The sequence below is a fragment of the Oreochromis aureus genome, linkage group 8 (assembly GCF_013358895.1).
Source record: "Oreochromis aureus strain Israel breed Guangdong linkage group 8, ZZ_aureus, whole genome shotgun sequence".
Classification (NCBI taxonomy): domain Eukaryota; kingdom Metazoa; phylum Chordata; class Actinopteri; order Cichliformes; family Cichlidae; genus Oreochromis; species Oreochromis aureus.
In genome coordinates, this window is record NC_052949.1 from 29,841,841 (window position 1) to 30,118,717 (window position 276,877).

The 276,877-nt window shown below is 42.0% G+C and overlaps 6 protein-coding genes and 2 long non-coding RNA genes across 17 annotated transcripts in view; 4 read left to right on the forward strand and 4 right to left on the reverse strand.

Annotated features, from left to right (window-relative positions):
- Positions 1 to 8,580: 8,580 nt before the first annotated feature.
- Positions 8,581 to 15,312, forward strand: LOC120441406. Its single transcript, XR_005614054.1, has 2 exons — positions 8,581 to 9,791; positions 13,863 to 15,312. It is a non-coding gene; the product is annotated as an uncharacterized LOC120441406 (long non-coding RNA).
- A 1,031-nt stretch (positions 15,313 to 16,343) lies between these two features.
- On the reverse strand, positions 16,344 to 21,314 carry LOC116320170 (NHL repeat-containing protein 3). Its single transcript, XM_031739711.2, has 3 exons — positions 20,785 to 21,314; positions 18,437 to 18,639; positions 16,344 to 18,343 (listed from the first exon to the last, which is right to left on the reverse strand). Exons 1-3 carry the CDS (start codon positions 21,071 to 21,073, stop codon positions 17,744 to 17,746), a joined length of 1,092 nt encoding a protein of 363 aa, XP_031595571.1. The 5' UTR covers positions 21,074 to 21,314; the 3' UTR covers positions 16,344 to 17,743.
- A 2,428-nt stretch (positions 21,315 to 23,742) lies between these two features.
- nrbf2b (nuclear receptor binding factor 2b) lies at positions 23,743 to 31,538 on the forward strand. The gene is made up of 4 exons (XM_031739686.2): positions 23,743 to 24,002; positions 25,464 to 25,548; positions 26,117 to 26,157; positions 28,424 to 31,538. Exons 1-4 carry the CDS (start codon positions 23,910 to 23,912, stop codon positions 29,123 to 29,125), a joined length of 921 nt encoding a protein of 306 aa, XP_031595546.1. The 5' UTR covers positions 23,743 to 23,909; the 3' UTR covers positions 29,126 to 31,538.
- A 2,358-nt stretch (positions 31,539 to 33,896) lies between these two features.
- On the reverse strand, positions 33,897 to 72,440 carry reep3b (receptor accessory protein 3b). The gene is made up of 8 exons (XM_039616251.1): positions 72,098 to 72,440; positions 58,116 to 58,188; positions 46,760 to 46,836; positions 46,143 to 46,263; positions 45,935 to 46,048; positions 40,744 to 40,906; positions 36,021 to 36,154; positions 33,897 to 35,862 (listed from the first exon to the last, which is right to left on the reverse strand). The coding sequence occupies exons 1-8, from the start codon at positions 72,127 to 72,129 to the stop codon at positions 35,791 to 35,793; spliced, it is 786 nt and encodes a 261-aa protein (XP_039472185.1). The 5' UTR covers positions 72,130 to 72,440; the 3' UTR covers positions 33,897 to 35,790.
- A 12,263-nt stretch (positions 72,441 to 84,703) lies between these two features.
- jmjd1cb (jumonji domain containing 1Cb) lies at positions 84,704 to 197,437 on the forward strand. 4 transcript variants are annotated; one of them, XM_031739661.2, is made up of 31 exons: positions 84,704 to 84,859; positions 129,587 to 129,778; positions 155,860 to 155,973; positions 166,562 to 166,667; positions 166,825 to 166,949; positions 167,445 to 167,588; positions 168,421 to 168,462; positions 171,166 to 171,436; positions 172,370 to 172,921; positions 173,000 to 173,342; positions 174,453 to 175,365; positions 175,472 to 175,669; positions 178,232 to 178,401; positions 181,389 to 181,551; positions 181,952 to 184,403; positions 185,659 to 185,860; positions 186,595 to 186,809; positions 186,893 to 187,045; positions 187,209 to 187,298; positions 187,443 to 187,567; positions 189,234 to 189,468; positions 189,596 to 189,813; positions 191,541 to 191,885; positions 191,984 to 192,152; positions 192,240 to 192,330; positions 192,446 to 192,576; positions 193,059 to 193,181; positions 193,432 to 193,571; positions 193,688 to 193,864; positions 195,195 to 195,326; positions 195,962 to 197,437. In XM_031739661.2, the coding sequence occupies exons 1-31, from the start codon at positions 84,704 to 84,706 to the stop codon at positions 196,052 to 196,054; spliced, it is 8,580 nt and encodes a 2,859-aa protein (XP_031595521.1). In that variant the 3' UTR covers positions 196,055 to 197,437. The 4 variants fall into 4 exon arrangements, with proteins under 4 accessions (XP_031595521.1, XP_031595527.1, XP_039471985.1 ...); XM_031739667.2 differs by lacking the exon at positions 168,421 to 168,462; XM_031739675.2 differs by lacking the exons at positions 84,704 to 84,859; positions 129,587 to 129,778 and adding an exon at positions 149,218 to 149,471.
- A 12,883-nt stretch (positions 197,438 to 210,320) lies between these two features.
- LOC120441468 lies at positions 210,321 to 214,033 on the forward strand. Its single transcript, XR_005614128.1, has 5 exons — positions 210,321 to 211,032; positions 211,656 to 211,734; positions 212,320 to 212,474; positions 212,835 to 212,921; positions 213,305 to 214,033. It is a non-coding gene; the product is annotated as an uncharacterized LOC120441468 (long non-coding RNA).
- A 31,077-nt stretch (positions 214,034 to 245,110) lies between these two features.
- On the reverse strand, positions 245,111 to 249,788 carry LOC116320123 (cytochrome P450 26A1). Of its 2 annotated transcripts, XM_031739649.2 has the most exons (7): positions 249,108 to 249,786; positions 248,678 to 248,902; positions 247,113 to 247,394; positions 246,784 to 246,933; positions 246,563 to 246,697; positions 245,907 to 246,053; positions 245,111 to 245,811 (listed from the first exon to the last, which is right to left on the reverse strand). In XM_031739649.2, the coding sequence occupies exons 1-7, from the start codon at positions 249,294 to 249,296 to the stop codon at positions 245,473 to 245,475; spliced, it is 1,467 nt and encodes a 488-aa protein (XP_031595509.1). In that variant the 5' UTR covers positions 249,297 to 249,786; the 3' UTR covers positions 245,111 to 245,472. The 2 variants fall into 2 exon arrangements, with proteins under 2 accessions (XP_031595509.1, XP_039472793.1); XM_039616859.1 differs by lacking the exon at positions 247,113 to 247,394 and having other exon boundaries at positions 249,108 to 249,788.
- A 16,958-nt stretch (positions 249,789 to 266,746) lies between these two features.
- The window catches only part of exoc6 (exocyst complex component 6), a 53,073-nt gene continuing 42,942 nt past the window's right edge, over positions 266,747 to 276,877 (reverse strand). For all 6 annotated transcript variants that reach the window (XM_039616746.1, XM_039616743.1, XM_039616745.1 and 3 more), the window contains 3 exons: positions 276,648 to 276,721; positions 271,716 to 271,828; positions 266,747 to 267,980 (listed from right to left, as the gene is read on the reverse strand). In XM_039616746.1, the coding sequence (XP_039472680.1) occupies positions 267,854 to 267,980; positions 271,716 to 271,828; positions 276,648 to 276,721 (314 nt within the window). In that variant the 3' untranslated portion in view covers positions 266,747 to 267,853. The remainder of the gene's footprint in view (positions 267,981 to 271,715; positions 271,829 to 276,647; positions 276,722 to 276,877) is intronic.

Sequence of the window (276,877 nt, forward strand, 5' to 3'; positions counted from 1 at the left end):
TCCTGAGCAACAGACCCCAGAACGTCAGAATGGGAGAGCACACCTCCTCCACCCTCATTCTGAATGTGGGTGTCCCACAGGGTGTGTCCTCAGTCCCTCTTATACTCACTTTTCACCCATGACTGTTCACCAATCCACACCAGTAACACCATTATAAAATTTGCTGATGACACCACCATCATAGGACTGATCGACAACAACGATGATTCAGCCTACAGAGAGGAGGTTCAGCATCTGAAGCAATGGTGTGACGACAACAACCTGCATCTGAACACAGCCAAGACCAAGGAGATGGTGATCGACTTCAGAAGAACAAAGCGATCTGAGCACTCTACCCTCTACATTGATGGGGAGGAGGTAGAAAGGGTAGAAAGCTTTAAGTTCCTCGGAGTCCACATCTCGGCCGACCTTACCTGGTCCACAAACATCTCCCACCAGGTAGGGAAAGCACAACAAAGGCTGTACTTCCTCAGGAAACTACGTCAGGCTCAATTACCCCAAAGACTGCTAGTAAACTTCTACCGCTCCACCATTGAGAGCCTTCTGACTTACTGCTGCACACTCTGGTTCAACTGCTGCACTGCGGAGGACAAGAGGAAACTGCAGCGGTGGTGAGGGCAGCAGAGCGGGCAATCGGCACTTCACTAACCCCCTCAGAGACATCTATACTGGCAGACTTCAGCAGAAAGCCAGGATCATCATTAAAGACCCCTCGCACCCTGGACACTCACTTTTTCCCCTTCCCTCTGGTAAACGCTACAGGTCCATCAGGTCGAAGACAAACAGACTCAACAGAAGTTTTTACCCACAGGCTGTCAAACATGCCCTACCTCCACCCTGATTGGAGGATAACTGCACTGCCAACACTCATGGACATTACACCTTATTTATAAATCGTATTTCTGTTTATACTTCAATGCAAACAACACCCCTACCTCTTTAAACTGTATTTATTATAACATTATTTAGTATAGTTCCAACAGCACCCCCCCACTCAATGTGCAATATCACTGATCACACTGCACCTCTCAATGCACCTGCTAGTTAGATGGCATGTATGTGTATGTATATAGATGTAAGTGTGTATGTGGAAATATGTGTGTGTATGCATGTACGGATGCAAATATGTATATATACATATATGTATGTATGTGCGTGTATGTTTCCAGGTGTATGTATAACTTGTACATATCTTTCTTGTGTAAATGTAAATTTGTCATTGTGTAAATACTTACGCTATTGTGTACTTCACACACATGGAGAGATGCCAAACTGCCTTTCACTGTTCTTGTAACAGTGACAATAAAAAGCTATTCTATTCTATTCTATTCTACTTGTATTAACTTTTACATTATTCATTATCCCGTAACAGAAATTTACCAGCCTGGAAAAATACGTGAACTTTTTGTTTTTAGATCATGGAGAAAATTCCTTGTTTTTATGGGATGGTAAATTTCCAGTATAATTCTGGTGAATATTACAGGTTTTTGCAGTGTGGCCCATCAATGTGGGAGGGACTGCGAGGCCGATTCTAAACATTTTGATGTCCATTATTCTCCAATGAGTATTAAAGGAAAACATTCAGAATTCCTGCCAATCTTCCCAGGAATGGACATTCCAGTAAATTCATCCAAAGGTCAGATGGCAATGATCAGAGAAATTGCAAAATCACAAGAGGTCTCAGACTCAACAGGCCTCAGTTAGTATGCCACATGTTTAGTATGACGTGTTTGGAAGGGCTGCCTCTTCTCTCTAAAAAGGACAAAGTTGCATTTGAACAAAGGACAAAACGTCTGCAACAATGTTGTTTGGACACCAAAGTTTCTCACACCAAAGTGGAGAAGTTTGGCCCTGATGCACGGCTGAATGTTTGGAGAAAACCAAACTGCATGTCAGCAGAAACACTTTAAACCAATACCGTGCACACTGGTGGACAGATGATGATTTGGACTTGTTTTGCAGGACCTGGGCATCGTGCAGTCGCTGTGTCGATCATTAACTCCTCTGCAAAGTACTTAGGAAGAAAATATAAAGACAGCGCTCTGACAGCTACAGCTTGGCTGAAACCGCATCATGTAATAGGATGTAAATCCCAGGCACACTAGCAAATCTACAAGAGAATGTCTAAAGAAAAGAAAAGCAACAAGGGGCAATGGCCCAGTCAGCCCAGTTGAAATGTAGTGGTGGAACCTCAGCAGAGCGGTGGATAAACAAATTGTGACAACAAGCATCTTGATGGAACGTGTTTAAAAGCTCAGCATAATGCTTCTCATCTGCCTCCCTACTTCCTCTGTCACAGCCAGCCGCTGACTGAGTTCCTGCTATAGCAGAAAACTACAAACCAGGCTATTATGGCTGACATGTTGTCATCACTGTCTTGTCCTGTCCGGACAAACAAAGACGGATGTGGCTGAAGGGCTCAGTGGTGTCGAGACACCACCAGTGTCCTGTCTCTCTCAGCAGGGCCTCAGGATGCAGCAGAAGAGCAGGAGCTACATTCAGTCCTATTCACAGTGGCAGCCTGTTGATGGAAAGCCTGTTAATGTTCAACCACAGACAGGAACTGATGCAGTGTTTCTGCCAGGGAACGATACTGTACCCCTGTTTCATTTGTGTACTCATCACTGGGTCATCCGAGTGGAAAGAAGATCTGAACAGGATCAACATCAAAATCTGGTGGATCCCTTTCTGTGGTCACAATTCCATCACTTTTGGCCGAAAACCAAACTGTGACACTCTGCCCAGTCTCATACATACTGGCAATATGAGTAATTTGGCACAGCTCACCCTTTTTGCTCTGTCTCCCTTCCTAAAGTGTCCTCTGCAGACACAGAAGCCATCCAGAACATGTCAGACAGACTTCGGTCTCCTCACAGAATCCTGTTAGTTTATTGTTTAAAGCGAAATTAACTGAACTGAAGTCTGTTCTGTTTACTAAAGTCATCATTTATTTTCAAGTTTAATATGAAATTTTACAAAAACTACTCAGATCACTGATTACTAATAAAATGATAACTTTATGGTATTAAACCAAATCACTAGATCTTTAGATATCATTATGCATCAATAGAATTTTATGAATCAGGAAATAATAAACAAAATAAAACAGTTTTGACAGGTTGGGATCGTAATAACCAGCAGTTAATTATGGCTGTTATTGTGTTTTGAGTTTTCAGGCTTTGCACAAGTGAAAAACCCTCTGCCTCCTCATCTGGGCTGTTTAAAGAGCCCACCTAAATATTAAAGGTTTTCTGAAAAACAGCCCCTTGCTGCCAGTAGTAAGCATCATACTGTAATACAAGGACAACCCTTTGGTATCTCTTTTCAGTCTGAAAGGATTCCCTAAACCTGTGAAACAGAAGCCATGAGCCATGCTGTGTGTATGTCATGCTCTCTGCAGATGAGAGAAATCTCCGTTGTAACGTGTTAAAGAATGATTACGAGGTTTACATACATACTGAAAAAATGTGTCACAGCTCTCATGAACCAAACGGACACAGCACATTTTCAGCACATGCCGTGCACTCCTTTAATGTGCTGGTACTACGCTGTGAAACTGCAGGTATCCATCTCCAAGGTGATAGTCAGGACACCCAGCCTCCTCACGCCCGGCAGCTCCATATGATCTGTTCCTGCTATCATCAGATACCATTTCTGATGCTATTTAGATATCCATGATTTACAGATGATAATTCATGTCTACAGTTACGTAGAGTGTTGTTCTATTACTGTCAGCTTGAGCAAGAGCTGGATTTCATTGCTGTGTTTAGTTTCTTTGTGGCTCAGGAGACGATAGTGTTGATCACTAAAACCTTGATGTATTTACTGTGTGTGTGTGTGTGTGTGTGTGTGTGTGTGTGTGTGTGTGTGTGTGTGTGTGTGTGTGTGTGTGTGTGTGTGTGTGTGTGTGTGTGTGTGTGTGTGTGTGTGTGTGTGTGTGTGTGTGTGTGTGTGTGTGTCCAGACAGTCACCAGTGTACTCTTTTACTCCCTGCTGTTTCTTTTGTCCCCAGCCCCTCAGGACTGCTATTCCCAGGCTTTACATAAGTAAATTCAGACATCTCATTTCTCTGTGTTAAAGAAACTCTGTCAGTTTAACTTTTGTTCTTGTTTTAATCATTTAAACGATAAAGCTGAAGTGTGCTGTGATTTTTTTGCCCACAGTTAATCCAAAAAAATGTGTTAGACTGATTTAAAAAACAGCATTATTTCTGCCTGCAGTTATCTGATATTTGTTTACCTCCTTAAGTATAGAAAGAGTGTCATCAGTGTGCCATCACATGTACAATGCCACAGCTCATCCATCTTCCCGTGTCTTTGTGTATTTGACAGGACATGACAGGACTGACGACACAGCAGCAGTAATGTCCATGCATGCCTTTAGCTTTCTGCTACAGCGAGAAGTCAGTGAGTGGGTGCTACTGCAACCTCTGACTGTGAAGAGATGGGAAAAATAATGTTATGCTGCATTTTCAAGATGACTTTATCAGAGCTCATCATGCTGTGTGTCAGGAGGTAGAGCAGGTGGTTCGATCCCTGGCTGCTCCAGTTCTAAGTGTCCAAGGACAAGATACTGAAGCCCAAGTTGGTCACTGGAGACGTCCATAAAATGTGTGTGAAGGTTTAATAAACTGCATGTGTGGATGGGTGAATGAAAGCGCTTTGAGTGCTCGTGCAGAGGAGAAAAGTGCTTACCACAGACAACTTTTGTATGTAATAACATTAATAATGTCCCACTGCATTCACACAGTGTGCTGAATTTAATGCAATGTCAATACAATCTGCACATTCTACTGTAGATACATATACAGGTGGAGTTTACACTGCTATAAACTCAACGGCTGATCACTGCTTTTGTTAGCAGGCTGCAGGCTGCATTAGTATGCTGTCTGTACAGAGGCTTGCAAAGAGCTGAAGCTGTGTTAGTGATACACTGCAGCTGTTCCTATCCTGCACATGGTTTGCACACATTTTTTCCTTTCTATCTGCCCATTATGGAGATAGAAATCCAACTGTCTAACGTTTAATTGGCTGAAAAAAGGTAATGTTTGAATTCCTCAAAGTCTTCATTAGGAAAAGAGTGAGGCAGACATGTGGAAATTAAATAAATTACATTCCATTTTAAATTCATATCAAATCTGTCAAATCAAGACGATAAAAACAAACAAAGAAATTCATAACTGAAAAAACCCACATACAGCTGTCCTAGATGGCCCTGATGCATCCAACGCATGTTTCAGTAACTGAAAATAATTTGTCACACCATCAGAAATGATTACACCACATAGATCAAACTGACTTTTAAAAAAGTAAAAATGAATGTTCTTTCTACTCTCTGCAAGATTAAGACATGAGCAACTTCACATTGTATCAATGGTAAAACTTTGTAATAATTAATACCAATTATATAAAAGTTTAGTTACTGTTAGACGAGGAAATGATAAGAATAAGGTTTACTAATAGGTGTAAACCATTTATGATCATATCTGGATGTTTTTAAAGTTGGTGTTAATAATAGTTTTAACACTCATACACAAGCGTTTGGCAGGATTCTGATGAAGTTGTGTTTGATCCTGGTAAAATAAAAGTCCAGCCTGAAATCCATCTGAAAAGTTAGAAAAGACTTTGTTATTGTCACCGTCACAAATGCAGCCGCAGAGCTGAGCGTCACTGCTGTCACTGAAACTATCAAACTAAACACTGATACTGATTTAACTCGGTAACATTTTTTATTCATTTTCCTGACCAATAAAAGTTTTTTAAAAAGAGGGAGGAGGGGGGGCTGCTCAGTCCTTAATATGACACGTTTAACAAATGAATAGCTCTAACAGGGAAGTGGCCTTTGTGGTGAGTGGAATCCCTCCTGGGTGTGTGTGGAAGGTGTGTGGGAGAACTGTGTGGGCTTTCCCCATACAGAAGGCCTCTAAAGACCAACCTACACACTCAGGATCCCGCCTCTCTCCGAGCCATGACATCCAGCTGGAGCCTGTCAGCAAAACAGCCAACGAGGCAGAAACCATAAAAGAAGAGGAGAACAAGGAGAACAAAAGCTGTATGAGAGTGAGAATGTGAAGCAAAAAGAAACGTGCATGATAAGGAAAGTGTGATGCAGAAGCGGATGCACAAAGTGTGTGTCGGTGGGACCATCCTGGTGTGCAGAATAGGGCAACTCCTACACTCACATTCCTTTATATTATATGGAAGTCAACAGGAACGACGGTATGGACACACACATCCCCGACAGCTGCACGGTGATCGGGAAAAGCAGAAGTACCTGTCGCAGGAAGATACGTGCAGGGGGCGTGAAGCTTTCCCCCGAGTGAGAATGCAGCGAGGAACGTCAGGAGCAGCAGCAGAGAGCATTGTGTTTACTCGTCAGGCCGAGGTGGTCACTGGGCAAGAGCAGCTCCTGAAAGTAATATAAACAAGACCATGGCACATTAAATAGGACAGAAGAAATCCCACACACTGTCTTTGATTTCATTAAATGCACATTTCAAAAGGGCATACTGCCAGTAATGTAGAATTATATATTATACTTTATTTTCATGTTTCTATTTACTTTACTAGATTTAAGAGTTTCAGGGTTGAATGTTTTCTTTTTGTTTTGTTTTGTTTTTCAAAACACCAATAATAAAGCATAAAAAGGCCCTGGGGCAAAATCTGTGTGGCAGGGCCCTTAATGTCCTCCCCATGTGTTCTGTGTTTATACTCATTGTTTCACTGAACACAGTGCAATATTAATTAGTGCATGTATCACTTTGTATTCTATAACTAGCTCGATGACACTGTAGAATTTTATGTATTCTAACAAATTAGCAGTTGTTTAAGTTAATAAAACCAAAACCTTAAAGCGTTCAGGGGCTGCTGAGGCCAGACACGTGAAAACATTGTTTCTTAAGAAAAATTAAAGGTGATTTTATCTCATTAACATTTTAGGATTACTAGTTAGCACTGTGAGACGATTGTCCAAACTACTGAACTACCATACAGATCATATAGAATAGAGGGATGAAATACTAATATTGCCCTGAAGAAAGCCAGCTGAATTACGTAAAAACCAAGAAATGTATGTAATAGTTTCTAAAATAACCTGGCAGGGTAATTACACAAATTTTGAGCATTTACTGAGACTGAGATGCTTGACTGGAAATGAGGTCAAAAAGATGAGCTTTGTAATTGCCTTCAAAGAGCTGTGTTTGTTCCAGAGGGAGTGGATGGGTCAGATGGCAGGGTCTGCAGCCTGCCGCAGTCTTTATTTAAAATGTGCCGCGAAGAAGACGTTGTCTCTACGTAGAGAAAATTTAATATCTAAATAAATTAAGATAAACTGACCAAAGTGAATCAAAAAGAATTGAGACTCATAATTTCTGAACCCTGAGCCTTACTGAGATGCTCTGGGTCTCCTCTGCTCTCAGACAGCGCACAGCTCCTAACGCAGGGCTGCTACATCTCTCTACGCTCTCCTCACCCCTCTTCTCTTCTTTCATTAGTGCTCCTGTGTTGAGAGGCCACTACAACCGGGCAACAATGACCCCACTATGTTACCAAGCTTTGTGTGGTATTTTATTCATCTGTACCCCTTCATCTTCCTATCCATCTGACCCCGTTCCCTCTCACACACATCTTGGTATAGTTCCCCTTTCTTCCCCGAGTCCTCCCATCTTTCTCTGCTCTTTTCCTGAATCTCCCTCGCTTCTCTCTTTTTATTCAATGAAGCATTAGTCAATTCACATTTTTCTGTTGTTTGCATGGACGCCTACAGAGTTCCTCCAAGACACTGGCGAGGGCAGAACAGTACAGAGAACACTGTTTCTTATAGTTCAGGCTGTTATTCTGAAAATTAACCTCAATTAACCTTTTTAAAGAATTTTTTTTTTTTTTTCAAAAAACCTTTGGGGATAGGAAAGAGCCTGGACTTCTACTTTTACTGTTTGTTATGTTTTTTGTTCGTTTAAAGTATTTTAGTTGAGCACACTGAGCACAGAGGGCTCCAACAGCCCCAGGTTTGCTGCTGTTTGCAGGATTTAATTACAAATATTCCCAGCACCTTTATGTCCCTGTGTTTTATGTCCCCAATCATATTTTGAAACTTTTAACAACGTGGACATTAAGTTGGTGAAACCAACAGTTATTTTCATTGAAAATTTCTCTTAAAAAATAATTTTTATAATTGATTGAAGATGAAATCAGTCGGGAAATAAGCCCAAATGAACACTCAGGCTGAGGTTAGCATATTTTAATAAAATCAACATTGTTGAGTTTGACCTACACGAGATGCTTCTACCTCTCCTTTAATATCACATGTGCTGTTGCAGCTAAACAGAGTCTGTTCATTTAATACGTTACACACATCCATTCCTGTTTCTAACAGATTCCAGGCCCAACAAAAATAAAAACCTTGTAAATGTGTTTAAACTGACTCCAGGACAGCTTCCTCGTTACTGAGAGACTTTCATGTGTTATTTGTAGTCAGAGGAAAAATGTTGTTTAGAAGAGCGTGGACATGAATATGTTAGTTAGTTACTTCCTTTCAAAGTTAATCAATAACATTAATGAAGGACAAAGAGATTCATCATGCTGTATTTCTTTATTGGTGTTCAGCTGTAGAAGCAGGAGAGATGTACAAACTACATGGATACAGCTCCATCTACTGGTAGTACCTAAACACAATCCACCAAAATAAAAGCACTACAGACAGACAGACAGACAGGGACCCTTACTGGATGCTACTTAAAGTGACCTGACACCTTTGTGTGTTGTTTGATGTGTGGACATTCTGCACTGGGGACAATAAAGTTACCATGACCAATTTACCAAAAATGAATAAAAAATAACGACTATTATTCAACGTAAAGGATTTAAATTGTAATTGGGATTAGAGCAGACACTAATACATGTTTGGATGAACTCAGTATGATCATTTTAAACTACACAGACCAACTGTTATTACACCTTTGACATATTACAGCAGTCTCCAATAAGTATGAAAATATGCCTCATGGGATCACAGATTAATGTCGTAAACCACTGAGTGGCAAACGGTTTGTTAAGGGATTTTGTAATTTTATGATGTTTTTCCTTTTTGATACATCTTCCTTTTAATGTTTCATTTATTCAGTTCTCCTTATATTGCTCCATTTACTCATTTACTCATATGCTCCTGTTAAGAAAGGCTTGAAAAGCACACAGTGTTCACATATCTTTATGTTTTGTCTTTGCTTCTGCTCACACACATACACATGAGCCCTGCAGTATTCGCTGACTCCTGTGAAAGTCTCTTGCAGACACCCTGGGAAACAGGACCCAAACTGGCTTCTGTTTTCCTCGAGATAGAAACTGCACACACACACACACATATACACTGTGTCCCATACATGCCCAGATTGTCTGTTACAGCCTGATAAAACAGGGAATGCTACGATGTATAAATAAAGCTGACTACAAAGCCTCGGGGTGAGTATCACTCGATCACTCACCCGTGCGCACGTAGTTCTCTGAACAAAACTCTGACTGTTTCTGTATTCTTTCAATGTTTAAAAATGTCTTGCCACTGACATTTAATTGGTCCTTCGAGCCGGATAGTTTATTGATATTATTGTATCATCTAACTATTCACAGACGGAGCCACCAGATCCTGACGTCGTGACTACCTGCACTGCAACCACCGTTTCTAGCGAAGCGAGGAAAAGCCCAGAGTCGTACATTCGCCTACTGGCCAGTGTCTTATACAGGTCCACGACGCCAGGTTCTCGGTGACGCCGGGAAAAAGAACACAGCGCAACATTGAAGGTGAATATAAAGCAGCCAGAAACACTTTGCGTTGAATAATCGATTTTAGTTTGACACTGCTCAAAGTAAGGAAAAGGACAGACGTGTCCTATGTAATATGCTCGCCCGTGTAAGACGAAACAACCTGCCCTGTGGGGGCCCGTTTCGCAACATAAGTAAGGGTTGGTAGCCAGTATATCTCACGCTCGCCTGCGTAAGACGGATTAACACGCCCTGGGAGGCTTAGTCCGCAGCATAATCCGCAGCATAAAAACAAAAGGTTGGTAGCCACGCTCGCCTGTGTAAGACGGATTAAAAATAAAGGTTGGTAGCCAGAGAAGCGAGAGTGTCAAATAAAATAGGATTTTCTCTAAGCGCGCTAACTGTTTGCTGAATGTTTGTTGAGGAGTAAGTGCTTCATTGAATAGGAGCTCTAGGCTCCTGCACTACTCCTATTGTTTTCCTGTGAGTACTGGATGGTGAGAAAGAGAAAAGGTTGCGCGTCAACGCGTAAAATTAAGTCCGCCCTGAACTTAGTTCAGGGTAGAAGGCTGACTTAATAACCTCCTCTGACTCTAGTACCAGAACGTCTCACAGTGTGTGCTGGCAGTATTAATAAATAAAAGCAAAACAAGGTGTAATGTTTTAAAGCATGGAAAGAGGAATGAAGTGGAATAAACAAAAGGTTAAATTAAATTAGAGCTTAGTTAATGTATTCAAATTGATAATAGAAGGATAGCAACTGGTAAACTGGTATTAATAATGAAATATAGTTGGCAGGACGACCGTGCCTAGAATGGATAGAATGCATGAAACCAGATAACTCACACAAACACATATTAAATGAAATAGAGAGACGCACAAGGTATATTAAGGTTGTGTCATTGTTCAGCCAAGGAAAGTGTGTGAAAAGGAAAATGTCTCCAGCTTGGGAGAGGGTGAGACTGCAGCTCATCCTCAGCCCTTGGTGGACACAAATAAAATATAAATAAATATTGTAATATACTATTGCATAATGACATTAATAATGAAATAATATTAAATATGAAGAGGCACCTCAGTCAGTTGTGATGTGAGGTGGATAATTGTTAAAAGTAATCTGTATCAAGCTTAAGGTTTGCTCAAACTCAGTATAATGATATATGAGATGAAGAAAATACCAAATCTAATCAAGTGCATAGAGACGCTTGACCTGCTTGAAAACCTGTCATCCTAGATGAGACATTGTTGAGATATAGAGCACACCTATACTAACAACTAAACACCCTTTATACAACAGCTAAGGCCACACAATTGTGAAGCTGAATTAAATATATGGTCACTGCTAAGCTGATGAGCAGGTTACACATTTTTTAGAGCAGAGGCTGCATAAGAACACATCAGAGGGAGGGAAACAGCTATTAAAGCTCAAACATGAAGCTGTCTGTGGGCTCAGTTTTTCCCCCATGCTTCTGATTTGTCTTTGGCAGCAGCCTTTTTGCATCCTGACTCGCGTGTAAAGTGTTCAAGCCATCAGTAACTTGTTTTTGTTTTGTTTTGTTTTGCTGGGTTGAAAAATGAATAAATCAGTTTCAGTTGTATCAGTTTGATGATGATAATTTCAGAGCCAGCTGAGAGCGATGCTTTGTTTTAAGTGACAAAGCAGAAAAGTTAAACTTAGTTTGGTTTTTGTTTGTTTGTTTTTTAATACGAGAGAATGGTAATGGATAAGAAGTGATATTTTGTTTAAGTGTTGAAGAAAGCTAAATACTGCAACATACGTTTAGTGCATGATCTGCGAGCAATAAATGAAATCATCTTATTTATCTTTAAATAAACTCCAATCATGGAGACCTGAAGTCACATGCTTAGGGCACACCCTCAGGTGAAGGCAGAAAGCTACACAAACAAAAGAAGAGAAGCCATACAAAATGCGCCACAGCCACAAAACTAAGCATTCACATTTTTTCTGACTCTTTGTGAGCCTGAGTTATGACCTTGGCTCCCTGTTTTTCTGTCTCCACCAAAGGTGGGGGTGACGCTCCCGTGGCATGTGCTCTGTTCTTTTTACTATCACAAAGGAAAAAGGGAGGCCCCTACTCTCTGACCACAGTACTCTTTTCATAACTCAGCGTTATGAAATGTCATGAAACAGTGTAACTCACTCACAGTAAATCAGCAGTATAGGATAATACAAACCTATCTAATAGATCTGGTGATTTTCACATTCTTTCAATTGGAAGGTGTGATGCAAACTGACACTAAATACTGATTAAACAAGAAGTATGATGTGGCCTACAGCAGTATCATGATTCGCTCATTTTGTTTACAGGTATAATGTGATATAATCTCACAACTACTACAAGCACATTTGCCTTTCTTAGCACAAGCGAGTGAAGGGCAACTGTTAGAGAAATGCCTTGTTTGAGAAAAAGTTAAAATTAACCTGCCGACAAACGCAATGAAAAAACAGCTTACACTCATGAACACGTGAAGATTTTCCAGCAAGGTTAAAGCAGCAAAAAAAAATTAATATACACCTGTTGTTAAACGATGAAGTTTATCTATTACTAACTAATAAACCCTCTGGGTTGCAGGACAACAATTAAACTTCAAAAAGAAAATAAAGAGACTGGTATGACCAACCAGTGATTATACAACAATTTTAGTGGTTAAGAGTCAAATTGTGAGACGGAAGGAAAATTCCTTTTTGTGCTTTTAAACATGATCTTAAGAATTTAAATATCTACCTGTGTTGTCCTGTCAACTTGGTGGGTTATCAGTTGATTACATCGTGAGAGGAAAAAGAAGAAAAAAAGGGGAAGGCTGACACAGGGCCTGCCCGGTGTTTCTCCCCTCTCTTTGTATCACAGCCAGCACAACATAATTTTCCTGTTCGTACACTTCTGTTTGTTTTGTTTTGTTTTGTTTTCTTCTCTTTATGTTTAATTACAGGCTGCTTTGCTGGCCCTGAAAGCCGAGGCTGACCTGGACTCCTGCTCTCCCTGTACCACCTTCGACGTGACCCTGACCAAATGCTGCAGCAGCTGGACTTACAAAAACAATTTCCTGAAAATGTCAACAGGGCTGCAGGAAAGCGATCTTATGCAGCGGAGACGGAGAGCGTTAAAACCAAGGCCCGTTTCACTACACGGGGGAAAATTCCCAGACAGCTTCAGCTGACAGAGCTGTGACGAGACGCCTGCCAAGCCGACAACTTATGACAAGTAAGGCCGAGCAAAAGAATGCTGACCTTAACAATTCTGCATTAACACTGTGCAGGACAGGGATGGACCAACACGGCAGCAAAAAGGGCGTGCCAGAGACAGGAGGAGCAACTGAGGTCGAATGGACAAAACACAGAAGAAGATGCAGTTTTCACCTGCGGTGAGCATGGACACTGGAGAAAAGGACTGTCCCAATTGGGGCCAGAACCAGGACAAACTGAACTTTGAACAGCAGCAATGGTGGCAAGCGGACTGAAAAGGAGGAGGGCAGGACCCCAGGGCACGCTTCAGGCTGTGGTTTACCCAGAACACCAGAACAGGAAAGTGATGAACACACACACATCTACATACACCGATTCAGAATGAAGTGAAACACACACATGAACACATGTGCACTCGTTGATAGAGGGAGAAATGGCACACACACACGCTTATGCAATGAAGAATGCTTTGCTCGCAAATGCTTATGCTGATATGCAAAATGCTGCACACAAACATCCCAATACATAATTTTTATGAGAAGCAATTGATTACTTAAAATGTGTTTTATGTCACCCAGAGGATATTTATGTAGATTTAAGGAACAAGGTCTAAAATTGTCTGGTTATGAAAACAATGTCTGTGCGTGAGGTCTGTTTATGGCTCAAGGTCTTGATTGAATTGTCTATTGTGCTACACACTTCGTAAATGAAGTAATATCAAAAGTCTCTGAAGCACTGGGCTTCAGTATAAAACATCACTTCTCATATCCCCCGCAGAGTACCTATTACAAGTGAACCGATAGACAAATCCATAAGAGAAACAACACTAGCAGAATGGATGACAAAACTGTTAGAAAATAAAGAAATAGTTTTGAACAATCAACTGCCAGATGATTCTCTTCCAGTCTCTTCCAGGTTGAAACCAGGAGATTGGATCCTGATAAAAGTGCTCCAGAGGAAAAAGTGGCATTCCCCGAGGTGGGAAGGACCCTACCAACAGCCTGCAAAATTGCTGAACGACCTTCCTGGATTCATCAGAGCCACTGTAAGAAAGTGAGTGACAGCCCATAGACACTAAGACGCCAGCACCCCTGCCTGTTAGTGATCTGGGAGGTGGAGAGAGGGCTGTTTGGGTAAATCCCGCCCTTGTTCTTCTCGCCCCTAGTCTACTCACTCACAGGACCAGGTGTGTTCGGTCATCATGAAGACCCTACTCGTTCTAATGGCCAGTGTCACAATTCTGTTGGGACTGCTGTTACTGATTCCACAAGAAGAACAACAGCACCACCTGGAGGCAAGACTGACACATGACGCAATACATCCAGACGACATGACACAAGATCACAACCACCCATGGATGAACAATGCCTGGTACCGTTATGTGTGCAACTCCACAAGAGACAGAAACTATTACATCTGTTCGCACATGCCAAAACACCTGATAATGTGCATTCCACCAACTTGTCTGACACACTGAACACGCTACGTCAGCTCAGACGAGTACAGCAGCAAGATTACACGCAAAACACAGCGGACTGGCTCACATGGCTGCTTAGCGGGTCATGGAAGTCATTACTCACAAAAGGACTAACATTCGTTGGAATGCTCCTTATGTTACTTTGCTTATTTTCCACATGTGTACTGCCTTGTATTCGGAGTATGATAAGCAAAATGTTTACTGTAAGAGTGCAAGCTTACATTGCATTATCTCAAGTTGAACAAGCTCGAGAAGAGGTACAAGTTGAAGAAGATGATTTTCTAAGCACTAAACTGTGTAAACCCACTAAAGTTGATCATGTACGTTTTCACAAAATGATACTCTAGTTGAAAATGCTTCTGCAAGTGACTAGTAGTTGAAGTACATAAATATATATGAACAACAGCAGGGAATGTTAAGGGATTTTGTAATTTTATGATGTTTTTCCTTTTTGATACATCTTCCTTTTAATGTTTCATTTATTCAGTTCTCCTTATATTGCTCCATTTACTCATTTACTCATATGCTCCTGTTAAGAAAGGCTTGAAAAGCACACAGTGTTCACATATCTTTATGTTTTGTCTTTGCTTCTGCTCACACACATACACATGAGCCCTGCAGTATTCGCTGACTCCTGTGAAAGTCTCTTGCAGACACCCTGGGAAACAGGACCCAAACTGGCTTCTGTTTTCCTCGAGATAGAAACTGCGCACACACACACACACATATACACTGTGTCCCATACATGCCCAGATTGTCTGTTACAGCCTGATAAAACAGGGAATGCTACGATGTATAAATAAAGCTGACTACAAAGCCTCGGGGTGAGTATCACTCGATCACTCACCCGTGCGCACGTAGTTCTCTGAACAAAACTCTGACTGTTTCTGTATTCTTTCAATGTTTAAAAATGTCTTGCCACTGACACGGTTCTTTTGGATGGCTATTCTTAAATACAATGAATATAAACAATGATTGATTTATAATGAAATTATGGAAGAAACATTTGTGATCTATGAGCGACATAACCGGAGCAGCAGAGGCTGAGATATTCTGACCCAACCCTGTTCAGTAAACTGCCTGTTAGTCCAGGAGTCAGTCATGTGACTGTGGCTACCTGACTTACGCAGTCACCTGTTCCTCATTCCCCAGTTGCTTAGCAGTGTATTTTATAAGGTTCTTCCCATAACCAGAACATCGTCTGCCTTGTTATGGATCTGTTTATCAATCTTCATACCTTAGGCTGATTTTCCTGATAACATCTCGACTGCTGTCACGTTCTAATGCATTGTTTAAATGTTACTGGAAGAAGCAAAATAAACAAAGTCAAAATGTTAAACAGCCCCCACAAACAGCTGTGTTCGATGAATTTTAATGAGGAACATTGGTGGTGTGACCCTTTAACCCTTGACCACCAGGTTAAAAAAGAACCATCAACCCTGTTAATATTTGCTACATATAGGTTCACATTCATGCAGGTCAGTTACTGCACAGAGAGTAGTACTACAAAGAGTATATATACAACAATCCCATTACTCTAAACACTAACAGCAAAAAGAAGCATGTCTCATCTCAACAAATCACAGGTTCTTACACTGCATGGTGACTGATGGTGGTGGGTAACTATTACCATGCACAGAATAACTCAAAGTGGACGACCATGGAGAAAAGTCTTTCACAACATTTAGCCAAGTCAGAAACAGTCTTGAGGAGGTCGGTGCCAAAAACTACAGTTAAGAAACACCTTGATTCTAGATGTACAATCCTGTTTACAACAACATGCAAACCACTCGTTGTACTCAAGGAAAATTTGGCCAGATTAGACACAAAACTCTGGAAAGGCCCTGACCACATGATGGAGACAGCTTTATGGCATGTGGCTGCTAGTGTTCAATGATGAGTGCTGACAGCAATAGGATGAATTTTAATGTGTATACTCTGTACAGATTCAGGAAAATGCTGCAAAATATTTACATCTGCTGTGTCAAAACAACACAAATCAATCATACATGAATTAACAACATTATCAGATAATCTTATCAGAACAGCTCCAGCCTTTTGCTAGACTCTGGTACAGGCAAAACGCACAAACTTACAGTGTCTGCAGTAAAGAAGGAAAACCTCTCAGAGAAGCTCTGATCTGTTGAAACAGTGCAAAACCAGAACATTACAAATGGCACATAACTACAGCGAGGACTCACAACAACACCCTGATAAAAAAAAAAATCACCATGATACTTTTCATTTTCTTTTACCTTTATATTATTTTGACAAAAGCCAAAATCAGAAAAAATGGCTGAAACTAGTGAATGACGTTTTGAGATATATTTACAGATGTGCCAGTGTTGTTGAATTCCACTGAATATTTTAAAGAAGAAAAAATAGAAAGTATGTCAGGACCACCATTTAGACCATGAGACTGAACGTGTTAATTTGTAGCAGTAGAAGATCAACACGTTTTTGTAATGCAGGAGCGATTTACTCTGGCTCTAGTTTGCAACTGGTCCAGTCTCTCTTTGCTCTCTTCTCCTCCAGCCGCTCGGGCCGGATGGGCCTGGATCTGCAGCTCTGAGGGGGTTTCTGTCTATTATTGTCATATCATTTTTACATCACAATACAAAACACTTTGAGGCAACTGCTGTTGTAAATTGGCACTATGTAAATAAAACTGAATTCAACTGAAGTGAATCTGACACCAGTCTGTGGTTAAAGGAGACCTAATTTCATCACCTCTCATTTTCACGTCATGTATATCTATAATGCTAAAATGTTTATTCACATTTTATGAGGACAGGCTTCAAATAAGGAGGTAAAATGAACTCAACTGAGCAAAAAGCTTTGAAATTGTGTTCCTTTTAAGTTTTAAAGTTCACTTTAAAATAAAGGGCAGTTTCTTTAACCCTCTATTAGTGATGACCCCAAGTCTAGCCCTATATTCTAGAGAACTTGTTAGTTTGTTTTTGGTGTGTTGCACCACAATGTGTGATTTGTTCCCTGATACTCATCAGAACATTTTTTTTAAACCACAGAAATATTCTGATTGTCTCCGGTTAGAGTTTAAAGTTAGGGTTGGGTTTGTCATGGATTAAACTTGGGCCTCAGTGGGCTTACTGTGATCACGCAAGGCTGCTGTAGTGGAGTCCCAGAAAGAAAAAGAGTTGTAAAGTACACAATAGGCCCCCTTTTGATTTTTGATTCAAGCCAGCTAATTAGAAGGACAGAACATATCCTGTTTGTTGACACTCTCGTACATTTTATGTCAGACGATCATAAGCCGTTTATGGTCAGTCAGGCTGTTTTAGCTTGGTGTCACAGGAAATTTTCACCCAGACTAAAGGGGGTGAACTTCTGTGCTTGTTGAGCTCCGATCTCAGCCACATACAGAGCCCCAGTTTTCAGGTCTAGGTCTACCAAGTGGGGCTTCACATCATCAGCCAACTGGATCACACTGACCACTCTGCACTGGCCAATCACGCCTACAGGCGGAGCATCCAGCAGTGAAATCTGATTGGTGTTGAGCTGGACAACAACAAAGTATTTTTTGTCTGGGGTAAGGCGGACAGAATAGGGTGCATCTTCAGTAAAGCAGCTCCCCCACGTCCCCAGCCACTCCCCGGTGACAGAATTAAAAACCTGGATCCTCTTGTTTCCTCTGTCAGCCACCCACACCCTCTGGGCCGTGTCCACGGTCACGCTGTGTGGGATGTAGAACTGAGCTAGGCCTTGTCCTTTCTCTCCATGCATCCACATCACCTTCTGCTCTTTGGACAGCTTAATGAGGCGGTTGTTCATTCCTCCGTCACCGTCCACAATATAAATTTCCCCAGAGTTATGGATAAATATCTCGGCGGGCTGATCAAACTGCAGGGGGTCCAGTCCAGAACCTGCTTTTCCTGGCGTTCCAAGCACCTGAAACGAACAAATCGATAATCAACAGGATGTTTTCTATACCTATAATCACACTAGATACTTCAGAAACAGCTTTACTTAGCACCAAATCACCTGTAGCAACTTTCCTGATGGCGTGTACTGTTTGATGCAGTGACCATACGGGCCGTTCCCCACGTCTGTGATCCACACAGTGGGGTTTGATGAAGCTGCATCTGCTAGAAATATTCCATGAGGCTTCTCCAGGGTGGTTGTGTTCCAGGACATGAGGTAATCTCCATCAGTAGTGAACACCAGCACCTTCGGAACGTTGTCACCTAAAGGAAAGTCAATGCAAACACAGTGATATATATGCTGTACTGCATCAGACTCCACATGTAGCCAGCAGCCAGCATTTAACAAAGCTTGGTGTCCTTCAGTTTTTAGTCCCTGCTGAGGACGTATGGCTGAAAAAGGTCAATGATGTAAGCTGGTGTTTGTCCATGAAGAGCTCTACAAGTCAGAACCAGTTTGATGCAACGACTCTCTTACTAACAAGATCTGCATGTAAACTGTATGTGATGCTGTGCATGTGTGAGAGAGGGAGAGGTCGCAGCAGTGTTGAATAAACTGAAAGATGTGCTGATATGCTGGGTTAAATGAACTAAGGAGTTGGTGTGTACAGAGCTGACATGTGTTTCATTTAAGGGAGGAGAAGAGGAATAACCGACAGCAGGCGGAGGGAGAGCTGCTGATTATTACAGGACTGACTCCTGACCAGAATACTGTGACATTACAGAATTTGCACAAGTTTGTCCACAAACTACTCCACTTGTTAAACAGGGAACTACAGCACAATTTTAAACCCCTTATGTGTACTGACGTTTTGTAATTTTCTGACTGATTTTTTCTTTTCTAAAATCATCTTCTTTCAGGGGGAGGTTATTGCCTCCATTTCACCCTATTCCCAGCATCTTCCTCTGTCGTGTTAGCACTCTGCCTGTTCACCCATGAACCTCCTCCGAGGTCTTCCTCTTTTCCTCCGGCCTGGCAGCTTGTCCAGTGTATCTACTCAGATTACAGATACCTTGATAATACATTCACAGATTCAAAACTGCACTGTATCATGTACTAAATACCACACACAGTTAGATGTCACTCCACACCACAGCTGGACCAGCCATCGGCCGATGGTGATTTTTCGTTTTTATGGGACGATGGTTTTTTTGTTTTTTTGTAATGGCATAAATGAACACACAATGAAAGGTGGTTGATTGGCCAATGTGCCATGATCGATTCTGAACTGGACCAATTACAGCCAAGGAGGTCAGATGCACCCGCCCCCTTGTTTGGGCAACAGCTCTGAGGGCAATCTTATCACAGACACACAGAAGAAAATAGTATTGATTTGTCTCGGACTTCAGCTAGAATGAAAAAGACACAAAGCTGGAGTTATTCTGTCTTTACGCTGTCAGCTGTTTCTTCTTCTCTCATTCTCCCCCCTCCCTCTCCTGTTGCTACTTCAATCATGAAACTGATCAATGATCAGCTGATCAGCTTTTCTCTCTTGTTTGTTTATCGCCCACTTTGCGCCAGAAAGAGGAAACCAGCGGATGTCGCACTAAACAACAGCAGCACGTTTAAGCTTGATCAGCTGTTAGAATTTATTTAATATTAATTTCTAGTATCAGCTGATGTTTGCTGGAGCCACAGCTGTAAAGCTGCTGGTCATGATGTCGGTTTGGATATGTGGTGAGAGGGAAACATGCAGATGAAACCAGGAGATGTCCTTACTGAATCATCAGAGCTGAACAGGTGATGGAGAAACAGGTTTACCTTTTAGGTGACATGGATGAGTTGAAGGGAAGTTATGAACTATTTGTGAGAGACAAATAACACCAGGATCCTTTTCTAAGTAGCTGACAGCTGGTAACTGTGCAGGGGCGGGTCTAGCAAACATTTGCCAGGGGGGCAGGTAGGGCATTAACAGGGAAAGGGGGGCACAAGGAAATACTTTTCTTTCTTATTCTCATTTAAAATGTCTCGCTTTTAATAAATATTTATCTGAATCTTACAACTAAAGTGGTCATCTGATGTAAACTGTATAGAAATCATACATATGTACCAACAAGACAGTGTACATCACTGTCACAACAGCCTTTGTTTTCATTCAAAGGCTACACCAACGCAACTTTTAACATTACTCTGATGCAGTGAGCTACTTTAACGTCACCTGACATCAGCAGTACTGTTTTTACTACATTTACTACAACGGGATTGTTGTGTTTAAATTAACTTCTGTAATGAAGCAATTTCCAATGTTGATCTTATCGTAACAGATAACAATTAAGATCATCTTCATCTGCATTGACACACACTAATGACGCAGTCACCATTATGATCCAGTATGATGTTTAATTCTGAAAAGTACTCAGTATTTTGCCTAATGAGAGCCTTTACCAACAGAGATAGAGTGTAATTACCTCTCTGAGCCACATACACCACCCCAGCATACTGGTTGACTGCCACTCCAAACACGTCCCCAGTGTAGAGCTCCGGGTTCTTGGGCCAGCTCAGATCCAGTTTGTACAGGGGTCTGCCCAGCAGCTGGTAGTCGTGTCTGAGGCTCGAGCCGCCCGGCTGCTGGCTGCTCATGGTCCCGTAAAGCACCATCATGAGCAGGACCAAAGAGGCCATGCTGGAAACTATCAAACACGTATGACTTGTCTTTGTCATCAGCATCAGTGGTTTTGCTGTTGGCAAGTACTTCATTTAACACTCTCGTTTTAAACCTGCCACTATGCTGCGTACGTGTCCGCACAGGATGCACAGGCGGAAGTCGGCTAACGTTAGCTACACAGGCTACGGAACAAGCAAAGTCTTCGTACGATACCTGCTGAGATAATATACGGTTAAAACCTCGTGATTGTCTTATAGATTTGAATCCCACTGACCAAACAGAAAGCCACTTCCTCTTCAGCACTAAACGAAAACAAAACAGGCTGTCACGTGAGACAGAACCACGCAAAGCATTTCTGTTTATTATGTCGCAATAAAACCACGTTACGAAAAACAAAAGAAAAAACTAGATTCATTCGAGTTCAGAAATAACCACTGAATAAAGATTAATTTAAGAAATAGACCCATGAGGTTTAATATATAATATATCATAAACAAGCTAAAATATGAATATTGTTGAGGTTTTATTTTACAGTAACATTTCTATTTCCGGTCGCTTAAATCGGCAGTAGGAGGAGGAGGATGGCTCGGTGATGACTGTGTGTTTCCCTGTCTGGTTTTCTGTGTAATGGCATTCCTTATATTGATGAATGAGCTATAGTCAACGGGATTTACAAACAGGTTAAAGAAATGACCTCTTTTGCATGTATCTTTATGACTCTGCGTTATTTACATATCTGTGTTACAGCAACAGAAGACCACAGTGGGGGGGCCACACCTGTCAGCTAAGAACTGGAAACTGAGGCCACACTTCGGAAGATTGAAAAACACTCAAAAGGCCTCCACAGTAACCAGATCCTTGGGATGTGCTCGGAAGAGCAGCTCTCACACAAAACTGTGATTCTGTTTGTTGCAAGGAAACACTGTGTTACTGTATTTCCTGTTACTGTTCAAGACTGCAAAAAAACAATACAATTATTATCTAAGGACTACACTGTGAAATAGTAGAAGAATGTTAAATTCCAGAAATACTAACTTTCTGTCAAGGTCTGATGGCTCTTCATGTATTAGCTATTTTACTGTGGAATTCAATGAGTCTTGTAGCCAATGGACAAGAATTTTAAAAAATTGTTTCAGAATTGTTAGAAAAACCTAATTTAATATGTATTCAAGAAATATGGTTGAAATGACAGTTTGATTATATCAGACATTGGTATACAACCATCAGGAATCATAGACAGACTAGAAAGGTGGGGCTGTGGAAACATGTGTGACGAATAGGACATATACCATATCCCATGAGATATGGTATGTCCCATCCCAGAATGGGATATGGTATAATATTATGAATGGAATCAAGGTATGGACATATAAACATAGTGTGACAATATCATGTCATTGTGTGGTCTATTATTATAATCCTAGCAACACACTGAGAACTGATATACTGAATGACGTTGGTGTCCCCATCAAAGGAAATGTGATGTGGGGAGTCGTAGCAGAACTCATTCATGTGAATGAAGAGATAGAAAAAGTTCATAAATGATCATGATTTTGTGTATATTAGTATTGGAAAGGGCACAAGATATCCCAATCCCCTCAATCAAATCAAGCAGTTATAGTGTAAATAGTCAATTCAGGTAAAGACCCAACAAGTCTGTCAAGTTATAGATCCATGGCATTAAGATCAGGGACCATAGAGTTGATGATAACAGAGGCTCCTCATCAAATTTGGGGACTTCTGCAACTCAGAAAACAAGCAGTAAATAGCAAATTGTAAAAGTTGATATTAGAATTCCTGTTCGGTAGGACAAAAGAAGTAAAGATAGGTGCCGATTGTCGTATGATATATCGTATATTATTTAACATAAGGAATAATTATGTTTTTGAAAAGACTGAACAAAATGTAGGAAAATTGCTTTATGCTAAAGATGGGGCGCACTGGATAAGGGGTAGAAATCTTGAATATCTCTGAAATAAAATGCAACCTGCAGGAAAGGAAGGAAGGTAAGCAGAAGACTGTGCAAATAAGTGGGGATTTAAATTATCAGTTAAAAAAAATCATGTCGTTTTTAAAGAAAAATACTATAAATCAGTACATGAACAGACATTCATGGTTACAGGTGCACGTGGTGAGATTTCTACAAAACTTGTTTGATGAGAAGCGAAACTGGTGTTAAAAAAAGTTAGACACAAGTATTAAAAGACAGACAGTTGGTGCTTTTTGAATCTCTCAAGTCAAGTAGACGTGAGGAAGAGAAGAGCTTATCTGCCTGTACGTGTATGTGTTCAGGGAATATAAAGGTGGACTTGTTGGCAAAAATTCATTCAGTTTATAGGAAATTAGCACCAAAGGGGAAAATATATATAATTCATAGTAGTTTTGAACAGCATGCAGGGCAGGAACCCAAAGCAGGAGATCATTTCTCAGTTAAGAATAGGACATATAGGATTGACCCATACACTACATAGAATAAGCAAACACCCCTTAACACCCCGTCTTTACTCTATTATGACAGGAACTGTTAAAAATGCAATAAGTGCGAGTGGGGAGAAATTTAGTAGCATCATTGAAAGGATCGCAATCAGAACTTTACACCCGGGAATGTTAGCACCACAGACAGTACGTATTGTTTTATTATTACAGGAGCATTTTGAACTACAGGATTGAGAATATAGCTCGTTTCCCCTGCTAATCTGTCCACACGTCAGTGCAGGCGGTGATGCATGTGTAAGTTGATTTGCCGACGCCTTTAAAATAATTAACAGAAGAAGAAGAAAGCCGACCCAGCACCAGAGTTGACCAATCAAAATGCAAGCTAGCTGTGATGTCACGACGCTGCTGTGGCTGTGCAGCGAGGCGACTCTTGCTTCCTTTACAGTAATTTTCTTGTAATTATTTTATTCGAGCTTTTGAATCTCAGTGCGAATGACAGTCAGTGAGGGACAGAGGCACGTTTCATGTAGTGTAAACCATCGAAGAATCGACTCCATGGAGGTCGTGGACAGCCCGCTCAACCTTGTAAGTTTGATGTTGCAATAAGAAGCTATCTTTACAGCAGCTAGGAGTTAGCGGCTAGCCGCTTTGTTGTTAGCTTTGCTGCTGTTATGCTGCGACCGATTTGCTTCGTAAGTCAGATGTTGGAGCAGAGACTGACGCTACTCTCAAGTTGTAAAGTCGGGAAAAACAAGAATATATGGATCTGTTTCATTCGTTAGTAGAGCCATCCAAGCATCACTAGCAACATAGCGCAATGCTTTTATGCCTTATAAAACACCGCTGCAGTACGTTCATGAACAGAGCCTAACCAGCGCTCTGCGCATGGTTTATGTGGTCAGAGACAAATACACAACAGTGACCGAACAGACTAAAAGTGATTAGTTACTGTTTACATTCATTGCCGCCATCTTGGATTGTGAATTCGGGCTTGGTGGAGCTGCTTCGACTTTCTGAGTTGGAAATCCAATTTATGGGAACGTTCCAGTTACCTCGGAAATCAGAACCAGATCCGCGTCATCCCCATTCACTCCAATGGACCATTTTAGTTTTTACAGTAATGGCGGATCATGCAATAGTTCCGAAACTTAGCAATATACGCTAACCGCACCATAGAGATGCAGAAGTGGAAGAGAAGATGTTTAAACATAAAATTCAGTGCACCCAGATCAAATTTACTCGTGGGGCACAAATCATCATCAGGAGATTTAGGTGCTGTATATACATAAAGGATATATATCAGGATACTGAAACAATGGATAGAGCCTGGTCAGTTCTCTTCGTATGGTTTATGTAGTGAGTCACAAATACAATAGTGGGATTAAGGATTAAAATTTTTACCTTTTACCTTCATTGTCACCATCTTGGTTTGTTAACTTAAGGTTGTTGTGGCTTTTCCGACTTTCCAAGTATAACATCCGAGTTGAGGAGGCATTCCAGATGAAAACGGCAACTTCTGAAATCAGCTGGAATGCTGATTCTGGCCCACTTGTCAGCATTTAGCAGATACATAGGCCATCCATGTCAGCAATGCACAGTCAGGGTTTTAGATAATTGATCAGGAGCATGTCTGCGACACATGAAACCCTTCTCTGATCACTACATGCCCACGTCATTTGATCTTAATATTTCCTCCTCCTAACTTAGCTACAGCTCTGAAATCCGATCATCCAGGATTACAGTAGAACTACCAGGTAGTGTAACACGTCGAGGAAAAAAAACGAAAATCACAGCAAATCACATAAAGTCCAATTTATAGGTTCTAAAGACTTAAAGTAAAGTCTTCAAACAGATTCTGTCGGATCATCAGTCTCATTTTCATAGCATTAATGTTCATTGTCATGTATGACAAGAAGGTTTTTTACAGTAAAGAGGGGAAGCTAGTGTCTGTTTAGTATTTTTGCTTCATATATTATCCCTGGTTTCATTCCACCACCTCTTTAACATTCTCGTAACACACTGCATTCCCTGTCTTACGTTCTTCAGGCTCACCAGCAGTGCAGACAGGCCGACCGTTTGGTAGCTGCTGGGAAGTATGAAGAGGCCATCTCCTGCCATCGAAAAGCAGCAGGTAGTCTCAGTTTCACACACACACACACTCCTTACAGTCTTCTTCTACCACAGTCTTTCTCCTTACAGTCCTGCCATGTTGTGCATTGCTCTTCTGTAGGTGCTATGCAGAGCGTAGGTCGTTCACTGAATGTGTTTTGGGCTCTCTTTCTGGACTTGATCTGCTTTTATGCAGAATCAGAAAGTAACCAAACCACGAGTATAATGTTACAGTGCTGACTCTCCTGCATTTCACTTTCTATATACTTTTACATTGTAGCCATGGTAACATCTTATAAGAAAGCGTCTGAGGAAGGTTGGTGTTGTTGGGTTTGGGGTTTTTTACTACATCCACTTCACCTCACACTCCAATCCAGTGCTGAAATAGAAAACCAGCACAACAAATACTGTGTTCCTGTCTTATTGTGATGACCATATATTAAGCTGTATGTTTAATCCAATATACTGTGTGTGTTAGAAAGTATGTATTTTGTCTCATATCTCTGTCCTTCTCTCACTCTCTCTCATACACACACACCTACACTTACACACACACACACACACACACTCACACTCTGTCTCACTACCAGATTTTCTGACTGAGGCAATGAAGGCACCCGCGTGTGAGCAGGTGAGACACTCAGTTTTATCTTTTTATCTATCTGTGTTTGATCAGTGATTGAGTGAAACATTTTCTCTGTCATGTACACATGCTGATTAAGATTCAGACACAGTTCTAACACCACCTGTAGTATGCTGTAGGTCATCTAGACCAGCGGTCCCCAACATCTGGGCCGCGGACCGGTACCAGTCCGTGAGTCGTTTGGTACCGGGCCGCGAGAGTTAAGGCTCGGGTGTGAAATTTATGGTTTTAAGGGTTTTTATCGTTAACTCGGTTTCCCTGGGTCTTTTCCCGTGTTGTAGCTGTGTGTCTTATTTTGAAGGAAATATTTATGCGTTACCATAGCGACCAGAGAGCATTAAGGGGCAGAGAGGAGGATGTTACTCTCAGTGTTGTTGGTGCATTTCAGGAGGACGCTGCTAATAAAGTTACACAGTGAATTCATGTTTATTATTATATTTACAAAATACCACAGTTTTTGTCTCGGTCGTATCGTTTTATTTTGTTCTATTTATCCGCCACACCTTAAAGGCCGGTCCCTGAAAATATTGTCTGACATTAAACCGGTCTGTGGCCCAAAAAAGGTTGGGGACCGCTGGTGTGGACCCCAGAGGAAAACTGAAGCCATGACAACTCAAGTTTTTTTTTTTTTTTTTTTTTTTTTTTTAAAGCAGCAGCTGAAGTTAAGGGTCACATCCTCTAATCTTAAAATAAATAAACACACAAAAATTTCCACCTTATCATCAAAGAAAAATTTAAGGGGAAAATAAACTTAATGTAATGTTGAACATGTAACATCAGGAAGTCAGGAGTATGAAGACAGCGAGACAGTGGGTGAGGTGTAAAAGTAGGAATGACAGATGGTTTAGAGTTTCAGGTAGGAGTACGTAAATGATTAGCTCGTTTGCACTGGTGATGGTCATGTTGACAGTTGAAGAAGAGCAATGAAAATCAGTAGACGTGAGACAGAATGCATGTGTGTGAATGAGAGGGAGGCGGGTGTAACAGTACAGATACATGGAACAGAAGTAGTGGAGGAGTTCAAATACCCAGGGTCAACCATCCAAAGCAACTGACAGTATACACTGTACATCATACTGCTATGATGTATGGTTTGGAGTAGGGGTGCTTAATTAATCGAATTTTAATCTAGATTACGATCTGTGCTTTCAACGATCATTAAAAATGACTGAGCCGATTATTGGCACCTCCCTCGTGCTTTACTCTCGCGCTGCTCCGTGTGGCAAATCGAGCGCACCTTTCTGCGTTTCGAACACGCGTCACAACAATTAAGAGGACCCGAGGAAAGCTTGGAAAGCTAAGCAGAAGTTATTTGGAGAGGAGAGGATAATGGCTGCTGAAGAAAGAATGCCGCTGGTTGAAAAGAGGTAAAACGACTTCAGTGGTGTGGGAACATTATGGGTTCGCGGAGTCAGACGTGGATCAAATAGACGTGTGTAAACTTTGCTACGGTGTCGTAGCTGCACCACAGAGCAACACTACAAATTTATTCAATCATTTGAAGACCGCTCACCAAGTGACATACGTTTGATGCAATTGTGCACTGTGTGGCTACACAGCTTGCCTTGATGTTTGGTTATTTGTATGCATAAATATTGTGCAGTATTTTGAAGTTCACTAAACATAGATGTTTACATTTTTCATTTATTTTTTTATATTGCAAACATTTGCACTGTTATCAGTATTCGCACACTATTTTATATTATTTTTTGACAATCTTTAAAGCCATTATTCAATACATTGTTATTGTTAAATAAATATCGTCAAATAATCGAGATCTCAATTTCAGTGAAAATAATCGTGATTATCATTTTTGCCATAATCGAGCAGCCCTAGTTTGGAGACAGTAGCACAAACAAAAAGAGTTGAAGATGCTAAGATGTTTCATTAGGACTGACTGAGGGTGTCAGAGGGGCAGAGAAGATTCAGGGATGTAGTGAGAGAGGACCTGCACATGTCTGCTGTAAATAAAATCTATATTGACATATGGTCTCCATGGCCTCTTCGTGGTTGGATATGCTGAGGATTTTTTTTTAATCAGCACTACTACTGTTAATCAGTCTCTGCTACCTATTTTATGCTGTGCAAACCTCAATAAGTAGTAATCTGTAGTAATCTTACAAAACAGACAAATCTTAAACGTAGAGGAGTCAGAAGTCACTCACCAACCCTGCCTGATGATCAGAGTTTCACAGCTGTTTGTTTGTGTATGTCTTGTATCACGAGAGTGATTGTTTGTGTTCCATGGCTGTAGGCTCGTTTGTCCATGGAGCTACAGAGGGACAGTCACATTAAACAGCAACGATTAATCCAAGAGCGCTGGAAGAGAGAAGCTCGGCGAGAGGCGGTTAAGACACGACTTGGCCTAGTGCAGGCTACCGGGCCAGGGTTCTTTTCAAAACCTCCGTCCACAGGCAGCAGCCGGCCCTATGCCTCTCCAGGCGCCTCAGCTGCAGAGCTTGGAAGCGTTGGGGAGAGGGAGTATGACACCTTACTATACCAGCTTCAGACTCGGCAGACTGGAGGAACACAGATTTTAACTCCAGTGTGTTCGGGATCTAAAACCACCAAAGATGACAAAACTCGCCTGGAAGAACAACAGACGACCATCGAGAACTTGCGACTCCTGGTTGATAACCTGACGAATGAAAACCAGCGGCTGAGAGCCGAGAACGAGCGGCTACGACTGGAAAACATGAGGCTGCACTCGGAGGCAGCCGACTTTGTGGAGCGCTCTGAGCTCTGGGTGCTCCCACAAGCAGGTGGTCCTATGGGAACCGGAGTTGGACAGGGAGGGGAGAGCAAAAGGAAGGGAAAGGAGATCGCAATCCCTCAGCTGCCACCGTTGGAAATGCCAGCTCAGGAAGACCTGTGTCTGGATGACCTGCCTCCTCTGGAGCTGCCAGAGGACATCCAGAATGAACTGCAGGAGCTACTAGACAGGGATAAGCTGTAATAAAACACATCACACACACAGATACATGTGGTTCAACCAATACGACTTTGAGTTCAGATGCCAAAATGTTATACAGTGAAGCTACCGGCTCTGACCCACGAGGCCTCTGCTCTGGTGGAATCGGACTACAGGAAGTCAGACAGCAGTCAGTGTTTATGCAACTGGAGCAACAAACGAGAACATCAGAGAGGGAGGAAGTGATAACACTACTTTCACTGATGCAAGGCAGTCCAAGTCACAAAGGAAACGTTCACTAATCTGTGAGAACATCAGTGAGGCTGTATGTCAGCATGACTTACACTGAACTCTGTTTAAGGAGAGCAGGACAGGAATACGGTCAAGATTCAAGGTTTTTCCAAAACTTTCACTTATGTCTCAAAGTCTTCTACTGTATTATCACATGTCCCAGATCTCTCTCACACACACACACTCACACACACACACACACACACACACACACACACACACACACACACACACAGAGCTTTCCTACAAGAGTTATGACATAATTCTGTGTATGTGTTTGCTACCGCAGGCCTGAGATAAAGACTGAGTATTGAATGTCTGGATGAACTGCTCCTAAAATTCTTTTGTAACCACACACACGCAGATGCATTCAGATCATGATCATGCGTAACTTAATTATAAGAAAGCATATTGGTGTTAAGGAAAAGCTTGTAATAGACTCACTGATGTTTTTCTGAGCAGATACTTGAAGGCTGAAAAAAACAAACGAGCATTCTGATGTTCTTATTATTCCCCAACAGAAATGTAGACACACAGGTTATCAATGGGTGTCAGTGGGGATCCAAGGCTGGTGCACACACAGTGTCATCAGCAAGCTGATATGTTGATGGGCTGATATATTCTGAAAAATTGATACATTAAGGTTTCCAACAGAAATGCCATGTGAATAATGACAATGTTCTTCAAAGATCAAAGGGCAGAGTCCATCAGATCTTTCGCGTAGTTCTTGCGTCTCAGGATTTTCATGTCTGTATTGTTTATGATGTTGAAGTCATTCGTTGTGTCTTTTTGACTCTGTTAACAAACTGTAGTCTGCATTTTATTTCCTGTTTTGAAACCAAGTAATTATTCATTAATGGAAATGTTTAGTCCTGAGCATTTGCATTACACAGTACCATATCATCTGGTGGTCACATACATTAAACTACACTGGGATGTACTGGTAACATCAGCTGTGTTTTCTATAGATCACATGTGAATACAGTCAGAATACTTGAATTTCACTCACTGAAACCTCTTGGATGGGATGTATCTCAGCAGGCCTGGTTTCCAACACACAAAGAGCATGAAGGCAGTAGAGCACTCCAGTTCAAATAAACTCATATTCACTGGGGTGAGCAGACAGTGATGGGCTGACTCTCTGTGTTAAGCCTCACCAGTATCCAAATAGCAGAGGTATGAAAGGCTGCTCACCCTCCTTGTAGTTGTGGCAGGGTAAAACTATTCTTTGAGGCCAGTGAACATGCTTTCTAACGTGGTTTAGCTGGGCATTGTAACATGGGAGTCTAAGGGGGAAGAGTCACTCTTGGAGCGAGCTTCAAGTGACCGTTGGAGGAACTACAATTTTTGTCAGTTACACATTTTTAGTCCCAAATGTGGCAGTTTGTACATTACCTGGAAAGCCAAAAGAAGCACCTTAAGTAATCTGAAGGTCTCTTAAATGTTTGGATCACAGTCATCCCAGGATGTGACTTTGTGAATTTTTTTTGGTTTGGATGCCTCTAATAACCTGAAGATATTTTCATCCACACCATAGAATCCGATAACAGAAGAAGCAGAATGGAGCATAAACTGCAGGCAGGGCACGTTTATATTATCATAGGGCGTCAGTGAAAATCCAGTGAGGCTAGAGTCCATCTTAATCACAAAACCATCACTTTAAAAGATTCTTATTGATAGCTTATTCAAGTCCCAACACTTTTACCGACTCCTGAAAAGAAGCTGCGGTTGATGCAAGTCTCACCTTTCACATTTGTTACAAATTGGTTTAGATGCAGCTTTAACCGAGCTGAGCAAGTGTTTAGCATGTCTACGAGCAAAGCTGATAGTTTATGTCGGCACAACAGAATAAAGAGGACTTGAGGCAACTTGTTTACTGTGTTGCTTGCAGTCTAATGCATGTAGCATGTGCATGCATACTGTCACATATTTCGAGGCATTTGTACAAACTCATGTATTCACTTAAGAGAGTGCATTTCCTTCCTGGATCTACTATGATGAAGATGAAGGCGTGGCTACACACAGGACACTTTGCTGCATTTCCCAGCTATGCAAAACTCATTCATTGTAAGCCACGTGTTTGGCTTAGCTGGCCTTTAAATTGATGGTGATGTGAACAATTGTACAAAATGATGTTCTCTTTTTGAATAAAGCTAACTGACTGTCAGTCTCAGTGTGTCATTTGGACTTCATGTTATTCAATTATTTTTGGAATGAGAAATGAGCAGCCACCGATCTTTACAGAAGCTGCTTTATCATTCTCACAGGGCATGAATACAGCATGAAAAACCGACCCTGCCAGATGGTCAGCTGTCAGAAATCACAGCGGCTGAAAAAGCTTCAGCAGGCTTCTGATACATTGTCAACAAACCAAAATGGTGCCTTAGTCAACTTTGAGCGTTCTTGTTTAAAACAAAACAAGTTGTCTTGTTTTTGGACAAGTTTTTGACTCATTGACTGAAAGCAGCAGCTCTAAAATCACCTCAGTTCTTCCAAATGCCCAAGCGCTTAACTAAAGCCCACACATCTGTGTCCCAGCTTGCCACTTGTGGCCGGTTGGATCAGAGTTTTGTTAAAACACTACTGAAGACATTCTTACTGCTGATGCTTCACTTTAAAAGTGTTTCACTTGCAAACCACCTAGAGCTGTCGATCTTGAAGCAACTACAGGGAAATGTCAAGTAGTAGTCGAGCAGTTCAGTAAGCACTGGGTCACGATGTCTGCACACAAGGTTCTGAGAATGGACCACCAATATAGTTAAATTAGTTGAGCAGGTGGCTCATATGCTGCTACTACAGAGGCCTGGGACCACACTGGGCCATTTTCCTGCACATCATTACGCCCGTCTATAAAGGCTTAAAGCCAGAAATAAAAATCTTATTTTAAATAAGCTTTGTAACTGATGCTGGGCCTGCATTTTTAGGAAGTAAACTAAGTCATAAGGAGGCAGTTCTGGAGTGTCGTCCAGGTGCTGCGGACTTGATGCATGCTCAATCATCCAGGTAAGTAAATCCCAAAAGACTGATTCTGTTCATCTGGATGTTTTCAGTGAGAGAAATGTTTCGTCACTCATCCTAGTGACTTCTCTGTGGCTTTTCAACCCCAAAACACGCTGCGCCAAAAATTGGTCCACCCCAAGAATCGGGTCACCCGACACAAACAGAGTAACATAGTGTACGCTGTTAAGTGCCAGGATTTATACATCGGGGAAACCAAACAACCTCTGGATAAGAGGATGGACCAACACAGCAGAGCCACCTCGTCAGGCCAGGACTCTGCAGTTTATTTACACCTACAGGCCAGTGGACACTCTTTCAATGATGAGGATGTACACATCCTGGACAGGGAGGAACGCTGGTTTGAGCGCGGAGTCAAGGAGGGAAAGACCATCTCTGAATCCAGGAGGGGGCCTAAGGGTACATCTGTCACCATCTTACAATGCTGTGATTGCAGCCATTCCCCAACTCTCTGTGAGAGGGACTCATGGACATTGATCAGTGGCTGTTGATCAGTGGTCATGAGAATTTGCATATTAATGATCATAAACTGACCTCCCAGCCCATTGTTCCTTCAGTGGGCTGGTTTCAGTCATTATGCAAATGTACTGTTTATAAGTTTGGGGAAACCTGCAGTCAGCTGAGACTGAAGAAGTCACCTGGATGATGATGAAACGTTTCTCCCACTGAAAACGTCCAGATGAACAGAATCAACCTTTGGGATCAGACTCTGTTGTTGGGACACTCAAAGCTTTGGCTTTACTGCTGTCAGTGACGGGAAGTGTTCTTATATTGAAAGAACCACATTCATGTGCTGTTGTCAGATTTATCTTAGTACTGTGTGATTTGCACACACTTCTAATGTTATGGGAAAAATCTGTTTGTGTATGACGCTGAAGTCTAGACACCACAGGTCAACTGACAAACCAGCAGCATGTGACTGTAGATCACACCAACCCAGCAGACACATCTTCATCTGTAAGCTTCACAGGTGTTGGTAGGTGTGAACTCTGAACACAGCAGCTCTGGCAAAACTGATTTTTCTGGCAAAGTGAGAAGTCCAAAAACTGCTCTGTGGGCTGTTCTTAACTGTGAGAACATCATCAGCTTCAATGCAGTCAAGATTTTTGTTCTTCATTAATAGTAGCAAATGAAAAATGATATCTGTCCACACTTTGCTCCTGAAAAAGACCGAGTGGCACCATACACTGAAATATGAATTATGACCATGGGATAGAGTACTGTTCCAGTGCCCAGCACCACAGGAGTATGGATAGGATGAGTGATGGAAAGTACAGTTCATACATTTATATGTATAATTTTTGTAATAAAAGGAATTTTGTCTGTTTCACCTCCTGTTTTTCTGTAATATCAACACTATATAGTATTGTTTCATAGTCTCACACCAACACAGATAAAGATTTTAACAGGAAATATGGGCTCTACATCAGATCCACTGCCAATTTCAGTGCACAGAATAAAGTACTGCAAACTCTCAGAACTGAATAATAATGGACAGACCACAGGATTTGTTGGCCTGACTGCAGTCAGACAAACTTTATTTTATTACACCTCCACACACCAGGTATCTTCCCCACAAAGTTCAAACAGCTACAGCCATAGTGCTTTGTGTGGATACATAAAGCTTTGGTATAATTAGTTAAGTTACAATCGTTAAATGGACCCGCTGATGTGAATACGTTTGGCTTATTGCATCAAAGCAAATGAAAAAAGGCTGAAAATTCCTCTGCTTTAGGACAGACAACCTGCTGAACCAGAAGCACGATGACACATCGACATCGTTTCTGCCAGAGAAACGCAGAAATCACAACGTCGCTCAACCAGCAGTGTGTGAGGAAACGAATGCTACGAGCAGCTGTTGATATCGGCATCCATCAGCCATCTCGCGCTCTGCATCCTCTCACAGCTAGTTACATTAAAATTGAGATGACAAGCAAGGACAGCATAAAGATAAAAAAGTATAAGAGGAGGTATATGTGCAAAACGTGGCTGCAATACAAAACACCTTTTGATCACCTCACAAAAAAAAAAAAAAAAACACCATTCAGAAGGCAAAACTTGAGTAATACCACAAAACACGACTTGAAATTTACAACCAGGGGAGTGATTGGGACACAGTACAAAGTACACCAATAAAAAGCAGAAAATAATCATCAAGAGTGGGAGCTGCAGGCCTGCACAAGTGCTGAAACTCTCTCTTATTCACTTGGTTTTTCCCCCCGACAGAGGAGACCAGTCTGAACATGAGCTTCAGCCTCTGTCAGTCCTGCTCTCCTCAAATGCTCATGCTTTCACATTGGTCTCCATAAGTGGGTACCAATTGGGCCATGAGTCAAGAATCCAACAATAGTGGTACCAGCAGGTAAAACAGCTAAAAGGCAGCAAAAGCAGAACTAATGCCAAACTTTTCGAATAGAGTTTGAAGCTGAATCTAACTGCTAAATAACTCATAAAAACATATTTATATACCATATAACAAAAACAACTTTGGTTATTCTAAATGTAAGTTCAACATTTTATATTCCACTAACAGAACAGTGATTTTCACTTTGAGCTGAAAGTTGAAATGAAGTTCAATCCAAATCAGGATGAGTTAAGTCTGTTTTTGTATTACTCCAGAATGCACTTAGTAACACAGCTGTGTTGTTGTTGTTTAGCTGAATGTCGCTCACTCATGTAATATTTGCTAATAAGACTGAGATGTGTTATTAGACATTTGCCCTTCTTCTGCTGCTCTTACAACAACTGCCTGGATAAAGCTTTCATTAAGATTTTTAAAAAGCAATTTTAAAAGCAATGTAAATGTCTATGTAGAGTATGAGTGTTAGCCATTAGTGTCACGTGACTCCAGCCAAGCACGTAATAGTTGAAGGTTCACTCATACTTTGATACTTTGGTCTTTTCCACAAGAAAAATGATTGATACAAAAAGACAAAGTTGACAATAGTGGAGAACCAAAGATGAACCAAACAAACCAGAGCTTGTTCTTATTGAGGGGTTATTATTATGCTGTGATGCAACAGGATGAAAACTAGTGAAGCATGACTTTATGAACTCCTCACAGAGGACGCCTTAGTAGGTGGCATGTGTTCTGTAAAATTACACAAAATCAACAGCTGATCTAAAATCTAGACACACATAGAAACATGTCTACAAAGCTAATGAAGAAAGAAACAAATCACACATCCCACAACAAAGACATCATGTACTCGTCAGCCTGTGAGTGTTCACTGAGAGTGAGCTCTCTTTGAGCCACTGCTTGTAATAAATATGTCAGCAGAAAGGTGATCGTCAAAGAGCTCAGCAGAGTGAAAAGTCAGAGCTAAAAACAAGCTGACAGTACCATCCACCAATCAGCAGCCTGCTCAGCTGTGTGTATGTATGCGACAGCAGTAATCTCTTTAGATTCCATAGTTAACGGAGCTCAGTGCTGGTCTCTTCTTGCCTTTAATCTTCAGTGATCCATAACGAGCCTGGTGACAACATTTAAGAAATACACTCATCAGTGTTCATACAGTCCAGAGATTCAGCACTACTGACTGTGGCAGAAGGATTTATCAAAAACAACACACACAAACTAATGACTAATGTGCGTTTCTCATTTCCAGTGGTAGTGGAACAGAAGACTTACGTCTTTGCGAACTCTGGATCGTGACAGTTTGACACTCTGCGATCGCCTCAGTCCTTTCTGACTGACAGCCTCGTCTTCAGAGAAGGTCGGCTCGGCCTCTTCGTCCGTCCTTTCCTCCTGATCATAATAGTACTCTGGAGAACAGAAACACATACAGATGCATCAGGAATCACAAAAACACACAATGTTTGCATCCATCGATTCTCCTCCTCCACCTGTCCAGGGCGAGGTTCACCCTGGACAGGTGCCCAGTGTCTTGCAGGGCTAACACAGAGAGATTAAGACGCTCACATTCACAGCTATGACGAATTCAGAGTTACCAACCTCACTGCATGTTGTGGACACTGGGAGGAAGCTCGAGTACCCAGATTTAAACCCAGGACCTTCCTGCTGTGAGGCGTCAGTGCTGACCACCACACCACCATGTCTGAGTGTCAACAGTGATCACCAAATTCAACGCAAGACTTTTTATACTGTTTTTACTATTAAAAGGGCCCACAGTCAATAAGCACACTCATACTGAAATATTCAGTATAGTAATATAAATAAACAGGAAACAGAAGCACAAATCAAATACACAATGATACTAAAACAACAATGAGACACAAAACCACCAGAACTAAACTATCACAATAAACTGGTGAGCTCCTGTGAGGACTAACACCTCCTGCACGCTTTGTAGGAAAACTGTTTGTAATACTGAAGCATGTGAGTGATGAATGTGAGGGGCATGTGTTCCAGCAGAGGGCAGCACACACCACAACTGCTGCCTCTCTCTTTGGCTCCACTGTCATAAACATACAACAGCATAACCGCATTATTAATAACATCTGCAGCTCTTTAGTGAACTGCACTGAGCTTATCATTACAACTTAAGCTTGTGGACCTCATATAACCATCACTGACCAGACTGCCTTACACTATTGTATTGCACTCTTGTATCCAGGGATGTAAGAAAATATCCATACATTGGAATATTGCAATATTTTGTGTTACGATACTAAATCGATATTCAAAAGCAGTATTATCGATTTTTTTAATTGAGAATTTACTTGCATTTGCTGTTTATTTCTTTTATGTGTTGCAATTCAAACTGCGGCCGCTAGTTGTTAGCAGTTTTTACCGCCTTCACTACGACGGAAAAACAAGGTCTCGCGATAACACTGGATGCACTGTAGAAGCGTCTATTTTGCCAAACCAAAGAAGTAGAACAGTGGATGTGTGGCAAACTGTGCTAGCTCACTGATGAAAGAAGAGGAGAGGATACAGCCGGCCTCGGCAGATTTCAAAGCAGATGTGTGGACTTATTTTGAATTCAGGACAAAAGAAGGCAGTAAAGACTTTGACAAGAGCTATGAAGTCTGTAAAATCTGCACCGCCACAGTCAAATACTCAGGTAACACAAATTTACGAGTACATGTGTCTAGACACCATAGCGACGTAGCATCAAATGCTAATAAGGCAGATGTTCATTTCTCCATTCATTTTGAACTTAAAGAGAGTGTTTTTATTTCCTCTAGTGAAATGTATCCCTCTATTTTAGTTAAGACAGCTCATGTCAAGCATTTAACAGTTTGGACTGTTTACTGTGAGTTTTCATACAATCAACACAAACACAAATATCGTCTGGCTTTTAGTATCGCAATATATTGTATTGTGACACATATTGTATCGCCAAATTCTTGTATCAACTGTATGCACTACACTTGAATATTAGTATGATGACAAAGTTGATTTGGACTTGATGAATGAATCGTTACCAAACACACTCAAAATCAATTACTAGCAGAAAGAAGAAACCACATTATCTGTTGTGACAGAGAACGACACTCACGACTGTACAGCACAGCTCCAGCGCTCTAACAGAAACATCCTGCAGAGCCTTCTGTTTTCAGGCCCCTCTTCTCTGGAACCAGCTTCCAGTTTGGATTCAGGAGACAGACACTATCTCTACTTTTAAAGCTTCAAACTTTCCTTTTTGCTAAAGCATATAGTTAGGGCTGGATCAGGTGACCCTGAATCCTCCTAGGCTGCCGCGGATTCCCATGATGCACTGGGTGTTTCTTCTTCTTCTTCTTTTTCTGCAGAACTGCAGTTCTGTGGTCAGTACAGATCCAGAACAAAGGGCCGCAGTATCGCAGCTCTCGAATCACGTGAAAACTATGACTCAAGGTATTTAAGCTCATTCACCTTCACATCCTTTCTGTGCGTCTCCCGCTCATCCACACGTGGTTGTAACAATTCCAAAGGTTCTACATTTCTATGCAGGATTTATTAAGCATCAGATCTGTTAATAGTAAAATGAACGTGCAGTAGGGCTGTGCGATTTGACCAAAATCTCATATGAGACATTTATCGTCCCGACAACGATATAAATCACAAAAATGTTACATTTTTCTGTAATTTCTGTGAATCTCGGGCAACTCGACTTGAAGTATTTTCAGCTGGTCGTTGTGTACCTGGAGTTGAATGTTTTGACCGATGCATGAAACTATACATTTTTACACATAACTTATAACGGGCACCATTTTCTTTGTGAGTATTTATAAGACGGCGTGCTGCGGGGAAAAGCCTGTTCTAACGTTTGAGTCTAAGGTTTATTTTGAGCACCTGACGGCTCTTTTTGCTTCTTATCCGTAAACTCTCTCCACACTCAGTCACGTGATTCTTGCGTAGGTGGTAGAGGTTTGTCGTGTTTGAGTCTGAGGTGGGGACCAGTTTCCTGCATAATTTGCAGAGTACAGTTTTCTGGTCCGTGTCAGACTTTTCATAACCACACCACGTCCATGCTACAGAGGGAGCCCCTCGTTTTGACTGGTCCTTCTGTTTGTCATCATTTCAGTTTATGAAAAGTCTCAACAGGATCTTCAGCTTTATTGTGAAAGGTTTAGGTGGAAAATAAACAAGAGGAGCCACATGCTGGGTTCACCATCGCTGTTGCTAATGACAACGCATAAAAACAGCCGCTTATCTGTCCATAGTGTGGTTATTTTAAATATAAGTGAAAGAGAGAACCTTAAGAAATTAATATAGCCTCTATAGTGACCATCAAAACCATGAAAAAATAAACCGTAAACAGTTTATTTTGCGACACCACGAAACAAACAATAGCGTAATATTAAACAATAGACGTTTTCATATCGTCACCTGATGTATATCGTTATATCGAACAGCCCTAATGTGCATCATCATCAGTTATTTTTAAGTCTGTTAAAAGGATGACAGACATAATATGAAGCCTCACAGGCAGCGAGGAGCACACAAAAGAGAAGTTGTCAGGCATAAATGTCTCCGTCTTCATCTCTCTGTAGCTCCTCCTCTTTGTCTGAGCTGAATACATAATACATTCTCTCTCAGTATGCTGATACTGTGTAGCAGCCTTTTTCCCTCACATCCACCCATCCATCTCTTCCATCCGTCTCCTACATCTCCATTCTCCTTCTATACATTCATCTTTGTCCTCTCCTCCTTCATCTCACCCCTCGTTCTGTCTCTTTCCACACCTCACCTACTTGCTGGCTGGCTGGGGGTGTGTGGGTGGGTGTGTGTGTCTGTCTGAGTGTGAGAGCGAGAGAGAGAGCAGGAGAGTGTGTTTGACATTCCACTGGCATCCCACACAACCTTATCTCATCCCCTGTGTCTGCTGGGAAGTCATCTCACACACTCTCACTCTACACTGCAGAGTGTTTTCATTGAAATGCCAACCAGCCTGCAGTTCTCAACAAGTCGAGGACAAACACACAGGAAGAAGTACAAAGGTAACAATGTAGCTGTTTAACAAAGTCCTGCTCATCTGTGCCGTTTTTTCTTCTGATCATCATCATCATCATTATTATTTATGATGATTGTCATTATTCTTAATTATTATTAGTCAACATTGTAATAAAATAATTTTATCTTATTTATCACCAGTGTCAGTCTTCATGAATTACTGCTTTGACATTTTTTGCCAAACTCATACTAAAATTTAAATGTAATATCACTGGAAAGAGTTTCACTGATATCTGCACATTTTACAGGAGTCAGATGTTTGGGATTCACAGGGTTTCCTTCATGGCATGTGTGAGGTTTGCATCTGGTTACATGACTGAGTGTTGAGCACGTGTACTCTCTGCTCAGATTGTTGCTCATACAACAATCTAAACGTTGAGCTCAGGCTCTTCAGGTTTTTGGTTTGTTTTGAGCTGTGTACAGCAGGGAGACACTTTTCAGGGAAAACATAACTAAAGGTCCACTCACTGGCTCGTTGTAAAGCTCCAAACCCCAACAGGCTTCCTCAGATACTAGACGTTTTGCAGTTGTCATGGAGACGGTGGCGAGAACCAGTGACAAACAGAACGACGTCACCATGAAGGACTGACCCTTGATTGGAAATAGCAACAATTTTTTGTTCTGTTTTCTCATCTTAGTATTGTTTAGATGAGAAATCGGAATTGTTTTCCAAAACAATATAAATATAATGATGTCTCCAAAAGCTACCATATTAAACACACGTTATCAATCAGCTGTCAGGATTATAGTCAAGATGTCAAACCTCCAATAACACTGATTTTTTTCTTTTAGGTTTCTGTTTACAAATTGTTTTTTTTCTTTTTGTTTCCTTTTCCATGAATTGTTGTGATTGAGAAGTTGTGTTATGTTTATGAGAGAAGTGTGTGTGTGTGTGTGTGTGTGTGTGTGTGTGTGTGTGTGTGTGTGTGTGTGTGTGTGTGTGTGTGTGTACCATCTCCGTCCGGAGCGTCACTGCTCCGAGACCTCCTGACAGCAGGGTTGGATGAATGGGAGCTGTACTGGTACAGCTGGTTTCCTCTGTCGTCCTGCTGGTCTATCTGTGTGAGGTCATGCATACTCAGGCTACGCAGCTTCTCAGTAATGGCCCCCTGACCCTGCAGCACACACAACACTCAGCATTACACCACAGGAACATCTCAGAGATCAGCCATGCTGATGTGTGTAAGTTACAATCACAGAAAGAGCAGAGTCTGTAGTTTATCAATAATCTGAATTATGTGGTGATGTTTTTGTTTCCAGGAAACTGTGTGGCTGTTCTCTATTAAATTACCACAGTCGTCTTTCACGTTAATGGCTACAGTCATACAGGTGTGCTGTTTCTGATCCCATCAGTTGTTATAACAGACACTGTAGACTTTAATTTGTCTAAATTACAAGCAGACGTATTCGTGCAGTTGTAACTAGTGTCAGATATCTAAAGTTCATTACTCACCAGTCAAAATGTTAAATCCTCATAATAATACTCTATTTTGTATAATTTGAAATATTTCTTTGCTTATCTGTAACTTAGATACACGTCACATCTAAACAGCTACAATTAAAATTTGATGCATTATAATTTCACATATTTATGCATCATTGTATCCAGAATGTCATTGTGATTCTGATTAATATCAACAATTCAATTTTCACTTGTGAAAATCTGAGTTGTTAATGTCAGCTGTTCAAACTTTACTAGTTCACTGGGAACACTATACTATATTAATACAGTACAGATATTATATTGGAATTGCAGAAACCTGACAGTAAAAACACAGACACATTGTAAACTACAGTACTGTGAGCTGGTGTTGAGCGACCCTTCACTTCTTTATGTTTTGGTAGAAAGATGAGAAATAGATCCAACAATTTACTGAAGTATGGACGTGGAGGAGATTGTTCATATGCTGGACTATCAGTATCTTACATGAAGAATAAAATATTTACACTGGAGAAAACTAAACTTCAGTCCTCACTGCAGCGCTGTTACACAACTGTAAAGTGCTTTATGCTCATTTAAAAACCTGTGAGACAAAGTGACCGGTGGAGTATAGAAATGCATACATGTTGTTTAAATTACTTTGCTGTGACAACATTTTTACATTAAAATGTTTAAGAAGCATTACACTTTTTTCCACAACACTCATTTCTTGTTGTGCTGCTGATCTGTGTTTTTCCTTCATCATTACTGTATTTTTAGAAATATGAAACACTGGGAGACATCATGAAAGGAACCCTTCTGCATTAAAGGATTAGTTCACTTATTTTTCAAGCCTCTAAGACAATCAGGAACAAATAAAGACTGAAACAGGCTTCGTTTGCCTTCATGACGCCTCTCATCCACACTGAGAGGGTTCAGTGTAATTAATAAGGGCCAAAGCCACAGTCCTCCTCAGAGCACCACAGCTTCAATAGCAACAGGCTTCAGCACTCTGAGGCTGCATTTCCACTGTAACTAGACCCACTAGTGTAACTGATACCTAATGGAACTGATTAAATGACACTGTCTGCTTCAGATCTGTGAATTAAACCTTAAATCAATTAAACATATAAAGACAAATAATTGATGATGACAAGAATACGCTAACTGTGAATAACGAGGTACAGAATATATTCAGGTCAGGGATGTTACTGAATCATGATGAAGATGTTACCACGGAAACACTTCACAAAGAACATGAACAGCGGAGGGGGGGGGGGGTAAAGAAATGAGAGTATGTGTAGTGTTGCAATGTACAGCAGTATATTAGGACCATTACAGGTATATTAGAAAAGTTAGTGAGAACAAAACTTGAAGATTCTCAAAATTATAAAGTCAGACATTCACAGGGATATTTTCTTCCCTGTAGTGTAACGGCCATATAAGCTCACTAGTGATTAATAAGAAAATTTGATATAGAATTCTTAATTTATTTTTGTTTGTTGTTTGTAAACGTATAGAGCCCTGGTATGCTGCTGTAACAATGAAATTAATGTTTCAACAGAGGTTAAAAAACGTCAAACACATTAAGGGACATACAATGAAAAAGAAACCGTGTCGTAAATAATGAGTGACATGTATTTGCAACACCACCAAGTCCATGTCAAAACAGAAAACAAAAAGAAGAATCAAATTAAAACTGAAGTTCTCAAGCAGCAGGTCTGGACACAGACGATAATCAAAGGGTGGATGCTGAGCTGTATGAAACAGAACATTCTGTCCATGCTGCTTACACTGACTGGTTTTTACCTCCCAGAGCAGCCTGCTGAACCACCGAAACCCTGAAGACACAAGGATGTTAGTGCAGACAGAAAAGAAACAAAAGTCAGAGGGAAGACAGGAGGCAAGTTGGTGCAGATGCAGAAAACATCATCTTAAAAGCAAACGTCCAGCTGACATCTGCAGTATTCCCTCAGGATCCAAAACATTCACAACCCTGCATGCTGATGACCAACAAACATACAATATAGAACAATGTCAACTCATATTTAGTCGAGTTTGTTACACTTGCAATCTTAATAACACAACAACAGAGTAGGACCCTTTAATCTGGACAGTGGTTGGGTTTCTCTGGGTCACTTTGAGTTAACAATAATACAATGAAGCAATTATTCTGCTTTCCTTTGGGGCCAATGATGCTACATTTTCATACTACAGTGTTTTCAACTTAAATGTATGTTTATTGCATGTCTGCACCATCCTGACAGCAGTGACAGGAACATCAAAAATAGTCCCTGTTTATATTGTTTGCATCTGCTTAAAACTAGCAAATTGTTAACCAAGAGTTGCCTAGATGATGAAAGTACTCTGATCTAAAATGGGATGTTTTGATGTGACCTTTATTACCTCTTCAAAGCTAAACTAAGTTTATGTGATCTTATTAACAAGTTCTTCAGTCCCGTAGTTACCAAGAGCAATGCAAAAGTTTTATCAGTTATCAGTGTGGATACAGACATATCTCACAAAAGGGGACAAAAAGGAGCACTGTGAGCTGTAAAATTCATTTGGTAAACTGGTTGGTTACCAAACCAGCCAGGACTGCAAGCTTCCACATTACAGCACATTTTATTTTTCTATTTTTTGATTTCTTAGATTTGACTTTGTTTGCTATGACTTTATTTATTGAATTTTAGTCCCATGCTCTGTGAGATGGACAAAAAAGCAGCTTTGAACTGTAAACTGGACGGAGGAAAAGCTCTGAAATGTCTTTTCTTCTCAGTCTGTGACAGTAGGTACATGTGGTGTGGTGTAAATGCCAGGTTTGCATGTCTAACCACAGCTCTAGGCTCAGCTAAACTATTTCAAACAGATTTTATGTGCATTTCAGATGGTTTTATTGTAAAAGCCAAGGTCAATCAAATTCCTACTAAGACGCAAGAATATTTTAAAGAAATGAAAAACTGTTACTAACCCTGTGATGAGAAAACATGCATGCAGAGAAAAGGAGAGAGACTGTAAAGACAAACGGGGAACACAAAGATGAAATATGTAAGGAAAGATCTTCATGTCAAGGAAAAAACCATAAGAGACTCAAAATGAGGCAGTGAGATGCAGGACAGTGACACAGAGCCATCGCTTTGATTAGTAAGTGGAGACAGGAGGCTTTTTATGAGGCCTTCACTGCCACAGCTAGGACACAAAAACTACAGTGAAGTTGGATAAACAACCACACTTGTCGTTGATCCTGCTGAGTGCTGCTTCTTTGTTTTAGAATATGCACACCTGACCTCATTCATTTTAAAAAGTGTTTCTATTTGAAAAAGCAGGTGCTCCTTTTCTAAAACAGAACATAATACAGTGTTGCTCAGCTGAAGTCAGCCACAAACTAATTCCACTGAAGAACTTCAGTTACTCTTAAATGAAGTATGGCCTGTTTAAAAACCCCATTCAGAGTCGATGGGTAGCGTGGTCAGCAGAACCTGGTTCAATGCAGTCGTGGAAATACTTCCAATTTGGGAAAACCACTCAAGAACGCGACTTCATTCAGTTTTAACTCATTAACAACATTCAAGTTGTTTAGTTGTGAAGTCATTTCGTTTGACACGGCTGACGGTGTCGTAGTGAAACCAACCGCTCCACAGGCTAAAATGTTAGCAAACACTGTATAAATGCTTAGGCTAAGGTAAGACTCATAGAGACCATCCTAACATCTGAATGTTAACATTTTCTGATACTTGAACATTGCACCTGCTAAATCCTAAGTGGTCAATCAATTCAGTTTAATTCTGTGTCTTTATTTATTTGTTTATTTGTTTGTTTATTTACACACACAAACACACAACATAATTCTATTATAGTTATATATTATAATACCTACATACTATTAATAATTAATAATGTACTAGTTTTGCATCATTTATAAATCATTATTCCTCCATTTCTAAACATGGGCTTAACTGGTTTAGTCTTGCTTAATAAAGCTACTTTCAGGTGCTCCCATAAACAAATAAAATTACTTAATACCAACTAATTCTTGATCATCATCATCATCATCATCACAATAATGTGCAGTAGTTATTAATTTGTTACAGGAGTTAGCTGTTTTGTAGTGTCTCACAAACCATGTGTTCATATTTGGAGCTAAACACTGCTGTACTACTGTAGATCTTCTAACCTGACACCATTAATTTTTTCTTTGTAGTGGATCCTCACTGCTCAGGTGCTGTGAAGCGTGAGATCAACTGGGCTTATCTGGATCACGCAGGTATTCAAGAAATGCCGAAGAAACCAGTTCAAATGCAATTTATTTATACTGGCTCTGCAGGAAGAGCATCTGAGGCACAGACATGCACACAGAGGATGTGTGTACACATGCAAAGGGTATCAGACACATCGTCAAGTGAAGATCTCGTACAGGCTATCGATTCATCTCCTATGCACTCATTCATGCACCAATACCACAGTGACTGTCTATATGCGCTTACATCTGATTTAGCGAGCTAAATAAGGACATTCAGTGCCCACAGGCTTTACTGTAGAAAACAGATAAAGGAAGCTGTTGCAAGCAAAGAGAGCTGAAGCCGACAGACTGCTACAGAGTAATAAAATACCAAAGTAGTGAGAAAGAAGATGAAAACTGACTTAGCCATGCTATCTAACATAAAACTGTAATGTACTCATGTGAAAAATAAAAAAAGAATAATACTTGTTCAGAGACACTTGCCTTGACAGCTGCAGTGACCGCAGCGGTGGCTGCAATGCTCAGGCCCTGCTTGCCAAAGTTCACCATGGTCTCATAGCTTCTCTCTTTGGCCTGCACAATGTACTCATCTATTTCCTAAAGGAAGACAACAATTACATTTTAGAACACAGTTCAACTGGGTACAAAGCAGTGTGACCTGCACTACATGTGGATGGACGGATGAATGTACCCTTTCTCTGGAGGACAGCAAAGGATGCAGACACTTCCTGTAAATAAGACTTGCTCCTCTAGTGTAAGGGGACAGCAGCCAGATCACGAAAGCTATCTTTAGCTCGTAGTAGAGAGGAAACCTGGATAGGAACACACACACACACACACACACACACACACACACACACACACACACACACACACACACACACACACACACACACACACACACACACACACACACACACACACACACACACACACACAGTAAGTTTAACCCATGGTACATAATGATCCTTTTCTGCTGCAGAAAACCAGTTTAAGAGATATGCACCCACTCCCACTCCTGCTGTCAGTTTTTGTTGCACACAGCTCTGAAGGTTTATTATGTTTGTTGTTGGACTGCACTGACATGTCCCAGCACTTTCTGCGACTGTCTGATAAAAGCTGTAGGGTTGCAGGTATCAATTATTTTATTAATGGACTAATCTATCGAATATTCTATCGATTAATCGAATGACCGGATAAGAAATTCTTTTCTCTTATTAATGAACAATAATAAATATTCAAAAACTTCTCATTTTTAGATAATGTTTGAATAACTGCGTTTGTGTTTAACATTCACGGCAAACTCACCATGCAAGTGTTAGGTCAGTAATCGTCTCCACGACAGTGTAGAGGGCAAATACAATCCAGTACATCATCCATCGCACCTACAGGCAGAGAGACAACTGCATAAATCACTGTTTAAAAGGAAGGCTGAACATTAAACCATGCATTACCTCTTAACATTACTAACATTAAAAATCTTTTTTTATACAAGGAGGACAGAGAGGGAGCATTTCCACCGAGAGCATCAGCGTCTGAAGCAGCATGCTGATCATGAACACTCCAGAAATGATGACATCATCCATTTTTTTTTTTTTTTTTAAATACTTATTCAACTGTAATCTAAGCACCACTGTCTGTTAGAATTTTCAGATTTACTAAAATAAAAATAAAATCAGATTAACATCTGATTTGTGTGGGGCGTGTTTTATTTATGTTGGCGTTTCGGTCATGTTACGTTTCACTGTCAAAGGCTTGTTAGAAACTATGAAACACATCACACACTCCTGGATGTTAGAAGGAAACTAATACTGCTCACGACTAAAGGTAACAAGGCGTCCTTTATAACTAAACATGATAATAGCACCTACAGATTCATATCACAGTTTATAATACAGCCTTACAGCAGACCAAAGCAGTGGGTTTGACTTCAGCACTAACCCCGCCCCCTGACTTTGAAATTCATTCATGAACAGCCACAGGGCCAGGACTGCCAAAATGAATTAAATAAATATATCATTAAAAACTGAAATAAATAATTAAATGTGTAAATAATTAATCAATTATATAACTAATTAAACGTGCCATTAATAAAATAGGAAATAAATCATTTATTAAATGTTTTAAATGGAATGATCGTGCCTTTAATTAATTATTGATAGATTTATTTATTCAATCAATTCCAATTTTAATTAATTAATGACACATTTAATTAATTACTTATTTGTGTATTTAATTATTTCATTTTGTCACTCCTGGCCCTCCATAGATGTGAGGATTCATACTGCATCCCTCGTTTCCTGCGCACTGGAAGTTCAAACCAAAAGCAGCTCATATTTTGTATATTCTGGTCTGTCAGGATTAGGATTCCACTTTATTGTCATTACACATGGATAAATACAGGGTAACAAAATACACTTCTGATTAGATGCAGACTGCAAGAGCAGTAAGTGCAATAAGAGCAGAGCGTATACAGAAGAGTTAAGTAGAGACCAAATATACAGATGTACTACAGAAATATACAGATGTACTGTTGTATACAGATGATCTGTACAGCACACAGATGTTCTATATTGCTGTGCAGACGGGCAGATATACAGGTGTACTATGAACAAATATACAGATATGCTACATATATACAGATGTGCCGCTGCGTGGTAAACAGATGTACAGACTCCTATGAAGCGTAGCTCTGAACAGTTAGAGAGTTAGTTAGTTAGATATAATAACCAGCTCTGGAGTGCCACCATTTTGCATGACCCAGAGTGCATTGCTTTAGCATGCTTTGTGTAACAAACACAGGAACATTTTCTGTATTTGTAACAGCATCCTTTACTATGCTATAAATGTCTACTAATGCCCACAACTTGACATACTTGGGGTTTCTTTTGAATTACATTACATGCCCTGAGGCATGATGGGTGCTTCTAAAAAACTGCATTTTGAAAATGGGTAGAATTGATCATTTTTGATGATATAAGTCAACAACCTCAACTGGTGATATCAAGTTTTGACTGAGCAGAGCATTCAAAAGTTATTCTACTAAGAACCCTGCTCCACACTGCTGTAACAAGTGAACATGGTCACGAACCCCAGTGGACAGGTTTTAGCTAATAAACTCATTTTTATATGATGTTGTTCTTTCTCCTTTAAGCCTCTGCGCAGGCTGGCAGCAGTGAAGAGCAAACAAAGGTTGAGGACTTTTTTCCCCTTTTTCTTTCCGTTGCCCTCCCTGGTCTCGCTTCCTTCATCCCTCTTTGAGGGCTTTCCAGTCTCGTCTGACTGGATTTCCAGTTTTAACCAAGCAGTAGGTGTGTGTGTGTGTGTGTGTGTGTGTGTGTGTGTGTGTGTGTGTGTGTGTGTGTGTGTGTGTGTGTGTGTGTGTTCTTGTCTAGCTATCTTTGTGAGGACTGAAATCTGCATTCTACTATACTTGTGAGAACCAGCAGTCACTTGTGAGGACACACAACCCGGTCCTCACATTTTTGAGGCTCAAAACGTGGTTTTAGTGTCAGGGTTACAATTAGGTTATGGTTAGGTTTAGGGTCAGGGTAAGGGGCTAGGGAAACCATTATGTCAATGAGGGTCCTCACTAAGACAGCTGAACAGGGTTGTGTGTGTGTGTGTGTGTGTGTGTGTGTGTGTGTGTGTGTGTGTGTGTGTGTGTGTGTGTGTGTGTGTGTGTGTAAATAAGTGATGCTTAATTGTGTCCCATTTGCCCACAGAGGGGGGTTTTCAGCTACCACACCGTCATGCTGAACAGCACAGTTCACCATGAAAAACATCCCAGATTAAAAAATGCAGTATGGAAAGTCAGCCAGGACTTCTCATTGTTTTTAACACTCGGCTTCACTTCAGCTCTTTAATGACATTACTTCACTCATCTCTGTGGAACCAGAATGTCCCTGTGAGAAAGTGTTTGAAAGAGACACAGCAGGGAAACATTCACCCATCCTCTCTCTCTCTCTCTCTCTCTCTCTCTCACACTCACACACGCACACACACACACTAAATGTAAAGAGTGAAATTCAGGACCGCTGAGATTGAGAGGTTTAATTTATACGTTCAATCTCCCTCTGCTTCAGACATTTCAGCTCCCAACCTCCTCTTCTTTCCATCTCAGATAGAATATTTTCTGCTTTCTTCCTGATTCATTTCATCAGTACAAAGTACATTAAGATGTAACCTATACACCAGCCTTTTACAGTAGACATTTACTGACCCTGTCTTTGAATAGCCGCCTTCCAGAGGGAAGAAAAGAAAAGAAACATTACATTAGACTTGCACAGCCACTACGGCTAAGGTTAAACTTGGATCAAAATTCTGGTGGCCCAACAGCTCAGCCTCCTAGTAGATGCATTCGTCAGTTATCACATTCAGACTTGGGTCTCCACACTGCCAGCCCCACTGTGTGACAACAACACCCACGTTTACAGCTAAAGGTAAAGTACTAAAAGGTGGGCGACAGTTAAGACCACCCGAGCTTCACTTAAGTGCCTCTGAAACAAATTCAAAGAATTCTGAGCAAACTTGTATCCAAGCAGCTGATTAACCATCCATCAATTCATCCTGATTAAATGAAAGAAACACTAAAGTTATTCAGCTTATCAATTAGTCATCAAATTGTTTTCTATTATACCAAACTTCTAAGGTGCACACCGAGTATCACAACACTTTTCTCAAGCACTGACCCACATCTTATGTTCCTCAGCTGCAGAGACTAACAAGCTTTTATTTAAAGTGTGTTTGCGTCACTCAAAATGTTTAGTCTTGCATTTATATAGTTTTTGGGCTTTGTAGAAAAACAATGAAAATTCCTTGTACGGAGGCTTTATGGTGGTTTTGAGTTCAATCCTCCGAGAAGGCTACAGTATGTTGGCAACGACATTCAGTCCAAAGAATGCTGACTGGTTGAAAAGTTGTCTTGAACAGTAAAGCTCAAAAAACATGTAAGTGAAGCACAGACAGTGACTGCAGTTTTTGTTTTTACATTGGTGCTAAAAAGTTCTTTATCTCTCGTGACCTCTGCTGGAACTTCTCCCACAGGTTTTTCTCCCCACCACACCAAGTAGTGCTGACAGGGCATCACTTGATCAATATGCTGATATTTAGGGATTAAAAAATCTGATATGATATATGTAGTTAGTTATGAGATTTGTGGATTACTTGTTTACACTCTGACAGACTATACTTGGATCAGCTGATTTTTTTTGGTGGGATTCTAAACACATGCTGCCAATAAGTAAGTTGCTTAAAACCATGCAACATGATTTAAGGCCATTTGTCACATCTCTGCTTTACTATGTTCATTGATCAGCCATTAAAACTGCAGATACTCAAACTGGTAAATAGCTGATACTGGCCGATATACTGGCCCCACTGAAGCACCATAAGGCAACATCTCATGTGCTCAAGTCTTTAGTCATCCTTCATTTCATCCCAGACCTTCTTAAAACGATTTAAGTGGTCTTGAGCAACAGTTCTCCAAGCTTTCTGGGGGTCTGTCTTTTATTTGGTTATTGGCTGTTTTTCCCACTCATTTACAGTCCTTGTACCAGAGGACTGTTTGGGTTTTTTGGGAGCCACGTAACATCGACAGTGTCTACAGCCATCTGTAAACCACAGAGTCAAGATTCTGTCCTGCATTTTAGCCAGTGGTGTTAGAGATTTTGTCAAAATTAATGGAATTTTTAAATCAGAAAACAGCATCTGGAAAGCATTTGATGCACAACAGCTTAATTTTTTAGCATGACAGTGATCCAACTAGAGCTGGGCGATAGAACGATAACGATATGTATTGTGAAATAACTTTTTCTCGATAGAAAAATTAAACTATTGCGATAGGCCTCATCTCTCTTGTCCTCTTAAAAAAAAAAATAGAACAGCCAATCCAAATTAAGTAGTGCAGAGCCGAACCAATCACAGCCGCAGCGTCACGTCACGTGACTTGTTACCTACAGCACAAGCGCCAAGGCGCACATGTGTATTTGTTTTTGCAGCCGTGCAGCCCGGGTAATGAAGGAAAGGAGTTTGCCGACTAGAGAAAAATCAACCGAGAGCGTGAGCGAAGGTTACCGAAGAGAACACAGATGGTGGTTCCAATGCCGGAGAGCTTGTCGAACAGAAGGGCCACAGAAGTTCCGTAGTGTGAAGGTATTTCGGCTATTTCAAGTCTGACAAAAAACAGAGTAGCGCGCACTGTAATTTGTGCCGAAAGCAAGTCTGGAAATACAATAAAGCGGTGCATGCTCAGTCTCTGACTGAAAGCGCTAATTCGTCATTCGGCTTTTGTCAGACTAAAGTAACTGTTAAAACTGTTTGAAAAGCTAAGCTATACAACAAGGAGAGATTGAGAATTTCCTTTTAGTTCTCAGTTTATTTGATATTGACAAAAGTTAGTCAATTTTGTCTGTTCTTCTGTAAAACAAACTAAGATTTATTTTTAGAATTAATATTTTGTTTCTAAGTGGAATTGACAATTTAGTCTGTTTGTTTGTTCTATTTTGAAACTTAAACGCTTTAGCGGCTGCCTTTTGTGTAGTTTGCAATATTTGCCTTTATTTATCTGAAACTGAAGTCTCATGTTCCTTAAGTACATCTACCCTGTTGAACTTATTATGGGAAATAAATATTTAAATCAAAACAAGCTGCTGATTATTTCACATTTTACTTGTGAGCAACGGCACATTTAAATCTTACAAATATAGTTATTTGGCTTATATCGTGATATATATCGTTATCGCCTGAAATGAAAAAAACATATCGTGATATGAAAAAATCTTATATCGCCCAGCTCTAGATCCAACACACACTGCAAAATATATTTAAAGATAATTTAAAGATAAACAGACAGATATATAGTTGTGTGTCGTGTGCTCTAGTTCACCAAGTCAAAAAAAAGAGTGATGGGTTTACTCCAAACAGGCATGGACAACAGACACATACAGTGTAATACAGTGTCTAGGTCCACCCAAATAGAGCAGGGCGATATGGCCAAAAATATATATCACGATATATATTTGAAAATTTGCAATAACGATATAACTATTCCCATGTTGTTGCAGTATATTAATGACTAATCTCGTATTGTGGATGGATTATCTCAGTTGTTCTCCTGACTGAAGGTTGGTCCGTTTACAGCATCCTGCCATGCGATTGCATTTGTCCCTAACCATCGGGAACCCTCACATTAACTTTTATCGAGTGGAAAAAAGTTGGCGTTCATCCTCCAGCTTCACTGTGTTTATGCTATGCTAACATAGCTGTATAGCTAGTGATCACGTAGCACATCATTATATAGCAGCTAGCCCAACTTCAGTAACCCTACAAATGTCACTGCTGTTTAGTTTTCTGTCTTCATTTATGTTGGAAGTGATAGCAGAGCTGTACGTTTGAATGTTTCAGAAATCTCTCAGTCAGAACATGCTATATCATGTTTAGGTGGAAGCTAGCGAGCTAACTTCCTGCTAACTTCTAACTCCGTTAAATGTAATAAATCCTGTTTTCATGGATGCCTGGATGTTAAACTTAATTGTTACACCTGGTAAAGCAGCAATCCTGATCGTGTTATTAAAGATGAAAGAATTTAGACAGTTTTTAACTCTCAGTGATGCTGCAGTGTTCGTTTGACTTTGGGACCTGAAGCAGACGGAGTTTAGGACCCAGATTACTCCCAGATTTACGAGCACCTTAGTCCAACAAATACGGCAATAACGATGGCCTGCTTGCATGTTCTACAAAAAAAATGTGCTTTGTTGTGTATCTGACGGACAAACACCAAACCAGTTCCACATCACTGAAGTCGCACCATTTTTACAAACCAATTCTGGTTCATCCGTTTCACTCAACAACCCGCTTTCCCCCTTCTCATTCTCCGTTGCCGCCGTGCTTTTTCGGCCATGTGCATATGAAAACAAAGGCACTGCGCATGCGCGTTTTACCCATATTCTATCGCGATATTTCATTTTCTTATCGTTGCCTAACATTGTACCGGTATTACTGTGAACGGTATAATATGGCCCAGCCCTACACCCAAACATTTATAGATGTTTTTAACTTGGGAAGGTAGCGCAACACCAAGGACCAATGCAAATGTGGAAAGTATAATTATTAGTTATTGAACCATATGCAATGAAAGCTGGATGATTACTCAAGTTTATCACAATTCTTTCAGTACAACAATACTAAAAGACACAAAAATAAAATCTGTAGAAATAATCAGGAAATGGAACAAAGGAGCTGAAAAATGGTCACTATGGCCTGTTACCACATGGTGGTGCAGACAAGCCTGCTCAATTGCAGCAGGGATACATACGGCTGATCTCAGAAACCTGTTTATCTACAACTGAGTGTGGACAAACTGTACATGGATGGACAACTCCAACTACAACTCTGCTGGAATCTGAGCGACATCATCAGTCAGTGAGCGCAATGGTACGTGCACATTTTCATAAGCAGTGAAAAAAGAAGGCTGGGACTTGGATGTGTTTCAAGTTTGTCATGAACTGGAGTAACCTCTGCAGGGTGAGCTGCAGCTAAAAACAACAACAGCAATGAGACTCAGAGATTCAGCTGAAGAATTGCATTAAACTAATGACTGCACACAAAATATTTCTCCTTGTCTCTCCTTGTCAGCTTAGTACATCTTGTTTCATATATAATGAAACAAGATGTACTTAAGCTCATGCAAATTGTTTTGGTGAGACGATAAAGAAGTGCTGCAGGCTTTTTTGAAAAAAGTAGCTGGAAGGGCGGAGCCTCCGGCCCGGGGAACGTGTCCTGACTGTCATCTGCGCTTATGTGCCAAATGACAATTTAGAGTTCCCGACGTTCTTGGTGCTTGAGGGTGCTCCACCTGGGAGTCTGTCATCCTACAAGAGACTTCAATGCTCGTGTGGGCAACGACAGTAAGACCGGGGAGGAACGGCCTGGTTTGGTGTTCTATTACTGGACTGTGCAAACCACAGTTTGAACACGATGTTTGTTACAGACAAACATAAAGGCGTCCATAAGCGCACGTGGCACCAGGACACCTGGGCCACAGGTCAATGATCAGTTTTGTAATTCACATCATGAGATCCGTGGCCATATACTGGCAACACTCGGGTGAAGAGAGGTGCTGACCTATCAGCTGATCACCACCTGGTGGTGAGTTGGATCAGGTGGTGCAGGAGGATGCTGGACAGGCCTGGGGCACCTTAAACGTATACTGAGGGTGCACTGGGAATGCCGGGCAGAGGCCTCGGGCCGTGCAATCTTCAACTCCCACCTCTGGCAGAGTTTCAACAGCATTCCAAGGGAGACCGAGGACAGTGAGTTTGAATGGACCACATTCAGCTCGTCCATTGCTGAAGCTGCAGCCGCAAGACGGTTGGTGCCTGTTGTTGTGGTAAACGCCAAAGCAGATGGTGGACAACGGAAGTGAAGGGAACCATCAGGCTGAAGGAGGAGTCCTATCGGGCTTGGTTAGCCTGTGGGATTTCAGAGGCAGCCGACAGGTACCGACACACCAAGCAGAACACAGCTCAGGCAGTAGCTGAAGTAAAGTAAAAAGTAAGTAAAATTTTATTTATATAGCACCTTTCAAGATAAAAATCACAAAGTGCTTCACAGAAGCTAAAGCATAAAAATCAACCAAAAGCAAGTTTAAAAAGATGAGTTTTTAGCTGTTTTTTAAAAGTGACCACTGAGTCCACAGATATCAGGCTCAAAGGAAGGGAGCTCCACAGTCTGGGGGCCACAGTTACAAACGCTCGGTCGCCTTTCGTTTTCAGCCTCGTGTGCTGGACAACCAGCAAGCCCTGATCACATGACCTCAGGGACCTGCTGGGAATGTATGGATGTAAAAGTTCACATGTGGGTGGAGCGCTGCTGACTTTGACTGAGGATATTGTCTGGTGGTAGAAGGAATTCTTCGAGGACCTTCTTAATCCCACATATTTCTGGGGACAAGGGGGACGACTCGTCCATTGCATGAGGTTCCTGAAGGCTCCCAGCCCCAGATAAGCAGAAGAAAATAGATGGATGGATGGAACTCCATAAAATCCAACCTCATTTATTGACCCTGATATGCAGCTTTAAATTTTAGGAGCTTTTATTTTGTGTGGCACACTTCCTGTGACATTGATCAGTCATTTAAACAAGCCAATCACTAAGGGTATACAATGGGTGCTGATGGGTGTAAAGCTTCTGTTTGAACGGTCCTAATGAAAACAGGAAACACCGATCCTCCATACACAGCCCACAGGATCAGCTGTGAAAAGACTGAGACTCAGGAGGAAAAAGTGTGAAATTACCATAAACCTGTGGTAATGTCATCTAATGGTCTCAAACATCTAAACTTCAATGACAGTCATACCATGAATTAAAGATCATTAATGATCTGGTATTGTGTAATCCATAGATCAAAGTTGCTAGTGCAGCATTTTAGGCTTTTATAAGCACTGAGGCTTGTAAAATGTCTTCACGAGATACCATAACAGTACTGATCTTCATTTCCAACCATTCCTTTACAAACCTCTGCAAAAGCAAAGTAAAAGCAGAGATCTAACAACAAGAGCAGATAAGGATAAAGTAATGGAGAAAGTGGGTGAAAGACAGCTCAAAGCAGTCTGGGAGAGGGTGTGTTAAAGCTGTATGTGAATGTGTTACTAACTCAGCAGACTGGAATGTCACTCTCACTGGTATTAGTTACATCACCCGACTCCTTAGCCAAAACACCTCTAGGGCATATCGTCTATATGCATCCAACCGTGCTTTAAAAGTGTAATCAGTCCCAAGACATGTTTAACATTCTGCAAGAGATTTAAAGAAAGCACGTTGGTATCTACCAGAGGTGGCTAGTCCCTAAGACAAGGACAAGAATGTCTGAATCGAGATGAAAAGATCAAATCATTCAAATCATCAAACGCATTTTTAAAACTGACAGATAACAAAATATTTGAAAGGATGAGGACTGTAATCACAGATTAAAGTGAGCTTTGGTAACCCTACCAAAAGGTAACCCTTTTTAGGGTTTTAGGGTAACCCTAAAATCCTCTAATGGTACAGGGGAGAAATAACTCACTTCAAAAGAATTATTAATCTACCAATAGATTTAATAGTTAAGCAAGTCGACTTGCTTAAGTTCAAACTGAGGTTCTAAGTGCTTGAGCACTCAAAGTGCTTCATACAACATGTCTCATTCCCACATACTTTCACATGGAAGCACTTTTTCCTCTTCACGTCTATCACACTAACACTTCAATGAATGCATCGGCTGTGTTTAGTATGTTATCCAAGGATATTTTGTTAGAATGGGACATTTGTATATTGGATGTGTAGCTGAACCATTTGTAGCAATTGTGTGATGATGTCATGTCAATATGGACCAAAGTCTCTGAGGAATGTTTCCATCACCTTGCTGAATCTGCGTCTATGCCCCTGCATTCATTAAGCAGTTCTGAAGTCAAACAGAGGCACACTTGGAATGGTCGATTTGTGAGTAATAAAGTGGTCAGTAAATAGGAGAATGTATATGGGAGAACATTATGAGTGCTGGCTGCTTTCACACCCCTAACCAGCACAAAGATGCTGTTGTATAACAAGTGGAAGTTGGCAAGTCAAAATAAACAGCATCATCAGTACCTCCTCGGATCAACTCCCCACAGATTGACTGGTTGTCCAATCCAGTACTACCTAACGTGTGAGGTTGTTGTCATAGCAACACGTCCGAGCATCCTGCAATGTAATTAATATGCGACACAAACACTACAACAAACTTTGACGTCGACACAATACCAGGTGCTTGGTCCGTGGCTTTTCGTCACACTCAGAGATCATGGCGTTGTTTTTTTTGGTTTTTTGCCATTTCCTTCGATGCAGGGTTTCAAAAATGGTGATTTTAATTTTCATGAAGGAGACACTCTTCATGACTCACCGAGTGACGCTATTGGCCAGCCAATCAGTGGCATGCAGTCTGATGACCTCACATTTTAGTGCCTGCTTGGATCGCCTGGACCCCCGGGCAAGCAGGTAACTTTAAAAAAAAACAAAAAAAAAAACATACCTGGTACCAGGTACTATGACCTAATGGAAAACCGTGGCACACCATACCGAGTCGATCCGAGTAGGTACTGACGGAAAAGGGGCTGTGCAGTCAATGTAACTAACAGTGGATACAACAGCCTGTTCTGCATTAGTCCAACATAGTCTATTACTGTACTGCACTTAGTGTCCAGTATCATCTCTGGGTTAATATCACCATTCAGTTTATTTTGAAAAAGGTACATAATGATGAAAATAAGATATATATTTTAAACTTACAACATCATATGTTCAGTTTCACTGACATATGCAGACATGAGCACATGAAGAATGACGGCTGTGTCAGCGGGATCATGCTGGAGGCATTCACATACAAAATGACGTCACTTGATGATATTATTAATTTGTATGCCTGTTGGTATAATTACTCAATAAGTGAAAAAGCTATAATCATGCTCCAGATCATTTTGGCCCACTTTACCTCTTAATTTGTCAAATTTGTTGAAATGAAATGCTTTCTAATGTTTAAAAACAACATTAACAAATAACTTAGACCCCCACCCCCCACAGTGTGTCTGTGTGTGAGATGAAGTCATGCAAGAGAAGAGAAGTGAATAAAGAGTAATATTTCTGAACTTACATATTCCTTAACATTTTTGGTCTTGACAGCTTTGTAAGAGTAGTACGCAGGATACAGAGTCCCAAACAGCAGCCTGCATGGAGACAGAACACACATGACTCTCATCATTTCAACTTCTCTCAAATTTAATCAACACAAATACAGTTTCTCTAGTAAAGTTTAACTGACAGGAAAGTTCTCTGCACTGTAACATCGCTGATATGTGGAAACACAGCTTTGCCTTTAAACCCAGACCCCATTTCAATATGCTGATCAGCAGGCATACACAGTGAAGACGGGCCTGTACATCGTGTATATGATACAGTAGATACTGAATGGTGAACCAGTGCTACAGGTTTATACATTCTGTTTCACATGTATACAAGAAATCCTTTTTATGTTGGTTTGTTTGTACCAATGCATACACTGCTGAAAGCCTGCAGTGCCACCATGCAAGCTAAGGCAAATGTACAAAACTGCGTTTTTATTGTCAAAACCCATCATCTTTTGCATCTGAACAATGTGGGGACTTATTTATATCCCACTTTCCTTTGTGATATAATGCAACAGTAGTTGAGGGTAATGTGAACTTTGGTTTCTATGCAGTTTTCAACACTACCCCAAAATACTGCAGTCTGCACTCTTGACTGTGTGCAAAGATTCAAGCAGAGAAAATCATATGAGGAATGTGAAGCTGGGTTTCTGAAGCTGGTGTGGTTTGACTGTACAGGCCTCGTTTTTTTTGAAATTATATACTGAATCTCACCTGAACGAAAGAGAAACTGCACAATGAGCAATAAAGGATCAAGCATTTCAGATGACATTAGGAGAGCTCTCGTTACACACACGCACACAGCAAAACCAAAAGAATGAACATCTACACGCCCACACTAGGTAAACACCATATATTCTTCATGATAGAAGCCTCTGAAGGAGTGACTCAGAATGCAAGATAAGCAACTCAATAAATTTAAAGTGGGACACTCCTTTCCTCCAATCCCTCTTTTTTAAGCTCCTCCTCTTGCACTGAGGTTACCCTGTCTACAGCACAGTGTGCAGATCTCTCTAGTATGCACAAGTTAGATATACCCTGACTGTGTACCACATACGAACACACAGCTTCTTGGGTGGCATTCAGTTTGTCAGCTGCCATCAACATTACTCAGCTGTACAGATTACAGGAAACACTGACTACAAATACTGAAAGGCGGGAGCAACACAGCATGGTTACAGCACAAAATAAGTGCTTTAGTATCATCGCAGTTTTTGTACATCACATTTAATGTAAAAAGTGTGGAAACTGTCACCAGTCTTTTCCTAAAGCTGTCTGACTCATCGATAGAACAAAACGAGTAAAGAACTTTTTTAGCTAGTTAGCTAGTAGCCATTAGCCACAGCAATGTTGTGGATTACCTTGTTTTACCCTGCTTACCTTGGCTAGTGTTACTGGACTGTTTGGTTGTTGTTGGGGTTTTTTTTTCCACAAAATAAATAAATAAATAACTTATGTAGTGGCTGAGAGGTCAAGCATGGAACAGGATGCAACAGCCTCAGTCTCTCCACTTTTGATCACAAAGCAAGGTTTAGGTACATAGCTGTAACATAGCTGTCTGCCTCAGACTGATTGCAATCACTCTCACACAGATTGGCAAAGGTTTGCAAATAATTTCTGTCTAATTGCAATCAGCAAACTACTGCAATCAGGCTGGGTCCCTGTACCTGCGAGCGCCTCTGGAAGAGGAGACTGAAACTAGTCGCGCTCTTTTTATTCTTTTATAAAAGTGAATTTGCTGACATTATGTTGACATTTTGTAGCAACTACGTCGCTCTTTGCGGAGGCATTTCTGTTTTAAGTCTGAAGGTTCTGGCTAGACTCTGAATGGAAGCAACTACATTTGTGTAGTTGTATTTTCTATACATGTAGATGGAAACAGAATTGTGATTTTTGTTCACTTTTAATGGTTAATTGCTGTATTATAACAAACAGAATCTATGTAATTGCCAAACTAGCCCCATCCAATATCAAACAAAAACCAGACGAATCATAGACTGACTGTCTTACTGCTGTTGTATTGTTGTCTCAATGCATTAAAGTTGCTTTGAAGACTGCAGCTGACTGGGAGTGGTCATAGACCTGGTCCCTGTCTTTCAGAAGCAATAGCATTGTAACTTCACTGCATAAAGTCACAACATTTTTGTGGCCTTCAATTTGTGCTAACTGTGAGTAGGGCTGTTCGATATAACGATATATATCGGATGACGATATAAAAACGTCTATCGTTTCATTTTACGCTATCGTTTGTTTCGTGGTGTCGCAAAATAAACTGTTTACGGCAATATTTTTTCATTATTTTGATGGTCACTGTAGTGGCTATATTAATTTCCTAAAGTTCTCTCTTTCTCTTATATTTAATATAACCACACTACGGACGGACAAGCGCCTGTTTTTGTGCGTTGTTGTTAGCAACAACGACAGTAACACCATCGCGTGTCCGCTTGTTTATTTTCCACATAAACCTTTCACAATAAAGCTCAAGATCCTGTTGAGACTTTTCAAAATAAACTGAATCACGTGAAAGAGCAGATTATTTACGGATGAGAAGCAAAAAAGAGCCGTCAGGTGCTAAAAAATAAACCTTAGACTAAAACGTTAGAACAGGCTTTTCCCCGCAGCACGCTGTGTAATAAATACTCACAAAGAAAACGGCAGCCGTTACAACTTATGTCTAAAAATGTATAGTTTCATGCATCAGTTAAAACACTGGACTCCAGCTACATGACGCCCAGCTGGAAACACTTCACGCAAGTCGAGCTGCCTGAGATTCACAGAATTTACAGAAAATGTTAAATTTTTGTGATTTATATCGTTATCGGACGATAGATGTCTTAATATCGGGATATGAGATGTTGGTCATATCGCACAGCCCTAACTGTGAGAATAATTCACATTACATAAAATACCGCGGACATCAAAAAGAATGATTTCAGTGCTTTAATTACGCAGATGTTCACTGGTAGTGATTAAAACACACACTGTTAGAAAGACGGGATTCATGAGTTTTACATGATTGCCGCTAGCTACCATGACAACAGACATGCTCGCATAAGTGTGGGACGATCTTCTCCATCCAAATCAAATAATCCTGATCTTAATGCTGTAGTCTGTTTGTGCCTCAACTCAAATACACCTGACCAGTCTCACAACAGCACTGCTTTGCAAACACCAGAGAAAACCAAATTATAAGAAACCTGTGAGAAACTCTGTAAAGAGGAAACTAACAGCCAAAGCAGATTAAATGGTATCTGCTTCTAAACAGAGATTTGGAATTAACAGAATCTCTCTTAAAAGTCAGAGACAGAGCGTACCCAAGTGTAGCCTCGATCCAGAGAAATACCATCATCTTAAAACAGCATCAATATCAACAGTGCCATCTTCAACTTCTCCACTTAGCACACAACATGATACAGCACTGCAGCCACAGACAGGCACACAGCCTCCTCTCACGAGCAGCTGGACACATGAACAGAAGCTGATGTTCATAATACTGAACACACCTCACGAGGAAGTGAGAACAGGCCCAGAGATATCGATCATTTTAATCATCGAGTATTGGATCAGATAAAAAAAAAAGAAAAAAGAGAAAAAAGGACTCCACCTTCCGGTGCCCGATCACTTCAATTCATCACACACGTCCTTACATCGATAGCAGTGATGGGATACAACAGAAATACTTTCATGTTTGCGAAATGTTTCGACAACCCATTTATAAAGACAAGAATAAAGGAGCTGATTTAACCCTTCTACTACATGTTGTGGATTTTACCAAGAGCTCACCAACCAAGAACGGATCCTTTGACTCCACAGAGCAGATTATTTACTGCCCCGTGGCTGTAAATAATCTGATTATTTACTCATTATTTATTGACAACTTTCACTCTTTTAGGAAACATGGAAGCCTTTAAATCATTTTTGCACTATAAAAATTCCATAAAAAAATCTAGCCACAGACTTTGTGGATATAGTATTGTATACAGATACACCGCCTCTGACCACAGTCCCCTCAGTAACCAGCGAGCTGCCAACAAACAGAGCTGTTTATATTCCAGCTGTTGCTATAGAAACATCAAGGTAACCAAGACTTCACACGCTCGTCACGTCTCTGCGTCATGTCAGTGCTAGTTCAAAAATGTGCTTTTTTTTTTCGATAAAGGGTAGAGAAGCACACTGCTGAGCCACTGATGAAAAACAAAACTCTGTACCTGAATCCTGTTTCTCTGTTCTGGTGCCGAATGTGTTTTGTGTGAGTGTTTAATGCAGAAAGGAGAGCTGCCAAGATTAGACCCTGGACTACCCAGACACACAGGAACAAGAGCCTGCAAGGACTTCCTGGTCTCGCTATACCAAGGGTGTCAAACATAAGGTCCAAGATTCCGAATCAGCCCAGAAAAGACTGCAATCAGGCCCACTGGATGTCTTCAGAAAGGGGCATAAATTTCACACTTTTAACTGTATTTTCACACATTTTGCAGTCTGTCCCACTGAGAAAAATCTCCACTACAGCTATTGATGCTATACGAAAATAATTAAATGAAAGGACTAGTAAATAGACTGGTTCTTATATAGCGCTTTTCTACTCTGAGCACGTGCTCTACACAACCTGCCTCATTCACCCAGTCGCACAAGCACTTTTCCTGTGCTCTTCTATATAAGATATGTTATATAATCTGATGGTGGAGCAGAGACACACCTTGGGGTTAGTATCTTAGCCAAGGATACTTGGCATGCACTGGAGCAGACGGGGGCCAAACCACCAACCTTCTGATTAGTAGGTGACCTGCTCTACCGCCGCAGCTACAGCCACGCCTGGTACCGACTCCTGACAGCAGCAATGATTAGACGACTCGTCACATGCACTCTTACTCAGAGATTAAATGTGCAGTTAAATGTTTTTAGTTCATTGGGAATTTACTTTCCCAATGAAAGTCCAGCCCACTTAAAATCAAAGAGAGCTGTATGTGGCCGAAGATGTAAAATGAGTTTGAGAATAAGTTGGGTTTGGTGTGAGGGAAATAAAGAAATGAGCCATGCTCAGCAATGACAAGCAAGGTTTTAGTCTTCCACATATCCTGTCACATAGGATTTGGCTTTTCAGTTTCATATGATGGCAAAGATATTACTTTGTAACAAATCCATGAGTAACCATGTTGGTAGTGAACGCTGTTAAACTTAAAGAACGGTATGTTATGCAGGAAAGTGAAGGTGGGTGTGGAACGTTCCTCCAGGAAAGTAGGACAATCACAGGCAGGAAAATCAAACCTCAAGAGTGGATTTGTCTCAGCAGGAGTCACCTGAGCTATTTCATACATTTTATTATAAGAATATTTAAGCCACACAAAATCAAAACATCGGCAGCCAATCGATGCAATTCCAAGATCAAGAGCAATAAAGCTTTATTTCAAACTTTTTTTAAGAACTGGAGGGAAAATAGTTCCCAGAGATTTTCTGGACAGGTAGGGACACAGTCTAGCACATACACTATGTATGTATGTCAATAAATACATGTTGGCCCACCGTTTGCAGCTATAACAACTTCAACTCTTCTGGGAAGGCTTTCCACGAGGTTTAGGAGTGTTTATGGAAATTTCTGACCATTCTTCCAGAAGTGAGTTCAGGCACTGATCCCGAGAATTCCTGGTTCATCTCAGAGATGTTATATTGGATTGCACCAAAACTTCTGATAAACAGCGCCACACCATAATCCACCATCCAACAAACTTCACATTTGGCACAGTGCAGTCAGACGGGTAACCTTCTTTTGGCAACTGCCAAACCCAGACTCATCTGATGGACTGACAGAAGAAGTGTGATTGGCCACTGCAGAGAACACATCTCTACTGCTCTCAAGTCCAGTCATGACATGCTTTGTAACACTGGATGCAGCTGTTGAGCTATGGAAAGCTACTCCATGAAGCACCGTTCTGAAGGCCACATAAAGATTTCAGGTCTGCAGTGACTGATGCTTGGCAACTCTGCACACGCTGTGTCTCCACATCAGCTGACCCCACTTTGTGACTGAGTTGCTGTCATTGCCCAGTTACTTCCACTTACAATACCACCAACTGTGGAATATTTAGCAATAAGGTAACTTCAAATCAAATCAAATCAAATCACCTTTATTGTCACATCACATGTGCAGGTACACTGGTACAGTACATGCGAGTGAAATTCTTGTGTGCAAGCTTCACAAGCAACAGAGTTGTGCAAAATACAATAACGTGCAACAAGCAAAATATAAAATGGTTAATCTAAAAGTAATAAATATATGTACCATATATAAAGGTATATACATTACTGAATGTGTGTACTAAATATGTTTTCTCACGTGTGTGTGTGTGTGTGTGTGAGTGTGTATATACATGTTTTACAAATGAAATAGAATAAACAATAAAATAAGATATATAAAATATAAAATATACAGAGGTAGGTATGTGCAAAACAGTGGCATTAATGTACAGTATGGAGTGCATAATGTTGAAGTTCCAGTAGTGAGGGTGAGGTGTCTATGACGTGTTCAGCAGTCTGATGGCCTGGTGGAAAAAGCTGTCTCTCAGTCTGCTGGTACGGGACCGGATGCTGCAGAACCTCCTTCCTGATGGAAGTAGTCTGAAGAGTTTATGGCTGGGGTGACTGGAGTCCTTGATGATCCTCCCGCTTTCCTCAGGCACCGCTTCCTGTAGATGTCTTGGAGGGAGGAAGCTCACCTCCAATTATCCGTTCAGCACACCGCACTACTCTCTGGAGAGCTTTGCGGTTGTAAGCGGTGGTGTTGCCATACCAGGTGGTGATGCATCCAGTGAGGATGCTCTCAATGGCACAGCGATAGAAGGTCCTGAGGATGCGGGGCTCATGCCGAATCTTTTCAGTCTCCTGAGAAAGAAGAGGCGCTGCTGCGCCTTCTTCACTGTCTTGTTTATGTGTACTGACCACGTAAGATCCTCAGCCAGATGTACACCAAGGAAGCGGAAGCTGCTCACTCTCTCCACAGCGGCGCCGTTGATGGTGATGGGGTGTGTACTCCTCTGCACCTCCGGAAGTCCACTATCAGCTCCTTTGTCTTTGCGACGTTGAGGGTGAGATGGTTGTCTTGACACCAGTGGGTCAGGCGCTGACCTCCTCCCTGTAGGCTGTCTCATCACCGTTGGTGATAAGACCCACCACTGTAGTGTCGTCCGCAAACTTCACAATGATGTTGGAGTTGTTAGTGGCCGTGCAGTCGTAGGTGTAGAGTGAGTACAGGAGAGGGCTCAGTACACACCCCTGTGGAGCACCAGTGTTCAGTGTGATGGGGATGAGGTGGTGCTGCCCAGTCTGACCACTTGGCGTCTGTCAGACAGGAAGTTAAGGATCCAGCTGCAGAGGAGCTGCTCAGTCCTAGATCCTGCAGTTTCCTGTCCAGCTTCGAGGAACGATGGTGTTGAATGCTGAGCTGTAATCTACAAACAGCATTCTCACATACGTGTCTCTCTTCTCCAGGTGTGACAGGGCAGCATGGAGTGTCAGGGCTATGGCATCATCAGTGGACCTGTTGTGGCGGTATGCGAACTGTAGAGGGTCCAGTGAGTCGGGTAGTGCGGAGCAGATGAAGTCCCTGACCAGCTTCTCGAAGCATTTGCTCACGATGGGGTCAGGGCTACAGGTCGCCAGTCGTTCAATGATGAGATGGTGGAGGATTTGGGTACAGGGACGATGGTGGCCATTTTGAAGCAGGCTGGGACTACAGACAGAGAGAGGGAAAGGTTGAAGATATGTGTAAACACTCCAGCCAGCTGAGCCGCGCATGACTTGAGGACGCGGCCGGGAATCCCGTCCGGACCAGTAGCTTTGCGTGGGTTCACTCTCCTGAAGTACCTCCGCACATCCTCCTCAGACACAGTGTGCGCACTGACGTCATCCGCGGTGCGCACACTGTCCGGTCTCCTGGTGTTCGCTGTGTCGAATCTAGCGTAGAATACGTTTAGATCCTCACACAGAGAGGCCGTGGTCTGCGGTGTGCTGGTTTTCCCTCTAAAGTCTGTGATCGTGTTTAGTCCCTGCCACATACTCCGAGGGTTGTCAAACTGTTGCTCCACCCTGTCCCTGTACTCACGTTTGGCTGCTTTGATCGTCTTCCGGAGTTGGTAATGTGCGTGTTTGTAGTCCGATGTGTTCGCGGAGGCAAAAGCGGTGCTCCGTGCCGCTAGCGCCGTGCGAACATCTCCGTTAATCCAGGGTTTTTGATTTGGGAAGGATTTAACTGTTCTGGATGGGACGACATCTTCCACGCATTTTCTGATAAATCCACAGACTGAGTCTGTGTATTCATCGATGTCTTTAGCAGCCACGTGAAACATTTCCCAGTCCGCGTGATCAAAACAGTCCCGCAGCGTAGACTCCGATTGGTCCGACCAACGATGCACCGCCCTCAGGGTTGGAGCTTCCTGTTTCAGCTTCTGCCTGTAGGCGGGTAGAAGCAGGATGGAGCGGTGATCTGATTGGCCGAATGGGGCGCGGGGGAGGGCTTTGTACGCATCCCGGAAAGAGGTGTAGCAGTGGTCAAGAAGCCGGTCTCCACGAGTGTTGAAATGGATGTGTTGGTGGAGTTTTGGTGAGACTTTCTTCAGGTTACCCTTATTAAAGTCCCCGGTCGTGATAAACGCCGCCTCTGGGTGTGAGGTTTCCTCACTGCTGATCGCGCTGTACAGTTCCCTGAGTGCTCGGTCAGTGTCACAGCTGTACTTGGTGCACAGGTGGCAACCATCATGTTTGTAGAAGCAGTCTGCATGGTTAGGTGCTTGATTTTATACACCTGTCACGATAAAGGTGATGAAACAGCTGAATTTGACGATTTGGAAGGGTGAGTGAATCCTTCTTAATGCAGCGTGTTTCTCAGCACACCATCTTACATTATTAAATTAATGCATTTTAATGTGTCTTTTCTGTAATTCTCTGCAAACTATTTATAAAAATAATTAACTGAGTAATATACTCAGCCAATTCTTCAGACAGTTTTCATTCTACAGATTCACTGCTACTTCACCCTTTCAGACTGCAGCAGGCCACAGTAGTCCTTGTTCCGCTCTACCACTACACTGAGCTCAGCGCAGTCGCACCAGTCATTTCTTCACTTGGTGCAGGTTCTGGTTGGTGATGCGCAAAACAAAAACTCAATGAAAAAGCAGCTACCGTAACTCCTGCAACAGCAAACCTGCCAGTGAATCTGGCCTCGATCCCCATAGTTATCAACTTTGATACATTACCCAGTAAAAGTAATGTTCTTTTCCTCTATCGATACTCACTGTAAAGTGGGTGAATTTACTTATGACTTGTGCATTTGGGTGCTGGAGTGCGGCCACTTTGCTCTGACACAGCTCCTGACTTGGGAAGCTTTAGCCAACCGTTCTGTTTGAGGCTTGAACTGGACCTCTCCACTGTGTTTGCGCCTTCTTCAGTATTTTAATGACATTTTAAAATAGCTTGCTGTATGATACACAGCCTTAGTCTTCGTGAATGAAAGTCTAGTGTTAGCACCAATTAGCATATGTGTTTGTGTTTCACAGCTTGCTAACAACTTAATACTCCACCACATCATCCAAATATGGTCCCTTCTGGTTTTAGAAAACTAACATGCTAACCAAGACATTACTATTATTTACACTTAAACTATAGTTACTGTGCAGTCCTTTACTCTGTTTAGCCAAAGACCTGTGCAAACTAACACCAGAGCAGAACCTGGCATAAAACTAAGGACAAATCTGAAGTTTGAAAAAAGTATCAAATGTCCTCCTGTCATCGAGCTTCAAATGGCCTAATTAGATTACTATGGGTCATGTGACTGTGCTGATTTATGTTTCTGAGAAAAACGGGACTAATATTTCTTTTAAACTGAATCATTCAGGATCAAAGAGATTCCTTTAGATTTTCAGCTGTGCCCCATCGTTCCCAGACAGGCTGGACTCGTTGTTTTGTATTTCATACTCTTGGCATGCTGCTGGTACAGACTTTACATAGAGGTTTCATCTTTACTGATGCCATATTACTCCTAATACAACAAGTGTCTGACCTCTGTGAGTACCAGATCACTTTAGTACAAGAACAGGAGTGTCATATATTTTTATATTAAAAACAAAATAAGTCTATTAGGAAACATTTAGATAGTTACTATGGTAGCAAGAACACGTTTACATTTTTCGTGATCTTAAACGTATCCTGTGCATAAGGATAAGAAAAAAAAAAACTACAAATACACACAGAAAACATGTTAAATGTCATCATGCCAAAAGTAGCATCTGTCCATTTCTTTATATTCCCTCTGATTTCCTCTTAGTTTCATTTCAGCACACCCCCACCCCTTCCTCTCTCTGCATGCAGCTGAGAAAATAATGCTTTCAGATGGGTCTTGACTCTGGGCGACAGGTCAGTTTCCCTGGCTTCCTGACATCGTACACCACCAAAAACCAGATGGACGGAGGTGGAAGGAAAGAACAGAGAAACACAGAGCGGTGTTTTAAAAAAAGAAGAAAAATAACACAGGAGACACACACAATGAAGAGAGGAGGAGTGGGAGACCCAGAGATATCCAAGATTTCAGTTCCCACCATCTGGTTTGAGCCTTAGGAATAAGAACTTGATTACATGACTTTTCCACTAAAAACACAGTCAGTGGCTGTTTCTGGGTCCAAACTCCTCTTAAGTTCCCAAACTCAAACACTGCTGAGTCAAAAACTGTCCAAATGAACAGTGTGGCTGCTCTACCAGGTGTGACAATAAAGCTGAACATACAAGCATCCATGAAAAACAGGATTTAAGAAGCTTAACAGCGTTACAAGTTAGCACAGAGTTAGATCGCTAGTTTCTATCTAAAGATGATGGACCATTTTCTGACTGAGGGACTTCTGAAAAACTAAAACATGCAGCTCTGCTATCACTGGATATAAATAAAGACAAAACTACACAGTGGCCTGATTTGTAGGGTTACTGACGTTGGCTAGCTGGCATATAATGGTGCGCCACATGGTGGTTAGCTAGAGAGCTATGGTTAGGATAATATACACACATTAGTACAGTGAAGCTGGCGCATGAATATTAACTTTGTTCCCCTCAATAAAAGTGAATGTGAGGGTCCCAGACGGGCAGAGACAGGTGAGTTTATACAACAAAAACTTTTCTTTTTTTTTAATCTTGTGTCTTTTAATCACTGCTTCCTTTTTTATATTATCGTTATCTTGGCTGTTCAGCTCTGAAGCAGGTAACTCAAACACCTTTGTCGCTAAACTTAAAAGGACACGGCAACTAAGAAACAAGCTGGACACACAGAGACTCGAAGAAAGGCACACAAATATTTGGCACATTAACTTGTAGACTTGCGAGGGTGCTGCCTAAAATTAGAAACAGGTTGAAAATCAGCCTTTGATTTATTTTTCTACTGCGCCACAATCACACGAGTGAAATAGCTGGTGAAATGGAGATACACTGAAGTGAAAAGGAAACACGTAACAATGAGGTGCTGCTGCTCTTTCATGATGCTGAGTTCATAACCTTAAAATAGAACAATGTTAACTCTTGGACTTTATCCCGATGTTACACTTCCAGGGTTTCCCTATGCACTACAGAAACCTTTAGTTATACCTACATGTTCTTTTTGCAGAGGGACAGAAGTCCTTGATCTCAAATTGAAGACTTGCTTTCCTTTTATGGTGGTGACCATGAGGACACTGCTTACAGGGGGGATGTTTTCCTGCATTAGCCTAATGGCATATAGGTCGCTTGCACAGTTTAATGAGCTAAACCAACCAAAGCTCTAGCATGGGGTTTTGCCTTAATCAAACTTGGCCACTTCATCTGTGCTGTTGCCTTATTTCACAGTATTCTATCCATGTGTGCTGTTCTTTATGGCGTTAGCATATGGATAACATTAACTCTACATGAAAACGAGTTAGAGCCAAATAAAAGCATAAGGAAAAAGACAGATAGGAAAATAGATGTGAAAAGTAAGCAATGTCCATAAAAATGGATATTCAGTGGAAATATCAATTATACAACACTGTGCTGCAGTCAGTGTGAGGGACATCACAATACCAAACATGTAATAGTCAGTACCAGTACCATACTTTCCCATACTGTTTAAGCTCTTTTACTAAAAAGTCATTCTGAATCACTCACATGGTGGTGCTGACTGTCGAGGAGCCGGTAGTATTAAACGCTATAACATTAGTTACATTATGTTACCTTTAGCATTTCTACAACAGTAGCCACTGCAAACATTTTAAGCTGTAGCACAAAGTTGATTCCAAAATAATAACATGCATCTGAGGATACCAACACAAAGTCCTGCTATACACATTTCTGACTGCCTGTTATCAATGAGTCGAGGCAGAGCTGCTGTGGCAGCTGATTGACACAAGGAGCAAAGGAGAGTCTGAAACTTCTGTCAAATTTTATATATATATATACATATATATATTAAAAAAAATTTCCCCTCCTACCACTCGTGTTGTCCTCCACTTTAGATATGCTGAATTTTCCACCAACAGCTCTTTGGAATCATCTTGTGGGTGCAAAAACACAATTTTATGCCTGTTAAACTGTTACCGCTGGCGTTTCTTTAGTAAATTAAAGTAAAAATGGGGTCTTTTTCCAACTGGCTGCTACTAACAAAGTGTCTAAGTATAGAACTTTTTTAACAACAAGTTGTCTGTTATGTGTAGACACAACCTTGATTTATTTCAGCTATAATAAAAATACACCGGCTATGAGAATGTGGAGAGATGCAAAAAGACAGATAACAATCTCTTTGTGGCGATGCATAAGCACATAGCAGACTGTAATAAATGTGTGACTAAACAAAATGACACTGAATTTCAAACCAGCAACTGGATAAGAGCATGTGTAATGGACCACATGCTGATTTAAAGGCTTTTTCTCAGCTGGATTGGATATGTTATTGTCCAAGTAAAATGCTACAATTCGTACAGGCGAATGTGGTTTGTATACTACACTTGGCTGTACAATTTACTTTTTTCCTTAAATATTATAATCATAATTTCAAATGAATCTAAAATTAGAAGGAATGTGTGTGCACGTAGTTATTGGTCTAAGACAATAACACACCTTCTTTCTGTACTTTCAGCACCGTCATAACTGCCCAAGTGCAGCACCATCAGCCCATGACAAAGACTGTGTTCATTATACAGTAACAGGCTGTACTAGTTAAAAATGAGAAGCATTTATTCTTTCCCCAGAGGGCTTTTGGTGTTCCTATCCGCCATTACCCTGTGGACGTATGCAGACACAGGGAGGAGGAGAGAGACGGGAAAAAAGGTATTATGTCGACTCCCAAATTACTGTTTTCCTTACCAAATAAACATGTCTCTCATGTCCCCAACACATTAAACACCTGCTTTATTCATAGGTAATTTCAATGGCATAACACTGGATATTTAATTAATATCCAGTCATATGCAATTGGATATTAAATAACTATCCAGTAACCAAATACGTTCACCCACTCATAGGAACGCACTTCTTCATGCGTCTTGACAACATTATGGATAACAGGTTGAACCGGGCATTGCTGGTTAATAATATCTCCAGGCTGACAGCAGTACCTGACACTCCTTCACAGTGGAACATGTAAAGGCTTGTAAAGTTCCACTTCACAATAGTCACATTTTCTTAGGACTGACTCACCAGCACCACGGATCGCTATGATTCTCAAACATGTTAGCATTAGCTTCAGACAAGACTACATACCTTGCGTCCCCAAAACTCTATATTTTATAAACAGAACAACTTTGTAGCTCTTTATGGACATAAGCGATGTTGTTTTAGAGCCAATGTACAAGTTTAAATGACTCGAGCCTTAACTTAGCTTAAGCACGACAACGGGATAGCCAAGCAGGCCAGGCAAACAGCGGCTGCTCATAAAACGAGGAAAGAGTTCTCCTTGAGCTGTCTCTGTACTTACACAACGCTTCTCGAAATGATCCAGGACACCATGTCTTCTGTATCTGTAGGTCTGTTTCAGCAGTAGAACAGATTCAATAATAATAACGTTAAACACCGATCCCGTACCGCCGTGAACTTTTCAGCCCAAACTTCGGTAAGCGAATCCAGAAACAGCTAGCTAATCTCGTCGTACATCAGCTAGCCAACACACCAGGAACACCTCACTGCAGTGTCCTTTGAGTCATAGCTAAACGACGAAGCGCGTATTCTAAATATTCCTGCTGTAGTCGCTCACTCCCATCAGATTTCTTCCTTTCTTCTCTGCTTCGCTGCTCAGTTCCTGGCACAAGAAAGGTGCTCAATAGCTGACGTCATTAGGGAAATAAACACCCCCCCCCTCCGCATATGCTATTGGCCAGCGCAGTCTGTTTACGACGAACCTGAAATTGTAATTGGCTGGCCACGTTTGGCTAGCCAATCACATCCATTTGGTTAAGCCAGTGGAATTTTAAACTCAGTTACTGTGCTCCGATTGGTCTGCTGTCGATTCGTGGCGAGCTCTAGCCAACCACGAGGGAAATATTTTTCATAGCATGAAAATGGCAGGTGAGCGCCCTTTGACCTCCACATTACATTCAGTCTTCATGTCTATAGCTTTTATTATACAAAATACATTTTGAAGAACCTAAAAGTGAAAGCACGATTTTTTAAAATAAAAAATGCCTTTAATTGCACAAACGTTGGAAAGCAAAGGGTTAGGTGGTAACTGTACATAGGGGTAAGTAATATTGAAACATTTCATGAAGTCCAAATGTTTCATAAAACTTTTTTGTTTTATGCAAAAAAGTGTTTTGTCATGTAATGGTCAATAAGCACTAGTGACCTGACTCCATAGGCAGTCATGCATGCCATGCCATAACAAATCATCAGCTGTTCTTTTCTTTCTTCAGCCTTTTTGGTTCATCTGGTACCAAATTCATCTTGGTCTCATCTGTCCAAAAATATTTTACAGAACTGTGCAAGCTCTGTTTTATGGCAAAGCCTAGTCTGCCCTTCCTATTCTTGAGTTTAACCAGCGGTTTGCCCTTTGTTGTGAACCGAAATCCTCTGCGTTTACATTCATGACGACTTCTGAAGTCATTTTCTTAACCAAAGACAGAATTCCACACATTAGCTGTTTTTCATCATCTTTGTGGTTACATTCATTGTTGATTTGGCCTTTGCTATCTCTCTGATAGCTTTTTTTTTAGTGATGACCTTCTTCACTTGCACTGACATCTATTTGGACCTCATATTGAGAGTTCCAGTAAACAGCTGCCAAATGCAAGTTCAACATTTGAATCAACCCCAGATTTTTTTAATCTGCTTAACTGGCCGTGGAATAACAGAGAACAGCGTTTTGATGCATTCTCAATCATCCAGGAAAGTAAATCTCCAAAAGTTGAACTTAGAAGTTCATAGGTCACGATGAGAACAGCCATCCTCGACCACGAAACTGCTTTTCGGTCAAATGTCCAATTACTTTCGATCACCTGAAAATGGAGACTATGCATAAAAACACTTTTGCCATCCCCTTGAATTAAAGCTAAAAATCTTCAATTCTTGATTGTTTGATTTAAACTCTACTGTGGTAGTGTACAGAGGCAATATAACAAAAATTTCATCATCATGCAATTACTCACGGACCTAACTGTAATCAGCAGCTTTCAGCATGGCGCTTCTTTGTGTGTGTCTGCTTTGCTTTTAGGTAATAATAATCTAAGTAATAAAAGTATCTGAGCTTGTACAATTGCAGCTATGAGGTTGTGCCTTTATGTATCAGGATATTTGTAAGCCCATGCAGACATGTTAGTGTATTGTGCAGGTATGTGCAGGCATGTGGGTAAGACTGGGGGGGGGGTCTGGTTTTATAGCTACTTGTTATTCATGAAGACGGCTGCTACAGTGTGTAGCTCAGCGAGGGAGATTTCCAGAGGAGCCTGTCTGGTCACACAATCCGTCTGGGAAAGCATCAGAGGATCCGGGCTGAGCAGAAAACACCTCCTTACCATTCAGCTGCTCACTGGTCTAATGTCATAGAGAGCAACAACATTAATTAGAAACATACACATTTGCAGACAAACCAAACAGAACAAATACACTGCATTCTGAAGATCTGAGTCTGGTTAAAGGCAGTTCCCATTACGCAAGGTGTTTGGGTCTTTCTTTGTGAGTACACTACAGTGTCGGTGGCTGAATTTTTACCTCTGCATCCTGGTAATTATTGTCCTTTTTTTCAAGACACCAGGCAACTTTGAAATGAAATTAAAGCTAGGCTGGGGATGCAACAATCTCTCTTTGTCCCATTCATTCAACTGAAAGAAGTAAAAATAGAATCTGTACATAGACATACATAATACATATTGTTTAGTGTGTGTGTTTTTGTTCAGAGGGTGAAACCTGTAAAAATGAGACAAAGTCAGGAAATATTAGCAGAGCTTTGCTGCTCAGATCAAAGTGTAAATTTCCCTTTTTTATTACAATAGTGACTGCCAGCTGTAAGTGTTTATTCATCACATTTTCTCACACTTAATACTAATCTGGCCTGAACACATCCTCAACCCAGCCATTGTGGCCCCCAATATACAGGAGATTGCATCAATCTCATTGATAATAATTAGAAATTATACTTTAATTGCGTTTAATGCTTTAATGGCTGTAGGGTAGAAACTTTTTTTTGTCTGTTTGCCCTTGATTTTATTGTCCTGTATTGTCTGCCTGATGGCAGCAATTTAAAAGATTTTGATGTGATGGGTCACACAAAATTTGGGGGCTTTCCTGAAACAGTGGGTGTTGTGACGTTTCTCCAGAGAGGGCAAACGGCAGCTGACTTTTCTCTGGGCAACTCTGATAACCTGCTGAAGTGCTTTGTGCCACTGTGCAGCTGGAAAACCACACACAGAGACAATAAGCCAGTAATCTTTCTATTGAGCAGCGATATGAGGATACCAGCAGTTTGAGGCGGATGTTGTTGGGTTTTTTTGTTTTGTTATCACACTCAGGAAATGAAGTCTTTGCTGGGCCTTATTCACCACCTCAGCTGTGTTAACACCACCGGTCAGGTCTGCAGTGATGTGGACTCCCAAAAACCAGGAAACTGAAACCTTCTCCATACACTTCCTGTTAACGAGTAATGGCTGAGTAACCTTTCCTTCTTCCTGAAGTCCACAATGAACTCCAATGTCTTTGGTGTATTAAGAAGCAAGTTATTGTCTCTGCATGACACCATCACTCATTCCAAGTCAATCCTGTAGGTGCACCGATCTTCCCCAAAGATGAGCCACATCACCGTGGACATTTTTTATTAATATGTTTAATACAATCTTCAAGAAGTAAGAGAATATCTGAGGAATGGAGAAAAAATGTGCTGGTACCGATTTTCAGGAACAAGAGTAATCTATAGAACAGTAGTAACTACAGAGAGATAGAATTAATGAGTCATGCAGCTATGGGAAAAAGCTGAAGCTAGGATAAAAAGAGTGGTAATGATTAGTGAGCATGAAGCTGTACTTGCCCAGAAAGGGCACTACCAATGCAATTTAGAGAAGGTCAGATGTAGTTGATCTGTGTCTTTGTGGATCTAGAGAAGCCGTATCATAGGGTGCCAAGAGAAGACCTGTGGTACTGGATGAAGAAGTCAAAAGTTGCAGAGAAGTATGCGAGGGTGGTGGAGGGCATCTATAAGGACAGCGAGACAGTGGTGAGCTGTAGGGTGGAAGTAACAGATGGGTTCAAGATGCAGCTGGGATTATATCACAGATGTTCTGAGAGCCCCTCATTATTTGTGATAGTGTTGGACAAGTTGGCAGATGAGGTCAGGCATGGATCACAGTGTCCCGGGATGACATTGTGATCTGTAGGGAGAGTAGGGAGCAGATGGAACAGAGCCTAGAGAGGTGAAGCTATGCACTGAAGAGAAGAGGAATGACAGAATATTGAGAAGCTGCAATGAGTCAAGTGTTTGAAAGTAGATAAATTAAAATACCTGGAGATTATTATCCAAAACAACAGACAGTGCACAAAATATGTGTAGAAGAGAGCAAGCAGTGCGGACTGAGTGTCAGGAGCGATTTGTGACAGAAGGACAGCAGAAAGAGTGAAAGGAAAAGTTTATATGATGGTATGGAGATCTGCTATGATGTATGGTTTGGAGATGGTAGTGCTGACCAAAAACCAGAAGCAGAGCAGCACCAGGCTGGTCAGGATTGGAAATTAGTATATCAGAGGGACAGCTAGGTTTTAGCAGTTTGGGAGACAAAGTCAGAGAGGCAGGGTTGAAATGATTCGGGTGTGTGCAGAGGAGGGATAGTGAGAGGCTTGGTGTGACAGAGGATGAGAGGGATAGGGTTAGATGGAGGGAGATGATCCTCTATGGCAATCCCTAAAGAGAGCTGCTGAAAGACAAAGAAGAAGAGGACTAAACACATCCCTACTCAACTGTACACTGAGTGTGATTGGTCACATCTGACCAACTCATCTATGGGTAGAAATCTAGAAAGCCGTTACTACCAAAGCGTTGAAGTATTTCTTTAAACAGCATGAATATGCAGTGAATTCTTCTGCTAATTTAAGGAACTGGGATGTCTTTAGCAGAGCCATCCAGCTCCCCAGCCGGTCTTGTATTATGTGAAAACACAATATAAATGTGTACAATATAAGTGCAATGCAGTACAGAATAGAATCCAATAATGTTCATCCCACAGTGTCATTTCTTCATAGTTATCACAATACTCTTGCTTTCAAATTGTTCTTACTCGTCTGCTAATACCTACTGCTGCTCTGTGCCTTCTTCGTACTCTTTTGTTTTCTCTTTCTCGCATTTCCTTGTCAGTCCGCTCTATGACTGCATTTCCTCAGGATCTTTTCCCTTTTTTTTCCAATGCCGCTCTTCTTCCATCGCTCGTCAAGCTCTCGTTCTCTCCTTATCTTGCATCCCACAAGCCTGGAGATCACTGCAGGCTGATTGCTACATGCTTCACGCATATAAACCTCGACGCTGTCCTAAAGGTGCCTCCACTCATGTGCTTACGTCTCAATGGAGACGTAAGCACATGAAAGCAAAAGCACACAAATACGCAATCGTGGACAGAGCTACACATGAGTAGGAGACTCACACAGACCTTCCCTCTCTCATTCTGCTTTGCTCTGCCCTATTCTCCTCCTCTTGCCTTCACTGCTCCTTTTTTAGTCTTGCTTGTTTATAGTAAGTCAATGGAAGACGTGGAATAAACCACACAGGAGAGAGCTCAAACATGCCAGCTGCATTTTAAATTCTGATTTAGATAGATAGATAGATAGATAGATAGATAGATAGATAGATAGATAGATAGATAGATAGATAGATAGATAGATAGATAGATAGATAGATAGATAGATAGATAGATAGATAGATAGATAGATAGATAGATAGATAGATAGATAGATAGATAGATAGATTACTTATAATCATCCCACAGATGTAACATTATCTACAGCTACTTTCAGTACCATTGATATTCATTTAGTCTTTTTCTCCAATTGATCTTTCTGAGTTAACTTCTACCATTAATTAATGCTTCAATCTTAAATATGATCAACCTCTCTCTAATAATCGGCTATGTACCACAGGCCTTCAAGGTGGCTGTAGTTAAACCTTTACTTAAAAAGCCATCTCTAGACCCAGCTGTCTTAGCTAATTATAGGCCAATCTCCAACCTTCCTTTCATATCAAACATCCTTGAAAGAGTAGTTGTCAAACAGCTAACAGATCATCTGCAGAGGAATGGCTTATTTGAAGAGTTTCAGTCAGGTTTCAGAGCTCATCACAGCACAGAAACAGCTTTAGTGAAGGTTACAAATGATCTTCTTATGGCCTCTGACAGTGGACTCATCTCTGTGCTTGTCCTGCTAGACCTCAGTGCTGCGTTTGATACTGTTGACCATAATATTAGAGCACGCTGTAGGTACTGCTATTAGGAGTTGCTGGGGTTTGTCTGGTGTGGTATCATGGGTTTTGCTTCCTTTTTCAGCACAGGTAGGCGGGGCGGTGTGTCACAGGATGCTGGAACACCAGCGGTACATCAGACGTCATTTGATGGAGCGTTCTTAAGGAGCAGCGCGAAGATGTCTGGTGTCGGAATGTTGTCGCCTCCCTGAGTAGTAACATGTTGATTGATCTCCACGGTGTTCCCGTAGATCCACCCTGCGTGCGCTGATGTCCCCGTTCAGTCCGAGTGTCAGCTTCCTTCCCTGGTTTCCCCTCATTTATTTTACAACCTCCCAACCTATGTAAATACTCCGGGCATTGTAAATAAAGAGCACCTTTTGCACTTCTTACATCTCTGTGTGTTCTGCCATAGAGTCCGCTCCTTCAGCCTAACAACTGCTCTGCAGTGGTTTGTATCATATCTATCTAATAGACTCCAATTTGTGCATGTAAATGGAGAGTCCTCTTCACACACTAAGGTCAACTATGGCGTTCCACAGGGTTCAGTGCTAGGACCAATTCTGTTTACATTATACATGCTTCCCTTAGGCAGCATCATTAGAAGACATAGCATAAATTTTCACTGCTATGCAGATGACACGCAGCTCTATCTGTCCATGAAGCCAGGTAACACACACCAATTAGTTAAACTGCAGGAATGTCTTAAAGACATAAAGACCTGGATGGCCGCTAACTTTCTGCTTCTTAATTCAGATCAAACTGAGGTTATTGTACTCGGCCCTGAAAATCTTAGAAATATGGTATCTAACCAGATTCTTACTCTGGATGGCATTACCTTGGCCTCCAGTAACACTGTGAGGAACCTTGGAGTCATTTTTGACCAGGACATGTCCTTCAGCGCACATATTAAACAAATATGTCAGACTGCTTTCTTCCATTTGTGCAACATCTCTAAAATTAGAAATATCCTGTCTCAGAGTGATGCTGAAAAACTAGTTCATGCATTTATTACTTCCAGGCTGGACTACTGTAATTCATTATTATCAGGAAGTCCTAAAAACTCGCTGAAAAGTCTTCAGCTAATCCAAAATGCTGCAGCAAGAGTCCTGACAGGGACTAGAAAGAGAGAGCAGATTTCTCCTGTTTTGGCTTCCCTTCATTGGCTTCCTGTTAAATCCAGAATTGAATTCAAAATCCTGCTCCTCACATACAAGGTCTTAAATAATCAGGCCCCATCTTATCTTAATGACCTTGTAGTACCATATCACCCTATTAGAGCACTTCGCTCTCACACTGCAGGCTTACTTGTTGTTCCTAGAGTATTTAAAAGTAGAATGGGAGGCAGAGCCTTCAGTTTTCAGGCCCCTCTTCTGTGGAACCAGCTTCCAGTTTGGATTCGGGAGACAGACACTATCTCTACTTTCAAGATTAGGCTTCAAACTTTCCTTTTTGCTAAAGCATATAGTTAGGGCTGGACCAGGTGACGCTGAATCCTCCCTTAGTTATGCTGCAATAGACGTAGGCTGCCGGGGATTCCCATGATGCATTGAGTTTTTCCTTTCCAGTCACCTTTCTCACTTACTATGTGTTAACAGACCTCTCTGCATCGAATTATATCTGTTATTAATCTCTGTCTCTCTTCCACAGCATGTCTTTATCCTGTTTTTCTTCTTTCACCCCAACCGGTCGCAGCAGATGGCCCCGCCCCTCCCTGAGCCTGGTTCTGTCGGAGGTTTCTTCCTGTTAAAAGGGAGTTTTTCCTTCCCACTGTCGCCAAAGTGCTTGCTCATAGGGGGTCATATGATTGTTGGGTTTTTCTCTGTATGTATTATTGTAGGGTCTACCTTACAATATAAAGCGCCTTGAGGCGACTGTTGTTATGATTTGGCGCCACTGACTCTGATATCCTAGGTGCTTATAATAATGTGCCTGATTAGCAGCAGCTGTGAGCATTGGCCCTGCTACAGCAGTCAGTTGGCATGTGCTGGTGCATGCCACATTTGACTGATGTGGATAGGGCCCATGCCACTGGGCGTCTTCAAGCTGGTGTTCTGCAAATCCAAGCTGCAGTATTATTTGGAGTGTGCCCTCATCTCCAAATTCAAGTTCCGTATGATGGGGGATGTCAGAGACAGGTCGTAAAGTGGGCTTCCCACGAAGATATCAGCACAGACTGTTTCCGTACAGATTTGCACATTTCCTGTAAGGGTTTGCAGGAGACCATTGCTGTCAGCTCTACCCAACTGGACATGTGCAGTGGAAGCTGAACGAGTAGACGAATGTCATGTTCAGCGGTAAGTTCAGATTCTGCCTACGGCAGTTGGATCATAGGGTCAAGGTGTGCTGAAGACGGAGAAAAGGCCTTCCTGATTGCTGCACCAATAGGGTAGCAGATTTTAGTGGAGGCAGTGTGATGGTGTGGGAGGATATCTCCCTCACTGGAAAAATAAGGATTTTCATCACTGGAGGCAATGTCAATGCAGAGAGATATCGAGATGACATTTTGCAACCAGTGGCAATTGTCACTGTTTTTGAGTTTTGTTAAAATTACTTGGTTTTGTTTCAGTCATGGTTTTGGTTCTCTTTTTTGTGCTTATGTTATAGTTTTTAGTCTTTAGGTTTCCGTCTCCGTGTCTTCCACGTGTCTTCTCTGCATTAGCTGTCGGTGCTCGTCTCATCTCCCAAGTTTAGATCATTAGTCCAAGTTTGAATTTTTATTTATCTTTTAGTGTTCATGTATTTTGTTTCTAGGTTCATTTTTGCCAGCAAATAAAAGCTGCTACTTTAGGTTAAGTTCTCCGTCTCAGAGTCCTGCGTTTGGTTCCAAACCCTGCCTGCCAAACAGCTTACCATAACAGCAATGCCATATCTCCACAGTCTGAGCCTGGACTCTATCCTCTAAAATGACAATGTTAATTCCCCAGAGAATGGGGTTTATTAGAGACTACATCCAGAATTTGGGAGAGGAGAGAATGGAATGGCCTGCCTGCAGTCCTGACCTCAATCCCACCGACACCTGTGGGATCAACTTGGCCGTGCTGTTCATGCCAGAGTGACCAATATATTCACATTGGCTGACTTGTGACATTTACCGGGTGAAGAATGGAATGCCACCCCACAGCAGTGTGTGACCAAGTGGTGACTAGCATGAGAAGGAAGTGCCAGCCTGCTGTGGCTGTGTATCGTCCTTCCACATACTACAGCCTGTGTCTGTTAAATGAATAAATTGTTAAATTGCCAAAATGTCTTTTTTCTTAGGACTTCAATCATCCAACCCAATAAACAACACCAAACAAACTCTGGATATTGCCGATTCTGTTTTTGGACCATGAAGCTAGAGACACCAACAACCATAGTGAAGTATCTTCCAGTGGCCAGAGCAGGTGACATCGCAGGAACTCTGAAACTGTTGGCTAAGAATAAACATAAATTCTGTAAAACTATAATTCCCGTTGGCAGTAATAACACTCAGCTACATCAATAAGAGGTCATTAAAATTTCAATTGAATCGGTGTGTAACAGTCAAAACAATGTTGTACTAGGTAGTTTTCTCTAGTTCCCCCAATTGGACCAGGAGTGATGTGTTTAGCCACATGTCCTTCTTAAATTGCTGGTTGTCTCAATGGTTCCAAAAAATGATGTGGGCTTTATAGATAATTGGAAAACTTTCTGGGGAATTCCTGGTCTTGTTAGGAGCTACAACATCCAATCTTTGGATAGAGCTAATCTCTTTTCTAGGAATCTGGTCAAACCCCCCAAACTATCCAGAGTTGAGACCAGGAAGCAGAGTTTCAGTCTGGTAAATGGATTGGTTCTTATATAGTGCTCTTCTACTCTGAGCACTCAGTGTTCAGACAGTGCACAGTCTGGAGCAGACAGGGATCGAACCAGCAACCTTCCGATTAGTAGGTGACCTGACTGTGTCAGCTCCCAGACCACCAAAAGACAACACCCCCCACCACATAAATACAAAGAAAGAACCATGTGGTATCTACAACTATTGCAGGGTCTACCGTGTTATTGTACGGTCTACCTTACAGTATAAAGCACCTTGACGCAACTGTTGTTGTGATTTGGCGCTGTATAAATGAATTGAATTGAACTGAATTACAACTGCACCAAAGAGTAAAACAGTGAAATGCAGATTATTAAGTCTCTCTCTTAAGTCCCTGTTGGTACATGAATTAATAATTTATCAACGTATTGATGTACTCTGCCTTATGGACACCTGGTTACAGCAGGCTGATTATCTTAGTTTAAATGAATCAACACCCCGAGTCATACTAACTGTTAGAATCCTTGAAGCTCAAGTTGAGGCAGCTGAGTGGCAACAATCTTTCACTCAAGGTTATCAACCAACCAAAGACCCAGACAGTGTTTTAATTGTATTTGTTGATATTTGTCATCCTCCTGGCCCTTAATCAGAGTTTCTATCTGATGTCTACAGGTCTACCCTGGGTCTGCTCCCGGAAAGACATGCCCAGCCAAAACACCTAACCCAGGAGGCGACAGCCTTAGCTGTCTCCTTTCGATGTGGAGTAGTAGCACTGCTCTGAACACCTCCTGACTGACTAGTCCTCACCCTATTGCTAAGGCAGAGCCCATCCACCTTCCTGAGAAACCTAATTTAACCGCTTGTATCTCAGTCTAATCGTGTTAACAAGAATATCGGACTAAAATACAAGACTCCCCCAAACAACAATGCACCACCTTGTGGTGGATGGCTGCATAACATTTAGGACACAATAATTTACTGACATTTGGCATCACTTAAAAACGTAACAATTAGATTAAACAAGTAAATCCAACCAGTGACAACAGCAACAATTACTTGGCTAGTCATACATTGTGAAGTATTACATCTCCAAAGTGCAATACCACTGATACTTATTTAGACTCTTGTTGTCCAGTTGATCTTTGTGAGTTCACCTTCAGTAATTACTTCCTCCAAACCATCAACGTGTCTTTTAGACCCCATTCCTACAAGACTGTTCAGAGAAGTCCTGCCATTAATTAATGCTTCAATATTAAAAACTATAAACCTATCTCTATTAATAGGCTAACTCCCTGAAAATGCTTCAACAAGAGTACTGACCAGATACTAAAAAGAGAGAGTATATTTCACTGGTGTCCCTTCATTGGCTCTCTGTCAAATCCAAAATTGAATTAAAAACCCTTATTATTACATAAAAGGTCTTGAATAATCAGGCCACATCTTATCTTAAAGACCCCAGTACCATATCACCCTAATAGAGCACTTTGCTCTCAGACTGCAGGTTTACTTGTGGTTCCTAAGGTATTTAAAAGTAGAATGGGAGGCAGAGCCTTCAGTTTTCAGGCCCCTCTTCTGTGGAACCAGCTCCCAGTTTGGATTCAGGAGACAGACACTATCTCTACTTTTAAGATTAAGCTTCAAACTTTCCTTTTTGACAAAGAATATTATAAGGGTGACCCTTAATCCTTCCTTAGTTACGCTGCAATAGGCTTCCGATGATGCTCAAGTGTTTCTTCTTGACACACCTTTTTGTGTGTTTGTACACCATTCTGCATGTAATTATTAGTAATTATTAATCTCTGGCTGTGTGTCTTTTTCCCATCTTCCTTCCCTCAGTCCCTGAGCCTGGTTCTGCCGGAGGTTTCTTTCTGTTACAAGGAAGTTTTTCCTTCCCGCTGTCACCAAAGTGCTTGCTCATAAGGAGTCAACTAAATGTTGGGGTATTCTCTGTATTATTGTAGGATCTTTACCTTACAATATAAAGCAGCTTGAGGCAGACTGTTGTTGTGATTTGATGGTTTATCCTCCTCAGAACCAAGGAAAAAAGAATCTTCCAGTTAAACTTTTTTTGTGATTTCCTTCCTCTTTGGAGCTTAAAGAGACCACCCAAGCACACTGGTTATGTCTTTGTAGCCATTAAAGAGTAGAGATACGGTATTGTTTTAAAGTAATTTCGCAAGAAAAACAAACAAACAAACAAAAAAAACCTCACACACACACCAAAAAACACCCAAACCCAACTTTCATACTGGGATAGTGATGAAAAACGTATACCTTTAGTAGAATGGATAAATGATTACATTATTTATCATATATATTAATATAAACAATATATTAAACACAATGGATGATGTAAACATAATATCCTCCAGAATTGTTACCTTCCTATATTAATGCTGCTTGTGATTACAGAAATAGAAGTGCAGTCCCGCTAATAGAGCGGGAGTATAACAAGGAATTTGAACATTAGTCGTTCATAATATTAGCCTCGACTCGTGGCGGTAGTAGTCGTGTAGTATTAGCAAAAATAGTACCAATTATTCGACGGAGCGGAGGGACACCAACGTGCTGCGGTTTGTGAATGTCTAGGGATCAGCGGAGAAACACCAATGGATGGCGGCTGTGCTGCGGTTCAATGTTCCACCGTTTTTTCAAGTGGAGAGAAAAGGCGACTGACGCTTGAACGGGTGGAGACTGCTACACATTTAAATCCCCCGGGTCGGTTTTTCATCTTTCAGCAAGGCTAACTTTTCTTTTTTTCCTTTTCCTCCCATCCGTTGGATTATTTAGAGCTGTTTTAATGTCGTAAGTTACAGGTCTGCAAGGGCGTCGTTGTTGGGAAGTTTATTCCGGGGGGGGTGGGGGGGTTTGACCAGCAAAGGGCCATGGCAGTCGAGGCTCGGCCGGAGCTGGTCGGGAAGCGGTTCCTCTGTGTCAGCGGTGGCGAGCCGCCTGAAATCGGCGACATTGGTCGGTGGCCGTGGAGGTCCGGGGTTATACGGGCCGTCAACCATCGTGACAGCGACAATGCCGAACTGACGGTAAGGAAAATGCTGACTTTGTCCTCGTAGTTGGTCTGTTACATGCAAAGCAAACGGGAAAATCTCTGTGGTTGGTGGCTAGCCAGCGAGGCACTGTTGTAGGCTTGCCAGGCGGAAATTATTTTGCGGCTTTCTTTTCGGTCGCTCCGACTCTTCGGACGCAGGAGTCTATGGTGTGTATGCACAACTGATTAGTAGAATATGTTGTATTGTTTACATGTAAGTTTGGCTAGTTTTCTTAAGCCTGCGAGGTAATGTGTGGTAGCTTGGAAAGCAAATGGTTAGTTCTGGTCTAAGTTCTCAGCTTATTTACATGAAATCCTCCAACTTGTGTCTTCCATTAGGCACTCGCTGTGGCTAAGACTGATTTAAGTGGGCTGATTATTCAGTTAGTGCCCAGATCATTTGAAGCGCGGTTATGAGTGCTTCTGCCAGCCAGAGGGTTATTGTAAGGGTCGACTGACACATAATCAATGCGAAGCACCGAGTGACACGTGAATGGCTCATGTTGTCATTCGAGAAAAGCATGTGTAGGAATTTGAGTCCCGAGCGGCTTTAATCTGCTTTACACTGCAGATCAGCTGACGCGTGTCAAGTTGGCTTTCTGCAGACGTTAAATTAGTCGTTATTACCTCGTGGTTTCTAGTCACCGGCCGTGTTATTAGGGCATTTCTTGCGGCCACTCGGACTCGCACACGGTCGCGGGAATGCTAGGATTTCCAAACACACATCAGAAGAGGCTTGCTGCAGGCTGAACAAAGGCCATTTTGTCTTCAAGTAAAATATATGGTTTGCATTTTCTGTCATGCTCCTGTCACACAGGTGCCGATACGTTTCCCGCTTCACGTGTAATAATTGCATTCGTAATAGTAGCTGGGCAGTAAATACGTGATCCCCTCCTTCCTATAAAGAGAGGCATTTTTTTTTTTTTTATAACGGGGTAACGTGCCAAAACCAGCAAACAATGAAATATTTGCCCTGACAAGCCCTTGGCTGGCTAACGCAGTGTATAGTGCATTTTCCCCTTTTCTTTTGTTCAGTCTTTTTTGACTGCCTATGCAGATAACTGGCAGAAGCCCCAGCCCAGTTCTGATTTGATCGTTTAGCCTGTTGTCTTTGTCTATATGTTCCATTTATTGAGAACAATAAATCGTCTGGTTTTAACGCTTATGGCGAATTTAATCATGTGATTGTCACAGAGCTCTGTGGCAGATTTATTCTTTGTGTATGATTTTATTTGTCAAGTTAATTTCTTGCATATTTTCCAACGATTTTGAAGCTTAAACGGATTTTTTCAGTGTTCTTAGTCGTTGGCAGATCATAGATCCAACTGATTAATACTGATTTCTTTTTGATGAGAGAGTAGACGAATTTGTGCTTTCTGTTATTCATATAATCAAAGTATCTGGCTGGCATGGGAGGTTACATATCTTCCATGAATTAATTACAGTTTCATAACAAAACATTGTTGGTGCCTTCACTAGATCAGGCATTGCATATGCTTCTTTGTACTGGACAACAGCCGTGTCCCCAGATTACTGATTCCCATGTAGAGCTGGTCCTTGTCTGTGATGTAACTTAGGCATCGAGTAGTGTTCTACTTTAATTCCATACAGTGTGGCACAGTCTCATTAGCAAGGGGCTTAACTATCAGAGTGAATACAGTGGAGAGGGATTTGAGAGTAGATTAGAAGAAGTGTGTCAAGCCAGGCTGCCAGGCCTTTGTCAAGTGTCTCTGATCAGATAGGCCAAAAGTGCATATTTACTGTTAATGCTCAATGAGATTTATTATTCAGCAGATACAAATGTATAATAAAGAGAACGCCCCGTAGTGTTTTTCACGTTTGTGGCTAAAGTAGAGATCAGTGAGCATGTATCAAAAGCACTTAACAATTCCTATAAAGACGATTATTTTGGTTTCGCTGTCTTAAAATTACATTTAATTCTTATATGGAGTGGAAGAGCTTATTACTTGATATGGAAAAAGAAAGAAAATACTTTGTTTCTCTGGTTGTTCCAGTGCTGTCCGTACCTGCTGTTACGATGAAGTCCATGTGACCTGATCACAGACAGACAGCGTTGATGCACTGAGATGTGATTGGTCAGACGTATTCATTTGGTTGTGTGGTTGGCTACTCGCAGTTTCTATAGTTCATTTTGCATAAGACTGTTTAACAATTGTGTGTAAAGAATAAGTGCTCTAAATTAAGTGACCATATACCCTGTGTGTTTACTCAAGGGTTGGCACAGGGTGCTTTGAAGGTAATTGTTGGTAACTGGTTGTTTATAGAGGTCTTCTAAGCTCTAATCTAAGTGTGCATGTGGAGACAGATTATATTATCAGGGTTGATTGAGTTAATGTAGAGTTTCCCAGGTATGACATGAGAAAATAAAAAAGTGAAACTTGTTGGTATTTTGACTTCTGCATTTTTCACTTCAACACTTGTGGATTGAGTCAGTCAGCATGGAAATAATCATAATTGTCTTTGTGTGATTTTTACCAGGTTAATATTCAAAATTCAAAATTGTGTAGAGTTAAGAAATGCTGTGGACTGTGTCTGACAGAGATGTTATTATCATTATCATTATTATTATTATTGTTATCATTATTATTGTGTCAAGATAATTTAAGATCCTAAATTTGACATCTGGCTAAGCTATATATCAAGTAAAGTGGCAGAAGCTTTCAGTGTTTTTCACAGGTTGAGAATCTGATCATGGGGGTGAGGATATGTCCGTGTGTGTGCCATAAAATGAGACATGTACACACAATAAAATAATAGAGCACTTCGCTCTCACACTGCAGGCCTACTTGTTGTTCCTAGAGTATTTAAAAGTAGAATGGGAGGCAGAGCCTTCAGTTTTCAGGCCCCTCTTCTGTGGAACCAGCTTCCAGTTTGGATTCAGGAGACAGACACTATCTCTACTTTCAAGATTAGGCTTCAAACTTTCCTTTTTGCTAAAGCATATAGTTAGGGCTGGACCAGGTGACCCTGAATCCTCCCTTAGTTATGCTGCAATAGGTCTAGCCTGCTGGGTGCTTCCCATGATGCACTGAGTGTTTCTTCCTAACTCACTATGTGTTTATATACCACTCTGCATTTAATCATTAGTTATTATTATTCTCTGGCTCTCTTCTGCAGCGTTTCTTTGTACTGTCTTCTTCCCCTCACTCCAACTGGTCGTGGCAGATGGCCGCTCCTCCCTGAGCCTGGTTCTGCTGAAGGTTTCTTCCTGTTACAAGGAAGTTTTTCCTTCCCACTGTCACCAATGTGCTTGTTCATACATGGTCATCTGATTAGTGGGGCTTCTCTGTTTTTTCTGTATTATTGTAGGGCCTGTACCGTACAATATAAAACATCTTCAGGTAGGGGTGGGTGATATATCGAATATACTTGATGTATTGCTAGTTTTTGCATGTACGATGGTTAAAATGGCTTTATCATAACCACTGAGTATAAATTGCCACAGAAATATGAAGCTGTCTGCATATGAGGTTTTTCTCTCCCACACGCTTCGAAGGCGTTATTACTCCGTTATTACTCCTACTTTCAGTTTTTATTTTGTCTCATGAATTCATGATGATGTCGAAAAAAAATATTGAATGGGCATTGTGAATAAGTGTACCAGTACAATTTTAGACACTATATGGTTCAAAATAACATTTGGTTTTGGAGGTTATTGAAACATATCGTGATATATATTGTTTATTGTGATATATCCAAAAAATATCATGATATTAGACTTTTCTCATATTGCACAGCCCTACCTTGAGGCAAATGTAGTGATTTGGTCCTATATAAATAATACTGAATTACATGCTTTTCTGTTTGTCTTCAAATCGTTTGTTTTCACAGTACTTTCTGACAAATAAACAAGTAACACTAATTGCTTCTCAAGTGTCCTGCAGTTTAGTCCTGTTACACAGAATGTCATAACTATTAGTTAGTTAGATACAATGTATCTGTTTTGATGAAATTACAGGTTTAGTTTGATACAGTTGGTTCTGCTTATAATGATATTTAATGAATAGCCGCAGGGTTAGATTCAGTCTGCATGTGTTTATTTTCCATCTCATGTCATATCATGTCAGGCTCTTGTTACTTCCTAATCCATTTGCAGTGTCACTAGGTGTTTGCCACCTGAGTAGCCTAAAGTCATTTTAATTAGCTCTGCTTCCACTTTTGGGAGGATTTTAAAAAGAATAAAGTTCAGAAAATGAAAATAAATTACTCCATTGATGATTTTTGTGAGTTCCTCTGCATTTGAGCCAGTATTGGTTCTTCAAGCACTCTGAAACAGAAACTGGTAGCAGGTTTAAATGGAAATGATAAATATTAAACCGAGAGCTGAACATCTGTGAAGCAGTCACATAAACAATGTCTAAACAGCATTATAGGCCCCCATAGTTTTCAGCTGCTTGAGAGACAGTGACACATGCTTAAAGAAAAGTTAAAGCTCACCAGCAAAGCTCTACTCTGGCACATTAGACACAAAATTGACAAACTCATCTGGATTCACAGTGAATAGAAAGGGCAGGTCAGCCAGGTCATTGCATTGCCTATAGGAGCTTTTGTTTTTCATTACAGTCCACTGTGTGTGTGTGTGTGTGTGTGTGTGTGTGTGTGTGTGTGTGTGTACAGAACCTTTGGTGCCAGTTTGTTTTTAAGGCTGTAGCCTTAGGTTCATCACTGTGTGGCTAATCAGCAGAAAATAACAGGCTGTGAGTAGAAAAGAACCTTCCACATACAGAATCCATGCATGGGTGTTGCAGTTCTGTGTGTGTGTTGGGTCGTGAATAACAACATTGTTTAGAAACAGAGGGAATAAATGTGGCAGAATAGATGCTGTCAGCTTCTTGTGTAAATGTATATGTAGGCTTAGTCCACATGGAATAGACCCATAGACTATATCATACTGTACAAGACACAATGGCTTTGAATTCTTTGCACTGGTGTTCAGTGCTTCGCCTGTTTTTCAGTTTTCACTGAAAAGGTGTTCTTCAACAGGTCAGTCCAAATTATAGTCACATGACTGGGATAATTAATACTGCTGCGTGTAAATATGAGTCACATGGCTTTGAATGAATTCATTTTGTTACATGGTTAAAAAAATATTGTAAAATATCTGTTAATATTGTGATAAAGCTTTGTATTATCTCAGGCCGAGCTTCTCACCACCGTGTGCTCGTCTGTGAGAGACTGTTACGTGCACTGCACTCAGTGCTGAGAGAATTTTACCAGACAAACTATGACAGATGATTTCTAAATCACACCGGTATCTTTTATGCTCTGTAAAAATCTCTCATAGAGCTGTCAACAAATACTCTAAATTTCATTATATAATTGAATAGTTAAAAAAAGACACTTATGTCTGGGAGAAAAGAAGCACTTGTGTCTGTTTCGTGAGCCACACAGGATGTAAAGCTGAAAAACGATGCAGTGTTGCTGGGAGGTTACCCGAGCACAGTTAAGACTTTAAATGTACTGCAAATTCTTCAGGATATTCTTTGTCGTACTATGTTTCTCACATTAATTATAGCATTCGTTTCAGTTCAATCAGGTAAATAAATGAAACGTGTAGAATGGTTATATTTATTTATTAGGTTGGCATCAATGCATCGAGCTACATTTCGCAATATGACATCCAAGTTGTGAGGTGTCCGGGCAGCGCAGTAACTAGATCCACCAAGTGTTAGTGGTTTGTTTTCTGGTGCCTAAGGAAACAAAATGTAATCTGAAGCCAAGTCGGGATGGCTGGATTGGAGGCTGGATGCACCCTTCCCCCATTGCTGTCAGACGGACACACACACACACACACACACACACACACACACACACACACACACACACACACACACACACACACACACACACACTCACACACACACACTAAAGCTACAGAACCTCATTGCTTCATACAGCAGCCACAAAGTCTTCTACAGGCTCAAGGGCTTCCTAGATAACCCTGGGAATATATTAGGCTCCTCTAGCCAGCAGCTGCTATAGCTTCCTGCAGGACCTTGTCAGACCTCAGTGGGCTGTTTTTCTGTTCTTAATTCTAGTGTGGCATGGTGTAAGTGTATAATGCTAAAACGTATGATAACTTTTTGTACTGTTCCTAGCTGCAGCAATACACTTTATGTTAAAAATCAAAGTAAGGCTGTCCATTTTCACTTTGTCTATTAAGCAGTAAGTGATTTTTCATTGGTGGCTAGCTGCACTGAAATGAGAGAATATCAGTTAGCAGTAATGCTAAGGTTTGTAGAGCACTTTTTAAATGATGACTTGTTGGAGAGGGTGTTTGAGTCAGGGCTCTGGTGCTTTGCTAGACTAACAAGCTTCAGTCTGATACTGTCCCCTCTGTGGTTGACTTTTCCCTGTAATAGATTGGGTGTACGCTATTCCACCCATCCTATTTGCAAAGAAATGGCTCTGCACCATACGGAGAGGGCCAAGAGGCACAATCAGTGGGCAGAGCAGAGGTCCACAACGTCCGATCAGGAGTATTTCATGTAATATTAAGGTGTAATTTAACCCCTATGTGTCCTGGGGTTAAGTTGTTGTTTTCCCAGCACACTGCAACCATAACTGAGTTTTTTTTTTTTTTTTTTTTTATCATGGCATGATTGGGAATCCTAATATCAATCAACATCTGTGGAAGGAAGAAAATCGCCACAGCTCCCATATCAGGACTTTGACTGTGTAATATTTCACGCAGCCAGAGCAGTGAAACTTCCAACAGACCGCTCTCACAGCAGAGCATGTATAACTGAGTTATATAAGGAAGATCCCAAAGCAAGTGATTCACAGCATCGTCCTGCAGATTGACTCACTTGCTATCATCGGTGTCCACGCCTTCATCAGGTGGTGTCGCCCACCCTCTCCAAACCTCGTTGTAGTTGTTCCTCTGAGCTGGTTTCTTCCATTAAACCTTCTCTTCCTCACCGACTCAACTGCTTGCTCTATAAGGTAAATGCCTCTCATCAAAGTAGCGTTGTTTTGGTTTTAACCCCAACACAGTGAATAATAAGTGATGCAGCGACATTACGGTGGTGAGCTGGAAAATCATTATACATCTAAAGAAAAAGGACATTAGTCATTTTAATTTTTCATGAAATAAATGACATTTAATTTCGTGAGCTCTTTAAAATGCATCACACAAACCACTCACATGATTTAATTTCTACACAGACTGCGATGTTTTTATAATATTTTGACCTCATGTTGAATTTCACACCATTATTCCCCCAAATAATTCGACTCTATTAAAATATACACAATGCAAAATAGTATTAAACTGGCATCATATTAACTAACCTCATGACCTGTTTTCACTCTGCGGGAAGGCTTCAGTAATGGATTACAGCTCAGTGAGATACACACCACCCAGTGGGTTACCTTTAGAGGATAACAGTGCGTGGCCGAGCTCTTTGGAAAACCTTATAAGATAACCTCTCAGCGTAGGCTTGAATCAACAGCTACGTGAACAGCTTTGTTTAGTCAGAATCTTTTTCTGTAGATGGCTTTGAGTAAACTATATAATGCACTTTGTAGACCGATGCTATGGCAGTTACTGATAAATCGAAACACGTGTGCTGACCTGTGGGGTTTCCACAACAAAGTCAGTCCTTTAGTAAAGCATGTAGGGAGGAAGCACAGGCTGTACCTGAATAAGGAACGAGTAAACCTGAGCTTGTCTGACTGCTTTAGCATCTCTGTCCTCACGCTTGGCTGATTTGACATAGAGGAGGTAATGCAATACTACACACTTTACACTGAGATAGTTTGACTTGACTTAATGTCTAAAATTTTCTTCAATTTGAATATAGCTGGGATCCAAATCCAGTAGTATAGATCAAGGCCGCCATGGGATATCTCTCATAAAAACAACTCTACTCGATAAATGACTTCTGTTGAACTTCAGAGTCATTTCAGTCCAGCCCAGAGCTGTTCTGTGTATTTTTGAACACTGCTGTCAGTCAACCAGGATACTGGCTGGGCCCTCTAACGAGACTGTGTTACCCAAGAATGTGAGCGAAGCTATTTTTGTGTAGCCAGTAATGAGGAGGTTGTACTCATTCAGTTTGGAACATCTCCCACATGGATTGATGGCGACACTGTGGCTTGCATGTGTTCATCTTTTCTTTTGTGTAGAAAATGAGAAGTCGTCTGCTGCCGTCTTCAGTTTTGGAGCACAGGGTGAGTGGAGTGTATTGTTTGTCTGCTACCTGTGAGCACTGAGCTTCAACTAATAGACTGTTTCCTTACCCGTCTACATAATGTGCCCGACTTCTGTCCTAGCTGAAACCAGCTGACCCTGAAACATAATTCACTTAATCTTGTCATCTACTAATTCATTATATTAAATGTGGTTGCTCTGTGCCAGTGGGACACTACAAGGCATAGAATGACAGCTGGCGTGCCGGCAGTCTCAGTAGATGAATTTTAAACGGGACCAGAACACCTTGTTCTCTGTGAGCAAAGACACAAACCCTTCCTACCTGATAAGACTGTGATGAACAATATAATTCTCCTATTATGATGTGCGGCGGTAGCTTTTGTCACTACCACCACTATAGATGTTGGCTGTCATAGTTACTGAAGCACACCACCTCATTGTTTTCTCTAAATCTTACCATGTGTTTTTATAAACAACAGTAAGGTAACACCTTAATCGCCTGCCCCTTGTAGGGCTCCCCGTGCTCCCAGTATGGCTTAGACCCACTGGGGCACCGTGCCAGGCTGATTCTGCTCAGGTTTGTTCTGGCCATTGTTTTTGTGATGCAGGGGGATCCACTGTACTGGGTGGGGTGTGGTTTATATTAAAATATATCCACATGAATACCAGGACCTTAATATTACTGATTAATGTTATCCTGATGTCTTTTAATAATGTGGTGAGTCTGATGGAGTCTGCTTTTGGCTCCACCTGTTCTGTTTCCTGTCTGTGTCCTTATCGGACTTAAAGAAGCATCGCAATAATAATCATATCTCTAAAAAGCTGCCATTATATTTTATGTGTTGGATGCTCTCTTTACTTATGTGGAATTAGTTATTTTTCATGTATCTACCACATGATTTATTTGTTGCAGTGTAGGATTGTGTCCAAGGATGATGATGTCAGCAGTGTTGATTTTTAAATTAAAGCTTAATCTGACGGTGCAAACTCCACTGTGTGCTGGGACGCCGCCATTAAGGAATAACAATATCTTAGCTGTTTAACTGATGGAAGTCCACTTATGTTAATTCTGGTATTCTAAATTGTTCATTGTTGTATATGAACGTCCAAGTGTGTCTTTATGTTGGTTGTGAGAACCTCGTGTGTGTTTTTGTTTTTTCTGTTTGGGTAGCACAGAGTGTGGAGAATAAACGGTGCACGTTAACCTCCTCCTGCCCTGACCCAGCTGTGATACGAGTATACCGAATACTTCTTTATTTAACTGCTGGGTATTCCCATTTGTAAGTTATTGTATGTGCTGAACTTGGCTTCAGTGTAACTCGGTGCCGTGTGTGTAGATCCAGTTTCCAGGCGATAAACGTATACTTCAGCAGACGAGGTTTAATCTAAGTTGATTGCTTGACCATTAAATGAGTTTGAATGCTAACCACTGAATGACGTTATAGCAGCAAATGCAAAACCCACTGTCTTAAGCGCTTCTTTGTCCCTTACCTCTGTCCATCTGTTGGATCAAATAACTCAAAGATTTCTGCACACATACAGTTATGTGTAATATGTGTAACACTGACTAAAGGGGCAGTGCAGATCATTTGAAAGATCTAATTTATGGATGTTGCCGTGTTTGCTGTTTTCATTTAGAGTCAAAGATAGTTGGCTACATGTACAGGACATGCAGGAGAATCAAAATACTGTTTGTCTCTGTCCTTAGTTTAAAGAAGGATTTCCAAAAGAGCCTGTGTGCACAGACAGTAGTGCACATGACCAACAGCAGCAGGTATGCTTGCATTAAAGAGCCAAAGACAGACAGTCAGTAGCATTAAAGGATATGAATGTATGTGTGTGTGAGTGTGTTGTAGTCCAGGGGAGAGGTAGTGAATAGAATGTAATTTATTCTATTAGATGGTACAGCAGTGGAAAACCGTCTGTTTTCACATACACGACAGAGTGATAATTGAATCACAGGCTGATATCAGCTACCATTATTGGCTGAACCAGACTCTCGATTCTTATTTCTTTATAAGCAGCGACACTTCATATTTCTGTACTCGTACTCTGCTTCATGTTCTTCAGCAATGAATCTATTTGTATTTTTGAAAAATGTAGAGTTTAACATTTCAGCGGCTGTGTTAAGCCATGTCTGTGCTTTGTTTCTGATCACAAGCTCCTTGATTTGGACCTGAAATGAGAGAGAAACTGTCTAGATGTACACACTGGTATATTGAGCCTGGCCCTCTGCTGTTGGTGCATGACTCACTAGCTGGCATTCAGAGAGACAGAGTGAAAACCAGAGAGAGGGATGGAGAGAGAGATGATGTTTCAGAGAGCAGTAAGAAAGGAGCGAGCGGCTGTTATTTGAAAAATGAAGGGACAGAGTAGAGAGAGGGAGAGCTGTGTACTCTCATTAGTCGTTTGGTTTTGTAGCCAGCCAGGCTCTCTGGAAGAGAGGGAATGAGAGCAGAGGAGGAGGGAAAGGGAACGCGAGAGAGAAAATGGGAATGTGAGCGAGACTGAGAGAGAGGGGTTTCTTTCTCCTCTGTCTGGCCTCTCTCCCATAGCAACAGCGGCTTAGCCACGTGAACGGCAGTTCCTTTGAGTTCACCCGCTGCACAGAACTTAACTCCTTCAGTGCCAGAGCAGCACTGAGGCACAGAGCACAAGACAACAAAGATCTACAATGAATCTGAGTACACCGCATCCTTTTCAACAGAAGTGTCTTCAGTTGATTTCACACCACACAGACAGAGATCATAAATAAATAAGGAGGATTACCTCTGTGTTCATTGACTACACAGTATTAACCACTGCTGTACCATCTGATAGAATAAAGAGGAATGCAATGTGCAATATAATACAGTGGTGTCCATGTCATTTGCACAATTAAAAGCTAACAGTCCTGTAATGCAATGCAGACATTTTACACATGCAACAATAATGTTTGTGCAACTGAGCGGCTTTCAGTGACGACACCCTAAAATGCAGGGATACTGCTCCCTAATGAGTGATCTGCTGATGTTCAAGTTCAAGTTCAGCAGAGTCCCGCCTGATGGTGTGGACTGAACATCATGCAGAGTAGATTAGAGTAAGCTTGTGCACTTATGTTAAAGTTTACAGCAAAATGATTCCACTGTGATAGTGAAACAGTGGAATGACTGTTGACTGGAGAAGGTATGGCTCTCCTGTGGAGTCCAGCTTCACTCTGCCCATGCAATACAAATATAGAAACATCTTTTTTTTTTTCCAAGACAAAAACCCCCAAAACAAAGTAAAGGGCTGTGTATTTTAGTGTCTAGTGCTTTCAAAAGCAGAGCTTCATCTCTGTTTCACTAAGAGTGCAGTCGAAAAGTTAAAGAGCTTGTTTTTGTCTTTACTCCCGACCCTTCTGTTCATTCTGTTCTCTTTGTTCAGCAGCTAGCTAACTCTTTCCAGATGGTATAGTGCTAATGCCACTTTCCTCTCTGCTGCTGTGTCCATAAGTGCTAAACCAAATGACTTGGTGACCCAGTATTGGCACTGATGTCCACATCAGTATTGGACTGCTTCTGTTTATTTGAAATATATTCATTCTTAAATAAAAAAAATAGCAACGCAAGATTGTAAGATATCTAATGTTACTAGTCCTTATACTGGAACAGTGATGTGTTATTATGTTACAAAGATGTCAGAGAAACACAAAAATAAATAAACAAAAACAACAACAGTACTACTGATGGAGTCACTAACCTTGTCTTTGTGGCTGTGATGTATCTGCTCCTGTTGTGTTTGCCAGGTAGTAAGGCAAGTGGGTGAAGTGTATGCCTCACATTAATTCTCACTGAAGCTTCAGAGCTTCAAGGTCTCTACCAGCATAGCTACCCAAGAATTAAACAGTTAGCTTGTGACCTGATAGAAAGTGTATCACGTGAACGTGAAGACTGACACGTAAGTTTAAACTGAGTTTTAACACAGTTTAATATACTGTCCACTTAAAATCCTGTTTAATTTTGTCCTGATGTAATCAGAGCTAGGATCCAGCCTGATCCAGGTCAGATCTGATCCCAAACCTTGGCTGTGTGCCTCTGCTGATACTGAGTACTGATCTAGTACCGGTGTTAAATTATGAATCCATATCCCTCACTGTACTCGAGCATTGTAAACAGCAGATGTCACACCTTCCTTTCAGCTTCTCAGGCTCCTGTCTGAATATCATGGCAGTGAAAGTAAATGAGTGAGCGAGCGAGAGAGAGAGGGAAAGCATTTTCATGTCAGCTCACTGTGACCACAGTTTGCAGTTAAGTAAATAAACATAAGAAATGTTGCTGTTCCTCTGTATTTAATTCTGTACATGCTGCTGTTGCATGGTAGAAGAGAACAGCAGAGATTTGGCTTTTGGGCTCAGCATCGAATGGATACGGTTTTTGTTTTGTCCTTGATCTCTCGTTGATCTTTGTTTTTCTTCGTATCCCCCTGAAAACGGTTCTTTTTTATTGAGCCATAGCAAAAACCACTGCTGTTTAATGATATGCTTTACCTTTATAATAAAATCGAGGTCAAACTAAGGGACAGCTTCCAATTTTGATGAGAGTATGGAGTTCTTTAGACACAGAAATGCTGCTTATGTTTGGAGAAAGAAGGAGAGGTGTACAACCCAAGGGCTGATAATGCTGTCGTCATCTACAGCCTTGAGCTGTCGTCATGCTGTATAAAAAACAGACTCACATGTAGAATTCCCAAAACGTTGATCCTGTTCATCTGGACGTGGAGTTTTCAGTGGGACAAACATTTCGTCCCTCATCCAGGTGACTCCTTCAGTCTCAGCTGAATATGCATAACCACTGAGACTAGCACCACTGACTAACAATAAGCCGTGAGGTCAGCTTCACGATCATTAACATGTAGGATTGATCATTGGAAGATACCAGGCTGGACCTCAGTAGTCTATATCTTACTATTTTGGACATATAGAGCTGAAATAAATTGGTCTTAGATTAAAAAACATTAACATGCTGGAAATAATATTTGGAGACCTTTTTGTGAAGAGTTCATTGTACAGTTCTTTGATTGTTATACAGTGTTACAGTACAAAGTGATTATTAAAACACTGAGTTTAATTTTAAGTTAAGTTTGCTTTGGGATGGTTTCAGTTCCTGAAACCTGAATGGTTGTGCTTCAGTTACAGTTATGTAATGACACCTTTATGAATGGAGAGCAGTATTTTTAATTAAGTGGGCCCCACCACCGCCACAAGGCGCGGACCACTAAAGACTGCTGTGTGATTAGCCTTGGAGACTGCTTCAGCCCGGGTGTCAGTCGATTCTGTATTTGACATGTCTCAGCTGGAATGTGAATTGCAATTAAACAAGTTAACTCTTGTTTCCTGAGAGAGAAAATATTCCCTCCCAAAGAAGAGCTCATCATCATCAGCAGGCTGAATGCTGGTCGACTCTTTCTTTCTTCATCAAAGCAGCAAGTAGTACTATCCCCACATGCAGGAAAAATATTGATATATTTTGGATTTAAGAAAACTGTGACTTTATAAAGGCTTTACCATCACCAGCAGTTCAGAGCTCTTCTGACTGTTTTGTGAAATCAACAGTCAAAAGTTCCTTTAATGATTAATCACTTACATGAACTGTTACAATGAATTCTTTGCCTGATTATTGTCACATTTTCACAGATGTCTTTGGTGCTGCTCTTTTTCTTTTTTTAAGACCGTTGTGCTACTCATGGGCTAAAATCCTGTGAGGTATTGTGGCATTTTTTTAGTTGTGCAGCAAAATTGAAGTGAATTGGACAACAGTCTGCTCTGGGAATGTGCACGTTGCTGCCTTTGCTAGTCAGCACCAGAAATGCCAGTAAGTTAAGTGTAATATCTTTATTTAATGTACAACAACAGTTACCGGGCTGCAGCTCCGACAGACGTCTGTGTCTGTCTGTCTCTCTGAATAGAAAATGAGTGTAAGATATGTCAAAATAAACAGGAATATAATCCAGACGTGAACCCAAATTCCCTATTGCCCCAGTAGCTATATACTTGATAGTACACAATTAGTATTTCCCTCTTTGAGCAGTCGGACAGTGTCGCAGTCACAAAGCGGTAAAGCTTGTCAGACAAGTAGACTTTGTTCTGGCGGCCATGTAGCCAGGCTTCTTTCCACTATCCTGTCAGTGTGTACGTCAGCCTGTGCCTTAGCCCCCTGTGCTAGCACTCACACTTGAAAGGAGAGACACATGTGGACTCCAAATGCCTGCCCACACACAAGGCCCGCTTCATTTCTTTTGTAGTGTTGGCAAGCAGCACAGAGAAAAGAGAAGTGACTGGAGTACAGTTTTACACTGACACACCTTTCAGGAAAAGAGTGCTGGATGTGTTTCTGAGCAACACACACACACACACACACACACACACACACACACACACACACACACACACACACACACTCTTGTCTGTAGTAGTGGTGTTGTTCACTGTGATGAAGATTGTGAATGGAGAGAAAAGTGATGTGATGACTTTAATCGCTGCATTAACAGAGTTAAAACAGCAAAATGATTAATGCTGTAAAACGTGCATCAATGAAACCTGAGCTGTTTGTTCAGTTTCTGTGATCGGCAGACGCTCTGCACAATGCATAATGTATTCAAACAGAGTCATAGTTAATAAATGAGTTTTCATTTAGTGAATGATTAAACGAGCTCCTTATTGGATCATATTTAGATTTTGACATATTCTCAACTTTTTACTGTTCAGTTGAGCGTAAGCTAGGTTCCATGTCTTGGGTACTGTAAGAGTTATTTCAGAACATTTTGGATACATAAAGTATATTCTGTATTATGCCGTGAAGACTGAATTAAGCAAATACTATTCCAATGAACTAAATGCATGATATGTAAATACACTGCACACTGATATGTCATGTGTGCATGCACTGTGTGTCTGTGTGTGTGTTCATGTGTCTGTCATGTGGAGGATGTGCAGTCACATTGTTACATCCTCTCTGAAATACAATACTAATGCTAAAAAGCACCCTTAAGCTCTACAATCCACTTCTTTTTTTTTTAAGCTGCGTGTGCGTGTGTGTGTGTGTGTGTGCGCACAAACAGGTTTAAATGTGTAAGCATTTTCTTTTTGGTGTGTCGTGGTAAAGAGAAAGAAAATCTTTTGGATGTAAATGGAAAATAGTTTATGAAGTTTTGAATCTTTATTGGTATTATTCTACCTGCACTGACCCCAACATGCTGCCGTAGTAAAGTTGGACATAATAGAAAACAACAAAAAGCGCTTTCCCTTTAATAGACCGTGGTTATGTGTCCAATCAGAATTTACAGCTTCTTCTAACTCAAATAGTTGTTCAGTCTTGTTTGCTTTCTAAAATCTTTGGTTAATGACATTTTGAACACAGAGCAGGAGAAATCTCCAAACAATAGTATGTATGCAGTCTGCATGAGTGTGATGTATTGTCCCTGCAGGGCTGAGAGACTGCTGTGCAACAAAGCCCAGTTAGACCGGAGATGTAACATGAGATCGTTCCTTGAGAATCTAGGGCAAGGTTCCTTCTCCACACGTGTGTCGGTCTGTGTGTGTTAAGCCTGCCTGTTTGCCTTCAATTGTGTGTTTAATGGCTTCTGGGATGCGTTTTCCAGTAAATGTGTAGGTTTCAGAGACCTGAGTAAAAGTGTGGCTGTGTGTTTGTGGTCAGCTTGTGTATCCGTGATAACTTTGTGTCTGTACGTATGCATTATCATACTTGGCTTGTGAATGCTTGCTTTCTGGCCATGTGTGTCCCAGTGTAGCAGATGAAAGTAGGGAGGGGTGTTCTACCGTTGGCTTCATTGATTGGTTCCATACAGACTGAAACTTGACCTTCACAGCAGATGTCTGTGCGACTGCCAAAGACGCGCGCACACACACACACACACACACACACACACACACACACACACACACACACACACACACACACACACACACACACACACAGTGCATAGCTCTGCCATTACTGTGCTGCTCTTACAGTGTTCTCTGTTTTTTAGTTTATGGGTCATCACCTAGTAATATGTGTGGTTCCAAATATTGCAACAATGCTAGTGTGCACACAATGTGTCTAACTCTGATACACTGACAATCATTGTTTATTACTACAGGAAAAATAGCCATGTTATAAGTACAAATGATTTTACTCTACCTGAGGTCTCAGGGCACCTTTATACAACTCGCCTCGTTCATCCATTCACTAAGGCTTTCTGTGCTTAAGTGCTGTCTGTCTAACATTTACACACATTCAGACTCAGATGGATGCAGTGGAGAGCAATCTGCGTTAGTATCTAGACTGGTGCAACCAGGGATCAAACCACCAGCCCTGTGAGAAACTGCTCTACCTCCTGAGCTACGACAACCCCCAAAGAGTTCGGAATCGAGAACTGGTTCTTGTTGTTAGCAGTAAAAACTATCGGTGCTGCTTGCACCAACCCGCTGATTTCCAGCTGTGCCAGAGTAGTTGTGCGGCTGAGTGAATACGGACCCTGAACTTTAACAGGTAACAAAAGCAGTGATGAGCATTCAGGCTCCAGTTTATACCTGTTCATGTTTCTAAACTGTGATTTTAACTTTGACTCCAACACTGATCTCAACAAAGAGGGGAAACACCTCCAACATGCACAAACACGTGACCTCGCAGAATGCAGTGTAATGTCTTTGATACGCTGCTTGGTGATGGGGCGACTCTCAAAGCGGAGCCAATCAGAATCAATAAGTGATATCCATAATGGAATTGGAATCTCTAAATTCTTATCCATTCCCATCCCCACTTAACAGTGATGGTATACTGGGCTGTTTTTCAAGGCTCCAGTGATACTAAAATGCGAGCTGTCAAGTTCTTGTCATGGCTTTGCATGTCTCTCTGCTGTTTTGCTAAATTAGAGGTGTTAGCACTCTACAGTTTTCTAGAAGCACTCTCATATCAGCTCGCTTGTGTCTTTTGTAATTTGGTCTCACACGCTTGCTTTCTTTATCCTCTAAAATAGGTTGGGACTCATGACAGCTTCAGACTTCACATTTTCCAACACAATAACACAACACTATTCAGCTGGAGTTAATGAGACCGTTGACTGACAGCACTGAGAGTGAGAGGAGGCAGGGTTATCTGTGGACTGTAGGCTGTGTCAGCACACATATCAGTGCCACAATACTGTAAAAACAAAAGTAGTGATGCTGTTTTAAATATTAAAAGTCATTATGGAAAATGTTTTGTTTCCCATATTGCCAATGGAGAAGCTCTAGAGAAAGTCAAAGATTCATTTCTAAATTCTGATTTGTTATTTGACAGAATTATACATTTTAGTCTAACCTCATTTGTGTAGTGTTGTTCTACTTGATTGTGTACAAAATATAATCCAGCATTTACCCTAAAACCTCAAACTGTGACCTTTATGTTTTTGCCTCATTTCCTACCTGTTATTTATTTAAATCAGCCCCAGAGAATGATTTGAATTATTCAAACTTGACACTGATGTTTTTCCATCAGGTAGAAGAATATGATGGGAGTGTGCTGTCTGAAGGCGTTCTGCATAAAGCATGTCTGGTGATGCTGTTCCAGCCCCCACCACTGCTGACTGTTGCAGAATTGCAACTACAGTTGCATTAAAGCCCGTGGAGAACACTGTCACCTTTTTGTAGTATTTTGCACATCTGAGACAGCTTTAGCATGATGGAGAGAGAGACAGCTGTCAGGGTGTCTGCACGGATGTACCGTGCGCAGAAAACCCATTTCACATTTAGACAGAAATAAATCACAGTTTGGGTCATCAGCTTGGCACAGTGTTCATTTACTATGGTCACTGTCATCACTACTACTGTTAATGCTGGCACTGCAGGGATTTAGCAACACCACTGGTTCTGTTTGTAATGTTGCTTGCCACAGCAGTGCCTCTGCCATTATTTCATTGTGCACTTTTTAAAATTTGTGACCTCTATGCTAAGGTTTTAAATTTGGTTGATTTTCATTTGCTCAATTAATAAACCACAACCCTGAACACTGACTGCCACTGCTGTCATGGTATAAACACCTTCTAGTCTTAGTCACATCATATTGTCCATGATAATACCGGTATAAAGTGTCATATTATGATATGATTGCTATGGCAATGTCAGTGTGTTTACTTTCTCTAATGCAGGCTAAAACAAATAAATGCCCGGGCACGTCTGAGAGCGAGAGACGTGTCAGCCTCGGCAGCTTTGGTACCTGTTAGTTCACTGTTTGGTACCTAAACAGGGAACTGCATCAACAACCTCCCACAATGTGCAGAACTTTGGAAAATATGCAAGAAAATTATTCCCGCTAAAGTGGAAACAATACACTTGTTTCGCAGAAACACGCCATCGAGTGCAGCTAAGCCATGAAGGAGGAGACGCTAGCAGCTGGTGATGTGAAACTGAAATGTAAACAAATGACTCCACCAAGTTTTGCTGGGACACTTGGTGCTCGTGGAAAAACAAGGTATTAAGCCACTGGTTTAGAGATAACATCCAGGTAGAAATATTTTCACTTTTTCTCTGTGACGGTATTATTTGATACTTTTTAATTAAACTTTCCAGGGAAAACAGTACCTGTGGTACTTTTGTGCTTGTGCTGTGTCACTGGATATAATGCTGTGCCATTACTACTGCCATGTAATGCTGCTGTGAGTGCTGGCACCTTGTTACGATAGAGTCAGGACAGTATATTGTGATAACATTTTGAGGCCTGTCTCTGTGCTGACCGAGAGAGGCTGTGGTGTTGTTTCAGTTGGAAGTACAGGGTGAAGGGGAACACAGTACCTGTGGCTGTACTCTCCCTGCATCAGTGCACACACTGGCTCATAACCTCAACTACAACAGTCCTCCTGTATGGTCTTTATTTATGTGCATTTGCAAAGAGATACAGATTACGTGTAGATGATTTGCGTGGTCACTCATTGCTAGCAGCCATGAGTCTGAATACTAACTGACAAGGATTACGATGAATGAACACACACAATCACAAACCCTGTTGAACGGTGATAGCAGTGGTGATAAGGCTGTGGTGAACTCTGATTGGATGCTGTTCTGCACTCTGTGAAAGCTTTCTACCAACACAAACCCTAATCAGTGACTCTTTTATCAGCCATTACAGTTAAGACTGGGTCATAACTCAGTGTTGTCATTTATTTACTCTCAGTGGAACTGGCTCCTGTGATGATGTGGTAACACCCATAGATGTGCCAAGTGTTATGCAAAACATAATGTTCAATCACAGGGTGTGGAAAAACGACACTGCTCAAAAAACAAAGAAACCAAAAAACCCCCCAATAAAAACACAACACCTTTGAATCAGAGTGCAGCATCAAGTCAGTTCAACTTCCGGGATATTGATCTGATCAGCAGAGGGGGGTGTTAATTACTTTCAGCTTCTTTGGTATTAATGAAATTAACAAACGCTGGGGAGAGTGTTGTGCTGTATGTAACAGGATAGGCAATGGTAACTCTGACTGCCATTAGGTGGTGCAGTGGGTCCTGGGCCTTCCTGCTGCACAACAGTGCCTGGCTTCATGCAGGAAGATGATGATACCAATTGACTGGCCCTTTTTTTTGTTGATAATCTTTATTTCCATCAAATGATGTGGCATCTCTTTATTCTTGACACATTACCCAATCACGATCGCATGATTTTGTTCCTTTAAGGTCTCTGAGCAGTGTACATACATGCACATGTCTGTACAGTAGTCAGTCGAGAGTAAATGAATCCTGACCTGTGTGGACGTCTGGAGACTAAAACTCAGCCTAACATATTTACAGTAAGCATTAGTGTATTTAGATGAATGTAATGTAATTTCAAACTGGATGTTTTTCTTGATGACAAGACAAAGCAGTAAAATCCTCAGTGCAGAAGCAAGAATGATGTAATATAAGAGTTGGGTAATAAATGAACACTGAGCACCAACTAGAACGAGAGTGGACAGACGGTGCACAGCGCTGTGTTAAACAAATACACACTGTCCAGTATTTTGTCATTACATTACAGAAAGAAGTGATGGTGCCTGATTTTCCATACCTCTGGAACACTTAAAGGTCCTAAATGCTGCATGCTGACACTGATACGAGTATTGTCAAGTATATAAGAGACATATGCACAAATACGAGCTTAAAATGAGCTTATATGAACCATTAAAGCAAACTGGTTAATTTTAGTTATAAAAGGTTACAAAAAGTAATCCTGCCTTACTTTGTGTGTGTCAACACTGAAGACACAACCATGTTTCTCAACACAAAGAAACCAAAAACAAAGGTAGCGGCATTTTAAGAATACCTAGAGTGAAAAACTAAAACTAGTAAATATTCATTCTGTCTGTTTGATGTAACTGTTCCACAGTGATGTTACAACCCCAGTCCCAGTGAAGTTGGGACATTGTGTCAAATGTAAATAACCAAATACAATGATTTTCAAATCCTTTTCAACCTATATTTATTTGAATACACTACAAAGACAAGATATCTAAAGTTCAAACTGATAAACTTTATGGTGGTTCTGCAAATCTTCACTCATTTTGAACTTGATGCCTGCAACATGTTCCAAAAAAGCTGGGAAAGTTGAGGAATGTTCAAAAAACATTCCACAGCTGAACGGGTTAATTGGAAACAGGTGTTTGTCATGATTGGGTATAACTGGAGCATCCCCAAAAGGCTCCGTCGTTCACAAGCACGGATGGGGCGAGGAGGGGTTCACAACTTTGTGAACAACTGTGGGCAAATAGTCCAGCAGTTTAAGAACAACGTTCCTCAACGTACAATTGGAAGGAATCTATGGATTTCATCATCTACTGTCTACTGTCATTTATCAACAACACCCAGAAATGCCACCGGCTTCTCTGGGCCCCGAGCTCATCTGAGACAGCAAAGTGTGCCGTGGTCTGACGAGTCCACATTTCAAATACTTTTTGGAAATCATGGATGTCGTGTCCTCCAGGCCAAAGAGGAAAAGGGCCCTCCGGATTGTTATGAGTGCAAAGTTGAAAAGCCAGGATGTGTGATGGTATAGGGGTGTGTTAGTGCCCATGGCGTGGGTAACTTGCACATCTGTGAAGGCACCACTAATGCTGAGAGGTACATACAGGTGTTGGAGCAACATATCCTGCCATCCAAGCAACGACGTTTTCAGGGACGTCCCTGCTTCTTTCAGCAGGACCATGCAAAGCCACATTCTGCATGTGTTACAGCAGCGTGGCTTCGTAGTGAAAGAGTGGACTGCCTGCAGTCCAGACCGGTCTCCCATTGAAAATGTGTGGCACATTATGAAGTGCAAAATACGCCAACAGAGACCCCGGACTGTTGAGCAACTGAAGCTGTACATCAAGTAGGAATGGGAAAGAATTCCACCTGCACAGCGTCAACAGTTAGTGTCCTCAGTTCCCAGTGTTGTTAACAGGAAAGGTGATATAACACAGTGGTCAGCATGCCCCTGTCCCAGCTTGTTTTTGGAACGTGTTCCAGGCATCAAACTCAAAATGAGTGAAGATTTTCAAAACAATAATAAAGTTTATCAGTTTGAACTTTAGATATCTTGTCTCTGTAGTGTATTCAAATAAATACACACAACGTCCCAACTTCACTGGAATTTGGGTTGTATAATAATCAATAATAATCAATCAGTCTGTGCCTCTGTGTCTGAACCCATGTAAGGAAGCATGGAGAGTAAGATGACACCTACACAGAGCTTTAAGTTGGAAAATGAGCAGTTCTGTCAGAATGAACTGACATAACCTCACAGCCTGGGTGATTTGTAGCCACACTTTTCACAGACGTGGGCCTAACACTATCTCTACTCTTCTGCCATTGTGTTTACAGTGATATGCAAACATGCAAAGCCCTTACATGTCATTTTTCCTCCTTTCTTATTTCTTGTTGACTAGTCAGTCAGTTAGCAGGAACAAACCTGAGCATTCTTACATGATGGCTTAACTAGCCTAGTAAACAAATGCCTGAAGGTGGATGTAGCACTGTGAAGAAGAGTCATCTCATCACTTTTAAGTGTTTTTCAATAATAATATGTGGTATGTCTCATAAATGACTTCACTTCTTTCTGCCTTCAGACTAGCAGGTTGTTGCTTATATAATGCCTACTCAGTTTTGTGTTTGTGTGCGCATGGGAGAATGTGTGCATGGAAGTGAATAACAAGGGTGTGTGTGTGTGTGTGTGTGTGTGTGTGTGTGTGTGTGTGTGTGTTAGGTAGTGCTCTTTTTTTTTTTTTTTTGCAGGAGGCAGACTGTGTGTGCAGCCGCTCTTTCAGAGCCAGGAAACATGCAATTTGAAACGGTGGGATGATGGAATTTCTAGCCCACATGCTGTAGCAGGAGATGAGGACACGTGAGCCGGTTGACCTCAAACCATCTCTGAGAGAGGGGGAGGGCAGCAGCACAGTGGTGCAACACAGACAGTCTGGAGAAATTAGTGTGTATGAAATACAAGAGGGGAAGACACCTTTTAAAGGAAAGTGAGTGCAGATGAAAGCAGACATCATTGGGGAGACAAGGGAAAAACAAAAGATGGAAGGCAGAGAGGAAGAGAACAAAGCCTGTTGGTGTGACATAACATGTCCTGAGCGTGTGTTTCTCTGACGCTGTAGTGGACAAGTGTTACGATCCCTAAAGCTAGGGATGGGCAGGACCGAGGAGTGTGTTTCGGTACGGTGTGTTAGTGAGCGTGCTCAACAGTCCGGCTTCCTTTCTCTTGGCTTCATGGATTAGTGTGTGCGACTGTTACTGTAGACGAGCTTCTTTTAGGCATAACAATTATTTGCATTTGTTAGACTAAAAGAATAGAAAGAACGCACACACGAGTGAGAGATTCAGAACTAAGTCAGGTGATCAGATATCTGATTTATTGGATATTTAGATGATTATCAGAATCATGGTTATTTTTTTCCCCAGTTTTATGACCTTCAAGCTTCTTAAATGTTTTAGGTTGTTTTTTTTCCACTGCTGTATTCATCTTATTAATCGTATTAATCTTTGTCAAATATATGACTCGTACTATAAGATTTTGGCAACATTGGCTGATGGTCAGAGGGCAGTGCTCACCACTGCCTGGGAAGTTTCATTTAATAAAGTGTCGTGAAGTTGAATTTCAAAGAGCTGAGGGCTTTTTTCTAGTTTCCTTACACAAACTGTCCTCATCATATTAGGATGTGTTCAGCATTATGTCAAAGAACACCGTTTTTGTTGTTTTCCGTCTTTCTTTTTTTCTTTTTGTGTAGTTTAGAGTATGTGACAGACACACACACACACACACACACACACACACACACACACACACACACACACACACACACACACACACACTGTTTATGTTGTTTATGTCAAATAGGCAAATATCTTTGGTTGAGTCACAGCTCTTCTGTTCCTCCCGCCTTCATCTTGTGTTTTTCTTTTGTCAAGCTGTGCAGCTCGACACAAAGCCACATGAAGACAGATGCTGTGCCCGCTGCAGCTTTAGCTGAATTTACATGGAAAGGCTTTTACATAATTTGACATAAAAAGAGATCATAGATAAAACATCTCGTCCTTCTGTCTTACGTTAGCTGTTGGTGCTTTGTCTCTCGTTGAAATGTGGATGCAGCTTTCCATGGTTTTGGCTCCACAGAGCCAACAGTAAACATGCCTTGTAATAGCAAGACCATTCTTATATTTTTGGGCGCCAGAATAGCACTGTGAGGTTTGAGTCTTGTGTGCTGTGTAATTAAGCAGGAGCTAAATTTAAACCAGACTGTGATTAGATTTAACAAGCAGAGACAGCACAGCAGTCTGTTCGTGTCACATACACGCTGTGTTCTTAGACATATTTGTGTTGTGTGTTTATATTGCACAGGCAGTAAAAAGGGAAGATCCAAACTGATTATTTGCATACTGAAGATGCACATTTTGGGCCAAATGTTACTGAAACGCTTGGGTTTTTGTTTGTTTTGTTTTTTTGTATTTTTTGGGACAGTCGTGAAGTTCTCACAGCTGTCTGGGGAGCCCTTTCAAAAACTAAGGACACTCTTACTGTCCTCTATAGGAGTTAAGAGGCAAGGTAGCAGCTCTTTGCCCCTAGCCATGTAGGATTAACTGATTAACTTAATTAATTAACAGCAAGTGTGAGCAGCTCCATTAAAGTAAAAGGTTTGGCAGTTTGCTGGTCTGGAGCATTCAGGTGTGTATTTACGATGCTACGCAATGCACAGAACCAACAAAAACATGCATGCCAGACTCTGCAGGCCTCGGTCAGCATGTTAAACGTAAAGTTTTTGACAGTGCAATTAGAAAAAGGTTCCCAGGAGAAAGTGTCTTTGTTCAAAAAAGGACAGCAGCACAGCTTTGGTTTGCAAAGTTCTCAACAAACCACAAGAATTCTCTAACAGTGTCTTTTGCACAGAGTGGAGACGTATGGTCATGATTCCCAGCGCCACGGCTGGAGGAAAACAAACACCTTATATGAACTGCCAAACACGGTCGTGGAGCGGTGACGAGTCGGGCTTGTTGTTGAGCCAACGATGAACTCTTCTGATGAGAGATTGTTGAAGTCCTACAGAAAAGGATTACTTCAAGTTAAGGTTGTTGAATCATGAGGATACACAGAACCTTCTTTGTCACATGACTGCACACGGTGGCCTTGTTACAATAGGACTGAAGAGAGAGCGTCACAATGATGGTGCAGAATTATGAAAAGCTATTTTCATAATTTATGTTGTCGTCATCGGCCCTGACATGAACCCAAAAACTCCATCTCAGTCTGGAACTGTTAGTCAAACTGTACGTTGGCTTCTTCTCATTCTTCACCGCTCACTGTGTGTGAATAACCAGAGGAAAGGAGAAGATGAAGGCACATATGGGAGATGGAAAAAAATCTAGGAAAAATTAGAGATGATCTGAAAAGCAAAAGAAGGATGCATATAGAGGAGGAAGAAGAGGAAACAGTCACAGACTGTAACGGTGAGAGCAGTGCGGTGAAAGTCAGGACTGTCGTGTGTTCCCTCTGCTGTACAGAAGCCTGCACATCGCCCCAGCAGCCAGCTGTTTTCAAAAGGCTTTCAGCTCCTGTCACTATCAAAGTCACAGTCACTCCAACCAGGATGTATCAAATGTGTAACACACAGGGGGCAGTAAGAGTTATTACTAAAGTCTGAAAGAATCTGACCAGGATTACTTGATGTAAAGCTTTCTGTAAACTTTCTTTCATATCATTGAGGTTTGATGTACTATCTCTATCATGCTTAAAGGTTCCTTTTCAGTTCTGTGAAGATTCAAGTTTAACGTTATTTATTTTCTGCAGCAGCACAAATGAACCAGCTGCTAGTGGACGAAACACCCTGGCATGGCTAATCAAAGGCTGACAGTCCTGATCCACAAGAATCCCCAGGGGATCAGTCTCATCCAACTACCAGCCAATAACCTGCCTCAGTACCATGTGGAAGCTCCTGTCAGGCATCATACTGGCTGAGATGAGCAGGTACATGGCTCAGTACATGAGTGGGGCACAGAAAGGAACAGGTAGAGACACCAGGGGAAATCCTACCGGTGGCTGGACGAGGCTGCACTAAGAGACAGCACAGAGGAGCTGATAATGGCTGTGCAGGAGCAAGCTTAAGCTCAAAAGTGATAAAGGCGCAGGGGTCTACCACAGCAGGGAAGACCCCGGGTACAGGCTGTGCAAAGATGCCCATGAGAAGACCCGGCACAAAACAGCAGGGTGCAAGATGCTAGCAGGCATACATGGAACGCCATAACCAAGTGGCAAAGATACTGTGCAGAACCCTCAAGCTCCCAGGCCTCTGGTGGAGGACCCGAGCTTAAAGGACAAAGACTGCCCACAGGGCGAGTGGGGAGTTCTGTGGGTTTCCTTGTTTTTCCTTCATCTTGTCACACACACTCTGAAATCCATTATATGACGAATAATGACTTTTACCCATTTTAGGAAAAGTAATGTAGTATGAGCTGATGTGATTATATTTTAGTTACATGATTATTAAAATGCACAGGAGTCAAAGGTTGATGGATCTTTGACACCTAATGACACCGTCTGTTTACACAGCAGGCATCAGCTCTGCTTAGTGTTTGGTTATGTGTCCTTTGCTTTGCTACAGACAGATCTTTTAATTTTTATTTTTGCCTCCCATTGTTGGCTGTCATGAAACCCACAGTGGGGGGAGCGCAGTGATTCAGATTACAGACACTTTTGAACAGCCTTAATCTGGCCTGTGTGTGTGTGTGTGTGTGTGTGTCAGTGCGTGCATGTGCATATACCCATGTGATACTAATGCTGGTTTAAACCACTGTACTATTTAGGTCTGCTGTTGAACAGATGGTCGTGAGCACGCTGCAGCAGCCTCTATCTGCATGTCTTTTCAGAGAGGCAGTGTTGTTGCATTACCACACTCACTGACTTCAGTTGGTGTAAGGATTTATGATGCTCGATATCATTACAGTACTGATAACATTTATCAGAATATGCAAAATTTGTACTCACTGATAGTGCTGGTGTTAGAATAACAGCTGGAGGAATGAGTGAAAGACAGGAGAAGGTGTGTGAAATGATGGGAAGCTCTCTGCTCTGATGCCCACAGAATCTAGAGAGGGGACTGTTTTCATAACTCTGTTGTTTTGGGAGTGTGGTTTCCCATACACACACACACACACACACACACACACACACACACACACACACACACACACACACACACACACACACACACACACACACACACACACACACACACACACACACACACACACACACACACACACACACACACAGAGTGTGGCTGGTTAGATAACTCTTGTTGAATACTGTTACAAAGGATTATTGTGCTTAATCTTGTTTATGTTTAATCTAACAGCACACATATTCAGAGCTGTCAGGTGACGTCTCTTTAATGGGCCCTTTGCTTTCATTGAATCCATCAGGATATTTCATTGTTGGATGTTGACTTCTCAGTGTGAAGTCAGGGTCTTGGATCTTAAAACTTTGAAGGTGTAAAACTGAGGGATTTGTAAGAGGGTGTCAGTGGATGTGTTTGCTGGTTATGTTTTTATTTGTTTTCTTAAAAGCTGGACTCTTCTGGGTGCTTTAACGTTATGTTTTAGCCACTGGATCAAATTTGTAGTATCAGTGGGTGTTTTTTGTTTTTTGTCATGTCTTTGAGCTGAGTTTGTGTTTTGGTAAATGGACTTGTTCTTATATAGCGCTTTTCTACTCTCTTGAGCACTCAAAGCACTTTGCACAACTTGTGCATTCACCCAATCACACCCATTCAAGCACTTTTTCCTAAGCTGTTACCAAGTGCTTCCTAACTAACATTCACACACACATTCATACTCTGATGGATGCATCAGAAGCAACTTGGGGTTAGTATCTTGCCCAAGGATATTTGGCATGCAGACTAGGGTGAAGCCAGGAATCAAACCACCAACCTTCCGATGACCTCAGTAGATGACCTGCTCTACCTCCTGAGCTACAGCCACCCCTATTGATGCCATATTGTGGCTACGTTTATCTGAATAGACGAGGCTGGTCACCGTAATCTCAGGGATTTCCAAAACAGTGATTTTTTTTTTTTTCTCACTTTCATTTCCGTCAAAGAAATAGATTTTTTTTTTTCAAATATTTCAAAATGTACTCCAAAGTATAAAACAAGTAAACTATAATAATTTAATCTCCTGTAGTCTCCTGGGCGTGTTTGACCTTTGTGAAGCTTGGATGGAGATTTTATTTTCCTAAAATTTTTTTGACAAATGTTACATTAAAAACTAATGGAGTAATTGAGAAAATCCACTGTTTAATCAATAGTAAAATAACTTGTGACCTGCGTTGAATTGGTTAACGTTGTACTTTTGGTCAGCTGTAGCTGTTACTTCCTGTTGGTGCTGTGGCATAACACTCACAGAAAATGCCATCTTATTTGCAGTTAGCACAGCTGCTGTTGGCTGATCCCAGTATATCAGTGTGTGACTGTACAGGTTGGGCAACTTGTAGGCAGAATGAACTCATTCAGGTATTTCACCACTACTACAACAACAGATGTTAAGGGATTGTGCTAACTTTTAGAAAATATATGCTGTTACTCCAACACAGTCTAGTCACAGATGTGTACCATGTGTATGTGTACCATTACCTAGCTTTAGCAGTAGTGTCACTGAGTTCATTTTGCAGCTTCTCTCCCCAGGAGGGCTGAACTGTCTGAGTACCACCATTATAACACATGTTCACTGCAACACTCACACTTTTATATTTAATAGTCAGTGAAAGCAGAAAGTCTGTGTCAGCATTATAACTTCCAAAGACTTGAACTTCTGAGTTGCTGCTCTCTGTCTGCACATCCTCTGGTGATCCACTGCAGCAGGTAGAAAGCCAACACAAGCCAGTGCTAGGAGAAACCCCTCAGCACAGCACGCTTGAACCATCCAGTATCATGTTTTTAAAAACGGGTTTACTTTGTAATTTGATTTGTTATACCAAACTAAATTTATAAACATTAATCACACAATTTGAGTGTAGAATAAAATGATGTGTGTTGTGCATATAAGAACAAATGGATACACAAAGTATGCAGGAACAAAATACAGGAAACATGAGCAGATTGAGGAGAACTAGATATCTGCAAAATAGAGTATTTCCATTCCTCTTTATAAGGTCTGCAGCTGTAATACACTGCATATGTTGTGTTAATGTTTTTCTCTGCATGAGTACAACCTTGTCTCTCACAGAACAATCTGAATTATTGATAAGAGAGGAGGAAAAAACTGATGTGGGGACTGCTTGCTGTTAGCTCGGTTTCTGAGATATGCAGCTGTCAGATGTGCTGCATGGAATCCACTCCACACAACTCCTGTTCTACATACTTGGCTTCTGCTGAATATCTGTGGGTTCTCTGTCCTTGACCAGGTTTTATATACACTTTAAAGTGCATGCTATTTGGCTTTGAAGCCCCTCCCCCCGCACAGGGTGCAGGCTTGATTTGAAATATGCTGGGAACACTTGATGCATTGATTGCATATCATTACCCAATAATTCTAAAATATCTAAATAAAAAATAAAATGAATGAATGAGATCCAAATAATAATTTAACCATGTGAAGCAGGAATAGACCAATGGTAGAAATGCTTTCCTAGTCTCTTCTGTGCCGACTTGGACTCATTCTATCTTTCACATCCTCTCTTTGAATCCTGTATCAGATCATATAACAGACAATTCTTGTCTTTCCCATTATCTTTTTGTTTGCTTGTTTTTTGTCTTATGTCATTGTCAGCAACAAAATGAAGCAAAATGAAAATGAGTCCAGGTCTTACAGTAGTTACTGTAATTAAGGGATCTGGAGCTAAGTTGTCATTTGCTGATAAAAGAAGTGAGGCCAGCCTTAGACTGCATACGTTCATTGTCTTATATTAAGAAAGTGTATATAAATATAGTCTCTGTTACTTTATGCCCGTCATGCTAATAGAGACTATCAGCTATAAGAATACTGCAGTGAGAATGACAGTAGTGTTGTAGCCATAGATGGGTACTGAAACAGAAGAAGAAGAGTAGCAGACTGCTGCTGTGTTACAGCCAGATTGTCAGTTGGTCGGGGCCTTTCTCTGTGGAGTTTGCTCAGGCTTACTGCCACAGTTCAAAAACATATTGGTAGGTTAATTGGTGACTCCAAATTTTGTATATAGTGTATAGTTGTATGAATGTAGCGTAGAGAGCTGCTGTTGGTCGGTGAGACCAGAACAGCACAATAGTTGATTTCCATTTTCAAACACCTCGATAACCATGGAAGAAATACAGTGGTGTGAATGTTTTATCAAACAAATTTAAATATTAGACAAAGATAACGCAAGTAAACACAAAAAACATCATGCTGCAACCCAAGGAAATTCAGGAACAAATGAGAAACAAAGTAACTGGGATCTGTCAGTCTGGAAAAGGTTAGAGAGACATTTCTAAAGCTGTGGGACTCCAGCGAACCACAGTGAGAGCCGTTATCCACAAACGGCAAAAACCTGGAACCTTCCAGGAGTAACAGTGTTTTTATTTAAGTAAACATAAAAGCTGCTACAAAATGTTCCTGTTCTTACTGTGCGAGTGGGAAACTTTGGATCTTTTGTTTAATCAAGATGTTACTCTGACATGCACTTCCCACATTAACAGTATTACAGACCAATCTCCCATCGCACTGACAGTCCTCAGTAAAGGCCTCTTTCAGTGCATGGAAATGTACTTTGCCACACGGCAATGATTGTGCAGAGATGCAACAAAAACCTCAGGGTGTTGACCCTGCTGTTTGAGGGATCTCCTGCTAACCTGAAGGGAGCAGACACCGAAGGAGAACCACAGGGGTCCTGATCAGAGCTGGTTTGGCAGCGTGGGGACTTTACAATAATAGGCAGCTAGTTTTCTGTTGTGCTTGATGTTACGCCAGAATCTTTTTTTGTTCCACTCGGTCTTTAAAAGGTGCGAGGAAGTCTTGAAGTAGTTCCGCTTGCAGACATGCTGTTTATATTGTACTTGTTTTTTGTAATTAATGAAATCTGAACCTTCTGCATGAATCACTAGTTTGTTTTGAACGGGTCTCATGTAACCCAGCAGCACTGGATGAATGCGTCTATCGTTACATCACTGCTTGCCTCTGCTTGTCTCTGGCTGCATATTAATTGCTCGGAGCCTGAAGGACTGTGGACCACTCCTGTTTGGAGGCACTCACTCTAACAGTATGTGTGCTGCTGTCATGGTGGTTCATGTGTGGAGGAGGAAATGACACATGCACTGCTAATAAGAGTGAAATGAACACAACATGGATTTTTGGAAATCCCAGGTGTGTCAGTCATATTAGTGGTTAGGACATATACCCTATAGCTATATCGTCCTTCCTTCCACACATTTACTGGCTGTCATTGCCACAATACATAAATCCTCTTAAGAGCTTGTAAATCCTTTACACATCCTCCAGTATACTTTCAGGTCTGCTCACTTTGTAGCTGGGAAGAAGCCTTTACCTGAACACACGTCATCAATGAAAATCTGAGGCAGTGGTCAAAGTACCTGCACTTTTCTAGTCTTACTTACTCAGATCAATTTAAAGTAGAAGCCATATTTAATCTCAGCGTTCATGCAGGACTTTCATTCTAGCTATCTATCTATCTCTGGAGCATTTTTAACAAGAGCAGGGCAGCTCGCTGTGACTGTTGGTTGGTAACTGCTGTGAAGAGTTCACTGTCAGGCTTGAGTGGGTCAACATCTCTAAATATGAATGTGGATCTTGTGTGTCATGGTTATACAAAACCTTCGTGCTCTTCATCTCACTTCATCTTGTGTCATATGAGGATAATTGGTCGTCCAATTATTAACTTCACCATCTGATAACAAGTGCCAAGTCCGTATCTTTAACTTGAAATCTTTTTTGTACTGCGTCTTAACTATGCAGAGAGCACTTGCTTGCTTAGCTGTAATGTATCAGATTCGCGTACAAATGGAAAAGAAACTGGATTATTTTAACGTTTTCGTCCACTAAGTGAAGTGATAAGAGACGGAAAGCACAAAGAGAAGTTTTATGGGTTAGGCAGAGGACAGGTTAGAGGGGTAAGTAACAGACAATTGCATTTCTCCAAGTGCCTCCAGTGATGTCTTCTGCTATGCAACACGAGAGTGTGTGTGTGTGTGTGTGTGTGTGTGTGTGTGCGTGTGCGTGTGCGTGCGTGTGTGTGTTGCTGGTTCATTTATGGTAATTTACACTACTAGAATAAGAGCCTGTGGAAACCAACTTCCCACCCTCCTGCTGGTTGGGAGGGTGTGTGTGGAATCAGATTTCAGGCAGGTAACGCTCAGCCCGCGTATGTGACGGAGCGCTTAGAAGAGACAGTGTTTTTAATGATATAACATTCTGTTCTCTGCCCTTAGACACACTTTATTACCATGGGTACAAAAGGCTTTAATGTCTGAATTCTTTGCTTTCCTATTTCAAACCAAAAAAGCGTTCCTATCGTTTGGGCATCCAAACTGACTAGTTTGAGTTGTGACTTAGTTTGTGTCTGAAACAAAGCTGATCTTTAAGGTGTGTTACCTGTTGTGAACTGCCAGTTAAGAAGTATGTAACAGGACAGATGTTCAAGTCTTAGTAACATCTGCCCATGTGTTGTTCATGGCTTCATGTCTCCACAGTGGTGACAGAAAAAACAGCAGTGCAGTGTGGGGTTGCAGAATGATACCAAGTGATTTTGAATGATTAAGAATAAGTTATGAGCATTGCCTCCATGGCTGGCTGCAGTGACCGGCAGCACAGAGTTAACTGATTGGAATTAATTCAGTTTAAAAGAGGAACAATGGACTGACTTAATACACTCAAAGAGACCCTACAAAGCTTGAAGGTTAAATATGAGTGAAAACGGTCAGCTTTGGTCCCCAACATTTACAGGGGAACAGAGCAGAACAAAACAGTCTGACGTTGTCTGAAAACATCATTTCAATACAGCGCTCCCTCGCTATAACGCAGTTCACCTTTCGTGGCCTCGCTGTTTCGCCGATTTTTTTCTGTGCAATTTTGCAGGCTTTTTAAAAAAAAAAAATTCTTTTTTTATTGCAGCGCATTGTGTTCTGCATCCTGATTGGCTGTAGACCTTTGTCAGTCAATCTCGTGCCGTGTCTCCTGTACAGTACAGAAAGCGTTCAGCTTGTCAAATTTACATAAATCTTGGATCCCAGCAGTGTGACTCTGAAGGTCTGCACTGTATGTTTGTAAGTTTCCTCCCCAACAAACAACAATGTCGATGAAACGTCGTCACCTGCAGGTGTCTTTGGTTTCATTCTGTAATACTGGACTTATTTTTCTACGAAGGTTTGAACTTTGTGTTTAAACAGGAGAGAAAAGTGTGAAGATGTTCATGCCTGTCTGAGGAAAGTGTATAAAGTGTGTAGTGACGGGTTTTTAAAACATCTATAATAATTGTAAAAATAAAGTTGGCTACTTCACAGATTTCACCTATCGCGGGTTATTTTTAGAACGTAACTCCCGCGATAAACGAGGGACTGCTGTACATTTATTAACACAAAGTCAAATAAAATGAAACTGCAGGCTGACTTTGACCGTATTTGAAATGCATTGACACTCAGTTTACTGTTAGCAGTTTAATTGATCCATGTAAAATCAGATGGCATTATTTATGTCATGCCTTTTGTTTATGTCATTATAACTGTGGTTATTTTTTAAAGTCTGAATTGCATGTAAACCACATAAAGTGAGCCTTAACCTGCCACTGTTTTAACTTTTAGTGAGTTTTAGCTCTGTACCAGCCGGTGTTGATGCTTGTGAAAATGCCACAGTACAGATATGGCTTGTTTTAGAGGCATTCCTATCCACATGGTTACTCAGGGGAAAGACAGAAAAACTACAAGAACTACAGTAGTAGTAGTTACTCTTAAAGCTCATGGCTGAAGTGGCCTTTGCACACCAAGTAGAACAATAATCTGGAGTCCAGCGCACACTATGAGCAGGTACATGACGACACACGAGCAGAAACTTGAACTCATCTATGCTGAGGTGTGAAGTGCTTTTTAAGGTGGAAACACTAACGTACCAGGGTGTTCCTCTGTAAGCTGGAGATGTCAGAGACTGTTTTCTTCAGCACACATGCTTCACACACACAAACTTTTAGCTCTTCTAACTCGATGCAGACCTACTTGTGAATGCTCACTTGAATAGAAGTCTTCTTTGTTCACTGTATCAACCCCAGAGCTTGCTGGGTATGTGCATGTGTGGAAACTCCTGCCTAGAGACCTCAGCAGAGTTTTGCAGGCTCACACATTCTCTCTCTCTGCCTCCTTCATCCTTTCTCATGAGCGCGCACACACAGTTGAGACTTGGTGCAGTCACATGAGTCGCTACTAGAAGCCCAGTCGATTAAGGTGACCTGGCACTACACCACAGGGCATTCAGGAGACTAGCCCTAGCGTTTGGGTTCGTGTGAAGCATCTTTGTTTTAGTTATTTGTCATGGTTTCAGTCGGTGTTTCCATAGTCATACTAAAGAAATGATCCAGCACAGACTGTTGTTGTTGTGTGAAGACAGCAGCAGCTGTTTCAGCTCATACATGCATGTACATATACATACCTGACAACAATAAAGTTCCAGCATTATGTTTTTTCCTGCTGTAGTAAAACCAACAGAAGGATTTTTCCTCCACCCACAGACAGAGAAGCCTTTCTTTTTCCTTTTCTTTTACAAAGGCTCGAGTCATTTACATTAATATTATTGCAGTGCATCTAGACTGGCAGACTACAGTTGGCATAAACATTTATTCTGATGAGGAGACATTGGGCCAGCTTGTGTGAAGGGCCCATGTTTCATGGATGTGTGTCTTCGTTGTTTAGTGCCATGTTGGCTTAAACTCCAGAATGCCTCGCTACTAAAGCTAAAGCTACTTCCTAATGTGACAGAGGAAAAAATAGACGGCGTTATCCCCGAGAGGCTGAAGGTTTGTTTTTGAATATCCAGGAGTTCACAAGGAAAAATATCTCCATTTAAATTTAGGGATAAACCCTTGAAGAATACATTATTTTCTTATACATGTGGGACCATTAGCAGTTAACTGAACCCCTGACTGGATGCCACTGGTTTAAAAAGTTCACTATTAGGACGTGGTAGCTGAATCCAGGCCTTACCTGTTTCTGTTACTGTTGACAGTGTTCCTGGTACAGTGAACATGTGTCTCTGAACTGCTTTCATTTTTTCTTTTTTGCTCACTGAGTGTAATCAAACTACTTCAGGTTTACTAATACACTGTTGTTGCTGTTGGCTGTGTAATATTGCACAACTGTCACTTTCCAGCTGATAACAGCTGGAGTTTGACCTCCATGTTTGTCATTATGTAATACGTACAAAACAGTCGCATCGATGGAAGCTAGGATGAGACTAAATCCCAGCTGGTGTCTCCAGGCACAGCACCATTGTGAAAAACAGTTTACAGTATAGCACAGTCTAGTCTAGCTCAGTTCTGAAATACAGATCTCTCTTGTAAAGGATGTCATCAGTTTAGAAATGCCCACGCAGTCGGTGCATTGATTCAGTGCCAAACAGAGAAGAATTCCTAACATCCGACCCTCTCTGCATGCACTCCTTCACTTCATCCAGAAATCTTCTCTGAGAGCTGAGGAAAAATATAAAAACGTGCAGGTCACTATTTACCAGTGACATTAATGAGGTGATGCTTAATGGCACCTCGTCCCCACCCAGCTCCAAATCTCATTTCTATGTTTGTAGCACAAAAGATCTTAACCTGCATATTATCAAGAGTAAAGGAGAAATCATTAAGGCCTGTGTAGGATCTTATGGAACGGAAGCAGTTCAAGCTTCAAGCTTTGACAGCTCTTGGTTATATTCAGTAAGTAGCTCTTTGTTGGAGAGAATAACTGCTGAGACAGCGAGTAATTCTCGGGCAGCTTGTGGTTGTTCATACAATAAAGCCAGACTACAGAGGATTATTAAACAGCCCTGAAGCACTGTGACACATCCACAGAGGTGGCGTTGTGCAGATGTTTGTCACAGTTGTTTATCCAGAGACCAACCTCAGTGTGAGCACAGACCAAAGCTGACCCCGACGCGCCACAGAGGAACACGAGTTTACAGCTTACAGTATGATGAATGCACAGATATGTTGAGTCCATTTATGCTGTTTCTGTCCAGAGCTTGTCAGTTTTATTTATTCATTATCCCCCCCACTGTAGGAGGCTCCCACATGCCGAGGGACACATATTTGGGAGGCCACGTGTCAAAGAAATGGCTGAGTTGTCGGCCGATTTTCAGGATAAAGATCTTTAAATGTAACGTAAAAAGTCACAAGTCGTCTCTTTCCTCCTGTGCAGCATGAACTGAAAACACCCACACAGATGCAGAGCGCACAGGCAGGCATGCAGGCTGGAGAGGACAGGAGGGATTTCCCCATACTGGCTCTGCAGTGGCTGCCCTAGATTCCACTGAACGATTGTCTCGCTGCAACTAGACTATTATTAGAGCTGTATTATCAGGAGACAGGGAGTGAGAGAAGAGGGAGGGGGACAATGCAGAGAAGAAAGCGCTGCCTTCTTTTTCCTTCAGTTTGTGTCCTCATATTCTGCTGAATATTCAACATTTAGTTCTTTATTTGGTTCCCCTCAGAAGTCGGCTTCTCTGTTCCCATCAGGAGTTGATATTTCACACGAGGTTTGCATAGCTGCAAGTGCAATTAAGTGTTTTAGCTGTCTCACATCCATGGCTATGTTATGTCTTTGCACTGTGGAAGGAAGCCATGCAACAACCCATGCATTGTAGGCTTTGTTTGAGGGTTGCAGAAACTTTACCAAGTCTCCTTTGATAATGATCAATTATCAAACTTCATTGAAGTTCCAGAAAAGTGTGAAAGGCAGTTTAATAAAGTCTGACTACTGAACAGATCAGAGACAGAGTTGGTCTTAAAGACTAAAGTTGAGAAACAAATTGGGTTTTCCTGTCAGCAGGTCAGTGTAGTTAGTGGGATTCATTTGGACTACACAGGTAAAAGACTGCAGGCTGCTTTTGGAGTTAAACAAGGGGTGTGTGTGTGTGTGTGTGTGTGTGTGTGTGTGTGTGTGTGTGTGTGTGTGTGTGTGTGTGTGTGTGTGTGTGTGTGTGTGTGTGTGTGTGTGTGTGTGTGTGTGTGTGTGTGTGTGTGTGTGTGTGTGTGTGTGTGTGCGTGTGTCAGTCTAAGGGATCTTATTCCTGTAAAGAGATGGGTAGATGGATGGAAAACAAACCAATAATAATACAAAACCAAACAAATGCGAGACACCTCAGTGAGGTCGGGGACACATGCTCGGTCTCATGATGAGGTCCAAAGAGCCAACAAAATGACAAATGATACTTTTATAGATGTATTTAATACTGACTACAATAATAAATGATGAATATCATGAAGATGTTTATACAGTTCATAAATTCTCACATTCTATATTCATTGTGTGTAAAGTGAAATGTTTCAGGGCTTCTTTTATCTTCTATTGATCGTGATTTAGAGTTCATGAATATCATAAATCGAGTGTCTCACATTAGAATATTTTGATCATAAAGATCTATCGAGAAAGGATTCTGAAAAGTACCTTTATTAATACTCACCTTTACCACAAATTACTGCCTTAAAGCGGCACTGCATGGAGGCGGTCGGCTGAAGTGTTACTGGGTTGGCCTTCCTCATAGTTTCTCTGTAGGAAATGTAAAGAAATTGCCATCTCTGTATGTGAGCAAATATGTGACTTTAGATTTGGACCAGCCAACAGATGACCATAAACAGACACTTCACACTGGTCTGCCAGCATGCATCTCCATACATCTCCATACACTCCCACCAGCTTCAGTCGGCTCCTTGGGAAGCACTCTGAAATTCCTGAATCAGCTTTTCTGAACGATCCTCTGAAGGCTGCGGTCATCTCTGTGCACCTTCTCCTACCACACGTTTCCCACACAGTCAACTTTCCATTACTAATAATAATTAATTTTCATCAGTGACCTTGTGTGGCTCACCTCCTCATGCCTATGGTTTCTTGTTCTGCACTAAACCCAGAGGTTCATGGTGTTTGTTCGGGTCTGAAATAGAATATTGTATTAATTTGAGATGTTGTACTTCTGATTTTCAAGAGCTTTAATGTTGAAATTTAAAACAAACAAGCTTCTGAAATTTCGACATGTCGTGCGTCCATAAACATGCTCTGGGATGTGTGACTGTCCTGTAAGCACAACACTGGACAACTGTTTTACTCCTTCTCCTGGTTGCTTTGGATCATATCACGCTACAACGACAAAAATGTGTTTTCTCTTAAAGCGTCCGCAGCGCTGCATATTTTTGGATTTTCGTCTTTTCCTCTCACCTCACAGTCCCTCCTGGCTCCTGAGCCCACACATCTCTCACGAGGAGAGCGGCAGGAAAAGCTGGATCACACGACTCTGCTCGAGGCCGTTTACTTTCCTTTATCTGTCTGTTGCTCACTCTACATGTTTGTCTCAAGCTCTTGGCTTGTTCCACTTTCTTCCACATGTTCATGGTTTCAGTTCTGTTGTGTTGCATGTCTCTACGCTACACATCGTGTCTCTGTTTGTTTCCAACGTGGTGCGAGCAGAGAGAGATGACCTTCTAGAAGAAGGGATGTGGCTTCATGCTGTCATTGAGTATTACTTCAACTCATCTGCTCTCTTATTGTATCTCTCGCCTTCGTGTTATTTCTAACCCAGTGACCTTCCACAAAAGAGACAGTCTTCCCTCCTCACAGAGTCCTGTCTGTCTCTGTTGTGTTGGAGTTTGTTTACTTGTGAAGCACCATGTTGTTCAGTTGGTGAATATGAATAAAGATGATTGTTATTAAAGATTAAAGATGTTCGATAAATCAGACGAGACCCTGAATGTTAACATTTTAACACATGCTAATGGTGTTGCCTTCCTCACAGAAAAGGGATGAAGTTATATATCAATTTATTTATAACTTGGGAGATCATAACCATCTCTGCAGCAAGGTAGACTGGCACACATTTCATGAGCTGCTTCATATATTTATTTGCCTCTTGGGGACCATCTCTGTGAAAGGCTGTCTCACCGTGTCTCTCTGGCCTCTGCTGATTGATATTCTCTAACTCTAAAATGCTCCAGCATCATTTGTTGCTACGTGGCACCTTGGTTACAGTAATGTAAGCCTGGTTCATGCTCATTTGGTTTCCCAGTAGTTCACCTCTCTTCCTTCCAAATTTATTTTGCTGTGAGTATTTTTATAACTCCTTGTTTTGTCACTACATACTGTTGACTCTCCCTTTTTCTTGTGTCTGTATCTGATGATCATTGATATGAGGGGAATCCACAGTCCCCAGCTGATATGCTTTAGCTGATATGCAGATTTGTACCAAACTGCAGATTTGTGTGTTTATGTAATGTGACACAGATTCACCTCTTCATGGTGCAAGTTCACTCCCTTTGTATCTCTGCATTCGTCTGCCTGTTCATTCCTCGAGTCAGCCCTATGTGAGCCTACAGTGTCTTCTAGTCATTGTACACTGTAAAAAAAAAAATCCTAATATAAAGGTATTTTACAGTTTTGTTCTGTTCTTCTAGAATAGCATTAAATTTACATAAATGTAAAATAACGTAAAATCACTGTAAATGTAATAAAACATAATTTTCTTGGTTTTTTTAAATGTATCTGTACATATGCATATTTAGACTGTTAAAATACATTCACAAATCTATCATGATGTCACAAATATGTGTCCGTTACTTGAAAGATTGAACTGTTAAATTCAAATGTAATGCTATGGAAAAATATATAAAATGATTCTCATAAACTTTTTTTACATCAAATAATAATTATTATCATTGCTACTTAGGGCGATCGTGGCTCAAGAGTTGGCAGTTCGCCTTGTAATCAGAAGGGTGCCGGTTCGAGCCCCGGCTCGGACACTCTCTGTCGTTGTGTCCGTGGTCAAGACTCTTCACCTACCGCCTACTGGCGATGGCCAGAGGGGCCGATGGTGCGATATGGCAGCCTCGCCTCTGCCAGGGCATGCAATCCATTATTATTTAAACCAACTGTTAACTGTATATTTCTGTACATTTAAGTATTATTATTCATATTCATATTTCATTGTTTAATCACATTAACATGTTCCTAATTTAATGTTTAAAAGCACTTGAAAAAGGCAAAATCCCAGTAAAATTAGGGCAACAAACTGTATTGTCATTACTGAAAATAACCGTATTTTTATGAGAAAGTTATTTTCTATTATTTTCTGGTAGTATTTTGGCGCCCCAGCTGCCGGAATATTACTGTTTTTCTAGGATTTCTTTTTTTAACAGTGTATGTAATAATATCACAAATACACAAGTACTCAAAGTAGTATAAAGGATGGGCTTGTTTGTGGTGACAGTGTGACAGATGTAACTTTTCTTTCTCCTGTTACTGCGGATGGTGATGGAAAGGCTTGAGTTTAAATCTCCTTACTTGTTCTAAGTGTGTTTGTGTGCTTGCTTCCTATTCTGTGTGTGAGGCAGTGGAGGTTGGGGGTAAAGGGGATAAAGAAGTCTTTTTAGCTTGGCTAGCATGCATGTTTTCTCTCCAGTCAAGCTCAGTAAATCAGATTAGACTTTTTGGCAAGCAGAATAGAACTGTGTGTGTGCGTGCGTGCGTGTGCGTGTGTGTGCGCGTGCGTGTGCGTGTGTGTGCGCGTGCGTGTGTGTGCGTGCCTGTGTGGACATGACTTTTTGGAGGGTAAGACTGGAGCTCAGACAGATATAGAGGGAGATGGAGAGAAAAGGAAGAGGGTGTAGCTGCTTGTGAAAGTTATGAAGTCATCAGAGGGGTTAAAAATGTCACACTGAATCACTCTGTCGACTCTTTTCATATTTTCATAGATATTTTTCATTGTAATAAGAGAAAGGAAATTAAAGACAGAGTACGTATTTGTCCTGCAGTCAGAGCAATCACAAAACTCTCACAGAAGGGTTTCAGTCTCCTGGTTTGCTGCAGCTGTATGTGATGTTGACATGTTCAAAAACATGAAGTGATTGTTTAGAATGGTTTACCTGCACATTCATGTATGCTTCGTGCAGTGGACTAAAGAAGTCTCATATAAAGGCCAAAGCATTTCCATTTCCATGCAAGCATTTTATATGTGCATGTTTGTGCTTTATGGTTATGCATGTAAGTAAATCCACTGGAAACACCTTGCTGTTGTCATCATGGTCATCAAGTGCTCTCTCAGTGGTCACAGTCACAACCTTTGTTCTCCTCTGTATTCTTTCTTGTGTGTGGTTGTGTTTTTTCCAGCTTCCCCTGGTGCTCAGTTTAAAAAGCAGATTTGGCTGCACTCTCCTCATTGGTTCTGTATTTTCATGACTTGTGCTCATTGGCTGCCAGCGGCCGTCGGTGCAGCCAGCCAGAACGCAGCTCTGCAGCTGTTAGTGATGGGCAGATTATACTCTGCTGCACTGCTAAACACACCTCCAAAACAATCAGACACTAAATCATCTGTACACAGAAAATATGTGACATCTTCATAAACTTTGCTTGCCCCTCTCTGCCCCTGACCTTGCATCTGCACGCTCAAGGCCTTGAAATATTTAAAGCTGAACGAGACGCTGAGCTGCACGTGAAGCTGCAAGTGAAAGGTGGAAATCAAAAAAAGACACACACAAAGATTCGATAGGAAACTAGGTGTGTGTGTGTGTGTGTGTGTGTGTGTGTGTGTGTGTGTGTGTACATAGCCAATGCTTAGTGCGACCTTCAGTTACTATAGCAACCGACTCACCAGACTCTCCATTTTTCAATTCCTATCGTGTGTTTTTCTTGACTGAGTTCTACATGTGTGTGCATCTGCATACGTCTGCATGTATGTATCATGTCTTCCTTGCTGTGAATGTCTCAGGCTGTTCAGTCATTTAGTGAGTAACATGTGCTAGCAGACGGATCATCCCGACAGTGGAACAGACTGTGCAGCTCTCCTCCCCTGCATTCCTTCTCCTGCAGGTTTGTCTAAATGCTCAGTGCACTATGAGATGCATTCATCTATCTGAGACGTCCCGCGCGTGAGCCAAGCTCCGGTTTGTGCGCTGCTGAGAGACGCAGACGGGTTCTGCAGGAACGTCTCACTCTCCCTGTCGTCGTCACGTCTCTTGTGCTCGACTGAGAGTGAAATCTCCAGATTGTAGAGATGGATGAAGCCGATCGCTGTGAGGAGAATGTGACCCATCACACTGATCCCACACAGCGCACACACTCACATAGGTATTTGTTTAGAGATTCCAGTGGGTAAAGTCAAACAGGCCTCCTCATTTGGTTACTGACTGTTGTTCTCTTACTTGGATTCTTTGATGTTTATCTTAAAGCTGAGGTTTTACATACTGTAATAGTATTTAAATAACTCATTCAAATGGAAACAGCCGTGGTGGAGACGACGTTTACTGATCACGCTGTGGACGGGAGGCAGGGCTGTTTAAGCTCCGCTGCCACGAGGACAGATACAAGAAATCTATAATAAATCTATAACTGTACAATAGAACACTTTATTGATTTCTCATTGTATTATTCCAACTCTGTGCTTTTACACCATTTCCCCTGTGAGCTGATATCATTTTCTGACATTTTAAATTCTATTTTGCTTTGTTGATTTTTGAAACACTCTTTGTTTTTATCAATATTTTTATTTATAACGATTGCTTTAGCTTATTATAAGTGTACTTTTAAATGGATAATTCAGTCTGTATGAGCTACATACTACATGTTTTGCACGTGTATCTTTAGTGGTGAATGTTCAGTATCTTTGCCTTTCTGTATGTTTCACTTTAAAGTGAAAATAGGATTCTGACAGCAAAAAACAATTTAAGTATGATAGATTTAGCTGTTTTTAGGTGAGTTTAATTGAAACACTGTCACTGTTCTGATCAGGCCAGCAGCTCATTTTCTCTGAGCTTTTGGTTTTATTTTGTTCTAATCCTGATTCTCCTGAAGTTAGAAGGATGACTTGCCAAACGTCTTGTTGAGTTTGTCTGGATTCACGTCTATATGGATAGAAGGACAATCATGTAATTTCTTTTATGACTGTATCTTAGCAGCACTTCTTTTTATCTCACTCGTTCTTCTCTGATCTGAGCACTTGGCACAACTGTAAAATCGCACATTGTTTACTCTAAAGTGTGGTGATCAGTGTCTTCCTATAGCATGAAGTGATAACGTTTCAGTTTGCCTTGTTTAAAGACAAACAGTGGTGGTTATCAGTGGAAACAGCTGGAATGACGTTATCTCTTCAGTGGTGACAGAAGGTATGCATTTTAACGATCCTGATGATAATGACACCAGTATAATGATGAAACCAGTAAGAATGAATGATGGCATGATTCGCTTAGTTACAGCTAACTTATTGGCTGCATTTGCCGCTTTCCTCACCTGTATATAAAAAAAAGTATGTTTAATATGACACTTACAGGTTAGGATAAACACCGTAAGAGCTAAACTGTACGTTTATATCAGATAACTAGAGTAGGTCAGTGAACCAGTGAGTAAAGTAACTGCTGGTTGTGCCCCAGAATGAAATGAAGGGAAAGCACTGAAAGAATATGAAGCTAATTAAAATGAATGACAGACACACACCAGGATGGATGGACGGATGGACGGACGGAGGGATGGATGGATGATCACATGAGCAGGGAAGGGTGATGAGGGTGATGGGTTAGGTGTAAAGGAATGAGTACTACTCTGCCAAACGAAATAAAGGAGACCAGTGTTGAATTTGAAGTGGAGGATAAATGTACGCAGTAATAAACAGATGAGTAATATGTGGCGATAACACAGCAAGGGTAAACAAAGACGGCACGACAATGATGTCCTCAGCGTGTGCTGGCTGGGAGCTATCACTCAGTCGACTGCAGCAGTGCATTGTGGGAGACGGAGTGGGTGGGAGGCTGAATGAGGAGAGAGATGCACTCGCTGGTCTCTCTTCCTCTGTCTCTCTGCTCGTGGAGGAAAGAGTGGGGGAGGGGATGAGTTACAGGAGGGAGAGGAAGCAGAGAGAGAGGGGGGAGTAAATGATGAGGATGGGGAGAGAGAGAGAGAGAGATGATCACTACCTAACACACACACACACACACACACACACACACGTGCAACAGTCAGTCACTGGAGTATCTTCTGACTGTCAGCTATGCAGCGTTTGAATACTAAAGAACGGATGCAGACTGATCAGACTTGTCGTACGTGCTTTGTGTCTGTATACATGCAGTCGTCCTCTGAGTCATTTGAACTAAACATGAATCAGGTGGTCAGTGAGGCTCACCTGTGGCTCAGCTGTGCGACTGTCTTTCTATACTCCGGATCATGTTGCATTTGTGATGTTACTGTATTTTGTGTGGACAAAGTGCCTGTCCAAATGTCTGGGACTGTAAAGTCTGCTCTGCACTGGTGGTAAACATGATTTGTGGCGTTACCTGCCTTTTATGGAAACATGCTTTGGCGCCTGTTGCTCTCTTCTTTTTTTCCTGTTGGATTCGTGGTCGTTAACTCTGTCACTATCCATGTTTTGACGCTCCCAGCGTGCTGGTGTGTACGGCTGCTGTAGCCCAAACATTAGCACGTGTGCTTCTGCTGGCTGCTCCTACTTTTGTCTGAGTAAATCAACCTAACATGAAGTCTGTCCCAGTCACGTGATTGGTTCTGTGTGGTGCTATTATGGTTGTCATTGGTCTGTCACGTTGTCTGTCCAAACATGGATGAAATGAGTTTCTAACTTTCTATTGATCGCGTCATACTTACATCGAGGTTAACTTATTTTATGATAATTATCTTTATTGTTTTATTATCCAGCATTATCTGTCTGTAAATCCTACTTATTTGCATTGTGTGTGAGAGCTATTACTCTTTGTCTTATCTCTTAACTCCTCTTCTTCCTCGTCCTGTGTGTAACAGATGTTTAATGTGGGTCTTGATGAGCTAAACCAAACGATACTCATTGCGTTAATTTTATCGGTTATTAACAATTTTTTGTGTGCTTTCCTTCTGCTGTGTCGTATACAGGTATATGTGGAGTTTGATGACCAGGAGTGGGACAAGAGGGAGTGGGTGAAGGTCTATGAGGATTTCCAACTGTTTCTACTAGAGCATCAGCTGGTCTGGGCCAAGAGGAAGGAGGGCGCAGCAGCAGCAGGAGGAGGGGCAGGAGGCCTACTGCAGGGATCCAAGGCCAAACACATACAGTGGCCTGCCCTGGTAAGACCTGTGTTTGCTATTTATAGGCTGGGCACGATAATGATAGTGGCCAGCCAAGTTGACTATGCTGTTATGCATCTCCCACAGCGTGGAGCTCCAAGTATTCTGTTCTCTCTTGTCTTTTATATGCTGCTATGTGGATTGTCTCTCTGGTTTTGCATAAAGGTGTTCCTGTTTACCAGCTTTTCTATAAACTTGTTTGACTCTGGCTGTTTTTTCTTTGGCACTTTGTCATGCTTTTCCATTTCTTGTCAATCATCAGTGAACTGATGAAGTTTTAGGTTCTTCAGCTGCTCAGCTATGATTACTCACAGCCAACATGCGTCCTCTGCAGCTGGTGTCCAGGGTTAGGTTTTCTGCACACAGTCACAGCTGCTGAACTTGTATGAACCTGGATTATTGTTATCATCCACGTGGTCTGATTTCGTGGCACAAATTATTCTGTCATCAGTAAAAACTCATGTTAGCTTTATCTCATCTGGCTCTATGTAGCACACAGCTAGCAGGTGTAGCTGCCTGCTGCATGATGATGATGATGATGATGATGATGATGACTGTGAACAATAGTGATGATAAACTGTTTATTATTATCTGTTTTCTTCTAATCTTTACACCCCATGATCATAGCTGTGAGTTAGGAGGGTGCATAGTTGATACAGATCAATAATACAGTACCATATTATGCCACAGTGGATACTTTGTCACTATGTGCAGGTGTGTAGTAATATTGAAAAGGTGTTCCTGGTATTTCTAGGATACCGTCCAGGACTTTCTCAAAATCTATCAGGTCTTTCACAGTACTGATGATGTAGGAGACGTATGTTGGTCACTGTTGTTGTGTTTACTGATTAATGGCACAAACAAAGGCTGATTCCAGTGATTCTGACAATATATCCTCCAAAATCTCTTTTAAATGAACTAATATATCATTTTAAATTCATTTATGATCAGCAAGTGTGACGAGCTGTGTGGAAGCAGCGGTTGTGACAGTTTGGTGTGGAGCATTCAGAGGTGTATTTACACAGCGGAGTGGACGTCCCAGCAGATTCAGAGTGCAATGCTCCGAAAAAGAACTGGATGAGTTCTGTGACCATGATAAATGTTCATGACACTACACTTAAAAAAAAAAAAAAAAAGAGAGAATGAAGCAAAGTTGTGTCTGAAAAGTCCACAGGACTCCTGGAATAATGTGTTTTGGCCAGACGAGACCAAAATGGAGATGCTTGGCCATAATTCCCAGTGCTATGTTCAGAAACCAACTGGAGAATATGGGCAAAACCAGCTCATACCAGTGAATGATGTCAGGCGTGGTGGTGGGGGATGATTTGGGTTGTTTTGCAGCAACAGAACCTGGGCACTGTGCAGTCATTGAGGTAAAGATGAAGTCGGGATGTTCGTGACTAGTTAACTGGAGGACTAGTCTATGCTATTGTCAGTCGTTTGTACCAGACTTACTAGTCCTGTAATCTAATTGGTTTACAATTAAAATCAGGCCCAGGTAAATTGTTGTCCTAAATGTAATGCAGCCATTTGCCATCAGATGGAGCACTGTAGTTGAAAACCGTCATCTGTTAAACTGTGCCTGATCTTTTTGTTAATACGGTTATTGTTCATTCTTAAAAGGTGAAACAATGAGATCGCAGATATAAGTGGCAGAAATCAGCTTTCTCTGAAGGCTGCATGGTCTTTCCCTTAGAGCTCAGAGCAGAGCCACTACTCCACATCGAAAGGAGCCAGCTGAGGCAGTCGCCTACTGGCTAAGGTGTTTCTGGCCAGGCATGTTGTACCAGGAGGAGGTACTGAGGTGAATAAGCTGTAGGAGGTGGCTGGCAAGAGGGGGGTCTAGGTTTCCTTGCTTAGGCTGCTGCCCTCGCAACTCAAGTTCAGATAAGCAGAAGAATATGGGCGAGCGATTTGTTGCTGTGTTATTTGATGGTTACCTGAAGTCCTCTGCTTGGGGAGGAGAGGAAGTGCTCATCCTCATCCCAGCTGCTTCACACTCTGCAAGAGCTCCAGTAGCACGAGTGTAAGCAGGAGGTCATCCCTGGATAAAGTCAGCAGAATCACATCATCTGTAAAAAGCACAGATTAGATTCAAGTGGACTGAACCCAACATCCTCAGTCTCTGTGGCTCAGCCAATGGCAGAGCCACAGAGACTGGTTTGGAACATACGTTTCACCTTAGTGAAAATACATGTCTGTAAGTGGCCTTCAAAGTGTGTGTCAGTGATCACGTGAGGCTCGGTCTGCTCTGCGGCTTGCGTCATACACACACTTTGGTGTGGTGGCAGTGTGGTTGCCGTGGTGTTTATGCCGCTGTCTCGATGTCGCACTGCTTCGTGTGACTGACGCTGTATCAGGAGATGATCCTGTGGGTCTGCTGGTGCTGAGCTGTGAGCTCCTATTCTCAGTGTCACAGCTGAAGGTTTTTGGGTTTGTCACTTACTGGAGGATTTACTTTGCAAATGTTTGACATTGATGTCATTTAGTTTCAGACTGTGTGCTTGTTTCTCTGTGTGCGTACAAATGTGATTCACTGTTTTGGTTATGTAATAGCAGAGTGCACAGCGCCATCTGGCACACACATTGTAGATAAGAGTTCAAAGACACGCACACTTTTTCCTGGTTGTTTTTCTGCCTCTCTTACTGCTCCTCCCGTTTCTCACAGATTTATCACACTGTTGCTATTGCCATAGCAACAACATTGAAATATAGTACAGACTCATACCTGATTGACCCGCTGCCCTCTGGTCGGCGCCTCAGGTCGGTCAGGTCCCACATCTCCAGACTCTCAAACAGCCACTCGGACTGTCAGCAAACCCCACCCTGCCCACTCACCTCACCAATCTGAGCCACGGTCTGAGTAACCCTCATCACTAAGGCCACGCACATGCTCACACCAAGTCCTTTGCACTACTTCCAAGCACTTTGTTCTCCAGTGTGTGGCTTTAAAACCTCATGTGGGCCCATGCTGGCTGAATTTTTCAGCCCAGCAGCTGCTGCTAGACAGAGACGGGAGTAGATGAGCAGGCGAGTGGACCCAGCAGATCACTTGTGCAGTTATTACGTTGTTGCATAACCATCCGCATGCACACAGGCCTTTTATATCTTAGTGAGGACATCTAATTGACATAATGCTTTCCCTAGCCGCTTACCTTAACCCTAACCATCAAAAATGAACCCTAACCATAACCTAACTGTAACCCTGCCACTCAAACCAATCTGAGCCTCAAACATGCCTTCAAAACTTGTGGGGACGGGCGTTTGGACCCCACAAGTATAGTAACAGTCGAATTCTTGGTCCTCACAAACACGTATAAGTGTGCACACAGACACACACAGAGGGGCTGTTGCTCTTATCAGTATTAATTCACTATTAATTATTGTCATTCATCTCTCTGTCTGGGCTTTTCTCTGTGTGTTTTGTTTCTTTTGAAGCTCACTCTGAGTTTACAGAAAAGTCTGGACTGATTATGTATTTGTGTGGTTCATACATGTGTTTGTATAAGTCTGTCTGCAGAGCTGCTGTAATATGGGAGGATCTGCTAGTCTCAGTGTCCCAAGGTCTGTTGTCCATGTATCCTCCAGCTGCTAATATACCAAAATGCACATCTATAAATAAGCTATACAGCCATGTTCATTGCTGCTGTCATCTCTATGTTTCATCTTCAGTATGACAGTAAAATGTCCATCAGTTTCTTTGAGGTCGCTAGCGAGAGTTAACCATAGTTTGGATGAAGTTTGCAGATTGTCCATGGAGGTGTGTAATTATTCACTGAAGCCAGATAGTTCTGTTTAGATGTAAAGAGCAAAGGCAGCATGGTGACAGCAGAAGTCGACCCAGCGGTAAAGGAAAATTGTGTGTGAGGTTTATTGAGAGTATTAATAGAATATGAATGACTTTCAGTAGTAACAGCTGTAACAGTTGTAGGTGCGGCTGTAGGAGGATCCTGTAATCTGATAACCATGAGGGCAACTAGAAGTAACCTAGCTAAAATGTTAGCTACATTCAAAGCTTAAATATATTCCTGTTTTTGTGTTAGCAGAGAGCTGTGAACGAAACCTGCTGAGTAAAAAAGCTCATTTCTTTTCTCCACTCTTTCTGATTTTATGATCTCATAGATCCCAAAGTTTCATTATTGTCATTTCTTCTTTGCATTATCTTATGATAAGTGTAAGGGTGTCTTTTTTTGTAAGCTCCACATTCGTCTTACTTTCAGCCTGGGGGTGTAAACTCCGGGTTCAGACCAGGTGCCCTCTCACTGTTACAACATTTGGATTTGAACAAACAAACACTTAACAGAAATCACATTAGTTTGTTGTTAGTAGTTTGATATCATTGTATCTGAGTCACAGCCCAGTTATTGACACACATCCAATTATACATAAGGACATGATGTTACGTCGTTGTAATGAACTTTACAATAACAACAAAATGTTGCATATTATCATATTCATTACATGCCATGCTGTAGAACTATTTGGCCTGTTTCCCCTATTGGCAGTGAAACAAAAAGCATATAATGCCTTTATGATATGTTAAAGGCTCATAAATGCATAAAACTGGTTATTTTTTTATTCTATAGTTGTAGGTTATTGTTAGGCACAAAGTCGCATGTTTAATCAGTTTGTTCTCATGTGAAAGTGACAGTTTGGGTCTCCTTTCAGAACTTGGCAAAGCATTGACACGTCTCAGTAACCTGTATGTACATATGATTGTTTGAAATGATGAGTCTGGAATCTGCAGTTGTTTACACATGGCTCCAAGAGATCCTCCCAACTTGTGTAAATCTCCAACTTTGCTTCTTACATCTTGCTCCTTGGACTTTCCCGTTGTTCTGAGTATTGGTCAATCCAATGACTGCTGTCAAACTGCCAGCTGTAGCGAATCATGAGCACTTATGAGAAGTTAGTAGGCCTTTGTCTTGTCAAGTTAAAAGACATGTTTGTGTAGCCATATGTGAGCCTGCATATATACTGTTGACTCTGTGTGTATTTAAGAAAATCCAAAATAAATTCAAACTTGTGCACCTAGTTCTTGATTTTTAGAGTCTGTGTGCTGTACCATCGTCCCACCCTGGAAAAATAGCTGTTCAAAGAAATATGAAAAGCCCAGAGTTAACTTGACATTGATGTTTATGATGACTGTATGTAAACTTCTGACCACAGCTGTATGTGAGGTGAATGTGCCTGAGACAGGACCTGCCACAGGCTGCATGTTTAGGTTGGGTCTCTTATGCTGTAGAGTTCCCAGTGACCCCACCCTGCTTACACCCGCTCCATAACTCACCAAGACAGGTCCCATCCCCCAGAGTCCCTGCGCGCGCACATACGCGCACACGCGCACACGCGCACACACACACACACACACACACACACACACACACACACACACACACACACGCACACGCACACACACACACACACACACACACACACACACACACACACACACACACACACACACACAGACAGACATAGACATTTGGCTTTAATTTAGCTCTCTTGTGTTTACTTTGCTCTGTTTTCCTCTGGCTGTATGTTGCTTTCCTCTAGTCTCCCATAGATACAGCAGAACAACACTGTCTATGTGTCTCTGTTGTGTCTAATTTCACCCCCACTCCCCTGTTTTGTTTTGTTTTTTTTCTCAAAATTACTTCAGTGAGGGCTTTTAATTTAGCATTTATTGAGGAAAAGCGAAAGACCACACATAAGGTTCATGGATGTAGTGGAGGAGAGGGTGAGGTAGAGGGGGATGATCTGCTGAGGCGACCCCTAATGGACCAGCCCAAAAAAGGAGGTTTGCATATAGTGCAAGTATACAGCTTCATATCTGAACCTGCATCCTGGTCACATAATAGCAATCTTAGTAAAACGACAATATGGGAGAATATAGTTTGGTCAGATAAACCAAAATTGAACTATTTGAATGCTGTAATACCCACCATGTTTGCACCTCAGCCTAAAAACACCACCAACAAGGTTTCAACAAGACATTGATCCCAAAGTTTGTAACTTTGAGGAAAGTCTGTTGGTTTCAGAGACAGAAAGTAAAGCTGCTAGAATGACCCAGACAGTCACCTGACCTGAATCTGTGGGAAGGATCCACGGAGCATTCGGGATTTATAGACTGTGTGGTGAAGGGGTCAACGTCACACCTGAGCAATGATGGGACTGGTTTCTCCATACAGAAGGTGTCATGAAACCGTCATCACCAGCATACACTTTTGTATAAAGTAATAAATAAATGTCATTGTGTTCAATACATTTTCCCTGTGTCATTTCTCATTCTTACACATTATTTATTTACATCTATGGTTTGATTTCTTTGCATGTGTGGCTTGAAAGTGTTGTTACCGACATCTGATGATAATTTCATGTCAGTGGCACCTTTAGGAATATATTTACTTAGAGAACTGGTGGCATGCAGCAAGAGTCCTGACAGGGACTAGAAAGAGAGAGCACAGAGTTCAAAATCCTGCTCCTCACATACAAGGTCTTAAATAATCAGGCCCCATCTTATCTTAATGACCTTGTAGTACCATATCACCCCATTAGAGCACTTCGCTCTCACACTGCAGGCCTACTTGTTGTTCCTAGAGTATTTAAAAGTAGAATGGGAGGCAGAGCCTTCAGTTTTCAGGCCCCTCTTCTGTGGAACCAGCTTCCAGTTTGGATTCAGGAGACAGACACTATCTCTACTTTCAAGATTAGGCTTCAAACTTTCCTTTTTGCTAAAGCATATAGTTAGGGCTGGACCAGGTGACCCTGAATCCTCCCTCAGTTATGCTGCAATAGACGTAGGCTGCCGGGGATTCCCATGATGCACTGGGTGTTTCTTCTTCACTCACCTTTTTCACCCACTATGTGTTCATACACTGCAATGCATTTATTGCTTAAATTGACAGTATGTCTCTGTCCTGTCTTCCTCCCGTCATCCTCAGCTGGTGGGAGCTCCTCAGTGAGCCTGGTTCTGCCGGAGGTTTCTTCCTGAGAAGGAGTTTCTCCTTCCCACCATCGTCACACTGCTTGATCATAGGAGGTCACCTGATTGTTGGGGTTTTCTCTGTAACATTGTAGGGTCTTTATCTTACAATATAAAAATCACCTCGAGGCATTTGCTATTGTGATTTGGCACGAGAACAGCGTAACTGAAGTGAGATAAAATGTCAGGATCCTTTTATGTTCTTTCTCTGCCTCTCATTGCAGTCGTTACAAATGCTTGATCAGGTTCTTTTTGTGGACACAAATGTGAACTTCAGACATCAGCCTGCTCAGCACAGTGCTCTGATTTTCATGTGCCACAATCATCACTTTGCTCTAAAAATACTGCTTTACAGTATCGCAGTGAAGACAGTGACAGACCAGACTAATGAGACTCGGTGGTAATAACTAAAATTTGATACTTGAAATCATTGTGTTGCTTCCAGTTGTTGCTGGAAGTCTTTTACATGCCTGCTGCATTAGACAGCACCATGAGCTCCTCCAAAGTGAGAGTTTAACATGTGGTAACAGCATTAACTTTATGAACTACTTCTGGTTGTACCTCAGGAGGTAGAGGAGGTCATGGTTGGTGGATTGATCCTTGGCCGCACCAGTCTAAGTGTAGTTGGGCTAGATACTGACCTCAGGTTGGTCACTGATGCATCCACTGGTGTCTGAATATTGGATAAAAAGCAGAGAAATAAAAGGGCTTGTATGAAGTTGTATAAAGAGAGATAAGAATAGAATAGAATAGAATAGAATTCAACTTTATTGTCATTGCACATGCACAGGTACAGGGCAACGAAATGCAGTTTGCATCCATCCAGAAAGTGCTTTAGCCGTGATATAGATATATTACAATATATATTAGCAATAATAGAGATGTGTAAGTATATTACAGAAATGGGTCTATTATGGTATGTTATAATGTACACAGTGTGAAGTATGTTATGAATATTCTATAACTATAAGTATGTACAGGCTGTAGTGAGTACAAGCTATGTACAGGCTATGAACAGGATATAAATATGAAATAAAAACTATACAGAAATCTGAGATATACAGTTATACAGAATGTGAACTATGTAAGTTATAAACAGTTGTAGGATTAAAAATTATCGTATGTACAGAATGATATTTACACAGAACTATACAGTAGTGGTAAAGTGCTAGTGGTTGTGGGTGTGTGTATGTTCAGTCCATGAGTTTAACGTGGGTCAGATGTCAGGAGGCAGAGTTCAGGAGTCTGACAGCTGTGGGGAAGAAGCTGTTCCGGTACCTGGTGGTCTTAGTCCGGAGGCTCCTGTAGCGCCTCCCAGAGGGCAGGAGGTGAAGAGTCCATGTGATGGGTGACTGGGGTCTCTGATGATTTTCCCAGCCCTTTTCAGACACCGCTTCCTGTAGATGTCCTTTATGGCAGGAAGTGGTGCTCGGCGATGCGCTGGGCGGTTTTCACGACCCTCTGCAACGCCTTCGGTCCGAGGCAGAGCAGTTCCCGTACCAGACTGTTATACAGTTGGTCAGGATGCTCTCGATGGTGCAGCGATAGAAGTTCACCAGGATGTCTGAGGACAGGTGGTTCTTCCTCAGAGTCCTCAAGAAGAAGAGGCGCTGGTGAGCCTTCTTGACCAGCTTGGAGCAGTTGGTCGTCCAGGTGAGATCCTCGGAGATGTGGACTCCCAGGAACTTGAAGCTGCTCACACGCTCCACAGCCGTCCCCTTAATGTGGATGGGTGGATGTGGGTCAGCATTCCTCCTGTAGTCCACGATGAGCTCCTTAGTCTTCTCGGTGTTAAGCAGCAGGTTGTTTGTGTCGCACCACTCAGCCAGATGATCCACCTCCTCCCTGTAGGCGGCTTCATCGTTGTCACTGATGAGGCCAATCACCGTGGTGTCATCTGCAAACTTAATGATGGTGTTGGAACCATCAGCAGGTCTGCAGTCGTGGGTGAAGAAGGAGTAGAGGAAAGGGCTCATCACACAGCCCTGTGGTACACCGGTGTTCATTGTGATTGTTGATGAGCAGCGTTTATCCAGTCGGACATGTTGGGGGCGGTTGGTCAGGAAGTCCAGTAACCATTTGCAGATGAGGGAACTGATGCCCAGGTCTGTCAGTTTCCTGATGAGTTGTGAGGGGTGGATTGTGTTGAATGCTGAACTGAAGTCTATAAACAGCATTCTGGCGTAGGTGTTGTTGTTGTCCAGGTGTGAGAGGACAGAGTGCAGTGCGATGGAGACTGCATCCTCTGTGCTCCTGTTCTGGCGGTATGCAAATTGGTGGGGGTCCAGGGTGGGGGGGAGACAGGATTTGAAGTGTGCTAAGACCAGCTGCTCTAAGCACTTAGTGATGATGGGGGTGAGTGCTACTGGGCGGTAGTCATTGAGGCTAGATGGGTTGGAGTTTTTGGGTATCGGGACGATGGAGGTGGATTTGAAGCAGGCCGGTACCACAGCGTGGGCCAAGGACAGATTGAATATGTCTGTGAGCACACCACACACCACATACCACAATAATTTAACCCTAACATGGAGACGTGATGAGTCAGGAACTAACAGTTAATGATGAAATAATTAATAATTAGCAGATTTGAGCTGAAAATAAGAATTTTGCTACAGTACTTTGGTAATTAGACCTGCTGTCTGACAAAGCCCATCCTCAGTGTCCAGCCTAAAACAAGACCAGGAGCTGATCTTTCTGCTTGAAATCTAGTTTCTTTTGTCTTTCCCTCCCAGTAATAGTCATTACATACTGAGGTCTGGGATGAAACGGCTTAATTCTGTGCCTGAATGCCTCCTGTCTGACAGAGATGGAGCACCGGTGCTGCAGCTACTTTGCACTACGCTTTATGTGCAGACACACATAGTTTGGTCCTGTGTTTGTTTTCTGCTGAGCCCAGAGAAAAGTGACCTTTATGTGCCATTCCTCTCTGTCTGTGACAGCATGCCTCGTCCTGCATGTCGGTGTCTGCTCGTTACATGTAAATATAACAGCTGCTCCCAGGATGCACTGTTGTATGGAAGAAAAATGTACACATCTAAATACGGTCACACACACCCGACACACACACAGCTGTATGTGCTTTCCTCTCACTTTGTTGTTATTAACAGGACTGTAGAGGAAGCGCTCATCCTCCCCATTCACTTTGTGTGTGTTGCGGTGTGTGTGGGAAATAAGTCTGGTGGCACTTTAATGTGAGTTTCCTGTCTTTCCAGAGGTAGATGAGGTTTTATGTGAGACAGGATTTGCTTTTGCCTCTCTTTACTGTAGTTTTGCTGTTCTCTGCTTCCATTCAGCAGAGATACAAACACAATTTAAACATTTTAAGGGTTGAACATCTTCACTATGTGGTGTGTTTTCCCTAATCATGGTTTTCTGTAACTTCACTCTGCTGTTTGCAGTGTGTTGTATTAGACTGCCAGTTAGGTATTAGCAAACACTTAATTCTGTCTGGTCCCTGTGAATCCTAAATGCTTCCTTGAAACATTGTACACAGTGTTGTAGCCGCTCGTGTTGTTTTCTCGTTCTTACAGTAGAGACAGCTTACATTTTCTGCTTTACGTTGTTGCTGCTTATTTGTCTCTCAAATGATTTAAACTAAAATTTGAACCAAAAACTACAAAAGCACTTTATAAATATGGCCGTTTACCATTTATCATTATTTTAAAGTTGTGGTTCTTAGTTAGTTTTACCGCTCAATCCTAAAAGGATATCCGGTCTGTAAGTGATGACGTAATGAATCCTGCTTTCCAGGTCCAAACTACTCTGTGTTTATTAAGCCTGTTGTGTTTTTAACATGTTTTAATGTTTGTATCTTGTTCTATTTAATCTGAACAGAAACAGGCAGTGATCACTGTCGGCCTCTCTCAGTTTTTATCACCACTGTTCATTTTAAAGCTCAGTGTTTAAACCCTTGCGATGTAACTACAGCCCAGCCCATGCAGCAGTATATTAATGACTAACCTGGTATTGTGGATGGATTATCTCAGTCGTTCTCCTGACTGAAGTTTGGTCCGTTCACAGTACCAAATAAGTTAAATGAACAGACCTGTTGAATTCTACAGTGATGTAATAATAATAATAGTAATAATGATGATGATAGTAATAAACAGAAGGATATTGCACAGAAATGTCTCAGATATTTTCGTTGTATCTGACAGGAGAGATTCCTGACCGTCATGTTAACCACAGCACATTTCCATGCACCTGTTGGATTTATGGGCTTTATGGGTTTTATCACTTTGAAGCTGATAAGAGGTCACTATAAATGACAGTAACTGGGCAGCCCTCTAGTGTATTTACTACCATGGCCATTTAAACTTATCTTTCAGATGTGTGATTTAATTGAGGACCTGCCCACTCCACATTACTGTAAGGTGCTGAATCTCACTAACCTTTCATGGTCATGCTCATCACCTCCTGTGTGTCGGCCTCTTTAGTGAGATCATGCTTATTTCCTTTCCTTGCACTGAGCTTTGGCTGGAGCACTTTAGTGCCACCATGTCTTTGTGCCCTTTCCCTCTGTGATGTTTTAATAGTAACTGTCAAGATTTTTGTTTTTTTGTCTCAGCTAAACAAAATAAAAATGACCATAATAGTTCTCTAAAAGCATTGGTTTTGTGTAAATAATAAGTAACAGTGAATAGTATTGAATGGATAGATTTGTTATGTTGTTGGTTTTTAGTGTGTCTGCTTTCAGAGAAGAGTGTGTTGACTGAACTTGAAGATCAGCCTCTCAGGGCTTTTGATTGTTGTTATTAGAGCCACTGGTCTGTAGTCACTGAGACAGTTTACACCAGGATGTTGGGAGCTGGCACTGTAGTGGATGTCCTAAGGCAGGTGGGGATAGTCCACTGTTTCACAGCACCGTCCCTGAGGACTGGGCCAGGACACCATCTGTTGCTTTTAGTGCATTTACATCACAGAGTGTGTTTGTGACGTCCACAGTGTTTGATGAGGAAATCTTTTGTCATCCAGGGAGAATTTAGACATGTTATGCACACTGACAGTGTCCATGCAACTCTTAACCCGGTGTAGTGGAAGGTGTTGATTGCCTTTGAATAAGTTAAATGGTAAATTGACTGGTTCCTATTTAGCACGTTTCTGCTCTACCTGAGCACTCACTGCACCAGTGCAACTTCACTCAGTGTGACTGAAGCTGTTCAGAAGCTGCATTTAGCCTCAGTTATGTAACCCAGCAGTTGGTTGGTTTGTGTTAACAGAGTTAGAAACAGGGAAATGTGACTGGACTGGCACATTGTGGAAGAGGAGACACTTTAAAGACATTATATAGAAGATTTTATAAAGTAAATGCAAATAAAGGTAGACTGAAATATCTGTGAGTGATCTTGAAAATGAAACACCTGATTGGTGCAGTATTGAAACACAGTTTGAGAGAAATCCGATGAAGTTTCTGCAGTACTGTTGTAGGAAAGTCCATTAGTAACTAAATGTTTTACTATAGAGCAGCAGCATGGCGCACACACACACACACACACACACACACACACACACACACACACACACACACACACACACAGCTCATGGTGGTTGTGTTCATCCACAGAGGTTTGTACTGTTCTGGTTTCTCCACAGTGACACACTGCGCCCCACCACCCACTCCTCCACTGACACGACCCTGTTACTGAAGCAAAACGCCAGCGTTACACAACAGCAGAGGAAATAATGAAGCAATCCTGTTACATGGCCTCTTGGCACACATGGGCCTGATATCAGCCATCTTGAACAAAACACACATTCACATAAAGGCTTTCAGCTGAACTCTTTTTTCGTGTTAGTTGGCATACGTGGTTACATTTTAGCTTTTAAAAAGCAGTTATTAGCTCCGTCATCCAGCTGTGAGATGTTTTGATTTATTTGGTACAGTTCTGCTGTGAGCTTCTCCAGCTCTGACACAAAAACACATCTGAAACCACAGAGAGATCCAGCAGGGAGGAAGACAGTATCACTAAGAGAGAGAGAGAGGGAGGGAGACTGGTGTTTAAAGGGTGAGACAGGGACTGATGTTCTTAAGTCTTAGTTGTCCTGTGCTGTACGTCTGTCTGTCTGCTCAGCCTCTCTGTGTTCACATTAAACCCTCTGTTGCATCTCTGATCCAGCTATTACATCATCTCTGTATCTACCAGGGAGCACTGTGTGAACTCATTAAAGAGCCTCACTGCAGACTGCCTTCAAAGATGTAGTGAAATCCATTGGCCACATGATACAAGAGGGAGGGGAGAGTTTACTGGTTGGTGGGGTAAGGAAGGTAAAGGTGTGTGTGTGTATCTATCTATCTATCTCTATATATATATCTCTACATATATATATCTCTATATATCTATATATCTATATATATATATATATCTATATCTATATATCTATATATATATATATATATATATATATATATATATATAACCCAGCACGCCCCTGCGGGCGGTTTATCCTTCAAGCTCGGGTCCTCTACCAGAGGCCTGGGAGCTTGAGGGTCCTGCGCAGTATCTTAGCTGTTCCCAGGACTGCGCTCTTCTGGACAGAGATCTCCGATGTTGTTCCCGGGATCTGCTGGAGCCACTCGCCTAGCTTGGGAGTCACCGCACCTAGTGCTCCGATTACCACGGGGACCACCGTCACCTTCACCCTCCACATCCTCTCGAGCTCTTCTCTGAGCCCTTGGTATTTCTCCAGCTTCTCGTGTTCCTTCTTCCTGATATTGCTGTCATTCGGAACCGCTACATCGATCACTACGGCCGTCTTCTTCTGTTTGTCTACCACCACTATGTCCGGTTGGTTAGCCACCACCATTTTGTCCGTCTGTATCTGGAAGTCCCACAGGATCTTAGCTCGGTCATTCTCCACCACCCTAGTGGGTGTCTCCCGTTTTCACCTCGGGACTTCCAGGCCATATTCGGCACAGATGTTTCTGTATACTATGCCGGCCACTTGGTTATGGCGTTCCATGTATGCCTTGCCTGCTAGCATCTTACACCCTGCTGTTATGTGCTGGATTGTCTCTGGGGCATCTTTACACAGCCTGCACCTGGGGTCTTGCCTGGTGTGATAGACCCCAGCCTCTATGGATCTTGTACTCAGAGCTTGTTCTTGTGCTGCCATGATTAGTGCCTCTGTGCTGTCTTTCAGTCCAGCTTTGTCCAGCCACTGGTAGGATTTCTGGATATCAGCCACCTCCTCTATCTGCCGGTGGTACATACCGTGCAGGGGCCTGTCCTTCCATGATGGTTCCTCGCCTTTCTGCTGCCTGAGGTATTCACTGAGCACGCTGTCAGTTGGGGCCATCTTCGTGATGTATTCGTGGATGTTTCTTGTCTCATCCTGGACTGTGGTGCTGACACTCACCAGTCCCCGGCCCCCTTCCTTCCGCTTAGCGTACAGCCTCAGGGTGCTGGACTTGGGGTGAAACCCTCCATGCATGGTAAGGAGCTTTCTTGTCTTTATGTCAGTGGCTTCTATCTCCTCCTTTAGCCAGCCTATTACCCCAGCAGGGTACCTGATCACGGGCAGGGCGTAGGTGTTGATGGCCCGGATCTTGTTCTTACCGTTCAGCTGACTCCTCAGGACTTGCCTGACCCTCTGCAGCTACTTGGTGGTTGCAGCTTTCCTAGCGGCCTCTTCATGGTTCCCATTCGCGCATGGGATCCCCAGGTACTTGTAACTGTCCTCTATGTCTGCAATGTTGCCTTCTGGTAGTTCAATCCCCTCAGTTCTGACTACCTTCCCTCTTTTTGTTACCATCCGACTACACTTCTCCAGTCCGAACGACATTCCAATGTCATTGCTGTATAGCCTGGTAGTGTGTATCAGTGAATCGATGTCTCGTTCACTCTTGGCATACAGCTTGATGTCATCCATGTACAGGAGGTGGGTGACAACTGCTCCGTTTCGTAGTCGGTATCCGTAGCCAGTCTTGTTAATGATCTCACTGAGGGGGTTCAGGCCTATGCAGAACAGCAGTGGGGACAGAGCATCTCCTTGGTAGATCCCGCACTTGATGGTGACTTGTGCTATGGGCTTGAAGTTGGCCTCCAGTGTTGTACGCCACATCCCCATTGAGTTCCTGATGAAGGCTCTTAGGGTCCTGTTGATCTTGTACAATTCTAGGCATTCCAGTATCCAGCTGTGGGGCATTGAGTCATAGGCCTTCTTGTAATCAATCCAGGCAGTGCACAGGTTGGTCAGTCTGGTCTTGCAGTCTCGGCTGACTGTTCTGTCTACCAGTAGCTGGTGTTTTGCGCCTCTGGTATTCTTGCCAATCCCTTTCTGTGCCCCGCTCATGTATTGACCCATGTGCCTGTTCATCTTATGATGCCTGACAGGAGCTTCCATGTAGTACTACATGGAACTAGCAGCTGGTTCATTTGTGCTGCCAGACGCTCGTGGAGTGCAGTCAGCTTCTTCAGCCAGTAGGCGTGAACCATGTCGGGCCCTGGTGCTGTCCAACTCTTCATACTGGAGACCCTTTCTTGGATATCTGCCACTGTGATGGTTACTGGACCAGGGAGGTCGCTATGGTCTGCCCTCAGATCCACTAGCCACTGAGCATTGCCTCTGGCACTCAACGATCCTTCTCTTATCGCACTTGGGGCTATGTACCCAATCTCGGGTGGGGGTGATGATATCTCCCCCCTGACTGGCGTCCTGACTCCTCCTTGCCGTAGCATTTATGTTGTACCTCGTCAATCTCTAGCTGTGATAGCAGTCCCTTCTTTCGAATGTTGGAACACTGAGCTACTAGTTGTTTCGCCGTCATTGTGGATGTTGGGTATCGAAGAATCCATAGGTCCCTCATCCTCTATCATATCTCTATCAAAACACACACTTAAACATTCCTGTATTACTGAAAGAATAAAGAAAATAGTTTGTTTGACACATTTTATTTTACCACAGTTTTTAGACAAAGAACAAACAAAGGACAGAGTGTCTGATATGAGAGCTGAAATCGATGATTTATATAAGGATGCCTAAAGTGAATGAATGTGTGTATGTTAGATCTTTGTTTGACTCGACTCTCCTTCCTGGCTACAGACTGCTCAAGTCATGCTATGTTACCTAGCAACAGTTGCCCACTCTGCAAAACACACACACACACACACACACACACACACACACACACACACACACACACACACACACACACACACACACACACACACACAAATGAGTATCAGCAGGCATTCTTGTTATCTGGCAACTGTACTGGCTCTGTTCATCATGACAGGAGAACAAAGGAGTGTGTGTGTGTCTGTGTGTGTGTCTGTGTGTGTCTGTCGTGCAGCTCTCTCCTTTGAAAGCTGACTCTCTACGCTGTGCCTGCCTTTATAGGTTATCTGTCCTTCCACTCAGCATGTGTGTAGTTGTGGAGTGCGGCTACATGCACAGACCTGAAACAGTTTGGGCCTCGTGCCTTGCTTGTAGGCTTGTTAGCCAGCCTGGAGAGGAACCAGTCAACCGCGTCAGATGTAGTTTTGGTTGAAATTGGGTCAATAAAAAGCCCCTCCTCTCCCTCTTTCTCCCCCCCTGAGCAGATGGAGCAGGGCTAGTGTAATCTCCTGCCTCCTGTGGATCTGTGTGTGCATGTGTAATTAGAGCTTACCTTTATGTAGTGCAGGCTGCAGATGAAACGTTTGTCTCCTTTTGCTGAAGCAGTTCAGTCCACTCACTTTGATGAGCGATAACAGCACCACACATGTTTAGTAAAGCTGAGAAATAGAAAGTAGATTACAATGTTCCTGCTGCACATGTGGATCCTACACCTGAACGTGTCGGCAACGCTGTTTGATTTAGCCGTTTCAGTTTTTGGTTGGTTGTTGTACAAGACTTAATGTGTGTGTCTGTGTCTCTGTGAGTGTGTGTGTTAGACGGACCAGGACCTGGGCCAGTGTATGTGCTGTTACAGTCACAGAGGATAAACCTGCTGAGCAGCAATGGACAGATTACTAAATCTGGTTTGTGGTCAGCTGATAAATCCAAGCGTGATGCTGTGGGTGGGTTCAGCATTGGGGCACTCATCTTCTTTTTGATCCAGCTGTTTTTTATTATTTTTCCAGCAGTTAAACACATAAACATACGCAGGTAAACGTACAGCGTTACTCCCACCGCTTCCCTCCCCATGAGACCAGATCTCACGTAAAAACAGAAAATCAAACACTGATATATACTCAGGGTATGCACAAAACTGTAGACATGTCAGACAGCGGGGCACTGGGCTATACACATCCAACACAACATAATCATCACAGGCTGACATAATCTCAACATAACCAATGAATGGTTGCCATGAAGCATGAAATTTTCCAGCACACCCTCTGATGGTGAACCTAATCTTCTCTAATGTGGCTCATCACGTCTCTAATCCACTTCCAAATGTTGGGGGTCGAGGGTCCTTCCACCTGGTCAGAATAGGCCTTCTGGCCAGCAAAGAGGAGAACGCAGTCGTGTTCGAATCACACTTATTCAGAGATGGATCACAGGAATCACATCAAGCAGTGAAATCAGAGGGGTTGGTGGGTTGTTTGTCCTGTAATTTTGAAGTAAGTCTCAAAGATTGAACTCCATGTAACTTTGGACACAACCAAAACATGAGCAGTAGAGTGGATGGAGCTGGGGTCCACATCAGTCTTGATCCTTGAAAGTTTATCCTTAGACCAGTGGAGACGATGTGCGACCTTGTGCCTAAGAGACACTGATGAGGTGGAGATGATCTTCAAAACCTGTAGTCACGTTTTCTCTGGTATTGTTTCTCCCAGTCCCCCCTCCCATCTATGTTTAAGGCCCTTTAAGTATCAGGTCCATCAGAGAAGTGGAAGGTGCTCAGGGTAACATCCAGGATTAGATGAGACAAAACATCTAATCTGCAAATATCTTTAAAAAAAACTGGAGCCTATGTAAATGAAACTTTTGAGACGACTCTGCAAAGGAAGCAAACCTGTTATCTCCTGTTGACTCGAGCCAGCCACCAAATACTTCGTCTCTAACTGACGGTGTAAACAGGTGGGCTCTGCTTATTGGAGCAGCAAGCCACAGCTCAGGAAGATTAAAGGCTCTTTTGAATTGATTCCAGATTTGAAATGAATGAATAATCTGTAGAGGTGCAAGACAAGTTTGTTTAGTTGAGCTCTCCTCCAGATCTACCCAGCTGAATCTGGCTCCATTCATCCACTAAAGCAATGGCCTAATATTTGCTGCCCAATAATAGTGTAGAAAATTTGGAAGGGATTGGCCACCAATTGTCTGAGGTAGCTGTAGGGTTTCTTTCCTTATCCGTGGTTGTTTTGTCTTCCATATAAACTGAGATACCCGACTATCTAAGTTGATAAAGTTTAGGGAGTATGCACATTTTTATAGAGTTAATCCTTCCTCCTAGAGAAAGTGTTTCATCTATTCTGTCCTTGTTTTGTTTTAAATAGTGCAATCATGCAACCTATTTAATAAAAAAACCTCTTTGACCCTCATTCTTTGGATAACCTTGGTCCCATGTCTAAACATCCGTTTCTCTCCAGGGTTTTAGAAACGATTGTCACTGAACAGCTGATTGCTTACTTTGAATAAATGAGCTTTTTCAAACACTCCAATCAGGTTTTACGGCAGTCCTAAGAGTGATGAATGAGGCTGGCTGCTACCTATGTTGGTAAATCATCTGTTGTAGTTTCATCATTAAACACTGGATAACTGTATTTTATTGATTTTGCCTTATGTATAGGGAGAAATGGGGTCATTTAAAATGTAAAAAAGGGTGTAATCATTAAAGAGTTCAAGTAAACTCTTACAGTCACATCTTGTGTGCTATGAAATCCACCTGGTTGTGTACAGAGGCAGGATGGCCAAAAAAAGCTCATTTTCTAAATGCTGGTTGGTCTGTTTCGACATGAATGCTGTAGATAAGTGGCACATTTGGGAACTGTTGTTTTGCCTAATGTGAGAAATAAATTATGAGCTAAAATGTTAAGCAGCCCTGGAGGATGTGAAGGTAACAGGGTGAGTTGCTGTTGTCTCCTCTGAGCACAGCCAGTCCTGCATGCTGTCACTGCTTCCTACACGTTAGATCAGCAACTCTGTCCTGGGCAACATTTTGCCAGCATCTGGTGAATTTAGCCGCCTGCTATTAATACTGAATGGAGTGCTAATAATAGCAGGAGTAATAGCACAAGTAGTATTGTCTCCTTCCTGCTATGTTGTCATTTTGTAAACACGCGATTGTCAGTAAACTTGTATTGAATGAAACAGAGCTGAAGGGGGAAGGAAGTGAGGAGCAGGAGTGAGGCAGGTCGGTGGAGAGGGAAAAATCTGAAAGGCGTGGAGAGAAAGTGAAAGACACTCAGTCAAAGAGCGTTGTGAGGAAATAGGACAGTCCTGCGTCACACAGAGAGAGCGAGAGAGGAAGTGTGTGTCAGCCGGCCCTGCCTCTGTTCCTCCCTCCCTCTCCTCTCTCATCTCTCTCCCTCCTTGCGTCAGCAGCAGTTAAAATGTCGGCTGTGTAGCTAGTCCTCCGCTCTGCTCTCTCTCCCTCTTGGCCATCTGTCTCTTCTTACCACAGGAGGAAACCGCACTCTGTTGCTCTTCCTCGCCCGTTCTTTTTTACTTCGTCATCCTTTTCTTTTCTTTCTTCCTGTCTCTGCCCCGGTTGCTGGATCAAAGCTAGTTTTTCTCCAAAGCCATCGCTTCTCAGTGTTAGTTTGGACACGGAGGACAGAGGTAATGTTACACTTTTATATCCTCTGCTGTTTTGTAAGAATCATTGTGGTTTACATTTTGAAGCAGGGCTGAGTTTGATTGATGAAGTAACAGATTTGAGTAACACACACTGGCTGTGAACTGTGAAAAACCTCCCAGAGCTTCTATTCTGGGAATGCTGCTCTGTCCTAGATGTTGACTTCTGGGGTGTTTGTCTGTTGGAGAGCTGCTTTTTCTACCTTCACTTATACCTGCTCCAAAAAATGTCACGCACTTTGCCCGGCCTACATCTGTAATGACTGCTGTGGAGCAGAAGCTGCCATTAGAGCTGTAATGAACAAATATAAAATGCTGTATTAACACAGGTGTTCCAGTATACGGCGCGTGTGATTCATAATCACATGGGATACTGGTCAGTGGTAACTACTGTTACTAAAATGTTTTTAGCAGTAATTTCATCTGTTTTTGTGAACTGGGACAGAAATCGCAGTTAGAAGAAGTGAGAACTTTACACTTGAGACAAACCAGGAACATGTAGGCAGCTCCCTCTCTCAGCTGGGTGATCCAGGATCGGCTGATCCTGTTTGCTTCTCCAAAACTACAAGAGAATTAGATTAGCATATCGCTGTGGATGTGGAAGAGTGACGGTAATGATGAGACAGCTTAAAGAGCTGTGGATATTTATGCATGCGGTCTGTGCTAAAGGTGAAATCCAGCCAAAGCATGAAAGGAGTTTATTATAAACTATTATACAAATAATTTTTATATAATAAATTCTACAATTTATTAAAGGCATATGCTGTGAGATTATGCAATATTGCATATCTCTTCCTTGTATCAAATTGCAGGGCACATGTAATGAGTGTAAAATAAAGTCCTGTCATAGTTACAGGCCTGATTGACAGAAAGGCCTCGACCTCCAGCAGCTGAGGTAAACGGCTCATTACTATGAACGACAGCAGTTTGGTTTGATAACTCCAGTCATCTACCATCAAAGTAATGAGTAGCTTTGAACACAGCCTGTGGATTTCTTGGGTAGAAACCGTTGTGTGTGTGACCCACTTAGACAACACTGCTCATCAATGCAGCACTGCACCAAGATCAGATTTACAAATCTTATAAATCTTCTGCTTTTTTTAGAGATCGCAAACATGAAAAGTGCCCAACATGTTCTGCTCTTTGTGTAGAAAACCTACAGACTACGATGTTGTTATTCAGGGAGCTGAACTGCTCGTATGCAGCGTTTGGAAGAATATATCGCTGATACTAAGAGAGGTTTTCACTTACAGTTGAGCCTCATTTGGATTTAAAGGTCATTTCACGTTCAGGTAGAGTCATGTCTGTGTCCAGCAGAGTGTTGTTTGTGCTGTTGTGTAGAGCACAGTTGTGCCATGTTGTCCCCGGTGGAGGAAGATTCTTTGAAGTACAGCGGTCCCTCGCTATAACACGGTTCACCTTTCGCTTCCTCGCTGTTTCGCAGATTATTTTTGTGCAATTTCGCATGTTTTTTGTTTTGTTGTTTTTACAGCGCATTGTGTTCTGTGGCTGTAGACCTTTGTCAGTCAATCTCGTGCCGTGTGTCAGAAAGTACAGAAAGCGTTCAGCTTGTCAAATTTACATAAATCTTTGATCGCTACAGTGTGACTCTGAAGTGCTGCACTGTTTGTTTTCTCCCCAACAAACACAACAATGTCGACGAAAAGTTCCACATCACAGAAGTTGCAGCATTTTTACAAACCAGTTCTGGTTCATCGGTTTCATTCAACGAGCCGCTTTCCCCCTTCTCATTCTCCGTCGCCGCCGTGCTTTTTCCGCCATGTGCGTATGAAAACAAAGGCACTGCGCATGCGCGTTTTACCCATATTCTATCGCAATATTTCATTTTCTTATCGTTTTCTTATCGTTTCCTAACATTATACCGGTATTACCGTGAACAGTATGATATGGCCCAGCCCTAGAAGTTACTGTATTTTTCAGATTATAATATAATACTGGACTTATTTTTCTACAAAGGTTTGAACTTTGTGTTTAAACAACAGACAAATGTGTGAAAATGTTCATGCCTGTCTGAGAAAAGTGTATAAAGTGTGTGGTGACGGGTTTTTAAAACATCTATAATAATTGTAAAAAATAAAGCTGACTTTGCAGATTTCACTTATCGCAGGTTATTTTTAGAGCGTAACGCGATAAGTGAGGGACTGCTGTACAGTGTACAGTTTCCAGTCTGTCATGATTTGAGATGCTGTATCATGCGCTTTTGTTGATGCTGATTGGTCCACTATGTCTTATCAAAGTCAAAGACAGCGCAGCCACCTACCAGGAACATTTAGAGCATTTCCTGTTTTCTTCTGCTGACGAGCTGGTCAGAGTGCCACAACTACTACCAGTGATTGGCTGACTGCGAGACTGTGCTTGATTGGCCAGCCACCTTGCCTAACCTGAAGCCAATAGAGAACCTACTGATTCTTATCAAGAGGAATACAATAAACACTTGAACCGAAAATATAGAAAGGCTGAAGGCTGCCAGAAAAGCAACCTGGGCAACGTTCAGCTCAGCGTTTTCCCGTTCCTGGTGAACTCTAACAGGAGGAGAGCGTCGCTCTGTCCCCTTTTTGGGCCCATGTCAGCTAGTTAGCATTCAACCTATTCAATTCAGTTGTATTTATACAACACCAAATCACAACAACAGTCGCCTCAAGGCGCTTTATTTTGTAAGGTAGACCCTACAATAATAATACCTATAAATAAAACCTATGCAGGCTCAAGCTATGACAGACTGCACAGAAGCATGAAACCCGTCTCTGTAGGCTGTACATAAGTAAAGAGAAATGCTATGCATGCATACATATGCAGGCAGACAAAACCACCGTACCATAGAACAAACAGCAGTCTGATGTAGCAGAGATGCACCTCTGTAGCTGTTCAGGCTTTGCCACACAGTAATGTGGGAGTACTCAAGGACAGTGCTGGGTTAAACTTTCCTAGTGCAAACCCAGCTTTGCACTATGCTGCTTTTGAGTTATTTAATAAAATTTAGAATAATTGTTGACAGCGACAGTATAGTTTGTGAAATTATCAACACATTGCTAAATTTAAGTAAATATTTACCTGTGGACATGTGGATATCACCAGTCTACTATGATATTCATTTACAAAGTGATGGTTAAAGAATGTTTCACTCTTCATGGGTTCATCGGGTAACTAGCAGTCATTGAGGGTAACATTTCACTTCCACACATACTTTAGTTGCTATGATACACAATATCTCAGCTGTAAAAACTCTGCACTTCCAAAGCGTTCCCAAAAGCTCCCAGCTGGACATTTCCAGCTGGTAAAAAACACTTAAATATATGCATGCATGTGTAACGTGATCAAAGCAGATGAGATCTGTAAATGAGCATGTACACTAAGTTTGTTTATTCAGCACTCGTACAGTATTCTATAGCACAGCTGTGTCATAATGTGCCCACTGTACACAGAAGACGCACCAGTGCATTTATATGGATGCTGTGGGCCATTACTTATTGTTGATTCAACTCCTGACACATTGACCCTTCAGTGGAAGCGTGCTAAAAACAGTAAGACAAACAACTTTAATGAGACTGACTAAACATACCAAATGTTCGAATGCATATCTGAATGCACATCTCTCAGTGTCTCCTACCAGCACTGAATAATTCACTGATTGAGGGATGTTGTTTGCACGTGTAGGTTCCCCTGGCTGAGCAGTCATTGTACATCTTATTGATACGGAGAAGTAGAGAGAAAACTTCTCGTGTGTGTTTTAATTTGATGCAATCTTTTTCTGATGCTCGCTCAGTCTTTGATGAGGCAGTGGCTTCCTTGAAGCTTGTGTGCGGTAACCTCTCGAGGTTTCTTAGCGAGGCATGAGCTCATAATCTCCTCTTCATTCTCCTTTACAATCTATTGAACTTCTGTCAATTATAGACACACAGCAGTGTGTGTCTGTGTGTGTGCGTGCATGCGTGTGTGTGTGTGTGTGTGGATGTGTGCGTGTGTGTGTGCGCATGCATGTGTGCGTGCATGTGTGCATGTGTGGGCATGCAAGTTCATTGGTTTTGATGGGTTTTCTACATTGACCATAAAGTCTTCCACCTTCTGCCTGTCTTGAAATCAGTGTGCAGTGTTTTAAAGAAGATGGAGGAACTGAAGTCCTTTCAGAGAGAGACAATTCCAGGTTTATTTAAAAACTTTTACTCTTTAATTTAATCTTAATCCCGCAGTTATAAGTCTCAGTTATTTACCATTGATGATGTAAAAACATAATCTCGTCATGTTTTTAGGACCTGAGATGAATCTCAATCAACTGATACTTGATACAAGCATCTGTTCATTTTTAAATAAACTCATATTAGTTTTTGTTGATGTCTTTAGACACAAACAAAGTGTTTTTTTATTCACATGGAAACAGAAATAAATAAAATACGTTTTGAGACCTGAATCGGGGCTCGATGTGAATTTTCGATGGCCGAGCTTTCAGAACTGTTGAGCCAGTTTTGAAATTCGGCTTGAATCAACGTGAATTGTGCTCAATATTAACTGGAACTGATACAAGGGATTTTTTAATTTTTTTTAAATATTGTTTTTTTTGGCATTTGCTTTAATTAGATAGTGACAATGATGACGAGGACAAGAGAGAGCAGGTCAGACTTGAACCCAGGACACTGCTCTGTGGCCGTTCAGCATGTGGTTGCTGCTTACCCGCTGAGCTACACTGGCACAAGTGAAATTTTCTTTCACAATATGCTCTTGAGAGTACTGTGACTCATCAGTCTTGCACCTGTGAATTGCACATAACCTTTGCATTTCCTCTACTGTTGCCCTACATTGCTAAATAATGCAGTTTGGTCATGGAGGCGTCCATAGACAGATACTAAAGCAGCGTATATACATGTAATAATATTCTCTAAATAAATACAGTTCTTGTGGACACAGGTGGAATAGATTTAGCCCCCATCCCAACTGCCCAGCTGCTGCTCATGCAGGACAAAAAGAGGCAAAGGACAGAGACCAAAAAGAGGGTCTGAGAAGACACGCACATAACTGTGAATGTTTTTGGAGACATTAGTGGTGATAATGAAACATACGTGTGAAACTTTTAACCTTCTGTTGCATCCTTTGAAATAACCTGACAGTGCACGCTGGGCAGTATCTGTTTTTTTTTTTTTAGAAACTCGTGTATTGCAAAGTAAAATCATTTCCTGTATGTTACTTTATAAAATGTCCTGACTAATGTGTTGGTCATTGATTTTTTTTTTAATAACTAATTCGATACTTCCCATAAAAAGGGGAAGATTGTGAATTTGAGATACAGATGACACGTTTCCTGCTCCTGAGTTCTTCTTTCTAAGATCAGCTGGAGACGATCTTGTAAATCCAGCAGAAAAAACAAGCAAGACTAGAAACGGCAGATCTGCTTGGTGGACCTGGGTAAACCTGCATCACCAGGGGCCATAAGAACCCTGGATAGACCCTGCTGGTCTCTGTCAGAAATGCTGATCATGTATGTCATCCTGGACACTAGTGACATTTGTAAGCCTAACCCTCTTAAATACATACAGTGCTTGCATTTGCATTCTGCTAATAAATGCTGGAAATATGATCTACATGGACAGAAATAGAGTTGCACACACACACGATGTGCTTCTGCCTCCTGTGGGTGTGTGTTCGGGAGGAGAGCTTCACAGTAGCCATGGTGTTCACCTCTAATCTCTCATCTCTCCACCAGACTGGCCTTGTTATGCAACCATGAACCCACAGCAGCACCAGCCCTTACTGTGTACATATACAAACATGCACTCGCCCACTGCCGTGACCCTCGTTCTTTCATTCGTCCATGTAAATAGTTCTGTGACTGGTCGACTGACGTCGGGCACTGAAATATAAGCGCATATATTTCTATCTATAAATACTGTTTAATGTGATGTAGCCTGTCTCTGCGTAGCATGGGCAGCTGAGCTCGAGCCATAGGCTGACATTGTCAGAGAGCGTGTGGATGTCTTTGTGTAAAAGCGGTAACATCAAAGTGGAGCGTACTGCCTTTCAACTGTCAGACTTCCTCTGCTCATTAATTTATTCATCACTCTGGAGCTCCTCTTCGGTGCCCTGCTCTCCGTCTCTGTCTCCCTTCATCATGTCTCCGCTCGTGCTTTTCCTCTGTTATTTGTCTCTCGTACTCCGTTCCCCGTTTCCTCTTCCTACATTTCTGACATTTGATTTCGTCCCAGTTAGCTGCAGCTCCAAAATGAATCGTACCTAAAATGTATTGTAGAATTGAATATTTCCATGAAAGACTGAGATCTGAATATATTCTGGTGACATATAAATGATTGGAGTTGCTCCACTGTATAACTGCAGGTGTTGACTGTGATGTGTGTTTTCTTTACAGACATTTAAGCCGGTGGTGGGGGAGCGCCTGTTGTCCTCAGTAACAGCAGTGGAGTTCTTATTGGACCGACAGCTGGACTTCCTGTCAGACCACTCGGCCTACCATCCGTACCAGGTATTCACAACTAAGTCTGAATCGTACCCACTGGCTCTCAGGACTCGTGGATGGGCATTTTTCATATCTCTGTGTTGGTGTTTGCTGTTTTGATTATGCAGAGACTAAGAAGGTTGCAGTTACACCGGCAGCCATGCTTTTCTTTCTATTTCGAGATATTTGCTTTTACACACATGCTTTCATTAGAAGTCTCAAAGTCAGGTAAAAATTTTGTTTCAAAAAAATTTTTGTTTCATGTCACTTGTTCAGCATTCCTGCCTCTTGCTGTGATCACACTTATTCGTGATCTTAAACGTATTTATCAGACATATTTTAGGATCTTGTTGCATGAGTCATTGCACTTGGCAGTACTAACCTAAAAGCAGAATTTAGCATCTTCTTCATTGTAGTTTCTAGTACGTCATTGCACTTCGAGTTGTGCCATACATGGTGATGAAATCAACAGTGGTCATAGTAAAAGGAACAGCTTGATAAGCAGTGTAAGGAATTTCCCTGCTGATGCAATAATGTGTTACAGTTATTATTTGATTTATATTCACTCTCTAGACTTTCATGTCTCATCTCCACTTATGATAAACACATACATGTCCAGGCATGTGTGGGCATACACAGGACTTCTACACCCTTTAAAATAATGTGGGGGTGTGGGCGGGTGGCACCGATAGGCAAGTTTGTGATGCTTGTTCATCTCCTGTCCTGAACTTTTATCCTGCAAGACATTTCTGTCAGTGAGAGGCTTGTTGGGAAGAGTGGTGGAGAGACAGGGTGGAGCTATCACACAGATTAACACAGACGTGACAAATTAGTAGTAAAAACATAAAGAGCTGGCAAACACTTCAACTTTTCAACTGTTCATCAGATAACTACAGTCAGTTAAATCATTCATCGTGTGTGTGTGTGTGTGTGTGTGTGTGTGTGTGTGTGTGTGTGTGTGTGTGTGTGTGTGTTTCTCTCCAGTGAGTTTTTTTGCCTTTGAGTTATGGAGGGTGGCTCAGCCTCGTGGGTGCATGTTAACCTCTGCTGCTGGTCAACAGGTATTGCAGGATGATGGACTGTGAGTGAAGCCTCCTGACCCTCAGCACTTGGTGTTTGTCATGTAGATGATCATGTTTGTTGGGTGGTTTGGAAATGGGAACGTGTGAAAAGCAGAGACAGACAGCAGGGAACTAATTTTTTTACTTCCAAAGTAGAGAAAGTAACACATGCTGTACATGTGAGAGGACACCACACTATGTTAACCTCTTTCATATAATTGATTTAGCTCCTGGGAATTAGTGAGCATATCACCTGAAGGTTAAACAGTATTAAGTCATATATGTTGTTTGATTCTCTATAGTTTCATGTTGTCCGTCAGGCTGTTTGTCTGCAGAAACACTTAACAGGAAGCTTTAAGTGGTCTCCTGTTACATTAACACACAAACCCACACTGCAGATAAAAGTGGTCAAGTAAGGTTGATCTGTATCTGATATCCATCTATTTTAGGCCAAAAGCTATTGTGTGTAGTTTATATCTGACAAAAAATACACATAAAAAAGTCTTAATATACAAGTCTGTAAAATTTTACTTTATGTTTAGTGGGTCACTGTGTTTGCAACACCCAGGCAGGAACCTTGGATGATGAAAACTATACAGTACACATCAGTAACACCTTGTTTTGTTTGACCAACAGTTTAAAATCCACTGTTTGTCATGTTTAACAAAGAAATGTGAACAGTGTCCTTCAGACATTATGATGGGTATTCAGTTGGGTATATAACTGAATACTGAAGGTGCATTCAAACTATTAGATGGGAAGAAAAATTGAGCAGGCACTGGACTGGATGAGCTGAGGACTGATCCACTGACCTACTGATTGGGTTGTAGTATGTGGAGGTGAAGAGCGTCAGATACGATCATGAATCTAAGGCTGGAAATCAAATGTGTAGCGCTGAATGTTGTCAGGGTGTATTCCTCATAGGCTGGGGTCAGAAGAAAAAGACATTCTGGAGTAAGTTGGATAAAGTGGCAGTGAGTAGAAATCGGTGACTGCAGCTCATTGGACACGCAGGCACAGGAAGTAAATAGACTTATCTCTTTACGTGCCTCATTCATCCATTCATTCAAGCACTTGTTTAATGCCCAAGTGCTTTCTATGATTACACTGACAGAGTGTGAATGTTATCTGTGATAACAGTCACACTCCGATGGGCGCATTAGACGCAGGTTGGTCTTAATATCCTGCCTAAGAACATTGGGCATACAGACTTGACTTACCTTTCAGTTGGTAGATGGTCCTGCTCTGCCTCCTGAGCTGCAGCCGCCCCTAAACAGAGGTTGATGGTGTTGGGTCGATAAGGAGAGGAACGCAGGAGGGCAAGATTGTAGTGGATTTTGCGAAAAAGCTGTGGTCAGTATAGAGTGACAGTTAAGAGCGGATGAATGTACACACAGGTGGGCTACATGATTAGTGGAAGCTGCAATTTGAAAGAGAGAGACTGTGAGGTGGCAGTAGCTGCCAGGGGAGAGTGTAGCTGGCTCGTGTCAGATGGTAGTTTGTAGGATGAGTTTGGAAATCAAGAAGAGGAAGTGAACTAAGACAAAGGGGTTGGATTAAATGGTGGAAACTAACGGAGAAAGAATGTTGGTCAGAATTCAGGGAAGATTTGAGACGGGCTATGAGTGGTAGGGAAGAGTCACCAGATGACTGATAAAGTACTGCTGAAGTGGTGAGGGAAACTGCCAGGAAGGTGTTTGATCTCATTACTAACTTTTTCCTCTGGAGTCTACAGAGCAAGAGCCGCTGTTTAGAATTAGTAAAGAAAAGTCAGGAAGATGTAGAAAGTAGACAGGAGTACTGGGAGACTAGAAGTATGGCTGGATACCAGGGAACGGGAGTAGGACCTGTATCAGCTGGCTAGGCAGAGAGATCAAGCTGTACAGGAGGTTGGCTGATTAGGGATACAGATGGAAACATAATGATGAGTGAAGAGTGAGAGGATGCATGAAGAAGTGTACTGTTACTGCTTTTAAAGACCAAAGGTGATGTGCAACACTGTAGTAACTACAGAGCCATATGATGGTCAGTGGGCAGAACTACAGGTGTGCTGTTTGCTTTGAGAGTGTTTATAAAGAAGTATAGAGAAGGTGAGAAGGAACTGCACTTTGTCCCGTGGAGTTAGAGAGACTATGATGGTGCCAGGAGAGTAAATGTGGTACTGCATGAGGCAGTCAGGAGAAGAGAAGTATGTGAGGATGGTGCAGGGCATCCACGGGGATAGCGACACAGTGGTAAAGTGTGCAGCTGGTGGATTGCACCTGGATCTGCTTTGAGCCCCTTCTTGTTTGCAGTGCTGATGGACAGATTGACAGATGAGGTGATGCAGGAGTGTCTGTGGACTATGACGTTTGCAGACGGCAGAGAAGAGAAATAAAAATCATTACCAGCAAGACAGAGTAGCAGGTGTTGCTGAGGCTCTTACACAAAGACAGGAGGCTGGGTTGAAGATGCTCAGATGTTCATTGGGAGTGAGCAGCATGGACGGGATTAGAAACGAGTCCATCGCAGTGGCAGTTTGGGCATGTGCTAAGGAGGGACGGTGGAAATACTGGACAAAGGATGATGAATATGGAGCTACTGGGCAGGGGAAAAAGAAAACCAGAGTTTCATGGATGTAGTGAAGGCAGATATGCGAAGGGTCGATGCGACAGAGGAGGATACGGAGGACAGGGTGAGATGGAGGGAAATGATCCGCTGTGGCAACCCCTGAAGGCTGTAGCTGGAAAAAAAGAAGCAGCCTATAAAAATGAGGTGAAACTGAAACAGCCTTAATAAAAATGATGAACAATCATAGTACTTTGTTACTTTTGATATGTGTGTGCCCCCGAGTGCCTTTTCTTTAATGAGTTGAAATGAAAATGGCCATGTCGTTCCCTCTTACTTTACTCTGTGCTCCAACCACACTGGTCTCATTTCTGTTGTGGACAGAAGGCTCATTAAAGCAGGAGTGTTGATTTGAAATGAGCCTCCTGGCTTTCCTGTCTTAACCTGCTCAGAGCAATTAAGAGTAGCATGGAAACTCTCAGACCTCCCTGCTGCCTTCATGTGAATGATGATTTTCATCAAGAGGATTTCTTTAGTCTAAAAAAGAACTTCAGATTTGTTGATTTTGAGCAGATGTACACATTGTAACCAAATTTAATTTGCTAATGAAAAATGAGTCATTCATAATTAGGCTGGATACAGCAGCCATGTAACGCTGCCAAACCTGAACATGACTATAAGCCAGCATGTGTAGTGTCTGTCCTCTGAGTTTACATGTTTGCACGTGAGCGCTCACTACTGACTCACACCTCCACATTAGCACACAAACACTGTCTGCATAGATACAGTAGACACCATAGCTTCAAAACAGTGAGTAACTGAGGCATGCACACTTGTGCTGTGCGTGCTTGGTGAGGCGGTTTGATGTTTATGTTCGTGTGTCAGTGCTGTGCAGCTGAACACAGTTTGTTGTATTAGGTTGGCTGGAACAGTGTGTTCCACTCAGTGCCTACCTAATGAGAAGACTCTGTTCTACACTCACTGTCTTGTGTAGTAGTTCATATTTAAGCCAAGTCAGAAAAAGCAACATGTATTGTGTTGTCGTTGTTTGCAGTCAGACAGAAGTTGAATCAGCTGCTGCCGTGTTCCCTGAGTTGTGATTTGATTTGTTTTATAGATTTATAGATTTCCACACACCATACAACTTTTATGCATGAATTATGAAGCATGATTGTTAGAGTAAACAACACAACCACTGAATCTGCAAATACAGTATATCAAAATTAGACATGTAAATCCATCCATCCATGCATCCATGCATCCATCCATGCATCCATGCATCCATCCATCCATGCATCCATGCATCCATCCATGCATCCATGCATCCATCCATGCATCCATCCATGCATCCATGCATCCATGCATCCATGCATGCATCCATCCATCCATCCATCCATCCATCCATCCATGCATCCATGCTCTTCCACTTATCTTTATCAGGCTTGCGGGGGCTGGAGTTTGTCCCAGCTACCATAGGGCGAGAGGTGATTGATGATCGACAGATCACCAATCTGGCACAGGGGAGAGAGACAGACGAGCATTCACATTCACACCTGTGGATGATTAGAATCACCAGGTGACCTCCCCTCACCCTCAGCTGGTGGCAGCAGATCATAGGGGGTCGTTTGATTGTTGGGCCTCTCTGTATTAGTGTAGAGGTCTTTACCTTTCATTATTAAACGCCTTGAGGCAACTTTCATTGTGATCTGGTGCTATATAAATAATATTGAAAGGAAGTCAAATGAATACACACTTTATGATAAACCACATGACTAGAATATACACACTGACACTACGCAGTCTGCCACATGAGTGGTGACTGAAACAAAGGAAGGAAGGAGTGTCAGGTTGGGGGGGGCAGTGCTGACTGCAGCGGAGCTGTAACACACACACACACACACACACACACAATGCAAATTCCTCTATTCTTAAATCACTCATGTTCACACAGAGCTCCCCGTTCTTTAGTAAAAACAGTCGTGTCTCTCTCACACTCTCTCTGTGCGCTGCAGCCTCAGAGTGTTTTATTTATTTATTTTTGGAGTTGGACAGGAAGAAGAGAGTGGGAGGGGGCGGGGACTACAATCTGTTTGGCATAAACGGCACAATGAAGTCAGTGTTTAGTGGGCCAACCCAGGCTGCTGCTCAGTTCTCTCTGTGTGTGTGTGTGTGTGTGTGTGTGTGTGTGTGTGTGTGTGTGTGTGTGTGTGTGTGTGTGTGTGTGTGTGTGTGTGTGTGTGTGTGTGTGTGTGTGTGTGTGTGTGTGTGTGTGTGTGTGTGTGTGTGTGTGTGTGTGTGTGTGTCCCTGTTACTAGAAAATTGTGGTCTGTGTGGAAGCTGAAGAGCAGCAGCCAGATAATAAAACTGTTAGTGCTGACTCACCAATCTGACCAAACGATACACACACACTAAGTGAATGTTTCATACATTGTTTCCAATCTGTCGCTCCACCTTTCTGCAGAGATGCTTTTTGTTACTCTCACTTACGGTTGTCAAGTACAGCACAGAGTAGAATTTCACTTTATGTGATCATTTAATGCTCCTAAAATGCTTCAACAGCACAAACACAGTGAACAGGAGCAAGCTTAGGAGACAGCTGTTAACCACAGTCCATAGTGTGAGCATGCTTATCAGTCCAGTATCAAAACAGCCGAGTCATATAAACCACAGAACAGATGCTGTCCTGCTGCCCCAAATTTATTACTAGAGCACCAAATGCAGATTAATCTGTTAATAATAGAGCCTACCAAATACACAGTTTCCTACTGTTAAGTTCACTTTGAAAAGTTGAGTCTTATGAATGGGATATGGGATTTTAGGAGTTCAGCAGGAACATCCAATGGAGATGTGGCTGGAAACCACAAAGTACAAAGTATTGGGTTTCATGGAAGCTGTTGCCAGCCCGACTCTTTGATGGTGTCATGAGGGGACTTTCAGTATTGTTTACATTGCAGGATCACTTCTGTGTCTTACAAAATTAAGTTTTCTTTGTTTTCCTCCGTTAAGTGTGGCTGTGGGGAGAGGAAGGCAGCAAGCAGCTGACACACCCATTTTAATAGTGTTCAGCTGACAGCCTCAGAGGAGGTTTATGGCTTTATGCCCTGCAGTGTTGCTGATACAAAAGCTGCTCTGTCTCTGTGTTTTCTGCCCCTCCCTGCTGTTGCACAGTCACCTGTTGTGTCTGATTTAGACTTCTGTGGGAGAATCTTTGTAGAGACTATGATGTAACGTATGTAAGAGCTATGTAAAACCACACGTATAGAGTCACCACTCAGATCTGACTTAAAAACCCTCAAAACAAAATAAAAGCTTTGAAAGTTTGCTCATTTTTGCCAACTTACATCATTCATTCAGTTTTGACAGCCATCAGAAAAAGGAGTAAAATTGTTTCAGAACAGTTTCAAACTGACATTTCTCCAAGCCCATTACTGTATATACAAGCAAAGATGAATCATGAAGCTGCAGTCTTTGCCAGAATCTCACCAGATGGGCTCGCAGGATACAATTTTGTGAAAAGTTGATACATTTTTAACTTGTGCAGACAGATTTTCCTCTTGGAGAAACCTTTGAATGTCTTCACACTACTCAAAATCTTTGCTTCATGACTATAATGTCTCTTTTCCTATATTCATGTAAGCTAGCTTGCAACAAAGCCATTGGGTGATTGTATTAGCCTGTTGCCTGGGTTAAGCTGTATATTTGTGTGGTGTGTAAACACGTCTACACTGATCCACCGTATATTCACAGGTATGGGTGTAAGCATGCAGCATGAAACAATGTGCTCTGTGAGGCTCTGTACTTACTGTCAGGAGTAAAACAGCACAGAGGAGAGATTATTGCAGGTTTTAAAGCTTCATACTGACTAACAAACCCAGGTAACATCATAGCTCCACTGTTCATACACAGTGAATAGTGTGTGGGCTCATTGGGATGGATTAAGAGTTAGAGGAGTCTATTAACAGAGGTCATTAGTCATCAGAAGGACAAATTCTAGAATATGAGACACACTGCTTTCCACTGGGCTATTTTTAGGCTACACTGGTTTAATTTGGAGTTAAAAAAGGTTTTGAAAGTAGAGCACTGCAGCAGGATCAGAGAGGGAGGGAGAAGGTGAAATGAAAGCTGGGACTTCATGTCATCTGCCTCACTTCCTGCTGAGCCTCAGCCTCTGTGTCTTTTTGACTCCTGCCACTCTTTATTTGTAAGGAGACGTGCACGGACGTGTGCTCAAACCCCAGTTCTTATCATACAGTCTTGTAAACAGTAATTAACAATAGAGAAGATTATGGATGATTTCACATATGAGAAAACGTTTAGATCTTTTTTTTTTCCTTGTTCAGATGTTGAGATGAGAGCAGCTACTGATCTGTATCAGCCCGTCTCCAGGAGAAGGACCGACTTATTTGATTGAAATACTAATAATCTGTTTTATTCTGGAACATTTCTGAATGGATCATTACTACACAAGCTGTAGTTGTAGTGCACATAAGCTCCTGATTGAACTGTGTGCACGGAGCTGTGAGCTGTGGTGTCTGTGGTTTGGTTACTCGGTCGTCTTTTAGCATTCCTTTGTGTCTGTGATATTTCCGATTGACCATCAGTCTGTGATATTTCTGTCTTATACCTCTTACCTTGGTGTGTAAGAAAGAGGCACTAGTAGAAAGGCAGCGTCTCTTCTTTCTATTTGTAAACTGCAGCTGACATTTTCTGCTCTGCAGGTGTGTAATGTACAGGTTTTATTTTTTACTGTCACAGCAGAAAATCTGTTGTTATAGAAAAATGAAATTATTGATACTTTTCATGCGTTACAGCGAAAGGATAAAGAATAAAAACAGTACATAGTAGTGTGCACAGGTACCACAGGTGCACAGTGAGGGCCTTATACTGTGAAATAAAAATGAGGTCACAGAAGACTAAAAACTAACACTTTGTAGTACAAAGTGTACATGAATAAACGAATCAGCTCAGTGGGATGAGCAGGCGACTGTATGATGGTTAAGAGCGGCGAGCTGCAGCCCTTTGCCGCCCTTCCCCTCTCTCGCTCTGCTTTCCTGTCACTCTTCACTGTGTCTGTCCAATAAAGCCAGAAAATAATTTAAAAAATTAATAATAAGTACACTATAGATCTAAGAAACTTCTCCAACAAGGTATCATGTAGAAATATGTGTGTGTGAATCTTTCTGGGTAGTATTTGTTTCACTTTTGGTTGTGGCTAGTTGCACAGCAGTAATGTTGTATCTGCACATGTGTGTGGATTCTGGACAGTTGTTGACTTTTAAAGGTCCGCACTGACAATAGAGCGTCAGAGCTGTATGAAATATAATATCACGTCTTTAAAAAACACTTACACTTCATTTTTTCCTGGTTTCTAGTTTCAGAGTGAATCTGTTTTGTTTTTTTAATAAAACCTAAACATCATCAGATTTTCACAGAAGTTGGATTTTTAAATGTTTTCAGTCACTGCAGTGAGAATCAGGTGTGACGCTGTGCAAGTCCTGTCTCAGCCATCTTGGTAATGGTTCCAGTTTGTACGGAGCTTTACATGCTGCGTCCACACTGGACGGATTTGCTATGATGATATTTGATGACTTCAAGTGACTAAGAGTAAAATAACCACCGGCGATGCGAAATGGTCCCGAGTTACACTTTTCTCACCTTGGAGGTGTGCAGTGACCGTGACCGCCAGGGCAGCATACGATGACTGACACATGACCTGGAAGTAAATGCTTTTAGAGGATTACCGAGACAACCAAAGGACGACATGTGTGCAAGTAACCGGCCATCTGCTTCAAAGCAACCTTTGACGAGCAGTTTGCAACTTGACTTTGCAGCTTTATATAAATAATTTCAATGATCATCGGGATATAAAACAACTGAATGAACAAAACAAAAACAAAGAGCTTGTATCTGTGCCCCAAAATAGGGTCGTTAAAACTGTTTTTCCTGTGCAAGTTGTATTTCTGTCATTGTAATTACTACTGACGAATTCACCCACAGATATCAGTTCAGCTCTTATCATGTTTCTGCTTTAGCTTTTACCAAGACAGGCCTTTGCACAAATAAAAAAAACCCACTGTTATCCTTCCCAGAAGTCTGGACTGAGGGAGGTGACTGCATTAGTTATTATTTAATCCTTTAAGGGTCTAATGTTCAGTCGTGGAACAACAATGCTGTGCACAGCACTGCTGTACATCGTGCTAAAGCTCATGTAGACGATCAAAAAGGCACCTTTGAACATTTTTGTTGATAGACTGCAGTATGAACATGCATGGTTGAAAACATCATAAACACTGAAATGCATTAGAAAAGAATGAAAAGTGTGATGTGAAAATCTTTATTCAGTAGATATAAACTGAATTAAGCAGGAAAACTGTCTGAAGATTATTCCAAGTGTGCCAAGCTTTTTATCTGAACCCACAACATACTGTGCAAGTGACACATCCATCAGAGAAAGCAGGAATGTTAGCAGAGGGAATATCAGTACGTTATTACAGTCGGAAAAATCCAAGGAACCGGAAAGAATGATCATTGGATCTTTTCATCAACCACATTCCAGCAAGTACGGCATGATGATCCCAGTCTGGACTCAACACGCTGTGAACCATGCATCATTTTAAGGAAGAGACATCTAGATTAGACTTTACAGAAAAGCCACCACAGATCCACGAACTAACATCAGCCTGTGCAAGAAGGATGGCACAGAGCCTCTGACACACAGGCACTGTGAAGTATGGGCTTCCACTTACGTAACGCTTTCTTTTCCTACATTTAGGACTTTTGTGAAAATAATAATATTTGGTCATATTAATAAAGAAATGTAAACATTCTAAAGAGTTATTAGCTTTTGAAGTTGAAATGAAATGAACACGGTGCCACCGTTAGCTGAGAAAACCATCGTCTGTGTCTAAATGACTCTCACAGACGGTCTGCTTGTTTCTGAGCTGGTGGGGCTTCTTTGACTCAAACACCTGTTTAATCATTTGCTGGTACTTGTCTGTGTCTTTAAGGATGAGGTGGACAGTCAAAACCCAGTGTTAAGAGACAACCCTCAGCTTCATGAAGAAGTGAAAGGCTGGCTCAAAGACCAGAAGGTGCAGGAAATTTTTATGCAAGGTAAGTTTTTGTTTGGACTGTGTGGTCGCATTTTAACATGCTAAAAGCTCACCACATCAGTGACATCGTTACTGTAATAGTTGTTTTATAAGGAACGTGCAGTAACTTTAGCAGTGGGACTATAACTGCAGTGGGAACTGTTTCCTGTGGCTTGCAGGTCCCTACTCATTAAATGGCTACCGTGTGCGTGTGTACAGACAAGACTCGGCCACCCAGTGGTTCACTGGTATCATTACACATCACGACCTCTTCAGTCGAAACATGGTCGTTATGAATGACCAGGTACGTGGATGCACTCACACACATCTCCCCTCTATGTCTTCATCATGTTTAAAATAATAATCATTTACAGACGTTTCATCTGATTTCATCTGGTATTAAGAGGCAAAAGAAGTGGAGTTTGACTTTTTCCCGTTAGCCTTCGATGAAAGCAGGCATGAATCTGACACTGCCCAGTTACTGATTTACAATGAAATCAAATTGATACTATCCAAGTCTCAGAAGTGTTTGAATCTTAGTTACCTCAAGGTCAGAGGCCGAGTTTGATGAAAATCTCGTGAGGATTTTGGTGTATCTAGGATGCCTCTAATGGTTGGTTAGCAGTTTGCAGATATTCTGTTCTTGCCCAAATACCATAGACCTGTCCATGCAGAGCAATGTAAAATACTGTAATTATGTTTTTTACATTTGCATCTAGTTTCTGTTCCGTGAAATCATTTGATATCGTTTGAATTCTCCAAGATACGAGTGTTGAATGAACCTGGTGTGTGTGCTCAGGTGCTAGAGCCTCAGAACGTGGATCCATCCATGGTCCAGATGACCTTTCTGGATGACGTTGTTCATTCTTTGCTGAAAGGGGAAAACATCGGTATTACCTCCAGGCGAAGGTCGCGATCCAGTCAGAACAATAACACTGCCCACGTGAGTACAGACGCACACAAAGACACAGAAGGAAATATGAGATACAGGGATAAACTATCACCTGTGCTGTAGGTACTCAATGAGAAATTAGAAATGAAGAATAAATAATGGATTGTATGCAAAATCTTAGGTTGATGAGGGTGTGGAGTTGACATAGGGATGAGACTAAACACATAAAGCTGTAGAATAAAAGAGATTGGTGTATTAATGACTGTCAAGCTGAATGCATCCAGCATGTGGCTTTCGTTGTTGTGTTTCTGTTAGCGAGCATAAGCTGCTGCTTTTCATCTAATCTCAGCATCATCTGCATCCTCTCTGTTTATCTGTCCGTTTCAGAGACATTGGTCAACACAGATCTCTGAATGCTCTGCATCATTATCCTTTACATTTCCAAGTCAGCATTCCCTGAACAGAGCTGTGGCTCCGGATTCTTCCACAGAGCTGTTTGACCAATGTCCGCTTCCTTATTTTCTGTGTTCACCGTATCTTTAAATTGCCAACTTTGCCTTTAAAGTAAAAGTTTCTATGAACCTTGAGTAAGAGGTTAGACACACAGACGCTCTCTGTTGTTCTGCTCACCTCTTGGCTCCGTGTAATGTGACTGCGATGTCAGCAGATGACCATTAAACTGTGGTGATGTAATGTCGAGTTGCCACGTAAGACTCGTTTGAAGCAAGCTCGTGTAAGGAGCTAACGTTGAACTCTTAGCCAGTCACTTCTGGTCCCGCAGTCAATAACAACATTTCTCCTTGTCCCACATTTTCTTTGTGTTCATTTCATTTTGTTATTTTTCTTTTTATTATTTTTTCCTGTTGTCGTTGACATTTTAAAGATGGCGGGAGGGAGACCCGGCGGGACCACTGGCAACACTCAGGTACCCCAGAACCCCCACTGCTACACCACCTCCCAACCCTCCTGTCCTACACTTTCTGCAGTAGAACAAAGCTGACAGACTTTCACACACCCCGAAATCTTAACTCAGGGTCAGGCCTGTAGTTACAATATAAAGACCCCTGATGCAATTACTGTTTTCATTTGGTGCTTATAAAGAACAAGCTGATTATCTGGAGTGGAGCTCTAATTCCACACATCACCTCTGAACTGCGATGCAGTCTGGGACCAGTGTCACCCACTGGGACAAAGTTGGAAACACGGTCAGTGATCAGCTTCAGTGGAAAATAACAGACGAGCGACGGATTGATCTGTCTTCTCAGTCTTATTGGTTAATTTCTGCAAATCTCTCTGCAGGTTTTATTAAATAATACTGGATGTCTCAGCAGGCACTCGGCCAGACATCGAGTAGTTTACTCCATTTGTCTTTTGGACTGCTCGAGCAGACAGATTAAACTCTGTGAAGGTCGAATGTGTAGATCTGTGACAGTACAATATTTCAGGCACCATTCATCTCTTCAGTATTTTTTAAATTAATATAGCTGACCTGCCTAAATCATCTTAAATGTGTAATATTCATGCATTAATTCAGTTTAAAACGTTTTCTGTTGAAACCTTTTTAAAATTCCATAAACACAGATTACAACTTAAACCTAAATCTGTACTCTGTGTTCACGTGTTACAGTGTTCATGGAAGTCAAAAGACAGTAATGTTTCACATGTTCATTAAAGAGTAACCAGTCCCAGGCCAAAGTGCTTCTCACAGCGCCATCTACTGGCTGCTTTACCCTCCGCCACACCCCGGGTAATATAGCTGTTCCCAGCTGTGACGATGTGTGTGTGTGTGTGTGTGTGTGTGTGTGTGTGTGTGTGTGTGTGTGAATCTGACCACAGAGGTCAGTGCAGCAGTGTCTTGTGTAGTGTGGGGTTGCTTTTTATTGATAAGCCCTGAGATCCAACTTCTAAGAAACAGCGTCCTCTCTCTCTGTGTACTGAAACACAGAGCTATGCCTTTCACCAAGGATTAGATTAAGTGAATCAAGAACTAACTCTCACAGGCCCGTGATACTGAATGTCCTGTGCATCATGTGCCTGACTGTAGGTTCTGTCCTATCAATGCCACGGTTTGACCGTTTTAGCATGGACGACTGTTTGCCGTGTCCGTTTCATGGTCAGGAACAGGACAGAGTGAATAAACACACACACAGCAGCCTCCAACATGTCAGAGCCTGCAGAAGTGTGTTAACAGCAACAGACTAACGTCGACCACACAGCGCTGAATGTCAGTGTTTGGCAGCTTCTAGTGATTACAGGGAAATAACCATGGGCCCATGTTGGTCATGAAAAGTGGGTGGGTACTTAGTTCAATGACTCTCACTTTGAACCAGCTTCATTGTACGGTGTACTGACGCTGTGAATTAAGGATGACGCTGACTAATGGGGAAGAAAGCAGCGCCCACTGCCACCGTCAACAAAAAGTGAAAGGTGAAGTCACAGCCTGGTTATGAAGCCTCAGTGTCAGCCTCACTGATGCTTCCACAGGGATGGAAACAAAAAACTCTTAAAGACCTCATTTCACTTACAAATGGTGACGTTCTCGTGCAGCACAAATGTGTTGCATAGTACTGTATGTGTGCAGTAAACTAATACCTTGCAGCTTTTGTAAAATAGTGTAGTATAGTTCACAAACGGTATTCAGTAGGTCTGCTTTCAGGGACAGGGGATCTCACCGTGCAGACCACTGAACACCTTCTGAAATGATCTTTGTAAACAGCAAAAGTAGATGAACAGATGCAGCATTGTCTTTTGTACATTTTCAGTACTGGTTACAGTTATTTGAGCGTACTGGTATGTACATTCACCTAATAAACCATAAGAAACAGAATGACAGTGACCTGTGTGAGTGTTGCTCTGTGAGAGTCACAGTATCAGGATGCGTTAGGACAGTGATGCTCTCTCTAGCCTGAGATCAGCTCACTGCCCTGCACTCTGCAGCCTATAAAACCCAAGTTAGGGACAGCTCCAGTGATCCGTGTGTGCTCTGTCATCTTCCATCACTGCTGTGGTGGCAGTTCGTAGCAATATTGTCCTTCCTGTCTGCTGTCAGCGACAGCAGCGTGGGTCATGTGAATGATGGTAGACCGTGACCCTCAGTTGCACATGATAAATAGGAACATTCTCTGAAACTAGAAAGTACAAAGTAAAGTAAACCTTGATGACTCCAGCCTCTTCCAGGCATTGTTCATGTCTGTGGACGCTCCTTTGACTGAAGCTAAACTCATGTTTTAAATTATTGCAGAAGTATATCAAGCAGACATAAATACGTGACTGTCACATAGACACCATGTAGAACAACCGTGTGTTTGTGGTAGTTGTTTCAGTGTTCCTTTCTTATTTCATAATCTGTACAGTTGCTTCAAACCCATGGTAGACCAGTTATTTCTTTTGTTTATTAATTTCATGTATAAACGTGTCAGCCAGTGCTTGATTGTGTGGAGCATACAGCCTGCCAGCCGTAACAATGAAAGCCGAACAATAGAATCTGATGTAGGTAGTTTCACTGATGTTGTTGAGGTGCATGTTATGTACTGGTAGGTAAAATCAAAGTTATGTTTGTGATTTACAAGTCTGTAGATTTCTGTACATAAATTAAATTTGTTATTTATTTCTGTTTTAATTCTTGTAGAGTCATTACACACGAGCCCAAGCTAACAGCCCTCGCCCCATCATGACATCAATAGGCCCCAACTCTAAAGGCTCACAGGGCATGCTGGCTTCCCAACAACTGAGCCAATCGCAGCAGAGTCAGCAACCAGTCAGCCAATTACACCACTCGCCTGGTGGCAGTGGGCGGGAGCAGAGAGAGCAGCGCAACTCTCGTTCTTCCAGGAGGAAGGGATCAGATAGCAGCGTGCCAGAGGAGGAAAAGGACCGAAGAGAAGAGCCCGCGGGGCGAGGTCAGTCGGGTTTCATCACAAGAAAGCTAAAAACATGCACACATATAAAGGCATTTTATGGAAGCACTGCCATTTAAACCTCCATTTAATTGTTAGCCGTTGTGGGAAAAAGTCCAGAGTTTCATGTCATATTGAAAACAATAAATGAACTTCTGCTCGAGTCAAACAGAACAATGGGTGTATGAATATCATGCTAGCACGAGCTAGCTGTTCACCTTTAGTTTTCACAAAGTGACTTCACTAACCTCTGATGTCATGGTGGGTTTCCCCATCTTTTATGTACAGTCTATGACCTTAACCTAACCTATTGAAAAAAAGAAGCAATTTTTGGTTGCTATGCACAGGGTAGCTTAATGTAATCCCAAGACTTGCACCAGATGTTAGATGTTAATTAATATGATGTATTATGTACCATCATGTTTAGTTTGTGTAGGTTTCTGGTTCTGTTTAGGAAAAGCTTCCTTTTATGTCTCACCCATGTGTGTGGACCTGACCCAGTTTAGTGGCTAAACCAGACTAACCTCTCACTGGCTCTGTGGCCTGAGCGGTTTATACGATTATTGTTATGGTCTGACTGAGGTTTTACCTCCAGTCCTGAATATTTAAACTGTGCATTCTGACAACAGGTGGGTGGAAATAATGATTCAACAATCCAACATATTATTGTCTAATACTTTTCTGTTAATGTGTGTTATGTGTTCTTGTCTCTTTCCTTAACATCTTTAATAAGATACAGTAGCTTGCCTTTGTTTTTGATACGTAAAATGTCTATAAATGAACACAACCGTCCTGACTTTTGTCTCTATTGCTCTCAAACGCGACTACACAACGATCTGTCCAAAATAAATCTGTAGAGGAACGCGTGGCTGTCGCTATCACGCGTAGAGAGTCTCACTCAGGTACTATAATCCCACCTGTTTGTCATCTGTTCAGAGCCCAAGTCCAAGGTGAAACAGTCTGCGAGCAAACGCAGGAAAGGTGACGAAGATGAGAAGAAGGCGGGTCTAAAGAAGCTGAAGACCGACATGACGTCCGATCTGTCCGAGAGCAGCGACTCAGAAAATCCTCACAATAAGAGAGCCACCCACTCCTCTTGCTCATCTTCTTCCTCCACCTCCTCATCTTCCTCCTCCTCCTCCTCTTCCTCCTCCTCAGAGCCCAACTCTGAGAACGAGCTAAAGACTCGCAGTGACGTGAAACCAAGTGCCATTTCTAAAATGGAGGAGGACGAGAAGCCGCTTCTGCAGGGACCCAAGACGAACGATTCCTCGTCTGTCATTGGCCGCCTGTCTCCATGGGCGGAGCTTCAAGTGACAGAGGATGTCAAAAAGAGCGTAGTGAAGGAAACGAGCAAAATGTTATCAAAGGAAGACGAGGAACTGGTAGCAGTAACGCAGATCACCCAGTCTCCACGGCAACAGACGCCGCTGATGTCTGATGTTGTCCAGGGCGGCGTTCTGGAGAACAGCAAGAACACTGTGAAAGGTAGAGTGAGCTGCTGCAAGTTTCTCATCTCTGACGATTATCAGTTCAGCGTTCTTACGTTGTTGTGTTTTGTTTTAGCGTCGTCTCGATCCCAGACGCCATCGCTGTCCCACCTCCACAGTGCCAGTGTGATTGACATCACAGATGACGCCCAGGCCACCGTGCACCGCGAGAGTTCAGAGGCTGTGTCGGCACTGCTCGCTTCCCAAAAGGCCGAGTCCACGGCCCTTTCGCCTTACCTCTCTCTCAACCCCTCACCCGTCTCCTCGCCTCCTGTAGCTCCGTCTCCCTCACCATCAGAGGGAGGCCGCAGGACGGAGATGGAACCTCCCGTGCAGCAGCAAGGCGTCTTGGGAGGCGGCGTTACGGCAACTAAGAGCATAAGCAGCAGGATGGAGTTTGCTTCTTCTGAGGTCATCAGGTGAGTGCATACGATGTTTTAAATCGCTCAGCTCACGTTTTTTTACCCCTGGGCTGATGCTGGGACGGCGGCTGAGCAACGTGGACGCCTGTGAGAGAATGAAGCAACGTACAAATTTCAAATTGATACAATAGGGTCAGGGGTCAAGGTTTCTGAAAATCTGGTGACTGTGATAACTCGAGATCAAGGCGACGTATTTTTGGGAAATTCATACCGTAGACTGTCTTTTTGGAGTTGGAATTATTTCCAATGCTGTTTGATTGTAGATCTCAACTAATGCTGGATTTTGGGGGCCTATTTTAGGAGAGTAAAACACTTTTTTATATTAAAATATTAGCAGCTGACACAAGTTTAGCAAACACAATGGATCTCTGGTCATCAAAATCAGAACCACATCTGGCACAGCTGCTGGGATCGCTGCCTGTTGTGTCTTGTAGCTACTGCACATTTGTGGCTTTGTGATCTCCCTAAAACTTGCAGGGAGAGTTACCGAACTTTGTTTTATCTTGTTTCCATAAATATATATTCTGTTAGTATGTATTTGTTCCTACACAGTAGTTTGGGTACTGCTCACTTAGCCAAGACGTAGGGCAGCGCACTGGATGGTGGATGTTGCTGTTAGCAGCCCACTAGGACCCCTCTGTGTTTACATGTTCTTGCCATGTAGGCTCTTTCTGGGTACTGTAGGCTCCAGTGCAAAGACATGAATGTTAAGTTTCCTGCTGATTCTCTTGCCTTTTGTAGCCTTGAGTTAGACTAGCAGCATGTTTAGGATGCATCCTGCTGTTTCTCCTGTCACATTCAGACAGGCCTGTGACTCTGAGTAGGTTAAAAGGAAATGGATGGATAGATGGAAAAATAACCTGGTCGGGTTAGGGTTAGACAAAGTGGATTGAGGATCTGAAATTTGAAAAATAAAAGTGTCCCAATCCTGGATTGGATACAGTCACAGAAACCTGCCCTGGACCACACCATGATCTGAGGATCTCTGACTTCTCTCAACGTTTAACTTTATAGTCTTTCAAATATAGTGCGATATCATACTTGTTTCTTACCTTTTCTGTTGAAACTACCAATAATCCCGCGGGTTCTGCTGTGCTTTTTTCCCAGGCCTGTCACATCGATAGCTGAAAGTGTGTTGCTGGTGGAAAAGGAGAAAAATGTCCTTCCTCACCATCATCTTCATCAGCAGCAGCACCATACACTACAGTCGTTCCACCCTGGCATGAAGAGTCCCTCTTTGTCTGAAGAGACAAGAAAACACCCTCAGCAGCAACCAGCCCCCCACAAGATGAACACGGTGCTCCCCCCTGACATATCTAAAACTCAGATCGCCTCCAGCCCAAACCCCAGCTCGACTCACCTGGACTCCCTGAAGCAGAAATCCCGCCCCGACAGCTCTCCGAGCCCCTCCTACCCAAACGCAAGTCAAGCTGATCTGGTCAAAGCTAAGACCCACGCAGGCCTGGTGGACATTTCTAAACCTAAAGCTAACACCTCCCCCGAGGTATCTAAACATAAAATACCGAGGTACTCGGATACTTCCCCGCCTCCACCGTCTCGTTTGCCCATTAAAATAGAGCCGGCAGAACCTCCGCGGTCTGGCTTCAAGCCAGTGCGGTCAGAGTCGGGCGCGGTCAGTACGAGCAGCAACACAAAGAGTCCGCTCATTATCAAGAAGAATGAGCCCTTCACTGTTTACAGAGACCCAGCTCTGGTTCGCTCCGACGCAGAGAACTCCGCCTCTGCAACAGTCTCATCCAATCACGTGGCAGCCTATCTCCATCCCCACCTGCACACGTTGCACTCCCCCCACTCGCCCTGCCTTACCCCTGCATCACACCCCCACGCAGCTTCCCATCTCCTTGCTCCTGCTCACACCTCCGCCCTGCCTCACCCACACCTTTTGCCTCCCACTGTGCTCCCAGCCATGGCCCCTCCTGCAGCATCTCTCCACCCTCGACTCGACTCTCCGGGAGGTCTGGGTCACCTTGCTCTGCCCCACCAGCAGCAGTACCTACAGGTGGGCCTCCTGTGTGCTACAGTCCTGTACTGTGGAGAAGAGTAGTGTGTCTTTGTCTTTTTACCCTCCTTTAAAGAAAAGGTAAAGATGCGTCTGTGTTTTTCAGGGCCAGGGCCACCCTTCACCATCTCTTCTAGCCCAAGCTCACAGCGGGGCTGCAGGACTTGGTCTGTACCCAATCCTGTGGCAGTACCCCAACGGAACACCAACGTCCTACCCACCAGGGCTCAACCTGCCCCCCACAGCTAAGTGGGTCCACCCTGAAAATCCTGTTACTGTGAATTCTGAGGCCTCTCTCAGGAGGGTAGGTGTACAGGAGCGCCCATATCAGTGTGTGTTTGTGTTTTTGTTCATTTTTCCACTGGTGAACAAAGATAGAAGGAAAAGGGAGGATCCAGAGAAGGATCTGGAAAAAAAGAAAGAAAAATTTGGTAGGCAGGAAGAAGAAGTCTCATCTTTAAGCTTTAAGCTCTGGTTTTTGTTATACCACAGTTCATTCAACAGGATGACACTTTCCTTTGTACTGTCCTTGTTGTCCTTAGAATATCTACATTGATTTTATTCAGATGTCTGTTATAAAAACATATTCCAGTGTGCTGACGATTACAGAATGAAGTGATGGTTTACTCATTTTGATGTTCAAAAGTTCACTGCTTTGGTTTCCAAAGCAAACCTCAGTGCCTTTTATATGTACGCAAACGCGCGTTGCAACTTCTTATCTGGTGCGCGTCTTTTGTTTTGACAGCGAATGCGCACCTGCAGACCACTTATGTGCACCCCTGCCTATAAGCCTGTTGGCCATGAGCATAATGTGTGACACAATAATAAAATAAGACGGTCACCTGTGAGGCCGAAATGAACGTTGCTGAGCTCCATGGGTAGATCTATGAAAGTCTCTGCACCTTCCTAAAAATGCCTCAACAGCGCTACAACTCTACATGGATCCTAGTAATAGCAGTAGTACAGAGCTTTGTGATACCAAAGTCTGCCACCTTGTGGATGATATTTTAATAAGATACAACTGACTGTCATAAAAGTAATTATTCTTTTAGTATTTTAATGGTCACCTGATCTGTTTCTGGAGCTGGTGATCAGTACCAAAGTAACCGCACCAGTTGTGTGTTCATTCAGGAAGGTAGACCTTTAAACTGACGGCCTTGAAAGGTCCACTTTTACACTTAACATTAGTTCCAGGCGTAGAATTATTTCTCATTTCCAGCAGGAGTTTCACTGGTGACCAGAAGATGCCTGGTGGCTTAGAGGCTTATGGGACCTTTTGCTGTCTTGCTCTATGACCTCAGTAAAGACGTGTGACTTATAAATCACAGGTTGTTAGCTAGTGAGCATGCAGCGTCCCTCAGATACACCGTTCATGTTCCCGGGCTTGTGACTCGCTGATGATGTTTGGTTTTAAAAAGCTGAGCAGACAAAAGTCCTCCCTGTGTGGAGTGCATTCACCAGTGGGTGACATCACAGTGACTAGTCCAATCCAGGGGGAGTTCGTGGCTTCAGGTTGCATTAGTCATTATTCTTAGTCCATGGAGGAAACCTGTGATCTGACCCCTTACTGTGGGGTTGATGACATACACCAGCTTGTTCCCTCGATCTGTATCCCAGAGTTTTCTTGGGCAGGATACTGAAGCCCAAATACAACTTGTAATTGTCAGAGTTTGAGTGTGAGCGTGATTATTAGAAAGTGCTGAAGTCACAGAGTCAAGTGCTGTGTGTAGGTGTGAGTTGTTGAATGTGACTTGGAGTAAAAACACTCAAAGCAACAACACAAACATGTTTCATGTAAGCAGAGCAGAAAAGTGGAATACACGGCCTTTATATCAGCCCATTAACCATTTCATGTTGATTAGAGGAAACGCACAATCAGTCGAGAACACCTACCACCTTCTTCTTTTATCGTTCGGCCGCTCTCTTCACGCATGGATCGTTACCTTCCATCTCATCCTGTCCATGCATCCATGACCCTCCTCTGAGCTCCCCTGATCGGGTCCCTCTGCAGCATCCTGATTTAGTTTTTTTCCCTTGTATAGTGATAATGTAATACACAATGACCTGCATGTGTCTCTAAAACGAGGAGTGTTTCCAAAGGTGAAAACACGTTCATTAACCATGAAATGAAGGATGGTCGGAGCTGAGGATGACTGACGGGACACCTTTAAACTTGACTAAATATATTTAGTAGTTTTAGTAAACAGGCTGCAAAAGCTGAACATGTTCCAATCATGTATATTTAAAAAACCAGATTTGCTTTGCTCTGAGAAAAAAAAGTAACTATCTAAACATTTACAGTGTGATTCATAACATGTTTTAACTGTGTACATTATTGCTATTAGGTCAGACAAATTCACTGTTTGTCTGTCCGTCTCAGTATCTTCATATTCATAGCATATCATGGCCTGTGAGGCTGGATTTCAGCTTTAGCGTCCATAAAGGAAAATCCAGGTGAATAGTTGTGCATTAACTAACAGACTAGTTTCTCAGCTGCTGCATAAAACGCCATTTTCAGTATTAGCATGCATTTATAGTTCCTGTATCGAGTATTATTGATTAAAAGTAATAAATTGTGTTGCCCACACATGCGCTGAGAGAGCTAACCCCGTTCAGCTGGAACTGAAAGCTCATGTCAGGTTCATTCACCCAAAAGTGACATTTGTCTTATTAATAAAAGCTGAAATAATGCTGGTTTTTCCAGCTGTGTTGAGCCTCTGTGTTAAAAAAGCTACTGGCGAATCAGACGCGAGTGTCTAAGGCACAAAATAACCTCCACCCCATTATTGTTTGGCCACGTGTTTCCTCACATAGTTTTTTGCCATGAGCAGAATAACAGTGGTGTGTTTGTTTGTGTGCTGTGTAGAATACTGCCAGTCCATGGCTCCATAAGACTGCTGGTGCTGCTGCTGACAGTTTGGGAATGCTGAGCCACGTTCCTGTCCGGCCAGCCAGCGCCGATGCCCACCGCCCCCCTGTCAAGATCGCCCACACGAGCCCTCCATTGTCAAAGACCAGCGTGGATCTTCATAAAGAGTAAGCAGTTCTTCTTAAAAGTGCTTTAGTTAAAGCTGCATCGTCACTCTGTCACCAAACGTGATGATTTCCCACATTAATACTGACGTCTAGGTTTGAGGAGGTGATGGTGCAGTAAATCAGGCCACAGGCTCCAGCTCAACTTCTACAGATCAGAGGACAGATTATGGATGGTTTGATTAACTGTTGACTTTAAAACACTTAATTAACATAAAGATCGTAGTTTGGCCACTTTGCCATTGTGACTTGTTGTTATTGAAGAGTGGAGAAAGTCCACGCTGAGGAAAAGAACTACTTCCTGTTAAAATACTTTGTTTTTAAAAACCAGACAGTCTCCCAGGTCATGGTACTCTAAGGAGTCTTTAAGTTTCTTCATTCTCCTTAGAACACAAATGTTTGTGTTTTACTTCTTACTGAACCTCACACATAATGGATTGCATTTATATAGCAATAATGCAAGAGAGCTCTCACAGAGCAGCAGGAGACCTGAGGTGGCTCTGAGCTGCAGGGAGTACCTGCTCAGTCAGATGAAGTGGCAGTAACGTCGTACTGAAGCAGTTTACCCAGAATGCCATTCATTCAGCAGCTTGTAGCCTCCTTACACAACCAACATCACTGACTACCCAACACAAACATGGCTGAGGTTAAATCATCCATCAGTTGTTTCTCTCAGTGATTTGCCTTTTTAATATCTGATTGGCTATCTGGCTAAAGTGGGCTAATCTGCTGACATCTTATTGGCAGTTGGCTGGTGGTGGTTCTACTGCTTCCCAGTTCATGCAGGGTGTATGTTTGTATGTTTGTCACACTATTATTAAAGGGGGAAAAATTCAAATCTAATTAATAACTAATAATTGGTTGAGCCACCCTTAGTAGCAAAAACTGCAATCAAGTATTTGCAATAACCGCCAGTGAGGCTTTTACAGCACTGTGGAGGAGTTTTGGTCCAAATTCAGCCACACTGGAGGGTTGAGCATGAACCATCTTTTTAAGGTCATGCTACAGCACCTCAATGGGATTCAGGTCAGGACTTTGACTGGGCCACTCCAAAGTAGAGATGGACCGATCCGATATTACGTATCGGTATCGGTCCGATACTGACCTAAATTACTGGATCGGATATCGGCGAAAAATAAAAAATATAATCCGATCCATTAAATATCAAAAAAGCACCTCACAAAACTTGCAACACGGCGTAACTCGGCTCATAACCGTAGCACGTCGGAGCAGTATGCCTCACGTGATAGAGCGGCTGTGTGTATTTGTAGTCTCGCTACCAAACCAGCATTTCATCTCCGAGGAAGTTATCCCAGAGAGAAGTAAAGCAAGTGTGTAAGTTCATCTCTGAATGTTTGTAAAGCGTACCCACGTTAAGCTTAATAACCGATATATGGAGCGACTGCCTCTCCCTCACCTTCCTGCTGCTACTTCAATCATGAAACTGCTTAACGATCAGCTGATCGGCTTTTCTGTCGTGAGTCCGTCTCTCTTCTTTGTTTTTGGCCCACTTTGCACCAGAAAGAGGAAACCAGCAGCTGAACAACAGCAGCACGTTTAAGCTTGATAAGCTGTTGTTAGAATTTATTTAATATTACTTTCTACACCAGGATCCTTTTCTACGTAGCTGACGGCTGGTAACTGTGCAGGGGCGGATCTAGCAAAGTGTAGCCAGGGGGCCGATAGGGCATGAACAGGGAAAAGGGGCACAAAGACATACTTTTCTTTCTTATTCTCATTTAAAATGTCTCGCTTTAATAAATAATTATCTGAATCTTATACCCAAAGTTTTAATCTGATGTAAAATGTATAGAAGTCCATTACTGTATATAGTAACTGTTAAGTCTAATATACCCTAGTAAGCTATAGTACTTTTTTCTTTGAGAAGGTACCATCTGTGCAGTCTGCAATTCTGTTGAAGAAAGATGTTGAATCTATTTAATTATTCTTGAAAAATAATTTATTTCTGTGCATTTTTTTCACCCTGCATCAAATTAAAGTTGATTACATCGATTAAGCATCATGAGGTGGAGGGTGGGGTGGTTCCCTATTTTTTTTTTTTTTTTTTGTTGGGAGTTTGCAACCCTATTAGTTAGGTTGCTTAATATTTCTGCTAAGTACTCTTTAAAATACCAGAATAGGGAGGATGGAGCAGGTTTAAGTTTATTAGATTGATCAGTGTTGCTGAACTATGAAATATTTTGGGCGCAGTGTATTTTTTACATACAGGTATAACAGAATAGCTTTAGTGTCGTTGTTTATTTAAACTTGAGTATGAACTTATACAAAATGCAGCAAGAAATTAAAAAAAAAAAAAACAGTTTTATTGATTAAAAAACACACTATATCGGATTCATATCGGTATCGGCAGATATCCAAATTTATGATATCGGTATCGGACATAAAAAAGTGGTATCGTGCCATCTCTACTCCAAAGTCCTCAATGATCCAAAACACAGACTTGCTGCTGTGTTTTGGATCATTGTCCTGCTGATGTGCGCTTCAGCTTCAGGTCACAAACAGATGTCCGGACATTCTCCTTCAGGACATTTTGGTAAACAGCAGAATTCCTGGTTCCATTTACACAGCCAGTCTTCCAGGTCCCGAGCAGCCAAACAGCCCCAGACCGTCGCACTACCACCACCATATTTTACTGTATGATGCTCCTTTCCTGAAACACTGAGTTACTTTTACCCAGATGTAACGGGACACACACCTCCAGTTCAGCCTTTGTCTCATCAGTCCACAGAGTATTTCCCAAAAGTCTCGGGGATCATCAAGATGTTTTCTGGTAAAACTGAGACGAGCCTTGATGTTCCTTCTGCTGAGCAGTGGTTTTCATTGTTGCCCAGTCTCTTTCTTATGGTGGAGTCATGAACACTGACCTGCATACACACATATACAGTTAGATCTTTTCAGTGGGCGTAGTTGTTGAAAAAGATATTAAAAGCTTGCTTCATAAAGTGAATATCTGCCCTGTGTGTGTGCAGAGATGTGGATAAGAAAGGCTATGTGGATCCCATGAGGACAATGACACTGGCACAGCTTAAACAGGAGCAGACAGACAGAAGTCGCACTCCAACAGGAAAAGATGTCCATCTGCACCACCTTTACCTGGATCCCCACAGCAAGGCCCGTCTGACAAATCCACAGGTACGTGGCTACTCGCACACTCGTTTAATAAACATTCATTTTTTTAAAGCAGATGGAAAAAAGGCGGGTTGACTACGCTCTTCAATGAGAGTAGCAGACACATTCAGTCATCAGAATCGTGTATCTGTCTATGTCATGTGTAAATATTAAGGCACATGGGCCATATCAGCGCTCTACCCTGTTTATCACTTTGTTAAGAAGCAAAGCTGATGCTGCAGACAGACAGTTTCAGCTAAGCTTAGATGTGCGTGTCAAATGCCTTTTGAGACATTTATTTTCCATTTGATTAAAGTAAATCTATAGATTAACTGACTGTGATGCCCATGGTCTCTGTTTTAATGACAAATGTAGGAGAATATGTGAGAAGCGTTTCTTGCAGCGTTTCCGTTTTCTTTTTCAGGAGGCACTCCAGGCAGCAGACCGAGTCAGCAAATACAAAGAGGAAAATCGTCAAATCCTGAAGGAGAGCATTGAGGTCGCTCCCTTCACGGCTAAAATACAGCGCTCCATTGACCCTGCGATGGACAGGGACAGAGAGAGAAGCAGAGATTCGAGCTTTTCTGTTCGGATGCCGGGTCTTCCCTCGCCAAGCCCCAAGACTAGCCACGCCCTCACTCATACCATGCAGTCAGAAAAGAGCAACTATTATACCACGCTGTCTAACAGTGTGGTGAATGAGCCTCCCAGACTCTACCCCTCCAAAGATGTCGGTCCTTACTATGAGAAAGTGTCAATCAGGGCCCCGGGGGTCGTGGCCGGTGTTGGGGCCGCCGTGCAAAGCCCAGGAGCTCTGTCGATGAGCAGCTACCACACCAGCTCCAAAAACTCCCTCTCCAAGCCCCCTCCTCTCATCAAGCACCAGCCGGAGGGAGGAGAAGGCTTAGCAGGGAAAATCACCGAGCAGCTCAGTCAGCAGGTGACCCTCGTTCAGCCGCAGCATCAGCTCCACACAGGTGTAGACAGGATAGACCGTCGCAGCCCTGCTATTTCTCCTCCTTCCTCCTTGTTGTCCTCTTCATCCTCAGCCTCTAACCAACACCATCACCATCATCACCTACAGCAGCAGCAGCAACAGCTCAGGGCAATGCCATCTCTCCACCGAGCACCTGTCTTCCATCCACCCACACAGCACGCGCTGGAACGCAAAGAGGCTGCAGAGAGGGAAAGAGCCGCTCACGGTGGACGCCTCTCTCCACCAACCCTCACACCCATTCAGCCAGTAACTGGTAGCAAAACATCAGCAGAGCAGCAGAAGCCCCCTACGTTGCTGCCAGAGCTCAGGGACATCAAAGGTCACGGAACTGCTGCTGCCATCGCCTTTGTGGCCTCTGCCACCCCCGGGGAGATGGCGGCTCCATCAGCAGATGGGTGCAAAGGCAGAGACTTGATCGAGGAAAGAGGAGGGGTGTGCTCTGGAGATAAGGGGTTCTCAAAAAATAAGCCCCAGTCGGCAATGGCATCGGTCATTGTGCGATCGTCTATAAAGTACGATAGTCCCGTTGGTGCTAAGAAATCTGGTGCTCTTATCCACAAAGAGCTCCCCCAGGGGAGGTTCTACACATCCAAGCTTCAGGACGAATGTCCACGACTAGGGGAGGGTTTAACAGAACCTGCAGCAGGTAGGGTCATTCAGCCTAACTTGAACCTGGAGGAGATCCGTTATAAAAAGACCCCTGTGCCAGGCGTGTCAGGACCTGTGGGAGCCGGTGCTACAAACTCTGTGTGCAGGACTGCCATTTTAGTCTCCTCAGCTTTTGGCTCTCAGAGTAAAACCGGGAACGCTACTCCCGAGCCAGTTTACTCGGCTCGATGTGACTTTGCAGCACTCAAAACTGGCACTGGGGGTCGGGTGCTCTGCCATATAAGACCAGAGACAGAAAAGGAGCTCCAGGAGGACTTTGGCTCACACACATCTCCAGGGGTCTCTCTGAATCCTGCGAGTGTAGCAGGACCACCCCGCCCCAGCCCAAGCCTTACCCCAACACCTAGCTCAATCTCTGGCTCGAGTCAGCCTTACGCCTCTTCGTTTATCCACCTCAAGAAGCACAAAGCTGCTTTGGCTGCGGCACAGTCCAGAAGCAACCTTTCTACTCCTCCCACGTCAGTCACAACTGAAAATTCTTCCTTAACTGTGGATTCCACTGAGAAAACCCCAATTTCCAGCTCCCCGCCTCCACCTGCTACTAGTCAGGCTTCCTCGGTCTCATTTGACAGCAGTAGCAATAGCTCAGTGAGCAGGAGTACCACACCAGGCAAGTCAAGTCCCCTGCTTAATGGCCAGTCCCTGGGATCAGCCTTAGCGAGCTCTGCGCAGCCCAACAACTACCACAAGCTGAAGAAAGCCTGGTTAACCCGGCACTCCGAGGAGGACAGGAACACAGCTACTACTACAAGCTCCAGTATGAAAGTGGAGAAAAGTCCTAGCACCACTACCACAAGTAACACAACAGCCATGTCAGAAATGATCAAGCCCTGTACAGTCAATCTCAGCGCCTCCACCTCCAACGAGGTAGAGATGAGCAAAGACGTTGGAAGCAAAGGTGACAGAGACAGACAGCCTGAGGAAAAGTTGGCAGGAGCTCCAGGAGGCGGGGAGGAGAGAAAAGTGGGGTCAAGGAGGGTGAACAAACGCACATACGAGTCTGGTTCGGAGAGCGGGGGAGATGATTCTGACACCAGCGAGAGCAAGATGGAGGGCCGAGCCAAGCGTCAGCCTAAACCAACCTACAAGAAGAAGCAGAACGACATGGCCAAGAAGAAAGGAGACAACGACAAAGAGGAGGACGACGTGAAGCCCAACGGCATCTTCAGATCAGCCCGAGAGAAGACTAAACTCAAACTGGCCAGCAGCAGTAAGTCCTCGCTCATATCATACTGTAGGTTTGTCTCACTGCTGTTTTAGGTAGCATCCAACAGTGTTTTTGTCATAGCAGCTGTTGGGGTAACAGAGTTCATTTAACCAATGAATGGCCAGATGATCAGTGTTTAAAGGTTAGCCAGAGCCTCTCACGTGTTCTTGGGAAGCTCGAAGGAACAAAACTGTATAACAGATTAATGAAAGTCCATGTTAGCTTTGTGAAACCAGACATAACCAACGTGAGATCCATCGTCACTGCATTTATCCTCTTCCTGAACATAACACGGACTATATTTGCAAAATGGGCAACTGCGATCATAAACTCATTAGGAAATAGTTTAGCAATGCTCACACTCCCATAGACTGTAAAGAGTCTGAACTATTTTAGAACCACTCTTTCTGACCGTGCTCGTCCTAAAGAGCACAGCTTTAGTATTTCTGCACGGCTTCACTTTTCAGACCTGGAAGCATCATCATGCATGTTATACAGAGTCCAAGGCTGAAAGTGTTGTTTGATTCCAAGCCTACATTTATAAATACAGTGGCTTGCAAAAGTATTCAGCCCCTGTGAACTTTTCCACATTTTGTCACATTAAGTATATGTGTCTGACACATAATCACCTCCAGTTCAGCCTGACAGGTACGTCCTGTGCAGTAAGGTTTTATTCATTATATGAGTGTTCTGCCTCTTTTTTGATATTATTTTTTTGTAATTATATTTAAACTTTTCTTTCTTGACACCGCAGGGACTGCACTTAATTCTGTTGTTACAGTGACAGTAAAGATATTCTGATTCTGATACACAGGAATAACAGTTATGAGCTCCCAGCTTTAGCAGTTGATAAAAGATTATCAGATAAAAGTATGGCTTGTTTGTGTAGCTAGATGCTAAACAACATCTGTGGCATGAAGCAACCATGTGACTGTTGGTCTTATATGTTCTATAAGAAGATATAATATTCGTTCTTTCTGAAGGAAAACTGCTAGGATGGTTTTTTTAATCAAATGTTATTTCTTTTTAAAGTGACATTACTCAGAATGATTTCTGTAATTTACTTGTCTCAAGATTTCAGACAAGAGAAAAATGTGACAAAGACGTGAGCACGTCTCCATCTACACCCTGTTTATAACAAAATCTCATCTTTTTTTATCTGATGTATTTTCTGTGTTTCTCTTGCCGAGCAACTCTATGTTAATATTTAAAAATTAAGCGTAGTTACAGTTAATGATTATGATATTATGCATGCTAGATGGGATCCCTCGCTCTGTGCTCAAGGACTGGAGGAAAGTGAAGAAGCTGAAGCAGACGGGAGAGTCCTTCCTGCAGGATGATTCATGTTCAGAAATTGGCCCCAACCTGCAGAAGTGTAGGGAGTGCAGGGTGGTCCGCAGCAAGAAAGGGGAGGAGCCCGCTCACTCCCCCGTCTTCTGTCGTTTCTACTATTTCAGACGGTAAAGTACTCACTCTATGAACGGTGATCTTCATTCTCCTGCTTTATCTGTGTACTGGCTTCAGTTTAACAGACAATAATGCAGATTTCCATGAACGTGTCGATGGTTCACATTCACAACTGTACCTGAGTCTGGTGTGAGCACCACTGGGATCTTAGAATGGCACACCTGCTAAGATTTACCTGGAATGACCTGTCGAGGTCACCTTTGATGCTGTTGTTCCCTCTGTGTTCATGGTTTTTGTTAATAATCTCATAAGTATAGTCTTTGTTTGAAGCAGGCTGTCTGGGTGTTAGACGCCCAGTTTAACCCATCCTGGTTAACATGAGTCAGACTATTGAACTTTGTGTGTAACAAGTTAACAGTTGTTTGTGATATCAGGCCTCTGTTTGAGAGTAAAACCTGCTTTAATGTGCATGTGTCTGTTTATGAAGACTGGGATTTTAATGCTGGAGTCAAAATAACGTCAGCTTATCTTTAAAACTACATGCACTTTAAAAACATGTCACACTTCTGTTTTTTTCTCAGCTATTTTGTTAAGACTTACTGTAAGGACGAAAAATAAGCAACATTAGTTTTTTTGTCACCAAAAACACTTCCGAAATCAAAATACAGTCGCTCGTAACTTTGTTCGTTTTGAACATTTTTATATTAGATGCCCTTCATTAGCTTCCTCTTTGGTAACAGGTGTGCACCAGCTTACTGAGAGAGCCTTCATGTTTCTTCTCATCTAGGCTTTCCTACAGCAAGAATGGCGTCATCCGGATGGATGGCTTCTCCACTCCAGACCAGTTTGATGATGAGGCCCTCAGCCTGTGGGTCCCGGGGCCAATGGAGCAGAGCCACCTGGACCAAAGCACAGCCAAGTACATCCTGAGCTTCATAGGAGACAAGTTCTGTCAGATGGTTGCAACAGAGAATACTGCATCCAGCTGGATTAAGAAGGATGGTAAGTTTTCTCAAAAATAGTGTCAAAGTTTAGATGAACACGTCTTAGCGTGTTTTCCTCTGAACCTTTATTGTGTGTTTCAGCCAAGCTGGCGTGGAAGCGAGCAGTGAGAGGCGTGAGGGAGATGTGTGACGCATGTGAAGCCACACTTTTCAACATCCACTGGGTCTGTCAGAAATGTGGCTTTGTTGTCTGCCTAGACTGCTACAAGGCCAAGGAGAGAAAGAGCTCCAAAGGTCAGTGCGGGTATTTGGAAAGTCCACAAAAAGTCAGGAACATAATTGTTGAACCGCAGAATCTGAGTCTTTTTCCAATAACATGCGCGTCTTACGTCAACACCGTGTCTCTGAGTGTGGTGGGTGTGTGTTCACTGTGTGACTTTTTTCTCACTATGATCAGATAAAGAGCTGTATGGATGGCTAAAGTGTGTTAAAGGCCAACCCCACGACCATAAACACCTCATGCCAACCCAGATCATCCCTGGCTCAGGTACAGTCCAGCCTAGCTGTTTGTGTTGCTGCTTTCCTGAACAGCAGCTGGTGTGTAGATTTTATGAATCAAAGACAGATGAACAATGATACTTTTCAGCACCATTTTTAATATTGTGTGTTGTTTGATTTGGTCATGTTTCAGTGCTGACAGAGTTGGTGACATCCATGCACTCCCTAAGAGAAAAACACAATATAAAGTCTCACTGTCCCTGTACCAGCAAACAGAACCTTCTCACCAAACTGCCTGCCACCAACGGAGTCTCACAGGTACCACACTCTGTTCCAGTCAATGACATCCTGACTCACTGTCAAGACTTTCTGAAGAGGTGGTGTTGTTGTGTTTAAAATGTGCAGAGGAGTTCAGATCATAAAAACTTGTTAGCTGTGGTTTTGTGGCAGGTCGCTCCCTGCTGAAAAGCAGCATAATGTGATGCTGACAGTGATTGTTAGTGGTGTTAATGTAGAGTGGAGATACCATATCAGGATGATGGACTAATTTGGAATGGGTGCATGGCCCAACACGCTGAGGGTTAGCTGAAATGAACATGAAATGTGTGTTATTCAGTATCACAGGACCCCGGGCTTTGCATTTCGTCAGGTTTTTAGTCACATTTCGATATAGAGATAACTGCTAAGAGCACAAAGGCCTGTGTTTCTGCTCAGCAGTGCATACACACAGAGCTCTGCAACACTGCAAATCTACTTCCTTTGACATTGGATTTGATTTACTTTGAAAACACTTGTTCTCTGCCTCTGACTCATTTCATTAATTTCCATGATACAGAGCAGACCATGTAATACCACAGGGTGGTGCAGCCAGTCAGTCTGGCCTTGACTGCAACACAAAATGATGAATCGCGAATAGTTCAATTCAATGTTATTTATACAGCACCAAATCACAACAACAGGCGCGTCAAGGTGCTTTATACTGTAAGGTAGACCCTACAGTAATACATACAGAGAAAAACCCAACAATCATATGACCCCCTATGAGCAGCACTTTGGCGACAGTGGGAAGGAAAAACTCCCTTTTAACAGGAAGAAACCTCCGGCAGAACCAGGCTCAGGGAGGGGCGGGGCCATCTGCTGCGACTGGTTGCGGTGAGAGAAGGAAGACAGGATAAAGACATGCTGTGGAATGACAGCTCATAAGACAGATATGCTAAGTGGAGACCACTGGGAAATGAGTGCTGTCACCAGTAAACCACATTTGATTGCAAAGAAAAGATAAAACAGGAGCAAGAGAAAACTCCAGAATAGCTTTCACCACTGGGCATGACTCTTAAAGCAAAACAGTAGATTATAATTGTAGATATAGATTGGACCATTCACAGCTGTAAGCACTGACTGTCTAATGTCATTGACAAAGTTTTCTAAGTGATAGGTAGGGTGGGGGCAGTCTTGTATGACATTGTTATGATGCTACCTTTGTGGCACAGACTAGATCAGCGTGTGTGGGTCGCTGTGATCCACTGCTGAGTGAGAGACAGGACCTGCAGCCTACACCTGCCACACACTGAGTCATGGTTAATAGCTTTTACATACAGAAATGGCATCATTGGTCCATCAGTTACTGCACTAGAGTTAATCATAAACTGTGGTTTAGTAGTAAGTGAACCAAAAACAAGTTCTGTTATCTGGGCTTTTCTATCTAATGAATGGTAGACTTTAAGCAGGCTTAACAGTACTCTTCTAACAGGTTTGTGGTTAAGCTCAGCTGTGGTGAACCTAAACTAATAATACAATAGCTGTGTGTGGTGATCATAGCTGTCTATTAACCTGTTACCTGGGGAATATCAATATTGTGGACAGGCATTTTGCTTGGTCACTGTTTAAATAAATTAAATACATAAAGTTTCATTCTTCCTCTGACATGAAGGCTTTGTGATTTCATGCAGTTAAGCGAGTTCATCTAACTGTTCCTTCTGTCCAGGTTCTGCAGAATGTTCTGAACCACAGCAACAAGCTGTCCCTGGTGAAAGCTGAGCCAGGCTCTCTGCAGACCTCTGACCTAGGAGGAGTTAAGTCAGAAACTAATGGAGGAGGTGGTGGAGGAACCAGTCCAGGTAACGATAGTGCAAATGCTCCCATCACCCCGCCAGAGTCCCAGTCGCCTCTGCACTTCCTGGCAGACTTGGCAGAGCAGAAATCCAGGGAGGAAAAAAAAGGTGAGAGGAACAGAAGCCACAAATTATTATTAATAATCTGTCCACACCATCTTCACTTCATCATGAACTTTTAAGTTTAAATGTTTCTCTGAACGTGTAGTTTGGCTCTGTCCTCTTTTTATAACAGAAAACAAAGAGTCGGTGGTGCTGGGTAAATCTGTGAAGGAAGACAAAGAAGGGGACAGCCTGGAAGTCCTGCAGCAGTGTAAAACCCCCTCACTGGGTAACAGTACAGAGCAGGGCTCCACACTCAGAGATCTCCTCACCAGCACAGCAGGGAAGCTGAAGCTGGGCTCCACTGACGCAGGAATAGCCTTTGCACCTGTCTACTCCACTGCTTCACAGGTACACACACCGACAGTCATGCTGTATTCAGTGTTTAAATATGATTCATTTTGAATAAATATCATACAGATATAGCCACTTAAAATGGCCTAAACAGCAGTTATGGCAGTGTCTTCTGTATCCACCGGGGGGAGCTGTGTGGAGGCACATTCATTTATGTAGTTGTAGCTTTTTAATGTGTACAGGCATTCTGTCATTATACCAGAATCATAACATTGAGCCTTTCTCTAAAATACTGATATAGATATCTGTGTGTAGCAGCTCAAATACAGATTGTGCAAACTGAACAAGCAGGATAGGAGACAGGAAGTGATGCGTGCACTCTAATTATTGCTGACTTTTGCTTCTGATAATGAAAGCATAAAGTGATTATTTAACTGCACTGCTAAATTTAAATGTGACTGAATTCATTTCTGGATCCTGCAATAACCAACAATGAATGCAGTCCAAATGGGTGGACAGAGCACTCTGTATGTTTTTAAGTCTTTTTCTGCACATCTCTGATAAATCACTGCAATAATTTTAAGGCCAATATTTTTTAGGGACAGATAAGAGAGCCCAGACTATCATTAGCATTATGCTGGATTCTTTTGTGACACATCAGGTCAGTCAGCTCTCCAACCCCCCACAGAGAGCCAGTGACAAACATGCTCTCTATGCCTGTCTGTGGTTCTGAACACACGTACACAGCCCTCTTTGCAGGAATCATGGACAGAAAGTATTTACAGAACACTGTTATAGAAATCATTTTCCCAAACTTTATGACATTTTTAAAATTAGGCCTGTATATATTCTCAGTCATCCAGGTCATGGTAGTCTGAGGAGCTTGGAACAAAAAGTGACTGGACTGGAAGTTTCTTGGAGACGTTTCACGTCTCAGCCAAGAAGCTTCTTTAGTTCTAATCAGTTCTCTGACAGTGGTTTCACCCCAGACCTCTGCTGATAATGACCCATGACTTTCACGTCTTGGTTCATTGGATGAGCCACATGATCAACAGTGGGTGAGCGACCCTCTAAAGAGAGAGCTCCCACTAGGTCCTAAATACCCGGGAACTCTCCACCATTTGGTCTTAGAACTGAACAAGCTTTCTGGATCAGAGATGAGACGCCTTCAAGAAACTTAAAGAAGTCAACTCTCTTTTCTTTTCAAGCTCCTTCTTTCAGGAACTGAGGGAATCAGAGAAAGACCAACCTGCAAACACTCTTATAAAAAATTACAGTAGGTGAAAGTCTCCCCTCGCTTAGTCACGATATAGACAAATGATGGGTGGCTCAAGACTTTTGCACACAGTTTAAAGAAATTTAAAGGATAAATTAAGTTGTAACCTAACAAAACAAATGCAGGACGTGCTCATAATTCAAACAGGAGACAAAACAAGTAACAAAGCAGCAAACAGTAGGATAACTGATCAAAAACCTCCACTTCTGTTTTTGGATGTATGAGGACGTTTGTGTGCAATAATTTATTTTTCTTTATTTCAATTTCTTTTAAGCTGCATCTGTTTTTTAGACTTTTGCTCCAAGGACCCAGACTTTTGTGTAATTGTCTAAAGCGGCCTCGAGCCATAGTTCTCCCGTCTTTCTGAAACTATTTAAACTTTTTCTTTGGACGCCTGACTACTTTCCCATGTTCCAGCATAAGGTAAAGAAGGGAAAAAGAAACAGAAGCCACAGTCACATTTTTTTATTTCCTGTAATATGTGTGATCCTCTTTCCTTTTTCTGTAGACTGGGAAGGGTGGGCGGAGCATGCCCAATATCCTCGATGACATCATTGCTTCGGTTGTAGAGAATAAAATCCCCGCCAGCCGCCAGAACATCACCACTAAGTTGTCAGTGAAGCAAGAGCCCATCACCCTAAGCAACAGTAACAACAATAACGCCCCAGCTGAGGAAGCCAAAGCAGAGAAGAAAAAGTCGGCACCTGTTACTGCAGCAGAAGCAGAGGACTCGAGCAGTCAGTATCCAGACATCCCTCACTGCTGGCTGAACAACAGACAGCTGCTGTGGCTCAGAGATCACCGCAACCAGAACAACTGGAAGCTCTTCAGAGAGTGTTGGAAACTCGGACAGGTGCACATCTGTGTTACAGCAAGTCGGTTTAGCAGTGCTCCACTGAACTTTATCACCCTGGTGTTGAGATGCATTTTGTGTCTTGTGTGTTTGTGTAGCCTGTGCTGGTGTCTGGGATCCATAAGCGACTGAATGCCAGTCTGTGGAAGGCCGACTCCTTCAACCAGGAGTTTGCAGACCATCAGGGAGACCTCCTGAACTGTAAAGACCAGGTGCTGTCCAACTCTGGGATCAAGGAGTTCTGGGATGGATTTGAAGACATCACCAGTAAGTTCAGCTGCATTTAGTCTTGTGAGCATTACTATGGTAAACCATCAGTGACCGAGTCTGACTGGATCCTTTGCAACTGTTCAGAGCGACCAAAGTCCAAAGATGGCGAGCCCATGGTTTACCGACTGAAGGACTGGCCATCTGGAGAAGAGTTTATGGCCCTCATGCCTTCAAGGTACACAGCACCTGTGCTGTTGATCCTCAGACTGCTTTTAAAAACAAAGGTCTGAAGATACGTAAATGACTCAGTAGTGACGATGAAGCCACCTAAATAAAAGTATTCATTGCAGATATGATGACTTGATGAAGAATCTGCCTCTGCCAGAGTACTCTGATCCAGAAGGGAACCTCAACCTGGCTTCTCACCTGCCTTCATTCTTTGTCAGGCCAGATCTGGGGCCAAGACTCTGTTGTGCCTATGGTAAGAGGCATAAAGCAGTCAATTTCTATCTAGCACTGCCAGATTCTGCTCATCACATGAACAGAATCAACTTTTTGGGATTTACTTATCTGTATGATTGAGCGTGCATCATGACATTTATGTCCTTATTTCATATTTCTTTCTTTGTTCCGACAAAGAAAACATGAAAATGATGCTGAGTATGTCAAGGTTGCACCCACATTCACAGTTGGAGTCGAGGTTTCCCAGAAAAGTTGTACACTTTAACCATTTTCTTAGAGAAGAAAGTCCTCCCACCAACACTAGCTGTTATTTTGAATTTCAGTCACCAGGACATAAAAACTGCACATTTAAAGGTCTTAAATCCCGTCTTATTTACCAGCTCATTATTCTTTTGGCATAGGAGCAGGATGACCACATATATAATACTCAGAATTATGTGTATAAAGATCCACACATTCATTATTTTAAGTGCTCTTATGGTGTCTCTGTTCTCACTGTAGGTGTAGCTGCATCTCAGGACCAGGACTTTGGGACTGCAAACCTCCACGTGGAAGTCTCCGATGTGGTCTCTGTTCTGGTCTATGTTGGAATAGCCAAAGGCAATGGAGTCTTGTCCAAAACTGGTAAGATTGGTGAAACGTGTGTGGACGAACAGGAGCTGTTAGCTGATCGAAGAGTCAAAATGAAGAAAACACATCAGCAGAAAACTAAACATGAGTTAATCTGTGGTTTGTTTACTGTATTATGTCATAAACTAAAGGACTCTTAGTTTTGATTTTTGACAGCTGAATAACATAGATATAGTTTGACAAAGGTCATAGTTAAAAAATGATAATAAGTGAACGACATAGACATGAGTTTGTTTTTCTGAAGGAGTGTTGAAGCGTCTGGAAGAGGAGGATCTAGATGAGGGGGTTCGAAAGAGATTAAAAGACTCGAGTGAAACACCAGGGGCGCTGTGGCACATCTACCTCAACAGAGACATGGACAAAGTCAGAGACTTCCTGCACAAGGTCGGCACTCACAGAAACATACTCAAAACATGATTATCTGAATTAAATTTAGTGAATTTCAGCGTAGCGCTGAGCTAAAAAACGCTTTTCCTCCCCTTCAACAACAACCACCTCAGCTCTCTAAGGAGCAGGGTTTGGACTTGTCGCTGGACCAGGACCCCATCAGAGAGCACGCATGGTACCTGAGCAGGAAGCAGCGTCAGCGGCTGCTGGATGAGCATGGAGTTCAGGGCTGGACAGTAGTTCAATTCCTGGGAGACTCTGTCCTTATACCTGCAGGGGCCATGCATCAGGTATTTACCACACACACACACACACACACACACACACACACACACACACTGATCACTGACTGATAAGGAAAATACTTCCAACTCTGCCAAATTTAATGCAGCAGGAATGAAATCATTCAAACTAATAGTAGGTGGCCTCTTTGTGAATGGCAAAATTAAAATAGAGGAAGTGATGATGTTTGATGTTTAGCAGTTTAAACTGAATACAGTATAGTTTACATTTTCATTATTTTATTATTTTTTTATTATTGCACAGTGGAGCTTTCACACAGTTTGGATAATATTGTGATTGTACATAATATTGTGGCAGCAGATTGTTTACATAAACTAGTAATTTTGAGTGTGCCTGTGCTGCTGCTGGGTCAGGTGTCAAAGACATCAGGATCTGTTTTACACAGTCATCAGCTGTAAGGACTGGTTACTATAGTAACACTAGAAACACACTCAGACACAGAGCCGGCAAGCAAGATTCAAGTTTTGAAACAAATGCTTCCCCAGAGAAAACTATTAGCTTTATCAGGGAAATTCTTTCACTGTGAGTCAAAGCCACTTCCAGTCTACAAAATATTACATTACATCATCATATCTGTAGAGTTTATCATGTTGACGTGGTGACAGTGTAAAGACACCCTCTGATTTTAAATTTCAGCCGAAATTTGGGAGCCGTTTAAAATGGTTGCCTATGGGGCAGAGACAGGGAGGAGGCTGTGCTTCGATGGCATTTCTGAGAGAACCATAAAAGCTGTCTAAAAGTGAATGTGACTGGATGAAAGAGGACAACGAGAGCTACGCTTTGATGTATATAATATACATGTAGGGCAAAAGGTTTGGGCGAGAAAGAAAGACTTTTGTTTCAAATTATTCTCCACACTCTGTTTTTAGAGCAGGTCACATGATCATTCAGTGGCGGGAAAAATCACATTTTTCTTAAAATTTATACTGATGTTGTGAAAAAACCATAAAAGATATGAAAGCATGGTTTTAGTCAATAAAAGTCCAAAGTCATGTGACCCGTGTAATGTTTGATGGTTCTGTGATAAACTCTGGCCGAGCAGGAGGCCTTCAAAGTGGCTTTGGGCCACGAATCGCCACCAAACTCCCTGGCACGCCATTCCCAATCGAGCCGCTTGAAATGATCTAACATATGTGAGTGTTGTCTCAAAGCTGCGAGGCAAGTTTCGCTGCTAAATTTTAGGTGGAAGAAGAAAAATAATAAGAATATTAAATCTGACAAATAATAATAAGTGTAGGCACACTTAGTTATCAGTCTGTTTGGGTTATTTTTACATGATGTTCTGTGCTGTTATAAACACCTCTGTGATTCCTGTAGGTCCAAAACCTCCACAGCTGTGTTCAAGTCATCAATGACTTTGTGTCTCCTGAGCACGTGGCTAACTCCTTCCACCTGACCCAGGAGCTACGACCCAACAAAGAGGAGGTCAACTATGAAGACAAACTACAGGTAATACAATACACGCCACACAAAAAGTCTCAGCAGACACAGCGAGCACAGCAGTCTCATGTGGCTTAAATCTCTGTCGCTGAGAGTTAGACTCTGTCTCCATATCGTCTGTATTCTGCTTTTCTGCTGCGTTTGTGTTTGAAAACTGTCAGAGGGGGGAGTCCTCATCAGAGCGGATCATATTGTGTCAGATAACGACATTAAAATGCTGCACAGGGGCACCAACAGTGCAAACACGGCGAGAGGTCGAGTTCAATGACTCTTGGTGAAGCCCAGCAGAGAGCAGTTTGCTAGAGCTCTCTATGTGAGAGTCAGTCAGAGCAGCCATACCTTCACTGCTGCTGCACACTTGTTATGAAATATCCATAGAGAGGAGGAGGGGGCAAACTGTGAACACAGCTTTTAATGCCGGTTGGTTATATGGCAATCTATGGGAATGAGCTTGTTTTTGGAACCTGAAGGGGTCCTTGGAGGAACGGCAGTTTTTCAGGTCCAAAGGTCGCTGCTTGGCAGTACTGGGTGTCTGTCTGTGATTTGAAAGGCTGCTTGAGGTTTGAGATTTGAACATAATTCTTGTAAAAGAAATGGATGAGGTCCAGCACTTGACACTGTCTCGCCCCGCTCTTTCCCTTTAGGTGAAGAACATCCTGTACCATTGTGTGAAGGAGGCAGTGAGTTCCCTTAAAAAGAGCGGCTCTGAGAAAGACGACGAGGAACACAACTCATGATGCCCTCTCAGCCTCGTTCATGCCTTTCACAGATGGCTGTGACTCCCATCAGCACCTCACCCTTTCTACACCCTCCTTCTTCTGCCGCGGAGGGCTGCGTCACGTGACCACAATAAATGGCTGGCTCAAAGCTGGTCATGTGATCCAGAGGACCTCACAGTGTGAACCGCGTTCATGTCACACATCCAGTGGCCAGTGAGAGGCACTGCCACCTTTGTCATCACCCCAAACCTTTAGTGCCAAGAGGAGACAAACTGAAGAGCAGCTGGGCTGAGAGGGCTGAAAGCCCCACAGGCTCCAAACACAAAGCGAATGCTGGCTGGGAGCCTTACTAAAGCCAGTGTGATGGAGGGAATCAGCACTACAAACCTCCAAACTCTTTTGCATCCAGCTGAAATGCAGTTTCCACGGAGGCTCAGACTGTCCCGTAAGTAGCAGCGATGGTGGAGCCGCTCTCACTGCTTTGGATTATAAAGGCCAGGAGCTTTAACCTATGGCAGCAGCTAACACAGCGTCTTGGACAGAAGATTTTGCTGATCGCGTCAGCATCACCAGCAGCATTAGGATCAAAACTGGCATCTCTGATGTTTCACCAGGAAAAGAAAAAAGAAAATGCAAACCAGAAATCTCAGATGTTTTAGTCAGTAGCCTCTGCTGCTCCCTTGTTTGTCGTTCCTTCGTGTCTGTTCTTGTCCTTTTTTCTAGTTTTGTTGTGCTTTTTTTCCAGGATGTCTTTTCATCTAACCTTGTTTTATCTCCTCTGTGAAGATGTATTTATTTCATAGCTCTATTAAATGCAGTGTTATTGAAACAAAATGCATTATGTAAATGTGAGTTGTACAGTTTGTTTTCTTTTGCTGTTTTTCAGTTGTAATACGGCTCTACTGTGATGGAGGACACACACACACACACACACACACACACACACACACACACCAGCTAATGCCTGTACTTTGGGAAATGTTGACGCTCTACAGTCCTCATGCCATAAATACATTTTCTGAAAATGACCTGCCAAACTATTGTAGACTGTGTAAAGTTGTATTATGTAAAGGAAAAAACAAACAAAATGGCTTATACACGTCAGCATTTTATGAAAAAAGTATTTGCTGTAAAAATGAGACATTTACAGAAAAGATGTAATTTATTTAAGAAAAGAATTGATTGTCTTGTTTTTGTTAAGATTTACTATGGTGACATTTTGAAGTTAAAAAATAAAATAAAGAAAAAATGAACTATAATATGTACATATATACATCCACTGAGGTATTTTTTTAAAACATGGCTTGCTTCAATTTCAAATTTTAACTTGCAAGTGTTACATGCTTTGTACATTGAAGTTCAAAAGGGTTTTACATTTTCCATTAAAATGGATTTATCTAAGATTTGCTTTTGTGTTTTTGATTGAGGGCTGAGGGTGAACGTGAGCTGTTCACCACAGGCTGCGTTCCAAAAGTCCCTCCTGTCTGCTTTTCCCGACCTCTGGTAGGAGAACTGATAAGGTCATCAGACGATGAGAGTCCAAACGCGGGCAGAGTTGTTTCCTTAATGTGACACAGGATGTGTTGAAACTACAATGTGCAGAAGATGTGCATCTTAATTCGTTTATTAATTTTATGCAGGTCATTTAATCAGAGCAGCCTGTGAATATTTCACTGCTATGCAGATGACACGCAGCTCTATCTGTCCATGAAGCCAGGTAACACACACCAATTAGTTAAACTGCAGGAATGTCTTAAAGACATAAAGACCTGGATGGCCGCTAACTTTCTGCTTCTTAATTCAGATCAAACTGAGGTTATTGTACTCGGCCCTGAAAATCTTAGAAATATGGTATCTAAGCAGATTCTTACTCTGGATGGCATTACCTTGGCCTCCAGTAACACTGTGAGGAACCTTGGAGTCATTTTTGACCAGGACATGTCCTTCAACGCACATATTAAACAAATATGTAAGACTGCTTTCTTCCATTTGTGCAACATCTCTAAAATTAGAAATATCCTGTCTCAGAGTGATGCTGAAAAACTAGTTCATGCATTTATTACTTCCAGGCTGGACTACTGTAATTCTTTATTATCAGGATGTCCTAAAAACTCGCTGAAAAGCCTTCAGCTGATCCAAAATGCTGCAGCAAGAGTCCTGACAGGGACTAGAAAGGGAGTACCTCACCTCTTTCCCTGTGCCAGCTGAACTCTGACAGTTTATAATAAGTTAACATAATCAAGCCACTGACGCAAACAACAAGTTCAACTCCTGATGCAGTTTCAGGCTGCATGGTGCAGCTAGTAAAAAAAACAGAAGCATGAGCATATACACCCTGTGCACATCAGTATACAGTACTTACATTTCACCAGAAGAGGACGCTACAGGTTAATCCTGAAGTTATTTGGAGGTTACAACTGGATTTATGCAAGGGTAGCTGTACTTTTTATTTTATTCTTTACTGTGGAGTGAAACCCACAAAGACACAGGCAGATCACGTCAACTCGATACAGCTGACATGGACTAAAACATGGGAACCACAAACCTTTTGTTCTGAGGTGACACTGCACATGAGCATGATGAGTGTAAACAACTCTGTGTTCAGTAATTCTACCAACTACAGAAGATAGTTTGATTTCCACAAATCAGAGTAAAGGGAATGAAATATTTTCATGAATATTCACTGAATGAGGCTGAATGTCAGTACTGGGTAAGTAATTACCAAAGTGATTACCATAGCAGCTAACTGCCCTGAGACCGCAGACACTGAGGAGTCACTCAGGTTCACAGTAGGAGCGGTGTCTTTTAGAGATAGTTATACTCATGCATATTCCTAATTAGGAAGGTGTTAAAATAAATTACTGCAAGTAAGAGCTTTGTCCTGGGTTAAACCTCTGCAGGCTCTGATTAACATCATCAGCCTGAGTCATGATTTCTATTCTGTGACCAGTTTGGTTTGAAGACTGAAGGTCACATTTGTGCTGCAGCGAGTAGTGTGTGTGTGTGTGTGTGTGTGTGTGCGCGTGCGTGTCTGCATGTGTGTGTGTCTGTGCGTGTCTGTGCGTGTGTCTGCGTGTGTGTGCATGTGTGTGTGAGAGAGAGAGGAACAGTGCTGACTTGACTAATGCTGGGATCACCTCCTATTCATACTGAAGTGGAAACACACATGCCATGCTGCTCTCCATTACATAAGCTGAAAATGTGCCTTTTGGTGCTGTGTGTGTGTGTGTGTGTTAGCTGGAGTACACTGAGGCAGAAGTTCATCACTGGGTTCAGAGAAAGGTCACTGTCTCTCTTCCCTTTTTGGTTTTCATTTCTCGCTGTTTCTCGCTCTGTTTTTGCATTTTTTTAAAAACTTTTTTTCCATTCACAGTTTTTTGGGGGGATGCGTGTCATTACTGAGCTTTACTTCTTTCTTTCTTGTTTTTAAGCTTTTCCTGAGAGTCCTCCCTGTAACCAGAGGAAGTGTATTCAGGGTTCAGCCACAGGTTACTTGTAACACAACTTCCCCCAAAAGTGAGTCCTTCCCTATAGACAGCACTGTCAGAGTGCCTGAGCAGCATTAAAAAGCATGTTTGCACACACGGATGTTTTGCTCCTTAACAACAACTGCACAATGGTCCGGATTTTGTTTTCCTTTTTCCAAATGATGAGTAAGACTTAAAAGTAACCACGAGTCATAACTTCCACTAATTCCGGTTACTGAACCAGACTTTTCCAACAGGATTGTGCTGCTGAGTGTCTAACGTTACAAACAACATGTGGTACAGACTGTCAAAGAGGTTTGTTCTAAACTTTTACTGAGTGAAGCTATTGCATTTTGTTAGTGTCTGTCACTAGTGTCTGTAGATGTTAGTATTTGTGGGCATAAGTGAAGGACTTTTTATTTTATTTTGTGACAAACTTTCTGGCTTTTGTTCCACAGAACTTTATTTTTCTGTTTTTGGGTTTTTTTTGCTGTTTTTCTTGGTTTCTTATGGTTTTGATAACTGCATTTTTATTTAAGCAGCAGTACATTATTCTTTAAATTCATCTATTTTAAGTCTCCATGGTTTCCTCTTTTGTCACAACAGAAAACCCTTTTTACTTACATTTCCATCTCCCCTCCAGTCCCCAAACCCACAGATGTATTTTATGAATATACCCACCTATATACAAAACTCTGTGACTTGTTTTTCCTCTGCTTTCTGTGCATGTGTGTATCTGTGTGTGAAGTGCTTCCAACTGTCAGTGTGTACAAATAGCAGCTGTTCCTCAAAGTGAGATGAGGTATCATAAATTGTGAGTGTTGACAGCAGGCAGCCTGCTGCTGCTCCCCTGTCTGTGCCTACAGCACACTCTCTCACATGTACCTGAACATGAGGTCATCTCATACAGACTGCTTCAGTCTGACTGTGAGAGCAGCAAGTAACAAAATCAAATCAGAGAGAAGCTGAGAGGATGCAGATTAAAGAAGAGATGATTCAACCAAAACCAACCAATCATTGCTGAGGAGCCTTAAGCTGTGAATGTCTGTCCTTTCACTCCTCGCCATGTTTTAACCTTTACTCTTCAAACATTGTGAGAACTTCTGCTGTCAAGACAAGATAACATTGTGATGAATTTATTTTAATGAGTTGGAGCCTTTACCTTCGTTCTTTCTTTCTTTTTTGTTTTTTCCCCTTTTCTCTCTTTTCTTTTTTCTATTTTTCTTTCTTTTTTCTTTTCTGTTTTCTTCTTTTTTTGGAGCCTTTACCTGGTCCTACCTGGTCTCATTCCTCTCATGGTTACGATGGTAAGAAAACCCTTTAAAATGTGGTGTCCACTGACGCTTGGTGGTGTGAGATGCTGGGGTTTAGTGACACAAGATAAAAAGAAATCACTGTAAAGTGATTCAATTCAATTCAATTCAATTCACTTTTATTTAGAAAGGGCCAATTTAGAACATCAGTCGCCTCAAAATGTTTTCTAAATTCTAAATTTGGATGTGAAAGGAACAACTTTGAATGGTTTTAAAATTTGGTGGTAGATTTTTGGGACACCTTCATCTCTTGATGTCAGTTGAAAGTGTTAATCATCAAATCTGTCAAATTAAATACCATCAGTTTGCAAAGCAGACTTTCTTAAATTTCTAATCTCTAGCTGAATTAACTTTGATGACATCACTGTGACATCACATGAGTATTTGAAGTCATTTGTCACAGGATACCTACGACAATAAATGAAGAGAATCGAATAAAATCATGTTTAGCCACCTTTGTAAGAGCAGTTTTACTCAATAAGATTGATGACATTCTCTAAAGATTTAAATTATTACTTAGTTTTAAGGTTAAAATGAGAAATATTTTAGGTTATCATGGTTTGAGTTAGCACTTATATAGTTATGATGATTGAATTTTGGAAGGAATGGATTCATTTCTTTACAAAGATAACAAAATTGTGTCATTTCTCTCTGAATCTGAGCAGAAAGTAAAGGATTGTGCACTTCAGAATTCAACGCTGTGGAAGAGAGCCAGAGATTAATAATAAGTGATGATTCAGTGCAGAGAGGTCTATTAACACAGCGAGTGAGGAAGAAACACCCAGTGCATCATGGGAATCCCCGGCAGCATAACTAAGGGAGGATTCAGGGTCACCTGGTCCAGCCCTAACTATATGCTTTAGCAAAAAGGAAAGTTTGAAGCCTGATCTTGAAAGTAGAGATAGTGTCTGTCTCCTGAATCCAAACTGGAAGCTGGTTCCACAGAAGAGGGGCCTGAAAACTGAAGGCTCTGCCTCCCATTCTACTTTTAAATACTCTAGGAACAACAAGTAGGCCTGCAGTGCAAGAGCGAAGTGCTCTAATAGGGTGATATGGTACTACAAGGTCATTAAGATAAGATGGGGCCTGATTATTTAAGACCTTGTATGTGAGGAGCAGGATTTTGAATTCAATTCTGAATTTAACAGGAAGCCAATGAAGGGAAGCCAAAACAGGAGAAATCTGCTCTCTTTCTATTCTATTTCTCTAAATTTGTGATGTTTTTACTGTTTCTTTTGAAACATCAGGGAGGTTAGAGGTGCAGTGACCTTTAGAGGCACTCCATGTCTCTCTAACTGAACTCATTTAATTGCAAAAAAAAGTGGATTATATATTTTTTTAAATTGCAACGTACACCACAAGCTGAAATGGCACTAAAGCACAAGAACGATGTCTGTGAGCATAAATTATCTGTCAGTTGCAGTAGGTCGATCTGCACATGGATTCAGTATTGTGTAAGTGCAGGAGCACAGAGATCCCAGACCGCTCAGTGGAAGATGCAACACGTGGAAAAGAAAAGAAAGTCTTTGGAAAACTCTGAAAAACATTAGCGATGTCACAGTAACAAAAGCATAACTGTGGCTGGTGTGCTTGTTGCACACGTTCTGTGGAAGCCCTGCACTGAAACCTGTCAAATACAGAAGCTCGCCCCATGTTTCGTGCTCTTTTTTCATAACATGTGTTGATTTGTTGTAACCAAGCTTGTTTCCTTCTGCTGCCCAGCTCTTTGTGGCTCAGCAGTCAGCCTCACAGATTAATATATGTCTTCACCAATGTGAACACACACAAGGCTTGCCAGACACACCTGTGTGTGTGTGTGTGTGTGTGTGTGTGTGTGTGTGTGTGTGTGTGTGTGTGTGTGTGTGCGGGTTCGTACTATCCTGGTGGGGACTTTCTGCACCGTGGGGACCAAAATCCAGGTCCCCTTGGGGTTGAAAGCAATTTTCACACTCAAAATGTGGTTTAACTGTCAGGGTTACAATTAGGTTATGGTTAGGTTTAGGGTAAGGGGCTAGGGAAAGCATTATGTCAATGGGATGTCCCCACGAGGATAGCAAACCAGACGTGTGTGTGTGTGTGTGTGTGTGTGTGTGTGTGTGTGTGTGTGTAAGCATGCCTCCATTTGGGTAACTGAGGTTTGAACCAAGGGTGTGTTTGTCATTCATCACACAAACCAGCTCTCCAAGACTCTCTGAAGCCAAGCATTCCTTCTGTCACCATGTTCCACAGTCCTTTAGAATTCAGCAGCAGAAAACAGCATATTTGAAGCATGCTAGCTGTACACCTGTAGCTGCAAGGAAGAGCGATGTATCATTTGAAAATGACACGATCATAGAGCAACCTTTTTCCTTCCCACTGTCGCCAAAGTGCCTGCTCACAGGGGAGGGGAGGGTTTTTCTCTGTATGTATTATTCTAGGATCTACCTTACAATCTAAAGCTTGCCACAACCGGTTTGGTGGTGGGTCAGTGATGGTCTGGGGGGTCATATCCATGGAGGGACACCCCACAGGGGTGGGGGGACTCCAGGCCTCTAGGGCCAGTGTCCTGCAGATGTTAGATGTGTCCTTGATCCAACACAGCTGATTTAAATGGATAAATCACCTCCTCAACATGTCCAGAAGTTCTCCAGAGGCCTGATGATGAACTAATCATTTGATTCAGGTGTGTTGACCCAGGGTGAGATCTAAAACCTGCAGGTCACCAGCCCTCGAGCCCTGGAGTTCCCCACCCCTGCTCTACAGCAGCGGTCCCCAACCCCCGGGCCTCAGACCGGTACCGGTCCGTGAGTCGTTCGGTACCGGGCCGCAAGAGTTGAGGCTCAGGTGTGAAATGTATGGTTTTCATGGTTTTTATCGGTTTTCAGCGTTATTTTGTTATCGTTTTTATCGTTAACTCGGTCTTCCTGGGTCTTTTCACGTGTGTTATGAATAAATCTTCTTTTTTTCGGTACCGGTACTAGTTTTATTTTGTTGGATTTATCCGTGACACCTTAAAGGCCGGTCCGTGAAAATATTGTCGGGCATAAACCGGTCCGTGGCGCAAAAAAGGTTGGGGACCGCTGCTCTACAGGATAGGAAACAACGACACCCTGACTGCCATTAGGTGGTGCAGTCTGTCCTGAGTTCCTCCTGCTGCTCAACAATGTCTGACCTCATGCGGTGAGAGCATGCAGGCAGTTCCTGGAGGATGAAGCGATTGATACTGTTGACTGACCCCCACGCTAACTTACCTAAATGTAATAGAACACCACTGGGATGTTATATTTCGGTACATCTCACACCCCCGTGTGGGCCACACATACTACTGAGGAATATTTGGATTTGTTGCAATTTCTGCAAAATGGACGAGTCGGCTGCATAATTTTGTCTATTTGCTTTCTGGGTCTTTAATTTCAGTCCTCTCAGGTTGATCATTTCATTTCCATCAAAGGATGTCACATCCTTTCACTCCTGACACATTACCCCCTCAACATCAGTATTGACAGCATGATTTCATGATGTTTTTCACCCCATTTACATCTGATGTGTTTTCAAAGTGCTCCTCCAGTGCAGCTGTTGTTAATTTCATTAATACCAAAGCAGCTGAAACTAATTAACAACCCTGCTAACGACTGCAGAGAGGTCAGTATCCCAGAGGTAAGACTGACTTAATGTTATACTCTGATTATAAAGTGTTCCTTTAAATTTTACACACACACAGATATATATATATTAATCTTAATTTAATCTTTTTATTTTTTGAATCGATATAAATAAGTGTAGGTGTGCAGTGTATGCAGTTTTTACATTATAATGTAAATAATTATATTGCTTAAAGATTTAGGCTGTCTCATGCATGTCAGAGGAAAAGCTTTTACCACCATCTTTTTGTTTCTTATCATGTGACCGTTTAAATACAGTACAGTGGTTAGTGACAGGAGTGATCAAATACAGAATATTTAATTAACAACAAGGTACTGATTCCTGTAATTTCTTAGCCATGTTAAGGCCAATGTCTTTGTTTTCTTCTGGGAAAGGATGTGTGTGTGTGTGTGTGTGGGCAGGAGAAGCAACAGAGGGAAAAGGCAGTGGGCTTCGGATGCTGGGTGGGGGTTAAGGTTGCGTGGAGAGGGTCGAGGTAAGATTGGGGTGAGGGTTTAAGTTGAGGGCAGAGGGGAAAGAGAGGAGAGGAGGCGTGTGCTGTAAGGGTTTAATTGGAGGGCAGACGAGAGACTGCCTGCGTGTTTCTGTCCTCTGAACGACCCCCTCGACTTCTTCACGTGAACCACGGGGTCCCGTCCCTCCATGTGGAAGTACGGGTGTGTGCACGAAAGCAGTACAGGTGACATGATCTCATATGTGTGAATAAAAAACAGATGAAGCTGTGACATGTCCTGTAGTAACACAGTGTACCCAGTGTAAATGCATGGGACACATCCCAGTAATTAAAGTATATTCATTTGTTCCTTGATGAAAAACATGAAAGCAGAAGTTTAGTTATTTAGAAAAAGTTGAATATGTCTAAGCTGGTAACTGCACAGCCTCTGTTAGGGTGTGTTAGGGTTAAGTAAGCAGAAAGTCTGGAAACCAAGTTATTGTAGGAATCATTATGAGTCTGCTGACTCATGTCACATGTTTCTACCTTAATAAAAACAGGTAGGACGTTTCAAAACAAGCCACTGTTATAGGGGATAGATTCCACAGCCCACACAGCAACAGTGTAAAGCTTTAATGCTACCATAGACAGTACAACAATAAACATGACTGATTAGACCGTCTGTACTATGAAATGTATTATTTTCATGAATGCTGCCTGCTTACAGTGTCATCAGTCCTAAACAATAAACCACAGATGTAGCACGAGTGTTACACTGAATGTGGTCAGAAAGCTGCTCATCTCTGTCATCAAGCTTTGAATAAAGCCGGGTTGTCCCCTGGTTGTCTCACACACACACACACACACACACACGTAATCACTCACAGTCACCTCAACGCCTGCACTGCTGGGCTGACAGCCATGGAGCAGACTGTCAGTTTCATGCTCCACAATGTTTTACTGGGACATCCTGCAGAAATCTGACTCCTACTGGCACTGAGGCCAGGAAGCGCTGTGTGTGTGTGTGTGTGTGTGTGTGTGTTTGTTTTCATTTTTATGTTTTTATTTTTCTTCTGCTGAGTTTATATGTTTGCTCACTTACAAAGAAATGATGAGTCTCGACTTTTTATGTTAGTTTCATTTAAATAGAGACAGAAAATCAACCAAAAATCCAGAAAAAAACATCACATTAAAGTTAAAGTTATAACCAGATTTTCATGTTACTGAGTGAAATTAGTGTTTGATCCCCAAACTAAACGTGACTTAGCACTTGGTGGAGAAACCCTTGTTGGCAAGCACAGCACTCGTTTTTTTGTAGTTGGTCATCAGCTTTGCTCACATATCACGATTTTTCTAAAAGCCGTATATGTATGTAATCCGTGTGTGTATGTTTTTGGCTGCTCCCGTCCCTCAGTGGGTAGCACTGCCTGGTTTTACAATGGCTGCACTTCCTGACACAACTGCAAAAGGAAAGAAAATGTCAGATATCACCAGGGTCTCACACCCTGTCTGTATGTTTTCATGCAATGCAGAAAGTTTCGGTTTTCACTGAGGTACAGTATTAAATTTAGAATTTTTATATGCCAGTACCTCGTTGAACACAGAGCATCTGTAACTGATATTGCTGTGATTATGCACAAAAACATATTGTCAATATTTGTGGGCACAGTGCAGTCATGTTGCACACTTCTAAGCTAGGAACCATCCAGCTATTATTCTAACCACCTGTGGCAGCAGAACAGTAATAATACGTGTTGATTTTTGGACACAGCTCTGTTCCTTTCATTTTTCCTGTTGCAAACAGTCCCACTGCTCTATAAGCATTAATGTCCATTCATTTTCTTTCACTTATCCGATTCAGGGCTGGAGTTTATTCAAGCTTTTATGGTACAATGTGGACAGATCGCAGATCTATTAGAAAAAGATCTGGGAGTGAATGGAAAACTTTCTGTGACAAACCTGACCCTGTTAGCGATGACAGCCATCCCACTTCAACAGTCTTAAACACCTCACTGTAACCTCCCTGCTGCTGCCATCCACCCAAAAATCAGAGTCTGACTATGTAAATTAAATTTATAAATTACATTTTTCTTGATAATCTTGTCCTGTCTCTGCTGCTGTTTGTTTTGCACAACTTCTATTTCCAGTGAATGAAGCATGCTCCCTGCAGAGGTTCTCTGATGGCACCGCAGTGTTTGGGAATATTAGGGGCGGGCAGGGGTTGAAATACAGGGAGCTTTGTGGAGTCCTAAATGCCAGCATGATAAAACAGATGATGGTGGACTTTCAGAGGAAAAATAAGTTATTCATTCAGTTATCAGTTATTCAGCAGTAGACTTCAACTCCTGGGGCTTCCCATGATGCACTGGGTGTTTCTTCTTCGCTCACTATGTGTTTATACATCACTCTTGATTTAATCATTAGCCATTATTAACCTCTGTCCCTCTTCCACAGCATGTCTTTATCCTGTCTTCCTTCTCTCTCCCCAACCAATCACAGCAGATGGCCCCGCCCCTCCCTGAGCCTGGTTCTGCCGGAGGTTTCTTCCCATTAAAGGGAGTTTTTCCTTCCCACTGTCGCCAAAGTGCTTGCTCATAAAGAGTTTATCTGAATGTTGGGTTTTTCTCTGTTTTTCTGTTATTGTAGGGTCTACTTTACAATATAAAGCACCTTGACACAGCTGATGTTGTCATTTGGCGCTATAAAAATAAAATAAAATGGAATTGTTTTTGCATATAAATTTACTGTGTAGCAGGCTGATACTGAACTACACAGTTTTCCCTTACTGTGTTTCAGCAACTTTCAGCAAATGGAGGCTAAATACACAGATTTTTAGACAGATTATAGACATAGTCATAGGTCATAGGTAATATGGATGAAACCACTAACAAACGCTACAGAAAGCACCCAAATGACCTGCGAGAAGATCAGCAACAGAATATGATACAGAGAGGAGCCGAACAACGAGGCAAAAGAGTGATATTAGGAGGGTCTGATCCATGTGAATGTAAGAATTCTTCAGTTTAATTTAGGAGCCGCTGATGCTCAACTTCTCAAAAACCATTCAGGGTAAGCCCAAGCTCACATTCATGCGTGTGGCACTGAGCCATGCAGGCAAACCTTTTGCATCTCTTGCCCTGCAAACACACTTTGCATATAGTTTATTTTACTTATATTGAATACCATTATACTATATTTAATTATCCTCTAATATTTTTTGTCTTTTTCAATTTTGTATTTCACTTTATATTTTTTCATCTCACAGCACTGCACACACATTTATAAAGCATAAAAAGTTACCTGGTCTTTAATGTCGTAATGTAATGGTATATTTAAATATATTGTCCTTTTATTATCATCATCGGCTAATAACGTCTCTGGTTGGAATAGGTGAGCCTCAGAGGGATCATTTCATGTGGCAGAATCACATCGCCTGCAAAACACTGGTGCTTCTCATCTAAGTCCAGCTTAGATGAGAAGCACAGCTGTGATACCTGTTGTCAGCAACTGGAAGTTTAAGTTTTGTTGACAGCTAACACAAAGAAAGCCTGACTGGGATGACCATGGTTCATGTTATAACCCCAGGACAGAACAGAAAGATGGGAAACAGGTAGCGAAAAATAACAAACTTAAAGCAGGAAGTGAAGTGCAAATCAAGAATTCAGAACTGGAACCTGCTGGAACAGTAAATCAACTAAGCTGATGGTTAAAGCTCCATAAAAATAAATCGACAAAAAAATGGGAACTCAAAAACTTTAAACACTAGAAAAATAAGATAATAGTTACACTTTAATAATCATGTTTGTCAAGCAGCTGGAGTAAACACTGTGTATCACTGAATATGAGTGATTTATATTTATTTATAATGTTTTTCATTTGAACACATCAAGGTAATGTAGGCTCACACTGGTGTGCATGATATGTGCCATATGACGTGAGAATAAACAATAAAAACATTCAGTGAACATGTGAGATGAAGTTTGCAACATAACAGAGTAAATTATTATTATTAATGTTATTATTATTATTTTATTAGCTTACTGCTACTTTCTTACTATTGTTACACGCTCTCCTCTTCCTCTACCTGTACACGTACAAGTAAAAACAAAAAAAGTGAAAAAGTGTTTTTATGATTGAATAGAGAGTTGTGTGTTTCTTCATGTGTGGATGAACTACTTCTGAACTCACTGTGGCTGTAAATAAGTCACACAGCATGCGTGTGTGTGTGTGTGTGTGTGTGTGTGTGTGTGTGTGTGTGAGAGAGAGAGAGAGAGACAGAGACTGTTATGTACATGTGAAATTGGTGTTTAGTGGTTGACCAAATGGTTCCTGGCCTGCTGTTCCAGGCTCTGACTGCAGTCACCACACAATCAATCACTTAGTGAATGCTGATAAAAATGCAAAACTCTAACATACACTGGAACATTTCAGGTGCTATAAAATAAAACCTTTTCTTAGAATTTAATCTTGTAGTTCTGTGGGTGGACAGACAGACCAGCCTACTGTACCAGCTGACCCACTGTACCTCAACAGTTTCATAGTGAGGGAGCTTAAACTTGCTTGTTACCGCTGTCTGAATCAGCTGTCACTTTAGTAGCTGAGATTACTGGTCTGGTACTTTGTAACATGGCAGCCCCTCGGGTTATGTGTTAGATATAATTGTAATTAATTATTAAAGGTAATTATGGTATTGTCATAATTACCTGCTGTCCTGCATGTGAAACCCCATCAAGAAGCTTTACATATATCACTCAAAGTAATGTAGTCCCATGATGTCATTTGTATGTGACATGAACACTCCACCAACAGCGGATGGTGTACCTGCTGGCGGGTGTATGGCTTTTTCTCAGTATTGACAAAATGATGTTTTTGATTTTCGTGAACAAGACACTCGCATGACTCTTCAAGTGACGCAGCTGACTAGCCAACCAGTGGCATGGAGTCTGTTGATGTTGCATTTTCAAATTTCCTGGGATCACTTGGAAGTCTGGCCAAGTAGGAACTAAGAACCAGGTACTACCACCTGATGGAAACCCTAAAAACTGAGTGAAGCCCAGCCAACCCGAGTGGAAAAGGGCTATTATACAAGTACTGGAGCCACCTACCTTCATACTGGTAAATGACTCACACTCACCTCAACAATACCAGCATCAACTGGCTTTTACTGTTTGTCATGTCAGAAGTTTTTATTCATATCATAACAGTTTTATTACCTGAACCTAAAGAGGAAGTTGCATTACATTTCAAAATAAAAACCCTGCTGCAGGTAAAATGTATAAGTGAGAATTCACAGAGACAGAGTTAATTATTAATACTATGAACCTGAGGAAGGAAGTATAAGAATGAACGATGCAATTAGGGAGGGCAAAAGTTGGATGAAGAACAAACACATTTTCATTAGAGGGCTGCTAGTTTGAATTTCTGAGGCCTGTGGAGTTTATCCCTACAGCTCCAGCCTGCTGTTCTGCTCAGATGTGTGAAGGGTGTAAAATCACTACCTGCGTTGGAATGGTTTTGACCCCATTGCTTCGGTGGGAGGGAGGACTGAAAGCTGAGGCCAAAACTGAGACAGACATGGACAGATGAGATGAGACGGTGGATGGTCCCAACTGGAAAACCAATCAGAGTTCAACAGACTAAAAGAGAAACGAGGAGGAAATATTCAAACACACACTGTAAAAACGATAACTAGTAGTTGTTGATTTGATTAAAGTTTTCAAATTAAACTGACTTAGAAATAAAACTTTCCATTTACAACCTAAAAAAGCTTGTCTGCCCAACAAATTTCTTCCATTGTTGTCCTAACTAAGATTTTCTAGTGAGCATAACAAAGATTATCAAATTTTGAGTAGATTTTTTGAGTCGAGTTGGGAACCAGTGGGAAACCCCGTAGATGACTGGCACACGTGGTCTGAACAAGTTTGAACTAGACCAAACGAGCCTGAGCAGACTGTGTGACAGTGGTTTGTCGATGTGTTCTGGACTGAAAACCTGCTAAGAAACTTTGAACAAACGTGGCCAACGTTGGATGAAAATTACAATTTTTCGACCATTATGGATTTTACCTGGTCTGAAGTTGGAGTGTATTATTTGACCATTTTTTGGACAAGTGCGGGAGCTGCCAACCATTTCCCCTAGCAGGTAAGCTAACGACATCTGTTATTAGGATTTTCTACGGGACTTGTATATCATGTAGCGAAGGACCGGGGGGGTTGAAAATGATATGCCAGGAGTTCGCTGTTCTCGCTGCTCTAGCGAGCCTTGAATCCCCAGCTAGCTATCGAAGCTGGTGGTAACAGACGTCTCCGAAAACGTAGAAGCATTTTTGCTAAAATGTGTTGTCTTAATAAACTGAGCAGATATTTGAAATTTACACAGCTACATTCTCGCCTGAAAATATCTTAAAAGTTTACTTTGTGACCCAGAAAGAGTAATAAGAGTAATATTAAAATTAAGTGGCTGCCGCCATTGTTTGAAACTAGAATTGGCTGGGCCGCGCCATGAATTCTGGCATAGGGTGGGCCACGAAGGATACACCTGACCCATCCTTCAAAACTGTGGAAAGTATTGTATTGTTTTAAGAGCCTTTTTGTTGGTGGAGTATTGATTTTATGTACAATTCCACGGGTAGACGCGATCTGTACGGTCCGACTTTGCACATGCGCAGTAAGGATCGTGGAGTCCGATCAGTAACTTTTTTTTTTTTCTCGTTTTTTTCCTACATTATATTGAAATGTTTCATTATTGCAAACATTTTCTCTCAGGCGGAGAGAGGTCGTGGAGTGTCAGCCTATGGTATCTGAGGTCCAGGAGAGATGACCTGCGCTGTTTTCCTCTGAGGAGGTAAGACTGTCCTAATTTATTTATAATTTAATTATTATTCAAATTGGGCATGATTTATACTAGATTGACTATATTGCAGTAGTACACTATTTGCTGGGGTAATGCATTGGCCAACTATATTATCTTGTGCTACCACTCCAGTCAAGGCCCTTGCCAGTGTTATATTGAAATCCTTACCCTGAACATTTCTGCCAGTACAAGAGTCCCCATGCTAAATCGAAATTGTGAAACAGAAAGGCAATCTCATAATTTTGACTTAGCATGTTTTTTTTTCTTTTTGTGCTAGAAATAGGACTTCTATAGACTGAGATGGTTAGGGGAAGAATTCTAATGCAGGTCACAGAATCTGATTGGTCACAGATTTTGGTGCAACTTAGAACATAATATGTATTTGCATATTGATACTGGGTTTTGTGGAGTATATTTCTATTCCTGTGCAAAAGACGTATTCATGAGAGATTTTTGAAGTAGGTAGGTTTTGCTGTTGATAACACAATCAGGCATATAACATGGTGCAGACTGTCCAAGACAGCTACCCAGGAATTTTCTGTGCTGAATAAATATTTTGGTCAATGTATTGTTTAGATATCTGAAAAATTTCATCGGATCACAAGAAAAGACCTCCTGGGGACCTTCAATGCATCCCTTGACAAATTTGTGCCTGCCCTGCTGAAACTGTAAAGAAGAAGGGAGCTCTTGGTGAGGAGATGGAAGACCTCCTGGATAAACTTGATGAACAGGTGAGTGAAGTGCTCCTTTATTTGACAATTTTAGAAGAGAGTATACTTTTCTCTTAACAGAAACTGAAAAAGATGTTTGCTTCAAACAAAACACATCAGTGGACATGTCAGTAAAAATGAATGTCATCAGTCATTGCTTTGTTCTTATTTGGCAGTATTTTATTTAATTTGTAAAAAGAAAGTAAAATTGTTAACATGGTGGTGTTGTTGTTTTTTTTTTTTGTAAGTTTAAGTTTTGTGTTGCTGGGTCTGACCTGTGCTTTATTTTCATTACTATGAGAGTTCTGATTTTGCATTGTGTATAGTACACCATGTTACTTCACTAATTGAAATTCTTGTTTTCCACTGAACACTCTTTAGACATCCAACATTGTGTCCAACTTGCACTGAGAGGCCTGCCCATTTTCCTGAAGAGAAGATGCAACAGAGGTTTTCCTGAAGTGCTTAGTAAGTACAAAAAAATAATGCAAGTAAAACTAATTACTATGAGATGTTTTTAAAGGATGAGTTAATCCAAAATGGAAATGTACACTTCCTCAGTGCAGTCCAGATAATTTTATAGTGGGGATTGCAGTTGTCATAACGCTCACTCCTTTTTTTTCTGCTGAGCAGGAGCTGGGCATTGTTAGTGGTTGTTCCATAGCAGAAAATATTTTTGTACAAAACTCACAAGGTGGCATTAATTAAAGGAAAATAAGCTTTTCTTCTTAAAACCTCCATGAGTCGAACGACCAGCATGGTATAGAGGTTAAAGTTAAAATCTTTAGAAATTTGTTTTGTCTTTAGTTTTTTTCTTAGCTTTCAATAATTCATATTTTACTTTTCTTCAGGACACTGACATTTTGGAACCAGTGTTGAACGGTGCATCAGGTGCCATCCTCACCATCCTACAAGATGACGATACGTCTGTGCGAGAACATGCAGTTGGTTTGGAAGGGGACATCGTGCTACATAACATTCCAGATCTCTCTACTGCCCTGGCATAGCTCTTTGGCCTTCTGTATGCCCTCAACATTGATTATCCAAAGCAGATGAGTTTTACCTTTGAAGCAATTGCCATCTTATTTTGACCTGGTCGGACAATATGAAGGCGAAGTGGATAAATCATTATTCGAAATGTAAATTTTAGTCAGATGAATCTGTATTGTTGACAATATATGGTGAAAATTTGTCTTGTAGTATTTTAAAAGATTTGTTATAGTGTTAGTTTACTCTTCATTGATGGTAACATTTCTAATAACTTTTAACTTCCATATTTCATCATAGTAAGCCCATGTAAAATGTCAATGTCTGGGTACATAGGCAATCGTTTGTGGCACTACCCTATTTAATGTGCAATAGTAATGTTCAGCTTTTACAAGACGGTCAGCGTGTGTGTGTGCGTGAATTATTAAGTTGCTGGACACTTTTCTTTTTTGGTTCTGGACTCTAGGATTTTTAACATCTCTGCTGCTCAAAGCACCCAAAAGAAACTGGCAACACGTTTTTGTATGTTTGTTATTACTTTTCTTTCTTTCTTTCTTTCTTTCTTTCTTTTTTCTTTTTTTTTTTTTTTTTTTTTTTTTTTTTTTTTTACACAAATTTACCCTACTACCCATGACATTCTGAAATGTACTGAAAAGACTGTTGAACAAAATAAATAAGTTTTTAGATAACATTGAATTGTGCTTTGTTTTATTCTTTATCTATTTATTGAGTGTTTTTTCAAGTATAATAACAGCATACATTTTCCTTTGTTTATATAGGTAAATTTTCAACTCACTGGAGTAAGAATTGTATGATTACTCAACAAGAATATCTGTGTTTGGTGAAGGCAGAAATACATGGCATTGAAACCAGAATTTCTTCATTAGACTTCCACGATTATCCTAATTAGGTGAACAAGAAGATCCAAGTTGGCAGAACTTGTAAATCTTAGTTAAGTCAACAACAGTTGGCAAAAGTTGAGAAAACTCAAAAATCTCTTGCATCATGTTGCCTTGAAATTTTACGTTTTCTCAACTTTTTTTTTACAGTGTAGACACTACAAGCTAAACGTTCAATTCAATTCAATTTTATTTATATAGCGCCAAATCACAACAGAAGTCGCCTCAAGGTGCTTTATATTGTACAGTAGATCGCACAATAATAAATACAGAGAAAAACCCAACAATCATATGACCCCCTATGAGCAAGCACTTTGGCGACAGTGGGAAGGAAAAACTCCCTTTTAACAGGAAGAAACCTCCGACAGAACCAGGCTCAGGGAGGGGCGGGGCCATCTGCTGCGACCGGTTGGGGTGAGAGAAGGAAGACAGAATGAAAGACATGCTGTGGAAGAGAGACAGAGATTAATAACAGATATGATTCGATGGAGAGAGGTCTATTAACACATAGTGAGTGAGAAAGGTGGCTGGAAAGGAAAAACTCAATGCATCATGGGAATCCCCGGCAGCCTACGTCTATTGCTGCATAACTAAGGGAGGATTCAGGGTCACCTGGTCCAGCCCTAACTATATGCTTTAGCAAAAAGGAAAGTTTTAAGCCTAATCTTGAAAGTAGAGATAGTGTCTGTCTCCTGAATCCAAACTGGAAGCTGGTTAAAATATGGAAGGTGTGAAATCTGGAATATGTGGTTGCTAAACAGCATTTCAAAGTCCTAGGCTGTAGATGTAGGAGCTGTGAGGTTGCAGTAATTAAAATTAGCTCATCTAATTTACTCTATTTATGCCTTATTTTTTTTACTAAACTCACAACAGCAACAACAAATGCGATCACTCTGTGACCTGCAGCCAACCTGTCCTGCTAACTTGTATTTATTGGCCATTGAAGGCCAATAGTTCACACTGAGGCTGACACCTCTGATGTATAGGCAAATTCATCACACCATCCAAACCTTCCACAGTACACACACCTACTGCCCACTCCTGGCACAAAAGACAGGGATGAATGTGCGGGGAGATGGATGGATCTATGAATGCTACAACCAGATAGGCAGTCGAGAGAATGTCAGCATCAGTGACATGCTGAAGCACAGTAAATAACTCATGTAAATTCCATACATGATGGTAAATATGTGGGAATTAGTGTGTGTCCTTTTAACTGTGTGTGTCCGGGTGTGTGTGTGTGAGCTTTAAGTGGTGAGCCATTAGGCAGGAGTCAGGCCGTCTAGTTACTTCTATTGTTCTCTTCTTCCTGGTGACCTGGTGTGAGTGATGTAACAGGTCCTTCTTTTTATGTGCATAAGGGATAGGAAGTGTTTTTGTCTCATCTTCACACCTTCTCTCAGCGCTGACCTCTGTTCTGTTTGTGCATCATTTACGATCCTCCTGTGCTGTTTCACTGATTCATTCTCACCAAAACTCCTCGTCACAATGTCAAGGTCCCTTCAACTGTGTCACCGCTGTCTCATAAAAGACATGAAATGTACAGTATGTACTGTGTTTCACTGTTACTGTGTCCCATTGTTACTGTGTTTCACTGTTACTGTGTCCCATTGTTACTGTGTTTCACTGTTACTGTGTTTCATTGTTACTGTGTCTCATTGTTACTGTGTTTCACTGTTACAGTGTTTTATTGTTACTGTGTTTCACTGTTACTGTGTTTCATTGTTACTGTGTCCCATTGTTACTGTGTTTCACTGTTACTGTGTCCCATTGTTACTGTGTTTCACTGTTACTGTGTCCCATTGTTACTGTGTCCCATTGTAACTGTGTTTCACTGTTACAGTGTTTCATTGTTACTGTGTTTTATTGTTACTGTGTTTCACTGTTACTGTGTCCCATTGTTACTGTGTTTCACTGTTACTGTGTCCCATTGTTACTGTGTTTTACTGTTACTGTGTCCCATTGTTACTGTGTTTCACTGTTACTGTGTTTCACTGTTACTGTGTTTCATTGTTACTGTGTTTCACTGTTACTGTTTCATTGTTACTGTGTTTCACTGTTACTGTGTTTCATTGTTACTGTGTGTTTCACTGTTCCCATTGTAACTGTGTTTCATTGTTACTGTGTTTCATTGTTACTGTGTTTCATTGTTACTGTGATTCACTGTTACTGTGTCCCATTGTTACTGTGTTTCACTGTTACTGTGTCCCATTGTTACTGTGTTTCACTGTTACTGTCTTTCACTGTTACTGTGTTTCATTGTTACTGTGTCCTATTGTTACTGTGTTTCACTGTTACTGTGTTTCATTGTTAGTGTGTTTCATTGTTACTGTGTTTCACTGTTACTGTGTCCCATTGTTACTGTGTTTCACTGTTACTGTGTCCCATTGTAACTGTGTTTCACTGTTACAGTGTTTCACTGTTACAGTGTTTCATTGTTACTGTGTTTCATTGTTACTGTGTTTCACTGTTACTGTGTCCCATTGTTACTGTGTTTCACTGTTACTGTGTTTCATTGTTACTGTGTTTCACTGTTACTGTGTTTCACTCTTACTGTGTCCCATTGTTACTGTGTTTCACTGTTACTGTGTTTCACTGTTACTGTGTTTCATTGTTACTGTGTTTCATTGTTACCGTGTTTCACTGTTACCGTGTCCCATTGTTACTGTGTCCCATTGTTACTGTGTTTCATTGTTACCGTGTTTCACTGTTACCGTGTCCCATTGTTACTGTGTCCCATTGTTACTGTGTTTCACTGTTACTGTGTCCCATTGTTACTGTGTTTCACTGTTACTGTGTTTCACTGTTACTGTGTTTCATTGTTACTGTGCTTCACTGTTACTGTGTTTCATTGTTACTGTGTCCCATTGTTACTGTGTTTCACTGTTACTGTGTTTCATTGTTACTGTGCTTCACTGTTACTGTGTTTCATTGTTACTGTGTCCCATTGTTACTGTGCTTCACTGTTACTGTGTTTCATTGTTACTGTGTCCCATTGTTACTGTGTTTCACTGTTACTGTGTCCCATTGTTACTGTGTTTCATTGTTACTGTGTCCCATTGTTACTGTGTCCCATTGTTACTGTGTCCCATTGTTACTGTGTCCCACTGTTACTGTGTTTCATTGTTACTGTGTTTCACTGTTACTGTGTCCCATTGTTACTTTGTTTCACTGTTACTGTGTTTCATTGTTACTGTGTTTCACTGTTACTGTGTCCCATTGTTACTGTGTTTTATTGTTACTGTGTTTCACTGTTACTGTGTCCCATTGTTACTGTGTTTCACTGTTACTGTCACGGTCCTGGGTCGGTGACCCAGTGTTTTGAGTTTCTTGTGTCTCTGAGTTTTGTATTATGATCTCAGTTCCCTTTGTTCCCCAGTTTATTCTTTAGTGTCTTAGTTTGGCTCTCTTGTATTCTCTTTAGTTCTCTGAGTATTTAATAGCTCCCCTCTGTGTCTTTGTTGTTGTTCTGTGTTTCTTAGTTGCTCTGTCTCCCCTAGTCTAGTTTGCGTCTGTGCTACTTCCTGTTTTAGTTTGAAGGTCCATGTCTCTTGTGAGTGTATTCTACTTTGCTCCCTCGTCTCGTCAGTTCTGATTTCTCCCAGCTGTGCTCCCCTTCTGTCTCATTCCCTCGTTACTTCCCAGTGTATTTTAGCCCTGTGTTTCCCTGTGTCAGTGTCGCGTTCTCCCTCATGCTGTGTGTTTCTCCTGTGTCTCCCTATGTGTGTATTGTTAGATTTGTCTCAGTTTAGGTTTTGTAGATGTTCTTGGTTCAGCAATAAACGCTGCCTTTTGAGTTCTATCCCGTTTCTAGTGAGTTTGCGTTTGGGTCCAATTCCTGCCTGCACACAGCGAAACATGACAGAAGAACGCGACCAGTACATGGACCCAGCAAACCGCTCTCAGCCGTGAGCGTCAGGATGCTGCCTTTGCTGAGCTGGAGGAGGAGCTCCGCTTGAGGCCATGGCACACTCCTGACTACGGGCGGATTTTCCGAGGAACTCGTCTGGCTCTCGGTGGTCCCCGGAGCTGCCGAAAGCCCCCACCTGCGACTTCACCTGCACCCAAGTCGCGGTCGCTTCAGGTGGGAATTCTCTGCGTCTCTTCAGATGCCCACGCTCCAGCCTCGGTGTCGCCGTTCTGCATGCCGGAGGCTCAGCCGCTTTTCCCCGCTTCCCCTTCCGAAGGAAGCGGCGCGCACGCCGCCATAAAATGGACACTGGTGAGCAACTCGCGGTGGTGAGTGACAATGACTTCTATTCTCACGTCCCGTCTGACTTTAAAAGTAATAAACTCACCTCTGATCCATGGGGAACTTCCCTTATGAATGACGACATTGACTGGGAAAATTATTTTCATTCAGCTCCCTGGGAGAGGGGATTAAGTAAGGACCAGTCACACACTTCAAACCCTTTAAACACTACTAAAACAAAGACTGTAAAACGTGGTGGAAAAAGTGCAGAATTTATTTTGGATAGGTCTGTTTTTGTGGACCCGGTGGAGATTCCTTTTGAGCCTGCCCAAGCAAAGACTGTTTTTTCTGAGCATAATTCTCCATCTACCTGTGTTTCTTCTCCCAGGGCAGCTCGGGCCCGGCCTTTCTCTGCACCCGTTTCAGTCCCTCGGGTGGAGAAAGCGGAGGTCCAGCTGGTCCCTACTCCGGCTCCCAGGCCGGCTGAGGCTCTGTCGGTCCCTGCACCCGTACCAGCTCATCAGGTGAGGGCAGCCGTGACTCAGCTTCCTCCTGCACTCGTACCTACTCCTCGGGTGGGAGTGGCTGGTGTCCGGTCTGCCATCTCGCCAGTGCCGGTCCCTGAGGTGAGGCCAGCCAGTACACAGTCTACCTCTGCACCTGTATCTACTCCTCAGGTGGGAGCAGCTCGTGTCTGGCAGATGCCTGCACCCGTTTCTATGTCCACTGTAAACTCAAGCGAGTCTATCCAGCCATATTCTTCATGTTCAGAATCCTCAGAAGACTTAGTTCAGCCATTGTCACAACCACCATCACTGCTGCATACATTTCAGTCTATAGCTCAATCATTAGCTCTGTTGGCAGCCCAGTCCATAGTTCAATTTCCTGTGTTACCGCTAGCTCAGTCTCCTGTGTCCCCGCTAGCTCAGTCTCCTGTGTCCCCGCTAGCTCAGTCTCCTGTGTCCCCGCTAGCTCAGTCTCCTGTGTCCCCGCTAGCTCAGTCTCCTGTGTCCCCGCTAGCTCAGTCATCTACCCAACCACCCACTCCACTCTCACAACAACCGTTACTACAGCCACTAGTTCAGTGTCCAGTGTCACCTGCAGTGCAGTCCCCAGCTCAACTACCTTTTGTTCACTCTCCTGCCCAGGTACCACTAGCTCAGTCTCCTAAACCTCCAGTTCAGTCTTCCGTTCAGTCCGCTGTGCCAGTTCAGTCCCTTCGTCTGCTGCACACTCACCCACCTGGTCGTCTACACATTCAGCCAGGGGTCCCAATTACCTCTGGCCCTACATCAGCTCCTGCTGGAGGCTCGGGTGAGCACATCCAGCACTCTGCGGCTCCCACGCCGCCATCTGTCTCCGCTGGGGGTTCTGGAGAGCCCGTTCAGCACTTCCTCGTCTCCGCTGGAGGGTCCGAGGGGCCCGTTCAGCAACCCGTCTCCGCTGGAGGGTCCGAGGGGCCCGTTCAGCCTCCTGTCTCCGCTGGAGGGTCCGAGGGGCCCGTTCAGCCTCCTGTCTCCGCTGGGGGTTCTGGAGAGCCCGGCCAGCACTTCCTCGTCTCCGCTGGAGGGTCCGAGGGGCCCGTTCAGCCTCCTGTCTCCGCTGGAGGGTCCGAGGGGCCCGTTCAGCCTCCTGTCTCCGCTGGAGGGTCCGAGGGGCCCGTTCAGCCTCCTGTCTCCGCTGGAGGGTCCGGGGAGCCCGTCCAGCTATCCCCACCGCTTGCAGCAGCTGCGGCAGCTCCACCACCTGCGGCTTCCACGCCGCCGCCTGCAGCGCCCACATCGTTGCTTGCAGCGTCCCCGCCTGCGGCAGCCGTCCACCCGCCTGCAGCAGCGGCAGCAGCATCCACGCCGTCGCCTGTTCCAGCTTCAGCGTCGCCTGCAGCGCCTTCGTCTCCGGCTTTCACGCCGCCGCCTGCAGCGCCTTCGTCTCCGGCATCCTCGCCAGCTGCAGCCTCTTCATCCTCGCCAGCTGCAGCCTCTTCATCCTCGCCAGCTGCAGCCTCTTCATCTCCGCCAGCAGCGGCTGCCTCATCCGCGCCTGCAGCGTCAGCATCAGCTTCATTGGCTTCCGCAGCTGCCACGCTGCCGCCCGGTCCTGCCTTGCCTGGTCCGGCCTCAGCTTCGCCTGGTCCAGTAACAGCTTCAGCCTCACCCGCCGCCTGCGGCCTCCGAGCCGCCTTCGTCCTCGCCGCCTGCGGCCTCCGAGCCGTCCCGCCGCCTGCGGCCTCCGAGCCGCCGTCCCGCCGCCTGCGGCCTCCGAGCCTGCCGTCCTGCGCCGCCTGCGGCCTCCGAGCCGTCCCCCGCCGCCTGCGGCCTCCGAGCCTTCGTCCCCGCCGCCTGCGGCCTCCGAGCCGCCGTCCCTGCGCCGCCTGCGGCCTCAGCATCTGTTCCAGCCTCGCCTGGTCCTGCAGTGGCAACTCTGCTGTCAGAGCCAGCTCGACCTGCGCCTCCCTCGCCTTTGTTGGCCGCTTTCCAGGCCTCTGAGTCGGCATCATGGCCCGCCGAGGGCGGCCCCTGAACTGTTTGCCCGTCGCCGCCGTTGCCGTGCGCACGGTCAGCCACCTGAACTGCTTTCCCCTTGGCTCCTGTACTGTCGGGACCGGGGTCGGCCCCCTGAACTATGTTTCTGGACTCCATTCCCTGCAACCCATGGTTGTTTTTGGCCCGCCTGTTTTGTTTTGAATGCTTTCCAGGGCCCCTGTGCTTTTCATGGACATTTTGTGTTGGGCTCTTTTCTGAGTTCCTCTGATGGACGTTTTGGTTTTGTTCCAAGCCCTCCGTCCTGGGCCCCCACCTCCCGCCCTGGTCGGGTTGTTTTGTGTTTGGGGCGTTTTTTGTTTTTCCTGTTGGGCTGTCTGGAGCCAGCCCTTAAGGGGGGGGGTACTGTCACGGTCCTGGGTCGGTGACCCAGTGTTTTGAGTTTCTTGTGTCTCTGAGTTTTGTATTATGATCTCAGTTCCCTTTGTTCCCCAGTTTATTCTTTAGTGTCTTAGTTTGGCTCTCTTGTATTCTCTTTAGTTCTCTGAGTATTTAATAGCTCCCCTCTGTGTCTTTGTTGTTGTTCTGTGTTTCTTAGTTGCTCTGTCTCCCCTAGTCTAGTTTGCGTCTGTGCTACTTCCTGTTTTAGTTTGAAGGTCCATGTCTCTTGTGAGTGTATTCTACTTTGCTCCCTCGTCTCGTCAGTTCTGATTTCTCCCAGCTGTGCTCCCCTTCTGTCTCATTCCCCTCGTTACTTCCCAGTGTATTTTAGCCCTGTGTTTCCCTGTGTCAGTGTCGCGTTCTCCCTCATGCTGTGTGTTTCTCCCTGTGTCTCCCTATGTGTGTATTGTTAGATTTGTCTCAGTTTAGGTTTTTGTAGATGTTCTTGGTTCAGCAATAAACGCTGCCTTTTGAGTTCTATCCCGTTTCTAGTGAGTTTGCGTTTGGGTCCAATTCCTGCCTGCACACAGCGAAACATGACAGTTACTGTGTCCCATTGTTACTGTGTTTCACTGTTACTGTGTTTCATTGTTATTGTAAAAGTGGCAATAACGATATATTCTATTCTACTCAGTATGCAAACATTTGAAACACCTAGCTGTACAACAATACAAAATAATAATAAAAATGTTTTGGGTAAAAGAATGAAGCATCAGTATTTATATTGCCAAATGTCAAAATAGGTCGAATTTGATGCGAGGTCTGTAGAGGTTAACTCTGTTAGACTAAATAAGTTGGGGGTTTTTAAAAAAAAAATAAAACTAATATCACAGTTGAAGCAGGTGTAAAAGAAAGGTCTTGCTTGATTCTGTTTTAGTTCTTGCATCTCTTTTATTCCTGATCACCTTCTAGGACCTGTTTTCCTGTCTTTGTTTCAACATCTTGTATCTTCAAACACTTCTTCCCCTTTACTTTAATTCATTTGCGTTTCACAGCTCCAACACTGTCTATCTTTTGTTGTTCTTGTGTAGTAAAAAAAAAAAGAGAGAGTGTAGGAAAGCTGAGCGCAGATGGAGAAAAACAAACCTCTAGGTTCATTATGACATCTATAAAGAGAAACTTCACAATTATAATTTACAACTGAGGAGTGCAAGGAGGTCCTACTTCTCTGACATCATCACCAAAAACAGTCATAACGCTCGGGTCTTATTTTCTACAGCTGACAGGCGAACAAACCCTCCTGTGTCAGTGGCAGCTGAACTTCATTCAAGAACTGGGCAGGTCTTTCAGGAACTGTACTAAACTGGTTCAAAACATACTTAGAAAACAGGAAATACTTTGTATCAATAGGTAACTTCACATCTGAGCAGACAAGTATCACATGTGGAGTTCCCCAAGGTTCCATCTTGGGACCCCTTCTGTTTAACATTTACATGCTCCCATTGGCACAGATTATAAAGAACAACAAAATAAACTATCATAGCTACGCAGATGACACACAAATATATATCACAATGTTACCAGGAGACCGAGGCCCTGTACAGGCTCTTGGTAAATGCATTGAGGAAATTAATGACTGGTTGTGCCACAATTTTCTCCAGCTAAACAAAAATAAAACTGAGGTAATAGTCTTTGGTGCAAAAGAAAAACGATTACAGGTCACCAGAGAACTTCAATCTATACATCTAAAAACCACAAACCAGGCGAGAAATTTGGGTGTAGTGATGGATGCAGACCTAAACTTAGAAAAACACATTAAGACAATAATAAAATCAGCTTACTATCACCTCAAGAATATTTCAAGGATAAAAGATCTGATGTCTCAACAGGACCTGGAAAAACTAGTCCATGCATTCATCTTTAGTAGGCTTGATTACTGTAACAGCATCTTTACAGGTCTACCTAAAAATCAGTCAGACAACTACAGCTCATTCAGAACTCTGCTGCTCGAGTCCTCACTAAGACCAAAAAGTGGACCACATCAGTCCAGCTCTGAGGTCTTTACACTGGCTGCCTGTCCGTCAGAGGATAGACTTTAAAGTTCTGATGCTGGTCTATAAAGCTCTGAATGGTTTAGGACCAAAATACATCAGTGACCTCCTGACCCAGTATGAACCTTCCAGATCCCTCAGGTCATCTGGATCCGGTCTGTTATCAGTCCCCAGAGTCAGAACCAGACACGGAGAAGCTGCATTCAGCTTTTATGCTCCTTATATCTGGAACAAACTCCCAGAAAGCCTCAGATCAGCTGAAACACTCAGTTTATTTAAATCCAGGTTGAAGACTCACCTATTCTCAGCTGCATTTGAATAAAGCACCAAATCCACACTTAAGTTTAAATTTCAAAACCTACTTTTTAACTACTGATTTTATCTACTGTTCTGATTTTATCTACTGTTTTGATATTTGATTTTATATACTGTTTGTTTGTTTGTTTGTTTGTTTGCTTGTTTTAATCAAATTTAAATCATGCTTTTTATTTGTTTTTGTTTTTAATGTCTCTGTAAAGCACTTTGAATCACCTTGTTGTTGAATTGTGCTATATAAATAAACTTGCCTTGCCTTGCCTTGCCTAGTAACAGCCTAAACCTGTGTCTGATCTTTTTATGTGTTTTTGGCATCAGAAACACACACAGTCGGGCGTGCTGCTACTCTGAGGTTATAAGAAGGTGAGCAGGGTTCATGTGCAGGCCAAATGACAGTATGAGCTGGAGGGAGCTGAGGAGGAGGGAGGGGAGGACTGGTGTCGGCTAAAAGGCTCATTTTGGTTCCTGCCTTGGATATTTTGCTGCATCTTCTTTGTACCCATAGTTTCATATATATGAAAATAATACACTGCATTATTTTTACATACATAAACACCAAACAACACTTTTGCTCCAGTTTGTTGTAGAATGATTCACTGGGCCGTTGTGTAGATATGAGTATGAATATGAATGTGGTCATGAAGTATCCATATCAGGTGTTTACAAGCAAAGAATGATTTGCCAGTGTGGCGTTCATATTTTACATGGAATATTGGGATAATATTAGGATAATATTATTATGAACATAAGCAGCTTCCTCTGCTGCACTCCTTCATATATGACAGTGTACAAGTAGATTGCAGCAGTTCGTCCACACTGATGTGAGCCTGCCGAGGGATTTCAGGCATGACCAACTTGAAGGTCTGACATGTCTGGGCAACAAAAACTACAATGCATCCCATACAGATGTGGATTATCAGTGTTGTCACTAATCTAAACTGGTCACCAAAGATTAGACTCACTGATTGTGGTTGGAATCTCTCTTTCTGCTCTTGATATGTGGCTGAATTTGCAAAAACATTTTTGCAAAACATTTTGTTACAATGACCTCTGACCCTTTGGTTTGGATTTTGTCAAAAATTCTTACTTCATATTTGAGTCCATGTGAATGTTATTTCCTTTTCAGAGGCCTGTATCACAGATACACATAGACACTCACACTCAAAGTATTACAAAGACAACAAGGAAGTCTTAAAGGTGTCAAGGACAGTGATCGATAATGGGAACATGCAGAGCCAACAGAAATCAAAACTGGATGACAAATCCACTATAGGCACAAATGTGCATTTACCTTCTTCCAGTCTTCAGTAGTCTAATGTTGGTGTTTCATGGCCCAGACAAGCCTCTTCGTTTTATTCTGACGTCTTAGCGATGGCTTTGTTGCTGCAACTCGTCCTGTCAAACCTGCAGCTCGAAGTCTTCTCTTCACAGTAGAAACTGAGACTTTCTTACTATGACCACTATGAAGCTGTGCTTGAAGCTGTTGTCCTGTGAGCCGCCGATCACACAAGCTGTTAACTCTCAGAAACGTGTCCTGTGATTCAGTCATGTCTTTGGGTCTGCAGACCTCTTCCTGTCACAGTTTGTTTCTCAGTGCGTTTGATGCTGGAGGAAACTGTGCTCACTGACACCTTGACTTCCTTTGCAGTCTCTCTGTAGGACAGACCTACATTTATAAGTGTTATGGTGGTCTGTCTCTCTTCCACTGTTAATTGCCTTTTTTGTAGTAATACACTACTTTCTGCAGTACAATACTGTTCAACTGATGCTCTTGAGGGTATGGTACCAAGTGTGTTCCAACACTGATTTTACACCGGTAGAGGGGGTGGAAGTAAGGAATTAGTAGCAGCAGCTTTCAAGGGTTGATCAACCTCCATTGCTGCAGAGCAGCTTGAATTGTTAGCCCATGTTGTGTTTCCTGTAAAAGGCCTTTTGGTATAATTCTGAAATGTACATTATTTTTCAGTTTTGGGTAACCTAACCTCTGGCAGTTCACCATTTACCTTTGTACCATTTCAAGCTAGTCATCGACTTGAACGACTTGAATTTCAATAAATAACTGGAAAAACTGGGTTTTTCTCACCTGTTGTATTCAACATCCTTTGTCCAATGTATCCACTATCCCCCCTCTGCATGTCTCAGTCTTGTCTTTCTAATGTCTCCAAACTGCTCGACGTCAGGCTGGCTGTAGCTCGGGAGGTAGAGCAGTTCTGGGGAAACCCAACACGACACTCCACACACAGTTTATGTTCACAATGTGAGTTTTCTTTTATTTACAATGTGCTTCACACACAGGCAGCCTATTTTAGCCACATGTACCTAGATCCAGTCTCTTTGACTCCACGCACCACTGCACTCCAGGTCCAGAAAGTTACAGTTCCTGAAGTCGGGGAGGCATGATCACACAGTCAGAAGGTTTTTGGTCTGATCCCTGGCAGTGCTTGTATGAATGAGGCATGTTGTATAAAGTGCTCTGATTGTTTGGGCAAAGTAGAAAAGCGCTGTATAAGAATCAGTACATTTACCAGCTAATCTGACCTTCTGATGTACTAATCTGCTCACTCCCAGTGAAATCTAAACATCTTCTCGGCCTCCTGTCTTTTTTACAGTTGCTTGTTTCCTTCCAGGTTATACTCGGCACAGATGTTCCTGTACACTATGCCGGCCACTTGGTTATGGCGTTCCATGTATGCCCTGCCTGCTAGCATCTTACACCCTGCTGTTATGTGCTGGATTGTCTCAGGGGCATCTTTACACAGCCTGTCAGGAATAGAAATATTGTCCTGCTATTAGTTGCTGCTATTTTTATAATCATCATTAACATTTCAGTATTAATAGTGAGGTTGCAGTTAGATGCATTCAGATGTTCAAATATATGGTTATAGCCTTTATTACAGGTCCAAAGAAGAACCATTTTAAATGGTTCTGTTGAATCTATAATTTAAATGTTATTAATGCTTTTATGATCTCTGTGTAGAGGGCAGAGACAGGACAATACTCTCTGTGCCAAAATGAGACAGGAAACAAAACGCGTCTGCAGAGCATGTTTTGCAGAAGTGAAACTGAAGCCAGAAGTTTAAGTGCAAGGGTGTTTAGTATGCATTTATTGCGGATTAAGCCTTAAGCAGTTGTGGTAGATTGAAACAGTTGTTTATATATTTCACATATAAGTCAAGATCATTACACACAGGATGGCCTTAGCCTGGTTGGTTGCTTAAGTTGAGGTCAACTAAGGTTCAGAAAGCAGATGCAAACTCTGCACGTACACACAGACAAATAGTGAGAGGTCATGACACGTACGTAGCATACACTGCAGACACATACACACAGAAATGCAGAAGTGTGCCGACGTACTTAGAGGAAGTGCACCAGACGAGCGACAGCGAAGAGGGAAGCACCGACCGAAGACAATGTTTTTAGAGCAATGTTAAAGGTCAGGGAACATTTTGTGGTTTGGATTGACGTAAGCTGTACTATTGTCTATTTTTGTAAAAGAGGGGGCTTTGTTATTGTACCCATATAAAACCTTGTCTCATGATTGTAAGTTCAGTTCAACACTGATTGGGTTGTTGAACTCACACATGTGTTCATTAAAATGCCGTCTAAATTGCACACGCCTGGATCTGTGGTTTTTATGGATTCTTCTCTCAATATTGAACCCTAACATTTGGGGGCTCGTTCCGTGAGAGAGAGGGAATGTTGGGGTTTTGGTGAGATCCGGGGTCCGTGGCAATTGGACGGGCAGGCGGTAATCAGTGGTGAAAGTGAGCAGGCATTCCCGGGCATTTAAAGGTAAGACACTGCCTGTTGAAATATATTTCCAAAAGGTGTCACATTGGGCATGTCAAATTAAAGTCTACTCACTGGAATTACTGGTAAATGTCTGTTTTTAATTTTGGCGAAATTTTGATGAAGTTTACCGGTTGAAGTAATGATAATGAAGTATAAGTGACAGTACTGAGTAATGAGAATAAAGGAATGAAAAGAGAATTAAAGCAGTTGGACTGCGAAGTGAACTTTAGAATGATAGGAATTTGGTTATCGTGTGGGTTCAAGTCCCATTGGTTATGCAACCCTTAAGAACTTTCTCGGAGGTGACGCCCTGCTGGATAGAGAAATCTATCCTTCACCTAGCGATGACTAGGGATAGTTTGGGCAACATCCGAAGAGGACTGGGGAATCTCTAAAACTGTTGAGGGTTGTCCTCAATCTTAATCCTGTGTTGGGTGTAGATTGTTGTTTCAAATTATTCTAAATTTGTCTAGGGACGACAGCGGCGTCTGTTAAGAAGCGCATAGCCCGGACGTTGCGATCCCTCCTCGATGCGGACGGCGCATTGTTGACCTACCGGCGAGTAGGGTTAGCTCGGTTTGGCTTGACCGTGGGGTACAGGGCATCCTGAGATAAGCTAGGGTTCAAGTCCCTATTCTTGCGCTTTTTGGCTACCGGTAAATTAAGTTAGGGCTAGAAATCTGGACAGAGCAGTTCGAGTCTGGTCTGGTGAATTGATTGCAAAACCTGAGGTTTGCCCGTTCGAGTCGGTTATGGTAAATTTTCGAAATTTGTAGGAGCGACAAGGCCTAAAAAATCTGTGCAGTTGTAATTTAAGACGTCTGTAATATAAAATATGAGATCTATGAGTAGGATCAGTCTCTGTGTCAGTCATGCACAGCCGGAAGTGCACTGATTGTGTGTGTAAATGCAAATGAGCAGCAGTGACGCGCAGAGAGGGTGGTTTCAATTTTGAGAGGACTGAGAGCTTTTGCTAAATGCCTGTATATAAGAGCTTATTATGAGAGTGTAAATACAGTGTGAATATATTAGTGTGGATGCATAGTAAATGACTGAATTTTGATAGATGTATATTTCGTGAGCCATAAATGTTGGTGTGTTTTATTTTTCAGTTTGTGTGTGTGGGGAGAAGCTGCGAGGATGATGAGAGGTTTCAGTTTTCTTTTTCTTTTCTTTTGACTTGCTCTTTCTGATCATGGAAGGCATGTCCAAAATACTCGTATGAAAGCGTATTTTGTGTGATTTTAACTGTGTGAATGCTGTCAGTATTTGATTTGAGTGACTCTGCATGATTTGTCTGAGTGAGTGGAAAATGGCAGTTTGAGAGAGAAAAGGCAGTGTGTGTGAGACGATTACTGAATGACTAAAGAGGTTAGAACCTTTAAAAGTGTGTATGAAAGAAAGGGGTATGAAATATATTTCTTGTGTGAGGAAAAGTAGGATGTTTTAAAGTTTGAAAGTGCTTTTAATTCAAGAAATCCATGAGAGATGTTATGACAGGTTGAGTGTATTTTTCCGATTGAAAATACATAAGTATATGTACTTGGGAAGCCCAGTTAAGAGATTATTGGGTGACTGATGCTATAAAACTGACCTAAAGAATGGTCCTGTCCGTGGAGAAGTGTTAGTTGTCCTGATGTTTGGAAGAGCTCTATTTAAAAGTGTGTGTGAGAGGAAGGTGTGTGTGTGACTGATGATGTCAGGGAGCACCCAGAGAATAGACAGATGAGTTAAACTCTAAGAAGATGAAGCGAATGCATGTTTTAAGAAAAAGTAATAAAGTAATAAAATTATATTAATTACAGGTTTTAGAAAAGAGACAGACTGAGAGAAATAAAGACAGGAACTAACAATTACATTAATGAATTGAAAATGCACGTACACAAACTGTTACATGTGAAATTATTGTTGGAAAGTTTAATAAAGAAAGCAGTTTACACTCCTTTAATTTCCAGAACCAGTGTGTCCCCTAGGCCTGATAACACTCTTGCCCAGTTGGCTCCTGTAGTAGGCGGGCATGGAAGGCTGGACAGCCCATGACGGGTAAGATCCCACCTCGAAACCCTGGGACAACCTAAGGCAAGGCGCAGTCACGATTGCTCGAACCTAAGTCCCGGAGTGACCTTGGAGTCACTGGAGGAGACGGATTTAACAGGTAAGGCCACTGGGCACAGACAAGGGAAATGTCATTCACAATGACCAGTGATGAGCCAAAGAGAGAAAACACACCCTGTCAAAAGGAGTTTGGAACACTGGAAAAGAAACATTTACAAGATCACAAAGATCATAAAGAAACATTTATAAGAATCACACATACAAACAGAAAATGCACTAACCTTACAGAGACAAGCTCATGAAGATTAATGAACAGATAATGACTTAAAACCTGGCTAAGAACACAAACATACGTAATTAAATCAGCCTGCTAATTTCATGAGGGTTAAAATGGTGTGAATGGTTAATACAATTGATGGAAAGATTTAAAATAGATGGAAAAACAAAAGAAAAGTGTCTATAAGAGTGACTCAGGAGTGCTCTTGCACTGATTTATCAAAGTAAGTGATTAGTATAGAAAGAAAATGAAAATAATTCAATGATGTGATAAGGTTTAAAAACATGTATTCCTCTTGTTAAGTTGGCTGTTGAGCTGTGGGTTTATGCAAATTAGCTGGAGTGAGTGAGTGACAAAGACACTTCCTGTGTGTGTGTGTGTGCGGAGGCTTTCGGTTCAGTTCAAGAGAGAGCAGTGGCTGTTGAAGAGTATTGGGAGAAATATATAATGGTAAAGTATCAGGATATTTGATTACGGTGGTCAGGTCTGTTCAGAGGGGCAGATTTGGACAGGAAATTTATAATTTAAGGATGATATGTGGTTGAAATTGGTTTTTATCTTGTGCTGAATGAAAACGGTCTTTGATCTTTTGACGAGGTTTTCGTGTGTTGAACGGGTGAAATTTAAGATTGTTTCAGATTTTTGAGGCTGTTGTTTTATTTCCAGAGAGGGTGTTTCATTAAGGCAGGGATAGGTCTGAGAGGGGCCCCAAAATTTTTTGTAGTAGTAAGTGCACTCAGGAAAAAACCTGTCAGGTGATTTTGTTTGGTACTTTGATGAGCTAATAATCAGCTCTCTTTTTCATTTTTGTTCTAAGCAGGCCTGGAAGAGAGTGAACGGACGGCGCTGACAAAGTTACCAAGCACGAAAATCAGGTGGGCAGTACGGATTATAATTGATTACAATCAGAGACTGATCGGCGGCGAGTCTCTGTCTAAAAATGGATTGATCGATTCAATCCAGTCAAAAGTATAGAGAACTATTTTCCTAAAAGGAAAACGAAATAAAACAAATGATTGAACTGATTTTGCTGATGTGGAGCATCTGATGACGTCTTGCGGAAGGCTGCAGATCAGCAAAAATATCATGTGTGAATGCATGGGAGTGAATGTGAGTGGTTGGACCAAGGGGAAATAAATAAAAGGTTGACAAACAGGAGAAGTGGAAGACTTAAATCTGGGGATGCTGATGTTCCTTTGAGTGAATTTCTGCTTTGTTGATTTGGGTTAGACCATATTAATACATTATAAAATGCTAAAGGAAACATTGATGTAACTCAAGTTACCATTAACTGAGGTAACACATGATTAATAACTGTGCTGTTTAAGTTTATTTTGTGTCATGACACAGATTGGATCACATAGGGGAGAGTTGAGTAAAGGTTTTGTTTTCAGGAAATTCCAAGGATCCAGAGTTCAATGGAGCAACGAGTTGGAGGAGATTTGACATGATGATTAAATTGATTTTGTTCCTTAAACACAGGTTTTCAGGGCTGGAGCAAAACACCGGAGAGGACAATTGCTGAGCTGTTCTGAGAAATGAAATGACTAACCTTTTTCCTTTTGATTTGTTAAGCTTGGGTGGAGCATGTTGAGTTTTTGCCACATGAGATGTGTCAAAAAGAGAGGGGTTTAAGATTTAATTTGTTTAATGTGAAAGGGGTTTTACTAGGATTTTATAACGATTGGGGTTGTTTGATAATTTAGATATGGTAAAACTGAGGCAGAGATTGTTAATTCTAAAGAAAGGAGTAAAATGAACTGAATTCTGTTTAGAAGATAAATTGCTGGGGTTAAAAGAAGTTGTACACCAAATTAAAGGGGAATTGTGGGAATAAAGGATATGCTTTGGGGAAAATAGTGAACATTTTATGAGTAGAAAATGTGGGATTTTTCTTTTGATTTTTAGGATAAGTGGTAACAGTGACATAATGTTAGAATGTTGTTATTTTTAGGGTAGTGGAGAGCTTTTTATGAGGATGTTAAAAGTCTCGCTGACTCAAATGAATAATATTGGAGATTATATATGTAGAAATGATTTTTCATACACATTGCATTTTGGGGCCTTTAACGGAGTTGTGGCTCAGAGAGTCGTCTCTTGAGGGTCATAAACTTTTGGTTAACGTTATGATTAGCCAATCTACTGTGAGAATGACCTGAGTTTTGAAGGATTGCACACGCTTACAGACATACAGAGTTCATCAACACACAGGACAGTATTGATTTGAGGCCTAGGGCCTGAAATTCCTTTAGCTTTTAACTGAATTTGAGTTGGCCCAATAACAAATGACAGAAAGAGGAACTGAATAGGAGTTTTGCTTGTAACTAAACTGAGTGACATATAAAATATTGAGATAACAGATGCAGCTCTAACTTAGTCCTCTTATATAAAAAAAGCAGTTACAGAATACAGAAATACAGAAAACAGAAGCAAAGGGAGAAAGCTTATATATGTTGGTTAAGTCTGATAAAGTTTAAGTTAGAGGAGGCATTACATTAAAAGCAGCAAAATGAAATAAAATGATATATTCAAACAGGTTATTACCCAGAAAATGGGAGTTCAAAATACTGTTAGAGTTCAGTTTTTAGCTATGATGAAGTTTATCTAGAAGCAATTAACTAGGTGCTTACACTTAGTGATTAAAGTGGTTGTTTTTTCTTTGATCCTTTTAGTAGAATAAGCCCTTATAATGATTTTATGATGATTTTGCTGGTGAGAGGTGACTTTAGATGAGAGGCACTTGCAGCAGCAGGGACAGTTTTGTGCACAGGATGTTGATGATCAGATAAGGAAAAACAGGAACGTATGACAGCAGTGCTGTAAGACTGTTAGAAAGCTGTAGATTGAGATGAGTGATGTTTAAGATTATATAGGAATAAAAGTCAAAACCAAATACAAAATTAGGTTCATGTTTTGAGTAACATTAGGTTTGAATAAAGAAGACAATTGAGGGACATAAGGCAGGGAAGCCGTACTAGGGAGGAAGGGTTCTGTTTCCTTTGCAGGTGGCCAGATTTCCACTAGAGTGGGACCCAGAAAAGGACAGACCACTAGAGATTCACAAGTGTAAGGGTCTTTCACCGGGTATGAGTGGGTTCTGGGGTGAGGGAGGAGTGCTGATTGAGCTCTGCTCGCACTCTTATTCTCTCATGCCCTGATCAACTTTAGGCTCGCTGATACTTTGGTGTGATTAACCTCAAGCATGAGTGTTCTCAAGTGGGAGCGGGCATTTTATAACTAAGACCACCTAGATGACATGAGGTTGTCTGATTTGTTAAGTCACAGGATGCCAAGAGAGGGTCAGAGCTAAGAACAGTGATCCTAAATGTCCATGATGTCTGGGATGGACAGGGAGCAGCTGAACAGGCCAAGCAGTGACCTAACACACAGTATGGTGACCTCTTGTGGTCAAGAGGTCAAGAGTGGGAGTGTCAGGAATAGAAATATTGTCCTGCTATTAGTTGCTGCTATTTTTATAATCATCATTAACATTTCAGTATTAATAGTGAGGTTGCAGTTAGATGCATTCAGATGTTCAAATATATGGTTATAGCCTTTATTACAGGTCCAAAGAAGAACCATTTTAAATGGTTCTGTTGAATCTATAATTTAAATGTTATTAATGCTTTTATGATCTCTGTGTAGAGGGCAGAGACAGGACAATACTCTCTGTGCCAAAATGAGACAGGAAACAAAACGCGTCTGCAGAGCATGTTTTGCAGAAGTGAAACTGAAGCCAGAAGTTTAAGTGCAAGGGTGTTTAGTATGCATTTATTGCGGATTAAGCCTTAAGCAGTTGTGGTAGATTGAAACAGTTGTTTATATATTTCACATATAAGTCAAGATCATTACACACAGGATGGCCTTAGCCTGGTTGGTTGCTTAAGTTGAGGTCAACTAAGGTTCAGAAAGCAGATGCAAACTCTGCACGTACACACAGACAAATAGTGAGAGGTCATGACACGTACGTAGCATACACTGCAGACACATACACACAGAAATGCAGAAGTGTGCCGACGTACTTAGAGGAAGTGCACCAGACGAGCGACAGCGAAGAGGGAAGCACCGACCGAAGACAATGTTTTTAGAGCAATGTTAAAGGTCAGGAACATTTTGTGGTTTGGATTGACGTAAGCTGTACTATTGTCTATTTTTGTAAAAGAGGGGGCTTTGTTATTGTACCCATATAAAACCTTGTCTCATGATTGTAAGTTCAGTTCAACACTGATTGGGTTGTTGAACTCACACATGTGTTCATTAAAATGCCGTCTAAATTGCACACGCCTGGATCTGTGGTTTTTATGGATTCTTCTCTCAATATTGAACCCTAACACTAGATCCAGTCTCTTTGACTCCACGCACCACTGCACTCCAGGTCCAGAAAGTTACAGTTCCTGAAGTCGGGGAGGCATGATCACACAGTCAGAAGGTTTTTGGTCTGATCCCTGGCAGTGCTTGTATGAATGAGGCATGTTGTATAAAGTGCTCTGATTGTTTGGGCAAAGTAGAAAAGCGCTGTATAAGAATCAGTACATTTACCAGCTAATCTGACCTTCTGATGTACTAATCTGCTCACTCCCAGTGAAATCTAAACATCTTCTCGGCCTCCTGTCTTTTTTACAGTTGCTTGTTTCCTTCCAGGTTATACTCGGCACAGATGTTCCTGTACACTATGCCGGCCACTTGGTTATGGCGTTCCATGTATGCCCTGCCTGCTAGCATCTTACACCCTGCTGTTATGTGCTGGATTGTCTCAGGGGCATCTTTACACAGCCTGCACCTGGGGTCTTACCTGGATATATAGTTATAGATATATATACATAAGAAAAAGTGTGAATCCAGACTCCAGAATCCCTCCGTTAGAAAACATCTTAACATAAACTGTTCAAACTACAGAGCGCTGTTTACAAAAACCAGTTGCCAGTTTCTTCCCCCAAGCTGTCACTCTGATGAACACTGTAATAATCCACTGCATCAGGTCACATGTTGCATGCTGCAGCACTCACAGTTTGTATAGTTTCTTAAGACTTTCTGTAATTTGTTTTTTTCTTACTTTTTATTTTGTTGTTGTTGCACGCAGAGATCAAAGTGAAGTTAATGTCCTTGTTTGTGTGTTTGTGAATAATGTTACAATATTGTTTTCCTGCACTGGAGTAACTGTAGCTGTAAATTGAATTTTTAGCTTACGAGAGCTGTTTTTAATTTTTACACGTGATGTCAAATTAATCACCAGACATGAAGTGAAGCCCCATGAAATTACAAACATGATCATATAAAGTACGATGTGAATGAATATACCTGCCTTCGTATATTTAACACAGAGAAAGTAGATCCCATAGATCCCATCCCATAGTGCAGGCCCCAAACATGAACTGAATGTCTTTAAGGTGAATCCAAAGGAATAGTTTCATTATTTAAAGGACTGTGTGAAAATGTTACACTTTGGCTTCAGCCTGAATGAATGGTGAGGAGTAAGGAGATGATGAGACTGAGCAGGTGAGGTGAGGTCAGGGGGTCACATCCCTGAACTTTACAAGGATTCCCTGCTTCCATGAGTCCAGGAGCAATCTGACATGTAAAAGACAAAGGGAAGTAAAAGGCACAAATGGCGCTCGTTCCCCAGTGCCGTTAACGTCTCCCCAACAACATTAACATCCAAATACCACACCCTGCCTCATAAACGATGAAAGACTCCCTGATGTATACACTCAAAGGAGACACACATGGGACCCTCCCTCTCAACAGCCAACCCCAGTTTTACTTTCTCATATCCTGAATCTTTCCATGCCATGCCACATTACTCCAAAACACCCCATGCATAGAGCGCATGCACCTGCTCGCACAAACACTTTAGATGATCTAATTATCCAAGTAGGAGGTCGTAGGAAGGATCTAACAGGTCTATGTCACATTTCAGAGACCATCAGTCCTTTGATGAGGAAGAAAGGCCGCAGTCTGTGAACACTGCAATAGAACCGTTGCATCAGTCTGCCAGGAAGAATCTCCCATCCCCGTATATCTGCAGTCATAACTCACAGTGACTGAGGTCTCAGCCTCAGGGCTCACAGGTCTACTGTAGAAGGACCTTTGCTTTAGACACACAGTCACATCCCAACACTGCAGCAAACGTAGCATCTAAGAAACAGATGATAAAGGTGTGAAGCACCAAACAACAGCAACACCTGCAAACGATAACAAAACACAGAGTACATAATCATATCTAATATATCCAAATTTCAGTTTTAGTCTAAGTCTATACACAGATATGTGACTGTGCTAATGTCTTACCCAACTTAAATCCTTTCTTTTAGTTTTGATAAGGATTACTTGAAACTGTAAACTGTAACTGCTGCACATGAACGTGCACAGACGCTGCCTCCTGGGTGACCTTTTTCTAAAACCATCGTCAGCCTCGTCTCCACTTTCTGTTGTAAGTTTCAGGTGCAGGAGAAAGCTTGCTCCAGGATCTCTGACAGAGGCACGGAAATCTGCACACCGCAATCCATATAACACAGTGACAAGGCGAGTCTGTCCCCATCAGAGACCAAGACACTTCCACACAGTCCACTGACAGTGTGGAGTGAGCATGACATGCTGTAAATGTGTTACAAACCACGTCAGGAGCATTAAAGTATATTAGAGAACAGGTGAAAATGTTTTTTTTATGTAGAGTTACTGTAGTTTTGAATTAAATGAATAAAGCAAAAATCAAAATACATGAAAATAAATTGTATGTTTTCTTTTTTTTGTATCATAATTGACATTATGAATCTGTAAATACTTCCACTACACCTGTGTGGTGTTTGTTCTCCCCGTGTCTGTTCCCTCCGAGTACTCTGGCTTCCTCCCACAGTCCACACACATGCAGTGGTGGGGCTAAGTTAACTGCAACCCTGTGTTGGATAACCAGAAGGAAACCGATGGATGCTGAAAGTGCACCGAATAAATCACTGACTTCAGTTTGCATCGATGTTGTCCCACTGGACAACATCGATGAGAGAAGTCTTCATGTTTATGCTCAGTATCCACAAACTGAAGACTTTTATTTCTTTTAGTGTCTGGTAGAGGCTTCGCAAAAAATTCAATAAATAAATTAAGGCAGCTTTAACATTTTGAAACACGTTTGACACCAACATTTCAACTAAAATAAAATGTTTCATAATTAAATGTAAAAATATTTAGTAACTTAAAGTTTCCACTCGTCTCCCGTGGCAATGATTTATTAACAATATTAATAATTACAATTTTAAGTATTTGTATTTCAATACAAGAGTGTGTCTAATCAAAACAACAAATAAGAGGATACATTTAAACACGTCTTTTTTTAAGTAATCAAAGTAACTTTACAACATAAGAGGAGTATTTACCTTTTTGTATTTTTCTCTTGCAGCATATTAAAAACATCATTATTCATCTGTTAATACTTGAAGCACGTCCTCTGTGTCATTGTTACACGTCTTTATTCTGATGTGTTTCCTCCTGCAGCTGCTTCAGATACTCTTTGTTTGTGGAGGAACAAACCACTGATGATAGTATGACCATCAGTACACAGACTGTAACACATGTATTCTCTTTGTCTGCGCTTCATTACTTCGGAGTTTGGAAGGCCTGGAGGAAAAGAGCAGTTCTACTTGTGTAGAAATGTTGATGCCACAGGCAGCTCTCCTAGCATGCTGAACTCTCTGACGTGGATTTGTCAGCAGTCTCACAGATTTTGAATAATCACACCAAGCCACTAACAGCCATGTTAAAGACACCATTAACATTTGTTACTGGGCATTCATACCACTGCACAGCAGGGACTGGGGGGCTTTGAGACGCTATGTAAATGCAGGTCGACAAACAAAGTGCTCCCATTCTTACAATGACTTTTCCACTACAGACACTGGCAGCCTGACTCTCGGTGACCTTGGTCATCAGACCAAATGGCTGAGAGAAGAAGAATATCCTAAACAGATTTGATTAAGCACATGCAATAAGGATAAGATCATTTAGACAGGCACACTGGCCCCATGTGAGTCCTAATATATTACAAATATATCACTTTTCTTTAGGTGGATGATATTTTCCATGTCATCATCTACAACCTAAGAGTAAATAACTGTCTGGGTCTCATGTTGTTCACATGTTTCATACATGAACACAGAAGGAGATCATTTTAATAAATGTGAACACAGGGAGAGGAAGACACCTACAGTCATTCGTTTTATCAATCAATTAAAACTGATTATTTATTTATTAGTCAAGATTTAAAAATCTTACTTGGTTTTCATATGTGTCTATTTTCAGTGATATCAGCTTTGGTAGCAGGAAGTTATGATTGTAGGGTCTACCTTACAGTATAAAGCACCCTGAGGAGACTGTTGTTGTGACTGGGTGCTGTGCAAATAAAACTGAATTGAACTGAAATTAATTAGGCATATAATTCTTTTCTTTCTTTGTTTTTTGCCATATTTTTCAAGTAACCTGTATTTGACAACAACATAATGAAACTGAAAATTCTGTTTTTGGTCTTCCAGCCGTAAAGATTTAGTGGCCCCACGTGGCCACCGCTGTGTGCTGCTTGGATAGGACACTCAGCAGGAAGGATGCATGTGCACTCTTCTCACATGGGCTCAATAACACACTTCTTTCACTTTTTCACATTGTTCAGGGCAGTAGTTTGTCTTTTTTTTCCATCTTAGTTTCATGCATGAGCTAATTCACACAGAAAGGTGTTTAAATAAATTATGATTAACATGAACAATTTAAACATGTTAAGTAAAGGAACTTATTTACATGCAACTTGTGTTGGTTCATGCAGCTTTTTCCAGGTTAATAAACACTTGTCAGCCTGCTAGCTGCCCTGTGGAGAAAGTCTTCGTAACAGCCTCTTTAATGTAGAGACTGAAGATCTCGATCAAAAAGCAAATACACTCTCAAAACAGGAGCTTTTGTACCATTAGGACTGAAACAGCTGATTACTGGGGCAGTGACATTTAACTGCTGTACTCGTATCAGGGGCTGAGATTTGTTCCCAGGTAAGTGACAATTCTGTACTTTAATGGTACAAAAATAGCTTCAACATGTCCAGAACTCTGCTGCCCGTATTATCACCAGGATTCCTTCTATTCACCACATCACCCCGTCCTGAAGCAGCTTCATTGGCTTCTGGTCGTCAAACATCGCATCAATTTAAAAATACTTCTGTACACATTCAAGGCTATTCATCTTCTCTCTGATTTGGTTCAGATCACCATCTCGGTGCCTCAGATCCTCTTCTTCTCTTTCTGTCTTCGTTCCTCTCCTTCGTCTTGTCACTACATCTTGTCAAAGCGCGTATTCCCTGCTTTTATGCCAACTTTCACTACTTTGCTCCTTGAGTGTTCTGAAAGGCACTTTTAAATAAAATGTATTATTATTATTTATAAACCATATCAATGTTCTTATTGGCTTCTCAAAGATTTATCTGTTTCATATAGTGAAGAACTGCTATGACCTCAGGTCAAGACTCAAACCCAGAAACTTCTTTCTTAAATGCAACAGCACCATGCAGAATACAAGACGCTAACACCGCTGTGGATAAAGTCTGAAAACAGTTTGTTCACAACAATTTGGGGGAATGTTGATCAAATTCTGATGTTTTCCGAGTTATGTTATCCCTTTTCCTGGTAAAATCTGAAGAAATGAGCGGTGACTGGAGATATTTGCACAGCAGTGTACATAGTAATACAAGTAAATACAGACTCCTCCTGCCGTTCTTTGGCATTCTTTCCTGTTGTGTCCTTTGTTTCCACACACACTCGTGTATTGTTCACGGTTGTTCAGTGTTTAAAGGTGCTGCCTTCAATAACACGACTTTACCAACTATTACAATGATTTACTTTGGACTGTTTCAGGCCTCGGGATCTAAATGAAAGCAAGCGAGCTTTAATCCTCTTTCAACGCTGTGTTGTAAATTCACTAAAATGGTCAAAAATGCAGACAAAATGCCCTTGGCCGTGCAGAGTTTTGTTTCTGCTGGGTGATGGCGAACAATGGTGGGGAGGAAACGCTCTTTAAAATGAGAAGAGGAGGCAAAGTTCAGAAAAGTTCATTCACATCGTTCGAGGGCTGGACCAGCAGCGATAGGACGGTCGGACATAAAGGTGTCAGCAACAATTTACTATTACAATTTGGCCATTAAGCTGAATCTCTTATCCACGGTGACTTACACTAAGTACAACAGTTCAACATTTGTGGATCCAATGATTGCAAGAGGCACAGTAATAAACAAGGGCCAGGGACAACAGTACAAAGCTAAGAAGTCAACATGGTATGGAGGGAGGCTGGTTGTAAATCAGAATGGCACCAGAATGAGAATCAGCTCGTGAAAGAAGCCAAACCACATTTGCCAGTAAGGCTTCCATTGAAGTGCAAAGACTCTGGGTCTTATTTACCGAGCAAAGTGAAGACTACAGTGTTACAAATACATGCAGCCCAAAGTTTCACACACTCATCAGACTGACTGCTCGTCACTGTCGTTTGTCTGACACGAACCATCAGTTTACTCAGAGAATTCGATCCCATTTTATCTACACAGCGCCAACTCACAGTCGCCTCAAGGTGCTTTATACTGTAAGGTAGACCCTACAATAATACATACAGAGACAAACCCAACAGAGACAGTGGGAAGGAAAAACTCCCTTTTAACAGGAAGAAACCTCCGGCAGAACCAGGCTCAGAATCCAGGTTATGCAGGTACTGAAACAGTGTAGTAACCTGGTTCCTGGGCATGCAGGTGTAGACGCACGCAGCAGGTAAGTGATCACACTGTTTCCCTGACCTCTGTATTAATGAGCAGTTTGACATTTAGGCTTGAACGCAAACAAACACAAACTACAGTGTAAGACAGATTTAGAGTTTTTGGCCAACGTGCTGTTAAACCAACATGGTCTCACTTCCAGCTCATTACATACATTAGAGCCCCCTGATGTCAGGTAGTAATATGTCATCTTTAGCATGATTTCTCAGTGTGGAGAGTTAGCATAGAAAAACAGAGTAATATATAAACTAGATTACACCAGAGTTTATTGTCTCCCTTTGGAGAAATTTACCTTTAACAACCAAAGGAAACACGTCGTGTAAGATAACACACACGTACAAATAATTTCACCTACTGCTATTTGATAATTGAACTGATAATGACACTAGAGAAAATGTAACCTACAGTTTGGTGACCTGTACCCTTTTCCTGAGGGCATCAACTCATACTCATTAAACAACCCTGCTTCATCACAGACTCCTCAGAGACCTGAAGAGAAGATCAACTATCTTTACAGACATTTTCATTGAATTTTGAATTTGGGGTCCAAGCTCAGCAGAAAGGTTTCCAAACCATGTAGTGATCCATAACAGATGTAACACGATGCATTTATCCACCCCATGGACCCAAAGCACTGACTAACTTGTGCACCCACGCTCCACACAATGAACCTGCTGTAACTGACAATCAGAGCAAACACCTGAATACTTAAAGTTGTCACCTGTTTTCAACCTTCTCTCCAATAATTAAAGCCGGGCTGTGATCTCCAACAGATCCCGGATCAAAGATCACTGCCTTGATTTTCATCAGAAAATGCAATCAGACAGCTGTTTGTATACAATATTAAAGAGACTACAGACTTTCACTTACTGTTGTCTTTTGCCATCTAATTACACAGAGATTCACCTGCATGCGTATCATGTCAATCAAAGACCATCAGTGATTCTATCACCATTATATTCACATTGACCAGGATCTAAAAGGGTCTAAAGGATTTAAACTAAACCTAACCAAGGTGTTTGCCCTCTTCTCTTTCCCCTTACTCCTAACCTCTCACAGCAGATGGCCCCGCCCCTCCCTGAGCCTGGCTGCATCAGAGCTTTCGTCCTGTTAAAATGGAGTTTTTCCTTCACACTGTCTTAGAGTACCTGCTCACAGGCGGTCATGTGATTACTGGGGAAATCCTGCAGCACCTCCAAGGTCCCCCAGTTAGCACTAATAGGAAGATGATGTGCTGCTGTATGCTAAGCTAAGCAATCTTAATTCTAGTATTAAATCAGATGACCACATCTGACTGCTTTACTGGTAGTGATAGTGGGGATACAGAGAGGAGAGGCGAAGGGAGAGCACACAGTATGACAGAAAAACAAGAGCAAACAGGTGTGCAGTGCAGGAAAGCACTCATAGATACATGACAGGAGACATGTGTGAGGCATGGTCCCAGTCCTGTGAGCATGATGTGAGAGGTTACAGTCACATCAGGCATTGGTCAGGTGTGTGGAAGTGTGAAAGGAGGCAGTGGCTGTGCTTCTTTTTCCCTCACTTAGTACAACATGAAAGAAAAGAGCAGCTGTAAAGCAAAGTCATGGATTAAACACATAAATGTACCAAATGTTCAAAATGTCTGCTGAGAGATCAGGTGTTAGGATCCAGGAGGTGAGGTGTGGCCATACAAAACAGCTCAAGAAGCTTAGAAAGAAGAGCGTCTGGACTTCTTTAAGTGTCCTTGAAGACGTTTCATCAGAGAAGCTTCTTCAGTTCTGAGAGCAGCTGGTCCAGACACTCCTTGGACCACGATGACCTGGATGACTGAGAACCTTCACAGATACAAAACAGCTTCAAAACTACTTTCTTCTCGATAATATCGGTGCTTAAAACGGTTAGGATTTATTTTAAGCACAATGAACTCTCTATGCTAACCAGATAATCTGATCATTAGCTCCTCTGCTAGCTCGTAATATGTTCTTTGAACAATCATCTGCAGTGCCAGCTGCAGTAGCTGCTATTTCTCACTTTTTGACATAAACACACTTAAACAGTAATCCTTTAACAGTCTGTTATCATGAATGAAGACACGTGAATGCTATGATACTGGACTGCTTTTATTCTTCTTCTGTAAATCTTTACTGGCTTGGTGCCCTGAAAGTGAACCGATCAGTCTGAACTCTGGTTCACCCTCTGGCTGCTCATCTGCCAGGGTCATCAGGGCACATCTTTGCTTTCCCTCCTTGTATGGATTCCAGATTTTTCCTCTGTTGCTTTTCTCCTCGCAACAGTTGATAAAGTGGTGTGTGTGTTATCACTACATTTATAATCACTCTTACATCACACTCACTGTTTCTGCCTTTAACCCAGACGTTTTACATTCCCTGGATTTCAATGTAAAAATATGCAATCTTACATATGTAACTTTAAAAAATCGAGTCAATGCCAAAGTAAAACTGCTCTTCCTAACGGCCAGCAGCAGGCAAAAACTGTCAGGTTTTAATAGAAGTTTAAAATATACGACTACAATAAACACTTTGCTGATAAATGTTCAGTCTCAATCATTTTGAATAATATAAGCGTAAACACACTCTGCTGGTCCCACTGGAGTAACAAAAAAGGACAATAAAGCAGGTGATGCAGCATAGCAGTGAAAACTTCCTGACCTCTCAGTGTGTTGTTTCAAAGTCAGACTCATCCTTCTCATCATGTCCACTTTCAGAAACTCTCCGGTCGAGGCTGATGGGTGGCATTACTGAGCTAAATAAAAATAACCACATTTTAATGAATATACAAAAATATACATTTATTGTATATAAAAGCAAAGCATTCAGGCAGTACTGTGTGTCACACAGGTAAACCAGCAGCGAGCTGATATTAGTCATCACAGTCTGGTTAAACCAGATGCACAGAGCAGTTTTAAACTCTTTATTGGAATAGGAGTGACTGGCTGTAAACTGAGTGAACTCTCAGGGTCTGCTGCACAGCAGAGGGTATTATCGGAGGACCTGGTAAGTGAGAATAAGTGTTGCTGCATTTGATTGCAACAGTCTTACTTACAGAGATGACATGAAGGGTCCCCAGAATGTCCAAGAGGAGGCAGGTGGAGAGTGGAGAACTAGTACATCCATCCCTTTGCAGGTGGCAGAGCTGGGACACTAGAGGAGAGAGATGTGGCTGGAGGTGCTCACAGTCCACATGAATGCTTGGCTTAGAGTTCCAGAGAGATTAGCTGGTTTTGGCACCCAGAGGAACACTGGTTACACAGGGGGAAGCACAGGACACTACAGAAATCCAAGGAGACCTGATTATCACTATGTGGGCAAAGACAGGCTGGAGGAATTCTGCCTAGAAGCACCATAAGTGGAAGGATGGCTGCACCCATGGATGGAGCAGAGACAGTGTTGGCTGAGCGACTCCACAACAGAGACGCTAACAAATGCAGAAAACAAAAACTATGTGAGACTGGTTTTTAAAATGGTGATAATCTGCCTGAACTGGGATATGTGGTGTTTCCTTTCTGTTCAAATGTCATTTGCAATCACTTCTCTATACACACGACGATTTGGAGGGGAGGGGAGGGGGGGGGGAGAAATAACTCCATTTCTGTCTGAATGAATGACAAATGAAATCTCTCAGAGGTGTGTGTGTGTGTGTGTGTGTGTGTGTGTGTGTGTGTGTGTGTGTGTGTTTTGATGAACAGTTGATTCTAAGATGACATTAGAATCAAGTGTTTTCAGGGATAACAATCAGGTGACTAAATCCAAAGTATGATCTTTACAAACACATTTATAAAGATGATTTATGGCAACAGGATCTCAGGAAAAAGGAAAAGTTTATAGAGCCATGAGTCGGGACTCCACCAGCCCACAGAGTGTACAAGGAGGAAATTAATGACCACTGGAAGGCAAGACGACGGCCTCTTTGCAGTCTTTGGTATAGAAGCATCCCAGCAGAGCATTATCCTGTCTGTAACGCATGCTGGAGCAGGATGGCTCGTCCTGTGCGTCGCAAAATGTAAACCTTGAACACACACCAGCACTGAGAAGTCAACCTTTACGAGACGCTGACAGACAACTTGTTTAAACGATGGAGTAATCCCATCGCTTTTTAACATTTTAAAGTCAGTTTTACAGAAAGACTAAACTCCTGGCCCACAAGTCTAACTTTATAAAACTGAGTTTTCAAAAGACGACATTTTTTAAACTAAAAATCTACATGTAATTTATTAACTATGCCATATTTTACATATGCATGATGATTTTTAGTTGTGCTTCCATAGAGTCTATCTACTGCCTCCTTATACATACATGGAGGAGGCTGAACATGTTTGAGTAATATAATAACTCAAAGTTACAACGAGCATCATGAAAATGACAAAAACCCCTGTAGCATAGCGTCAACAGCATATAACCACAGACGTGCGGTCGTGTTTTGGGTCAGTGAAAGACAACAAACACTTCTGCAAATTTGTTTTATTAAATAAAACCCAAACATTCAAACATCAGCTGAGGTCCAATAGAAAAGGTATATTTATATTAACAGACACATTAAATATGTACAGTCCTATAGACACAGGTCTACAGAGTGCCTCTCATTCATTTTGCTCAGCTCAAGAAAAAGAATATACACAAATCCAAAGTATAAATAGTAGAATATAAAATTTGCTCTTGTGTAATCTACACTATGTACAGTTAATGCTTAAACACTGACACGAAGCTAAAAGGAACATATTCTCCTGTTCATGTGTGAGTGAGTCTGCAAACAAATCTTTTATAACTTTTGGGGAAAATAGAAAATTAATCTGAAATGTCTATTCTGTTTAAGTTTGTACATAGCTGGTGAACTTGGTTGGCAGATTGTCTTCGGGATAGACAGTAGGTCCTGTTTTCATGGTTGGAGGCCCGTTTAAAAGAATCCAGTGACACTTTGTTACCACCTCCACCAGGAACACCTTCAGCAGAACCTTGGCAAATTCCTTCCCAATGCACATCCTGGAGCCACCACCAAATGGGATGTACTGAAACCTGGAGGAGTCCGCACAAGGATCGGTCATGAAGCGCTCTGGCTGGAAGTCTTCTTTGTCGGGGAAGATCTCTGCCACATCGTGAGTGTCGCAGATACTGTAGACAACGTTCCAGCCTTTGGGAATCTGGTAACCCTGAGGAGGCAAGTGGAAATCATTAGTGAGCCGCTTCTGTCATCAGTCTTAAAGCTTCCATGTTCATATTACTTATAAAATTGTTGCCAGCTTACATTGAGCTCAAAGGTCTTGAGGGCCACTCTGAAGCCTCCGGGGACAGGAGGGTTGATCCTCAGCGTCTCTTTGATGACACAGCCTGTGTATTTCAACTGCTCCAAGGACTCGATGTTCAGGCTCTGTAGGTCCATGCCCTGCTCCGCCTGAACACAGAAAGCGATATCTAACTGTTCTGTGAAGCTGAAGGCAGTGCTGCAAAGATCAGCTGCCCGTCTTTGTTTTTCCTCAGTTTAAGCTTAGTCAATGTACACAACAAAGGAACCCACACAGCCACAGGAAGAACTCCACAGAAGAAGTCTCCAAGTGGGGTTCAAACCAGAAGCCTTGATGCTGTGAGGCAGCAGTGCTAACCACTTGATCAAGTCTTAAATTAGGTTCTTCAAAAGCTTCAGTATGGATGGAGCTCCACATTAGTTCTGTGATGTGCAAAACTCACTGTGTCCTTTATTAAAGTAACTTTAGTTTAATTTAACCAGAAATACAATGTTTGGGAAATCTAAAGCAAAGACTGCTATTACACAACTGTCACAACAAACAAGTAAAAGCTCAGCACCATGTGACAGATGGGTATGAAAGTCCAGCAAACGTCAAACAGACCTTGACCTTGTTTTTACAAAATAAGCTAAAAACAGTCACTGTAAACAAGCTTTACCTTGTCCTCGAGCTCCTGTCTCAGTTTATCCACAACTTTGGGGTTTAGACCCAGGAACATGACCAGAGAGGTGGCTGTGCTGGCTGTGGTTTCATGCCCCCCAAACAACAGCTCTGTGGCAGACTGCTTGATGGCCTGCAAACAGAAATACATTTAATGTGGCTCATATGGACAGAAAAGGTTTTGCAGACGTGCATTGCAGCAGGTGACCTCCTCATTACCTGCATGCTGATGGGCTCTTTGTTCTTGTTGCTGCTGTCTATGAGCTGCTGCAGGGCGTCTCTGGGTTTCCACTCCTGGTCTGACTCCTGCACTTTCTTCTTGATGTTCTCCTCAATCTTGGAGTGGATGAAGTTCCTCGCTTTCAGACCCTGCAGGAGAGGAAGCAGGAAATGCAGAGGAAGGTGGGGATAGAGGGGAAAACATCAGACGAGGGCAGAAGAGAGAAGCTCAAATGTACTTTAATTTCATCTTGTCTGTAAAGTTTTGTTATTATTGGGACCAACTGTACAATTCAACCCTTAAAATATTGGCATTTCATGCTTTTTACCCTGTACAGTCCACTGAAAGGCACATCAATGGGCAAAGAGAACAGGTTCTTGATCATTTCCTCAAAAGCCTCCACCAGCTCGTGCTCATCGGTTTGAATCTGCTCTGGCTCAAAGCCCAGCAGAACCCTCATGGCAATGCGGAACATCAGCCGCTTCATCTCTGGGTAGACCAACACGCAGGAGTCACTTGCCAGCCATTCCTTCACTGCAGCCTGAATTTCCTCCTGGATAACGGGGATATAGAGCTCTAAAGCCTCCCTGGAAAAGGCGCGGAGGATAGCCTGAGGGGGACAGGAGTGGATTTTAAAAGCAGGGTGGGTGGTGTGGGGTCCACAACTCAGTGTGGGGCTTCTGCTCGACAAACTCCAATTTGTCTAAAAATGGGATGGTCAAAAAAGCTCGACCACATCTCGCTTCATAAAGCAAAAACTTTACAACATTTTGCTGACCAGTTTCCAGCAGTTTGCTTTATTACAATTCTTGTAACATTCAGTGTGGCGGTCAGCACGCCCGTCACCTGATCCCAGCTCAGCTGGCTTTTACTTTTTGTTACCCTTTAGTGTTTCACTATATTTATTGTTATGTTTTACATCACTGCTTGTTGCATCTTTAATGCCTCAGCACATCTGAAGCTTAACCTAAATTATAAGACTCCTCCAAGGCACAGTGCGTGCCTAAATGTGGGTCGCACATGCTATTTAACTTTTTTCAGCTATATTTAGAGACTGTTTTACACCATTTATGGACATTTTTATTTCTGTAGTAACACTTGGCATATTTGCTTAAACCAGAATCTATGTTAAATGAAGATTACATTTTTCCCCTCACATTTGAAAAAGTAAGCATTATTGTGAAATACAACCTTTCAGAGACCATCACTAGGTGATTCTCTCTTTATTAGTATGTGCTCAAATGTGGGACTTTACAGGACACTAACTAGCAAATACTCTGACATGTTTCATGTTCAAACACTGGCACAGATTTCAAAAACAAACAGAAAAATGCTGGAAGTAGGTGGATGGAGCATTCTCTGGAGGATTTGATATGAAGCTAAGATTGCAAAACAGACAAAGTCTAAATTCTAAACCATAAGATTTTAAAGCAAATTAGAGGCGACGACCAGAAAATGTTCTGAGAATGTGTTTTTAGATGGAATGACCCTGGTATTAGAAAGACAAACTACACTGTGTCGGGGAACATTAAGTCTGCATGCTTTAATAAAATGACAGAAAATGTCTTAAATTAGTAAAAATCACTTGAAAGCTCACTACAATGACACTACGGCAGTAGCTGTCAAATCTGGAGGTATAGGGTGACAGATATGACTGTAGCATGATGATATATGAGCTTCAGCTCAGCATAGAAAGCATCTGGAGGTAACTGTTGTAAATTGGTGCCATGTCACAAACCTGAATAGAACCGAAGTGACCGAGCTCGAGTTTCCAGGTTTTTGTAGAAAGGAGATGCATTTGTTCAGAGTTTGGATGTAAAACCGCGCCTGATGTAAATCCCAGCCCACCGTTGTAGCCAGTGCTCCCTCTAAGGAAAGGTCAAAGTAACTTACTTTTTTTTTAGTCTTGTGCTGAGCTCCGTGCACGTTGGAGAGCGTCTCCGTGCCCAGGATCGCGCGAACAGAAGCGGGCCACTGCGCGGACACCAGCCTGTGCTCCCCCAGGAGGATCTGCTTGACGTTATCCGCGCCAGTTACGCGCACCGTGCGGTTCCCGAAGAGGTGTGTGCGGTAGATGTAACCGTACTTCTCCCGCTTCATCCGAAGAAATGTTTTCCTCTGTGAATATGGTCACACAAACAAACTGTCATGTGTGGATGGTTTTAGCCTCACGCACGGTACATTAAATATACATGTAAACATTTATGACAGTGGGCTCATTTTAATTCTGCACTTCCCATAAGCTCCGGGAAAACACAAACTTTCACGTTTAAATTGAATATAATATTTCATCCTCCGCGTGATGACAAGAAGCAGCGTTTACCTGGAGGAGGAGTTGCAGCGTCTCTCCAATGAAAGGCAAGCCCATGGATCCGGGGGGCAACGGGAAAGGGCAAGTCGGGTCTCTGCATCGGAGCGTGTAAACCTCCCACAGCTTCACGGCCAGCAGGAACAGCAGAATGGGAAGCGCTACGGTGCACAAGAACGTGGTCAACAGTGCATTCACGACCATGTTGCAGCGTCTCGTGGGCCCGGTGAAGAATTCAGGTGGAGCTCAGTCTGCGTCTGTGACTCCGGTGTGCCAAGCCGCAGTTTTTATAGGCTGGCAAGCCCGTGGGCAGCCCATTACCTTCTCCTCCCTCCGATAAATTAGTTCACGCAAAGTTCATCTTTAATTGTGGGTGTTGCTCGGCCCCGCCTCCGACCTGTGCTGGCCGACTCGCCTCACCATTTGTTCCAGAGGCCACAGCTTTAGTCTCTACCTCCTGTTGCACGCACACAATCCACGGCGGATTTCACTGAGAAAAGGTGATGATTCCCACCAAGACAATGGAAGTCCCAAGACGCCTTTGTTGGCAATAAGCAGCTACTTTACACACTCATTACCTTGGCTTAAGCGCCGCTTGCTTTGTCAGAACACCGGCGCCGAGTATTCAGGAGCAATGACCTTTCCAATTTTTAGAAAATGTAAAAGCGGCGCTTAATCCCTCTCCCCGTGGGTGCCGTGGGTGCCATTCATAGTAAAAAGTCCGAGTTGTTTTTCTTTTATAGCTTGTGACCGCTGTGGCTTCCCCTCCTGCCTTAATTATAAGTCAATACATGAATAAGGCAGCACGTGACTATCAGGGATGAAGGTGGAAGCTGCGCTGCGCGGTGACGCGCGGCTTCTCATTCAGCCGCTTTCTAATCTAGAGAAGACTTTAACCTGCCGTCAGTCTGTCCTGCCGTGTGTGTTATAAAAATGATATCTCTCTGAGTGGGTTCAAACACGGGTCACGCGCAGGGTTATTCCCAGGTTACGCTGCTGCACGCAAAGTAAACACCGCGCAGAGAACGTCCTCGTCAGCCGAGCCATTGCGTTTGGACTCTTTGTTTTTACGAGCTGCCATAACTTCACAAGGTGTGTGTGTGTGTGTGTGTGTGTGTGTGTGTGTGCGAGCGTGCGTGCGTGTGCGCGCTCAGCCTGACAGAGACAGCTTGGCTGCTGTTTTTACAGCGAAGCATTACACGGATGGATCTTTCTGTTCTGGCTGACTGTGTGCGCCCTGAGGTTCACCCCTGTGGAAGGTGCGGCAGCTATCACCATTACAGCCCGGACATATAATCTGATCTCCCGTCACGGCCTGCTAGTAAAAAGACTTTTTCTTTAACTTTTGCATGGCTGTAAGTACAGCAGGTAGATTGCTAGGATACAATTAAAGATATACTTGGGTTGTTTTTTCAGCCTTGTTGCAGTTTTGGGGGATTCAGTAAGACCAGGACCAGAACACCAAGACCAGTCCCTCAGTGTCTCTCTTCCTATGTCTACAGATTCATAAAGGTGCAAAACTGATCTGTTCTAGATTTGACTAGTACAAACCAGCTGACCCCACTGTAGCTGCAGGTGGGGACAACAACAGGCCCTACCTTTGTTTCTTGACCTTTACATTGGAATAAAAAAAGGAATGCTTTATTACAGTTTCTGAAAATCAACAAGAAAATATCAAATATATTGTTGTACTAAAATATTAATACTAAAGACTACATTTCAAATTCAGTTCAAATTCATAAAAAATGGAAAAAAAAAGATGAGGTAATATTAGTGTATAAATAGCTGGATTTCCTGGAAGTAGCCTGTTAATTTGGGAAAAAGCTGAACAGTGAACAAGAAAATACTACAGATGTTGTTTTGTGTGTCTGTGTAGTAGGGTGGATCAGATGGAATTAGGCACACAGCCTCAAAAGGTCTGAAATTCTGCTACATCCCTGCCAATAAGTTAGCTGCAATGAACTTCTGTGGAGTACTTTGGATGCAAAAGTAGGATCTTTATATCTGTAAACTTGTTTTTTTTTAATGGATGAATATTTGTCTGTGCTGTTCACAGCTGTCACAGAGAAGTATAGTCCGAGCCTTACCTTACCCCTCAGCTGTCATGTGCACTCCGTGCTGCACACAGTGACAGAGTGTTACTGGGCACACTCTGCTGGTTTCCAGGCTCCAAGTCACTTTTCCCCTGATAATAGTCACTAATGTAAAACAGTGTGACATATATCACAGTGTGATGTACCTTAGACACCAGTGTGTTGCTCAGCTTTCTGTTTTAAAAGCATTCTGCAAAGCTGCTTTTAGAGTAAGTTACATTTTCATGTCATCATTTGATCATTTGCAGAAGGCTACTGAAAACCAAAGTTATCATGTATGAGAGAGAGAGAGCCTTGTGATGGACTTTCAGGGTGAATGGGTTTTCAGCTGGTCATGCTGTGGATGGTGAGTTTTTCACATGACAATGTGAATGTGTGAAACAGCATTCTGCTGTTTAGGTGTTATAAGGTGGGGAGAGGGGACAGGAGGTGAAGGGAAGTTCAAGTGTAAAGAATGATTCCCCCATTTAAATGTCCCACACAAACAGAGCGATCAGTGACTCTGCTGCTGTCATAGTAGAAAGTTAATGTTGCATGTATAGATCCCAAGCTAACAACTTCCTTCATGGTCTGTTCTTATAGCTTTTAGCCACAACACAACATACCAACTTTATACAAAGCTTCAGTTCAATTCAGTTTATATAGCACCAAATCAAACAACAGTTGCCTCAAGGTGCTTTATACTGTAAGGTCAAGACTTAAGAACATAACTTTTAAATGTAGTTCATCTGCTGTAGGTGGATTTTTAGGCTTTCTTCTTTTATCGTCCATTTGTGTTGTTTGTAAGGACACACTGCACAACAGGCCGAATTATGGCAGGTTTTCATTTGCTGATAGTTTTTCAACTTGTTGGTGCAAAAATGTAGCTTTATACACGCATATATCTTTGGCATTTTTCATACATTCAGCTAAAGAACTAAGTGTGTCTTTTTCAATTTAATTGAATTTAAAGTTTTATTTATATAGCACCAAATCACAACATTAAATGCTTAGTAAATACTTACTCTGTAACCACATGCTTAAAGAGTAAGCATCTGCTTAGATACCATATTTCTAAGATTTTCAGGGCCGAGTACAATAACCTCAGTTTGATCTGAATTAAGAAGCAGAAAGTTAGCGGCCATCCAGGTCTTTATGTCTTTAAGACATTCCTGCAGTTTAACTAATTGGTGTGTGTTACCTGGCTTCATGGATAGATAGAGCTGCGTGTCATCTGCATAGCAGTGAAAATTTATGCTATGTCTTCTAATGATGCTGCCTAAGGGAAGCATGTATAATGTAAACAGAATTGGTCCTAGCACTGAACCCTGTGGAACACCATAATTGACCTTAGTGTGTGAAGAGGACTCTCCATTTACATGAACAAATTGGAGTCTATTAGATAGATATGATACAAACCACTGCAGTGCAGTACCTGTAATACCTACAGCATGTTCTAATCGCTCTAATAGGATATTATGGTCGACAGTATCGAACGCAGCACTGAGGTCTAGCAGGACAAGCACAGAGATGAGTCCACTGTCAGAGGCCATAAGAAGATCATTTGTAACCTTCACTAAAGCTGTTTCTGTGCTGTGATGAGCTCTGAAACCTGACTGAAACTCTTCAAATAAGCCATTCCTCTGCAGATGATCTGTTAGCTGTTTGACAACTACTCTTTCAAGGATGTTTGATATGAAAGGAAGGTTAGAGATTGGCCTATAATTAGCTAAGACAGCTGGGTCTAGAGATGCTTTTTAAGTAAAGGTTTAACTACAGCCAGCTTGAAGGCCTGTGGTACATAGCCGATTATTAGAGATAGGTTGATCATATTTAAGATTGAAGAATTAATTAATGGCAGGACTTCTTTGAGCAGTTTTGTAGGAATGGGGTCTAAAAGACACGTTGATGGTTTGGAGGAAGTAATTATTGAAGTTAACTCAGATGTTCACACTTCCCTGATAACCCCTTGGTTCCCTAAAATATTAATATGAATAATATTTCTACCAGAAAATTATTTTGAAACAGTATTAATAGTAAAAGTAACAATAATAAATAAACACTTGATGCATTTATTATAATCATAGTCACACATTGCTTCTTCCACATTCTGAAACCTGAGCAGGACGATTAGCGTGTGCACCGTGGTTTTGAGGTCCAGATGCATCATCATTTGCTTTTGTTCATTTAAACCTTGCAAGTCATGCACAGGCAGGGTTTTCTTCAAACTGGACCAGTGAAAATACAATAAGAAGAAGAAGTCTACAACACTGATGATTAAACCTACTATAAAAATGTTTCAAGTTTGTCAGTCTACTGAAGAATTGACAAATTCATGAGGAAAGTCTGTTTAAAAACTGTAGAGTAGTAGAATATGATTTTCAGACCTGAGTCTGGCTTGGTGATGAAAACAAAAAGAGAACACTTTTCTTAAACGTCTCAAAGTTGTGTCTTATCCGTAGAGCCAAAGGTTGTCCCTCTTGGCTTTGCTGTTCTGGAGTGCTTTCTTGTATGTACTTGTACTTTCTTTTTTTCCAGGGGAAATATGAGATGCACGTATGTCTAGACATATGCACGTCCACTGGAAATATATTGCATCTTATTAAAAATGGCAGTAACTCTATAATGCCTAAATCCCTTTGGCTGCATATGTTCCATAACTGTTGCAGATCATATTTAGATGATAAACCCCCCTAAAACACAAATAGACTTAGCACATGCTACTGAGACCCCTCATAGTTCAATTAATAAACTGTCGAACTGCCAGTAAGTTTTTCATGGGCTCAACCCACAAATTCATGTTCCTTACAAATGTGGCAACATTTAAGTCTTTCCAGTGGCCTTAGATTTAATGCCAAAAACACTGTTACAACAAATCAACCAAACAAGTTTATTAATGTGTGTTAATGTGGCTTGGCCTTTTTTGTGTGCAGTTTGTATGTTCTCCCAGTGCCTGCATGGGTTTAACACACAGTCCAAAGTCATGCATGTTAGCTTAACTGGTGAACGTGTCCATGATTGTGAGGTAGAAGTTCTGTGCCAGTGTTGTGGTTGTACATTTATTTACACACACACACACACACACACACACACACACACACACACACACACACACACACACACACACACACCTATAGAAGAGAGTGCACAATCAGCGAGCACCACATTTCACGTTGGCTGACCTGCTTGTGACCCCGACATCTCACTGAACTCTGGAGCACAACCAAGTTCACTGTCCGTTAAGGGGGGTGGGGGAGGGGGCCCCTGTTCAGTTATCATTATCAAATAATGACTGAATAATTTCACTATTGAAGCATATGAATATGCAGTTGTAACATTTGATCCAAATCAGTTAGCCGAGTTTACATTTCAGGGAGTTTGCTTGTAATTAAACATTATGGGAATTAGCTGCAAATACATTTGTTAAATATTTTAGTAAGTCAACTGAGAAGCACTGGAGAGCTATTATTGAGGATACTTGAAGAAAGAATAAGAAAGCTGCCTCAGAGAGTTCAGACTGAAGGATAAATGTGGTCAAATATTGACTTTCACGTTTGTTAGAGCTCTGTTTCTTTCCATACTGTATGTTTGTGTTATGTTTGCACACAAAAACATCACTGCACCTATTTCCATCGTCCTGTCCAAATTTAAAGCAACAAGTTTTGGCTCAAGACTTTTGAACTGTACTGCAGAATTTATTAAATTGGAGGTCCAGTAATAGGCAAAGGACCCCTGCACAAATGCTTGCAGTGGGTTTTGATGCAAGGCAAAGTGTTTTCTGCATCTTCTGCACTGCTTTACAACAACAGCATCATATCATTGTTTCCTGTGATGTTAGTACACCGCAGAAACACAAGCTACAGACCCTCTGGTACTGGTCCTTGCTGTCTCCTGTGCCTGTGAGCCCACTGATACATTTTTCTTTGAAGAGATGCACACGAATGTTGAATCAATGTTGTGCTGCAAAACGGACTTCATCAATAAGTGGTTTGCTAACGCTGCTCTGAATCAGAATCAGAGTACTATATTAATACAGAGGAAATTATGTATGACTGTCTGCTGACATGTTAACCACAACAATTTATTATATGTCAGATTTTGTGTTTACGCTTCAAGAAAGGATCAGTAAATGCATCTTTTAATGGGAAACATGCAGAACAGAACTGAAAGCAGTCGCTCTGGGTCTCACAAAAACACTGAGTGTGAGTACAAATACTGTATTCACTTTGAAACTACTTCAGTGAGGCGCACACTAATGATCACTGGTGTGCTTGACTCTTGGGATTTCTAGTTTGAGGTGCAAATCAGAGGTGCATTCCCAGCAGGAGGAAGTCATAGGGAGTGTCAAGCTACTCATTCAGTATGCGGTCACTCGGTGTTTGTCTACTGACATCATTGTTTCTGTGTCTTTGGATCCTAATGTGAGACTTAAAGTCAGAGAGTACAGGAGACAGGACGAGGTCTTCCCTAGGCCTCATTCTGTTCTTCATTAGACATCCTCTAATATAGTACACTGGTATCACTTCCATATTTTCTGTAGGAAACTGCCACTTACTGGGGGTGATTTTGTGTTTCACAGTGGCTGTGTTCGGTTGGCTTAATTGATTATGCTTATAGTCTGATTATACTCCACATGGCAAACACTGCTGTCACATATTCCTGTTTCTCTGTGCAGGCCAAAGCTTACTGCATGCTGCAGCTTGAAGGCAGTGTTGGCCTGCCAAAGCTGGGGTGATTGCTGCCAACTCCATACAGGGTGGCGGGTCTACAAGACGACTGCTGTTCCCTGTTGAAGTTGTCAGTGGATCTGAGAGTATTCCGACCTGCAGTACATCTGGGCCTGACATTGGACCGTGTTTTTCCCGTCTGGAAGTGTGACTCTGGAGTCTTTTCCCCATTAACCTTTATGTGACACATACTATAGTCGGGAGTGATTCCCTTTCAGTATTTTGTAGATTAAAGTTTTCATGTGTTGTCATCTTTTCCCCACAGAATAATCTGGGTGTTACAGTTTGCATCTTGGATTAACAGTGGCCATAATATGTGCAGTCAGTTTGTGGAAAGGGATTATTTTATTTCCTTATGTCTAACTGTTATTAATATAAACTTGAGGAGTTTTGTCAACCTTTGTTTTCAGTTCTGTCCTGCAGTTTCCCTACATGTGCTTACCGACCAGCTATTCCAATCTGAACACAAGCGAATAACAAAAAGCAAACAGAATTATAAAGAATGAAAGTAATCCATGTAGAATTTCTTTTGTTTCATTAGTTTGTTGCAGTTCAAGAGCTCAGCAGCACGATGAGTGTGTGGATGTTAATGTTGACCTTTCTGACTCTGCCATGGATGCATTGTTGGAGTAGGTGAATAAACATTTCTTATTATTAGCTACAGTCGTTCTCTGTAGGTGTTGGTGCTAATGTGGTGACTTTTGCACTAAAACACTTTTACAAAGATACTGTTCACTCCAGCAGCAACAAGCCAGACTGTTTGAACAGTGTCTGGGTCAGTAGAGGGATATGTGTCATCATCTCCTTTGTCTGTCTGGTTTACTGTGGTACTGAATGTAAAAATAACTTGTTGTTGTTCCCGGGATCTGCTGGAGCCACTCGGCTAGCTTGGGAGTCACCGCACCTAGTGCTCCGATTACCACGGGGACCACTGTTACCTTCACCCTCCACATCCTCTCCAGCTCTTCTCTGAGCCCTTGGTATTTCTGCAGCTTCTCGTGTTCCTTCTTCCTGATATTGCTGTCATTGGGAACCGCTACATCGATCACTACTGGCTGCTTCTTCTGTTTGTCCACCACCTCTATGTCCGGTTGGTTAGCCACCACCATTTTGTCCGTCTGTATCTGGAAGTCCCACAGGATCTTAGCTCGGTCATTCTCCACCACCCTTGGGGGCGTCTCCCATTTTGACCTCGGGACTTCCAGCCCATACTCGGCACAGATGTTCCTGTACACTATGCCGGCCACTTGGTTATGGCGTTCCATGTATGCCTTGCCTGCTAGCATCTTGCACCCTGCTGTTATGTGCTGGATTGTCTCTGGGGCATCTTTACACAGCCTGCACCTGGGGTCTTGCCTGGTGTGATAGACCCCAGCCTCTATGGATCTTGTACTCAGAGCTTGTTCCTGTGCTGCCATGATTAGTGCCTCTGTGCTGTCTTTCAGTCCAGCTTTGTCCAGCCTCTGGTAGGATTTCTGGATGTCAGCCACTTCCTGGTACATACCGTGCAGGGGCCTGTCCTTCCATGATGGTTCCTCATCTTCCTCGGGTTTCTGCTGCCTGAGGTATTCACTGAGCACACGGTCAGTTGGGGCCATCTTACTGATATATTTGTGGATGTTCGTTGTCTCATTCTGGACTGTGGTGCTGACACTCACCAGTCCCCGGCCCCCTTCCTTCCGCTTGGCGTACAGCCTCAGGGTGCTGGACTTGGGGTGAAACCCTCCATGGATGGTCAGGAGCTTCCTTGTCTTGATGTCAGTGGCTTTGGCCAGCTTATTATCCCAGCAGGGTAGCTGATCATGGGCAGGGCGTAGGTGTTGATAGCCCGAATCTTGTTCTTTAATTCTATTAAATTCTATTATCCCTAAACAAATAAAAAAAAGGATCGAACAGAATTTGTCCTCTTTGACCCACCTGATTCCATCAGTGGGTTTTTCTGTCAAACCTCATGGCAAAGGTTTTGGAGTGATATTTCTGTGAGAGAGATTTGGAGACTCATTCTTCCCACTTGGACTACTGCAGTTTACTTTGTCCAGTCTTAAGCTTGTATGAAATGCTGCAGCTAGGCTCCTCACAGGCACGTAAGGTCATATTACACCTGTTTCATCTGTGACCTTTAGAATTGATTTCAGGATTATTTTGTTCATCAACAAAACTTCAATCTTTTGTCACTGACCTTTTACACCCTGCTCTATTAACAGGGCTGTAGATTCAAATTCAGGAGAGCCTGTGCTTCTCCATGTTTGCCCCCAGATCCCTCACAGTCAGGTCTGCTCCCTCGAGTCTTTTAAAACTAGAATAAAAACTTGTTTTTGTTAATTCGCATTAAAGTTTGTTTGATCTGTTCATTGTGTCTCCCATGACTGTGTCGGTTTAGCATCTATTAGCACATCAAGCCCTCTGTGTACTTTACAGAGCCTCAGTAGCTGCAACTGAAACTTAAAGAGATACAAGGGCAAGCAAAATGCGGGCACTGAGCATGCTCTGTAGTGTTTGTTTAGGGCCAAGCACATGTGTCTCTGCTACAAGCCACTGTCAGTGCATTTCGAGACAGCAATAATATATACAAGGGCCAGTTAAGATCCTAACAGCAGGAAACTGCATGATAGAAAACAGCTGCAGGTGAACCGCAGTGAAGGATGGTGAGAGAAAAACAGAAATAATCAAGGGGACGCATCAGTTAAAACATGAATATGATAGGAAATGAAAACATTTAACAAACCATAAATGTAAATAACATCAACACAAACATGATGGACACATCATGTCAACATATTTAATAATAATGTATACTTTATTGATCCCTGTGGGGAAATTCCTTTCCGCATTTAACCCATTCACTCTGTGAAGCAGTGGGCAGCCTCTGGGTTAGGAGCAGCGTGTAGGGACGGTACCTTTCTAACGGGTTCCTCAGGTTAGCTGCTCAGTGGATTCGAACCCCCAACCTTCTGATCCTGGGGCCACCACTCTACATACTGAGCTATCCCTGTCCTGCTTTAGTTTTAAAATGATGCCTGCAAATCATGTGTCCACTGGATTTGTTGCTAAAAACTGCTGGTTCAGTGCGTTAGAGCACTTTGCCTCTTTTGCTGCAAGAAATGAATTCTTCACAAAATCAATAAGAAGAAACGGTCGTCTTTTGGATATAATTAGTTATATAATACCTCTCCCATCAAAAACTATGTTTGACTAACCATCTCCTCCTAGTAACTGTGTGTAAAAGCCAGTGAGGACTTTTTAATGCTTCACTCTTATATGTGACTAATACTGGCTTGTCTGAGCCAAGCAGGTGTACTTTGAGAGCAACATATACAAAGTATGTACCTGGTAAGGACTGAGCGTGCACAATAACAAGTACATTTCTGTGTGAGCCGGCAGGGCGGCTGCTGTCCAATTATAACAGACCTCTCCAAATGTCTCTTGCCTCATTACATCTGCAGCAGCAGAGATCACTGCATTGACACACTGACCCAGGGCAAAGTTCACTTTCTGTTTCTGACTCACAGTGTGTGTGTGTGTGTGTGTGTGTGTGTGAGTGTGTGTGTGCTGGGACACACTGAGGCTCTGGGAGTGAAATATAAATGACAGAAACCCTCCCTGTAAAGGGATGCCTGTGTGTTTGTGTCTTTGCACCGTTGCTTCACTCAGTGACTTTAAAGGGTCAGTGTGATGGCTACATGAACCACACAGTTGAAGTACTTGGATAATATTCATTTGATCTTTTTGTCTTATGTTTACATTATGCTCTAAAGCTTCTGTGATCATAAGTTAACCAATTTAATATTTTGAGTTTACCTGTAATGCATGACAGCACTAAGCTATAGTCCAAATGGTGGCATAGACTCTGTTTTGCATTCTTTGTTATTTTATAGGGGTATATGTTATATTAATTATATTTCTGTTCTTTTTTTGAGTTACCTGGCCTCCGCTCCAGTCCTTCCTGGTTTGGCTGAAAGAGGAGGCTGAGGGTGGAGCTGGTTTAAATGCAGAAGCCAATAAAATGGACTGGACCATCTATTGTGATCATGTAGGGGGGGATGGGGTTCTTCTTGAATGATGGTTAGCTGTTATCTCTCTAGTTTTCACCTTTGGTGTATATAATGGTTTATTCATTTGCTATATAACAAGCTGTTTCTCATTTGGGCAGGTCAGCTTGTTGAGTTATGTTTTGTTAAGTGACTGTTGAGTAGAGTTATGTTAAGTTAATCTCTTTTATGGGCCCACTTGGTTCTTAAAAAAAGTTTATTTTTGTCGTTTTGAATTTTTCTAATCATTTTGTCATTTAATAAAACCCATTTTTTGAACATTACATTTGTGCTTGTGTGTTCCTGGCTGCTTGGTTCGTGATAGTCAGGCTACCAACGGACCAAACTTGTTTAATTAGTCCGAGCTAATTTGATTTATTTCCCACTGTGTTATCGTTGACAACCTTTGCACTACACCAAATATGTGCAGGTGTCACCGAGGTGTCCAGGAACGCTCCACGAAGCAGCATTCTGCTCTCACAAGTACCATTTTTTACAAAGTGGCACTTTTTGGAGTTTGATAATCAGCATCAGGGCCTGCTGAGCATGATGGCATAGCCTAACGCACACACCTGCCCAAGGACAGGTATTTTGTTTTCAGGCCTGGTTCTTTCAAAATGTGAAAAGCTAGTTTGAGATTAGGCACCATTACACATCTACGGACCATCAGTCATATCAGTGAGGTGTCTGTGCGGAGCCCTGAGCCACTGCAGCACAGCCTGTTGTTGTTTTAGTTAATTAGACCGACTCAATCGTTTTATCTCATCTTTTTCTTCTTCTTTTGAATAAACTGCATAAAAACACCACATCAGCATTTTCATAATCACATCTACATCACACTGTCACTGTCCATGTGAGCACTTAAGTCCCAGAAAAGGACAAAGTAGTCCACAGCTGGGACAGTTTTCAGCACCCTGGGTACTCTGAACTGACATCTTGTACACAAGAATAAACAGCAATCAGGACCCAGTTACCTGGAAGTGCAGGTAAACAATGCGTGTCATTTCATCAGGATGCAAAAAACAGCTCCTCACCATCTCTTCCCATGCAGCTTCCAGTGTCCAGTGCCTGTCCAGGAGACTGGTTCCAGTCTTTCTTGTAAATAGACATCAAATATCAGCCTTTTTTTTCTTTAGCAAATCATAAGCACGTTTGTCAGATAAAGAGCCACCCTTTGTCTACTCTTAAAGCAGCACATTACCCTCTGGTAGTGAACAGGAATTCAGTACCAGAGGGTAATGCTACCATGGCTCAGTCTGACTTTTATCCATCAGAGCAACGCGAACATTGACCGGTTAGACGCGCATGTCTTGTTGGACAATTGGACGTATCGGTCTTCAATAGAACCTGCCACCCGAGTTTTGCATCAAACAGTAAGTTCAACAACAGGAAGCCATTAGTGTTGGATAACCTTTTATTACAGCACACAAAATAAAAACAACAAATTCAGGGAAACAACATCTCAGTCTGCATTTCTTACTGAGAACAATGACAAAGCAAGGATTCCTTTGGATATTCAAATGTACCCTCTCTTTACGTCTGCAAATGACAAGAGAAAAACTCCTCTGTGCTGAAACTAAATCAAAATCACCTACATTCACTAGGCCTTAATCTTAGATGTGGTAGACCAGCGGTCAGTGCCAATAACTCAAGAGTCACGCTCCCCATTCTGTTGCCCCGACCCGATTACTGTGGTCCCCGTCTTTAAAATCCGGGGGTCAGACCTTGAATCCTTCCACCCATTTGAGTTTGCTGACTTGCTGGACATAAGGACATGGAACAACAGTTTCTCTGTTAAAAAAGCAATGACTTCTCCACCAGCCAATCTCTTCCTTAGGTGGGATCAACATTTTCATCAAGTAAGTCAGCAGAGTTCAGGGCATACAGCATCCCTGTTCCTGTGAAAATCAAAGTGGGGCCAACTTCAAAATGAAGAGTGTAACGATTGTGTTTCCAGTTTACATCAGCTATGACCGGTACAGGCTATGTTTGTATGAATGTTGGGTTTTATTTATATTGTGACACTGGTCCTGTAGTTACTTTCAAACCAGCAGAAGCAATGGTGTGACTGGTGTGATGAAACCCAGAGAGAAACTCTGCAGAAATGTGTGGGACCCTATTTACACAGTTCATATGGGAGCTAGCTCTTTACATTTTAATCATGCAGTGGTGTGAAGAGAAGGTACCAACTTCAATCACTCAGGTCCTCATATTGCACTCAGCTGCATTTAACAGGAAAGGAACAAATGCAAATTCAAACTCTTATTAATTACATATTTACTTTAGCTGTTGATGGAGGTTCATATGACACCGTCAACCTCACATTCTCTCTAAAGCAGACAGGCTGCTGTAATATTTTCTTTACAAAATATCCAATATATACATTGGCATTTACAAGTAACCATTAAAAAAGGCAAACAATGAATCATAAAAGGAAAAAAAAACTCATTTACAGTGCAAAAACACCTGCAGAGGAGGAAATAGAGCCCAAACACAAACAGAATAGAAACAGTCTTGTTACATAATGTCAACCTGCCTGCGATGCTGTAAAGGAACTAATTCATTATTGCTGTGCTTTGTGTGTTAAGTGATTCTAAAGCTTGATTTCACCCTGAGGAACAAAAAGAAAAAGAAGAGAATGCAACGACCACTGAGCGATTAAGTATGTGCACTTTAAATCAACTTTACATTACGATCCCCGTGGCGCTCGTTTCCATGTAAGCATGAATCAAACATTTTGGGTGGGTTGTATGAGAAGAGTTCATGTGAAGACCTCAGCACCACGGACAGGCCCAGTAATGCCGGGGCATGATTTCAGCTGTGGGCGACACCAGCTCCACCTGGTATTAACATGTGCTGATGTGGACACAGGCAGGCCTGTTTTACTGTCTGTGGTGTAGAGCACTGGCAAGCTGGATATTAGAACTGCACTGAGAATTCACTTCCCAATGCAGGTAGTTATCTGGCCAAAAAGTTGTATGAATTTGTCCTTTTTACCCACCTTCAGGTACCAGGCTCGTCTTCAAAATTATAAACAGTCGATTTTAAAGTTCACATTAAATCTATTATATTATTCTATATATTCGCCACGGGGCGATTGTGGCTCAAGAGTTGGGAGTTCGCCTTGTAATCGGAAGGTTGCCGGTTCGAGCCCCGGCTCGGACAGTCTCGGTCGTTGTGTCCTTGGGCAAGACACTTCACCCGTTGCCTACTGGTGGTGGTCAGAGGGCCCGGTGGCGCCAGTGTCCGGCAGCCTCGCCTCTGTCAGTGCGCCCCAGGGTGGCTGTGGCTACAATGTAGCTGCCATCACCAGTGTGTGAATGGGTGGATGACTGGTTGTGTAAAGCACTTTGGGGCCCTTAGGGACTAGTAAAGCACTATACAAATACAGGCCATTTATAATGTGCAAAGCTGGTTATGGGAAAAAATCATGCTGAGGTTTTAGAATATCAAAATCATAAAGAATAGGGTTAGGTGAGATTAATTAAGTATTAAGGAGCTCGAGTGGATTTTATATCGAATGACCCACGTCGTCAACCTCGTGCAGTCTTGCTCCCTTGTGGATGTGCACACGGTCAGCTGCAGACGCCACAAACACCACAGAGGAGTAGTTATTGGCATCATATTTTTTCAGGTTGCTTGGAATCAGCCTGAAGGACACATGCATAGTTGGTTTACTGCAGTGCAGTGCCTCAGTTTATAAAACTTGCAGGTTAGATGTAGCCTGCGGGTCTAAAAAGAACCTCTGTTTTTTAACCCTACGTGGTCAGCAGGAGACAAACACTTTCCTGATTAGTTTTAGTCACTAGCCTGTGTGTTCATTCTGTTAAATATGGTTTCCTTTAGAGGCAGAGGGGAGGATTAACCAGGGTACAATGTTGGCCAACAAACCGTTAGCGTCCTTCTGTTTCTTAGATCTGCCCCTCGCTTATCGCAGCCAGTTTTAAAACAGTCACGTTACATTTACACCTTCAGAGGTGATCCAGCTGATCCAGTAACAGTCGGACTAGTGTGTGTTCTCCTTGCATTTATACTAAACATATTGCAGACACAAGCCACATATTAATACCAGGTGTTAGTTTGCTATGACTGTAGTGAATTTCTTATATGGTGGCATCACATGCATACACATTAACAGGGCTGTTTCTTACAGTGTCACACAAATTCAGCCTAAAATCTTCATCAACCCTTATTGGGGCCTTAACAAATCCAGATGTTTACACCTGTACAATGTAATACAATCCAGTGCAACAAGCTGCAAAGACCTGACCTGCATCGATCCTGTTTTTGTGGTAACGAATCAAATTATTTGGTATCAAGCGTCGTCTTATGTTGTGCAACATATGCATCTATATAAGACAGGTCAAATCATTTAAATATGCAGACGCTCCATGGACAGGTGAGAACTTCAGTCACAGGCTTGTCCCTCTGCTGCTCTGTGTAAGCACACACTGAACTCCTCCACATTCAGTCACTGTCTCAGGAGTTGGCTTAAACGTACAATGTCAGGCAGCAAACAACAGCAAACACCACCAAGAAGTTCAATAAAACATCACTTTTTTCATGAACATCAGTCTTTGAAGACATCATCATCCACTCATCTGTTTTTTCATCAATCACCTCAGCTTCTCTTTCCTGACACAGAACCAGAGCTACAGCAATGACAGGTGAAGTATTGGGACGATGAACTTCATCTGGTCTTTGTCGGGGTCACATGACATGGCACATTCATACGCAGAAAGGTTAGAAACACGAAGCAGGGACATGTTTTCATGACAAAGTTTTACTACATTATTTATGAACTTCAAGAAATTCATTCATTCATTCAACACCTGCTCACCCTAACATGATACAAGCCCAATCAAATCCCTCTGGAGTCGGTCAAAGTCAGTAATGTAGCTAACCAGCTAACATGACAGGCACACGTGCAGCTTTAAGCCACACTGGGAAGGATTTGCTCGTCATGCACCACTGTGATGCTGATGGCTGGTCGCTTGCATTCGTTCCTCGCTCTGGTTGCCTAATGTGTTTTAAATCAGGTAACGTCACTGGTAACCTGCACTCTCACTGGTAGTCACTTCTGGTCTCTGGTCACCGCGTCGCTGCACTTACTTCGAGTGTGGCTGCAGTTTTACGCAGACGAGTGGAATGGCCAACGAGGCTGAGCATCACAAAGACTGAAAAGTTACGATTTTAATTTATAAATGTTTAAGTGGTTGATACAAAGAAACATTGTTACCAGTACTGCTTAGGTGTAATGAATAAACCACAGACCACGTCTTCAGCACAGCTGACGATGGTCTGAGTTATAAATGACAATTCATAATGTGTCTTCACGTAAATGACTATTTCACATAAGGCCCAGCTGAAAAGTCAAACTGAAGTTAAAATCTCAGCACAAACTTTGAATCAATCGAAATTTGGCCCCAAGGTCTACAGTTATAACAGAAACCTGTCGATGGCATCGGCTCAGCTGTGATGTGGACTTCTCAGTGCTGAAAGGATTGTAGACACTTAACAAAGTCAGACTCTTAAACCGTCTCTCACTGTGACTCCAACATGTCTTCTTTCCATTCTAACAAAGTATCAGAGCCGGGAGAGCATGCCAGCGTGTCACACACAGGGCCCAGCTGTGATGTGGACCTTTCTTTGTGAGTGCACAGCACTAACTGCTGCACCTTTATTGTTGTGGTGTAGTATCTAACCAGAAACACAAACCAACACACGAAAAGATAAGCATCATCTTCATCGTTATTACAGATCTGCTTCACAGTATGATTCCCACATTTCAGTTGTCTGAAATGTAAATAAAACCAGAATACAATGATTTGTATTTTATTCACAATATAACACAGAAAACCTATCAAATACTTAAACATTTGACTATTTCAAGAACATTAGTAGGTCAGTTTAAATTTGATGGCAGCAGCAAAATGTGAGATGGGGCAACAAAAGCTGGAAAAGTAAGTGATCTAACAAAGGAACAGCTGGAGCTAATTTGGTTACCTGGCAACAGGTCAGTAACATGACCAGGTAAAGAGGATCACCAATCTGCAAGAAACTACGTGTACAATTAACAGAACAATGACATGTGGACGATGCAGACACTCTGCTGTCCTCTCTGAACGCTCATTTAAAACGGACTGAGTGGGAAACTGTTCTGAGGTCAGCCAAAATGACATTTGACATTCTTACTGCCACGTTTGGACTAAAGGCGGGAGGAAGAATCTGCTTTGTTATCAGCACTCAGTTTAAAAGCCTTCATCTCTGATGGTGTGCGGCTGCATTAATGTCCATGGAATCAGCAGCTGGCACATCTGGAGAGGCCATCAATGCAGGAAGGTGTATACAGGTTTTAGAGCAACAGAGGACGTATTTTTTTAGGAAAGACCTTGCACATTTCAGCAGGACATACTAAACCACATAACAACATGGTATGCAGGGTGCTCAGCTGCAGACAGGAAAGCACTGCAGAGGGTCATCAACACAGCCCAGAAGATCACTGACTGCTCTCTGCCCAGCCTGGAGGTCATTGCAAACTCTCGGTACCTCAGCAGAGCTGGCAATATCATCAAGGACCATTCTCACCCCAGCAATCAACTGTTTGAACTATTACCATCAGGCCGACGGTACAGGTCACATAAAACCAGAACAGATTCAGGGATAGCTTCTTTCCCAGAGCTATCACCGTTGTAAATAAGCACAAAAACAATTGAAACTGCTTAGCTACACCATACTGTCACTGTCACTATATTATGCTGCTATTCATACTATCATTATACTAATGCTGCTATCCTGTACTTACGATTGTTTTATTGTACTTTTTATATTTTACATATTTTACATTTATATTTATTATTGCATTTTGCACCAAGGGAGTGGCACTCCAATTTCGTTGTACCCTGTACAATGACAATAAAGGCTATTCTATTCTATTCTATTCTACTGCAGCTATTCCAGCAGCACAGCTTCACACAGTGGGAAACATCCGTCTTTTCCAAACTTTTTAAAGATGTGCCATCAAATTCAAAATGTGCTATTACTCTTAAAATAGTACATTTGTTCAGTTTAAATATCTGATATGTCATTAGTTCTGCTTTTATTTACATTTTAAAGAGAATCAGCTGTATGATTCTAAGCTCAGACACTGAGTGTCTGTGGAAATGTGTTTTCAGCTAAAATGAGGCTTATCTTAATGCACAACAACAAAAAGAAAGAAGACGACTTCAGCAGGTTAGTATGGGCTGAAATATTTACTCGTTAACGACCACACTCCTCCAGACAACAGCTGGTTTTTACTGACTAGGTTAACCAGCAGATAAACTTACTGCACATGGCTTCGGTTTATAAATGTGTCTGACAAAGCATCAGGTAGTGATCGGTGCCATTCACTGGTGTTACTGACCTTTTGCCTCATCGTCCCAATAGTTGTGCCTGTCATTTCCTGTGCTGTAGCGTTCTCGCTCTGCAGCAACCATTGCACTCTCACAAAAGTACAAAACATAGTTTGTCTCGTCTCATCGTGGCATTAAAAATACTTTACAAACATTTTACTGCTTGCTCCTGTGTAGAGCTCAGTAAACTGCTGTATGCCATTTATATGTTGAGTATTCAGTCAGCTAAGGAGACTTTATGTGTTTGCAGAGTCGATTTCCTGCCCACTCTGTACAGTTTGTCTATTGCTTTGCCTTCATGTAAAGTGTGTGTGTGACTTGTGTGTACATGTAAGCTGTGTATCTGTCCCTAGAAGTCCCCGTGTGGTTCACGAGTGTGTCTTTGCCATTTGGTGTGTTGTTTTTACATATGTGAAAAAGTCCTTCAGTTGGCAGTTCAACGCGTGCATGTGACTCCATTCATGTTTACATCTTTTTGTCTCGTTTCACACACATCACTCCTGCCTGTGTGTGTGTGTGTGTGTGTGTGTGTGTGTGTGTTTAAGAGGACATGCCATTGACCAGACTCCTCAGCTGTTTGACTACAGTCTCTATCAGCTTCTGTTTGTCTCTGTCATTCTTCCTGAACTGGGAGAAGATGTTGTTCTTCTTACTGGTGTCCTTCATCCTGGACACAGAGACACATGGAGAGGATCACTTACAAATGATTCAGTGAGAAAAAACAAAAACACTTTGTCATGCAGTGGGGATAAAGATAGTTTTGTGTGCAGACGGCTGTTACGGCTCAGTTTAGCTACCCTAACTCTGGAACATTTGTATTTCAGGTTATTTGAGTCTGGTGTGGAGTAAACAGCTGAACTGGTTCATGGAAGAAAGCACATCAACAGAACTTTAATGGCAATTGAAGATGCTTGAATGTGTAAAGTATTTGAACAGAGGACTGCTGGTCAGGGAACAATAGACCAGAACTAACTAAGCAACCTTCTTACTCACGGTTCTCACGAGTAAGAACCAAACCTCTGCCTGTGTTTCACACGCAGTTTGTAACCCTACAAGTCTTCATTGTAAATAACACTTCTAAACAGCATACTGGGTAAGGCTAGCCAGCATAACAGTGTGTTAACAGGTGGACGGGGATCTGTCGCTACACTCAGTCCCAGCAAAGACAGAGATGAAGAAAAGAGAACATGGAAGCATCAAAGTAACTCAGAGAGGAAGCTTTGTCTGCTGCTGAAAGTTACTCAGTGGTGTATAATGACACTGTTTGCTTTGGTTATGTTGCCTCGATGCAGGCAGCTCCTCCACACTCAGTGACACAGAACAGATGAGGTCATATATATGTGTGTATATATACATATAGATATATATATATATACATATATATATATATACACACACATATATATATATGTGTGTGTGTGTATATATATATATATATATATATATATATATATATATATATATATATATATATATATATATATATATATATATATATATATATATATATATATATATATATATATATATGTGTGTGTGTATACATATATATGTGTATATATATATATATATATACATTAGTGCTGTCAGCGTTGATCTCGCTAAAATGACGCTAACTCTATAACCGTATTAACATGACAAATCTCAGTTAAGGAGTTACTGCAGATCGCTCCGTGCGTGGGGCTGCACGGTGTCAACACGTTAGCGCGGTTAGCTCGTTAACGTGTTGTTGCCGTCCAGTCCATGCACAGAGCGATCTGCGTTAACACGTTCCATATATGCATATCATATACATACACATACACACATATGATATTTAGAATCCTATATATCATTCTTTTTCTTCCTACATGTTGTAAGAAACAGTTTTAATAAATAGTTCTACATACAGTTATTATTATTACTCTTAACCTTGAACCTTGCAGACCTTGGTGGCTGTAAACTCATTTTACTTGACTTGACCCTAATCTATTTTACCAGTTAATTTAAAACTTCTCACGCTGTCATGTTTACAGACGGGATGATGACACGCATGCACACAGTATCCACAACATAACAAACAAATATTAATCAAATATTAAGACAAAGATATTCTTTGGTAGTTTCAGAATTACAATAAGATTCGTGTTGTGTGATCACTTTATTACTGCTAAGATGCAGTTTGCAGTGTGGCAATTTTGGACTCTTAAAGGTTTCTTTGAACTTTTCCCAGGTTGAAATAATTATACAGCTTACATACTTCAGGACCTTTAAAAGTCTGAATTTATTTAAGACTTTCTCTAACCTGCACTGGGTCAGATATATATATGCAATCGACCTACTTATTTAAATTGGCTGGTGACCTGGCACGAACACAGCGTTAAAGCATAACTCCAAGCCTACGACGTGTCCTGTTAAAAAGCAGAACGACTGTCCAAAGGTTTGACTGCTCGTAAAGGATTTATTTTAAAGAACTCCACCATTACATAAGATGCATTAAAATCAATCCCGGTGTGTTATTTGACCTTATTAACAGCATTGTTTCTCCTCCATCTCACCATGATTTGACAGCCTCTGATTCTGACTTTAATGTATTTTTTATTTGGACGTCTCCCTCGGTTCCCTCTCTTACGAAGATGGCCTTCAGTGCTCCGAGTCATTTACCTCATTCTCTCCAATTACACTAAATACTTTAGTTCGTATAATGGGTAAGATCAAATCCCCATTATCCTCATTAGGCATTTTACCTCCATCTGCCTTGGATCTTTCACAAGCATTTCCACAAGCTTTGATCCTGGCTCCATTATTATTTTCCTTTTACATCCTTCCTTTAGTCAGTATCGTTTCATTGTTTTTAAGCCTTTCTTATCAATTCTATGCCTGTGACATTCAGTTGTATGTGTCTCTTAAGCCTCGGCAGCTGAACAGGCTGTCCACCCTATTTGACTGTTTATCCTGGATTAGTAACTGGCTCCAATGACTTCCTTGTTTTGACTCAGGCTATTATAGCCCCTCCTGTAATACATGCAAGAATCAGTGAAGTGCTTCTTGTTGCTCCTCTGCAAAGATCAGTGTTCATCACCTCTCTGAGGTTTGGTCCACATATAAAGTCCTTATGTTCCTGTTTCCTTTTGGAACAGCATATAGCAAGCTAGAAGCTCTGAGCTACAGAAAACTGTACATGATTATTGTAATGTCTTATATACTGGTTTATATAAATCACACCTCCCAGCGATACCTGCTGCAGGTAACCTCACTCTATTAAACGGGCTCACATAACCCCTATTTTACTCTCTACATTGGATCCAAGTTGATTTAGAATTTGCTGTAAAAGTCTCATACTTACATACATAGAACTAAAAGCTCCAGAGTATGTAGCTCAGCTTCTGTTAAACACACTCCTGCTTGCTGTCTTTGCTCAAAATCTATGAATTCCCCATCGTAAACTCATGATCACAACAAAATTTTTCCTACTATTATTAATGCCACTATTTAGTTAGTGTAGTTCATGTTTACAATATAATAAAACGACACTAACAAATGTTCCTCAGATAACCAATGAAATCTCAAATGTGACATAATATGAAGATTTAACAAAGAACCAGCATTTACAGCTTTTTCTCTCAAACAACAAAAGATGAACATGTGAGAATATGTGAGAATGTGTTGAAGCGAATGCGCACACACACACACACACACACACACACACACACACACACACACACACACACACACACACACACACACAGAGGATTTGTTGCGTTATGATTTGAAGCATATTAATGCATGCAAGTAGAAAATGAAGACTCGTACCCCCTGTAGACTCTGAGGAGCAGCAGCAGAAAAAGAGGAGAAAGAGCATTTACAGTAAGAGAAGCAAAACACAGGCAGGGCGGGGAAACCGAGCCAATTCTAGGTTATGTACAAGAGTTACTGATTAAAATCTTAAAATCAGAAATGATCATAAAACAGTCGTAACAAAGTTTAGTGCAGCTCTCATAAAACTTTTTTAAAATGGACTTGAATAGCCTTTCTTTAACATTTAACACACTCTCAGTTATAAAGCACACATATAATGATATGTAACAGACAGAGAACAAGACAAAATATATTTATATTCTTTAAACCCATCACAGGTTGTTGCTTATTGGCTGGCATCTTCAGCATTCACCATCCCCTCTGAAACGTCCTATCATACATCCTGCAGGGTGACCCACAGAGTGAGAGTTAGGTGAGTGTGCTCAAACCTTTAACCCTAGCCGATGGGAAATTGTGCTCCAGACAAAACAGGAGTCTAAATTAAAGCTGACTGTAGAAAGTGTCACCCTTATGTGGGGGCTCAAACATGAATTTTCATGGTTACGTGTTCTACTTGGTGGAATACCTTAACACTTGGCACGATGTACTCAGCCCATGTACTTACTTCTCCAGCAGAGCCAGGGCAGTGGCTGGATTTACTCTCAGGTATTTGGATGTTGGCTGGCCATAGTCTGCCAAGTAAGTTGACCAGTCCCACACCATGAAGAGGTCCAGGAGCTACAAGACACACAGAAACCTTTTCAGTGTATCCTCAGGGAACTTCAGAGCGCACGTGAAGATGGACGTGGGAGAATTTCAACAGCAACAGATGCATCGACTAACTTTTCCAATAACCAAGTAATTCAGAGAGGCGTTTCTCTTACAGTCCATTTTAGCTGAGTGCAGAAACCCGGCTCATTTTACCAGTCAACACTAAATCAGGAAGGTAGTGTTACATAATTACAGATAATAAAAGGTATAAATCAAGAGTATGTTACTATTTTACACTGCTAGATAACTTGTGCTAATAAGTGTTGGTACACAACACCAACTTTTTACTGATTTTCTTGCTGTGATAATGCAACTTGCATTTTAGATAGATTTATATTCAAGTCTTGAATCTAACGTGCTGAAAACAGGTACAAAGGTACAGCACAGCCTTTTGTTGTTGGCTGACGTAACCTCTATTTTTTCTGTGAAAGAAAACATGCAGAGGATTTAACTGTTTCTAGCTGGCTAATGTTTTTGGCTACAAGCAACACACAACTGTCTTTTTTTAATAGAGGCTCCTTCTCTGACTTGTACAGTCTGCATGTTAAAGTCCAAGATACTAACCCTGCAGGCCACGATGCTTCTAATGTTGTATGTTACAGTGGTAAAAGCATATGAATGAATGAGTGTCACTGACTAATTGTGTTGTGACCCGTGGTAAAGACTAGAAAATATCTATAACTGCATTCTAGCAACTTGCAGCTCTTTCTCTGGTATAATTAGGCAAAAAATCTCTCCCCCATTTTCCCCTTTTGTCTTCTCTCTATTGCTTTTGCGTTTGTTTTTTTCCTATTGATTACACTGAGTAGTTCTCCTCTCCACGTTTAACCAAACAGCATCGAGCACCACCCATTACTGTTGAGGACTGGGTCTCCTGGGTCACTGCACCACTCTGACAGAATACAGTGGAATAAGGGTTGGAGAGAAGGGCTAAGGAAGACTTCCTCATGATGTTAAGTGTGAACATTTTAAATGACCCCACCATGACCTCTGTTTAACCAGATGGAGATGACTCCCCTGCCCCACACAGACACACAGTGTATGCTAATGTCATAGGGTGAAACAGCTGGGTATTTAGGTCATGTTGAAAAAGAACAGTGAAAGAACAGCTTAGTGATAATAGCATTATTCTACTGACTGAGAGACTCCAACTTACAGAGTGAGGCTTAGCAGCAATACCATTATTCTCACCTGGAACCAAGTAACGAGTTCTGACAAGCCACAGTTTGCTATCTGAGCTCTCCATTACGGGCCTGAAAGTTCTACTACAGGATCTACAGGATCCCGACTTCGTGACTTTGACCACTGGTTTGAACAGCTGTGTGCACACAGTTTGCCTGTGAATGGTTCCTGTGCTTTTATTAAAACCTAAAGACTCTGGTAGGTTTTTTTTATGCCTGCAGTGATACTGAATTCAAGTCAGATGATAAGAATGGGTATTTTTCCTTTAATGTGACCAAATATTTTCAACTCAGTTCTACTTAATTTATATATTGTAAATCACAACAACTGCTGACTCAAGGCAATTTATGTAGGGTAAAGACCCCCAAATCACTCAACCCCCTGTGAGCAAACACTTGGCAACTGTAGGAAGGAAAAACTCGATTTAACAGGAAGAAACCTGCAGCACGACCAGACTCACGAAGGGCCAGCCATTTGTCACAACTGCCTGGGGGTGAGGGAAGAGATGAAGGAGAGCAGAGGACATAGGACAAAAGACAAAGTGGGAAAGAGCCAGAATTTGAAATTCTCCTTCTGGATTTTGAGAATTAACAGGAAGCCAGCGAAGAGAAGCTAATATGGGAGAAGTGTCTCCTACTTCCTGTCAGTACTCTCGCTGCCACAGTCAGACTTGTACGCAGTGAGGATGTAACACTGTTAACAAAATAACTGACCTGTGAGGGAATAAAGTTTGGGTAGCTGCTGTGTATTGTTTTAGATGCATGCCACTGAAGAAGACAACAGCAGAGGAATCACCTCAAAACACCGTTTACAGAAATACTAGTGTAAAAAGTCCTATAGTGAAATGTATTCCCCACTGCGGTGTGGCTGATTATTGTAAATATAAATGTTAGTAAGAAATGTTTAGACAATCTGCAACAGAGATGTGGTCAAAGTCATCATCCTTGACTGCATTCAAGTGCACGTAACACATACGACCAGCAAAACGTTGCAGGTCTGACCCTACGGACAGGTCCGGGGATTTAGCTCATTTGGTTTGGGTCACCTTATCGTCTTTGGCAGAAGGGTCGCTAAAAACCAACAGAAACGCTTCACTCAGAGAATGAGAATGATATGAATCTTATACTATGACAGTTCCCATATCTCAATTCATCTGAACTACGAGAGAGTTTGGACTGGTGTTAGCAGCACTCCACACCACCATCACTGAATCTATACCAGAAACTTATTTAAACTTCACCAGCAGCATGTTTGGCTCGGCACTTAGTTTGTTAGCCTGCTGTCTGTGATTATATTGCTGATAACACCTAACAGACGGCAAAGTCTCTGCCCATCATCCACTTTTAGTTTGGCCGACAAACGAAGTGGTTTAGATAATCTGGCTTGTTAATAATTTGCCCGTTCATAGCAAGAAGGCTGTGGCAACAAAAAAATTGTTCCATCATTCTGCCTTCTTGAACACACACACACACACAGACACGCACACACTTCTGACTTTGGCTCCCTCTAACGGTGATAGGATAATGATCTAAAAAGCAGCTAATGCCAAAAAAGTAAAAGGATGACCTCTGTGTAACCCCAGCCTGTGGGTGCCCCCAACCTGTCACCTCAGGCTAGGATTAACCAAGCAGCCTGTATAAAAAGGAAGATGGACACATCTTGTCAAATGAGCTGCAGGAAACTAAGCTCTGCTCAAGAACAGATCCAGGCAGGGCACCAGCTACCCTCAGGGACACCTGACCTGTTACCCCGTGGATGGGGGGGCAGTGTCATCATGAAAGTAGCAATTCCTATCATTTTGAAAAATGACGGTAATGCGGGATAAAGGCAATCCCTAAGAACAGCTTTGTGTTTTATGCCCACAGGATGCCTTAGCTCGGTGGCCGGTCTAACACAGAGCTAACATCGACAGCCAGTTTAGAATTACCATTAACCCCACAAGTACATCTCTGCAGTATGGGAGGAAGCTGTAGTACCTGGGAGAACATGCCCCAGCATACTGCAGGTTAGAACCCAGAGCCTCTCTTTCATGTAGTAACCACTGTACCATAGTGCCATCTTTATTTGTGTTTGCTTTTTTGATTGTTCAGGTAACCAACAGAGTAACTAGAAGATTTTCAATGTACCAGTCAAACACAGTCTACATAACTAGTAGAAAATGTACTTCATCTCCTTTTTTCAAGTATTTAACAAACATATGCTTCATATACTTTTTCCCAGCAGGAATACTGCTGCTCACTGACACTCAGCTCTCCTTCTAACCTAGCATCATGCTGTGGATCCCTCTGTAGTCACTACAGCTCTGCACATCACCTTTATTCTTGAACATCAGTATCAGTACAGTCCTTCTCCACTCCTCAGACATCCTCTCACAGTCCAAGATCGTGTTAAACTATCTGTTTAAAAAGTCCTCCGTCCTCTCTCCTAGACATCTCCATACCTCCACAGGTATGTCACCTTTATAAGTGCGATCGTGGCTCAAGAGTTGGGAGTTCGCCTTGTAATCGGAAGATTGCCGGTTCGAGCCCCGGCTTGGACAGTCTCGGTCGTTGTGTCCTTGGGCAAGACACTTCACCCGTTGCCTACTGGTGGTGGTCAGAGGGCCCGGTGGCGCCAGTGTCCGGCAGCCTCGCCTCTGTCAGTGCGCCCCAGGGTGGCTGTGGCTACAATGTAGCTTGCCATCACCAGTGTGTGAATGTGTGTGTGAATGGGTGGATGACTGGATGTGTAAAGTGCTTTGAGGTCCTTAGGGACTATTAAAGCGCTATACAAATACAGGCCATTTACCATTTATACTCACTCTTCATCCTCTTCATAGCTGCCTTCACTTCCTACTTACTAATCCTCTGGACTTGCTGATTCACTGACATTCCTCCATCTGTCCTCTCTCTCTCCCTACATCTTCTCAACACACTTTCTTTACTTGACAGTAAAAATTTCCATTACTGTCTTTAATCACTAACCTGCTGCACATCCTTTCTAGCTCGATGCCGACAATTTCTTCAGACTCCAGACTCACATAGAACTCATTATATGCCTTCATCTTTGTCTAGCCTCCCAGTCCTTCTGTATACTTTCTAAATCTCCCCGACTAACCTACTTATTCTTAATTTCTTCCTTTAAACAATACCTGTAATTCCTCATTCTACTACAGAGTCTCTTTCCTCTCTGCTACGAAACACCAAACACCTTCTTGGCAGTTTCCCTCACCGCTGTACTTTCTCTCAGCTCCTCCTTGAACGCTTTCTCCACTGAATCTGTGCCTCTGTCTTCATTTACTTCCTCTTTTTGATTTACAAAATCACCCCACAGACTCCACTGCCACCACCTTCAGTCTCCTCTCTCTTTCAGATTTTACCTTCTGCATAAGACGTAGTCGCCCAGTGTTCACCTTCCTCCACCCTTATTCATCATTCTATGTTCCTCCCGCTTTTTTAAATACATGTTCACCATGGTCATTTCCATCCTTTTTGTAAAATCCACCAGCATCTGTCCATCTCCAATTCTCTCCACCATGCCAACCCAACATGCATTTCCCCAATTCTTTTCCTTTGACTTTGCATTTGTGCTGTTTCTGGTTTAAGGCTTAGTGATAAAAGTTTACCTGTCGTAGATCGATGAAGGCCAGCTGAAGAGTGTCTCCTTGAAACCCAGGCACTGGTTCTGAGCTGGCAAACACTGAGAAGTTACAAAAACAACGTCACAAAACAGTCAACTCAAAGCTGGAGTTTCAGGTCTGTTTCTTACTGCTGGAACTATAGATGCACACACTGGACATATGGAGGTCTGTGGTCATTCAGCTAAATGCTGGATCAGAAACAACTATTTAGTTAT

What these genes read in the sequence shown, in the direction of transcription:
- LOC116320170 (XM_031739711.2), bottom strand. Translation starts at nt 21,073, where the DNA reads ATGAAGTACTTGCCAACAGCAAAACCACTGATGCTGATGACAAAGACA. An exon ending in GGTGTATGTGGCTCAGAGAG is followed by an intron (nt 18,640 to 20,784) that starts GTAATTACACTC and finishes ACTTTCCTTTAG; the next exon opens with GTGACAACGTTCCGAAGGTG. An exon ending in CATCAGGAAAGTTGCTACAG is followed by an intron (nt 18,344 to 18,436) that starts GTGATTTGGTGC and finishes TGTTCGTTTCAG; the next exon opens with GTGCTTGGAACGCCAGGAAA.
- nrbf2b (XM_031739686.2), top strand. Translation starts at nt 23,910, where the DNA reads ATGACAGTCAGTGAGGGACAGAGGCACGTTTCATGTAGTGTAAACCAT. An exon ending in CTGCCATCGAAAAGCAGCAG is followed by an intron (nt 25,549 to 26,116) that starts GTAGTCTCAGTT and finishes TCTCACTACCAG; the next exon opens with ATTTTCTGACTGAGGCAATG. An exon ending in AGGCACCCGCGTGTGAGCAG is followed by an intron (nt 26,158 to 28,423) that starts GTGAGACACTCA and finishes CCATGGCTGTAG; the next exon opens with GCTCGTTTGTCCATGGAGCT.
- reep3b (XM_039616251.1), bottom strand. Translation starts at nt 72,129, where the DNA reads ATGGTGTCCTGGATCATTTCGAGAAGCGTTGT. An exon ending in ATCATTTCGAGAAGCGTTGT is followed by an intron (nt 58,189 to 72,097) that starts GTAAGTACAGAG and finishes GTCTCCATGCAG; the next exon opens with GCTGCTGTTTGGGACTCTGT. An exon ending in ACTGACCTAACACTTGCATG is followed by an intron (nt 46,264 to 46,759) that starts GTGAGTTTGCCG and finishes GTTCCTATCCAG; the next exon opens with GTTTCCTCTCTACTACGAGC.
- jmjd1cb (XM_031739661.2), top strand. Translation starts at nt 84,704, where the DNA reads ATGGCAGTCGAGGCTCGGCCGGAGCTGGTCGGGAAGCGGTTCCTCTGT. An exon ending in GGAGAGAAAGAGCTCCAAAG is followed by an intron (nt 187,046 to 187,208) that starts GTCAGTGCGGGT and finishes CACTATGATCAG; the next exon opens with ATAAAGAGCTGTATGGATGG. An exon ending in TGGAGTCTTGTCCAAAACTG is followed by an intron (nt 193,182 to 193,431) that starts GTAAGATTGGTG and finishes GTTTTTCTGAAG; the next exon opens with GAGTGTTGAAGCGTCTGGAA.
- LOC116320123 (XM_031739649.2), bottom strand. Translation starts at nt 249,296, where the DNA reads ATGGTCGTGAATGCACTGTTGACCACGTTCTTGTGCACCGTAGCGCTT. An exon ending in AAGAGCCCATCAGCATGCAG is followed by an intron (nt 246,698 to 246,783) that starts GTAATGAGGAGG and finishes TTCTGTTTGCAG; the next exon opens with GCCATCAAGCAGTCTGCCAC. An exon ending in TCAAGACCTTTGAGCTCAAT is followed by an intron (nt 245,812 to 245,906) that starts GTAAGCTGGCAA and finishes TTGCCTCCTCAG; the next exon opens with GGTTACCAGATTCCCAAAGG.